At 46.9% G+C, this 251,467-nt stretch overlaps 1 protein-coding gene, 2 long non-coding RNA genes and 1 pseudogene across 4 annotated transcripts; 3 read left to right on the top strand and 1 right to left on the bottom strand.

The window, feature by feature from the left end:
• Nucleotides 1-19,576: 19,576 nt before the first annotated feature.
• TSPAN5 (tetraspanin 5) lies at nucleotides 19,577-176,247 on the bottom strand. 2 transcript variants are annotated; one of them, XM_020284571.2, is made up of 8 exons: nucleotides 175,802-176,245; nucleotides 49,963-50,013; nucleotides 33,221-33,367; nucleotides 28,814-28,984; nucleotides 26,516-26,641; nucleotides 23,800-23,847; nucleotides 23,576-23,692; nucleotides 19,577-21,657 (listed from the first exon to the last, which is right to left on the bottom strand). In XM_020284571.2, exons 1-8 carry the CDS (start codon nucleotides 175,880-175,882, stop codon nucleotides 21,592-21,594), a joined length of 807 nt encoding a protein of 268 aa, XP_020140160.1. In that variant the 5' UTR covers nucleotides 175,883-176,245; the 3' UTR covers nucleotides 19,577-21,591. The 2 variants fall into 2 exon arrangements, with proteins under 2 accessions (XP_020140160.1, XP_020140161.1); XM_020284572.2 differs by lacking the exon at nucleotides 33,221-33,367 and having other exon boundaries at nucleotides 175,802-176,247.
• A 219-nt stretch (nucleotides 176,248-176,466) lies between these two features.
• LOC142865531 (uncharacterized) lies at nucleotides 176,467-183,453 on the top strand. Its single transcript, XR_012915736.1, has 3 exons — nucleotides 176,467-176,770; nucleotides 181,879-181,994; nucleotides 182,150-183,453. It is a non-coding gene; the product is annotated as an uncharacterized LOC142865531 (long non-coding RNA).
• A 6,185-nt stretch (nucleotides 183,454-189,638) lies between these two features.
• LOC142865586 (uncharacterized) lies at nucleotides 189,639-189,758 on the top strand (annotated as a pseudogene).
• A 12,453-nt stretch (nucleotides 189,759-202,211) lies between these two features.
• On the top strand, nucleotides 202,212-203,934 carry LOC142865542 (uncharacterized). The gene is made up of 4 exons (XR_012915746.1): nucleotides 202,212-202,403; nucleotides 202,510-202,616; nucleotides 202,707-202,796; nucleotides 203,755-203,934. It is a non-coding gene; the product is annotated as an uncharacterized LOC142865542 (long non-coding RNA).
• Nucleotides 203,935-251,467: the final 47,533 nt, after the last annotated feature.

The following is a 251,467-nucleotide window of genomic DNA, read 5'->3' as shown; positions in this document are numbered from 1 at the left end:
TTAAGTGCCACAAACTTGGCAAGGCTTTGAGATTTCTGAGTCCATATTTAATTGACTGCCATCAACAGCCTAATGTTGAAAACATTTGTAGATTTCAGTGTGCCACTAAGGGGTTGAAGAATCCCCGTGACACTAGAGCATTTTGAGTTTTGCCTGTATTTCAGATTCTGATATCTGTGCAGTCTCACCTCAGCACTTCTTCCATCAGCTAATCAGCATTGTCCAGCACTTGTCTTTAAAAGTCACTTGGCACTTGTTTTCAGCTGAGGAAATTGAGTATATAGCTCATTGGAGAATGGATTTTTTTTTTTTTTGCTGTTTTTCATCATTCAGCTAGAAAGCTAGAAGTTTCATCTTTCATAGACCTTTTAAACCTTACATTAGAACTAGCAGGACATAGGAGGAAAGATGAAGAAATAAGCTTGTCTAGACCGAAGAGGAAGGCAGGTTATAAAAGCCATAGCAGCCAGTCCAGTTTATTCTGCAGAGGGCCTCACACCAATCACTGTTAGAGTCCCCTCCTCCGCTTCCCCCTGGGAACTGCAGGAATCTTAAAGGCTGCCAGTAAGCCAAGACTCAAGAGAAGACCCCCTTGGCGAAACAGAGTGAGTGTGCTCTTCACTGCCACTACCACCACCAAATGGGTTTTTAGAGCTCTGAAATACAATCTTTGTAAATTAAACAAGGCATCCCTGTGACCCACCTGCCTTCTCCCCCTGCCCGAGTTTGACCACTACTGGTCTAACAGGCAAGACGGGCTCCTACACAGAAGGACTGCGGGACAGTAAGGAGGGCTGCCACGGCGCGGGCAGGGGCTCCTTGCTCTGCAGCGAGGGTGCCACACGTCTCTGTGAGTGACCTCAGTGGACTTGTGACTCTAAAACAGCTAATTCAAGAAAGTTAAAACCCTAGTGGAGGTGAAGAATCTTTTGCCTGATGTCCCCTTTGATGTCCGAATAAGGGACTATTATGAATGCTTATGCCACACTCACTGTAAGAATGATCTTGTATATTGTCTTTCTCCTGGGCTGGATAGTGGACTATATTTTATTATAGGTTTTGAAAGACATCTGTAATGTTGCTTAACAGACTGTCCATATTAATAACTTAATAAATAGTATATCAAACTATAATGGCATTATTTGGTTTGTTTGTATATTTTACCTATATTTCCAAGACAGGGCTTGCTCATTGTTGGTGTTCAATAAGTATTTGTTAAATGAATGAACAAATTCCTACATCCATGAAGTTTCCAGACTGCCTGCCTGAACTAATTTCCAGATAGAGAATTTGAGATTTGGATAGTTTGACTTCAGAAGAAAAAAAAATTAATATTAATAATAGGATCTGTCCCTGTTGGAAAGCACTGCACATAAAACTTCAGAATGAAAACACCCTAAAATTATAGATTTGGGAGATATCACCGTCTGGGTCAGCTACTAGCCATCAGTTTGCTGATGTGCTAGGAATGCCCATTAAAGTGCAATTCAAACTACCGGTTGTTCTACAGAAAGACCAAAAGGCTGTGCCTTAGTGACAGGGGCCCACTAAATTAAGTCGTGCACTGCTGTGCTGTGGTAGTGGGTGGGACTGTACTGTCCCTCTCCTCCCACTGCTTAATCTTGGTTCAAGAAGCCACCATTAAATTAGTTTGCCACCCACTAAGAGTACACTCCAAGGGTGAGAATGGGAGGGACAGCACAACAAAGCTTTAACTGTCATCTGGAGCCAGGACTAGAGCATAGATGAAAAGCAAAAAAGCCAGGAATTCAAGCACAGAAGATGCCTCAGTGAAATACACTAGAATGTTCCTCCTCCCCCACAGCCCCATTAGCAGCTTGGAATCTCACCACCTACCCAGCCAGACTGCAACCTCATGCTCAAAGCAAAAGATCAAACACTGGCCCATGATCTAGTGTTTTCCTTAATAAAACACGCTTTGAGCATCCTATCTGATCAGAATGGGGATGCGGAACAAAATTTTTCCGTCTAAAATGATTTATTGGATGGAACAGAATGCGGCTTTCACACACAAGCATTGCTGTGAAATGTTCTCAGGAACCCTGCATGCGGAGACTTCAGAGGGAAATGCTCTTTGGTATCATTAGGAGGCTTATTATCTAATTCTGCTGAACATAACAGGATGAAGATGTCTAGATGTTAAGACATTTACTTAGGTGAGCATTACCCTCTGTATTCAGCTGTTGCTAGAATCAGTGAGCTGAAAAGCCACTTAACTCCAGAGAGCCATAACATTTGAATTACACAAGTGTCTATTAAGAAGCACTTAATGATATTTGGGATGAGTCTTCAGAGCTATAACCAAGAAAATTGAGGCCTTTTTGCACAGGTGTGATCTCTAACTTTATATACATACATAAACATAAGCCATGTGCCTTCGTAAGTCCGTGTTTTATAGGCATGTCTGAAATGCTGTGATAACTGTACTTTAACACATTGACTGCCACACTAGGAAAAAAGGTTTTCCCTGGGACCACGGTATTTTATTAAAATGATCCTTTCTAATTAATTTTTTGTGTGTGCGTTATATGCAACGCAATCCACGTTTTTAGAATTAAATTGTCAGTGGTAATTGTAGCAATATGACCATCTGCGAGTGAGATTTTCATGAACCAACTGCAAGGTTTTGCTTCAGGAGGCCCCAGGCTCAAAACTAGCCTGAGTTGAATACAACTCACGTGGCAGTCAATGTGTTTAAAGTGTGATACAGTAGAAATATATACTATAGTATATATATATAAATAAAATACCGGCTGATTTGTAGATGTATCCTGATTCCGTTACATACTGGCTATGTGACCATAGCCAAGCTACTTAAACTCGTTGGGGCTATTTTCTCATCAATGTGACAAGTTTAAGAATGCCTACTTCCCGGGATTTTGTGACAATTGAAACTTTTAGAGGTTATGGAATTGTGGTATCTTATAGCCCAAACTATACTCCCCTCTTCCCCTTGCAGGATTCCCAACTGAAAGAATTCAAAAACAACCCCCAAATGGAACACACAGCGTGCTTGTTCATAGTTTGAAGCCCACTCAGTTACACCCAATACAGAGCACACAATCTCTTGCTTTATTCCCCCAAACTAAGACGGCACCTCTGCAGAGCAAGCTTTGTGTGTAGTTCCCCACCATAGTACTTCCTCTCCCTGTCCCAGACCTCTTCATCTCTAAAGTGGGAATGCCAGCAGTGGCTCATAATACTAGCTTTTGTTGATAATATTACTAAGTCAATAATAAAGCTGTAGTGCTATGAGTTTTTCCTTAATAACAAAACTTATGAAATCGATCTTTTTAGCTGTGGCTGCAGAGATTCTTATCTAACAACACCTTGAAAATGGACAATATACATCTGTCTGCTATTTGTAACTCTAGATAGGAACTTAATATGGGGACAATTCATTTTATATACTTAAGTTTTAAGATAAAACCTAAGCCAAGCAGGTACTGGTGGTGCCTGCAGTCCTGGCCTTTGCTCCCTCGAGTCCCTGGCTTTCCGACTGGCTGGTGTTGCCACACTCATCCAGAGAAAAGCAGAGCCTCCCACTGCTGAGCAAACCAGAGGCTCACGGCGACACTGTGAGCTACGACTGCTTCTCACAAGTGGCTCAAACAGAGCAAGTGGGGTGTCTACAGAATCAAAGTCAGGGCCCAGGCGGAAAGTGACTTGGATTATAAACCCACTACCACTGAAAAACAATTTGGCCTTCACCTTCACCCGCAACCTCAGAGTATATTTATTCATGGGACCTGTCCACCACCCAGAGATCAGCAGTTTTGCTGGCAGGCATGTGTGCAATGGTATTTTTATCTGCTTAGTCATTTAGGGTTAAAACCACATTCACGGGTGTGTAGAACTTCATAAAGTTTAGGTAGTGTTGGTCACTTAAAAGGGCATATACACAGACAATTTTCTGTTTCAGGATTAGGTGTTAGCTATTTTTTTTAATCTTTAATTTTTTTTAATCTTTAATCAAGAAAATGTAGGCCGGGCGCTGTGGCTCACGCCTGTAATCCTAGCTCTTGGGAGGCCGAGGCGGGCGGATTGCTCAAGGTCAGGAGTTCAAAACCAGCCTGAGCAAGAGCGAGACCCCGTCTCTACTATAAATAGAAAGAAATTAATTGGCCAACTGATATATATATAAAAAAATTAGCCGGGCATGTTGGCGCATGCCTGTAGTCCCAGCTACCCGGGAGGCTGAGGCAGAAGGATCACTCGAGCCCAGGAGTTTGAGGTTGCTGTGAGCTAGGCTGACGCCACGGCACTCACTCTAGCCTGGGCAACAAAGTGAGACTCTGTCTCAAAAAAAAAAAAAAAAAAAAAAAAAAGAAAATGTAAATCCTAATCCTGTCATACTTCGAAGCCTCTTAGTTTCAGATTTTAGATATTTTAAGTTATATAAAGATCTTTATTAGGTTTTATCTTAAAAAATTCTTAAGCCTCAACCCAGGCTTTGAGTACATATACTTTAAGTGTAATAATAGCTCTTTCAAAAAAAAAATGTAATCTATTAAGAAATATAATTGAGAGATTTCACTTAACTATTACAGTATTTATTTGTCATTTATTGATTCCCAAGAATCCCAAAGGGAAGAAACTCTGGCTGTACCTTCAGATTACTGACAAAAATTAATCCCTGTACTCATACTTACTTTAAATTTTATAACCATATCTAATTTATAATAGGCCTCTGGGGCCAGGTGCAGTGGCTCACACCTGTAATCCCAGTGCTTTGGGAGGCCGAGGCTGGAGGAACACTTGAAGCCAGGAGTTCAAGGCCAGCCTGGGCAACATAGCAAGACCCCATCTCTACAAAAAATTAAAACACTAGCTTGGCATCGTGGCACACACTTGTAGTCCCAGCTACTCAGGAGGCTGAGGCAGGAGGATCGCTTGAGCTCAGGAGTTTGAGGCTGCAGTGAGATCTGATGACAACACCACTGTCCTCCAGCCAGGGCAACAGAGTGAGACTCTGTCATTCATTCCTTCATTAAAATTAATAAATAAAAATAGGCCTCACTTGTAGCCAAATTTTTTCTTTTTAAAGGGCTACCATCTAAAGAACAGAGTTAAGCCTGACGGGGCTGGAAGGAGGCCAAGCCTGCCTTCTGGGAAGCTGGGCACGGCCCGGCGCTCCAGGTGTGTGTAAACTCACGGGAAACCCCTTCTGCTTGGGGACCTTCCACAGTGTCCCCCCCAGTGCCGGCACCCTTCCCCCCGTGCCTCTGACCTCAGCTTCCTTTAACAAGATTCTGCTCAGCTGCCCGGTGCCCAGTGCCTCTCTGCCGCCCACAGGCCTGAAGTGCCGTAGGACTTAGGGAGGAGGGCAGGGCCGCATCGCACTCTAAGGTGGCATGAAGCAAACAGTCTGCCACCAAACACAAGAGGAGGAGAAGTTGCAACATCAGGGGAACAGCGGGGAGGAAACAGTAGCCTGTTCTGAAAGCTTTGACTCCAGACCCGTCTCTACAGGAACCCAGAAGAGCTCCTAACTTCCGCTGGAGCAATCCTCAGTCGGCAGTTCCTTTGCCTCGTCCTCCCCACTTCTGTTTGTTTTTTAGAGTTTCCAGAGTGCAACCCACTGTCCACCCTTCCTCTCCTCCCATGACTTCCTTTTCTGTGTAGGTAAGAATAGGGGAGGAGCCATTAATGCAGGGGGCCTCAAACTTTTTAAACGGGGCCAGGTCACTGTCCCTCAGGCCGTTGGAGGGCCGTGGAGAGTGCGGCACAGTCCACACATGCGCACTGCGGGCCCGGGACGAGCCAGCTGCTAAGCAGGACAGGCAGCAGCGGCAAAAACACCTGGCGGGCTGGATAAATGTCCTCGGTGGGCCACATGTGGCCCGCGGGCCGTAGTTTGAGGACTGCATTAATGCATCTTTTCCACCTACGCGACCACATCCCCTGCTGCCCAGCGGGAGTTAGAGGAGTGAGGTCGCAGAGTGACCATCTGGCTTCAGCAACCCCCAAGTGATAACTGTGAAACCCTCTGCAGCTTCCTCTCCCAGCCCCACTCTCCTGCTCTCCTCGCAGATAATCCCAAATCGCAGGGACGTCCCCCAGCCACGAGTCGCGGGAGCAAGACGTGGTGCACTGGCCTAAGAGAAGCATCTGATGAGAACTCGTTTCCTGTTGATGCTTAACGGGAGATTGACCACACATTTGCATGTTTTATAATCTGATCTGACAGTCTACAGTGTAGGGGGCTGACATGTATTTTCCTAGTTTAAGAATTAAAGTTAGTGAGTAATGTACATGCTCTGCCCAGAGCATTTGAAAGCAATGTGCTCCGGACAGGCTCCCTGTGATAAACAAAGCTGTTGCCTAGAGGCATAACAAAGGACCTGAGCTGCAAGTAAGCAAGAGCTGCTCTGCCCCCACGGCATTGGGGGTCTGGAGGCCACACAATAAACACCCCATAAGATGACTGACTAACCAGTCAATGACGAGTAAGACCCCTCAAGGGAGGGGCGACCTAAGCCAGGCACAGCCGCCGGGGTTCAGCTGAAGATCTTAGGGGGTCACCCTAAGAGAACCTGGGGATGAGAAATGCCCCCTGTAGCTTGTCTTGCCCATCCTTGCTAATCTCGGTCCATGATCTATGCCTGGCGCCTAGAGCAACCACCTGGAAACCTTGAGCCAGGGAATATCTGCTTCCCTAAGGCTACGTATTCCGGAATTTATGGCCATTGCTGAAATGCCTGGGTATGAGGAACTAACTTTAAATTTTTAAAGTATAAAAATAAAACGGACCTGGTGTATTATTACTCGAGTCAACCATCTTTGTATGTGTGTCCGTGTTTCTTTGTGTTCTGCGTCTGTGTTCTGTGTTCATTGACCGCCCTGTAAGCAGGCCACGACACTACAGAAAGCATGCTGTGCCACACCCGTGTCTGCTGTCTCGCGGGAGGGTCCAGGTGCTTTCCTGTAGCAGCTGCCCTGCCTGCGTGTATTTTACAGAGTTGAGGCCCAGGAGTTGGAGGCTGCAGCGAGCTCTGATGACAGAGCCACTGTGCTCCAGCCCCGCAACAGAGGCGCCTGTCATTCCTTCATTCATAAATTAATTGATATGTGGCTACATCCCTTGTCTTTCACTTGTTTGACCCCAGGGCATTCTTATGACCTGTGCAAACCTGTACTGTTTTTAGCCCTTTGGAGAAAAGACGGGACATCGTGAGGGCTGCGACAGCTGCAGGCTAACAAGTGGCAGGACGGCGGAAGCAGGGACAGCTGCAAGCCCCGCCCGGGCCTGTGCCCGCCCGCCCTGCCGAGAGGACGGAGCCAGGGGCTGAGCCTCCCGTCCACTCGTGGGGTTGGCAGCCTGCGGTGACCGCGGGATTTCAGAAAATCCCTTCTCAGCTGGGCAGGAACGCAGCCCTTCCCGAGGCCAAAGGCATCCCCACCAGCCCGGCCGGCGCCAGGAGCTCTCGTGCAGTGCGGGCCTGCCGACCCGGGCTGCCGTCCCGTCCTGAGGCCCCAACACGAGCCGCGGGTGGCGAAACCTCAGACTCTCGGTGGTTCCTGACGCTTAACTGGGTCTAACGGGGAGGACGGTCGGGGCAGTCGCGGGCGGAACCCGGAGCGCGGGCCTGACGGGGGCGACTGGCAGCAGGCGGGGCGGTGTCAGCTGGGAGCCGGCACGGAGCGAGGCAGGTCCTGGAAAGGCCACCAAGCGGTGTGGCGCTGGCGCAGGCGCCCGCGGGCGCGAGATGCCGCCCGGTGGCCGGTCCCTGTCTGGCGGAGCCGCACACGCGCCCGCAGCCCAGCGCGCGGCCCCGGCTCCGCCTGGCCCCGCACAGCCCCGCACAGCCCGGCGCTCGGCCCTGGCCCCGCACAGCCCTGCACAGCCCGCACAGCCCGGCCCTGGCCCCGCCTGGCCCGCCCGGGGTGGCCCGCGTCGGGTCCCTGGGACGCACCTCCACGGCGTTTAGAAAGGCGGCTTCCCCCGCACTGAGGGTCCCGGACCCTGGTGGCCGCAGCCCGGGCATCTGCGTGTGTTAAGCTCCAAGCGGTTCCGACCCGCAGTGGAGTGGAGGCCCGGTCTGTCGGAACCAAGGGCCCGTGCTCTCCCTCGGGTCCGCGAGAGCCTGACCCGCCGCCCAGGGCCCCTCGTTTGGACAAGCGCGGGGCCGCGTCCCGCATCCGCACCGCAGGGTTAGTGTCCACCTCTGTCCTCCTGGAAGCCACCGAGTTCTGACTCGGGAGCCATCATCACTTGCCAAGGTGGACATCGTCTTCCAGAATGTTCTGAGATCTTTGTGCTCTCCCCTGCCCACCCCACCCGGAATCCCGCCCGGCGCGCCCTCTGGATAGATCACCCGGTTGCCTCACGCGCCTTGCGGGGCACAGCTCGGACCGCCGCCGCCCCGTCCCACCCGGCCCAGGACAGGCCTCGTCCTCCCGGACGGACGGCGGGCGCTTCGCCCTCGGCCTGGGCCCAGCTCTCAGAGGAGGCGGAGGGGCTGTCCCGTCCGCTCTCTTGTAGGTTGGCCCCACCTCCCGTGCAGGAAAGGCTGGCCTCCTGTCCCCGGGGACACCTGAAGGGGCCCCAGCCCAGCACGTGCCCCGCTCTGCCACGAGCCTCCCCTAGGAGATCCGTGAGGTCCCAGCCATCGGCAATGCCACGGCAGCTTTCCTCGCTTCACCTTGACCCCCACGTACCTGTGTCCCCCAAAATAAGACAGGGTCTTCTATTTATTTTTCCTCCAGACGACACCCTAGGGCTGATTTTCAGGGGATGTGTTATTTTTTTAAGTACGGTACAACCACCTACATTGATTCAAATACAGTTAAGTCGTCTTCTGGAACATCATCCTCACTCTCCAGACCCCGAATCCCATCCTGAATGTCTTGCGACTCTGTTTCCTTTAGAGCCACCGGCCCCGATCTCTCCTGTCGAGCACTAGAGCTCTCACGGGGCGGATGAGAAGGGCTGCTCGTGTTCTTTCCCGCTCCACGACGACACGCATGGGTTGTGCAGATGCTGCCAGCCACGCCCGTCACTAGGGCTGATTTTCATAGCCACGCCCATCACTGGGGCTGATTTTCATAGCCACGCCCATCACCAGGGCTTATTTCCATAGCCACGCCCACCACTAGGACTACTTTTCATAGCCACGCCCATTGGGACTGATTTCCATAGCCATGCCCACCACTGGGGCTGATTTTCATTGCCACGCCCATCACTAGGACTGATTTTCATAGCCACGCCCATCACCAGGGCTTATTTCCATAGCCACGCCCACCACTAGGACTACTTTTCATAGCCACGCCCATTGGGACTGATTTCCATAGCCATGCCCACCACTGGGGCTGATTTTCATAGCCACGCCCATCACAAGGGCTGATTTTCATAGCCACACCCATCACCAGGGCTTATTTCCATAGCCACGCCCACCACTAGGACTACTTTTCATAGCCACGCCCATTGGGACTGATTTCCATAGCCATGCCCACCACTGGGGCTGATTTTCATTGCCACGCCCATCACTAGGACTGATTTTCATAGCCACACCCATCACTAGGGCTGATTTTCATAGCCACGCCCACCACTAGGGCTGATTTTCATAGCCACGCCCATCACTAGGGCTGATTTTCATAGCCACGCCCACACTAGGGCTGATTTTCATAGCCACGCCCACCACTAGGGCTGATTTTCGGGGTAGGGCTTCTATTGCGCAGGTGCTTAGACATCCTGCTAGGGCTTATTTTATGGGGAGGTCTTATTTTCGGAGAAGCATGGTAGCTATTCCAAAAAAGGGAAGAGCTTTTTTGGGGGGGGTCGCGGGGGGGGGGCAGACAGTGGGATGTACCTGCGGGGTCGAGGGGGACAGGGAGGGAGCTGGGGAAGGAGAGGAGGGATAGAGACAGAGAGAACAATCTCCTGTCTCTTCCTCTGTTTCCACAGGCACTAATCCCAACACAAGGCTCCACTCTCATGACTTCTCCTAAACCTAATCACCTCCCAAAGGCCCCATCATCAAACACCATCACATCAGGGCCTAGGGCTTCAACATATGAATTTTAGGGGGACACAAACATTCAGTCCATGGCACTAGCAAGCATCTGGAGGCAAGAGACGGGTTAACACTACGGGCCAGATCCTACAGATCCTCTACAAAAGCAAGCATTCGAGTTAGTTCAAACGTGCCGAGTTTTTTAAAAGAGAAGGTTGCAGGAGCGCATCTTCCCGGGCTAGGGAGGGCTGAGCTCAAGAAGACCTCCCCGAGAAAGCTGCTTCCGGTGAGGTCTGAGGAAGGATTAGGATTTAGGGAAGAACATTTCAACTCTTTTCATCTCTGCAATGACTCTGTGAGGCAGGTAATACTCTTTCCACCTTGTAAGGTAATACATCTGTCCAGGTACGGTGGCTCACGCCTGTAATCCTAGCACTTTGGGAGACCAAGGTGGGAGGATCACTGGAAGCCAGGAGTTTGAGATCAGCCTGAGCAATAGCAAGACCCCGTCTCTACAAAATAAGTTACAAAAATCAGCCGGGCATGGTGGCATGTGCCCGTAGTTCCAGCTACTCAGGAGGCCAAGGTGGGAGGATTGTTTGAGCCCAGGAGTTTGAGTTTGCAGTGGGGTGTGATCATATCACTGCCCTCCAGCCTGGGGGACAGAGCGAGACCCTGTCTCAAAAAATAGGAAAACAGGTGCTACACCTTACACTGTACAAGCAAGGGCACTGACAATGGGAAAGACAGAGTCACTTGTCTGAGGTCACGAGGTAAGCAGTGGCCAAGCTCCAAATGGCACAAAAATAGTCTGAGAGTCTCTTACCACTGGTTAAATCACCTTATTCAAAATGCTTAGGATCAGAAGTGTTTCAGATTTTTTCAAATTTTGGAATACAGTTGACCTGTGAACAAGACAGGTTCGAACTGCACGGGTCCACTGATAGGTGGGTTTCCTTCCACCTCTGCCACCCTGAGACAGCAAGACCCACCCTCCTCCGCCGCCACCTGCTCACCAGGTAGGGAGTGGGGACAAAGACCTTTGTGATGATCTAGTGCCACTTAAGGAAGAGTCAATATATTTTCTCTCCCTTATGATTTTAATACCATTTTCTTTTCACTAGCTTACTTTATTCTAAGAATATAATATATAATACATCTAATATACAAAATATGCATTAATTGACTATTTGTTATATGTAAACCTTCCGGTCAACAATGGGCTACTAAGTTTGGGGGGTCAGAAGGCATACATAGATTTTTCTCTGTGCAGGGGGCCAGCACCCCTAACCCCGACGTCGGTGGAGGGTCAACTGTATTTGCATCATGCTGTTGGGTTGAACAGCCATAATCTGGAAAATCCAAAATAATCGATGTCAGTGCTCAGAAAGTTTTGGATTTGGGAGCATTTCGAGTTTCGGGTTTTCAGATGAGAGATACTCAGCCTGTACACCACAAATGGATTTCCCGTTTTTGAAAGCTGCCCGAAGGGCGCTCTCGTGGTGTGTAGGCCGCTCGCCCGATCCTTCGGGCCGAGCGTGAACCAGGCCCTGGAGTCTCCAGGAGACGGAGCTACGCGGGCGCTTGCTCAAACGTGCAGCTTGTTGGCGAATTCTTTTCATGGCAGAGTCCATAATGGAAATCACCATCATAATAAAGGCTTCTCCCCTGCACCGTGGTGGAAGGAGTCAGCCCTGTCTCTTCTTAATAACCCCCATCCCCTCTTGCCCTGGCCCCGAGTGGCGTGTTAAGCGGAGTAAAGCAAACACCAGTAGAAAGTTAGTTAGGCCTTGAAGCCAGATCCAGAGACGATCTTTCCTAAGAAGGTGTGACACACCCTCGGGAGTCACGTTCTTATTTCATCCCCTCCCTCTCCACCCGAGTAACTGGGGGGCGGCTGCTCTGAGCACGTGGGCAGAGATCAAACGCCTGTCACAGCAGACTGGGTTTCAGCCGCGTGTGGCTGACATTCTATCAGGTTAACAGAAACGATGATCTGGAGCAGATTTTGTCCCTCTTTTGAATTAGGCGCAAAACTTGAGTTCAAAATAACAATTGTCAATTTAAAACTTAAGTATCAACGATAGAGTATTAAATATTGCACAGCTTTAAATATGCCTTAATTCACGGTGCCACAAATCGAATGTCTTTAATCCATCGATTCAGTCATTCCGCTATTAAGAGTCTATCTTCAGGGACTGGGGTTGGGGTGGGTGAACTCACAACTAAGGGACGCGGTGAGTCTTGTGTGGGGGGAAGAGCACACCTCAAATCATGGTTGGGATGTGGCAAAGTCATACCATGTAACCAAAATGTTTGTACTCCCATAATACCCTGAAATAAAAATTTTAAAAGTCTATCTTAAGGAAGTAACTAGAGCTGTCTGCAAAGTATAAATGTTATATAAGAAAGTCACTGCAACTGTACTTAATTGGAAAGGAGAATTTCTAATAATGATGAATTGGTTAAATTATGGTTTATCTACAGCAGTTCTCAAACCTTTTGGTCTCAGGACCCCACTATACTTTTAAAAATGGTTGAGGCCCCTAAAGAGCTTTTGTTTCTGTGGGTTATTACTATGAATATTTACCGTATTGGAAATTAGAAGGGAGAAATGTTTAAAACACAGAAATACACAAGCATGCATTCTATTAGCTGTCACAGCGATGACATCACCACGACACGCAGCCTCTGAAAAACTCCACAGTAAGCCCAGAATAAATAATAACAAGAAGAGGAAATAATGGCGTAATATTAAGAAATAATTTTGACCTCGTGGACCCCTGGTGTCTTAGGTACCACAAAAAAAGTCCATGGAGTGAATTTTGAGAACCCTTTGTCTGAATAATAGAATGCTACATAACCAAAACATTTATTATTATGTAAGATATTCACTGAGATTGAAAATATCCTGATTTAAAGGAAGCCAGCCACAAAACAAAACAACAACAACAAAAAATGAAAACAAAAAAGTAACGGGAAGACACACGCCCGTATGTTACAATTGTATACCTCTAGATGGCGAACACACAGTTAGTTATTTCTTCTTTTGGTTTTCTGCATTGTTTACTCGGAATTAAATACTTCAAACAAACATGCACACTGCCCCTAGACACAGATACCTGCATTTTCCTTCTCGGGACCTGAAAATTGCAGCTTAGTAGATTTAGGAAAGATATCACCGGAAAATATTAACGGCGAGGCGTTAGTTTAGCTCGGCTCTCAGTGACACCTATTTGCAGGTGGTCCGTCTCCGTTCTCAAGTGTGGGCGGGGACCGGCATCAGCTCCACCTGGGCACTTGCTAGAACCGTCCACTCCGGCCCACTCAGACCTGCCGCTCCGCACCTGCGGCAGGGCCTGGGCGCCTGGCGAGCGTGCACAGCGGGGTCTGACAAGCCCTGGTGGCGCCTGAGAATGACCTGGGACCCCAACAAGGAGCGTGGGGGAGGCTGCCTTTCCCGTCCGCTTTTGTCTAACGCTGCCAGGTGTCGCGAATGCACCTCCAGGGCCGGGAAGGCGCTGCTCTGACGCGGGAGCCTGGCTTCGCCCTGGGAGAGCGAGACTGTCACCTGTCACCTCCGCCCTCCACTACTTCAGTGCGACGTCCCCAGCCCACCCCGCAACACGCGACCTCGCTGCCAGCTCCCAGGTCCAGGGACAACAGAACCAGAACCGGGGGGCGGAAACACGGGTGTTTAGGACCTTCAGGCTTCTGCAGCAAAATACCTTAAACTGGGTAAATTACAAACGAGAACGCACGGCTCACAGTTCGGAGGCTGGAAGTGGGGATCGGGGCTACCTGGTGGCTTCGGTTGGGGACCCTCTTCGGGGCTGCAGGCCGCTGACTGCTCGCTGCGCCCCGGCCTGCGCCTCGGCCCTTTTCTATAAGGGCGCCAATCACTTCTTAACGGGCCCACCTGCAATCCCATCACGGCGGGGACTGGGTCTCTGCCCTGCACAGCGCGGGTTCGCACCCACACTGGCCAACTGGACCCGAATCCTGCTTCTCAGGCCGTCCTCATTCCAGATCAGGCGGTTACCAAGCACCTCGACCCCCAGCCCCGCCATTCGGCAAGTCGTGAGCGCGTGGCACTGCGGGCACTGGCCACACACAGCGGCGGGGCCCTCCGCACTGGACCCGCCCTGCCCGTCCCTCTCCACCCTCCCGGGCCAGACCCAGCCTCTCTTCCTCCTCCAGACTGTCCTCCATCAGCCCTGTGTCCCTCCCCTCTCCCGGCCGGCGCCACCTGCCAGGATGCCAGGCCAGACTCGCCGGACTCTAAACGGTCCACGGGAGGCCTTCGCCCCCACCAGCGTCAGCCTCCCGGGAACGCGCGGACTGCGCTGGCCCCGCCGGGACGCTGCCGACTCCCAGCAACCGTGACTTGTCACCACCCGGGACGAGGGGGCGCTGGCCCTCGCCCCGCCAGGATCGGCCCGCTCCCGGGCTGATGAGGCCACCAAGTAACAAAGAGAGCACAAGCCACGGAAATATGGCAATTTGTTTGTAAAACTTTAATCACGCCAACAAGTCGCCGCCTTCAAGATGGTTTGCTTCAAATAAACACAGAATGCACCGCCACAACTTTTAATAATGATGTAGTAGACCTTTGTTCATTTAAAACGTGCCCCCCGTAGGAGGGGGTGGTGTACACAACCACAACGAGTGAGATGTGCAACGTTTGGGGGATGGGCACGCTTGAAGCTCTGACTCGAGGGGGGAGGGGGACACGGGCAATATACGTAACATAACACTTGTACCCCATAATACGCTAACGTAATAATAATAATAATACAAAATAAAACAAAAAACCATATTTATGCATAAAATTTCTAAGCCACACACACACACAAAATAAAATGTGCCCCCAAATCGTGCAGAGACTATTTTCAGGAGCTTACAGCAGACACGGAGCGCGTCACCACCGCGCTCAGGCGCGACCCGAGTGACAGGGGCGCGCCCACCGCGCACGGGACCTCGGGCCTCCACACCAGGCACGGGCCGTCGCGCGCCGTTCTGGTCCCGGGCGCATAACCGGGGTCACAAACTCGGCTCCAACCACAGAAATGTACCGTCTCGCAGCTCCGGAGGACAGAGGTCCAGGCCGAGGTGCCGGCAGGGTTGGTCCCTTCTGGAAGCTCCGGGCACTGAATCTGCTCCGTGCCCGCCCGCCCCCGGGGCCGCTGGCAGCTCGGCACCTCTCGGCGCATGCCCTTTGCGTTCGCGGGGCCTCCTGCCCGCGGGCCGGCCGTGGGGACACCCGTCGTCGCGGGGCCTCCTGCCCGCGGGCCGGGCCGTGGGGACACCCGTCGTCGGGGGGCCTCCTGCCCGCGGGCCCGGCCGTGGGGACACCCGTCGTCGGGGGGCCTCCTGCCCGCGGCCCGGCCGTGGGGACACCCCTCCTCGCGGGGCCTCCTGCCCGCGGGCTGGCCGTGGGGACACCCCTCGTCGGGGGGCCTCCTGCCCGCGGGCTGGCCGTGGGGACACCCCTCGTCGCGGGGCCTCCTGCCCGCGGCCCGGCCGTGGGGACACCCCTCGTCGCGGGGCCTCCTGCCCGCGGCTGGGCCGTGGGGACACCCGTCGTCGGGGGGCCTCCTGCCCGCGGGCCGGCCGTGGGGACACCCGTCGTCGGGGGGCCTCCTGCCCGCGGGCCGGCCGTGGGGACACCCCTCGTCGGGGGGCCTCCTGCCCGCGGCCCGGCCGTGGGGACACCCCTCGTCGCGGGGCCTCCTGCCCGCGGGCTGGCCGTGGGGACACCCCTCGTCGCGGGGCCTCCTGCCCGCGGCCGGGCCGTGGGGACACCCGTCGTCGGGGGGCCTCCTGCCCGCGGGCCGGCCGTGGGGACACCCGTCGTCGGGGGGCCTCCTGCCCGCGGCCCGGCCGTGGGGACACCCCTCGTCGGGGGGCCTCCTGCCCGCGGGCCGGCCGTGGGGACACCCCTCGTCGCGGGGCCTCCTGCCCGCGGCCGGGCCGTGGGGACACCCGTCGTCGGGGGGCCTCCTGCCCGCGGGCCGGCCGTGGGGACACCCGTCGTCGGGGGGCCTCCTGCCCGCGGGCCGGCCGTGGGGACACCCCTTGTCGCGGGGCCGCCGGCCACCGCAGCGGGTGCACGCGCGCCGGCACCGGAACTCACGACCCCGCAGTGACCTTACTCCAAACAAGGTCGCTTTCTGCGGTACTGGGGGTCAGGGTTTCAACATGTGGATTTGGGGAGGACACGATGCAAACCATGAAACTGCTAAACTGCTCGGCACAGTCTCCGCCGACTTGGAACTAAGGCTGCAAGTTCTCGGGTCAAAGGGCGCCGCGGGGGATGGGAACTGCGGTGTTCCGCGGCGACACAGAGACGCGCCAGCCCCTGGGTGGGCGAGGTGCTGGTCTTGAGAGCAGCTGGGGTGCGGGCCGCGACCCGGCGCGGTCACACACAGCTCCGTCCAGGGGACGCGGCGCCTGCGCCTGGCAGACCAGCAGTTCTGGACACCCGCGCCTTCCAGAAGCATCTAAGGACGGGCGGGGGGCGCCGCCCGCTCCCGCCTGCACGCACGCACACAGTCCGCAGAGAAGCCCTGACAGCCCCAGCGGCAGCGTCGGGACCGGAGCGCCGTGTCCCCTAACTCTCCGAACGTGCCCGCCACCCGGAGGCGCGGCCGCCCGGAACGCGGTGCCCGGCGGCCGCCAGGGGGCGGGCGGCCCCAGCGCTCCCGCCCGAGAACGACCCGCGGGGCTCGCTCGCGCCCACACGGCGGCGCCCGGCGCAGACGCCCCGCAGCGGAGCGCCCGGGTGCAAACGCCCCTGCAGCTGGGGCGCCGGGTGTAAATGCCCCGCAGCGGAGCGCCCGGGTGCAAACGCCCCTGAAGTTGGGGCGCCGGGTGTAAATGCCCCGCAGCTGGAGCGCCCGGGTGCAAACGCCCCTGCAGCAGGGGCGCCGGGTGTAAACGCCCCGCAGCGGAGCGCCCGGGTGTAAACGCCCCTGCAGTTGGGGCGCCGGGTGTAAACGCCCCGCAGCGGAGCGCCCGGTGCAAACGCCCCTGCGGCGGGGGCGCCGGGTGTAAACGCCCCGCAGCGGAGCGCCCGGGTGCAAACGCCCCTGCAGCTGGGGCGCCGGGTGTAAATGCCCCGCAGCGGAGTGCCCGGTGCAAACGCCCCGCAGCGGGGGCGCCCGCGCGGGTGGCTTCCCCTGTGCACCTGGTGTGCGCGCTCCTGTTTGCTTTTATTTCCGCAGCAAAAACCAGGGCCCAGCTCGCTCGTCCTTGGGTTTATTTCACGTGGAAGGTCCTGGAAGTGGAGGAGTGAACTGCACGGCCAGCGCGGGCCCAGGGCTTGGGTTTGGGCTAACGGATGCCAGGAGGGGACTAAGTCAGCATCCTCCGGTTGGTGGCAAGGTGACAAGAGAACCGCTCAGCATGACACCCCACGGGAAACTACTTAACCCCGCCAATTGAAGGAGCCCTAAAACCTGTAATTTTATAAGCTCTACCTGCGTAGCAAACCTCTCCAAACGAAGAGGAAGGTGGGGTGGGGGGTGGCTTTGGTCCCTGTTGAGGGCTTGGCTTCTCTTCCCTGCTCCCTGCCCCGCCCCAGCTGTGTCTTCCTTGTCTGTCGTCAGGGGTGGATTTTCTACAGATTGTGTCATCGTGACGGGGCCGCACTCATGTTCGTCCAGACGTGCTGGCCCGGAGCCGCACCTGGACACAGCGCTGCGGAGCACCGGCCACCAACCCGCCACCAACCCGCCACCAACCCCGGCCACCAATCCCGCCACCAACTCCGCCACCAACCCCGGCCACCAACCCCGCCACCAACTCCGGCCACCAACTCCAACCACCAACCCGCCACCAATCCCGCCACCACCCCCGCCACCAACCCTGGCCACCAACCCACCACCAACCCCGCCACCAACCCCGGCCACCAATCCCGCCACCAACTCCGCCACCAACTCCGGCCACCAACCCCGGCCACCAACCCGGGCCACCAACTCCAACCACCAACCCCAACCACCAACCCGCCACCAACTCCGCCACCAACCCCGGCCACCAACTCCAGCCACCAACCCGCCAGCCGCTGTTCGCCCAGAGGCTCCCGCTCCTCCTCGGAGGTCCGACCGGGATTGCCCAGAGACACGGGCCTTTGTGGATAAGTGACAAGGCGCTGGCGCCCCGCCGGGTCACTGTGCTCCGTCCCATTGTGCAGCCCGCGGTTCCCTGCGCTCCCGTCCACGCGGGCCGGAAACGCGGGAGAAGCTGCGCGAGCCGCCCCGCCCCGCCCGCACAGCCCCGGCCAGGACGCGCCAGCACTCTGCGTGAGAAATGGCCAGCGCACTTTCCAGAACGCCCTGAGGGAAGGGCCACTGCGACCTGCGACCTGCCCTGCGCAGGAAGAAAGCTGGAAGGAAAGCAGAGGCTGATCACTCGCCGGCAGAAGGAGGGAGAGGAAGGAGGTAAAGGCACTTCTCTTTCAAGTACCAAGTGATGCAGAATTCTAACCTTTCAGTTCCTGAGTTCATTTTTAAAAACTGTGGCTTTTAAAATTATGGAAACAATAATGTTTGTGGTACCCAGTTCAACAATAGAAATAAAGAGAAATTTAGTAATCCTCCCCTAAAGTCTACCTTCTACACACTGAAGAAACTTCCTGAAAGTCTTGAGTTTTGCAGACAAAGCATCTTTTTCCTTCTGAGCCACAATTTTCCCCTTTGTTGACCTAGGAGTTGCAGCGAGCGAGGAGGGCCAAGTACCTGAGGGCGATAATAAGAAAACTCAGGCCCAGGGACTGGTCCTCTCCAATTACTACTGATGAGTTTCCTTGCAATCAAAATAACACTTCTGTTTCCAATATCCAGGGAAGTGAGGCACAAATTTTTCTCAGAAATCTGACATTATGTTGTCCGGGTCTAAGTGTCACTGTATGAACCTAAAAACCCCGTATTCATTTAATCAGCTTTAAAAACAGAAGCCGTCTTCTGCAGTGGGAATTCACAATGAAAAGACATTCAATCTGGTATTTCTCCAATGGGTTTTTAAGATTCCTGCTCCAAAGGACTGTGAGACATTATTTCCTTATAAAAAGGCTGTAAATATTATCAACATTTATCTAGGTCCATCAGTCCAAAATACCACTGTGTATTCAGTTTTAAAAGGGAACTTTCAAGAAAACGCAGACCCTGGGTCCCTCACCCCGGACCACTGAGGTGAGGCCTGGGGGGGGGGGGTGACTGTAACCGGACACAGTGACCTCAGGGACAGAGGTTTCCCATTAGCCTCTGGCCCTGTGTCTCACTGATCTGCACTCACAGCACAAAGGGACCTGTCCGTCCCTAGCCACAAAACTGTCCCTCTCTGCGTCCCTCCTGGAGAACCAGTCCGCAGTGCTTCGCAAGGTGAGCTTCCCAGACAAGCAGCCGCAGCGCCACCTAGGGCCTGTCCCAACACAAACTCTCCCGAGCCACCCAGACCGGCTGCATCGCAAGCTCTGGGCACCAGCAGAGACACACTCGAGTCCACCTGGTGGCTCCGAAGCAGTTGGCTGCAGTTTGGGCACCTCCGGATGAGAGAATGTCACAGCTTCAGGAGAGAACGAAGAAAGACGTAACTCGGTGGAAGGTAGAACCGAATTTATTAATGACAGCCTTTATTACAACCACTCTCGAGTGTAAAAAATAAAGGGTGATTAATTGAGATCTCAAACTCACTGGGACTTGCTGTTCGGCCTTTCGCTAGACGCGCCCAAGGGGGGGGTCCCGCCTGATCCCGCATCAGCGGGTCGGATGCAGCTCGCTGGACAACGAGGGGACGGACAAGACGGACAAACGTGCCTCGTGGAGGGCAGGACGAGACAGGACGACAACCGTGGGGGGAGGGATGAGGCGAGACAAGCCACGGCCGCAGTGGGCACGGCCCCTCTGCCTGCACGCGGCCCGGACATGCCCTGCCGCGGGACAAGGCCTGAGACCTCTGTCCCCTCGGGGCAGACGGACACACTCATCAGCCGCCAGGATGCCACACGCAGCTGAGACGGAAAAGCTGGCGATGTTTCCATGAGCTACGCTAGCTGCTGCCCAGGTGTGTGCTGGCCAGTGTGTCACCTGTGAGACATGCCTGTGCTTTCCCCAGCGTCCCACAGGCTGCTGTCTGCTCCCCGGGAGAGTGACATCGGTGGACACAGTTGGATTAAAATCTGGGGGGCAAAACTCGTCCTCCCCACCTCAAGGGGGGGCAGAGACGGCAGCACCTGGAAGTGGCTTCCCACCGTGGGTCACGGGACACGTGCCCGGGCCAACGCACCCCCTCCCAAAGTATTTGTGCTTTGACGCCATCCTGATGCTAATCAGTCCGCAGTGAAGGACAGAGCGAGCACGGGCCATGCACTGCTTTCTCTTTTAATAAAAGCGAACTAAGACTGGAAGAAGAGGAAGAAGAAAACTCCATGAGAAGCTGTGTGACCGTGTCAACGTTGTTTGCAATCGGGTCCGGTCCCATTCAAGACAAAGAAGGGGGCGGGCGCGGGACAGGCCGCCGTGTCCAGCCCGCGGTGGCACTGTCTGCCACGCACAGCCGGGCCAGGCGGGAGGACACGCCACAGCCCCCCCACTGGCCGTGAACCTAGGAGATAAATGTGACCGCGTAACACGTCTGAACGTGTGCTGGGAAGATGGCAGGAAAGGGAGACGATGGATTCAGAGTCACACGTCATGCAGGTTACGATGACACTGAAAATTAATATTCGAGCTAAGAAAACACTTTAAAATTTAAGAGGAACTGTATCATAGCTTTTGCCTTTGGAAGAAAGGAAAAAAACAAAAACAAAAGAAAACAAGCAAAACAAAACGAGCCAGAGTTTCCAAAAATCCAACAGCTAGTTTGGCGGGGTGGGGATAAGGGAGTGTTGAACTAATGCCTCTCTTCATTAACCTCATTTTCTCCTTGGATTTCAGTGATAAATAAAGCTCAGGCCTACTTAGAAGAAAAGATCAGTCCTGCTAAATGCAGCAGCTCCAAGTCTTCCGACGCCCCGCTCAGCGTGCGGGGAACACACTCCTCTCTCGAGGGGAAGCTCCGACAGACCAAGGGTGCCCACCGAGTCACCTGGTAAATACGACGACAAACTCCAGACCCCAAAGACGAGCTGTTTTCCTCTTCAAACGACAGCTGAAGAGTGTCCTGAAAGGTCCACGGGGGACGCCAACACGCCACCGCCCGCCCGGGCGGTGGGGACAGTCCCCCCAGGTGTGGCGAGGAGCGAGACTGCCTCTTCCGGCCGTTGGCTTACTGCAGCGGAGGACAGGACTGCATTTCCCACAAATTCAAGTACGTCTGAGGCCCCCACCCTCCCTTCCGGTCGTTTTTGGCGAGCGTCCAGCCACCCGTGAGTTCACGGCCACAGTAGAGATTCAACGGCGCAAAGACTTTCAGACGGGTTATTTTTTTAAAAAAAAATTCTGTCAGTGAGCAGCATTTCCCAGTTTTACCCCCCTCAAAAAACCAAGTTCTCGGCAGCTCCGTTAGGTGAGATGGCAGGACGCCGGGTGACGGGTCCCTGCCGCGCAGCTGGGCACGTGGGAGGGTCAGGGAGGCTGGGTGTGTCCAGTGTCTTGCGTCGGCTGCGACAGGGCGCCTACCAGCTGGCCCTGACAGCCTCGATGTCACTAACCAGGTTCTGGGCCAGGCATATCCCAAAAATCTGAGAAAGGAAGTAGAAGTGAGTTAAACAGTGACACTCTTTACCTTCATTAGGGTTTCCCTGGGCACTGTGACCCGTTCATTTTCGTTACCTTTAATTTTTAAACTCTGAGCGACAAGGTGTATATGGCAAAATGCATCCTTTTAATGTATATAATTCAGTGGTTTTTAGGATATTCACAAACTAGGCAACTGTCACCACTATCTAATTACAGAACATTTCATTACCCCAGAAAGAAACCCTAGACCCACTCACGGGTGGTCATTCCCATTCCCCATCCCTACGGTCTTGGAAACTACTATTTTACCTTCTGTTTCTATGGATTTGCCTATTCCAGACATTTCTTTTGATGCCTGAGTAATATTCCATCAGATGGATATTATCAGTTTGTTTATCCACTCCCCTCAGTTGATGAGCATTTGCATTTTTTGCACTTTTTGGCAATTATGAATGGTGCTGTGATGAACATTTGTGTGCACGGTTTGGAGTGAACATGTTTTTAATTCTTTTGGGTACATTCCTACCCATATGACCCAGCAGAATTCTGGCTCATATGGTGAATCTGTGTTTAACTCTCCGAGAAACTGCCAGATTGTTTTCTAAAGAGGCTGCACCAATTTCACTCCCATCAGCAACGGCTGAGGTCCCACCTTCTCCACATCCTGCTGACACTTGTTGTCGTCTTTTTTACTGTCACCATCCTACGGGGTGTGAAGTGATACCTCACTGTGGTCTTGATTTGCATTGTTTAAATGACTAATGATGTTGGCATCTTTTCATGTGCTTATTAGCCATTTTTATCGTTTTTTGGAGAAATGTCTATTCAGATCCTCTGCCCATTTTAAAACTGGGTTTGTCTTTTTAATGTTGAGCTGTAAAAGTTCCTTATATATTCTAGATATCAGATCCTTATCAGATAATGATTTGCAAATATCTCTACCCATTTTGGGGAATGGGTGGAAGTATTTCTTTCCACTTTCTTTATGGTATTAGTTTCAGCACAGAAGTTTTAAATTTTGATGAAGTCCAATTTATCTATGTTTTGCTTGGTTGCTTGTGCTTTGCTTGTGCTTTGGGAATCATGTCTAAGCAAACACTGCCTAATCCAAAGTCATGAAGATTGACATGCATGTTTTCTTCTAGAGTTTTACAGCATTATCTCTTATATTCAGGTCTCTATTTTTAAATTTTTATATATGGTGTGAGGGAGGGGTCTAAATTTATTCTTTTGCGTATACAAATCCAATCTTCCCAGTACCATTTGTTGAAGAGACTGTTCTTTCCTCACTGAATGGTTTTTGTTCCCTTGTCAAAAATCAACTGTATGGGTCTATTTCTGGACTTTCTGTTTTTCCACTAATCTTTATGGCTAACCCTACTTGAGTACATGCTATCTTGATTACTGCAGTTTTATAGTCAAGTTTTTAACTGAAAAGTATGAATTCTCCAAATTTTTTTCTTTTTCAAATTGTTTTGGCTGTTATGGGTCCCTTCCATTTCCATATAAATCAGAGGGTCGGCTTGTCTGTTTTGCTAAAAAGGTGGATGGAATTTTAACAGGGACTGCACTGAACGTGTAGATCAATTTGAGGAGCACTGCCACCTTAATGACATTAAATCTTGCAATCTGTGAACAGGATGTCTTCATATTTATTTGGGTCTTTTCTGCTTTCTCTCAACCGTGTGCAGTTAGGAAACTATCACACCAACGACATAAAGAGTCCGGCTCTTGTGACTGCTGAGAAAGAACGAGTGTCCCCTCCCTTCACTAGCACTTCGGCGAGGTGGTCCAGAGAGAGAAAGGGGCGTAGTATCTCTGTGAAACTGCCCCACACTTTAACCTTACCACTGCCACCTGCTTCTAGCGCTCTCCCCGGTACCCTTTCCCTGCGACATCCAAGAAGGACTCTGGTCTCACCTGCAGCAGCGCGATGCCTATGAAGATGCCAGCCACGATGGTTAAATTGTCCTGCAGCCACTTCTCAAACTGGGGCACACAGCCTTTCGTGTAGATGACAATCTGCTGGTCCACCTCCTTCACGAGGGAAGAGGAAAGCACAGTGTCACAGAGACAGCACCACGCACACGCCACGGCTCCTCCACACACCCCTGCGCTCAGGGACAAGGCGAGATCCCACTTACTGGTTTTTGCCTGGCATCATAGCCACACTGCGTGTTGATGACATCTTCCTGGTGAAGAAAGAAAGGAGAGAAGTGAAGTCACTCTTGTTAGACAGAAAGCTACCGCGGCACGGGCACAAGACCCCTGTTAGGTGCAATAAAATGGAGCTGGGCACACAAACTGTGGCACCACGGCGAACACTTTATATACACCGCTCCGTGCCATCACTACGACGTTCAGTAGCAGGTGTCCAAGTGTGCCCGGTCTCACACATGCAGAGAACTGAGGCTCGGGGCCTGCCAGAGTAAGTTCATTGTGCAGAAGGCTCGAGATCCAAGGTGCTGCCCACCTCGAGCAGCGTATGGGGTTTAGGGGACTGGGGACACAGATAAAAACCACGGTGAACGGACACAGTGACTGTCTTCACTTATGCTCTTTTGAGGGCACTTTTACTTTTTAATATACACACTTCTGTATTATTAGTCTTATTCAAATGGTTTTTCAATGAGAATGCATGATTTTAACAATTAGATGAAACAACGCTGTCCGAGTCTGGTCTTGCACGGACAGCCTGACGCCTCCCGGGGCCTCACGGGAAGCCGGGTCCGCTGTCCTGGCTTAGTTTATCTTTCCTGTCTGCAGGGTGTGGGGCAGACTTTACTGGGTCAGAGTTCAAGGAGTGAGCCGTCTTCTACCCAGAGGATCTGTGGTTGCGAGGGGAGGCCTAGTGCCTTCTGACAATCCTTAGAATTCTCTGGAAGGGGGGAACTGGCAGCAAGGAGACAGCGCAAGGTGGCCTGGACGACAGGCACCTCGGGCTCTGCACTGCCACTGGCCCCCTCAGAAGAGAGAGAGGAGGGAGCCACGGGAAGGCAGGCTCTCCTGTCCCGGGGACAGGGGAATGAGGGGGACAGGGAATGGAGGAGGTTACAGGGGGATGGGGGGAATGGAGGGGGGAGGGGGAACGGGGCAAGGAGGGGGGATAGGGGATGGAGGGGGGACGGGAGATGGGGGGTGGGGGAATGGAGGAAGGAAGGGGAGATGGAGGATGGAGGGGGGGCAGGGGGATGGGGGAATGGAGGGATGAGGGGATGGGGATGGAGGGGGGATGGGGGATGGAGGGGGGATGGGGGATGGAGGGGGGATGGGGGATGGAGGGGGGATAGGGGATGGAGGGGAGATGGAGGGATGGATGGAGGGGGGACAGGGGTGGGATGGAGGGGGACAGGGGTGGGATGGAGGGGGGACGGGTGGGATGGAGGGGGGACGGGTAGGATGGAGGGGGACAGGAGTGGGATGGAGGGGGGACAGGGGTGGGATGGAGGGGGGACAGGGGTAAGGATGGAGGGGGACAGGAGTGGGATGGAGGGGGGACAGGGGTGGGATAGAGGGGGACAGGGGTGGGATGGAGGGGGGACAGGGGTAAGGATGGAGGGGGACAGGAGTGGGATGGAGGGGGGACAGGGGTGGGATAGAGGGGGACAGGGGTGGGATGGAGGGGGGACAGGGGTGGGATGGAGGGGGGACAGGGGTGGGATGGAGGGGGGACAGGGGTGGGATGGAGGGGGGACAGGGGTGGGATGGAGGGGGGACGGGTGGGATGGAGGGGGGACAGGGGTGGGATGGAGGGGGGACAGGGGTGGGATGGAGGGGGACAGGGGTGGGATGGAGGGGGGACAGGGGTGGGATGGAGGGGGGACAGGGGTAGGATGGAGGGGGACGGGGTGGGATGGAGGGGGGACAGGGGTAAGGATGGAGGGGGGACAGGGGTGGGGGGTTGATTCTCAGCTTCCTCCTTTGGACCATGCGAAACAGCCCAGGTGGCCCCGGGGCAGCCGCTCCCACCCCAAGGCCACAGCCCCTGTCAAGAGCCCCACAGGCGGCTGGCTGAACTCAGAGTGCCACGCGGCTCTGTTTACGGGGCGAGGGGTCTGCAGGGGACATTGGGGACCATAGGGCCACAGAACAGAGTCCCTGCAGAGGGACATCGGGGACCGTAGGGCACAGAACAGAGTCCCTGCAGAGGGACATCGGGGACCGTAGGGCACAGAACAGAGTCCCGGAGCGGCCAGGCTAGGTGCACACGGGGACAGATGTGGGAGTAACCGCTCTTGCTTGTCCTTCCAGCGCTGGAGAGCTGCGCTTTACGCCATTTTACACGCCAGACACAGGACCTGACCCAAAAGGTAATGAAACCTTTGGTAAAAAGGAGCGGCTTATAAATAGGTTTCATATTTTCCTTTACGTGAAATAAAACACAAACCTCAGTCACTACCGTCACTGTGACACCCGAGCATCTGGGCCGCTGTCTCGCCCGCTCCTACTCCTCCTATTTCCCCTAGCCTACACCGGGAAGAGGAGGGCCACCACCCCGTCCGCTGCGGAGCTCCCGGGAGCCTGCCGCATTAAGAACTAGCAGGTGACGGGGACTGGCTGCCGGGGTCTGGGGCTCGGCTCGGTCACCTGCTGGCAGTTTGAGCTTGGGAAGGTGCCGACACGCGGGTGCCGGGTACCTGCAAGGCAGGATACCTGCTGGCAGGAACGTCCTGCCCTTAACCGAGCCAACGAGCTAAAGGCGCAGACTAGGAACCAGCAGCGCCTGCCGCGACATCAGCTCGGGCGGTCGGCACTCCTGCCGGGAGACCTGAGCTCTCGGCCCCTGCCCAGCCACAGTCGGGAGCGACCGCTCCGAGAGGTTTCAAGGAGAACAGTGTCCCTGCCGCCCCACGCACTCACCGCGGGGTCTTTAGTGCAGCAGGAGAATGGCACGCCGCATCGCTCTCGGCTTGCGTTGGAATCTGTGCAATTGAAGTAAATATTTAGGTTCCAATCATCAGCTCCAAAAGCCCCACAGCACTGCCACTAGAGCAAACAGGAGAGAATTAGAACGTCCCCGCGCGGAGGCGACACCCGCTCTGCTGTCCGGGAATTGCCGTCCAGCCAGACCGACCCCGACGCCCCGTGCACGCTCCGAGGGGCCGGCCGAAGGCGTGTGCGGGCGCGGCCTGGGGCTCGGCCGGCTGAGCTCGCCCGGCGCCAGGGAGAAGAGGGCTGAGCGGTCCCACGGCCAGGCTCAGCCGGAACAGGATCTGTTTGGCTTGGGAACATTCTAGAAGGATAAACAAGACACTGGCAACAGTGGCAGTGTCTGGAGGAGGCAGCTGGGGATGTGGGCAGGCTCGCCAAAGGCTTACTTTTTTAAAGTTCTGACCTCTACATTTTAGTGGTTTTTTTCAAAAAATCTGATTTATGGAGGTGTAACTGACACACGCAAGTGTCCAATCTGATAAGATCCAGCATTGGTCTACACTGGGAAGCCATCCCCAGGACGTGACCGCCGAAAGTTCTAGGGGCTTCCTTTCCATGGTTTTTGTTTCTACTCTGGAATATTTTAAAACAAAACCATGTGCTCACACTTTGAACTTTAAAAAGTCAGTCACCTAAGCTAAAATATAACAAAACGACTGTTAAGTCCGGCGGGCGTACGTGGCCCGGGTCGAGGCCCCCCCCCAGCCCCTGCCGTCCTGCGGGGCCGCGACCTCTGCTTCTCCCACTCAGATACGTTCCAGGCCTGGCCGTGTTACGGCTTTCGGGACCAACAGCCACTCCGAAGCACTGAACCCTAGGACAGAGAAATGAATCACATGGAGCAGCAGCAGCGTGGCCAGGCTCAGCAGGCAGCACTCCGACAGGCGGTGTAGACGCATGCTCCTCCAACGCGGCGGGCCGGCCGGGCTCGGCTGAGCACCGCAGGGTTTGCTACCGAGCTCGGCCACTCTGTCATGCAAACTGGCCGGGGACAACGCGTGGGGAGGGGTGGGCCTGCACCACTGTGACCTCACAGCACAGTGACGTCAGCTGCGGAGATGACACAGGACTGAATGTCACACCCGAGGGACAACTGACGCCCGGACCCTTGTTGCTGCTGCCACTCAACAAACCCACACACGCCAGTGCAGTGCTGAGTGCCCAGTGGCGGGGCGGCCACCTTCCGGACAAGTGTCACCGGCCACTGCCTGCCTTTATCGCAGGGGCCCCAGCTCGTTCTGGAAAACTCCAACCCAAGGAAGGCCTGCCCGCCGGTCCTGCCCTACGTATTCGTGCCAGGGAGCACGGGCCAGTCTGCCCGGCCACCCGGCCAGCGCAGGCGCACGAAGACCTGCCTGTTTGCAGAACACGAACACCTTAAACCTAACGTAAAGCCACGCGCACCTCGCTGAGCGTCACAAGCTAGCGTTGCTTCCATTTCACTGTCAGGGAACTAGATCGCGGTCCTGTGAGCCCAAGGTGCCTTAGCTAACCAGAGTTTGGCACTAGACCTGTGGCTTCTGGCCCCTTGCTGAACCATTTTGCATTCTGAGCGAAGCAGGACATCTGCCGCTGTCTCCACTGCAGAAGCCACTAGACATCAGGCTCGGGGACCGGGGCCGTGGCCGGGACTCCAGCGCACAGATTCTTCCCCGGTTAGAAGCCACTAGGCCGTAGGAGTTTCTACACTTTTGGCTTTAGCTGCATGTGCTGTAACAACGTTCGGACGGGAATATTGTAGGAACTTCGTAGACAAATATTCTATTGATAAGTATATTATAAGCTGTGAAGTAGCACAGATTAACAAAAAAGGGGGCAAAGAATAAGAATCCGTATTTAATAACCAAATAAAACTTCACATGAATGTATACAAATAAAAAGTAAATTAAAATAAAAATTTTCACCTGAAGCAAAACAATGTTCTTTCTTCACATGCTAAAAGATTATAACTGCAATTATAAACTTTTTTTTTTTTTTTTGCTCACGAGATTTTTCTTTTTTTTCTTTGTTCCTCTAACTTAATAGAAATTGAATCGAGTAAAAATAGGACATTTCCATTTAGGGTACAAATCCTGCAAGTCATGGAGCAAGTCAGAAAATGATAAACAACCAAGCAGAAACCCATGTAGAAAAGGCAGGTCGTTTCCAGAAGCCAGGAGGAGCGTTCACTGGGGTCAAGGTTACGAGAAGGTTTTCCACTTGCAAATAAACCACATTTAAACTTACATATTCCTGGGTGAAGTCTATGAGGTTTTGCAAATCAATGTCATCCCTGTACGCTCTGATGTTGTTGTTTATAAAGAAATACAGCTGGTCTTTGATCCAGTCTTTGAAGACAAACGCCAGAACTCCAGCAGTGAGCTCCAGGAAGAAAATAATCCCCAGGAACACGGAAAACTAAGACAAAAGGCACAGACACAGAGAACAGTTAAAAAAGGGCTATTTTGATCACACACAGTCAAATGGCTCTCTAAAAAGGTTCGCAATTATACTGGGTTGTTAACACATCTCCAAAGCACATAATCTTCAGTTTCTTAAGATTCATTAATAGGACATTACACTCCAAGAAAGGACTTGTAAAACTTAAAAATCATTTCATAATCACATTTTAGGGTCTCTGGTGTTCTATTTGATAATTAACCAACAAAGCCCATATGCAAACATGGATAATAGGAATTTCTCATTAGACCCACATTAAGGCCTAATGAATTTCTTGTGATTAATGTACTGCCAGACGCTTGAACGCTGACCCGCCCTACCTCTGGCGAGCTTTCCTATTACATCTCAAAAGACAGCTTATTCCAGTGTTTCAAGATCGCCTGTCACTTGTAACCGTGGCCTTGATGCTGTGCGCAGCATATTCCTTTTGTGGATTCAGACACCCTTTGACTCCCCTTTGCACCTGCCGCACGGGGTACAAATTGCAGATGTGTTCATCTTAGAAGAGGGAACCGAGAGGAAGTGGGGGTGGCTATGACAATGACAATAATTTCCCATCACGCAAACAAAATGAAACCTCCAGGTTGAGGGCTCTCTTGGGAATGCTAGCTGCACCCATTTAAAGTGACATCAAAATTTGGAAGGGAGACTTCTGATTCATTAGAGAAGGAGGGCTCCAGAGCAGGGGGCGGTGTGGGGGCTGCCCATGACGCCGGAGAACTTCCCTTCCACCCAGAGGCCACCAGGAGCCTCATCTTAGTCATACCAACCTCCTGTTCACACCACGGTTCTTTCCACCGCCCGCCACCCCACGCTCTCACCCTTTGCAAACTTTTCTGCTAAAACAGATTATGAGAAATGGGTTGGGAAGGATGTGGACATTGTGGCAAACTCTTCTGGTGACAATGGCAGACTGGGTGACGCCGGGGCCACGCCTGTGGGGCAGAGGTCCCGAGGCTGCAGAGGGCTGGGGCGGCAGAGGCAGCTTGAGCAGGTTGTGGTTTCTACATGCAGCAGCCGGGAGGGAAACGTGTTGGGTGAGGGGTGCAAAGGAAAGGACATGGTTACCCATTAAAAGAAAAAAGACAAAAAACGTTTATTCACTCAGCAAACATCTATGACTGATGCACGAAGGGCGAGGCCCGGAGGCAGGTGGGCTGTGCAGAAGCAAGGCTGGTGGGACCACGTGCAGCCTCTGAAGCCCTCACAGTCCCATGTGGCTGGGGAGGGCAGCGTGGGCAGTGGGCGGAGCCATGTGGCTGGGGAGGGCAGGGCAGTGGGCGGGGCCATGTGGCTGGGGAATGCAGGGCGGGCAGTGGGCGGGGCCATGTGGCTGGGGAGGGCAGGGCAGTGGGCGGGGCCATGTGGCTGGGGAGTGCAGGGCAGTGGGCGGGGCCATGTGGCTGGGGAATGCAGGGCGGGCAGTGGGCGGGCCTGGGCAAGGATGGGCTGGGAAGAGGGAGGAGGGAGAAAATAAGTCCCTGGCAAAGTCCTGGACCCCCAGCTTTAGGCCCCAACTCTAGACCCTACAGCTCAGCCCCTCGGGTTTCCACAGGGGCCCTGGTTATCTGCCCTTGATATGTTCACTAAAAATAGAATTTAAACAGTTCTTAATTATCACCAGTGGTGTCTATAATTTCAACTTAAAGCTTTCCTTAATCTAGAAAAAGGGACAGAAAAAAAAAAAATCACACTATTTTTTTTTTTTTAATTAGCCTTGAGTTTCTGGGCTCAAGTGATCCTCCTACCTCAGCCTCTCAAGTAGTGGGGACTACAGGCATGCGCCACCATGCCCAACTCACTTTTTAATTTTCTGTAGAGATGGGGGTCTCGCTATGTTTCTCAGGTTGGTCTTAAACTGCTGAGCTCAAGTGACCCTCCTGCCTCAGCCTCCCAAAGTGCTGGGATGACAGGCGTGACACTTTTGCTCAATGCCCACCCTGCAGTTTAACACCATGCCCTTTATTAGGTACCACACTAAACGCGTCCGTAAGAGGCACCAGACTATAGAAATGACAAAGCTGTAGCTAGCACACATAAGCGTACACAGCAAACACCAAGACAGAAGTCATGCAAGGATTCTAATTAGGTTTTTGTTCTCACCTCCATAAAGTTCATTTTCCACCTCCCTTGGTAAATGTTCTCATCATGTTACATAATATACATTTCAAACACTGAGTCCAAATTCAATTCACAGAAAATATCTGGCAGAAACCTCAGTGGCCCAGGCCCGGTTGAGCCAATTTCCTCTATTTGCAAAGGTGCAGAGGCGGCTCTCAGGCTCCATCCTCGGCCTCGGGCGGCAGGAAGCTCCGTGTGTACTCCCCGGCCCGCTGGCTCTTGCAGTCCCTCAGCCATGCTCCCAGCCTGTGGCTTCCGAGCTTTCAGGCTATTTGGAACCATGTTGACATTTACTTAATACTTAATTCATACCTCCTGTTCGGAGATTATTCCAGGCCAATTTTTATTTTTTTTTGTACTAAATCGAGAAGCCATTTTAAAAATCCTCTAAGACTTAAAAAATCCCAGGAAGAACAGAATTCTTTTCATTTCCAATGTGGGACTTCATAAATTTAAGGTGCCAATTTAGTCAACTGTGTAAATTTCTGCCTTTCTCTCTTTCTCAGCATCTGCTACAAAAATAAACTATATTAAAGGGACTACCATTATAAATGACATTATATTCAGGTAAATCATATTAAAGGCGGTCCCACATTTTGAGGCACGAAGGCCGGAACGGATAAAACAGGGTGCCAGGTGAGTGTGACTCGGCCTGGCTGGGCTGCAGGCGGCCAGGAGAGGGGCGCTCGGCGCTGGGATGCCGCGCCAGGAAGGCTGGCAGAGTGACAGGTCGCCATGGGGACAGAGCTCTCCCGGGGTCTCCACAGGTCTCTCCCCAGGTGAAGGAGGAAGTGTTTGGCTGTGGGTGTGCGTGGAAGGGGAGGGACCGGGCAGGTGGGGCAGACGCAGTCTCGGGACACTAGCTACGGCCACCGCAGGCCCACGTGTGCGAAGCGGAGAGCCACCTGCTCACTAAAGCGCACACAGGACCAAGTGCCCTGGAGTTTCCTTGCTAGCATGAGCCACGTGAACTCCCAGGCTAATCAGGCTCCAGACCCTTCTCTGAACTGGAGCTGCCCAAATTCAAAAAGGGCTGCCCCAAGGGAGAAGCGGGGAGTCCCCCCTGGAGGAAAGATGCCGCAGGACGACGTGGCAGACATGCTGAGGGAGGGAGACCCACGCCGCGTGGCTGCTGGACTAGTCCTAGGTGCACCTCTATCTTAAATAAATACAGCCCTGGATGGTGTGTCGGCAAAGGCTGGCAACGATTCCAGGAACGGGGAATGTCACAGGTACTAAAACTGTCCTCTAGATCCTCACCGCCTTCCCCAGGAAGGTGGGTCCTTTTGGTCCTTTCCCTGCTCTTGGAAGGGGGGTGGACCTTCACATGCGGGCTGTGACGCAGACCCCAGCCCCCCAAGCTCCACACGGACAGGTGCGCTTGGCTGGCCCACGGCTGCATTTAAGATGCACGAAAGCATAACCCACTCGGTTCTCCTTTGAAGCAATCTCCAAAGGAAAAGCTTTCGCTTTTCTTTCTCTACTTTTACTTTTCATACTGATACATGGCCTGGTGAAATCCCTCTTCTACAAACATTCAACAGTGACCACACCAAATGCCCTGGAAAAGATCTTTAGATGCTCGTCATGCAAAGGGTAGCTTCGTGCTGGCGGAGTACAAAGGAGATTTACCTTTTACTGCTTCTCCGTATTTGCCAAAACCTGCTGTTGAACAGATTTAATCTGGGAGGGCCACGGTCACTGGGCTTACGCCTGGTTTCTCTAAACCAATTTATGCGCACAGTTCTCTACTTATTATGTGTGTAACAGAGGGTGGGTGGAAATCACTTAAAAGAAGAAATATGCATATACCTACCTTAAAGGTATCTTAGGGATTGCAATGCAAATCTGTGACACACACGCACAAAACCTCCATGAATGGCAGGGGCGGGCCTACTATATTAAGGGGGCTGGGGGTGGGCTCTAGAAGGTTCTCCTAGAAGAAAACCATGACCTGGCCCTGTTTAGCCAGTGCCTTTGGCAGAGCTCGCCGTCCTGCCTGCAGACACTGCGTCCCCCTAGAGAAGACTAGAGTGTGGCTCTCGGTGTGAGAGTGGAGGGTGGGATACTTACAAACTTGAGGAGGAAAGTGTTTTCCCGGAGCGCTCCGATGCACCCTGCAAATCCCAAAATGAACATCACTCCTCCCACCACAAGGAAGAGCCAAACTGGGTCAAAGCCGCCGAGATCGGTGATGGAAGAAATGTTGGACAGAACTCCCTGGGAGCAGAAAAGAACACAAGGCACCAGGCCATGGCGTCAGTTTCCAACAGTAAGGGTTGTTATTGCACTTGTATTTTCCTCCCTCCCAGAGAGAAACTTCTGAGGCCATCTGATTGTCAGGCATGGTTAATACTTGAGACACCACACACACAGAGGAAAAAGGAAAGAAAGGAAGACAGAAAAGAAACTGCTTTCTTTCCAAGGTCTAACTGTGTTCATATTTGGGGGAAAATTACATAGAGCAAAAAATGACCCCAAGGAAATGTCATCAGACCTTGTATGGAGGAGACGCAGATGTTACCTTTGTTTTCTATGTCCCCACATGTAAGCAGTCTTGAGTAGAACACAGGCGTGTAAGAAAAACACACCCTGACACCCAGAGAGGGGTGGGGTGATCTTCACGCCCCAGGACCCGAGGATGTCAGACCACTGCCCACGTCAAAGCTCTGGCCTTTCCCAGGTCACAGGGGCTGAGCTAGAAGCTGAAAACTAACGCAGCAGCCGGCCCCGCCACAAGCACCGACAAGTTTGCCAAAGACACATTTCCCCTCTGGATTCGCTCTTGAGTTTCGCGGGAGACTGTCGGGCTCAGGTCCTGAAAGCCCACGTCCCGTGGTTCGTGCTGTTCTAACCTGGTTGCCAGGGGTACTTCCTGCCACCTCCTACGGAGCGCTGGGATTTAAAGGCTTTATAAATCAAAGGTTACTCCCTCACTTTCAATTCATTCTCCTCCCCTAAGACGACCACAGGAACTCAGAGGAATTTCAGTTCTCCACAAACAATGGCACTTATTTACTGAAACCCTCTCTCCCTTAAATATGATGCCACATCTACTGCCCAGAACCTAGCTTAGAAATTATGAGATTACTCTGAAGCTATGTGTGTGTGTGTATATATATGTGTGTGTGTGTATGTGAGCCTTAAACGCAGTATCACCATATTTTATTTTCTTGTCTTAGTAAGTTTGTTTTGTACTCTCACAATCAAAAATACCCCCAGAGTATCATGGTATAGTTTGCTATAAAGTCTTTTTTTTTTTGAGACAGATTCTCACTCTGTCACCTGGGCTAGAGTGCCGTGGCATCAGCCTCACTCACAGCAACCTCAAACTCCTGGGCTCAAGCAATCCTCCTGCCTCAGCCTCCCGAGTAGCTGAGACTACAGGTGCATGCCACCATGCCCGGCTAATTTTTTCTATATATTTTTAGTTGTCCAATTAATTTCTTTCTATTTATGGTAGAGACAGAGTTTCTCACTCTTGCTCAGGCTGGTTTTGAACTCCTGACCTTGAGTGATCCTCCCGCCTCGGCCTCCCAGAGAGCTAGGATTACAGGCGTGAGCCACTGCGTCTGGCCTGCTATAAAGTCTTAATAATTAGTTTATTTTCAAAGTACTCTCAACCACCTGGAAGAACAGAGAATACTCATCTGATTTTATACTTGAGGAAAAACAGAGCAGTTTGGTGACTGGCTAGAGGTGACCCAACTATGGATTTTTTGCAACCAGAACAGAATGTCTATTTCAGTACCCGCCCCCCAAGTAGGGCCATGTGCCTGCTTCCTAGTACTTCCCAGTGGGCACTGATCAACAGCTGAGTTTAGGACTTTTGGGTTTTAATCTATTTAAGGCCGTGGGGGCATGTGGAGAAGAGTATTTTGTTAGGTTTTTCTGTTTGCTTCCTTTGGGGGGGGGCTGCAACTGAAGAACAATAATAGGATACTAATGACAGAATACATATGAGAAATTGTTACAGGACTCTTAAAATGTAAAGCTTAAACCTAATAAAATAAAAGGTCAAAGGTTTAAATAAAGTCACAGGCAAAAGGTTGAAAGGTCATGAGAGCAGTCAGGAGGGTGCAGTCACTTCTGAGGTGACGTCACAGAAGGCAACCACACCCTTTCCAAGACCGCATAGACCAGTGCTTTGATCCAGTTTTTTGTTTCTTAGGCGTCCAAACTCTGAACCACGAGTACCCGGTTCTGGGGGCAAAGGTTGAAGGCAACTACGGAAGCACTGAGAACAATTCTCTGCACCTGCACGCACCATGCTGAGGACAAGCTTGCCAGGGAAGCCGCCGAGATCTGGGCGACAATGGGAAAGCCGGGCGCTGGAAGGAGCCGCCCACGCCCTGGAGAACCCTCCAGCGGCAGGCTTAGCAGCGGCCGTCCTCATGTTCCCTACCTGCTCGGCCAGGGGCAGAGGGGACGTGGCCACACACGGTCCCACTCCTAAACGTTTTAAAGCTAACCATGGGAGAAGAAGCAGACCCAGTTTCCTGGCCACCAGAAAGCAGCAGCAGCAGAGGAGGACCTGGCAGCGAAAGACGCCAGCTCCGTCACAAAGGGGCATTGCTGCCACCACCAGGTCCCCAGGATGGAGCAGAGCCGCTGCCCTGAGGAACGGGGGCTTCCGCCCACGGGGAAGGGACGCTGTGGGCCTTGTCAACAGTGCCCTGGGAAGGCTCCCGACTGGATGGGAAATTGGGGCCTAAGGACCTTCAGTTTCTTTCCAAGGTTAACATGACTCTATGACTTCACCACTTTTAATGGGCTTTTTATTTGCGGCTGGCACACAAGTCCGAGCGAAGATCAGATTGTTCTCGAACACTCTTCCATCATCCGCAGTTGTATGCACGGAGCTTACCGGCTAACAGGGACGATTACCTGGACAGTGCAGCAAACAGACACACCTGTGCCTGAAACATCAAGACAATCCCTCTCCCAGGGACAAAAAGGTAAGATCCCCACTGTCAGGAGCCTGTGAGATCATTTGTACTCTCCGGGTTTAATTTGGAGGATTCTTAGACAAACTCATGCTAATACTTACTCTCCCTCGCCTGCAGAGGTAGTTTTAATTGAGAGGACTTCAACCGTTTCCATGGAAACAACACTCATGTGGGGGCTTAGCTGGACTCCAGATTCCACTCATCTAATCCTAAATTCCAGAAAAGACGAGCTGGACACAGACACCACTGAGATCTATGGGGAATGAATATTCTGCATAGGACGGACTACCAAGAACTTTATTTTTAAATGGATTTGGAATTTCCCCAGGTAGTTTTCAGTTGAAAACTAACTCAAAATTTCTCTCCTCCCAGCCCACATCATTTTATTTACTTATTTTATTTAAAAATCTTTATATTTTAAAGATTTTATTTTTTTAAATGGAAAGCTTGTACAATTTTTTAAAATTCTAAAATTTTCATAAGCTGAATTGTATGTATTTGGCACGTATAGCATGATGTTTTGAAGTACATACGCACTGTGGAATGACTAAATCTAGCTAACTGACACACGTTCATTATCGCACACATTTTTGTGCTGAGACCACTTTACATCCACTCTCAGCATTTTTCAAGAACACGACATATTATTAACTATAATCACTAACTCAAATTTTGAAACACAAAGTGTGAAGTCGATGCCCCGTGACCAGTTTTCCCGACTTGGGATTACTTACCTTGACGGACAGGGAAAAAAGAGTTTCTGTTTCATCTGTGCAAACTTTGCACACGTTCACAGAAGTGCACCGCTGCACTGCTCCTGACTACGCACAGCGCCTGGCAACAGCGATTCTGGATTATGAAAATGACAGGAAACCGACAGCTCAGCCTCCTGCTGCCGTAAAGGCGGGGTCTGTCTCTCACTGGACTTTTCCATTTTGTTAAGCTCGACCTGACACATGAGTGAGAAGCACTAGCATGTGCCTGCCGAAGAGTGATTATAATTAAAGGTTGTAGATGACAAGAAGCTGGAAGAAAACAAAATCTAAGATGACAGTTAAGTTTGCCAAGTGATTGAAGACAGGCACTCGGATTCAAGGTAGATCCTCAGGAATGTGCGCGACCACCACCAGCAGGCTCCTGGCCTTCCGGGACAGCCTCCTCCCGGGTGGGGACTCCGCTCCCCTGCTGCGCAGCGCGCTGGGAGCTGTCGCGTTCTCACAGGGTCCCTGGGTGCCAAGCGAGGGCTGAGAAGTCCGGATTCCCTTCCTGGGCCGCCGAGACCACAGCAGGCATCTCTCTCTGGTGGCCTGGAGCTCGAGAGGCAGGGCACGTGGCAGAAGTCGGTCTGCGGTGAGACGCACGAGGCCAGGTGCCCAGGAAGAAACAAAGCGCAAGAGCAGGGAGGAGGGTCCCGACAGCGGGATGAATTCCCTCGGCTCCTGAGCCTGTCCTGCAGTTCTGCTTCCGCCAGGGTCCCCTGGCTGCTCTCGCTGCTTCTATCTGGGTCTTCATTTGCGTGTCAGGAGCCCCACACCGCACAGCACCGCACAGCAGCTTTGAATGCACTGATCTGCAGTACTGCGTGGGTGTGTATGTGTAGACAAACACATACACATACACACGTGGCCAAAATTAAGGCTCACCCTTTATGCAGGGAGGAAAAAAATGTCTTGTGGGCATGGGGAGCAGACGGGGGAGAGGGACGTGCTGGACTCTAACTGGTCACTTTATCCAGGTGGCTGATACTTCACGTCAACGTAACAATTAAGCCGGTACAAACAGTCTGCATTCCTGTGAACGCACCACCCATTCAGCATCATCAATGAAACCAGCAGTTCCGGATGCAGCTTGTAGGACCTTTGTCTGTGTCACTGACAAGTAACATGCGAAGCGGTTTAAGCACCAATTCTCCATGCAGACATGGATATTCAGCCCTTGAGTTCAAATACCAACTTTTTAAAACTCAAACTTACTGAAAAAAAAATGAGTGCAAAATGCCACTTGGCTACTCTCTTCTGCACCCAGAACTGCTGCTTATGCTGGAAGTGCCCACACAGAGCCTGGCGTTTGTCACCTACAGTAAGTGCTTATCCTTCCCCTACCGGATCCAGGCAAAGCCCAGGGGTGACAGGTGTCAGGGGTCCTAGACTTTGCAGAGGATGTCAGAAACTGTTGCCCCATGAAGCTGAATCTAATTGGAATGAGGATAAATGGGTGAGAAGCAGAGCAACTGGCCACATGGCCACATGCTCTTATTTCCTTTAACCACTTGTTCTGGTGGATGTAAGCGTGAGACTCTGAACGGCAGCAGCAGAGACAGAAAGAGAAGGAGAGAGAGCCAGAGGCCAAGATTGCAGGTGACGAGAAAAATAAATACAAAGGAGTACAGATCCAGAACACTGTATAGGAGGAATTCCCATATGTATTGTTTATTAATACATTAATAAGACCTGACATAAATGAATAGATATGCAAGAGTTCTTCAATTTGAAACTATAAGCTCATTGTATTTTCCTTGGACTCTCAGTCTTTTCCTCTCCTGCCTCTATAGACCACAGCTGCCGCTGCGGCGGGCAGCAGAGGCGAGAACAAAGTGCCCATAACATAACATGCTGCTGTCAAGACCAAATGAACACCAGTCAACTAAAGAAGTTGAAAGAAACAAATATATTCAACACATTGGCCACTCCCCAAATTGGCTTTTGGACAACTAGCTCTGGGCATATCCACTTGGAGCCTTTAAGAGATGTTCCTGCAGTGAAAGTAGGAGATTTCCACTATCCACGAGGCACCAGACAGTATCCCTCAGACCTCAGCAAAGAGACCACTATGTGTCTAGAAAGAAGTAAGACACACGAATGGCACAGGTCAGAGGCATGATTATTATAACAGAAGTTCAGAGAGCCAAGAGCAAAAACTGTGTCCATGCGCACCCACCATGATACAAGAGAGATTCTGATATTCCAGCCACTTAGACAAATCTGCTGGAGTCTGACAGAGAGAACATTCCAGATAACCTCCTCTCGCACAAACCACCCTGTACACTACTCAAGCTCACATGGCTCACCTCCGATTTCCCCTGGGATCCTAAACACGAGAGTCAGGCAGCCTGGACAAGGGCTCGTCTGCAGAGAGACAGACAGGACCCTACCATACAGACTGCCTCATCGTGAACCTCAATTCCACTACTTATTACTTGCGTGATCTTAGGCAAGTTACCTCATCTGCGTAAGCCTCAGTTTCCCCATCTGTGAAATGGCACCCTATACCATAAGATTATTATGAGGCCGACAGATGTCTTAGTCCATTTGTGTTGCTGTAAAGGAACTCCTAGGCTGGGTGACCTGTGAAGAAGAGAGTCACTTGGCTCTGCAGGCTGCACGAGAAGGGGGCACCAGGCTCTGCGTCTCGGGAGGGCCGCAGGTGGCTGTGGCGGAAGGCAGAGGGGACTGGTGTGTGCAGACCATGTGGCGAGAAAGGGAGCAAGAGAGACCGGGAAGATGCCAACTCTTGCAGGAACTAACAGAGCAAGAACTCTCTCATTACCACGAGGATGACACCAAGCCACCGGGAGGGGTCCGCCCCACCTCCCACACTGGGGATCAAATTTCCACGAGGCTTGGAGGGTTAAATACTCAAACTACAGCAATGGAAAGAATCCAAGTAAATCCAAACGAGATGTTAAGCGCTTGACACATGGTGAGAATTCAATAGAAGTGAATCACTGTCACGATCACCATCACGTGGGAGAACGATAGGAAGACATGCAACGCTGCAGACACACCCGGAAGGGGCGTCAAACCCAACTGCACCGGGGAAGGATCTGTTTTGCTCTGAGCATCTGCACCAACTGAGCCCCTCTGCAGAAAGCCGGGGCCACACCTGATGACCATGCCTAACGGAGGTGACAGTCCACTGACCTGCTAATCAGTCAGATCTCTTTCTTGGGGAACTGGAAATAATCTAAGACACACAGAGAAACGGCAGAGGGGGAAGCCATGAGGAGCGAGCGCCAGGGGTGGGCAGCAGCTCAGAGCATACAAAAGGGGTGCCGTAGAGAGGGGAGCAAAGAGAAGTCAGTAGCCATGCAGGTGCCTTGCCATGGTGGTGGCACCTGGAACGAGGAGCAAGGACACCCTTGCCGCTGGGGTGCTGAGAGGCAACTGGTGGTCAGAGCCACTACTCCCGGGTATCCTGCCAGTTGCTGAGCCCTGTCTCCTCTGCCCAGAGAAGTGGCTGCTCAGCGGCTGGGTGAACACACACTTAGACTGTGAAGCCGGCGGCCCCCCACCCCCAGCCCTCCTCAGCGCCGTGCCCATTCGGCCGTCCCTGGAATTCAAGCAGCTTCTCCCCACCGTTCTGCTATAAAGGAATATGTTCCCCGTAACCATTTCTTCTTGAAAGAGGTTTCCATGCACGCGCAGAAACAAAAAGGCAAACAAAGCTCCAGAAGGCAAACAAGGCTCCAAAGCTCCAGAAACAAAAAGGCAAACAAAGCTCCACACCAATGCATTTCAGGACCGTCTGTGGGTTTCCATTCTCCACCGGCAGAGCGGCCGCTGTGTGCCACCTGGCAAGTGCTAGCTGCTTCCCTCAATCCACGCAGAAAAGAAACACAAAAATAGAACCCATAACCCCCAAGGTCTGGGACTCTTCTCATTTGCACATTCTAGCACATTCCTTCCAACTGCCGGATGAGAAGCAGAGAGACAGGCACATGAAATGTGTCCCCAGACCCAGGCCAGATGGACCTGAGATTTAAGCGACTGGGTCCTGACATGCCCGCCCTCCATAAACTGGACCTCCAGGGTGGAAGTGACAGCAGTCTTCCTACAGTTAAGAGGGAGAGAAGAATTTCCCTATTGACAAAGGGTGACAAGATATGACATTTCAGGGTAGGTGGCTCCTGCCTGTAATCTTAGCACTCTGGGTTGGCCAAGGTAGGAGGATCCCTTGGGCTCAGGAGTTCGAGACCAGCCTGAGCAAGAGCGAGACCCCGTCTCTACGAAAAATTAGCTGGGCATGGTGGCACATGCCTGTAGTCCCAGCTACTCGGGAGGTTGAGGCAGGAGGATCGCTTGAGTCCAGGAGTCTGAGGTTGCTGTGAGTGAGGCTGACGCCACGGCACTCTAGGCTGGATGACAGAACAAGACTTTGTCTCAAAAAAAAAAAAACAAACAAACAAACAAAAAAAAAACCCAAAAGTGACAAGATGTAACATTGCATAGAAATGGCAGCCACTCAGAAAGGGCGGTGTGGAGGGGCGGGAACGCGGTTTTAAACAGTGTCCACAGGAAGGCCAATGGGGACCACAGGGCCACGGAGAAACCCGCCCCTAGAAAGGCACATCCAACTCTCGGCCACTCTGCAAAACCCACAACAGCCTTCGTCTGGGGAACAGCTACAGGGGCCGGAGAGAGGGCTGGGAATGCGGGAGACCTGCCGAGGCTGGATGCCAGGGGCACGCGGGGACGCGGAGAGAGGCCTGGATGGCCAGGGACACGCAGGGACGCAGAGAGAGGCCTGGACGGCCAGGGGCACGCGGGGACACGGAGAGAGGCCTGGACGCCCAGGGACACGCGGGGACGCGGAGAGAGGCCTGGACGCCCAGGGGCACGTGGGGACGCGGAGAGAGGCCTGGACGCCCAGGGACACGCGGGGACACGGAGAGAGGCCTGGACGCCCAGGGGCACGCGGGGATGCGGAGACGCGAGTACACGAGGACGAGCCGCTTCAAAGGCACGCGGCTCCTTCCCGGTTTTTCTTGTCAAAAGGGTTATCAGTGAGACTCAAATAATCCTTTTCCGCAGACAAAACGTGGCCACGACCTGCCTCTGAGGAGGGGGCAGTCGTCTCTCGGTCCCTGTGAAGCCCCCAGCCGCGCAGCCTCGGGGCAGGGCAGCTGTGCTGAGCAGGACAGGACACCGCGGCCCTGCACGGGACGGGAGCGGTCGCCCCAGCAACACGCGACAGCCCGCGCGCAAGTCCCCAGCCATTCCCCAGATGTTTTCACTGCAAACGCGGAGGACCGGGGACAATGCCTAGAACATTCCAGGCCAGGCATGAAGTTTAAGCTGGAACATTTAACAGAAGCTCTGCCATGGACTGAATGTTTGGGTCTCCCCCAAATACGCATATAACTTAAGCTCCAGCCCCCAGTGTAACGGCGTTTGACGGTGTGGCCTTCCGGAGGCAGCCGCATTTGGACGAGGCCACGAGAGTGGGGGCCCCACGATGGGACCAGGGTCTGTATAAGAAAAGGAGGAGACCAAGGCCCGTCGGCTCTCGTCTGCCAGGAGGACGCGGCAAAGAGCCGGCTCTCTGCAAGCCAGGACGGCAGCCTCGCCAGCAACTGGACCCGCCAGCGCCTCGACTTGTGGCCTCCTGGCCTCCGGGACAGCGGGAAACAAATGTCTGCTATTGAAGCTGCCTGTGCTACGGCGTGTTGTTGCACAGACGGAGCCGGCTGGGGCGAGCTCTGATCACAGCGCTGACACTGCAGAGGGCGGAAAGCACAGCAAAGCCGCTGGCAGGTGACGCCGTCGTCTGTCCTGGGACCTCAGAGGTGCACGGCGCACTCGTTACTGAGAAGGCATTCAGCACTTCCACGGGACCGCCTGTGAGGCCAGGTGCTGTGTGGGTCACAGTGACACAGTGACGCCCTCCAGGGGCCGCGTCCAGAGGACACGGGGAGGACAGGGAGGATGGGTGCACGGGGCAGGGCACTCGCCGCCGGTGCTGAGGGCGCACAGAGAGGGACGGAAGGTCACGCTGGCGAGTGCAGACAGGAAGTGAAAACCAGGAGCTGGCCCAGCAAAGCGTCAACGTGTGAGTGTGACAAGTGCTGGGACCGAGGAAGAGGCGGGTGGCCAAGCTGGATTTGTGTCTGAAGGCACAGTGGGCAGAGAGGAGGGCCGCGCGGGCAGCAGGTGCCGGGGAAGCAGCCGGAGGCTCTGCGGGGACCCAGGTGAGACCTGCTGAACAGCAGCCGTGCCGTGAGCGCTAGGCGGCCGGAGCCTGGCCACGCCGGCCCAGGCCACGCGGACCATTTCATCCCCACGGTGGGCCGGCCAGGTGGGCGCTCTGTCCCACGCCAGGAACCAGACACAGAGGGAGTCACCTGCCACAGCCGCCCAGGTGAGGACATGGCAGGGCAGGGACCGAGTGCAGGCCACCTGGTCCTGAGCGCTGCTCTAACCACTCACCCCGTCGTCCCTTCCCAGGCTTATTTCTTGAACGCCTGCTCTGTGCCCCCTGACACTCAAGACCAGGGGTCCTCAGAGTTTTTAAACAGGGGCCAGTTCACCGTCCCTCAGACCGCTGGAGAGTGTGCACTGTGGGCCCGGGACGAGTCGGCTGCTAAGCAGGACAGGCAGCGGCGGCAAACACATCCGGAGGGCCGAATGAAAGTGCTAGGCAGGCCGCATGTGGCCCTTGGGCCGTAGCTTGAGGACGCCTGCTCTAGACACTAGCGTGTAGCAGTCAACAGAAAGGCCCTGCCCTCACGGAACCTGCTTTCTAGTCGGAAGAGAAAGGCACGAAGCCTGTTAGTGCGTGAGACGTACTGAGAAGGAAAACACCAGGAAGGGCAAGAAAGGGCTGGGCCAAAGGTGATGTCTGAGCAGAAACCAAAAAGTAAAAGAAGATGCCAATGTGCCAATGTGGTGTTCTGCACACCAGGCAGGGGAAGAGCACGTGCAAAGGCCCTGGGGTGGTGTGGCACATCTGGGATGTGAGAGAGTAGCGAGATGGGACCACAGAGCGCAGTGGGAGGGCACAGGGGCAACGGCAACGATGGCCGGGTCTGCTGAGGAGCTCAAGGGAGGGTCGGGAGAGGAGAAGTCACAGGACCTGCCTGACCTTTGATAAAAGGATCACTCCTGCTGTGTGGAGACAGGCCTAGGAGGAGGGTCAGGGTGCAAGAGCAGGAGCAGGGAGGTTTCTGGAAGCTTCTGCCCAGTGCAGGCAAGAGGGGGCGGCAGCTCAGACCAGGGTGTAACAGTGGAGACGGTGAGAAGGTATCCGATTCTCAACATGGTTTCAGAGCGGAAGCCGGGCTTGGTGGCGCATGTGTGGGGCCCCCAGTCCCAGCTACTCAGGAGGCTGCGGCTGAACCCAGGAATCCGAGGCTGCAGTGAGCTACGATTGGGCCACTGCGCTCCAGCCTGGTGACAGAGCAAGACCTTGTCTCAGAAAAAAAACCCAAAAGAACAATTAAAAAAACACAAAAATGCAGAGCTGACAGTATTTGCTGATGGGCTCAATGGGGTGTGAGGAGAAAAGGAAGACTGCCGCGGCCGGACCGAGGGGCCTGAGCCCACCGCATGCCGCGGTGCTGATCTGGGTGTGTCCAGCTTCAGGGGCCCTCGGGGCATTTCAGGGTAGACGCTGGGGCGGCCACGGCTACGTGGGTCTGCAATGCAGAGGTTGGGATCAGAGGCACTCGTTTGGAAGTCCCCAGCGACAGCGTGTAAAGCTCCAAGCCCAGATGAGCTCTCTCAAGATGAGTGAAGACAGAGAGGAGGTTTCAGGACCGAGCCTTGGGCACTTTAAACGTCAGAGGCCCGGGGGCGAGGTGACCTGCACAGGCATGTGAAAAGGCACAGGGTGTGGTATCTTGGAAGCCAAGCTGGGAAAGTGTTTTTTTTCTTTTTTTGAGACAGAGTCTCATTCTGTTGCCCGGGTTGGCATCAACCCAGTTCACAGCAACCTCAAACTCCTGGGCTCAAGCAATCCTCCTGCCTCAGCCTCCCGTGTAGCTGGGACTACAGGCATGCACCACCATGCCCGGCTAATTTTGTCTATATATTTTTAGATGGCCAATTAGTTTCTTTCTATTTTTAGTAGAGATGGAGTCTTGCTCTTGCTCAGGCTGGTCTTGAAGTCCTGAGCCCAAACGATCCTCCCGCCTCGGCCTCCCAGAGTGCTAGGGTTCAGGCGTGAGCCACCGCGCCCGGCTGGAAAGTGTGTCTTGAAGAGAGGAGTGGCGAACCATGCCTTAGTCCCTGCTTTGCTGAAAAGGGTCCCCGAGCACCTGGAGGAGAGAATGACGAGCTTCAGGACCTGGCGTGGGTTCAGGAGGAAAGTGCGAGGGTCAACTAAGTGCCCAAGCTGGAGGATCAGAGAAACGTGAGGACACGCTGCGTCCACAGAGACACGAGGCAGAAAAACGGCCGGATGCAACGACAGGGAGATGGATGAGAAGCTGCCTGACCGATGACATGCAAGGGTACGCGTGAGTGTCAGTCCCAGAGGACAATCCAAGTGCCGTGTCACTGGGCTCTGCCCTGGCCTGTCCAACGCATCAGCAGCTGTTATCAGAGGTAACGACACTTGACCGCGGTCAGGACAATCCAGGCGGCTTGTTAAACTAGAGCATCCCGGCGCCCACCCAGACCTATCCAGTCACCACTCCCCAGGGTGGCATGGGGCCCGGAGGACAGCCTGACTTAGAGGAAGGGAGAATCGAGGGAGGAGCTGATCAGAACGTGCAGCGGAACGGGGAACACGCTGGACGACAGGTTCAGGCCGCGGGCTGTCCCAGCAGCGGAGAGGTGGGCTCAAGCACGGCCGTGGAAACGCGGAACCCTGCATTCCGCAGTGGAAACGGCACGTGGATGGGGTGAGCCAGCCGGCGCCTGCGGCCAGCTTGGGACGCTTGGCGACCGGCAGAGGGTCTGGGCTATGCGGACGCCGGGGGAGGGAGTGGTGCTCTCTGCCGCCCCACGCTCCCTCTCCACGGGCAGAGGACACGTGAGGGGTGGCGGTGCTCATGTGAGGGCCACGCAGAGAAGCGGCGTGTCTGCAGACTCGGAGGAGCCAGGCCCCCGCCTGAGACTCGGACAGGCCTGGCGCGTGCACGGACGTGTTCAGTGGGGTCCAACGGGGCAGATCTAGAATCGATGAGCAAAAACTAGTGGGGCACGATCAGACTTTGGCAGAAGGAAGATCTCGCCAACAGTGAGGGCCGCCCGGAGGGACGGAAATGGTGAGCACTTTGCCACAGGAACTGTTATAAACTCACACACGCTGAGCATTTACTGCCATGTACGGCGTATATGCATGCATGTATCCTATGTGTACATGCATGTTCTTCCTGCAACTCGGTAAATCCCACAAGCACTAAACTAGGTCCCTTCATCTTCATATCCCTGGAGTCCTGAACAAGCCTGCCCCATGCTATGTGCTCAATAAACGTTATTTGAACGAATGGGCCGTGGCCGGACGTTGCGAGGGTGCTGCGGAGGAGAGTCGTGCCGCCTAACGGTTCACGTTCCTTCCAGACAGCAGGTCCTGGGGGCTCGGAACCTGCACACGACCGGCTTCCCCTGCAGACAGTCACCCTTTGCATCTTTACAGTGGATTTGGAACGCAGATAAAATGAATTATTTAAATTACCATGTCTAATGTTCAACTGCGACATCAGCTCCAGGTCTAAGACTCAGATAGGCATTAAGCGAGCGTGAGGGCAATCATTTTTGCCTGCAATGCTTCTGCGCTGCACAGGAACACGCCGAAAGCCGCATCTATTAAGAAAATCTGATTCTTCCAGTGGAAATCTGATCCTTCCAGCTGTGACCCAGTTCGGGGAGTTACCGTCCAGGTCTCTTTTAAAGTAATCGTGGCCGCCTCTGGGTCTGGGGGACTTCCTGACACACGGGCTGGTGCCCACTGCCCGGCACCCTCCGCCCGGCTGGGGTTCCCGTCGGAAAGGCAGTCGCCCGTCGGAGGCCTGGCCCAGCTCCAAATCACCCCAGTGGCCTTCGCCAGAGCAGCCTCGGCCGTTACCACGGAGATCAACGCACAACGTCACATCGTCCCTGAGAGACCCAAACCAAAACTAACTCCCTGGTCCATGGACTGAAGCTGAAACTCCCCTAACATTTGAGGGTTTGCTCTTGCCCCCAGGCAGGAGTGGACAGGAGACCGTCGTGGGTGGGGTGGGGAGCCACTCTGCAGGGAGCACCTGCCTTACAGCAGGCTCATGCCGAGGACTGTCGCATTTGATCCCCACGACATCCTGGGAGGTGACGTCAGTGTCCCTGCTGCACGCATGAGCAGGGGCGTCTCAGAGAAGCCGGCGCGGCTGCCCAGCGCCCCACAAGGGCGCATTTCGGCGCAGGTCTCCTCAGCCCGTAGCCGGCCTGGCGCCCGTAACCAACACCGCGGGCTGGGGGACTTGGACGGGAACGTTTCCTTCTCTCGGTTCTGCACGCCGGAAGCCCGAGACCAAGGTGCCTGCAGGTCCAGCGCCCGGGGCGGGCGTCCTGCTGACACGGCCTTCCCTGCAGGGCGAGAGACATCATCTCTCTCCTGTCTCTTCCGACGCGGCTCCATCCTTGTGGCCTCATTGCCCCCAGAAAGCTTCACCTCCAAGCATCACTACCCTGGGGATGAGGGCCCCAACATGCGAATTTGGGGAGACACAAACACTCAGTCCAGAGCAGGCCCCGAAGCTGGGCTCTTGTCTCTCGCAGCCCCCCCGCAACCTTAACACGGAGGTCAGACTGCGGCCCTCCCTCATCACAACAGCCCAGGGGCTTCCTCGCAGACTCCAATGGGACCCGACGCCTTCCGGTGGCCTCTGCCTTCCTCCCTTGCCACGCACCCTACCTCTTCTCATACTCGTCCTCTCCCTGCCCGTCCTGCTGCGCTCCCTGCTGTTCCCTGGAATCACTGAGACCCTGCTCCAGGGCCCCCACACTTGCCATTCCCTCTTCTAGAACGTTCTTCCCCCAGCACTCCGCAGGCCCCTCTTACCTCCGCCAGGTCTCCCCCCAACGCCACCTGGTCAGGGAGGCTGTTCCCAACACTCCATCGGAAGGAGTCGCCTCTTCCCAGCACTCCCTACCTAGCCTTGCCCTGTGCCTGATGTCCCTGCCAGCGTTCACGCACCTGCACGCACAGGCCTGGCCACCCAGCTCTTCTCCCAGTGACCCCTGGAGCGCCAGCCCCGCGCGGCAGGGCTCTGCATCACTCACCGCCACGCGCCCCACGCCCGGGCCCAGACACGCCACCTTTACCCGCTGCTGCCTCCTCTCCCAGTCCCTGCTCTCGGGGTCCTGCCACGCAGCGGCCGGCCACCTGGGCCAGGTAACTTTCCTGACGGTGGCCCCGACAGAGAAGGGACTGCCCTTTCATCCACGCCCCCTCTGCGCCGATATTGGATGGCGCTGTCGGTCTTAGGAGTGTGTGATTTTACCAGAGAAGAGACATGAGGGACGACTGATGAAACAACAAGATAACTGTATCTCATAAAGAGAAAACAAAGGAAACTTCAAAATGACCAACTGCTGTTTACTGCTGGAACACACAATTAGCTCATTGAAGGCCTTCCAGCGCTTTTTCAAAGCGGACAGGAATGGACTCTTATTAAAGGAGTTATAAAAAGCTGTGTTATCTGGCATTTAACCAACCGCAGGGCTTCTAAAAGGGGACTCTCTGGGTCCCACAAATCTCCACGCTCACCACGGGACTGAGCAGAAGCCGATCGTAATCCGAGAGGAGACCAGCATTTAGAGCATCGAAGTTTCTGGAGATCGAGCTATCTCTGTCGTGGGAACTTCCTGCGGGTCACTGCCTCGGAACCCCAGTTTGCCTCGGTGACTTCAGGTCGCTGAGAGGTGCTTTATTTCCCACAAAAAACCATTTTACGTTCTGTAGAAGCATTTTGTAAATAAACAGAGGACGGTTTGGTTTCGAAACTCGGGATTTGCTTTGAGCTTTGTTTTACACAGCCTGTCTGCACGTTGTTCTAGAATGTGGAAATCCCTCCTGGCATCTGAAGGGCTTTTGTGTCCTGAACAGTCTCAGTATTTCTCTCCTTTCTCGACACCCCGACCACTTCAAAGCCCCCCACCCCCCACCCCCACCCCCGACTCCAGGCCAGATTCGGGCTCAGAGGGTGGAATACCTGAGAGGTTCAAGAATGGTCTCCTGGGAAAATTTAAGCTAATCTCCCAGTTTATGGCAACTTTTAACCAATCAATGCACCCCTCGCTCTTAGAAGGTGGAAGATACAGCCAGGCACTGGGATGGAGAAAATGCTGCAGGTGATTTCACTTCCAAAGAAGGAAGAAAAAAGGGATTCCAGTTCTTTTGTGCACTCTAGGGGTAGCCTGGGAAGGGAAGCTGGAGAGAACAAGTTCAAAGAGCCACGGGAAGCCCGGCAGAGGCGTGGCACAGGGGACCGTTCTCATGCGAGTGCTGCTCAGAGCGGAACTATCCAGAACAGAGCATCCTCACTGTCTCGAAGAACACACCACCCCACATTTCCAGACTTTTCTTTTTATCATACTGTACTGGATCATAAACTGAATATTTCTTAAGACATACAAACCAGCAGCCCAAATCCCCATTCTTTAGCATGAATGATGAGTTTACTTGATGGTCAAACACGAATTTACATCCCACTTCCTTCAAACCACACGCTGACAGTTTATCATATGATACTCACACTAAAAAATCATCTGTTATGGCTTGAGTCATCCTCCAAAGGGTTTAAGAAAAAAGAAAGCAAAAGAGAAAAAAAGACTATACATAATTTAGTATATTTACAATTATTCTTGTGCCCAAGTGAGGGAAGAGCCCAGGGAAACACAGGTCTCTGGCTGCCTGGTCAAATCCCAAGGCACACTCCCTGCTCTGCCCTTGTACTTGTGTAGTTATCTGGACGCGGGCATCGACTCAGGCACGATTCCTACAGAGTCTTTGAGAATATGACCATTTATCCTCCACGAACACTTTTTCTTGTTAAAGAACCATGACTCTCTGTACTCTGCAGTTGCCAAAGAGCAAAAGGAGATAACATATAACGTGCAGCCTCCACCAACCCACATGTGTGCATTTTCGTGACATTCAACTTACTTTTTCGTTCCACGCCCACAGTCCAATTCCAAGAAATGTTATTCCCAAAAACTGCAACAAGAAAGACAGAGAGCAGTGTAAGTACACAGGTAAATGCCATATGTTTACTCATGTAAATAAGAAAGTTCTCGATCCATTCCCTTGTCCCTGTACCTGGCTGGGAAATAACTGTCTCTAAAATCTGAATGTCCATCTTTACCGGGAAAATAAACACCATAATCCCCTTAATTTTTTTTTCATGGTGGGAGTATTTATACCCTTGCTTAAAATTATTATGACATTAAGAAGAGTTGGAGTCACACAGGTGCTTAAAAGTCATCCATATTATGAAGAATAATAATTAGGGAGGATCCTGACAAAATGAAGGTTTCCAGTAACGCTGAGCGCTGCCTTTCAGGGCAGGAGAGGAAACGGGGCCCCGACAGGGCGAGGCTGGCGTGCGTCAGGGACTACTGCAGAAGCAGAGGCCGGGGTCTGGAAGAGCTGGTGACCCTCTCTTTTTTTTTCTGAGACAGAATCTCACTCTGTTGCCCGGGCTAGAGTGCCATGGCGTCAGCCTAGCTCACAGCAACCTCAAACTCCTGGGCTCAAGCGATCCTCCTGCCTCAGCCTCCTCCCGAGTAGCTGGGACTACAGGCATGCGCCACCATGCCCGGCTAATTTTTTCTACATATATTTAGTTGGCCAATTAATTTCTATTTTTAGTAGAGAGAGGGTCTCGTTCTTGCTCAGGCTGGTTTTGAACTCCTGACCTCGAGAGCGATCCTCCTGCCCCGGCCTCCCAGAGTGCTGGGATGACAGGCGTGAGCCACTGCGCCCAGCCCGGTGACCCTCTCTTTACCATGGAGCCACTGTCAACTGCTCGGGTCAGAGAGGGCACACCAAGCCCAATGTCCCTCAACAAGCTCTTTATCACGCCTCCAAAAGATAACAGGAATCTCATCAAGCCCAACAAAACCCAGAGAAAATTCCTAGATTGTTCTGTTTTTCAGAGACATCAGTTGCTTAACATGCAGTTCAGGGCTTCCACCACGCCTGCTGGTCTCAGCTCAGTTCCCGGCTTTATGTACAACATGGAACACACGTGTAACACACGTGACCGCGGTGAGCACCCAGCGCCCACACGGGTGCACCGCACACGCACCCCACAGCTCCGCTGAGGAGCCGCGGTGAGGGCGGGGGGTCTGGGAGGGGAGCAGCTGCTGACCAGGGAAGACCTTCCGTCCTCATTAGTTCTGACCTGTTCCATCCGCTCTCAGACACGCATTCCCCACACTTTAACACCTCTGAAATCGGGACGCTCTAAAAATCGATGGTATCTCATAGTTTCGTTTTTTCCCCCCTCGATGACACTTAAAATAACGGTGAGCTTCGTAATTAGGGTGCGGCAGACTTGAGGACACGCTGCGCAGGACTGTCCGCCACTGCGAGCTCAGCCTTCAGGCCTGCGCGGAACTGGCCGCGCGGAGCGGGACATCTCATCCCTCGCCTCTGCCATCGACAGCAACTCTGAATCTCCTCTCCAAACCCTGAGGAGAAAAGCCAGCGGGCAGGTGACAAGCAGCTCTGGTCGGGCGGCAGCACGCGCTGCTTATGTCACTAACATCTCGAGTAAGTTAAACGCCAGGAAAGGTGTTGCCGGGAGGAGCGAGCAGAGGAAAAGCAAGTGTGGTTATTTATTTTTTTTTTTTGCAGTTTCAAGGAAATCTGAGAACTGTCCACCTGGCCAGTCCCAGCAGGGAGTTACTGACGCTTTGCGGGCAACAAATCCAAATGTGACGGAGACGACAGCAAGAGCAGAGGGAAAAGAGCAGACCGGAAACAAAGAATTAGCTGCTCTGAAACACGGGCTGTTTTTAAAAGAACTTCCCGAAGCTTCCACCAGGGCAAGAGAGTACTCGACACGTTCTGGGCTCTACACAGAAAAGCCCGCCCTTGGTTTGGCCAAAACTAGACACATTGCTCCCCTCCCCCCCTCCTACAGGGGGGCTGCTTGAGAAGTATCTGGAAAGATTTCTTGTTTCCACATCCCAACAGACAAAGTGTGCTCAGCCCCTCTGCAGCCCTTATCAGAGCGCTATTTCAGATCTGAAACAACAGGCGATTCCCCCCGTGGCTCAAAAGGTACTTGGGACTCTGAGGCACAAAGATAAAACAATTCAGCAAGCTACTCTCGCAGGGGCAGAATAGGACACAGCTGGTGAGCGGATACACAGGTCTGCTCTAGAAAGTGCAGCGTCAGGTCTGACTTCACGCCCTGGCATCCAACCCAGCCCAGCGAGGTGGCCGAGCCTCCAGGGCCGGAGCTTTCCCTGGACGCGTGCTGGGATGGTCATTCCCCGATGCAGCATCCAGTGGCAGTGCCACCGCAGGCAGTGGGTGGGACGCGCCGCTGCAGAGGGCGCTTGCCCGGTCGCTGCCATCCACTGCGTTGTCGCCCGCTTGGGGCTCCGTATGCAACGTCTCTTAAGTCTCCCAACAACTCTGCTCTGCAATAGGCACCGTTATCACTTCCTCTTTAGGAAAGAGGGACATGGGGCCCAGAGAGTTTAACTAGCTGGTTCAGAGGCGCACAGCCCCTAAGTCGGGGAGCGGACACCCAAGCAACAGGAGTTCGAGTCCCACCAGTGCTCGCAAGTTCCCGCTTCCCCCGGGACGCAGGCAGCGGGGACATCCGGGCCAGAACTGCGAGGCACACGAGCGGGACGTCATACGCTCCTCTCCCAGCAAGCAAAGGGGGTGTGACGGGGTAAAAAGGGACAGCGACCTGGTCTCCACGTGAAACCTGGCTGCAGAACACAAGTTCCCCACGCTGGGTCCGCCACGGTGCGATGCGGAAGAACCCAGGAATGCGACGGCATGGCGGGTCCACGTCTTCCTCTCTACATGAAGTTCTCCCCTCTCCTCTTGGCACTTTGAAAACTTCGTTGCTTCCATGAACCACACGAATAGCTTGGGAGCCGGTGGCTTCCATAAAGATGAGAAAGACTCACGGACAATCTGCTTTACCATCTTGCTCCCGTATTTCCTGCTTTGGCTGTGAGTTTCCAAACAAGGGTTTAAGCGCATAGAAGAAAAACGCGGTTGGAAGTGGAGGCAAACACTCAGTACCTGGGCGAGCCGCGGTGCCACCAGAGCCCGGCCCCAGCGCGGCACATACCTTCAGCGCTGCGTCATGGCAATGGCCTCCCGGCTCCTCTCCGGCCATATGTTTTGTTTTAAAATCAAGTTGTTCCAGCTCCAAATAATTAAACGGAGAAGAGCCAAAAACAGACAGGCACGCAGCGCCCGGCACATTCGGTCCCCGCCCCAGAGAAAAGACGACCATAAACCACCCGGCTGCCCTCACGCTGGAACCCAGAGAGGCCCACGCACGGGGGACAGCTGAGGGCTCTTACGGTCACCCGCCATTCTTCTGAAGCAGAAGCAGAAACACATCTGAGAACACAAGTTACACGTGGCAATATGTGCAGATGTGCAGCACAAATGTCTGTCAGCCCGAGTTTTGATGATTTAAAACAAATACTAATTTTGCCAACATTTGCTGAATGCTGAGTAGGGCTAAAGAGTTGTCATGTGTCACTTACCGACGGGGGTGTGGTCTGAGACATGCGTCATTAGAGGGTTTTGTTGTTGTGTGAACACTGTAGACAGGCGGTGTGGCCCATTGTTCCCAGACTGCAAACCACACTGCACTCGACACTGTAGGCAGCCGCAACACGACAGCAAGTGTCTGTGTATCTACACACATCCAAATATAGAACAGGTGCAGTAAAAACAGGGTATTATAATCTTATGGGACTACACTGTCTACGCAGTCCACCCTCAACTGAAACGCTAGGCAGTGCACGACTGCCCTGTGTGTGATGTGAATTAGCTAAAACCGCACAGCCCGATATGGCAGCCCAGCTACTGTGCATTTGAAACGTGGCTAGTTCAAAATGAGGTGTGCCTGTAAGTGTAACGTATACACTGGACTTTGAAGACTTAATGTTAATAAAAAAGAACATAAAATATCTCATTAATATTTGCTTTATTATTAATTACATGTTGAAATAACATTTTGGATACACTAGATTAAACAAAATATATTAAAATTAATTCCACTTCTTTCATTTTACCTTTTAAATGTATAGCTACTGGAAAATGTAAATTCCATATGTGGTTTGCATTGTATTTCTAGGGAATAATGCTGGTCTAAAGTATCCCACAACAAACCTATGCACTAGGTGTTGTTATGACCCCCATTTCATGGTAAGTCTTAGAAATTTTAATTGTTTCTCCCAACATCATATAGGAGCCTGAGCTGGACTGCTTAGGAAACCTGAGTCCTCAGCCCAAGTTCAAAATTATTATGGTACCTTCCTAATATGCACAAAATGTTTGTCCACAGAGCCGGCCAGGGACGGGGAAGTGCAATGCTCTTTAATATCTAGAAATGAGAGGTATGTTTTCCTGCCTGGGGGTCAGCCCGGCTCTCATGGAACCACAGGGGTGGGGGGCCAGTCAATGGAAGCCTGCCAGGCTCGGCAGAGCTGACCCTCGGGAACAGCTGGCGGGGACAATGGCCCCAGGACGTGATGAAGGTGACTGGTCTGCCCCCCTCTTCTCTGAGGCCTACAAGAAGAAGATCTCTTCCTCCGCATCTGGTTGTTTTCGTCCTTGCTGAACTTCCAACATCTTGGAATGGACCACAGCCCCACTCCAACTGGTACAAAAATGGACAGAAGCCACTCATCCATCCATCCATCCATCCATCCATCCATCCATCCATCCACCCACCCACCCACCCACCCACCCAACCATCCACAGTCTTCAACAGATCTTGAGTTCCTACTTTGAGCTAGATACTGCTTTTCTCTTGGGATAAATGGCGATAGAAGAGAACCAGCTCCTGCCCCCAGTGAGCACACGGTTCAGTGAGAGAGAGAAAATAACCACGTAATCAGAGAGCGAGAGGTGAAGTCGCCCCATTGATGCTACAGAGGAGATGCAAAGAAGGTCCAGGAAGGCGGCACCAAGAGGGGCTCTGAGCCTGAGCGCCAGAAAGGCTTCCCGGAGGAAGGAAGAGAAAGAGTCAGGGGCAGAGAAAGGGGCAGAGTGTTTCCGGCAGACGGAGGAGACCGTGCCCAGCCCCGCGGTGAGAGCGGTGGGGCAAGCAAACAAGTCCAAAGGCGACAGGGGGAGCGCACAGGACGGAAGGGGACAGCGCTGCAGGCTCGCAGTCAGAGGCAGGCAGGGCCCAGCCCCTGCAGGCTGGTGAGTCACCCGAGATGTCCAGTCACTCCCCGAGGGCGACAGGAAGGCACTCGAGGCCGGCTGTGTGTGGCAGGCTGGGTGTGGGCTGGGCGGGTTGGCGGGGCTTTATCAGGTTTGGCTTCGGAAAATGACACCTGGGCTGCAGATAAGACCAGAGAGTCCAGAGTGGACCCACGGGGCGGGTCTCAGGGCGGGAATGTGGTGAAGTGGACAGAACTGAAGCTGCTGAGGAGCAAAGTGACATCTGCAGTGATGCCTGGACATGGTGCGGGCGGGGGGAGAGGGAGGTGCCAAGGGTCACACCCACGTGTCTGGCGTCTTCTGCACGGAGACGGTGGCGCCTCGAAACTCTGAGCTCCTCTGTCCTGACAGAAATAACTCGCGGGTGCTAATTTCCTAGCTAGCTTGATCTGCTGGCATTTCTGAAGGACAGTTTTCTTTTCGTTTCTTTTCTTTTTTGGCATATTATGGGGGTCCAGATTTTAAGGTTTCAATAAATGCCCTTTCCCCCCTCCCCCCACAAGTCTGAGTTTCCAGCGTGACAGTTTTCTTTTATGGGTATTTTGGCTGCTATCTGAATTCTCTTTGGAGCAAATTGTGTACTTCAAAAGAAGGAATTATTTAAAAATCCATATACATGTCTACACCCCCTGATCCTTTTATTCATAAAAAGAAGTGGTTATATATATGGTGCACATCAAGTTCATGGGCGACTCTTAAATTAACACTTGGCAATCCCCTCTGCTTGAAAAGTAAGATTTACATCACTGGCATCTGCTTAACATCCCGTGAACAAATCCAAATAGCAATCCGCAAGGCAAACATGACAGAGGAAAACAAAAATCAAGTCAAACATTTCACTTAAATCAGAGTCTTAAAAATGCCTAAATAACAATGGAATAGAAAAAAAAAAAAACTGGCATTCTGATGAAGTTTTAAAGAAAGTTTTAATCTCTGCCTAAATAAACAGGAGAGATGCATTTAAAACGTTTGGCGCAGAAGGAAAGGAAGAGAAGAAGAGCCAGTAGGAAAGATGTATTTTCCTGAAGCTGGAACACACGTATTTTTGATGAGATACTTTCTGACGCCTTAGTCTGTACAACACTCCAGTTCTGGCAGGGGTGGGTGGGGTGGAGCAGTCCACACCGGTGTGCTAAATACTATGTTAACAAAATAAATGTCTTTATGGAGCAGGGATTTATTTATTTCAGGAATTAAAAGCCTCTGGGCATGATTCTCACCATGGCAAAGGAGCAATCCTGAGCTAGCGGAAAACTCGATATGCAGAAAGTCAATCCCGGTTTTGCCACTGGGTCCCTGTGTCCCAGTTTGTATATTCCAACATTCGGAATTCTTGCGACCACATGGCATGGCTGATGAAGCTCACACTTGTAAACAGGACATGCCCCATGGAGCCAGGGTCAAAGTCGGTCACTTCACTTCATCCTACCTAACGGCCTCCTCCGTGTGGCCTCAGTGCACCCTGTTTTTGCTGAACCCCGAGTCCGAGGCGTCACAGTTCCTGGATCTTGCGATCTTCGCTCGTCTGGCAGATGTTTATTAAGCAACTACTACAAGCGAGGTGGTCATCTAGGAGCTTTGGATAAATCAGGAGACAAAACAAAGTGTCTGCTCTTGTGGGGCTGACATTCTAGTTGAGGTGTGCAGAGAAAGACCAAGACAGGTCCTTAGACAGAGGTAAGAGACCAGATTAATTTCCTCCGTGCTTTCCCCCTGCGAACCACGAAACATGAAGAACAGGCATGAAACCAACGGGGCTCGGAGACTAGCAGTGCTCTGGCAAGCGGGTGTCATGTCATCTCTTTCCAAATACCTGAGTAGACGCCAGTCATTCTGCCCTACCGGGCAAGGCACTGGGACTTGATGTGCGAAGCAATACGAGCTGTGCTGAAAGTATCCGGCCAACGTTAATATAACGAGAACATGTTGCACGGCTCGGTAATTTCCGGTCGGCCCTTGTATATCACCCAGCCACGAGTCCACCTGAAGGAAAGAGCTGCTCTCTGCTTGCTTGCTGAGCTACGGAAGCAGAACGATGCAGCTGAAATGCAAGGGATGGTTCTCGAAGCAACAACACACCGTGGAGCTCAGGAAAGGGGTGAGGAGATGCAGGGGAGGAGGCCTGTTTGGAGGTGCCCAAACATTTTGGACCTGTGTCCCCTTCTCTGTTTCCCAGAGGATAAAAGGACCCTTTGCCTTTGAACTTGCGAGACGCCAGGGCACCGCTTGAAGAAATGTCCACAGTCCAGGGACGGTCTTGTTTGGAAAACACCCTTGTTAGGGTTTGAAGTTTGACGTTTTGGCAAGAGCTAGTAATCCGAGATGGGAAGGGAGAGCAAACCGAGGGCTGTCAGCGATCAAACCGATATTCTTCTTGGAAATCACCCAGGCGATGCGAGCACGTGACGAGGAACGTGAGAGCCCGGCCGGCCTCTCTGGGTGGAAACAAGGAGACGCAAGTTTACAGCCCACTAATCTCAGCCAGTCTCGGTGACAGCGAGGCCTGGGCTTTGCCATCTCTAGCTCCCTAATTAGATAAAACCAAGGCCGAAAATGTTCTGACGGCCGAGAAGGACTGAATGATAACTCAAGTGTTTCAGAGCAGAGGCGGAAGTGAGTTATCTACAGACAAACACCAGCCTTAGGGGACGACTGTGGTCCTGCTGTCTGCGTTAAACAGCTGAGCCGTGCGTTTTCGCTAATGGCAGCTTTGAAAGTGGAAAACTCACTGTTTTTGTGCTGCAATATATTGATGTTTTAACAAAAACATCTTAGGCACGATTTAAGGGTTAATGCAAATAAAAATCAAAATAGGATCACTCTTCTTTAAGGCACGAGTAGAATTACATCATGCAATTTATTTAATGAGCATCTTTCAGGACATGTCAGGTACCATGCCAGGTGCCAGCGACAGAAAGGTGAAAAAGGTAACAGATGAGATCTTAAAGAGCTACTGCTCTGGGGGAGTGGGTGGGCCACATAAATAAAACCACAACTCAATTACAGGGAAGGCAGCCTTCCCAGCGGCGCCCACGGGTTGCCATGGAAACACAGAGGCTGTGCCATCCCTGCAGGGGTCAGAGGAAGCTTCCTAGGAAGTGACACTTGAACTGGATTTTCAAGGGAAGGCAAGAGAGGAAGACCAGCTCCTACGTGGCAACAGCTTACACAAGAGGATCAAAGCCTGACACAGCGTGTCCCTTCAGGGGTCCCAGGGCTGGAGCAAAGACAGCCCTGCTTCTCCCAGCGTGGCTCCCACGACAGCAAAGCAACAGCACTGGGAAGGCGATAGAAATGCAAATTCCCAGGCGGTGCCAGACCTGCTGCAGCAGAAACGCTGGGGACAAGTCCCTGCAAGCTCTGTTCTACTGACAAGCCCTCCAGGTGACTGTGACATGTGCTAAAGTCTGAGACCGTCTGGGCCCGAGGGCCAAGCAGGGCTCATCAGCGTGGTCCAAGGGACACCAAGCCACAGGAAGCCAACCGAGCATTTTAAGCAAAACAGTGATCAGATTTGCTTTTTTAGAAAAGTCTGCCCAGCCCAGCACAGAGAATGAGTTGAAGAGGAGTGAGACTGCAGGCAGCGGGACAAACTGGGAGGCTACTAATCCTGGAGAGAATGACACCCACTGAAAAAGGAAGAGTCAGCGCAGCAGGATGAAGTCGGCAGATCAAGAGGCAGAGACTCTCGGGGACTCAGTGACAGGAAGCAGCAGCGTGGCAGGTTAGCGCCAGGGCCCTTGAGTCAGCATGCCTGGGTTTGAATCCCAAATATGTGATCTTAGGCAATCACCTGACCTCCCTGTTCCTCAGTTTCCAAATCTATAAAATGGGGATATTAATTTCCACAAACACATAAGCTCCATGGAAGCTGGAAATTTTGTCTGTTTAGTTCATTTTGTATTCCCCAAATGCAGCGCAGCGTGTGTGTTCACAGTGGGTCTTTTTGTGTGTGCATGTGTGTGAGAGAGAGTTTTGCTCTGTTGCCTGGGCTAGAGTGCCGTGGTGTCAGCCTAGCTCACAGCAACCTCCAACTCCTGGGGTCAGGCGATCCTCCTGCCCCGGCCTCCCAGGGGGCTAGGATTATAGGTGTGAGCCACCACACCTGGCCCACAGCAGGTCTTAAATAAGTATATGTTGGATGAATGAGGGGAATCTTGGGGGAGACAAGGAAGAGAGAGGAATCTAAGAATGCCCAGGCTTTTAGCTTAAGCAACTTGGTAGGCTGTTGGCATCATTTACAAGGTTAGGAATACTGGAAGAGAATATTTTAGGAGAAAGATCAGTTTTAGATTTTAGGTTTAGCTATGCTGCCTTCAAAACGGATGGCAGACACTGGCGTGGAAATACCCTGGCGTACACACGTGGGATGGACAGCATGGTGGCTCCAAAGTCCCAGTTAGCTTAGAGCTCAGGCTTCATCACTTACAGCGTGACCTTGGACGAGTGGTCTGACCTGCCTGTCCTCCATTCCGTCCTCTACAAAACACAGACGACCGTGGGATCTGTGCCATGGGGTCACTGGGAAAACGAGGACCAAGACTGCCCTGGAGAACACTAAGGATTATGGGGACGTTCACTGAGGGGACCGGAAGGGGAGACCAAGAAGCCGCGGGCACAAAGACAGCAGGAACCATGGAGGAGAGGTGCCAGCCAGGCGCACGCAGCACCTGCGCGTTCAGGAGGGAGTGGCCAGCTCTACGCAAAGGGGTTCCAACAGTGGAGGCTGCTCTCGCTCAATTACGTTGAGATGAAAACGCTGCGTGACCAGAGAGCATTAGAAAAGGTAACTTCCCTTAATTCACGAGCCCCTCATCCAGGGCCACCGGACACTGCCCTGGTGGGGCCCAGCAAGACCCAAGATTAGCGGAGAGGGATGGAAACCACCGAGAAGGAAGTTGGGGCTGGCCCGGGGTCACCCCTGCATGGGGACAGTCCTTGTCTTACGCAGGAGACGAGGAGGGCAGAGTTACGCAATATGCTCCAAAGACCCGCAGCCTGGGTGCCAAGAAACCGCAGGTGCAGGGCCACGCTGGACGTTGACTGGCCGAGTGATCGCGGCTGAGTCACTGAACGATGGTCTCGAGTGTAAACGGGTAGCAACAACACCTGCCCTGGCCACACGGGACTGCGGTCACAGACACAAGGGAAGACATATGAAAAGAATATACTATATTCGGGCTGTGTCACCTGGCACACATGTCGCCTTGAGAAGTCGGAGCAGATGAGTCACTCGTGGAACGAGTGCATATCTGGTACCTGTTTCCACGGTCCTCTGTGTCGGGACACAGTGCTCCCGCACCTGCGCTTCTCATCGGCAAGGCGCTGGCTGGGATGAAGAGCAAGTCCTTTGTTCCGGGCTTTTTCAAGAAAATCTGTGTGGCAGACAGCCTCGGACGACACAGGCTGTTCCTGAGCAGAGAAAGGGTCGGGCCAGCTCACCACCCATCACGGGACCCCGGGATTCCCCGAGTTCGGGCTCCCGCTCCTGTAACACAACCCACGACACAGGTGTCACTTGGTCCTCCCCGCAGCACCTCGTAGGGACTGGGGCTCAGGGAAAGTGCACAAAAACATGATACTCTGGTTCCTGGTATTGCTGGATTGGTAAAGCCCAGACTTCTGCTCTGCCCCGGGAGTCTGGAGTCTTCTGCCAGCACCCGTGACTCTGCTGTTAGGTGACACATGGAGTGGCATCTCAGACCCTCACAGCTCTTGACACCTAGTGTTACTGCTTTCTGTTACAGAAGAGGGCTTGACGTTTTCCTCCCACCGAGTGGCCTGTTCTCCAGCCCCCGTGGCTTGCTCCAGCTCGTCCCGACCAAAGTGAGCTCTGTCAACGCCCAGGCGGCTGCGGTGACAGTAAGTGGCAGCTCTTTCTGATATTTCAAAAAAACTAACACAAACCCTCTCTGCATCTATATATCTGTGTATGCTTTTAAATTTTGTCTTCTGTGGGGTTTTTTGTTGTTGTTGTTTCACTGATGAAATCTACTTTCTTTTCTAAAAATCATAAGACATTTACACACCGACACAGGTAAAATAAACTTGTTACTAAACATACCTCGGTGCTACGGTCAACGTTTACTTCTTTCATTTTTAAATGTTCTCATTTAATTGTCAATATTAAAAATTCCTAACGGATAACTGCACGTTTCAGGTGAATTTCAGTAAACGTTTGCCTTACTTGGAAGTAACTATTGAAGAACACCAAGAGAATGTGACTTCGCTCTTCGGAGATTATATGGATGCGCTGAGTGGCGCGTGCTCGTGGACTTGTGTGTGCCCATGAACTCCACACACGCCACATTTAGGCAAAGCCACTACGGGAAACTACATCCAGAGCCCGCTGACTTGGTGGTGGAATTCAGAGTGCTTCTTCAAAATGAAACCTTACTGATAACATTAGTAACGAAGGTAGCCAAAAAATCATCTTTGAGAACCTCAAGTTCATATCACAGTGAGAACTGAATTTCCTCCCAGTGGGCCTTTGGAAATGCTAAGTCCCAAGAGAAACACGCTGCCTCCTACACGCCATGTGTAGGGGGTCACAGAAGTCACAGTTCTGACCAAACCAAACACTCACAGAGTGATGGCAGGTCCCTTCATCTCAAGCTCTTTTTCAGATTTCCAAACTCGTGTTTAAGATCCCCTTCGTAGTTTCCCTGGACTGACGTCATCTTTCTGATGCTTTATATTCAGCCAAAACCTGCAACATCTCGGGGGAAGCAGGACACAGGAGCACAACCAGGAGGCCCGGGTCCATTGATTACCATGTGAAAGGCGGCCTGGAGGCAATTAGTCCTTTGTGGTGGATGACAAATAACCTCCACATAGAATGTTCTATACACTGAGGCATCTTTGATCCCTCTCGCTGGCTCAGTGACTCACAAAGCAGGAGGGAGGGTGGATGTCTGAAAACAAAAGGCCAGCCTGACGGCACCATTTAGTTATTTATTCTGTATGTTCAGCTCGGTTTTTCCTCTTTCCAACTTTTCATGACACCATAAAAAGAAATGGAATGGATTCCTTTCGACCAAGAACATCAGCGCTGCATACTAAGAAGTGAAGCACTGGCTTCACGCAGGGCGCATGTAAGCCCCCAAATATCAACCTGCTCTCTCCAGTTGGGTATTCGCAACAAGGGAAATGGGCTTTGACAAATCGCTCTTTTATAAAAGAGTTTGTTACACAGACTCTTGGAAATTAATTTACATACAAGACAAACCATTCACAGCTTCAGGAGAGAAGGCTGGGTTCTCACCAGGCACTGCCTTGGAAACTACCCATGTGTGCACACTCTGGAATTTTCCTTTCCTATTAGGATTGTTTGGAAGAGTCTCTTGATGAACAACGGCATGGGGGCTATGAACACGAGGCACTACTTCCTTTGCTTTAAAGATGTCCAGAACTTTCTGTTCTCTGAATGAAAGCAGCATGATAGCAAAGTGATCTGAAGACACAAAACAATATGCTACAGGATCACCGTGCTTCTAAAACGATTCATTAATTCAGATGAATGTAAAAGATCAATATGGAAATAAAGAGAAGATTTCCTTGAGTTAAAAGAGAAAGTATAAAGGGGCCATATGAATTATGAATAGTAACACGGCCAAGTCAGCCTGACCTCTGGTGACAAACCTTGGTTCACATCTGGGCCCCAGCATCTACCAGATGGGACCCTGGGCATGTTGACAGATCCTCGATTTTCTCACCTGTAAATGGAGCAGTAATAACATTTGCATAGCACTGATGTGGATAATTCATGAGTTAAGATATGCATTTCGTGTACAGCAGGCACTCAATAAACACACCATTACTGCGAATAAAAATGTGATGGAAAAAGTCTCTTAAGCACAAAATAAGGTCACTTTCCAGATAAAAAGAAACTATTACATCATCTGTGCATTATTCAATTAATCTAGCCGATTTTTATCAGAACTGAAATAGTATATACTGTGGGGAAAAAAGGTTACAAAGAGGATTTAAAAATCTTTTTTTTTTTTTTTTTTTGCCTTTTGCAAGAAACTTCTTTCCGTTCTCAATGTAAGATTTCATTTAAAGCTGTTTAACCAGACAGGGTCGCCATGGGAAAGTAAACCGCTGACAGAATATATTAGGTTCACATTAATTTATAGCGGGAGCATAATGCCTATGAAAAACAAGCTGGCTGGACGCCCATGGTTTGCCCTTGAGCCCGGGCCAGCGGGGAAGTTTTGTGCAATGTGATTAGTGAATGAGGAGACCCTGGGTGATTAATTAGTGCTCCATGTCAATCCTATCAGATGGGCTTTCAGCCAGTAACGTAAATAAGCCACCTGATTTTAACTTCCTCATCTCAAAAACTGACTTCCATGTGAACATGACTTTCTCAAGCACATTAAATATTGAAGGAAGATTTTCTCCAAATCTCCTGTAAGACAAATCCTGCTTCCTTTAACACACGTTTTAGCTCTGGCAAATGGCAGACAAGATGGGAAAGAATCTAAATAAGGAAGCTTGTCTGCAAATTCTGAGGACCGAATTAAACTCAACTTGTTTCATAAATCCATATAACTGACGCTCAAAAGAGAAAAATATGCCTATAGATGAACATCTTTAGTAAATACACCTAGAAGTCCATCGGTCTTTTTAAAAAGAAAGTCATTATAAAAAAACTGCACCAGGAACATTTCCCAGATTTTACTATGCAGTTATCGGTGGTTTTTTTTTTTTTTAATCTTTTTACTGTTTGCTTCATTAAAAGTTTAATAATTTGTTTTCGACCTATAACTTCTTAGACATTTTCGATATGTATTTCAGCAAGGTACTGTCTTAAGACAGATGTTGCTATGGCCAGATTTGTTGGTTAATACAGCCGCTTACGTAGTTCTCTGCTATCTATTAAGTCAAGCTTCTTAAATTAGATTAAAAAGGGAAAACAATAACTTGCCTAAATTAAATCAGTTCCTGTAAAGGAGGTCAACCTTTGGTAGATAATTTGTGTAAACATAAAACGGGCCCTATTCTTCTTGAAATCTCATCATGAGTTAGGCTCTCAAGACTGGGCTCAAAGGGGAGACAGAGCAAATAATGTCGTTTGGGTCGACGTGGCTTTGTTACGATGCTGATGAGGGGAAAAAGCAGACTGATTCCTGGCTGGGGCTACCAGCAGTGTGGAGTTCGCACATTCCCCCGTCTGCATGGACTGTGCCCAGGTACTCTGGTTTCCTCCCGTGTCCCAAAGATGTGCATGACACTGGTGTGTCTAAATGGTCCCAGTTCGAGTGAGCGTGCAGGGGGTGTCCTGTCCAGGGCTGGTCCCCACCTTGCACCCCGAGCTGCTGGTATAGACTCTGCCCACCCACAACCCTGAACTGCTATCGCTGGGTAAATTAATTCTCTTACTTGTTTTTATTAATCCTTCTTAAATGTACACATAGCTCAGATTTATTTCAGTGTTTAATATTAGAGGTGTTCTGGTCTTTATTTAGAAGTCATGCAGTGTTTTGTGACTAGAAATACGCCGTAGGAACTTAACTCTTTATTAGCCTATGGTAAAACTGGTTTTATTATACACACATTGTTTTGCTTAAAGTTGCAGTTTCCTAAATCGAAGATGTTAAGCGAGGACTTACTGTATAATTAAGATAGAAATATTTTACTCTAGTCTGAATAATATTTTTTCACTGCAGATGAAAGGCTCCATACAATTAAAACACTGTCCATACATACCTCCCATATAGGATCTACAGATCAGTGTGTACACACAGACATTTCTAGAAGTGTCTTACACTACAAAATACAGGTCTCACAGGCTAAAATCATTATTTGTTACATGTTCCAAGGGCCTAAGGTCTAAACATATCAGGCTGGGCTTAATGAGGGAGAAGGCTGATATTCACTCAAACACTGTTAGCCCTGAAAGAAGCTTCTGAAATCCAGCAAAGTCATGTCAAGAAACAGGAAATTGGCCGGGCACGGTGGCTCACACCTGTAATCCTAGCACGGAGGCCGAGGCGGGCGGATTGCTCCAGATCAAGAGTTCAAAACCAGCCTGAGCTAGAGCAAGACTCCGTCTCTACTATAAATAGAAAGAAATTAATTGGCAAACTAATATATATAGAAAAAATTAGCTGGGCATGGTGGCACATGCCTGTAGTCCCAGCTACTCGGGAGGCTAAGGCAGGAGGATCACTTGAGCCCAGGAGTTTGAGGTTGCTGTGAGCGAAGCTAACGCCACGGCACTCACTCTAGCCTAGGCAACAAAGCGAGACTCTGTCTCAAAAAAAAAAAAGAAAAAAGAAAAAAAAGAAACAGGAAATTGAGAATCTCCATTTGGAAGCTAGAATCCCAATGCTAACCTAGTATCATTCTTTTTCATATACGTAAGAAATTCAAGGCAGCCCAGATGAAAACATCCGATCCGGACAGTAGTCTCAAGAGGCCACCCTCTTCCAAGGGTACACACACATTCGTTATGGCTTTCAAGTGTCACACAAAGGCCAGGAAGCAGCCAGGACACCATGCCACGTGCATAGGCTGATCAATGATGGCCCGCAGAGTTCACGCCCTGACGGGACTTATCGCCTCGCCATACAGATCAGTTATAAACCAATCATTAACATGAAAGCCCATTTGCAGTAAATCCCTTAAATGAAACTGAGAAAAACCAGTAAGTTCAGAAAAGGCCACCAGACGCCAAGATGAGGGAAGATTTCATGAGGGCGTGTGGGTCTTAAGGGAGGGGAGAATTCCAAGGAATGGGGGTAGGGGCCTTCTGGGGGGGCTTGATATCAATTTAATGAGTCAGGACCAGCATTTTCCCCCTCAATGAAATGGAACAGAATGTCACTCTATGCGGCAAGATATTGTACTATTTCATACGTAAAATGTATTTCATACTGAGGGTGGCGGTCAAAAACTTTGTTCTGTTTTTGCAGAACATGAAGAGTGAAGTTTTCTCGCTGGCTAGAAAATAAGAACTTAGTTATGAGGTCATTCCAGGCCGACATCTCAAACACAGCATCAAAGAATTCAGATTTTGTGCTGTGGGAACAAAGGGCTCATTATGCATTTTTAGTTTTTTATCTTTTCTAAGTTTCATTGACACCAACTGTGCGTCGTAGTCTCTCACACACGTGATCTTGCTTAACTGTAATACCACTCTGTGAGGTGGGTATTATCACCTCCATTCTAGTGGAGGGAAGTTAAAATCAGAGAGATTATATAACCAGTCCATAAAATGAAGCCAGCCTTTTGAATCCAAAGCTCATAATGGTTCAAAAGACACAACACAAAATTATGAAAGGATCAGAGCTGGGCTTTAGAAATCTTAATCTTGTACCTTCAAAGAGCTACACTGAATAGATGTTAGACAACTATATCATTAGCAGGGTTTCTTTTGATCAATTTCAGAATATTAAGATCAATTTAAATACACTCCAAATCCTAGGCAAAAATCACACCAAACCCAAGAGTTATAACTGCTCTTAACAACCTTAAAAAGATTTAAGTGAAGGTTCTTATTTCTCAATAGCTACGTTAATATCCCCTTAGTTCATTCTGCAGCAATGAAGTTAATGACTGTTATCACCTGAAAAAATGCTTTGAAGAGAATACAAAAATAGGTAAAAATGCAGAAGTCTGCCTAGAGCAGAGATGCTAACATAAAAGGAGGAACCCACTGGTGTTCTCAGACCCGCTCTCTCCGCCTCTGTTCTCGTCCCGGGCGCTGTGTGTGGCCCTGCCCACCTCCAGGCAACTGTGAGGACTGACGGTGTGATCTGCGAGGAGCACAAGCTCCCTGGAACAGGCAGGCTGTGAAAAGCCCGGATATTATCACCAGCGGCAGCTGAGAACATGCCAACAGTCGACTCAGAACATAAAAATGCAAAAAAGAAAGAACAGTAGAGAGGATAATGGTGTGTCTAATTTAAAGGGGGAAAAAGGATTTGGAAGTAGCTGTTTCTGATGAATATGGAAGATCCGGGTACTGAGCAATGAAAGAGAAATAGTCTTCCTCCCCTTCCACCCGTCACACCAAGGATCAAAAAAGCCCCTCCACATACCCCGAATGACCTGGCTGCCCAACGGGCAGAGGAACCAGGCAGGTAAAAGTGTCCCTCTGTCCCACACATGGCTTGGGTAGAGAAATATGTCCCAAGTGCCCAGAAGGCAGAGATGCCAGCTGTGCACAGGGTTTTGCTCTCCTCTGCACACGCTCTGGATAATCTACCCAATGCTTCTCGACTCGTGTACGGAGGACCTCCTTTAAAAAAGAGCTGTCGCAAACCCTCCATGTTGACTTGCATCATTTTTTATTAAAACAGTCCTTCAATGTGCAGAAACATAAAATTGGCATAAAACCCAAAACTAATTTATAAAATCAACTACCAAGAACACGATCGAAGCAACAGAACTCAAACTAGCCGCGATAATTAAATGTAACAGATGATGTTGTTTTGTGCTGTCACTAAAACACTGATGTAGCATCCAGCCTGGTTCTATATTTGATCTGTTTTGGTATCTCGACTTTCACAAATGTTTACATAGAGAACACCTGTTTACATAAGAATGTTGAACAAAACAGCAAAAAACCTAGAGGCCAGATCGGGATTACCGCACGGCACACTTGACCCAAAGCGGGCCGGTTAGGGTCAGACGACACACACTAACTCTACCGAGCTCTGGGATCCACGTGAACCGAGTCAGCGCGGGAGCATTGCTGAAATTTACACTGCATGGGTGTCCAGTCCGGTCCCTGCTGCCGTGAGCGGTAGGGATTTTCGTTGCGTGTTTACCAGGTACTCTTACTCCCATGAACTGTGCGAGGGCCCGTATGAGGGCTGGACCGATTCTGCAGGAATGAGGGTGCCACGCTGCCTGCTCCCACTTTAGCGTGACCATGCTGCTAATGGCTTTTCGTTTATCTCGTCCAGTCTCCACGACACCTGGGGAGAGGTGCTATATCATCCACATTTAACAGATGAGCACACAGGTGGGTTAAGCGACTCAGCCGAAGTCACGCAGACTGACAGTGGTAGGGCAAGGACACAAAACCAGACCCCGAGCTCTGACCCACAGACGCCTCCTGACCATGGTAAGTCCCTGGGCGGGGCCGCACCTTGCGACACCAAGGGCCCCAGCCGCCCCCGGAGCACACACCACCGCAGGGCCACCCTCACACCTGAGCATTCATGTGTAATGTGGTTGACCACGTGATCCTGAAGATGCAATATTCCCATCTGCCCACTAGATCCTTCCATCGGGTTGTTACTCATTCAACCAAGGCAGGTGCCCTCAAAGATCAATGAAATTGGAGACTGTCCCTTCCAACTTGCAGGGTGTGATGGAGGCTGATCTGAAAGAATTACAACTACTTCTAAAAGGTAAAAAACTGCCCAAGATGGGCGGTGAGTTTAAAAATGATGTACTCGTTATAAATAAAAACAGGAGCTAGCATTTATTTTGTCCTTACAATGGGCCTGGTGCCATTAAGGACATCACCTATGTCATCTCATTAACGTCTCACAACATCCCATGGAGGTAAACACCTCACCTTCACTTTCCGATCGTGGAAACTGAGCGTAGGAGACATTACGTAACCTGGACAAGAGTCGCCCACCCAGCTACACAGCAGGGAGCCCAGACTCAGACCCAGGCATCTGGCTCCAGAATCTCAACCACTCTGCATTAAGGATGGAAAAGATCTGGCTGGGTGCGGTGTTTCACACCTGTAATCCTAGCACTATGGGAGGCTGAGGCAGGAGGATTGCTTGAGCCCAGGAGTTGGAGGTTGCTGACACCATGGCACATTAGCCCAGGCAACAGAGTGAGACTCTGTCTCCAGGAAAAAAAAGAAAAGATCTATTGGCAATATTGTTGTCTCCTCACTGTGTCTCAGAACTTGGGACTTCAATTTCCTGAGACTTTTGTGATCAGTTCAATCTTTAACCTACTGGTTCTATTTGGGTGGTCAAGAGATGCTATACTGCCACAAAATAACACAGAGTTGTAATCATTTACAATCTTTTAGCTTTGAGACCAAAAACTACTGTGATCCTAAACTGAGAACTGACTGTTGACTATTAAGATTTTAAGTATGTTCAAGCAAAAGATCTACAGCCACGGAAGCACAAAACCCAGCTTTGGTCAGAAGGCTGGACCGAGGCTCCCGCAGCCTCCACCCCAGACTCCGAGCTCCTCCATGCAGGTACCAGATCTGCACATGTACCCGCAGGAAAGGATGGCTGAATGACCACGAGCCTCGGGCAACAGCCACTCCACTGCTGTCCACCCACTCGGTGGGCAGGAGGGATTGGCTGCGGCCGCCAGGCACTAACAAGAGGAGGCAGCCCATGGCATATCTTCTGGAATGTTCAGGGAGGAAAAGTCCCCCGAGACTGAGAGGCAGTGATGACAGTGGCCTTTTGCTCACACCAGCCTGTGCCAGGAGCTGTAAGTACCTTCTCTCTACGACTAATTCTCGTCACCCTGTGAAGCAGGCAATGCTGTCCCCATCATACAAGTGAGGAAACTGAGGCTCACAGGCAACAGAGCTCTGGGGAGCAGCGTGACTGAGGCCAGGGCTCCTTGAAGCCACAGCTGACTCTGCTGTTCCGGGTGCAAACTCCACTCCACCTGAGCTTCTGCCACGACTGGGTGGTGGGAACTGGACTTGGGAAGAAAGGACTGGGAGCTGGTCCACGGCAGGGAGACTGAGAACCGGCGAAGATTTCAGAGGTCATCTAATCTAATCTCTCCATTTGCAGAGCAGGCTAGAGAGGATGTTAGATCCACATGGGATTATATAGCCTTTATATTTTTAACTAGAAGTAGTGAACCTTGACAAAATGTGCTAGAAGTGGTCCCAGTGCTCTTAAATATACTAATTTAATTCTCATGACACCCCTGTGAGGCAGGCACCCCATTTTACAGATGAGGAATCTAAGGTGTGCTGAGCTCAAGTGACTTATTGAAGACCCCAGGTCTGTCCCCTCCAGGAGGCGGCGGCCAGGACCTGGCACAGAGGCCCGTGACGAGCTGAGCGGGCCGTGTCTCCTGCCCTCACCCCTCTGCACCTGCGAGCGCCCATCCCGCGCCGACAGGCCGCAGGGTCGCCGGGTTCCGCTGTTCTCTCTGCGGGGCTCTCGCGTGCTGCCTCCCTGGACACAGGGTGGCTCACCTGCCGCGCGTGAGCTGGGCCGCATGGATTCCGGCTGGCGGCAGGGCAAAAGGGGCTGCGGAGCCGCCTGGGAGGGGCTCGCTGATGCCCTGAGACGGGGCCTGGGGACCCTGGCGCCCGAGAGGCCTGACAGCACCCGAGACGCCGGCACAGCTCTGCCTGCGTCAGCAGCGACAGGGGAACGGCTCTCGGGAAGGCTGGCGGTCTCGGACTCACGCCGGCGCGGCATGGGGACCCTGCGTCGGGGACAGACTGCGCAAGGCCTGACAGGGCGGGTCTGTAAAGGGCTCACGGTCAACTGCGGGGCAGGCAGCTGCTCCGTTCTCAGAACCAGGGCTCTGGACACTGCACCTTCCGGGGGTGGCCAAAGCGCAGGAGCAGTTCCTCTGTGGCTGTCCCCGCTGCTCCGCCTTTGGCCACCAGGGAGCCCAGCCTGGGACAGAGAATCCAGGGGTCTCCTCTGCTGTGGCAGGCAGGGCAGGGGGCCAGGTACCGTCCGCACCGCTGCACCAGCTCCCGGGGTGAGCTCCTTGGTCTGCAGGGGGTCCCCGTGGGGGGTGGGGCGGGGGGACAAGGGCCACTCGGCTGACGGGAGGCAGGGCCGTCCCCTCACGTCTAAGACCCACAATCACACGACTGCCGTGACACGTAGCTCAATGTCAGCAGACATAAATACCAGGTTCCAGCCACCTTGGGAAAACTAATTCGGGTCTTTCCCATTGCTTGGTGTGTACATACTATTCAGTGAGATACTAGCTTTCATTCCAGGCGCGACATAGGAATTCCTTCAAAATTAATATTTTATGTTAACTTTGTATCAGTTTATGTTGAAGTATTTATCAATGCGTACTGTGACTGCCTATGCAGAAATTTATTCAAATTTATTCCATTTTGCTGTTTGTTTTGTACCGATTTTCACTGATAAATTTCTTTTGACTCTATGCACTATAAAAGAATTCATTCAAATTTATTTGTTATTACATTTGCTTTTACATTACCATTATTCACCAAAATGTCGTACAGGTATGTGTGCTTTTTTAAAAAAGCTCCGCGTGTGATTAAAAGTGACCCCGGTCTATTAATGTGTTAACCTACTGTTCACCTGTGAGTTTCCTGCATTGTCTGAATGGCTAACAGTGAGGGGAGGGGGAGATGGAGAACGTCACCGTGTACCCAGATGTGACAACCTCCTGCCGGATCTCAGTGTGCTACTGCCCTTGCAGAAACAAAATGCTTCTCCCCCTCGTTCCCACCCAAAAAAGGACACTTTTAAGTCACTTTCAATACTCTTGTTTGAAGCTCTTAAATCTTTTCCCTCAAATAATTATTTGTAAAAATTAGAATATAGTTTACAAAATCTCTGCTTCTCATACCACATGCAACAGCAGCGAGAGGAGGTCCAGGAGCCACGAGCCTCTCCCACCCTGCAGCACGGGCCGGACCCTAAACTCAGCCCTCCTCGGGGGCAGCCGGGCCTCAGGATCACAGAAACACTAGCGACAGCAGGGCCAGGCACACCCGACACTCCCTCTGCTCCACTGTCATCGCTCTGCTCCTCCCCAACCACGCACAGCTTACTGGCCACTGACCCCTCAATGCTGCGTTCCCTTCAGATGTTTTTTTCCTGGTGATATTTTGTATATTTTAATACTCTAGGGGGTAAAAAAAAAAAAAAAAAGGAGAACTATGGGTAAAAATTTACATAATCTATTCTAACAAAAATTTTTTTTTCTTTTTTTGATACAGGGTGTACTAGTGTCAAACTCCTGGCCTCAGGTGATCCTCCCGCCTTGGCCTCCCAAAGTGCTAGGATTACAGGCGTGAGCCACCGCACCCGGCCTATTCTAACAAAACTTTAATTTACACACTGTGGTGGACAACCTTTTATGTGGCCTTGGAAGGTCCCCACCTCTGGGTAGTGACTCCTTTCTGTTGCCCTCTCCTGCAACGTTACACCCGGCTGGCTGTATGAGCAACAGAATCCAGCAGGAGTGATGGGCCGTCCTTTCTAAGATGAGCTCCCAGAAGATCCTGGCTTCGGTCTCAGTCACACTCTAGCACACGTTCCCTCTCTCATCAACACGGAGGGAAACTATGTTCTGAGCAGCTCTGTGGGGAGGCCCGCAGGACAAGGCCTGAAGCCTCCTGTCTACACCCGGGAGAGTCTGAGAGCAGGACCCCCAGCCCCAGACAAAGCTCCAGACGACAACAGCCTCAACTCAAAGCCTGACCGCACCCCGCTAAGCCTCTCCCAGATTCCTGACTCTCAAACCATGGGAGATTAAAGTTTGTTTGAAGCTGCTAAATTTGGGGGCGATTTGTTACACAGTCCTAGATAACGAATACATCATAGATTTTCATAGTCTTCTTTGAGCTTTCTTGAGTTATCTAAGATTCTATTTAAATAAACATGAATTATTTTTGTAAACAGAAAATAAATCTAAAGCAAAGTTTTAAAAGCTTCACTTGACTGTGTTTTTGTGTTTGACCTCCTGGCCAAAGATGAGCTGGGCTAAGATGGTAACGTCTAGCTGTGTGATTTTGGATAAATCATTCTACCTCTCTGAAGTTCGGCGTCCTTACCTGTAAACTAGTGACAATACCGTCTGCCTTATGGGTGCTCAGTGGTCTCGTTCCCTCATTCCCTAGACAGGGATAAAACCACATCAACCAGACCCTCTCCGGCCCTACGATTCTCTGTCCCAGCTTTACTCTGGCTCGAGGGGATAGATGTGGGTTTGATGACACCGTGAGGGTCCTTACCTACCGACCTCCCTACTCTCGGCCAACTCTGAGAGACTCTCATCTCCTGAATGTTCCTCTCAGAAGATTACACACTGGCGTGCATCCTTTTCTCTAAGAATAAAAGGTAGGGTAAGTCAGAAAACTGAACCTCATGCCACTAACCACGCGAGTGGCCGTAGAGCCAATCATCTGACCCCCGCTGGGTCTTGGTTATCCCATTAGGATACGTAGGGGACGTGCTGAGATCACCTCTAACTCTGAAAGCCTCAACTCTGATTTTAGGGAGATATGGAGATTATTTCAGAAGTCTTTATGGTCATGGTGGGATTTTCGTTAAGGGACATCTCTTTCTCTCTCTGCTCTTACTTCACCTCCAAGCAAAGTGCTCTCCTTCCCTTTGCAAAGCATTCAGCCTGACGCGTGCTGAATGCCAGTGACTAGCAGGCCACTCTCCACCCAATCCTTAACCTCTGTGCACGCCACTTTCCTCATCTGTGAGAAGGAGATAATAAGACCTTACCAGGGTACTGCAAAGACTAAATGAGTCAATAGGGCTTAGATCACACAGGAAAGCCCTTGTAAGTATTAGCTCCTGATGCTCCTATAGCTAACACACCTGCTCACATCTGTCCCACCACTGGGCTGTGTGCTCATTCCAGGTGAGCTGTGACTCCATTCAAACCTTTCTGTGCCAACTGTACTTGCTTTGCATGTACAATACCTAACCATCGTATAAAAGCAATTAAACACGAACGTCAAGAAATAGTCGTTTCTATAAATGTCAAGAAATAGTCGTTTCTAAGCTAAATACCTTGTAAAGACTCTACGAAAGCAAACCATGAAGAAAAGTTTGCTGTTGAGTTAGGTATGGCAGAGGCAACTGTAAAAGACTGGAAAATTTCTGGAAGAATCCCCAACTCAGATGACTTTGCAAGTATTGCTAAGTTCTAAATCTACCTTACAGAAATGGAAATGGGAGATGTGGCCAAAAAATATAGTTTTTATAAGAGAGAGACCTCAGTCGGAGGGTACTTACACAAGGAAGAGGCCTGGGTCCCACATGAAAACATCTCTGGTACTCAAAATTTTACAAGTGACAAACCACTGGGGGGAAATATCAGGGTCTCCACGTACCCAGCACGAGCAGGGGAAAAGCAAAATGCTAATCTACATGGTGCTTGAAACATGTTTTCATTTAAAATAAAATGTTTAAAGGCTGCATCATTTTACATGCATTTTTTCATTTTCACTGACTTTCTAGGTTATGTGACCAATTACTTGTCCCAGTTAAGTTTGATGACAGGGCTTCAGGTCTGTGTGTGCCTGTGTTCTCACACAACAGATACACTTACAGGGTTACAGAGATCCCATTAGATAATATGTAAATCACACCTGCACCTCACCTGGCATTTCTTAATGTACATATGTAATACATGTATATACACACACATATGTACACCAAAAAAATTCTGAGACTTTAGAATTTTTTAAATGTCTTTAGTGAATTTCTCAATTTCCCCCCAAAATAATACGTACTTTGAAAATATCTGAATCACACCTTTGTCTATCTGCCCTATACAGTTATAAAACTTTAGAGCACAAGCCGGGCGTGGTGGCGCAGTCCTGTGGTCCCAGCCACTTGGGAAGCTGAGGCGGGAGGATTGCTTGAGCCCAGGCGTTTGAGGCCAGCCTGGGCAATACAACATTTATTATCTCTAAAAAAATACTGAAAATAAGAAAATAAACATTCGAGCACAATATTGGCCTTAAAAATGAAGAAGTGCCTACCCTGTTTCTAATTTAATTAGCGAGCCGAGCATATCTTGCCTATGGCAGGTGAAAGGCGCCGAGTGTACCCTCAACTTCGCTGGCTCCAGACCTGCGATTCTCCTAAACTTCCTGGCAGCCACGCTTCGCCATCTGGAGTCCCCACCGCAACCACGGTGTCCACTGTCTACTACCCCATCTGTGGCCACGTGTGCATGTGTGCACGTGTGTGCACGCACATGTGTGTGTGCACATGTGTGGGTGCACAGGGAGAGCCATGGGCCGTCCCACGACTCAGAGACCCAACCTCACGCAGTCTGGTGAGCCGACAATCCCCATATTCACGGGCAGAGGACGGGAGGAGAGCCACAGAACGTGGTCCTGACCCCTGGGATGGCTGGAACACAAAATGAAAAGGCGTGACCCCGAGGGTGGGGGGGTGTCACGTCTCCGAATCTTGCTGTTCTGGAAGAGGGCAACAAGTACAGAAGCCTGAGTGGGACAGCAGATTAGAGAGGGAGGCAGAAAACGAGGTAACAGGAAATGACTTTCAAGGGGCAACACAAAAATGCGGTGGCTGAAAAAGAACCTTCTTAGCAGCGATTAAAAAAGAAGGGATGAGACATTTCCTAACATAGATGTAATATGAATTGTTACGCGTGGTGCGCCTGTATCACAACATCACATGTACCCCAATAGTACGTACAACTATTACGTATCCATCATAACCGCAACAAAACAGTGGAAATGAGGTACGGCTCGGAACAAGGAGTGTCCAGGTGTTAACACTACTCTCAGCTGGACTGTTCAAAGACGCCATCGTACACAGAAAGTGGCACGTTCAGAGAAGGAATGGTGGGGTTGTGCAGTGGGCATCTCCCCCATTCTGACTATGTGGTTTGAGAGGGGCTGAGCCCCCAGAGTGGGTACATGACTGAGGCTATCTGATGACTAGTGCCTCCCGTGGCTCAGTGCCGACGATGGCGAAGTGTCAGGGTGACCTGAGTCCCGCCCATCGGAGCCCACGTCCATCAATGCGGGACTAAGCTGAAACTACCCGAGAAGACAGCTCCTCTTCCTGGCAGCGGGACATGAAACTAGAGCAGCTGGTGGCCGTTTCTGCCACTGCTGGGGGCAAGCTTGCCCGAAAACAAAGTCAACACAGAAAGGCAGAGCAAGGAACGAAGAGAAAGATTGCTAATATCGTCAGAGCAACCGGATATGGCCAAAAGTGCCAAAAGCAATATCCCTAGACCTTTCTGTTATGTGAATCAATAAATTCCTGCTTTTGCCTAAGACAGTTTGATTGTGGTTTCTGAGACTTGGAACTGAAACTGTCCTAATTCAAGGTGGTGTCTAGCTGCAATGTATCTTTTTCATTTCACCACACTGCTTAGCATCCAGGCTTATCCCTACACATAAACCACCTACTTTTAATAGGCTCAACGTAAGTTATTCCAAAGGGCAGGAGGAAAATGCAATCCAAATAGGGATCCACATAAATATTAAGATACAGTATTAACAATACTAATGGCAAACACTTGCTAAATTTGCCATAGGCATAAAGTAACATTTATCAAATGTTTGCTACTAGCATTATCAATTCAGTATTAATACTATAGCAGTACGTATTAACATAATAAATGTGTGCTGAAATATGTTAACAATGTATTTGTATTATACATGCATCTCCACCTCAACCCTCATGCTTTGCTATTTGCATTCTTATTATCTCTGTTTTAAATCAAGGGAAACTGACTCGAGAGGTCAGGAAACGTGCCCAACACCAGAGCAGGTGGGGGGTGCCGGGGCCAGGGCCCACAACCACTACGGGACTTTTGCTCTGAGCCACCACGCTCTGCTCCGTCTAGGCCATCGCGGTGTCACGGGCACACGCACAGCCGGTCCTGCCGTGCCACGGGGGGAGGCTCAGCTGCCGTACGTGTCCTGAGAGCCACGGCGACAGGGAAGGCAGCATCATGTGGGGTGCCCCTGCGGCTCCGCCACTGGCTGGTGGCAGGCGGATGTGATGGTGGAGAATGCAGAGTTTCCTCCACGGGATAGAAGATACCAGAGTGCGGGTGAGGGCAAACGCTGCTCTGTGGAACCTCCTGAGGAACATGTATGTGACACATACGCATATCCTTGGTCATGACAGAACACATGCTTTATGACAGATCATCTTCCATGAAGTTTCAAGGCCACGTGAGCAGAGCAGGCGCCGTGTGACGCCCAGCCGGGCGGGCCGGGGCGGCAGGGCGGCGGAGCAGAGAGCAAACGGCTGCAGCGCGGGGAGTCCGAGCTGCCGCGCTGCACGGTCAGGAGGACACCCTCACGCGAGTCCGTTCACTCCCTAAGGGGACTTTTGCTTTAACTCAATATGAGAGGCTGAGAACCCCGGCACAGACCCTCAGCGTCTATGCTGACGCAGCGACGCAAAACTCAAGAGGGCGGTGACGGCGACAGTGGCGCAATGGCGGTGACAGTGGCGCAGTGAGCCGGCGGTGACAGTGGCGCAGCGCGATGGCGGTGACAGTGGCGCAGCGCGATGGCGGTGACAGTGGCGCAGCGCGATGGCGGTGACAGTGGCGCAGCGCGATGGCGGTGACAGTGGCGCAGCGTGATGGCGGTGACAGTGGCGCAGTGAGCCGGCGGTGACAGTGGCGCAGCGCGATGGCGGTGACAGTGGCGCAGCGTGACGGCGGTGACAGTGGCGCAGCGTGACGGCGGTGACAGTGGCGCAGTGAGCCGGCGGTGACAGTGGCGCAGCGCGATGGCGGTGACAGTGGCGCAGCGTGATGGCGGTGACAGTGGCGCAGCGTGATGGCGGTGACAGTGGCGCAGCGAGCCGGCGGTGACAGTGGCGCAGCGCGATGGCGGTGGCAGTGGCGCAGCGCGATGGCGGTGACAGTGGCGCAGTGTGATGGCGGTGACAGTGGCGCAGTGAGCCGGCGGTGACAGTGGCGCAGTGAGCCGGCGGTGACAGTGGCGCAGTGTGATGGCGGTGACAGTGGCGCAGTGAGCCGGCGGTGACAGTGGCGCAGTGAGCCGGCGGTGACAGTGGCGCAGTGTGATGGCGGTGACAGTGGCGCAGTGAGCCGGCGGTGACAGTGGCGCAGCGCGATGGCGGTGACAGTGGCGCAGCGCGATGGCGGTGACAGTGGCGCAGCGCGATGGCGGTGACAGTGGCGCAGCGCGATGGCGGTGACAGTGGCGCAGCGCGATGGCGGTGACAGTGGCGCAGCGCGATGGCGGTGACAGTGGCGCAGCGCGATGGCGGTGACAGTGGCGCAGCGCGATGGCGGTGACAGTGGCGCAGCGTGATGGCGGTGACAGTGGCGCAGTGAGCCGGCGGTGATAGTGGCGCAGTGTGATGGCGGTGACAGTGGCGCAGTGTGATGGCGGTGACAGTGGCGCAGTGTGATGGCGGTGACAGTGGCGCAGTGAGCCGGCGGTGATAGTGGCGCAGTGTGATGGCGGTGACAGTGGCGCAGTGTGATGGCGGTGACAGTGGCGCAGTGTGATGGCGGTGACAGTGGCGCAGCGAGCCGGCGGTGACAGTGGCGCAGCGCGATGGCGGTGACAGTGGCGCAGCGCGACGGCGGTGACAGTGGCGCAGTGAGACGGCGGTGACAGTGGCGCAGCGCGATGGCGGTGACAGTGGCGCAGCGTGACGGTGGTGACAGTGGCGCAGCGAGCCGGCGGTGACAGTGGCGCAGCGAGCCGGCGGTGACAGTGGCGCAGCGCGACGGCAGTGACAGTGGCGCAGTGAGCCGGCGGTGACAGTGATGCAGCGCGACGGCAGTGACACTGGCGCAGCCTGACGGCGGTGACAGTGGCGCAGCTCGATGGCGGTGACAGTGGCGCAGTGAGCCGGCGGTGACAGTGGCGCAGTGTGATGGCGGTGACAGTGGCGCAGTGAGCCCGCGGTGACAGTGGCGCAGCGCGATGGCGGTGACAGTGGCGCAGTGTGATGGCGGTGACAGTGGCGCAGCGCGACGGCAGTGACAGTGGCGCAGTGTGATGGCGGTGACAGTGGCGCAGCGCGACAGCGGTGATAGTGGTGCAGCAAGCCGGTGGTGACAGTGGCGCAGCACGATGGTGGTGACAGTGGCGCAGTGAGCCGGCGATGACAGTGGCGCAGCGAGCCGGCGGTGACAGTGGCGCAGCGAGCCGGCGGTGACAGTGGCGCAGTGCACTGGGCGTGAGCTGGTGACGTGCACACAGCAGATGGCACCAGGCCCAGCTCAGGGCAGCCCCCAGGCTCGCGCTGCTGCAGTTTGGGGAAAAGCCGAAATGGAAAGCCCCACAGGAGCCTTGACTGGCCTAGAGGAACCCCCAGGCTCCACCACCGTCCCTGTGCGGCCACGGGGTAAGGCGGCAACACGGAGATGCCAGGGCGTCACCTGCGACACCAACCCAACACCCACTGAGCCTTCCCGGCTCCCTCTTCGCCCAGGGAACGATGCTTCTTAAACTTTTATTAAACTGTTGCCATAAATCGCCTTTGGGAGCAGAGAACATACTCCATCACTTTCCCCCTCCTTCCAGATGGCAGGAAGTGGCTCCGGGCCTGCTGCAAAGCCCCGAGCCACAGGCCGCTGGCAGCCCATGTCACGACGGGCTCGTCCGTGGCGTGTTCTGTCCGAGCGCTGTGCGGACTGGGTTCACTAACACAGGCTAACAGCTCATCCCCAGGCTCAAACTCCGTTGTGCTTCCCCTATGCAGCATCACCGTTAGCTACTTCCACATAGAGTATTTTCTCTCTTAAAGTCAGAACATTTCCTGTCGGTGTGAGATTATTTCCCACCGGTGGTTCTGAGCCTTTTGTTGGTTAGGGATCCCCTTGGCGCACCTAACGAAAGCTGGGGGTCCTCTCTCAACACACGCACACAGGTGTGTGAATGCATGCACACACACAATTCTGTTAGGATTTTGGGTACTGCAGAGATGCCCAGAAACCCTTCCATGGTATCTTAGAAAGCGCGTGAAGCCCCAGTTAAGATCTGTAGCTGTAATCCCTATCACTTTTCATGGTGTTAGACTATGCATGGCAAAAAAGAGCCGTCCACCTATGAAGCTAAGTGTTCCCTCCCAAACACATAGTAAAACACAAAACCAGCAAGCAACGAAAAAGAATGTTAACATTTCCTACTTATCTCCATTACACTTCACAAATGGCCAATCAGTTAAGCATTTAGGGTCCAGTTATTTAGGACTACGCTTAGCGCTGAGAGGAATATAAAAAAGGGGAAAGACTCAGTCCCTCATCATAATAAAACTAATGTGATAAAGCAACATGGAGAAAAGAGATCCACGCACCTTTTTGCAGAGATCCATGCGAAATTATACGGCACCAGCTAACCACACGGTGGGAATTAAACTTTGCTCTTCATGCATCTTTCTAGTGAACATCCAGGGGCTTTGCTGGGTGCTTGGAGTCTGTCTCCCTTCTTCTGTTCCAACACCTTGGTCTTTCAGCAACACGCTGGGGCTCTAGCAGGACAGGGGAGGGACGTGACCCCATCCTGGTAATCACAGCATCCCACCTACCTCGCCACAACAGCCGGTGTGGGAACTGTAAGTGCTCAAGGCCAGCCCAACGAGACTCCATCCTGGGACTTCTGCTCAAGTATTTTGAAAGAGAAACTCTCATATGCTCGAGTTATTAAACTGGTACAAAAGCTGCCAGGAGCTGCTAGTGGCCACCTTCAAACCATGTGGGGATACCCCAACGGAGAATGAAACCAATGCAAGAGTAAGCAAAGCCAAGAGACAGACACATTCCTTATGACAATGGCTTGACCACTGGATACAGTGTTCTCAGGTATCTGGGCTAATAACCTCAGTCTCACAGATTGCCCTGACCACCATGGTAACTTCAGGTTCTGTACTGCTCCATCCCTTCTTTGTAGGTAGTTCACCTCTCTCAAGGGGTATCTGGAATTTACTAAGACGTCATATAATGTGAAAGATTTTCAAATGATGAATCACCCACTGACTATTACCTTTCTTTCTTTCTTTTTTAGAGACAGAGTCTCGCTCTTTTGCCCAGGCTGGAGTGGGAGTGCAGTGGTATGATCATAGCTCACAGCAACCTGAATCTCCCAAGCTCAAGCAGTCTTCTGATCTCAGCCTCCCAAGTAGCTGGGACTACAGGTGCATGCCACTGCAATCAGCTTATTTTTTTTATTTTTTTATTTTTAGAGATGGGGTCTTGCTACATTGCCCAGGCTGTTCTTGAACTCCTGGGCTCAAGCAATCCTCCTGCCTCAGCCTCCCAAAGTGTTATTAAGATTATAGGTGTGAACCACCTGTTACATTTCTTGATGCCACTTACAATGGTAGTCAACAAACAGTGTTCTTTAAGTCATACATTTTCAACATTTCATTTAATATGTATTTAAAGGTTTTTTGTGAGCTAACATCTCAAAACGAACAGTAAGGAACATTAACTAGGTAACACTAGTATAAAATTGCCTAATTTGCTATCTGAAAATATTAAATTAAGTGAAAGCTAAAATAAGAAGATAGCATTTTAGCATAAACCTAAATGTCCAAGAGGAATTAAAATCAAAGTCCAAGGCTAAAATGCAAAAATGCATCTTAGAGGAAGTGAAACAATACATTAAATTCTAGACAGTATAAAAATTATCCCTAGGTGGTGGTATTACAGAAAACGAGAACAGAAAGAATCATGTGTTTGCCAAATTGTCCATCTAGATCATATTATCTTGATAAAGGGGTAAAATAAGCTTTAAAAAATAAAAATCAAAGTAATGATACTGACTGAATATGGTATGCTTCTCCTTTAAAATGCCATAAGAATGGACGTACTCCATGAAAAATTAGTCATATGCTTTTACTGAAAGAACTTGAAATAGTGTTCTTGAAGAAGTTAAAATAGTGAAATGAGCATTTCAACTTGAAGAAGTTGAAATAATGAAATGAGCATTTATGTGTTGTCAGAATATTTCTTAGGCTCACCAGATAAGAGGGTCTCAGTGACCAATCACCAGCTTGGCCAAAACCAACCAAAAACAAATTTCAGACTTCGGCTAGTTCTTCTCCAAAAGCCTCTCAAAGAAAATGTAACAAGCATTCTTGGTGTTGTCTTCAATCCTAACAAGGTCTTGCAGATAACATGTTTTTCCTCAAAGTATAAATTCAATTCCATTTTATACTTCATCCATTCAAAAGTAAGATTTTCTTTGCATTATAAAAAGAAATGTCTTGTCCCAAAAGGATATAAGATATCTGCTTACATGACTGTCTTTTAACTTTTTAGCAGTGTTATTAAAAATTTAAAACTCATCTTGATTTGAAACCTGAGCCTACTGATTCCCAATGCCCTGCCATGACTTAGTGAAGTTCAGTGTCTCTAACTTTGTATGTTCACAGCATGAACCATTATGGAGAAAGCTTATTAAAACATTCGCATTTCCCATTTACAAATCCATAACCTAACAGACTAATCACACTCATTCGATCGCTGCACATCCATAAATGCCACTGTACACAATAATTGTCATTAAAATTCACTGTGGAATAATAACTTCCAAAATCTCATCTTGAACACAAAGCTATTTGAAATTACTATATTATCTTTAATTTATTTCTAGTTTAAACTTGGTTAAATGCCCCTGCAGGCTTTTTATATAAGAATCAAAATATAATGAGGCAACAAACCCTAAAATATTCTATTACCACAGAAAATGCAAACTGTTAAAAATACGCATAAATTCTGAATGAAAACAAAATTTTTAGCTGAGGCCTAATGGACAGATTCACAAATATTATAATCAAGAACCCTCTGAAAGGACAAGTTTCGTTTTCTGAAGAAGAGACTACATCCACCACACTGTTAGACTGCTGTTAGAAAAAGCAAAGTTATTAATTCATTCTTTTTTTCTTCTTATAAAAAAAAAACCTGGCCCCTTATGCAGGGAAATTTTATGCCAAATTTGTGGGCGGGAAAGTGAATTCCATCCTTCCTACAGAAGGATGTGCGGATGATTATTACACAATTTGAGGATGACCTGCGCCTTCCTGTCTCAGGAAGCTCCCGGAGACTCCCTGATCCCATCTTACTCATCCTCGCTGTGGGTTTGAAGCTTGCTCTGATAATGAAGCACCCAGAAGTAGAGTTGGCCACTGACAGAAAACATGAAACACTGAAATACTGTTTCTTTTTATGAACCAGGAATAATTTCTTTTTTGGCAGAAATGGCAGTATAGGAAAGACATCTAAAGCCCCAGCCTAAACTCACATGTTAACAAAATGATAATGAGGGTTACTGAACTAACTGGCTAGCTGAATTTTTCTGTTAATATTCCTTTGCTATTTATGCATTCGCTTTTACTAATAATGTTCACCAACAGGCATGTGGTAGCCAGTGCCAAAGGCTTAAGAAAAACTGATTAGAGAAAAACCTGAAACTGAAAAAAATCATTTCTATTAACCCATTTTTTTTTCCTGTGGATTGAGATAGGCCATTGTTCATTTTCAGCAGGGCTGCCTTAGGGAAGACTTCTGAAGTCCAATTATTACCATTCTCTGCTAAAGATAAGAGAGAGAGAGAAAAAAAAAAATATATATATATATATGAAGAGAGAGAGACTTCTATATTTTGAAAATTTTCTAATTCTTGCCAAGTTTATATTCATCAAAAATACATGAAGTGGTTATTTTTAAATATATTTGTTAAAAAGAATTATAGCAATATTTTGGGGGCAAAACAAGAAGCAAAATGACTCCTATAACCACATTGTATTATAATGTACACAATGTTAAATATGAAATAATTTAAAAGTTGATTAAACAGAAACTCTTTAATGATATATTATTATTGGGAGTGACAAAGTCAGAGCCAATCAATAGTCACAAAAGGATGCTTTTGATAGTAATGCTTTTAAACTAAAGGTATTAGAATGGTACATCTTATCATGCTAGCATTTTTCTAGACAGACTATATACTCTATAGTGACACACACTACAAGCAGTTCTATGGTCTCCAAAAATAACACTAAACCGACTGAAGCAGAAGAAAACGCACAAACAGTATTAAATCTTGACACAGAAAGAGAGAGGGCAGCATCTGGCACTCCTGGCATGCTGCTAAGAGCAGACCCTGGCATGGAAACAAATTCCACAGTCTCTGATCACCGCTCGGTGGCTGTACTTTGGGAAGCTGTTTTACCCCTTTAGAATAAAATCTCCATCAGACCAAGTTTGTAAGTAGCTATAATGACTAAAACGGTAAGGATTCTACCATCCAAATCGTTTTTAGCTACACACTTAAAAATACAATTCAGAATTCCAAATAATTAATGTAAATATTCTGCTCACAATGGGAGGGGGCAAAATTCCCCATTCTGGGCCGTACGGAGTGACTTCCACAGTATGGAAAGGGAAAAAAAAAGGCACTTTGCAGTGGAGAAACCTGGCAGACACACCTCAGCCAGGTGATCAGATCATGCTGACATGACGATGTCAATGACAGGTAAGTCATGATGACAGGATGTACCCTTGAGATGACAAAAATGGCCAAGAGGACCCTAAGAAATCATGACAATTAAATGTAATGTTTCTTAGATGAGATTCTGGAAAAGAAAAGGACATTAGGTAAAAACTAAGGAACTCTGAATTAAATATGGCCTTCAGATAATAATAATGTTATCACTATTGGCTCATTAGTTTTAAGAAATGTACTATATTAACATATAAGACGTTAATAACAGGAGAAACTGGGTCCACACCCAGTAAATGAGAACCACATATTATCTTTGCGATTTTTCTGTAAATCTAAAACTCTTCTAAAAAATAAAGTTTATTTTTAAAAAATATGATTGAGCTTGATGTCTGAGTTTCCATATACACAGAGACAAGGTAGAAATGTATTAAGGAAAGTTCTGTCCATCTTTAAAATTCGTTTTCATAGCTGTTCAGATGGTGGTTATTCTAGGCAGAATTAAAACAAAAGAGATTCTAACAAAATGACCAAAAAGGAGATACAAGATGAGCTCATTCACATCTACTTCTCTTAGGTCACAGCGGTACCTCTTACACTATTACATTTGACCACCATCTCCCTATTTCCAGTACAATTTAAATCCATGGGCCCTCAGAAAACTCCGCAGTGTTTTCTGTGAGCTGCCAGTCCCTCAACCGTGACAGAGATGACTGAAGAGTGTTGGTGCATGTTCTGTGACCACAATCTCTTGTCAAGCTTTGTAAAATCAAGGTAAGACAGGTTCTTTTACTGGAGAACATCTCAGGATTTTTAATGCAAATGTGTACAGTGAAGAAGATATTTTGCATCATTCCCCAAACTTCTTTGATGACAACACCTTTTTTTTTTTTTTTAGGGAGAGCATCTCCAGGGACTAGGTCTCATGAAACAGTTTTGGGAAACTTAACTCTTAATGCAGTGGCCAAACATCCGGGGGCAGGACAAGACCCAGCTCTTTGCAAAGCTCTCCCAGGCAGCCCACGCTCCCCACGGTGCCCAGGACATGCGGGGCCGTCAGCTTCCATGACGTTGTAATACCACGGCAGTCACCACCACACAGTGATTTCAATTACTGGCACGTGAAGCAGACAGATTTCTATCTTTCCTTTTTACTTTTTTCTAAGCATACGATTGCTTACAGGTAATACATTTCTCATTGCTAAGCCCCTCCTGCAGCTCTGATCATTGACTTCAATTTGGAAGGAAGCACTATATAGTACTTAGGAGATTTCTTTTTTTCTTTTTTTCAGAAATTGTGGATTCTGACAGTCGCTGCAGATAAGAACAGAAACTTCCAGCAAATTCTAAGGACCCTCCGCTCCCGTCTAGGCTGGTCCTCTGATGACTTAATCAGAACAGCTGAAGAGGTCTGAACATGTGGTGCATAATGAAAATTAAAATCTTTCTACTTAAACTTATTCATTCTTCTTTCATTTTTTTACTAAACAGAATTATTTTGCTTACAAACTCAAAAGAGTATACAGTTGTGAGATGTGCATGGCACTCCAACGTAGTGATTAGATTTAATTTGATAAATGTTGAAAGGATCATCCCCTTTCCCAGCAGTTGTAGCCACAGTTATAAAGTAGCGGTCACACGGTAAGTCAATCATGTATTGGCTAAAGAAGTGAGGGTTTTATTTAACCAAAACTTGTCAGCCAGCTAAGTCCCTCCACAGAGACCTACCTCAGAATCCTCTCTAGAGTTGGGACTATTTTATTGGTCACTCAAATACTTGCTTTAAAACGTAGCAGTTTGAAAGAAGGCAAACAACATAGAAGGCATGTTTATCTCAGAAAACTGAGCACAGTAAATCTAAAAGAAAAAATAAAAATGTTCTCTAAAATTTCATGCTAGCAAGAATACTATCATCTTAAAAGGCCACTGGAGAATTAAAAGCATTTCAAATATTACTGAAATGTAAGGCTAGACAACAAGAAAGTTAAAAAAGTAAAAGTATCAATGAAAAGTAAGGCTTGAAAAGGTAATTTTCAAAGAAACCAGAAATTAAAACCTAAGTCTTAGATTGTCCTCTTGGATCTCAAGCTCCTGGCTGACAAAGTCAGTCCAGAATGAATCCAGAACTGAGATTGTTGAGCAGAAAGTTGGGTGGCTTTTTTTCTTTTATTTTTAAGACAGAGTCTCACTCTGTTGCCCAGGCTAGAGTGCCATGGGGTTAGCCTAGCTCACAGCAACCTCAAATTCCAAGGGCTCAAGCGATCCTCCTGCCTCAGCCTCCTGAATAGCTGGGACCACAGGCATGAGCCACCATCCCTGGCTAATTTTCCATTTTTAGTAGAGATGGGGGTCTCACTCTTGCTCAGGCTGGTCTTGAACTCCTGACCTCAAGCAATCCTCCCGCCTCAGCCTCCCAAAGTGCTGGGATGATAGGTATGAGCCACCACACCCAGCCAAGAATAACTTTAAACGTAATACGAATGGCTAAACATGGCCAGATACTCAAAATGAATGTTGCTAGCACAACAGGCTCACGGGGTGACATTATAATGAGGGGAAAATTGGCATCTATCCTTATTCAGCTGCCCTTATGAAGAAAGGAAGGAAAATGTATAAATCTGAGTAAAAAACAGGATAATAAAGAAATAGGTGAGTAGGTATTCACAAGAGGGCTTAAGCCCTTATACGTGCTAAAATATTATATCTGCAGCCTATTTTCTTAATCACTATTTTAAGCTTTTTTCACTATTAAGAAGCTTTTTCACTATCATTAGAAACTGATTTTGCTTGAATTACTTTAATAACTGCTAGCTGGAAACACTTCACAATGCAAGCAAACCCCCAAAGTGTCTCCGCATCTGTAAAAACCGTACTAGCTACATTTTCTAGCCCCTCATCTTCAGACAGAACCTGCACGTTCAGGTGCTCCTCCTATTAAGGCTAGATCTTCACAATTTGTAGAAAGAAGAAATCTGAGTCAACCAACTGTTACAGTCCACAGAAAACCAACAATCAGTTTCAGTTATTTTTCCTCCGAGCAGCATAAATTGACCGTATTGAGCTGTTTGTGTTTCTTCCTCCTGAGATGTCGCTTCCCCGAAGAATTTCCACTGACACACAATGAATCCTTTCAAAAAACAGGCCTTCACTCGAAATTAATTTTTATCCCTTTCTAATCCACAATATCTTAAAGTGGAAAAAGCAATTTCTAAGCAGAAGCATATTTCCATTTGTCTCCAAGTAGATTCTAAATTCTAATAGATTTAGTCCAAATGCCGCTTAATGACTATGTGTTCCGGACGCAGATAACGACAAGTTGCTAACTTACCATTTGGTGACAAATGCCTCTTTCTTCAAGTTTCCCCCCACTGGTGTTATTATTAGCAACGAAGAGAGTGACTTACAAGCAGACTTTTTCAAAGACTAAAGCAGAGCAGGGTAGATTTTCACCATGATCTGCAAAATATTCCACTTGGGTTATCATTTCCTATAACTGAATAACATATTTACTACAGGGAGATTTTTCTAAGCACGCTGTTAATTAGTTTTTCTCACTCCGCAAACATGTGTTCAATTGCTTCTAAATGCTAAGCTCAGGGAAATAAAGTTGAATGAGACTGAGCAGATTGTACACTCGAGGAGGGCAGGGGCCTGTCTACCCTTTTCGGGATGTGTCTCCGAGGCCTGCCTAGCACAAGGCAGGCTCAGCAAACAGGTACTGAAACATGAACGACAAATCTCTACCTTCAAGAAGTTCGTGATCCCCGAAGACAAGGGCCAGGCACTACCCTAGTCTTTGTAGACACAGCAGTGAGCAAGACAAATGCTGTGTCCTTGGGACACTTACATTCTTGTCTCAGGGAGGACAATAAACCAAACTGCACATTTAATGTGCGACAGGGGCTCTAAAGAGGAAAAAAGACAGCACAAGGGCACGGGGAACTTTCTAGATTGTGTGGTCTTACACTTTGAACAAGTTTCAGATGAGCCGAGATTTAAATGAAGTGAGGGTGTAAGACTTGCAAATATTTTAGGTGAGAGTGTTCTAAGCCGAAGAAACGAATTAATATGTAGAAGAAACTAATTAGCACAGCTTGCAACCAGCATAATGAGACATGTGGCTGAGTTTGCCAGCTGTCCACCAAAACGCCCTATCTCCTTGCTGGGCATCTAGCAAGACTACATGTCTCAGCTGCCCTTGAAGTTTGCGGCGGCCTTGGAACTTGTCTTTGCCAACGGACTGTGAAAGAGGTGGTCCTGTCACCTCTGAGGCAAGGCTTTAAGAAGCTACAGTGTCTACTGCACACTCTTGGTTCCCCTTTCACATAAAGTGAAGCACAATGGGGTGAGCAGAGCCACAACAGGGAAGGGGCCTGGGTCCTTGCATCCCTGCATGAAGGACAGCCATCCGCTGACCGAGCAGGCAGCAAGGCACGAACAAAATGCTTTCCCCTGTTAGATTGTGAGTTCCTTCAGGGCAAGAATTGGGTCTTTTCCCATTGTCATACCTGTAGAAGCTGGCACAACCCTGACAAATAGCAGATATACAGTACTTACTAAATAAATGCTACTGAAGTCCTGAAAAAAAGCAATTAAGTCTGTTAAAAAGTAATTGAGAAAAGAGATCAGCAAGGGTTCAGGATAGGGACATTTTTAAGAATGGGTGAGTGGCTTATATGGGATAGGTAGTGGGTATGAGCAGATATTCTTAGCAGAAAAAAGAACAAGACCAAAGAAGGGAAGACTATATATGACACACCTGAAGAACACTAATACAAAAATGCTTCCATTCTTGTGTACTTGTCATTCAATAAGCATTTATTAAGCACCTACCATGTACTAAGCACTATTATAGGTGCTGGGAACACAATGCCTGGTAAAGCCAGGCCCTGATGGAGAGGAATCTTGAAATACATGATACAAAGAAGACATAAAAAGAAAGTGGTAATTCCAGTGGGAGCCACGATACCCTAGCAGAGTCCTAAAATTCCAGAAGACGAGCAAAGTCATGAAACAGCATGGTAAGTTCATGGGTCAACTTCATGTTCATGCAAATAGTACAGCCCATGAGAAGGTAAGCTCCTGCGAGCAAGGACTCCATGGCTGAATCTCCGGCCTAGAACAGGCCCTGCACTTAGCAGGTGTGCACTGCCTGGACAGTTAGGGGGAGGGATAAGGTTATAAAGTCGACTGTAAGGGAGGCTCAGACTATTAGATAACAGAAGATCAGAGAGCCCTGGTGGGGAACAATAAGATCAGATTTGTATCTTGTGAGAGCACTCTGGCTGGCGGGTGCTGGAAGGGGTGTGCAACCTGGGAAGGGAGATCAGTTAGGAGACGACTCCAATGGCCCAGGCCCCAGGAGCAAGGAGATAAAAATGGAAATAGGACAACAGGAGCAAAGTGGGGTAAAATGAACATCACAGGATTTAAGGACGCAAGGGGACACAGAGGGCTTGGGATATGTGTGTGTATGTGTGTATTTTGTGTGTGTGTGTGTGTAAGTATATGAGAGGGGAATCTAAGATGATTCTTAAATTTAAGAAAAAGCAGATTTGGGGAAAACAGTAATTCAATTTTGCATGTTACATTTGGAATGCTTTACCCAAAAGGACATGCGGGCATAGTGCTCCAGGAGAAGGTCTGGTCTGGAGTCAGAAATGGAAGAAGGAGCAGCATTCAAGTGGTAGCTAATGCCATGGGAGCGAATGAGGCTGCCCAACCATGGCCAGCACTCACTGCCGCACAAGCTGCACACTGCACAACTCCCGGGGTTCCAGTTTCCCTGGGTCATTGCAGCTCTGGACAGTTACGACGGTGGTTTTCTGGTGGATGACTGTGATGTATCTTGAGGGAGGGGCACCTTTTGGTCATTCATCAGAGTCATCATTATAGGTGACCAGTGGGTTTGTCCACACAGCTGCCAGAAGAAGCAGAGATGAGAGGAGGGGAAAGAAGAAAGAGGGAGAGGGCAGGTGGGGCGAGGAGGGGCAAAGCAAATCCATTTTCATTTAGGCTTCGTCTCAAAACTGATCTATAACAATGTCTCTTACATTCGAGACCTCAACAATTTTATTAACCTCTACAGCTTCCACAGTCTGAGCAAACCGTGTTAGCACAGGGAGTATCAGATCAACCGAAAAAAACCCTCCCCTGCTCTCCCATGGAGATCTCCACGCTCTTCCTTTGGCTCACGGGTCTGAGGGCTCCACTGTGTTGTAAAACGATGACAATGAGGGAAAAGCCCCCGTGAAAGCACACCCACAGGACACGGTTAGCGATTCTCCTCTACCCTTCCAAAAATGTATTTTAAGCATTATGAGACTAGAATAAAAAACCACTACAGGGCATTTTCAAAGGGCTTTTCCAAAACTATTATAAATATAAATGTGTATAAACATAGACAAACATAAGTAACTGGACACCCGTAACAGCATGGAATGCTTGTGAGCTCCTACAGCAAGACGCAGGATGTCAAACAAGTGGTTCTGCAATGGGGGTGACTGTGCCTCTCCCCAGTGAACATGTGACAGTGTCTGGGGGACATTTTTGGTTGGGGGGGAGAGATGCTACTGGCATCTAGTGCACGGAGGCCAAGGATGTCACTAAATGTCCCCCAGTGCACAAGACAGCCCCCACCACAGAGAATTACCTGGCCCACAATGCCAACCTCGCTAAGGCTGAGAAACTCTGTTTAACTGCAAGCTTCTTGAGGCCTGGAACCAGTACGTACTTCCTGGCACTGAGCAGACACTAAAAAAAATGTTTGATAAGACGAGATTAAATGGAAGACCATTATCACACTATTCTGAAGAAATGGGCAACAATTTTGCTTTTGTTTTCTCCTTCCGCTATCACTGCGTCCTTCCAGACTCCCAATCCAAATTATGTGGCAGCCAATATGAGGCATGAGAAACCTAAATGATATATACAGCTTAAGTGCTTTTCTAAACCAAATGCTGTAATTTCTGTCAAACTCTTACCCCAAATGAAGAAAATCTTTGAAAAGAATAAACATCTCTTCCAGTGTAAAAATCCATTGTTTTCCAAGAATCACATAAATAACAACGGTCTACGATGACACATGAACAAAAATACTTCTTGATCTTTGCTCTCCTACATACTAATAAATGCAATTCAAAAACAGCAAACAGAATGAAGTAAAATTGGAAGCTAAATATAGGTGATCTAAGTTAATCTCACTCCTGAGTCCTTTTATCCTATTTCTAATTACTGCCTCTCATGCCTAACCTCAACAGCCATTCCTGCTGCCCCCACATCTAAATGAGGGTAAATAACTTTCACACATTTTTAAATGAGGCATCTGATTTAACTTCCCATGCTTGGGTCCTGACACTAAAATTGACTGTGTTCCTAATTTTAAGGCTCTACTTTAACTTCTACTGTCAGTAAATGAAAAAGAACAAAAGCTTTTTCTCCTAAAAACCCTAATCATGTTCCTCCTCTTACTGGAAAAGGTGGCAGGATATCCCCAGCCCAAACCAGCACCTTCCAGCGACTGAAGCCTTTTGTCCCCAGCCTGCAGGTGAAGACAATGGCCCCTTACGCGTCAGATGCCATGGGAGTGCCACCACGGCTGAATGGATTTTCATGGGACATAAATCACTTCCCCGCTACCTGCCACTTACAAACCTGCCTCTCATGAACCTTGCGTCCTGCACAATATGGCTCGTTGTGTCTTTTGTGACAGCTGTGAACAAGGGGACTATTCGCATGGGTAGATAAAGGGCATTTTTCCTTTTGACACTTGGATGTTTTCCCCCTTGTGCCTTGAATTTTATTTTTCATTAAAATCACTGGAACATCCAATTTCCACATGTCAGTTAAAATGTAAAATACTTATATACCTGCATGTTTCATATAACTATTGAGCCTTTTAATAGGATTCTTGAAAGTGCATTCATCTGATTATTTCCTAATATACCTCCATGTGGATCAGGTCTCCTGGCCTTAGGGTTTTGCATGAGAACATTCGAGCGATTCTTCATCCCATTCTGGGGTGGGAGGGGGGTGATCTTACAGAACTGAGAAGGAAACTGATACACAGTAGACCACACATTTACTGATTGAGAAACTTCCCCACATATGGATTTCCTAAATTCAATTTCCCCCCTTGAAACTGAATTGTTGAAAAGAACAATGATTAAAGATACTGTCGCTGATGTGACATCATCCTCATACATCTAATTCCATTGCTCTGTATTAAATTCAGGTTGCTTCAGAATAGGAATTAGATATACTTGTTACAGGGACTGAAAAGTTGCCTGGTGTTTTGCAGCCTTTAGCACAGCAGCTGAGGCCCCACCCAGGGGACGCCTGAAAGTCACACAAGCAGCAATCCCTGCTGAGTGGATGCCAGCTGCCAGGGTACCTGTGTTCCCTCCCGCAGCGGCCCAGGGCACAAGCCTCGCCTGCAGGCCTGACTCAGACAATGGTCCAATCACAAAAAACAACCCTTCTCTGCCAGCCGCGTCATGCCAAAGGCTCTCCAGGCACAAATCATGGAGCAATTTAATACGAGCTTAGAAAAAAAAGCCAAGGGAGCAATTTGGAGCCGGAAGAAAACACAAGGGACAGTTCTTGAGCCGTGGCGAGAAGAGCGGGCCACGGCCAGGGCACGTCTCCAACAGAAGTGAGAGGGACGGCGAGGAAGGGCCACAGCCGCCTGCCGGGTCTGGCTCAGGGAACTGGGGAAGACGCGTCCCCCTCGGTCCTGCTCCCGAGATCGCGGTTCCTTACGATCGTGCTTGCCAAGCCAGCCTCCTCCCAGGGTCGGGAGCAGCGACATTTGGCAGAACAAGAGTTCTGAAGCAGAACAAGAGTTATGTGTGCGGTTGTGCTGGACACACAGTGGAGCCCCAGCATTTTTCTGAAAGTGGCTCGTAAGACCCTTCCGGGGGGGGGGGGGGAAGCATGACCGAGTCCCACGGGACAGAACGTCCACGCATGAAAGGACCTTTGCATGAGAAAAGACGGCCGTGGCTGCACGCTGACAACCTTGAGGACAATGCCGGCGGCCAGGGCCAGAGCATGTGACTCCAGTGTCAGGCCAGCGCCCAGCTGGAGCGGCCCTGGGAAAAAGGGACCACACAGCGGAGAAGCCAAGGGCCAGGGCCAGCGAAGCGGTGACAGACCGGCGCTGAGGCACCACAAGCGGTGAGCTTGTTTTCCCCACCACTCTCGCGCTGGAAGCTCGGGACGCGGCCGGCCGCCCTCTCCTCTGAGACGGGATGCTGTCACCGCCGGCACAGCAGGGAAACGTGACACAGAGAGGGACGCCAGCCCCCCAGGCAGACGGGCACAGCCCCGGGCAGAGCAGGACGGGGGATGCGAGCCCCAGCACAGCGCAGTCCCCTGGGCCGGCCTGGAGAGGCGACCGCACGCGGCAGTCGAGTGTTGTGGGAACAGCCGGCGGCAGCCACGGGCCAAGCACAGAAACACCGGCGCAAAGTCTTCAAGAGGGCGGATCCCGAGTGGTGCAGACGCAAAGCTGCCCCCAAGGTCTCGCTGGCCAGTTCCTGCAAAGGGGCACCGAGCTAACGTTCTTGCGGACTCCTCATTTGAATGCGCTCGCCACGCCACACCACGCCACGACAATCCATTAAAACATACTCCCTACTGGGGACACACTAAAAACACGCTTTAAAGGAGCTCGCGTCCGGAGGAAGACAGGCTCATCTAACCGTTTACAAAGAGCTTTCACACACAGTGTTTTGGAGTCCCCTGGAAGCCCCGAGAGCGGCTGTCACCACGCCTGTGTTTTTCGGGAACTGGGAGAGGGTGGCGACCCGTTCAGCTCAAGGCAGCATAGCCGCTGGGGCGCGCCTGCGGGGGGGACCTGCCTCCCGCACGTCCTGGGTGTCACAGGAGTTCAGAGACAGGCGAGCAAAGGGCTGGAGAGGCGAGGAGAGAGGGGGCGTGCGCACAACCTGACGGGGCTGGGCGGCGGGAGGGCGCGGCAGGGACGGCGGCAGACAGGTGGAGACCAGCCGGAGAGTCAGGGTGGCCCGAGTGGCGCCGCGCAGGGGGACTGTGGCCCAGAGCAGGCTGCGGCAGCTGCGCAGGCCCGGCCGTCTCCGTCGGCCCCGTCTTTGGGCACGCACCGAACTCTGATTCCACTTTGTTCATCTGTACAATGGAGAACAACAGCACCCACTTCAAAGAGGACTAAATGAAACGACGTCCGTAGACTGCCGTGGTCCATATATGACAGCTTAAAAAATGAAGTGTCACCTATGCAGATTCCTGCACTGATAAATAAAACGCTCATCTGTCACCTGACCTGGTTTTCACGCAGTCCCATGTGGCGGACAAGACGAGCTTTCAGAGCCCAGGAGGCTCCAGCAGAGCGACGGGACAGGATGACTCGTGCCTTGTGCTCCGGCCTAGGCCCCGCACTCCACAGGCGCCAGAGCAGGCAGCCGGCCGAGCCGAGGAGGCCAGACCCCACCTCGAGGAGTCGGGGCGTCCGAGGCGTTCGAGGAAAGGAGATGGGGGCCGGGGGCGAGGGAGACACGGCGAGGCCCTGAGAGGGGGAAGTCGCACGGCTGTCAGAGCCGAACTTTGCAAGCCAAGCTACCTAACGCCATCATAGAGAAACAGCGCCAAGTCCTGCAAAGCCCAAGAACGTCGATCAGAGGGGGCTTGGTCACATCTGGAAGTAGAGAGAAGGAGATGCTGGAAGAGAACAGCGATGGGAGAAAGGGCCACGGCAACACCCCCTCGCAACGGCCCACTCGCTCTGGTGTCCCTGGTGAGCGTCCCGACCGAGAACCGGGGGCCTCGGACTTAACCTGATGCCGTCTGATGCTGAACTTCTCTGTTTTCATCCCACACGGGCCGACTGGGTGTCTGTGCACGACCTGGCTGCCCACGCAGGCCCAGCCGCGGGAAGGAAACGCCGACCGACTGTCCCCACGCCAGAATCCCAGCCCACGAAATGGAAACGGAGACACCCGTTCTCATTGTAAGCCAGCAAGCGGGCGAATCTGGTTTGGTACATCCAGTCCCTGAACGGGGTTAACGTGACGGAGGGATTCGCTCGCTGTGCTCACAGATCAGTTTCTGCGCTTCCGTGGCTAAGTGTCGCCAAGGGAGCGAGGACGCCGCGGGAACACACTGCCCGGCGAGACTCCTGGGAATCCCACGGTGACCGCCAGCAGGCCCTCACGGGCGATGGTGGGCAGCCCGGGGCGGCAGCGGTGCAGAGGGTGGCTGGGGAGCAGAGTCAGCAGGCCAGCTGAGGCCGGAGAGGTAGGAGGCTGAAAGCGCAAGCCACAGCAGAGGCAGTAGAATACAGAAAAACAGAGGAAAAATTAGGGCAGAAAAGAGATCCAAAGATGACTCTAAGAGTCTCTATCTCGGAGACTCAAAGTGGAGCCCCCACCTCTGCAAGACAGGGAAGAAGGTTTGCTGAACCTGGGTTTGCTTTGAGACATTTTATTCGAGATGGCACCACAGCAGCTATGCCCAATCCGGCGACTGTTGGGACATAAAGGTGTTCATTACGTTGCTGGTCACTGCATTCACAGACGTTTCCCGAGTGTCTACAACGTGCCAGACAGAACCGCGCTGTCACGGGGTCCCTGCCTCCACAGGGCTCACCCTGCAGCGGTGTGGACAGACAGCTCAAGTCACCTTTAGTGGACGCGGCAGGGGCGGTGGGGGGTGCAGGGCGCAATGGGAACCTCTAAAATAACGAGCAGCACGGTGGAGAGAACCAAACTTATTCAGCTAAAAGAGAGAAATCATTTTTAAAGAGAAGACTCCATATTATTTTTTCATCTTCTTGAATTTTTGAATCCATGGTAATGTTGATTTTTAAATCAGACATCAAAAGCATATCTAATTTTACTTTCTTTCATCCTATAGGTGGTAAAAAAAAAAATAGCAAGAGGACTGGAAAATATGATCTTGGCTGGGAGACCGCAGTAACGTGCGCAGAAACGCCCGACACTGAAGTAAAGGCACACGCCGGATCTGTGACAGCCATGAAAAGGCAAACATTTAATATGTGGGCCAAAAACAGAGCCCGTGAGGCACTGCCTACGGAAGGACCACACACCCATTAAGTTTCATCATCTGGCACACAATTCCCAAACTGTGACTCACATTAACAATTTAATTTTCCATTCACTGGAAATTTAAAAGATCAGAATTCTCAGAGGTGATAAGAAAGGCAAAATCAGGAAGCAAGACAATTCCAGGATAGTGCTATCCTATAACCCAACTGACTTCAAAAGAGTAATGCCAGGTGTACAAACCAAAGAAACTCTTCTAGGGCCACCAAAACTTGAGAATTCTAGAAAGACACAGGACCTTCCTCAATTACTATGACAGGATCAACAGAGACATACAGGAAAATACAGAGCCGAAAGCACTGAGTGGCAGACAAAAAAATGCGGAGACAGATATCAGAAAGTAGAAATACAGACAGTCATGATTAGATCTCATACCTTGCCCACATTTTTCTCCCCCACCCTCACCCTGCACCCCAGTCTCAGGATAATGTAGTAGCTGTGTTTGCAGAAGACTTGAAGATTTGGGTAAAAATATTTCCATTACACATTTTATAGTATACGCCTTCAAAATTCCTTTGCCCTGGTAGATTGCTCTTATTGAGATGAATTTTTTGTGGTCCCACTGGCCAACACTGAGGAACATTACAGGAAGCTGCCCTAAAAATTGTTTACTGCATTTGCTGTAGAAATTTTGCTAAAGACATTTCTCACTTATCACACAGTATCCATTTTACAAGGCCCTATTACTTCTCTAAGCAGTATCGTGTATTTTTTAATAGGAGGCTGACCATGCTGCTATTTTTGCACTGGCTAACAGGAAGCTCACAAAACATTTGCAGCTCACTTTCAGCAAATTCAAATGCCCACCAGTATAAAAGCATTCTTTTTACCCCTTATTTGCCCTTTATAAATTTGCCTAATTTGCTCAAAAACAACAAAACCAAAAAAATTCTATTAATAGTAATAGTGAAAAATTATTGATTGCTTATCATTAGGCATCCTAACTCCACAGACTAGCCTATCCCTTATGATTCCTTAAACCATAAATATATCCATATATAATATGTATCTATATACATTACAAAAATATATGCATTTTTATATATATATAAATTTTGTTTTTTAAAAAGTTAGGGTATGAAGATGGGGGCACATTTCTGTGATAGTTTTCAACCAAATCACAGAGAAAGGGCACTAACAATGGTAAATGGCTTTGTTGGTTACATGAGGAAGGAGTGGTGACATCCCGGGCCTTGGACAAAAGTCTCCTACATTAACAGCAGTGTTAGCTGTGATCTGTGATCAAAAACAAAGCAAAACAAAAACTACCACACTTCCTTGTAGCAGAAAGGCTACAACCCACCATAGCCTCTTATTTGCGCCCCAAATTTGCCTAGTCTACAGGGCATATATAAGTGCTGACTATAAATTTCAGCCCTTGCAGGGTGGAGGGAAGAAAGAAAAACGCCACATGAGCAAACAAACCCACGGCAGCACTGAACCGGCCCAGCGCAGGGTGGCTCAGGCAGAGAGAGCACTGCAAACGGAGCTCAGAGACCCCGGGTGGTACCCACAGATCGCCGACTCAGCCTCGAGCACGTGGTGCAACCTGTGCCCTGAGCAGGCCATGCCTCTCACCTTGCCACCTCCCTGCTTTATCCCTTCTACCTACTTTACGTCCACCTCCTGCAGAACTGAGCCCACCTGGCCAGGCGCAAGGGACGGGCCTCACCTGATGCAGCAGGTACCCTGCGAGGGCCTGAGAACCAGCCGCTCAGGCCTGCAGCCGACACGATGTACCACGTCGTAAAAGTTCCCGAAGCTCACGCGGTGGACAGTGGGCCACTGACTGATTTTCTTCATTCTAGCAAGTTCTAGCAGGCTGGATAATCTGGCTGTGAAACCAGAGGCTTATTACAAAGCAGCAAATTAGAATTGGAGACGGGGGCTGGCCAGGAGCTGCACCGACAAAAGCAAAAACAGACAGCCAAGGAGGGGGCACACATCACAGGAGCCCGCCCAGCATGGTCCGCCCAGATGTCCGTCTGGGGCCACTCGGAGGTGGCTGCATGGCGGGGGGGGGGGGGGGGGGACAAAGCTCCTGCAGGGGCTGGCAAACCCCAGGCAGCCCCGAGCACGGTCACAGACAAGGAGGTCTCCCACCTGCTGTGCTGGCCAGTTTCCAAATTGATCATGTTAGTATGATGAATAAAAACAGTAATTAAAAGCACTACCAAACTTCTAATAGCATTGCTATTATGCCATTTCTCAATCAGTTAAGTAAATATTACCTGCAGTGTGCAGTGCAAAGTTTGGGAAATGTGAAAAGGGGTCCCTGCATGTGGAAAGGCCGTGGACTACCCACGCAGCGGAGGGTGAGGGCTGACGCGGCAAACCTGGATCCGGCTCATCCTCTCAGTTGAGCATCTGTAAAATGGGCACAAAACCATGTGCCACATAGGGTTTGCAAAGGAAACAGCCCAGAGCAGCGACCATCTTCCTTGGTGAATTAGTTTGTTCACACATGCAATAAACAGTATCAATAAATATTACCACGCATTGTGGACATACTTTCCAAAATTTCTGCTGTCAAGCATGTGACAGTCTTGGGGGGAGGGGTGAGACAGGTAAGAAAAGGCAATTATTTATTACAACATAGTGAGATAAAACCATAAGCACAAGAACAACACACAAGAGGGTCATCTGACCAGTATACAAACGAGGGGAACAAAGCCTGTGTTGTAGCATAGCTGTGAAGATTAAAGGAGTTTTAATTCATTCCTTTCTTACTTCAGCAAATCTTCACACCGGCCGTGTGCGGGCACTGTGCCAGGGGCCGGAGTATACTGCAGCAGAGAACAGAACAGTATCCCTGCCCTCATGATGCTTATGTTTGGGGAAGGAGACATCATAAGATAATAAATATTTCAGTTAAAAAAAAATAAGTCATCACTTCTCAGCCTCTTGGCAAAGATCAAGTGTTAAAAAAAATAATATGTCAGGCTGGGCGCGGTGGCTCACGCCTGTAACCCTAGCACTCTGGGAGGATTGCTCGAGGTCAGGAGTTCAAGACCAGCCTGAGCAAGAGCAAGACTCCATCTACTAAAAATAGAAAGAAATTAATTGGCCAACTAAAAATATATAGAAAAAAAAATTAGCCAGGCATGGTGGCGCATGCCTGTAGTCCCAGCTACTTGGGAGGCTGAGGCAGAAGATTGCTTAAACCCAGGAGTTTGAGGTTGCTGTGAGCTAGACTGATGCCACGGCACTCTAGCCCGGGCAACAGAATGAGACTCTGTCTCAAAAAAAATAATAATAATAAAATGAAATAATATGTCAGATGGTTGAAAAGCATAGTGAAGAAACGTGAGTCGGGGAGAGGGAATGCAGTTTTATGGAGATGAGAAGGGTGACACAGAACCATGAGTGCTGGGAACAAGTGCCCCAGGCAGCACGAAAACGAGTGCACACCGAGGCAGAGGCCTGCCTGGCTCTTCTATCCAAAAAGCCTGCTGTGTTGTGGACACTCTGTTTTTGGAGAGCTGGGAAGACTTCAGACAGTTCTATCCAAAGTGATTAAAAGAAAAATATTGCTGCCTAATGGGAAAAACCCTGAACTACCCACAAAGCCAGCTGTCCAAAATAACGCAGTCCTAGCACGAGCTCAGGTCTGACTGCACTCGCCTTTTAACTTCTGGACATCTTTTTTCATTGAGCCGTCAAAATGAATAGGGAGATGAAAAGACGGTGTAAATATACTTCCCTTCCGTAGCGCCTCTTCCCCATTCACCCGGAACGTGTTTGCCTAGTGTGACAATAAACAGTCCAGATTGTCCAACTCATGAGAAAGAGCCATGTAACAATCACAGCGATTTGTTTAAAAAATCATGCCCACTGCATAATTAGCCTATAGGTCACCATCTGTCTCGCAGTCCCCATAAAACTAGCCATATGTTGTTTTCATCAGCGGCTGAGCCAGAGGAACACGGACCCTTCTCCAGGGAAAATGCTACACGTCTCTGATGGGGAAGGGGTGTTCGGGGGACGCTTACTTCTCCGTTACCACCGTATTTCCTTTTCATGTAGAAAAATTTTACTTTGTTCTGTTAATGCTTTGTCCATGGCAGTTAACCCAAGCAAGACCAATAATTTTTTTTTCTAGAAATTTCTGAACAGGGCTGTTCCCACAGACACTGGGTGAACAGCTTCAGAACCCCAGGATCTCACTGTCCCCTGCAGTGTGACCTGGCGGTGTGGAGAGGAACACACACAAGCGAATACATCTTACGAACAACTCTTCCTATCTACTGTCTGCTGCATTTTAAAAATGCCAAGTCATGAAATATCAACTTTTAAACCAGAGTGACTCTAAAGTAGATAATAGCAAGTGAATTTAAATCATCATTTGAAACAGTATGAAAGCTGTCACCTAATACTATTTTGATTTATGAGAGCGAGAATTCTCAAACTGCTAAGAACTGATCTCATATCGCCCACCAAGGACTAAACAATCTTAATAGGAAGCAGAAGTACAAAATGTTCTGAATTTTAGTTTGGTTTAGTTTCTTTTTTAAACACAATATGAATAAAAATTATCCCCAAAAATGTGCACACAGTTTAAAATTACATGGCAGGGAACACTAAAGCATTTAGGTAACTCAAGAACGTCAGAATCTCATGAGAAGTGGGTCATTAACACCAGCTGCCAGGACGCAGAGAAACCAGTTCGCCAACCGACTTCCCTTAGGGCATTACAAAATTCATCTAACCCATGGTCTACAGAATCAAGCATAAACTCTATTTACAAAACTGGCCACAATATTATCATTTTAAAAAGGCCAAGTGTTTCCTACAAGGCTAATAATTCCAATGGGCCTGGGAAAGCATTTGTTGAACTGAATGGCCCAGAGAAATTTTAACTTTCCAGATCTCTTGCCTCCTTAATCCTTAAATTAACCCTTGCCACCAAAAATATCCAACCTCTCAAACCTTTAAAGGTTTATTAGCACATCATGCTGCACCTACTTATTGAACCTGAATTGCATTTCTTTATTTTTTCCTAAACTTAACCAACAGTTAACGGTGAGCAGCAATCCTCCTTACAGTTTCCTTAAAGGCTCATTTTGCTGGACCCAAGAGCACTTACCTTTCTCACATGCATGTAATATAAAGCTAATTCCTATGGGATTTTAAGAATGTTATCCCTCAGAGATCTAGAACATTCTCCCAGAGACCTCTTTAACTTGCGGTACTGTGGGACTAGGTCTCATGATACACGTTCCCAGCCTAGCAGGTCCTTGGCAATCTCCAGCACAGGCTGCGGTGGTCCTGGTGGCTTACGCAGGTGCCCTACCAAGCTGCCCCTGCCCCGCAATGCCCTAGCCAGTGGCGATGACAAGAAACAGCAGCGTGACCTCCAGGGGAGAGATCGCCCTGGCTTCCAGTCCTGGCTCGCACCCTACTTTCAGTGCTGGCTTCATCTTTTTAAAAATAAGAATGCCGTCTCCTCACCCTTACTCGGTCGGGGTCACCGACTATTACGTAAAAGCACGAAGAGGACCTGGCAGAGGACCCGCCCCCAAGGGGCACAGGACACGGCAGAGCACTGACCAAGTCAGACTCCTCTGCTCAGTGCAGCAGGCTTGTCGCAATCCTGGTACGATGGTCTCTGCCCACTGCCCGGTGCCTCTGAATCGAAAAGGCCACCATGAAGACTAAGGGCCAGGTGAATATGGAGGAAGCCAGAACGTTCCAGAGTGAGGAAAAGCATAGGGAGTGTAGAAGCTGAGGGGTGCAGACGTGCTTTGGCGGCTACAGAGCTTTACAAATCCCCCCTGCGAAGAACAGCTCAGGACACGAGGAAAGCTCGTGAGATAGTGGCACATAATTAAAAACAAAGTACAAACCAAATATGAAAAGGTATGGATACACATATACAAATATTTGGAAAACACAAAAATTATGGAAAATTATTTTAAAATATATCAACTACCAGGGATAATCACTATTCACAGACACACACTCTCATACACACAGGAGTTCTAAATTTTCACAGAAGATGTGAGCACACAGAGTATCTATGATGGGGTGGGGGAGTTTGCTTCCGAAGTGCCCACGCTGGCAGTCCTGTTCCCGGGAGACAATTTAAACGCTGATCTTTCAGGTCTAAGCTCTTGCATGTGCGTGCCACCTGAGCAGTTTGCAAGGCCCCATCGAACACTGGTCCCCGGGTCATTCTGCTTCCTTTCTTCTATTTCTGCCAAGAGTCTGCGATAACTGCCTGGGTGATATCACCAGCCAAAGCCACTGGTTTGCGAAGGAGGTTCTTTTCCTCAGATTGGAAAGGAAGATCAGGAATGATATCCCATCTCTTTTGCATTTTAATTAACACCACCACCAAAATCTCCTTATGATTTTAAAAAAAGGAGGAAGGGGTTCCCTAAATAATCAACAGCTCACACAATATTCCAGAAACTTTTTCATCAGAAACTATAATATTCTGATTACTGTACCCAATGCCATTCCCACCCATCTGCCCCAAAAGACAAAGATAAAAAGGTTATTTTGTTGCCTTTCTCTGCCTCTGAAGGCCTAGAGTATTCTATTGTTCTATTATCTTCTTACAAGAAGATAAAAAAAAAATCAAACAGCATTCATTTCTTCTTTCTCTCTCAATTTATTTACACAATCCACGTTTCCAATGTTATTAAAACTTCAAATTTTCCAATTAACATCAACCTGCAATGCTACAAAACGTAAAGTTGTATTACCAAGTCTACAACATCCACAAGTTTTGCCATTTTAAAAAAGGGAAAATAAAAATAACACAGCTGTGCATCAACCAAATTAGATTATCTGAACACGCTGATTAGCTTTGATTGTCTACACACTTGGATTCAAAAATGTCATGACTAATAATTTTTTTTAGCATACACCTACTTATTGCATTTTACCAAGTCTCCTCTCCTGGTATTCATGGAAATAGAAAGTACTTGTTTTATATTCTGCTTAAAAATAAAACCCGAAATCTAAAACTCAATTTGGGGGAAAAAAAAATTCTTCATGCTTCCGTCTTTCTCGTTTTCTGCAAACACGGAAGCCTGAACCAGTGCCATGCCCTGCCTTCAACCTCACTCGTTATATCCAAGTTCTGTGAAGCCCCTGGCACTTCCCATGCAGAAGTTACTGACTGACGTATTTCTTTACAATGTTTACTGCCCTTAAAATTTTCCAAGAAACTTGCTAAGCAGAATCCTTACTTGTTCCTCCCCTGAACCTCCAAGTCTTCTCAGTACTCGCCTTCTGCCAGCCCAGAGGTCTTGCATGCTGCAAACACACACCTTTTCCTTCAAGAACACACCTTTCCCAATGCACAGCCTACCCTTACACAAGTAATGTCATTTGCCACAAACTTTCTTAACCTGTGGTACCTATCGGGGTCCCTTCATTTGGGACCTGTGCTATCCGAGCCTATGCTGTTTGTCACATTTGACAAGAGAGTCAGCAGGTAGACAGCAGACACAACAGAGCACTAAGGAAAACAGGACGCCCGCGAGCAAGGGAAGAGAAGCAATGTAGCACATGGCATTCAGGAGCGCTGGCCCAGAGCTGGCTCTTCAGCCCAGATCCAGTCCTGCTATTTCCTGCCTAGATCAACTGGCTGTGTGGGTGACAAGAATGCCCTCAGGGATTCGAGATTATTAGCCACACCTTTTGGAGGAGCTGGCAGCATCACACCAATCACAAGATTCAACACACATCCCGTTTTTTGGCACTTATTCATTCTGGAGAGTTAATTAGAAAAGTGGAATTTATTTTAGGAGGCGAATGCAAACAGCTCTGCAGAGTTAATCAATTATGCAAAGCTGTGTGGTCAGGAGAGTCTCCCAGAACCTCCCCCTGAGACTGGAACTTGCAATACCAGCTGGAAACCCCCTCCCACCTTTATCCCTGCCAAGCCTACACAGCTGCGAAGGAATTCATTCACCGTGCCCCCAAATACTCACAGAAAATAATCCTGGATTGAGATTCAGCCTGTCTATTCAAAGATGAATTCTCCTCTTAGCTCTTCCCTAAATATTTACTCCTGAACTTTTTTCCTTCATTCAACCAGTATTTATTGGTATTTCTTATATACCAGACCCTGTGCAAACTGTCTGCGGCACTATTCTGCTAGGTGGACGGCGCCACCTTGCTCCTTCCAGATCCAAAGCAAACCCCCCTCCTGCCAGCCATCTCCTGAATCCTCTCCTCTAAGCTGCATGTGACACCTCCCTAAAGCACACCTCCCCTGCACACCAGCTGAAAGCTTCTAGAAGGTACCAATGGTCTAGTTTCCACCAGTGTGTGCCCCACAGCACTGACTGCACTGTGCTGTGTTCTTTAATACACGAATAAATACCCCTGATATAGTCACTAACACCAAGAAAATGAGGAACCCGCACAACTGAACAGAAAGGATTCGTGCTTCTGTTTTTAAAAGCAAGAGAGAGGCAGAGAAAGAACGCTGAGCAAAAGAACGTTTAACCAAAGGCCAGGGCTCCATTTTCTGTGAAGTTTGATTATGTTTTAACCACTTCTTTGAAATAACATTGTTATTAGTTTCCCCGCTAAAATTGCGAAATAAGAAGGCAGACAAGAAAATTGCATGACAAGAATACACTTCGGCATTAAAGCTTCACAAGCAGCTATCACTCCCCATTACCACGCCTGCTCTTCCAGGGTTTCCCTAATCCCAGCTGTCTCGCAGCATCAGGAGGCATTCAGCCCTATCTGGAAGGCAAAGGCGCCCCACTTGTTTATTCAAGTCAGATCTTTATAAGCAGCTTGACAGACAGACATAAAAAGAAAACACCAAATAACTTGGTCCCAATGATGATGTGAAATTTTATGTGAAAAGTTAGGTGAAATTTTTCACACATTTGTATTAGATGCCAAATAACGATCTTGAAAACCCCTGTAAGATCCAAAAGAATGTTTAAACCATCCTTTAAAAGAATTAACAAATCATATATATGACTGACTAGAATAATATCTGCTTTGTGACACTTTAATGGTACATAACAGCACCTTTTTTTTTCCATTAGCAATTCTTTCCAGGTTTTCATCTAGGAAAAAAACTTCCATATGTGTTTGTCAAGAGAAAATGGAAATGTTAGTTGAAACCAAAATTTCCATCACCCTCTCGAAGTTAACAAAATAAGCTCTTGCTCATCGCGATTATAAACGCACACGTGTTTACACGTAGGTTTCACACGCAGAAGTCGCCGAGCACCGATTTTAGGTTGTGGCCACCCACTCTTATCAGGCTCCCGCAGATGGGGGCGGGTGACACGACCGTGCGGTCGCGTTCTGGAAACACCGTCTGGCCCGACTGCTCCGTCCCAGCCAGGCGGAGCCGTCGGCTGACCTTTCACTCTCGTGCAAACTGCGGAAAGATTACGAGGCTAAGATTACCCTGGGCTCAGCTGTCCAGGGCAGGCTGCAAGCCCCGTCTACACTGGCTTCAACCTCCCCTCACGGGGAGCTCTCACAGTCCACCTGGGGGAGGCGGCCTGGACAGAAGTTGAGGAGAGGACAGCAGATGCCAGACAGGAAGACGATGGCAGCGAAGTCCAAACGGAAGAACACAGGAGGGCAAACGACTAACATAAAACTAGGAACGATGTCTACTTCAATCCTAAAGAGGGTTATTTATTTGATTTTAAAACCAAGCCACATAATTTTTAATAATTTAATATGAAAAAATATGAAAGTCAAAAATGAGAAGTCTGTCACGTAAGAGTATGCACGGTGTGAGCCAGGGGAGAACGGCATAGGAAGGCGAGAACCTCCCCTCTGCGGCCTGGGCAGGGCTGCCAAGCACAAGGCTGACATCATCTGACTCCTGGAGTTGCCATCTCTCTTTCTGTGGAAAACAAAAGGTGCCACTACATCTGCAGGTCCTGCTCTGCACCGCCTCCTCTTCTCAGGTCCCTCCTGTTTTGGTCAAAGTTAGCGACTCCAATCTGGAAGCACAGGCTGACCAGTTGAAACCCCACAGCCAATAAAAAGGGCACAAAAAAAACCAAAAAAAAAACACCCAGAACGATTTATTGGCACTGAGAGACCCACCATGCTCTGATATAAAAACAAGTCCCCCTTTGAGGGTACTCCTCCTTACTTTTCATCTTCTAAGATTTGTACAGAATAAGTGACCACAAGATCTTGTAACACCAAATAACAAAAACATGTAAACTACAGAAACGAGAATGCCATTCTGAGCACAAGGCGAAGCACCGGCTGAGGGCTGGAGGTTGGCTGGAAACCAGCTGCTCACAGGGAAAGGCTCCCTCTCGGAACTCCATCGTTTCTAATACTTCCTCCCTGCAGAACCCAGGTGATTAGCATGAGTAGATGCAAAACTGTGTGAGTGGAGCCAGGAAAGGTAAAAATCACCCGCAGGAAATTCTATGCGCCTCAGCACTTTCTAGACTCTCCTGTCTTCTAGGCAACCCTGTTCTGTCCTCCTCGTTCTCTTATCTCAATTGTGACTGCTAGTCCCTCCACAGGGTATTAATTTCTCTGCCACATCACTCCACAAACAAGAATAACACGAAACAATAAAGTCCAAATTGGATTTTTATTTATTGTATTAACTTAATATTCTGGAACTGCACCATTAGTGCATATTTTGCTGCACATTAAAAAGAAAAAGGTAATTCTTGCCCTTCATCTTCGGCTCAACTTTCTGATTTTTTTAGAAAAGCACTAGAAATATTCCAAAGCAAGCTGTGCCGCCGGTAATTTGCTTATACGTGTAATTTTGGTCTCAGAGACCTATTGCATGAAACCAAATTATACTATTTTTCACAGGAGTGACTAGAAATTGAGGTCATTTAGGGGTCCAGAAGACAGCAGTTCACACGCTGACCAGGATGCCGAGCCGAAACCACTCATCATCGGGCTCAAACTATGATTCCGTCTGGGACTAAGTTCAAACAAAAGTGCAAGGAAAACAGAGGTCTGCCAGAAACTAAGAAAGAAAATGAGGTGGAAGGGCGTGCAGAGGAGATATGCTTTCGGTTTTTGACAGTCAGTGCAAGAAGCCTTCACCACACATTGACTCGCCACAGAACTGGGCACAAACCTCACTGCCAAGAAGTTCACCATGACCTCAATGCTAGGCTTAAAATGCCAAGTCTCATGGCAACAGTTCTGCAGAACCATTTTGGGGGGAGTTCCTTAATCTGCTTGTAAAATGGAATCCAAGATATCTTTCCGACAGATTCTTTTCCTACTCATTAAAGTTCAGAGTAGGCTCACATAGTAGGCTCGGTATTGATGGCTTCCAACACTAATTCCTATATTGCAATCATGTGCCCCCCCCCTTTGTTAAACTGCAAGCTCCCTGGAATGAAGAAAACCATGCATGGTAACATGGTACCCACAAAAGATGCAAAATAGCCACCATTAGTTGTGAATTCCCTTTGAGAGACAAAAAGCAAAACACACCCCTTGTAAAAAGGTGTGGGGGGGGGGTTGGCCGATTTACTCACACTTGGAAAACAGAATGTTGTATTATTCATCCACAAATCACTCACCTCCTCCCCACCCACCCCCAACCCAACTTTAACTTGTCCACTGAAATAACTCAAGGCAAAGTGGGGTGGAAGTCAAAATTCTCTATGCGATTCCTTTACTTTCAACTTCATTTTGCCAGTTTAGTCTTAGACTTTCAGCTTTATTCTTAACACTCCAGTATAATTTTCCTTCATTTTGTCTCCCCTTTAAGCCCACTTATCCACAACCTTTCTTATATCAATACTCTCTAACGGGCAAAAGAGAGATTTCATTTTGATGATTAAGAGGAGGAAGAAAATTAACCCGTGTTCCGGACCAATTTCAACTATCGATAACGGAGGAGGGAGAGAGGACTGGGCGAAGGCAAGCGCTGGGCTCAGATGGCAGAAAGCCCAGGGCTAAATGCTGCTCGACGCTCGTCTATATGACCAGTGCCGAGTGGCTGATCTTGACAGCATCGGTTTCCATGTCAGCAGTTTGGGAATACACTGCTGGACCAGCCTTCCAGGGAGAGGAAGAGGAGTGACAGAACACAGGCGAGCCACCCAGGAGCAGGCAGCCATGGCTCGAGCGCTGCGTGGCTGATACTCACTGCCTCCCCGCCCTCCTCCCACCTGACCTCCCCTACACAGTCAGTGCAGGTTCTCGTGGTACTTACGCACACACAGAGACTCTGGAACTTTCCCATACTTGCCCCTGGCGCCCCTCCCTCCCTACGTCCACCCTCCCATCTCAAACAACCTCCTGTGCCAAATGCCATGGGACCTCCCTGTACCCTTTGGCACCAGAGCTTGTTTTGAGGAAGATGAGAGGTGAGATCTTCCGAATTATTCTTCCTATGATAAGGCAACTTGAACTAATGCCATCTTATGCGAAAGTTATTCAATCGTTCTCATTATGTGTAAGCCGTCAAAATGCTCACCTCTTTTTATCTTAAAATTACTGAATAAGCATATATGCCTAAGTATTACTGAGGCCAAAAATTGCATATAATACTCGACTCTGCTCCCCAAGCACCTGCGTGGTGCCCAGCACTCAATAGAAGCTCACTGACCGTTGAAGGGATGAACAAACACACTGTCAGCGCTCAAGCCGGCAGGTAAGAAAACATATTCACACTTGCAAAGGTATCACATACAACTCCTTCTTGTATGTGCAGACTTTCCAGTTCAAAGTCATGACCAAAATCCTGTATTTAAAAAATTGTTTCCAAACACACCCAAACTCCTTTTAAAAAGCTTAAATCTTCCCTCTTTTTGAATAAGATATAAATTTGCTGCCCTGTTTTCTCAAAAATTCAGCAAAGGCTTTGGCATTAATTTGTTTCATTTACAGAGACATGATTTAATCTAACTGTCCTTTTTAAACCAGTGAGTTTTATCTGTCTCATGGCTAAAAGAAAGCTACAAGATTTTTATTTGTGTCTGTATTTTTATGTATACATGTGCATACATGTCTGTTTGTATATTATCTACATGGTACCAAATTGACTTATAAATAAATGAGTGATCATAAGCAAAAACAAATTGTTTCCTTACTAAAAGTCTTTTTTTTTAAGATTTTGTGATTGTCTCGGACTTGCTTGTACCTATCCTAAGTTTTTAAGAGGAAAAAGCCTAAAAGACATTTTATGTCCTCAGGCCATAGGTCTACTACCACTGCAAAGCGGCAAAAGAAACTTCAGGAAAGATGCAGTAGCCAAGAGAACTGAATGTGCCTTTTCATTCAAGGCACGTTTTTGACAATTTATCCTCAGAGCACCTGAGTTTCCAGACTCACTCTAACTCCTTCTATTTCCAACAAATACCAATAAGAAAGAATATAAAACGTGAGGATACATGGCCTCCCCCTTGCACAATTTCCCAAGCAAGCTGACGGGTGGTCAGCTTCAAGAGACTAGCATTCTTCTCTCAATTTCTTCACCCAACTTTTACCTCTGATGGAACTTGGAGCACGTAATTTATCTGGGTCGGGTCTGATGTTGAAAGAGCACTAGACTTGGAGTGAAGAATCCCGATTTCTAGTCCAGACTCTACCCCAAACCAGATGCGTGCTTTGGCAATTCATTTCACCTCTCTGGGTGCCAATCTCCTCAACTGTGAGATGGGACGTTGTAGATCACTAAGGCCCCCGCCCACCAGGATCTGTGGACCCCACACGCAGGCTGGAGGATGGGCCCATTCTGCTCTCTAACTGCTGACTAAATCCTATTTTTAAATCTTGGTTCTCAGTCTTCTGAAAAGTTGGCCTGAGAAAGTCAGACCCTGCCAAACAATAAGGAAGAACCAATGCTATTATCGAACAAAGCAAGGGGAGAGTCAAGAGTCTCTAACGGTAGGTTTGAGACTCAATTGGTAGTTGCATCTTCTTAGGCCAGTGCTGCCAAAGGCACCTGGAAAGTTCTCCTTTAAAAGCAGTCTGAAGTTATAAGAGGCCATACTATTATTTTCTTTTTAAATCTAGGTAATACCCCTTTCAATTAATTGAAAAGTAGTATTTTGAAAATGTTAGCAGAATAATACATCTCTCTCCTTTTTTGTCCTTGCACTCTCTTTTCTACTAACTGTTGGAGACACCATGGAAAAATCCAACCTCTCCCCATTAACTGCCTGCTCAGTGTGAAGAAACCAGACTGCAGATTTGCTGCAGGCCTCGTGCAATTTCTGAGCCAGGGTATCGTTTCCAAGGCAACAGGTTTTTTTTTTTTTTTTAAAGGCACGCAGATAGGTCTAGTGCATTTAATATGTAGATGAACCAGGTCACTCAGTAGCATTTCACTAATAAGCAAGATGACAGATTAAACCTTTCTATTCTTTCTTTCTCCATTTACACCAGGAGGAATTTATTTGGAGCTTTTAAGCAGACATAATGACTCTCCTCTGGCAACGTGGTTTCCAAAATGCAAAACTCCAAAGAGAGTTGGTTACAGTTAATCAAGCGAGAAGCAGCTTCTGTTGAGAAAGTCTAAATGGAGAAAGGAAAGGGGGTCCCGAAGCACTGAATCTAATTCTAGACACTTGTTTTTGCAGTTCCCTTACAGATAACAAACAACGGCCGGCACATGCACCCCTGCCAACTCCTCGCACAGCGAGTTGGAGTTCCCATTCTCCTCTTCCCACCGAGCACCATGGCTGCACAAGCGCCCACAGCCCCAAGCTGGAGGAGTGGCTCTGGCTTCCAAGAGAAACCGGGAGCCAAAGAGGTGGTGCCCCGTCCTGCCCCTTGGACAAAGGCAGGGAATTGAGTTGTGCCGGCGCTGGGGAGGCAGAGGGGGCCAGAAGCCAAGGGTGCGGGGCTGAGGGGAGCAGCTGCCCCTGCGGCAGACGTGCCCTGATGGCCGGCGTGCGGCGGCCATCACACATGGCAACGGCTGCTGGCCAGTCTGCAGTCAAGAAACGTGGGGGAAGCCAAGGAAAGGGAATTCATAACACTGCAGTGACAAAAACAAAAAGATGCTCCGGGGGCCAGGGGCAGAGCTGATGGAGGAAACCGTTCAGCGATGCAATTAGAGAGCCCAGCTTGGCACAGGCAGGGCCAGGCTCCCGCAGCTCCAGAGCCCCGGGCATCCTGATTTCTAGTGTTCTCAGCTGCGAACAAAGACCCATTGTGCTTTCCGGGGCAGCCATGCTGCCAATCTGTCTCACACCTTCTAAAGCAGCTTAGGCTCTTCCTGAGCTGTCTGCCTTTGTCTCAGCTCCTCGAAGAGTGAACACAGATTTCAGCACCTTAAAGAAGGTGCAAAGGGAAGGGGATTCGCAGGTCTGGGACAAGAACTCTTCCCAGCCAGACCCCAGTGAAGAGCCCATGGGGCTTGGACCTGGGGCCATGAAGCCCAGCCATTTCCAAGTTTTCCAGTAACAATCAGCCTCTTTGGCATGTCCCTGCAGGTGTTCCCTACACTTCGGGCCCTGTCCTTTCTGCTTTGACTTCTTCGATGAACCCATCTGCAGACGCCCTCCTGCCCTGCACAGACTGATCTGCAAACTGGACATCTGCATTGCGCCTTCGAGAGTCCCTGCATTTTCCCATTTTGTCAAAGTAGTTGTGTCTCAGAAACTTAAAATGGAATTAACTTCATCATGGCCTGCAAGATGAAAGAAATAAAATAAAAATGTATTAGGCATCCAAGACATCTCTGAGCCCTTTTTTTTTTTTTAAACAGAGTCTTTGCTCTGTTGCCCTCGGTAGAGTGCAGTGGTGTTATTATAGCTCCCAGCAACCTCAAACTGCTGGGCTGGAGCGATCCTCCTGCCTCGGCCTCCTGAGTAGCTGGGAATACATGTTCGTGCCACCACGCCTGGCTCTGAGCCTTTTAAATGTCACGTGAATGGGGTGACCAGTCACAGAGACTGCAAAGGATCACAGAAATCTATTTCTGTCACGTCTCACTAAGTAAAGAAAGGGCAATGTTGGTGGCTAACTTCTATTAAAAAAAAAAACTAACAATCCTTCTTTGTTCCAAAGCCTGTTACTTCTGAAGAAGAAATTTTAAAATTACTACTATTTTTTAAAGACTCTCTTCTCCGGTCTCTTGCTTTGAACACATTTAATATAATTTCTTCTCTCTTCCCATAGGTCCTTTAATTTATTTCCTCTCGCTATTGTAAAAATCTTCCAGTTTTCCCATCACTCCCAATGATTCAAAATAAAGGAGAAAGATAATAAGATTAAACAATGGAAAAAAGGAAGCCAAAGAAAATCCAGTTATGATATTCACAGAGATAAGCCTGCCTGGAGGCATATTTATCTGTCCTGAAAGAGCTTCAGCAAACAGAAATTTAGGCTCCACAATTATGTGTGCGCTCCTGGAAAGCACCAAATGCTGTTTCTCTGCTGTGCATGTTGAAATAACGTCATTGAGTTTACATTTAATAACATCTTACGTTTGTAGAGTGCTTTGTTTTTTTAAGGTGTCTTCATTTATAATGTGTCATCTTATCCTTCTGATAAAAGGATTAAAACCCCTAGAAAGTTGGCTAGAACTTGAACTGTTATGATCACATTCTACAGGTGCGAGAACTGAGGCCCAGAGCAGGTGAGAGACCCGGGAAGTGCCGTACAGTGTACAGCTAGGGGTGGCAGCGTGGACTCCACAGCCCTGACCCCTAATCCAGGGCAACACCTTCCTCTTTGATGCTCTCTAGGTGGGAAGAAAGTCACCGTGGATTGGTGCATGCTGCAAATGCCACCTACGTTATCCTTAATGCCAGACAGTTGTACCCCACCAGGTTGTGAATTCTGGCACAGCAAGCCCGGTCAGCAAATTGGGGCGAGCACATATTTGCATTATGATATTGCTTATGGGACAATTAATCCCCTGGAACTGAGACCAATCCTGGTCTAGGAGCATAACTGAGCCCCCAAACATGGGTGCTCCACAGCTGGACCACTGGCCTGACTCACAGGAGAAGCCGGAAACACTCCCAGGGCTTCGATGATGGCTGAAGACCGCTGACGACGGCCCCAGCAGACAAAGGAGAGGACATTACCAGAGAACTTAATTCCCTACAAACCCCAATCTGGAGTAACTGACGAGGAGGTGAGGGGAACCTTTCTTTCCTCTCAGCAGGATTTATTTACATTTGCCGCACAATTGCTCCTGTTCTCCAACTGCCCAGACCCACGACCGGGACATGCCAGCTACACACAGACCACCAGAATGAGGCTCATAACAGAAACACCAATAACGAGATTAAGCTTTTCACAAATACCGTACCATGGCACAAAAATGTTCATTACCTCATGCTAATGAAAACCATTTCAACTGACCAACGTGTAAAATGTTGGAACAAAACAAACTGAATCTTCTATCTGGAGTTGCAGTGTCAACAGACGCACATCATGGGAACGTCGCAGTGGAAGATGGGGTGGGGGTTCTCCCCCCTTCTCTCTTTTTCTTTGAGGAATCTGCTGAGTTACTTCAATAGCACATCAAGCTCCATTCCTGCAGTCGTGGCGCTCTCTCCCGCGCTGCAATGGCAGGTAACCAGTCCACAGCGGTCAGGTGACTCTCAGCATCCCGGCCTGCCGTGTGCAGCTGCGGTCACGGCTGCACACTGTGGAGTCCAGGCACACGACACAGACCAGGAAATGAAGGTGCATCAGCTCCATTTCAAAGGCACCGCCCCCGGTAACAAATATTTGTTGGTGGTCTCAAACTCCCTGGTTCTCCTCAGTCTAGCACCCTGTACAACGAATACGGAGCTGCTAGACATACCGTTACGTGTCGTACAGACCAGAGCCAGGACTGTGCCCAGCAAAGAAGGAAATGAACTCAGTTTCACCAAATGCCTATTATGTGCTAGGCACAACACCTACACTGGCACTTATTTCATCTCATCTACTTTTCCAGAAAACTCTATAAAGTAGATATTCTCATCTTACAGATGAGGAAACTAAGGCTCAAAGATGAGTTAACTTGGCCAAGATCACAGTGCTGATCAGTGTCATGATCTGAACACAAGTCAGTCAACTCCAAGGCTACTGCAACTTCTACTCACCACCTAAATTAGGCCCCTTGCGAGTGAAAGGGCCACTGTAGCCCAGTCGCTGGCTTTGGGAGAGGCCGGAGTTGATCTTGCAGAAGCTGAGACGGAACTGCCTGGGATCTCATCTGCTTCTGTCAGGACAGGACATTTACAGGACAATTCTAGCCATGCAGCAGAACCTGGTCTTGGATTCCAACAACTACCCAGGTGAACAGACCCCTCTTCTCTGGGAAATTCAATAACCCATCCTAAATCCCTTCAACTCATGCGTTACATCACAAACATACAAGATACTGGTATCTCCAGACACTTAACTCTCTTTAATTTGGGATTTATCAAATGTAAGTTTACCTTGACAAGACAGCTATGAAATTTTGAGACTTTTAAATCATGAGTTCTTCAACTAGCTCATTCTCCAAATAAACCAGCCATCCATGCAGGAATGTGGAGAGGCAAGTAGGAACACACATTTTGGGCAACTCAGTGAACCTCAAAGGCTGGTGTGTACAGTAAGTAGGAAATCAACTTCTCTCTCTCTTTGCCTGCAGTCACAGCTCATTAGAAACTAGCAACTTTGCCCAACTTTGCTTCTCCTAAATCGTACAATGTGTTGTCTCTCTTACTTTCAGGTATATCAGAGAGAGTCTGATTTTCTAAGCCAAAAGGCAAGAGCAACAGGAACTTAAGAGTTACTGAACATAAAAGACTCAGGACAAGAGGAAAATGTGCCAGAATTTCATTCTGCTCTGTTGTTATTTATACTCCTTAAACAATAAAAGTGCAAAGTTTGCCAAAGTGCTACAGGAAAACCCTGTCAAAATATATACTTTAAAAAGTTTCCAAAAGCTTTCTGAAAAACACATAATCAAGAAGCCTGTTTGGAAAGCACCACAGTGGACTAATAATATAAAAGTGCAAATAATTTCTAATGCCATACAGATTATAATCTAAAAAGCCATTTTTAAATTGGTCTTTTGAAACTTGGAAAGTAACATCTATTAGAATCAAGGTCATAACTAACAGTAAAATTTACAAGGCATGTCACAAATGTTTTTACTTTTTTAACAAAAACTTTTTTTAAAAAATCAACTGATGTATAATTAAAATGAAAGACATTCCTTTTACATGTATAGTTAGGTGTTTTGACAAATGCATACATCTATGTAACCATCCCTACAACCAAGAAACAGAAAACACCCACCATCCAAAAATAGTTTCTTTGTTGATACCCTCAATGCCAAACTCTAGACAACCACTGATCTACTCTCTGTATCTGTAGACTAGTTTTGCCTGTTCTGGAATTTCATATAAATGAACTCATGTAGTATGTACTCTTTTGTGTCTCATTCCTTTGACTCTGCACAATTTTTCTGAGATTCATACCTGTTGTTATATAGATCTGTAAATGTGTTTCTTTTTGTTGCCGAGCAGTATTTCACTGTATGGATATGCTACCATTTATTTAACCATTCGCTAGGTGATGGATACTTGGGTTGTTTCCAGTTCTTGGCTATTGTAAATCATGCTGCTATGAACATTCATGGACAAGTCTTTTTTGGGAACATGTTTTAACTTATCTTCAGTAATCGCTAAATGGTTTTCCAAAATGACTGTACTACAGGCATCCCTTGGAGATCCTGTGGGTTCAGTTATAGACCACCACAATAAGCAAATATGGCAATACAGTGAATCACACACATTTTTTTGATTTCCCAATGCACATGAAAGTTATTTTTACGTTATACTGTAATCTATTAAGTATGCAAATAGCATTATGTCTAAAAATGTATATACCTTAATTAAAAATATTTTATGGCTAAAAAATGCTAATGATCCTCTGAGGCTTTAGCGAGTCATTATCTTCTTGCTAGTGAGGTGCACTGCCTCGTTGTTAATGGCTGCTGACTGATCAGGGTAGTGGCTGCTGAAGGCTGGGGTGGCCATGGCAATGTCTTAATACAGGACACTAATGAAGTGCTGCACTGATGGTCTCTCCCTTTCATGAAAGATTTCTCTGGATTATGCAATGCTATTTGACAGCATTTGACCCACAAGAGAACTTCTTTCAAAATTGGAGTCATTACTCTCAAACCCTACCGCTGTTTTAGCAACTAAGTTTATGTAATGTTCTAAATCCTCTGTTGTCATCTCAAAAATGTTCACAGCACCTTCAGCAGGAGTAGATCCCATCTCACGAGAACACTTTCTTTGCTCATCCATAAGAAACAACTCCTCACCCATTCAATTTTTATCCTAAGATTGTAGCAATTCAGGCTCCACTTTAGGCTTCACTTCTAATTCTAGTTCTCTAGCTATTTCCACCAACTCTGCAGTTACTTCCTCCACTGAAATCTTGAACCCTCTCAAAGTCATCCCTAAGGAATGAAATCAACTTCTTCCAAATTCTTTTTAAAGTTGGTATTTTGGCCTTCTTCTGTGAATCATGAATGTTCTTAGTGGCATCCAGAATGGTGAATCCTTTCCAGAAAGTTTTCAATTTACTTTGCCCAGATCCATCAAAGGAATCACTACCTATGGCAGCTACAGACTTACAAAATGTACTAAATAATAAGATTTGAAAGTAGAACTGACTCCTTGATCCATGAGGTGCAGAATGAATGTTTCATTAGCAGGAATGAAAACAACATTAATTTCCTTGTACGTCTCCAGAGCTCTTGAGTGACTATGTGTACTGTCAATGAGCAGTAATAACTGAAAAAATCTTTTTTCTTAATAGGTCTCAACAGTGGGCTTAAAATATTCAGCAAACCATGCTATAAAACAGATGTTCTGTCATTCAGGCTTTATAGTTCCATTTATAGAGCACAGGAAGATTAGATTAGCATCATTCTTAAGGGCTCCAGGGTTTTCAGAATGGTAAATGGGCATTGGCTTCAACTTAGTCACCAGCTGCATTAGTCCCTAACAAGAGAGTCATCCTGTCCTTTGAAGCCAAGTACTGACTTACCCTCTCTGGCTATGAAAGTCCTAGATGGCATTTTCTTCCAATCAGTGGCTATTTCATTCACACTGCAAGTCTGTTGTTTAGTGCAGTCACCTTCATCAATGATCTTGGCTAGATCTTCTGGATAACTTGCTGCAGCTCCTACATCGGTTCTTACTGCTTCATCTTGCACTCTATGTTCCAGAGATGGCTTCTTCCCTTAAACCACATGAACCAACCTCTGCTAGGTTCCACCTTTTCTTCTGCAACTTCCTCACCTTTCCTAGCCTTTACGGAATTGAAGGAAGTCAAGACCTTGGTCTGGATCAGGCTTTGGTTTACGGGAATGTTGTGGCTGGTTCTTCTATCCAGACCACTCAAACTTTCTCCACATCAGAAATAAGGCTTTTTCACTTTATCATTCATGTGTTCACTGCAATAGCACCTTTAATGTCCTTCCAGAACTTTCCCCCTGCATTCACAACTTGGCTGACAGGTGCAAGAGGCCCAGCTTTCAGCCTATCCCAGCTTTCGACGTGCCTCCCTCTCTAAGCTTAATCATCTCTAGCTTTGATTTAAAGTCAAGATGTGCAACCCCTCCTTTCACTTAAAATACTTCAAGGCCTCTATAAGGTTATTAGTTGGTCTGATTTCATTATTGTTGTGGCTCAGGGAATATGGAGGCCCAAGAAGAGGGAGAGAGATGGGGGAATGGCCGGTAGGTAGAGCAGTGAAAAAACACACAACCTTTATCAATTAAAGTTGCCATCTCTCACAGGCGCGGTTTGTGGCGCCCCAAAACAATTACCAGAGTCAACATAAAAAAAATCACAGAACACAGACCACCATAACAGATACAGTAATGAAAAAGTCTGAAATACTTTGAGAATTCTGAAATGCGATACAGCAACACAAAGTGAGCACCTGCTGTTGGGAAAATGGCACCGACAGACTTGCTTGATGCAGGGTTGTCACAAAGTTTCAATGTGCGAGGAGCCATCACCTGTGAAGAGCAGCAAAGCGAAGCACAACACAACGAAGTGCGTCTGCACTTCACACCGCGATTGGTGGTAAACATCAGCGGCTGATCCACAGATGACTTTGTAATCTGCAGCACGGCCGCCGCCATCACCAGGGGTCTGACGAGAAGGAAGCCGTGGTACAAGAAGGCTACTGAGAAGAATTTCCTCCTCATTGTTTGGCAAAACCAGAACTATTTTGCTCATTTCAAAATTCCTTTTTGACAAAGCCCATTCATACACCTCTCTTTCACTTCCTCGTCTCCACAGGATGCCGAGGCGCTCACAGCCCTAATACTGACCCTACTCCAATCCCCGAGGAAGCCACAGAACGTGGCCTGCCTCAATCTAAGAGCTCCGTTTCCAGAGGTAGGTTTCTCTCCTTTCCTTCCCCTCCTACAAACCTTTCGCTGCTTAGCTGAATTACTCACATATAGGGATTAGGAAGGCAATCTGATTAAACGGACTTTTGTGCAAAAAGGACTGGAAACTCCTTTAAATGAAGATGTCCAGACAAAAGAGCAAGAGGCAGCTGTCCCCGTGGCTCTGCGACCTGCTCTGGTTCCGCATGCGCTCCTGACACGTGTGACACGGGGCAGCGCAGTAAGTGCAGGGAGATAGCACGTGGGTGTGTGCAGTAAGGTGGGGGGAGGTTTACTTTATCATTTGGGACAGGAAGTTCGCTGTGCTTATCGGCCAGATCTGCCTAGTCACATTCTGTCCTTCTCTGTCCTTTCTTTCTTTTGGTATTTGTTTCAGCACATTTAAAGTAGTTTTTTGCTTGTTTGTTTGGTTGGGTTTTTTGTTTGTTTTTGTGTGGGATGAGGTGTCTCTGTGTCACCCAGGCTGGAGTGCAGTGGCACTATCCACAGCTCGCTGTGCCTCCAACTCCTGGGCTCAAGCGATCCTCCTGCCTCAGCCTCCTGAGTAGCTGGGACAACAGGCATGCGCCACCATGCGAGGCCCTCAACATTATTTCTGCTTTTCACAGTTTCTTTCCTTTTCTATACCTATGAACTCATAAATTCTCAAAAAGTCTCAAGTTCTTTTTACGTTAGAACCACAGTAATCCCTATCTCTCACCACAGACAAAAATTAACTCAAGATGGATTAAAGACTTAAATATAATACCTGAAACCATAAAAATACTAGAATGGAATGTAGGAAAAACTCTTCTAAATATTGGCCTAGGCAAAGAACTTATGAATAAGACCCCAAAGGCAAGTACAGCAACAACAGAAATAAATAAATGGGACTTAATTAAACTAAAAAGTATCTGCACAGCAAGAGAAATAATAAATAGACAACCTACAGAATGGGAAAAAATATTTGCCAATTATACAATCAACAAAGGACATACAAAGAACTACAGAATCTACAAAGAATTCAAACAAATTAGCAAGGAAAAAACAAATAACCACGTTAAAAAGCAGGCAAAAGACATGAACGGAGTTTTTTTCAAAAGAAGATAGACAAATCGCCAAACATATAAAAAAAAAAAAACCCTTAACATCACTAATCATCAGGGAAATGAAAATTAAAACCACAATGAGATACCACCTTATCCTTATGAGAATGGCCAATATTAAAAAATAAAAGAACAATAGATGTTGGCATGGATGCAGTGATAAACGAATGCTTATACACTGTTGGTAAGAATGTAAATTAGTACAACCTCTATTGAAAACAGTATGGAGATTCCTCAAAGAACTAAATGTAGACCTACCATTCAATCCAGCAATCCCACTGCTGGGTATCTACCCAGAGGGAAAGAAATCGTTACATCAAAAAGATACTTGTACTCATATGGTTATTGTAGCACAATTCACAAAGATATGGAATCAACCTAAGTGCCCATCAACTAATGAGTAGATAAAGGAAATGTGGTGTATACACACCATGGAGTACTACTCAGCCATAAGCAGGGGGTGAGCTAGCGAGTGAAGCTTCATCTGTACCTACAGCCGCTCCCCATAACACACATCACCGCCTGAGCTCCGCCTCCCATCACATCAGCAGCGGCATTAGATTCTCACAGGAGCGTGAACCCTACCGTGAACTGCGCATGTGAGGGACCTAGGTTGTGCTCCTTGTGAGAATCTAACGCCTGGTGATCTGAGGTGGAGCTGAGGCGGTGAGGCTAGTGCTGGGGAGCGGCTGCAAGTGCAGATTATCATTAGCAGAGAGGTCTGACTGCACAATAAATGTAATGTGCCTGAATCATCCGGAAACCATCCCCTCACCCAGTCCATGGAAAAACTGTCTTCCATGAAACTGATCCCTGGGGCCAAAAGGCTTGGGACTGCTAGTGTAAAGTACATTTAAAACTAAGAAGGGGGAGGATGGGTGAGGGGTAAAAACTTACCTATCAGGTACAATGCATGATACAATTTATCCTTGTAACAAAAAACACTTGTACCCCCTTAATATTTTGAAACAAAATTATGAAATTAAACAAACAAACAAAAAACACATTAGAATCCACAGTAACAGCAGCATGGTGGTGACAAGGAGATGTCATGTGTAAGCTGCACCCTGCCAGCTATACTAGAATAAGATCTTTAATCACTTTACCTCCTAGTTCCTTTGGACTTCACCCTCCCAGGCACTTTGCAACACAGCACTCTCAATCCTAGGAACAAATACACACGTAATTTGCCGAAAACCCCCCACCCCCAGCCAACTCATTGATATCGTATGTTTTCACGATGTTGCTAAAAGACATGTACCCTGGGCCTAAAAGATCAGATTTCAGAAGCTCAAGTACTAAAGCAGTTTTGCTATCAAAACAAGTCTACTGTCAGTATATACTGAGCCTAATACCACTATTAGTTAGTCAGCTCACACTAAGGGCATGGAAGAGAAACAAAATCGGTGCCCGTGATACGCCAACGCCACTGTGGTTTTTTGTCTTCCGCTATCTCAACTCTCAGGAATAAAGTTACCCAGAGAGTTTAGGTATCGGCCAGGAAATGGACAAAACACTTCTGGCTTATGCAACCATCTCAGAGCGTGAGTGCAGCATACACATTCAAGTGGATCAGAACTGTTTCAATCAAACAATATAAAGAGAACATACCAGAAAGTCCGATTTAATTTGGCAGGTTGATCCTGTTGCAGGTGACAGACACAGCTCTGCTGTGCCCTGGAAAACAGAGACGGTGCCCACACTGGCCCTCGGCGTTTCTTATCTTCCTCCCCTGCCGCTTACTCTGAAGCTTGAAACCAGCTCCCGCCATCAGGGAACAACAGAAAAGTCACAAAACCCCTCTAATCACTTCCGAGTTGTGCAGACTCTATGGCGGCCCAATCCTAATAGGCACTTGAGAAACAATTACTTTCTTGAATTTCTGGAATTACTCTGGTCATTTTGAACTGCCGCTCTATTGGCCTGCCATTTCCTGTTCCCTGTCTGATGCTTACTGAGCCTCTGGAACTACATGAAAATAGGTTGAGCAGGAATGGAAAAAAAAAAAGAGACAGTCAATGGTTTCCATCACCCAGCCTTGCACCGAGGGGTTAGGATTCGGTAGTGCTGGAGCACCAGGCAAACTCATTACCGTCACTCTGAGAAACAAAGCCAAAACCCAGTTCATATATATAGTAACTTCCCCCCACTCCCCACCACCAATCACCCAGGCTTCAAATATGTCCTATTCTTTATACCAAAGCAAAAAAAAAAAAGGGTTATTTTAGTCAATTCCTGGGCTTCGTGAAGATTTCTTTCCACAAAAATGAATGCTTTGTAATGCTAAGCAGATTCTTACACTGAAAACCGTTCTAACATCTCATCATCAAAATGACAGAGCCACTGCATCTCTGACACCGTGCCGTTCTGGAACTGAAGAGCTGAGATGAATCAGCACTGAATCGTTGTAGAAAACAGTTAACGTGACATGAGATGTACTAATGGGAACAAGGCACGCAGGGACTACGAAGGAATCTCTCCACCATAATCTAGGCAGTAGTGGGGTTTAGACTTGAAAACTGTATTTAGCCTGAGGTTTCAATGTTCCAGATATACGAACAAACTGGAATAAGCCCAGAGGGTCTTGCATGTATTTAGAGGAAGATGTGTTCCTAAATGTGTAAAAAAGTTTTACAACTACCTTCAAACCCCAAAAGAAGGGAAATGGGAAAACAGAATCTTTACTGAGCACATACTTTGTGCTCAGCACTCCTTATACAACGCTGTATTTAATATCTAATGCAACCCTAAAAAGCAGATCTTGTGCCCGTTGTCAGATGTGGAAACCGAGATGCAGAGATAATAAGCACCTTGCTCAGGGGCACCCAGCTGAGCTTTATTATGTGAAATTCAGTTCATGTGATAACTCTTCTCTCCCTTCAGACTTTACTCTTACAATACCCAACTGCTACCAAGCACTTAACTCAGTAGATCCAAAATTGAACTCACTTCTCACTAGCTCTAGAATTTAAATTATATACATAAATTAAATATCTTAAATGTGTCCATGAAAGAAGTCAGTTGATGAAGGTTTAACAGTCAAAAACATGTTATTACTTATGCTTCCTCTCTTCTCTTTTTTTTCTTAAAACAAAGAACTACTTCAGAAACTCTGGTCATCTACTGACATCATCATGAACCCTAAAGCTTGACTCTAAAGCGTCAAAAAAATATTTTTAGTGTAACCTTGAAGCAATAACTGGATTATCAGCATGTCAGGAAAAAAATATGCCAATTATTGACCAACAACTTGGCTGAAGTTCAACTGTGGGGGAATTAATTAGTTCACTGAAAGTAGTGTTGCGTCACCCTTGCAAAGCTGGTGCCAGGCTGCTCGGCGGCCAGTGCTACCACACAACTGGAGTGGGCAAGAAGGGCAAACGTGCCTCTCGCCCGGCCTACCTCCTAATCCAGCAGTTGCTGTTCACTGTGACCTCCAGCATGAAACATTCGAGCCTTTGACCCAAAGAATATCCAGAAGAGGACAAGCATACAATTTTTAAGAAAAATACTCTGCAGTGCATTGCTGTTCGTTTATGAAACTAATTTAAATTACTTTGTTTACACAGCATTTTACATAGCTCAGCCCCAAACTGTCAATCCCTCTGAACCCTTCATCCCTGTGAATAACCACAGCAGGAGCCAATTCTTCATGGTTTATAGGCAATCTTAAAAATGGACATGTACATGTGGCTATCTAAAATTAATCCATTTATAGTTAATGTGGTGTTTTTCATACTAAACCTTAGCTGCCCATCCAGCTTTGCTCAGGAAAATCTCGGACCACTGCAAAATGAACACCTCTCTGCAGCAGCTCTCTGTTGTATGGACTTCACAGAGCTGTCCTCATATGAAGCAGCTCAACTGCACCCCTGTCCCTGGAACCCAGAGTTTGACCTGGTCACCTGATGGGGGGCGTATGTTGACACCACCCCATGTCATCTCTGTACACAGCATTTGTACACATGTGGCACGTTTCTCCCAAAGGGCAGCTGAGTATGTGTCTCTGCAGAGCAGTACCAGCTGCTCTGGGCAATCAAGACCATCTACAATTATGCACATCGCAGTAGCCTACATATGAAATCAGACCACCCTCAACCAACTCTCCAAACAGAGTGAAAATATACCTAGCCATTTTCACGTGATGCAATCACAAACAGACCAAAAGAAGCTTGACTTGACTTCTGCAGATAACCTTTACCTTTGAAATAATCTCTGCTACATAAAGCAACTTCATCAAGCTCAAGCCTACCTTTACCCAATTCTAAAAGGTTCATGCTCAGATTTGTACTTTTCTAAAGAAAACAGGACAAACACAAAACACTCAGACCACAAAGCCTTCTAAAGCATTATTAGGTTCTCCTCATGAGCTACCTCCCAAGAAGATAAGGAAACACCTTTCTGCACTACATCCTATTTCTGGATAAAATTACAATGGGTATATACGTAGGTCATTCTAAACTGTGTCTCTAAATACTTTTGATCCTCCACCTAGATCAAATGCTATCATTAAGAAAATATATTTTGAAGTAGTTATGAATTAGGATACCTGTTTGTAATTTCCTAAAACAAACAAAAAAAACCTACTATTAGCAATAGCTTAAGCAAGAGAGCTTATGCATTACTGAACACGTATGGAAAGAAATGAATTACATATGGTCTTTTTTCTTTCTGAATTTTTGCGACTATTTTTTTAAGGAGTAAAAGGAGTAGAAAAGAAAGCCCTGCAGTTTGGGAAAGAAACATAATTTGATTCTACAAAGGCTTTACTGTTATTCTCATTCCAAATTAAAAATACATTTGCATCTTTAGGAGGAAATTTAAGAATAGTCACGAAGTGAATGTGATTTGCAAGAATGTGAAAGAAACAGTAACTTCACCATGGGGCAAGGTGCAGGCTGGTGGTAGCAAAGGGCTTTCCACAGCTCCCTAAGCTGGGAAGGCCCTCTATCCCAGCATACATTCTGGTCGGGATCCTCAATTTCCCCAACAAAAAATCACCACCCTGCTTGTAAATGTCATTTTCTAAAGGAAAGAAAGCACACCACTACCCTCCTTATTGCCCATGCTCTGGGAAGTTCCAAAGAGTGTAATCTTGCACCATGGGCTGTTATAATTCCTGGCAGCTAAGACAACTGAGTTTTCAGAAAAATGGAGAGACAGCTCATCAAAGAACCACATGCTGAGACCCCCATGAATTAGATCCACACAACCACCTTCTTTAAAAACCAGCTCAGACTGGGAAGCAGTCACAAGCAAAGCATTTCTGTATGTTTGGTAAAAGGGTGGAGGATGGCCATACATACAGGTAGACATGCTTTAAAATCTTAGACATTAATCCCAGAAACAGTGCTTAATCTAATGAAATAATTTGCTTTCTTTACTTAAGAAAGAATTATAATATCCACCATATTTCTCTTTTTACCCTGGTTTCCAGGAAGCTCATATACACATATATATGAGCTTGTAATAACTTCAGTAGCCTAAATTATTTGGTATACTCATTTCCTTGTACTTTATCAGTCCTATCGATTGCCTACATATACATTTTGTAACAACCTTCCTCACATACTTTTTGCTAGTAATTAGAGTACACAGTTGAAAAAAAGAAACCAAATGTGACAGCTCAAATGAAATTTACATCACTGTACCTATTCTTAAAATTGTATTTTTTTCCCTTGAAGATTTCTCAAAAAAAAAAATAAGTGTAACTTTGGAACTCTATTCATTATAGCATAACATGCTAGACATAAGCTGCCAGAGTGTGAATGAACAAAATATCTGTTTGAATTCACAGGATTCTAGACTGCATTACGCAGACATCCCTTCCCCTATCACAGAAAAAGATCCTGATGACAGGAGTTCTTCACTTCCTTTTTTAGTCACCTGGATCCCTTTAGGACTCTGAGTTTCAAAAGCCATGGACCTTCTCCCCCAGGAAAACGTGCGCACGCACACACGTCTGGCACAGGATTTCTGGGTGTTCACAGCCCCCTGGCCCCCACCTGGGTTCCTTCTTGCTACGGAAATGGCAGATAGAATAAATCTCCACTCGGGTCAGCCACATGGAGTCCTTCCTGCGCCCAACACGCCCATCTCTGGAGCTGCTCAGGAGCTGCTACAGGTCCCCAACTGCCTTCTCAGTGCCCAGGGAATTGCCACTCAGATGATCGGTCTTCTGTGATGGTCCATGGTACCTCCACTGGCAAGGGACAACGGAAGAATGAGGCAGGTCTGCTGACCCCGACGAGGACTGTAATGATTTTCACCCTCTGCACAGTTAAGTGGCAGCATGCTTCCCTCCAGAAGAAAAATATCTATAACAGGTTGCCACTGCTATAGAGGAAGCAGATTATATAAATGCAGTGCCTGTTTTTAACCACAAAAAATTCACAGTGCCTCCCCGCCCACCAGTCTCTGTCCCCAACATTTCTCTCTGATTTGAACTTGAGGACTTTTCCCACTAAGTCCACAACCTTAGTGCTCACCATGAGAGTCAGAGGTAGGTTTGTTTGTTTGCTTTTTCTTTCTAGAGATGGGGTCTCGCTCTGTCACCCTAGGCTGGAGTGCAGTGGCATGATCATAGCTCCCTGCAGCCTTGAATTCCTGGGCTCAAGCAATCCTCCTGCCTCAGCCTCCCAAAAGTGGCTGGGATTACAGGCATGAACCACCACACCCGGTTAGTTTTTTCTTATTTTTTGTAGTCAGAGATCTCTGTATTGCCCAGGCTGGTCTCAAACTCCTGAACTCAAGTGATCAGCCTCTCAAAGTCCTGGGATTATAGGCGTGAGCCACTGTGCCTGGCCTGTTTATTCTTTTCCCCACCACTCCCTCTAAATTCTTTTCTGTTGCTCCCCAGAAAAAAACTGCAACTGTCCAACAAATGGTACTTACCTTCTGTTTACTGAGCAAGGTATCTCTTATCATAAACCAAAGCTTACTCTTGCATAAGACTTACATTTAGATGTGTGATGTAGCAATTTAGGATTAAACTAAGAAACCACAGTGGCAAAAAAGCAAACAAAAACCCCAACAACAACCAACACTAGACCCAGATTTTCAATTGCAGCTGTAACATTAAATTCAACTAGAAAATCTTAAAAATACATATCCTGCTGTCCGCCCCCCACCCATGACTATTAAGTCAGATCTGCTGGGGGTGAGGTCGGGACACGGGGTTTTCAAAGCTCCCAGTGCTACTCTATCGTGCAGCCAGAGTGGAGAACGCCCGACACAGACCCCTGGCCTTGGGGGAGGGCAGGGCACTGGCTGGGACACTGGGAAATAGGTGTCATCTCTGTGTGCCCCCCCCCCTTTTTTTTGAGACAGGCTCTCACTTTGTTGCCCAGGCTAGAGTGAGTGCCCTGGCGTCAGCCTAGCTCACAGCAACCTCAATCTCCTGGGCTCAAGCGATCCTCCTGGCTCAGCCTCCCGAGTAGCTGGGACTACAGGCATGTGCCACCATGCCCGGCTAATTTGTTCTATGTATATAAATTGGCCAATTAATTTCTTTTTTATTTATAGTAGAGACGAGGTCTCGCTCTTGCTTAGGCTGGTTTCAAACTCCTGACCTTGAGCAATCCGCCCGCCTCAGCCTCCCAGAGTGCTAGGATTACAGGCGTGAGCCACCTCGCCCGGCTGTATGTCCCCTTTTGCTGGTCTTCCTGGGTGGACACGACACGGCCCGAGTCAGGACCACAGGGAACCCACTCTGCACGGCTGCGGTGACGGCCGGCAGCCCGTGCAGCACAGGGGACAAGAGAGCAGGCGGGAGCGCTGGCCCCAGCGCAGGCCCGTCCTCTCGGTGGCCGTGCAGGTCTGCTCTATGCAGCTTCCCTCCGGCTCTGGGCGTGTCAGAGGACAACACTGCCAGCAGCTTGTTCACCGTCGTCACCACAACCTCTCAGTGCAGGGGACTCCTAACGCCCCCAACTCCCCTTCCCTGTCCTTAGAATCTGTCCCTTAGGCAGAAATGCAGGCTTGGGAGAGACCAGGGACAACAGTGCTGGGCTGAGGGGACGTCAGAGCATGACAACAGCTCAAGCTGGAGGGCTCTGAGCAGAACGGGCGCACAGAACTACATAACCGATTTCTCTGGCTCATGAGCACCTTGCCTGGCCTCCTACCAGCAGAAGGGCCCCTCGTTTAACACAGACAGGCTAATGTAATTTGCAGTCATTAACCCAGCTGCTGTACACGAAAGGCCCCAGCCTGAAGAGCCCTGTCTCCATCTGAGCTTGTCTCAGTCCATTTTGTGTTGCTATAACAGAATACCAGACTGGGCAGTTTACAAAGAAAAGAAATTTAGCTTTCACAGTTCTGATGGCCTGGAAGTCCAAAACCAAGGCACTGGCACCTGGCAAGGGCCTCCCTGCTACATCATCCCAGGAGGAAGGCGAAAGGAAAGGATGTCAGAGAGCAAGAAAGAGGCGGATCTCACAGCCTCAGGCCCTTTCCAATCTACAAAACACCTCCATCAGGCCCTGCCTCCCAATACCGTGTGGCCTCGGGATTAAGTTTCCAACATGTGCTTTTGGGGCACATATCCGAACCACAGCAGAGCGCCAATCAGCTGCTCTAAGTGGGGAAAAATCTTTCACTAAAAACCTGATGACAGGTAAACCAATTCCCTTCTTGATTGAGTTTCAAAAGTATCTATTAATGTACAAGTAGGCCCTTTGTTGAAAGCAGGGCAGCCCTGGCCATTTGCGCCGCTGACACCAGACCACACAGCCCTTAGGAGAGCAGCTGGTGCTCAACATGTATCTGTTGAGTGAATGAGCTGGGTGCAAGCAGCGTATTCGAGAAAGATCTGCCTACTAATTCAGGGCTACAGCGGAAACATAAAATGCTCTGTGGTGGCCATTCATGTCACATCTTTACTAGCTAACAACTAACCCCTAACGCTGCATCGGGGAGCCATGAGGACTCATGTGGTGGACACCGGCCCGGCATCCTCCCCCTGCTCTTTTGAGCACTAACCCCCCGAGTTCTCGCCAGGCATGTGGCCCCCAGACAGGGACTACATTTCCAGGCTCCCTGGAAGCTAAGTCTGCACCTATGACTATACAGTGACATACGACCCCATGTGATGTGTTCACCTTCCGGGGCACCTTCTGAAAGATACTTGCACTGCTGGCGAAGACACGGTGACACACAGAGCCACCTAGGAAGCCAGGTGTGGAGGAAGGCAGAGCCAACCCTCCAGCCCTGACCACTCACCTCTGGACTATGATCTGAGGACCCACTGTACTTGGGGATGCCCTTGTCACAGGAGATTAATCCGCACCCTAAACAAATTCCAGAAGGAAGCAGAGAATCTGTTTTTCAGCCCTGACTCCGACCTCTAATTTGCCAAAGCAAGCCAGTGAGCCTCCCCCTTCCGCTGTTTCCTCCTTTATAAAGTGGAGATCAAAGTACCAGCTCCATTTTATCACTATTAACAATGAAATAAATATTAAGGTACCAATGGCCTTGTAAAGTCCCGAGGGGCAGCCTCTGTGGATGAACATGCATGTGACCATGTCCTGCAGCACACGCTGGCAGAAAGCACTGCCCCAGAAGGAAGCCAGGTGTGCCTGCCATGCCGGAAGACTGCCATTTTTGACAAGAAGCTAAAATACAAGTTCAGCATAGCGAGGAAAATATTTTAAAATATGCCAGATGTTTGCACACATGATTTGCATACACAGATTGCACAAATGTGTGTCCCTGAAAACTAATAACACAGCAGGGTAGGGAAGTGAGGCTGCCTCGTGCAATGCAAAGAGAATGGATCACGGTCTAGCTGCGTCTCTCCAGGTGAGAGCAGGGCCGTCCTGGGCGAGCAGGCAGGACACAGAGCGCACTGCAGTTTCTTCCAGGCAGGGCCATCGCCGGCCTTCACGGCACCTCTGAGTTTAGGAATGGGCTGGGCTCGGAGTAAGACACAGAAAAACATTCCCTCTTCCTCCAGGCTGCCCCAGCTCTATGTCTGGCCTGAGGCTGGGAGGCAGAGCGTGGATTCTGCCCTCGCCTCGCCCTTCGACCCCTGTGCAGGGAACCACCTCCCAACTGCACGTAGTGCCTTGGCCCAGAGTTAAAGTACACATGGTGCTATTATCATCAACATGTACCATGTTTCTCTGAAAATAAGACATGGTCTTATATTTATTTTTCCTTAAGAAGACACCCTAGGGCTTATTTTCAGGGGATGTGTTATTTTTTTTAAGTACGGTACAACAATCTACATTTATTCAAATACAGTTAAGTTGTCTTCTTCTGGAACATCATCCTCACTCTCCAAACCCCAAATTCCATCCTGAATTTCTTGTAACTCTATTTCCTTTAGAACCATTGGTCCAAATCTTTCACGTCGAGCAATAGAGCTCTCACGGGGCAGATGAGAAGGGCTGCTTGTCTTCTCTCCTTCTCTGCGACAACATGCATGGATTGTACAGATGCGCTGCGTAGCCACGCCCATCACTAGGGCTGATTTTCCAGGTAGGGCTTCTGCAAAAATCGTACAAATGCTTAGAAATCCTGCCAGGGCTTATTTTATGGGTAGGTCTTATTTTTGGGGAGACATGGTAGTTGGATGTAATGCTTCTTAGAAATCCTAATTCTATGGAGAAACTGCCAGGAAATCCACCAGAATTCCCTCACTGGAAACTGTGGTGTATTTCACTCTGCAGAGGAAGAAGAGGAAGAAACAGCAGCAAGCCCCAAGCACGGTGAAAAGACAGGCTGCAGGTGAAGGCTCCCAGCCCAGTTCTGCAAGCAGCTGACAACAAACAGAGAATGACAAAGCTAGAAGACAACGGCCAAGCATCGGGGGATTTGTAAGCACAGTGATGCATCCTTCAATTAAATTCTCTTGCTCAGACTAATCTTTCAGTTTTTGTTATGTTCGCGGGTGAAATCCATTTACAACTCCCAACACAAAGCCAACAGACACCCTAGAATCTGCTCAGCACACCTAAGCAGTGACACCTCTGTAACCGGCAAGGACCCTTTTCCTTTGCAGGGACATTCAGGCGAGTCATTTCACAACCACAGTCAGAAGGGAGCACAGGACAGGCACAGCCGGCCGCCGGCCATCTCTGCTAGGACCACGGTCCCCTCGAACTCGTGGCCACAGCCCCCATCCCCTCTGCTCTTCAAACCCGCCCGTCCTTCCACCAGGCTGCCCTGTCCTCTCCTCTCCATCCTCAAGTTGTCAGTCTGTTATCACCCCCTCAGAGAGCCCTTCTCTCCCAGCTTCCTGCTATTCTCCCATGGCCTCCCGCGTTTTCTTTTTTCCTCCATAGCACTCACTGCAATCTATAATTACGGGTTTGTTCCCCTGTGGTATTTACGCGTTTATCATCCGGCTCCTTCACAGGCGTAAATGTCACGGAGTCAAGAATCGTTTCTGGTTTTGTCTCCGTTTTAGATTCAGCGCGGTGACGGTCACCAAGGTCAGTATGTTTTTATTGGAGGAACGAGGGTGGGAGAGACACGAGAATCAAAGTACAGTGCCCAAGGCCCAGCCCTGGAAACTGAGTCACAAAAGATCTGGGCTGAGCCCTAAATCAGTATTTTTTTCATAATTTCACAGGTGGTTCAAATGCACAGTGCCCATTTTTTTCCCCCAGTCGCAATCCTAGGACACACGATGTCCTTTTGAGAGGAGTACGAACTTGACATTTTCCTGGCAAAATAATACACTGAAATACCAAGTAAATTGCTCCATGTGAAAGAAGTCTGAAGAAAAATTTACAATAACGCTACAATTTCTAATAAGCACAATCTCTCCATGAAGCAGCAGGCTCACAAACGGTGCCTCTGCTCTCATGGCATCTCCAGATATGTTTACTGTACCATGAACGGCTGTAATAACACCTACCAAGGATATGATGGCTTCAACAAGCACACAGAAAAGGTATTTTGTGAATGAACAAGAATCACACTTACTAGGCTCGTTTTCTAGTTACAACCATTTTACCCACATGGCTGTGCTCTCCAATCATGCAAATGCAAAACATCAAGGTCCAAAGTCCCTTCCCTCATAACATGACAGGGTCTCAGACTGCTTACTTCAACAACTGCTATTATGCTAATCTTTCCCCATAAAATTTTCTGGTCCCTGTTGTAGACATCAAAGCTCTGGCCAAAAATCAGCAAAAATGGTGACTGACGCATTCCAGTCCTGCCTTAGATATCTCTTGGTGGTGGATACAGCCTAAATTATAATATTACAGGTTGATAAAGAGAAACGGAGGAGAGGTTAGAGAGGCTGACTTACAAATTTAAAAATGCATGGCCACTGTTACTACTAAATATCAGTTTCTCATTTCAAAGATTCTCGCCCCAATAACTCAAGCTGCATTTTCACACTATTTTCCAATTTTATCTCTAAACACAACCAAATAGCATTCCTAACCTTCATCTAGCGGACGAAATGGCCTCTTGCATCTCTTTATCCTCTCATTTCTGGGACTGTTTTTCTCATAGAGCTGTTCACTCTGAAATTTTTCCAAAACCACCACTAACTGCCTGAACAATTATTTCATTTTTAAGAAAGTAGTTTAACAGTGGCTTAATATCCCAAAGCACAAATGACTTTTACAGTCCTCGCAGTTTTCAAAAGTCACTTGGTATCGTTCATCTGTAGTATATAAGTATAGATGCAAAAAGACAATGAGCTGAGCTGCCTAAAACTAGGAATCTCTTAACTAAACCATTGTTCTGCTTAAGGCCTGACTCCTTTGTCTCCTAAGTCAGACTCTCAGGATTCCCAGCTTGCAATTCCGTCCCAGGCCTGCACACCTGCTGCACTGCTGAGGGGAAAGGCCCCAGGCTGTTCTAGGGGGGCAAGCTTCCACACCCAGTGACACCCCAGTCCCCGCAGAATGGACCAGGAACAGCCAATGCGAAGCCAGCTCAGCGGGGCCTTCCAGAGGTCAAGGGAAGCTTGGGCCACCCTCATTCTTCAAAGCTCCCGGTGATGTTAAAAATAAAGAAGTGACAAAACATTTTAATGCCTACATTGAACAAATTAAAATTTCTAACACCCAAACACTTATGACTAATTATGCTCTTCCTAAGACAGTTACAAGATTTATAAAACATATTAATTCATAGTGCACTACAGGCAGAATGTCTCTTAATGAGAAACAAATTTAAATGTCGATGATGAATGCCATCCTCTTGCAATCCTGCCAGTTTGTCTCTGTGACTGGAAGAGTTAGCTGATGTGGAGACAACGTGGAAGGAACAGTGTGAGCCCTGTAGTCAACCACCGCCACCACCTCCGACAGCGCACACACACACGCGCGCGCGCGCACACACACACACACACACTGTGCTCCCCTGGCCAACCACACGGCAGCATATTTAATTAAAAGGTCTACTTTTAATTTAATTTTACTTTTAATTAAAAGGTCTACTTAAACAGAGATGATGGTAACTAGCCAGGCCCATCACGGTCATCCTAGCAGGAATTTCAGTTCATATCTTTAGATATTCTAGAGATTCCCATCTCCCTGGCCCCATGTAACTTGCTATGATAACCCGTTACTGAGTCTTTTGTGCACAAAAGACTGAGAGAGCCTAATGCCACAACTTCCTAAACATCCTTGAGAACTTGTCCCTGTGCAAAATGTACACCAACCTGTAAAACCTTGGAGGCAAAGAGAACATGGCACTTTTCCATCTCCCTTAGCAGACTGTGCCCACCTTTATGGCTGTCATCACCCTTTCTTTCCAATCATTTTCTTTCCAATGATTTTGTTCTCAGTCCCCCAGCTTCTCTCTTCAGTCCACGTTTGACTATTGTTATTTCCTGATTCTCAGATGCACAGATTTCCCAACAAAGCTTTTAGGGAAATAAAAAACACTACATTAAATCTACACATTGATTCTTAAACTCGTTGGGACCTCAGACATGTCTTTAAAAGCCAGTACCCTAGAAGGAAGAAGAGAAGGTAACCGTCACTCCTGCAATGAGGGAGAAGAGGTGACATTAAAGGCGAAGTGGCCCGATCTGGCTGGCGGCGAAATCCTGGGACACTCCACACAGGGCATTCGGTGGCCACAGCCAGGTGAGACGGAGAACAAATGAGAATTAAAAGGAAACTAGAACTCACTGCAGACCACGCGCACGCTGCCTCTCGAGAACGTTTCCAATCCCCAGAGCTGTGCAGAAGAGCCTTGTGCAAACACGCAGCTGCTCTGCAAGGCCTTTCTGGTTGCATTTCTCCCCCGCTGAGGTTTCCTGGTCCCATATTGACTCCACCTGCTCAGCCCTTGCTGTCCTTGCATTCAGCAGAATCTAGAACATTCCTTAGAACTGTATGTACCTCTGCTTTCCTCTTCCAGGTGAAAACCTCAGAGAAAAGGAACCACGCGAGAGGAGGTAAGGAGTGACTTCTTAGGAAGGAAACTTCTAGGGTTGAGCCCCGCTCCTGAGAACCAGCCCATGTGTACACAGACCACGCTGAAGAGAAAACCCCAGGCTCCCGGAGTTTGCTCCACCCTGAAACGATGCTTCCAAACACAGGTGATGGGGCATTGTGGCACCTAACAGGTTGGGAAGAGTTAATGGGAGAGATCTTTAGGGTCACTCTGCCAAGTGCCACTAGAACCAACCAACACAGCTGGGTCTGCTGCCAAGAGTGCTGTCAATGTCAAGGTGACCAAGGCACAGCCTCAAGGGGGCCACAGACCTCAAGGGGCCGTACAGACTCAGACTCGTCGGAAAACCTCTGGGGCCTCCATTTCCCGGTCTCGGCAGGAGGGGTGGACCAGATGACCTCTCCTGCCACCTCACTAACATGCTTCTGTAACTCTATGCCACGCTTTTCATTCCTTACCACCCCGACAGCAACTGCAGCCAGTACTGTCCCAACAATGAACAGGACTAGAGCATTTACAAGACACAGAGAGAGAAAATTTGGGCTCTTTTCTCCATACAAGAATGATATATGCTGTCATTGCCAGACTCTTAAACACAAGACATGGGTAAGCTCCATTCAAATCTGTAAGAAAGAATTTAAGACCCAAAGAAAAGGGTGTATGTCTCACTTTATATAGACGTAAAATGTGTGGAACTCACTATTCAAAGAAGCAAATACCAAAATACATGACTACCTAAAAATTAATTGGATCTGGACATCAGAGATCATCTCATACCCATGATATCATCTAGCGTGGCTCTCCGTTTCAGCGAGGCACAGAGAGATTAAGCAATTTGTCCAAGGATATCCAGCCAGTGAGAGGCAGGACAAATACTAGAACCCAGCCAAGAATGATTTCATCATTCCAAAAAGGTATCAGAGGATGTTAGCAAAGTCTGGAGTTGTCATGCTGCTAGTCTTTGGAGGCTGATGTCAAAGAAGACAGCCAAGCCCTCCCACGGAGCATGCCGGAACTCGGGCTGATCGGTGCAGGATGCTTCCAGCTCTGGCTCCCACGTTCGTGCATTTCCACCCAAGCCAAAGGTGGCAGAAGCCCCACACGGCACAGTAGCTGATGCCCTTTCTAAAAAACAGGCCAACAGCTCCAACGTCATCACGCCCTTCTCGGATTCCAGGCCCACTGTCCCACCTCGCTGCCACTGCACCACACACAATCGCCTCCCCAGACCACGGGGAGCCACCGCCGCCAGTGCCAGCCCACCAGCGGAGAAGCGGCAGCTGCCCCAAAGACATCACCCTAGCACGGCACTTCCTGTCCTGGCAGCGAAGCCTGTCTCCACGCCAACTCGGGTCTGGCCCATCGCTTTCAAAGCTCAGAGCTGGACAGGCCCCAGATAACCAAGAAACCATCTGTTATGAAACCCTCCCTCTTCCAACTTCACTTCGCAACAGGCCCGGCATCTGCCGTCGGCCCCGGTCTTCCGAACGGAGGGCGTGGAGCTCTCACGCACAGCCTTGGAGGGGACCCAGCTCACTGTGACCCTGTCCAGAACGGGAGGAGCCTTTAGTTTTAAATCAAACATCCTGAGGCAAACAAGTCCATGCAGCCCACCTGGCAGCATCAATACCGTGGATGGTAGAAAAAAAATGTAGAAAAGCACATTCCTAAAGTCCTAGAATTCTGAACCTTTTTCTCCATTTCAACATTGATTCATTTAGTCTTTATTAGACACCTTTCAAAGAAAAAGCACAAGTATTAAATAAGGACAAAGTAGGAATAATCACACTAATCATACGCTAAAATCCCAGACCTAAATAAAACATCATAAACTTTCTTTCCATTTAAGACAAAAACCAGAATATCATCAAGCGTTCTTTGAAAGCCATTCAAGTATTACTGTATATAAACTCTAAGTGAACCTCAAGCAATAACATTTACATGACAACAGTCATAACAGCTAATACTGACTGAGTGTTCGCTACGTGCCAGACTGCATTCAGATCATTACGTGCATGATTTCCCTGAATTCTTCTACCTAACCCTTCTGTTATTACCAACCCCCTTATTTTGAGGGAAGGGGGTACATAGAGGGAAACTAACTTACCTAGGGTCACATTAATAAAAGGTGGCAGGGTCAAAGTTCAAACCTAGGTCTACGGGGCTCCAAAGCCAGCTGGGGTCTTCGGTGGGTAGAAGCAAAAACTAAAACTGCATTTTAATTTAGTGAAATGCATCGCTCTGCAATTTAAGAGGTCCCGTGCAAATGAGCGCCCTGAAAACTAGCAGGCAGAGAAGGGAAACTGGCACTCATCTGACACGTCCGCGGCACAGCTGTCAGGCAGCTGGCAGAAGCCTGGGGAACAAGTGAACGTGTGCCTGGCAAGGTTACATGCGCCCCTATCTCACACCTGGAATTTAAGGGGGAAAAAAATGATAAGCCAAAGAGATGGCAGCAAGAGTCTTATTCTAAATTCTACAGGGAGCATTAAATAAACACGATCAGCCCCACAAAGCTCTGATAAAGTCAGTCTGTTAAAAATAAAAAATAAAAACTGTATCTCTTACGACCTTCCCCAACTTCTCCACCCAAGCAGCGCAGAAATCCTCGAGCGCACACACAAACTCTACCAGTACTAGCGTAGTCCAGCCTTAAACTTTTAATTCTGCCTATTCTCTTTTGGGGAATTCATTTAGAAAACATGTGGCTTCACTTAGGTTGCTGCTTCATCGCAGGCATCGATGTAACTCCCTCTCGGGTGGCGGCTCCCAGCCGTCTGCTGCAGTACCGCTGTCCACAAGGCAGCCTCAGGTTTGCTGCGGACCTGACTGAGATGAGAAGGATGAAACGGCAACCCCACAGGCCACTGGGCGTATTTACTGTGGATCCTGCCCAGAGCAGCAGCACAAGCTTGTGATGTCTGTGATACAAGCAAATGGATTTCCTTGTTCCAACTTCTCTAATTCTTCACCGTCGACTTTCATCTCGTTGTCTTACTGAGCACGTACTATGTGCTGGCCACTGTGCTTGACGCTGGGAACACCATGGTCCGCAAGATAAGCCTACTGCCTGGTTAGAAAGGCAGAAACCAATCAAATAGTGATGCAAAGGAGCGATTTACAAAAGAACACAGATTGCTGCTATAAAAAACAGCATAAACTGGGTAACTCACAAACAATAGAAATTTACTTCTCACGGGTCGGGAGGCTGGGAGCCGAGGCCAAGGCTCCGGCAGCCCCAGGGTCTGGTGAGGGCTCATCGTCTGCCAGGTGGTGCCTTCCCGCGGTGTCCTCACAGGGAAGAGCAAGCTCTCCGGGCCTCTTTTACAAGAGCACTGATCCCGCCTTACCTTTAGGACCTATCACCTCCTAAAAGCCCCACATGTTGGGCCGGGCGTGGTGGCTCATGCCTGTAATCCTAGCACTTTGGGAGGCCGAGGCGGGCGGATTGCTCAAGGTCAGGAGTTCGAAACCAGCCTGAGTGAGACCCCGTCTCTACTATAAAATAGAAATAAATTAATTGACCAACTAAAAATATATATACAAAAAATTAGCCGGGCATGGTGGCGCATGCCTGTAGTCCCAGCTACTCGGGAGGCTGAGGCAGTAGGATCGCTGAGCCCCGGAGATTGAGGTTGCTGTGAGCCAGGCTAATGCCATGGCACTCACTCTAGCCTGGGCAACAAAGTGAGACTCTGTCTCAAAAAAAAAAAAAGCCCCACATGTTAACATCGCTGCATTGAGGATCAGGTTTCAACACATGAACTTGAGGGGAGACACGAACATTCATAGGACGGCACTGAGGATCTGGGCAGCTTTTAAACATGGCTGCCATTCTGAGACTCCTCACGCTGAGAGGTCAGGTCCACATTCCCCCCTTGTCAATGCGCACAGGCTGACGGCAGCTCCAACCAACAGAACAGGAAGAAAACGATGCTCTGTGACTTCAAGGCTGGGTCATAAGAGGCCAAGCAGCTTCCTGCTTCTTTGTATTCGCTGGAATGCTCACTCTCGGGGCCCTGAACCATCCCCGAGAGAAGTCAGACTATCCTGAGGCTGTCCTGCCATGAGGAATTTGTCTATTTTTTGTAGAGATGGGGTCTCACGATGTTGCCCAGGCTGGTCTCGAACTCCTAGCCTCAAGCAGCCCTCCCACCTCGGCCTCCCAGAGTGCTGAGATTACAGGTGTGAGCCACCGTACTGGCCTCGAAATGTGACTCTGTATGGAAGTAGTCACTGCGGATGTAATCAGTTAAACGGAGGTGATTAAGGGGGAACCCTAATCAAGTTTGACTCTGTTCTTACAAAAAGAGGGAATCTGGACAGAGACACGCGCACAGGGAGAATGCCACATGAGACTTAGCAGTGCAGGCATGGATGAGATTCCTCAAGGAGAGTGCACAGCGGAGAAGAGAAAGGCTTCTGAACTTTGAGGAGCTCCAAACATGAATGGTGGGATAGAAAAAGTCTGCAAAAAGGAGTGTGATAAACAGAATTTAACAAAATTATAAAGTTGGTGGACTAAGAAAGAGGAAGGAAATTGAGCAAACACAAAGACTCACCAATTTCTAATAAGAAACCAAAGATCTGAAAAGAGTCTAAATTCTGACACCTTCAAAGATAAGCACTATTTTACTTCTTCTACGTTTTTCCCTGTATGTTTTTCTACCCTCCTTTTTTGGGAGGAGGGTAGTGGTGGTGGAGAGGAAAGGTTTTCGTTCCCTCGGTCTTCTGTGTAAGAGGTTAAACTCTTGACCTTTTATCAGAACTGGTGAATAAATGCTTTCAGACTGGACAGCAAACCTATCTCAGTTAAAATAGACCTCCCGGCAAGGGAATGGCACGGGAAGAATCTGGTTATGTACTTAACAAGTGTCTATTGTTTCATCAAAGCTTCTGAAAGCTGGAGAAGACAGCTGGACACCACTTCAAAGTGTCACTAAGCAATCAACAGCGATTACAGCAGGAAAATAATCATTCCTCTGCACACCCTCCCTGCTGACAAGCAGGTATTTAATTACAGAGTCAAATCAAAAGACGAGACTCCTAAGAATAAACCTATAATAATATCCTCTGTCCCATTTCAAAACCATAGTTTAGATTATTTTGTTCCTCAAAAGCCACAGTTCCAGAGATTATCAAACGCTCTTTACCTATCAGTCAAGAGTGTAGCTAATCCTTTCAGGCCTACAATGCAAGGAATTAAATTTTAACTTTGTAATTATGAGAACAAAGCACTCTTGGGATTATATGAACATTGCCTTTTAGAAGAGCAAAAGAACCAGTCTTAGCTCAGATTCGTGGCCCTCTTGGGAGCCAGACCCATCTCCCTGGGGGATACAGACCTAGCCTCTAATTGCCTGGTGGCTCAGGACATTCTTATAAAATCGGGAAATGTGAAATAGCATTACACTGAATTATTTTATTTGAATATAACATACATACACACACAATCCCATGTTCACTCTATATTCATAGCCTTTGCCAACTGACAGAAGAGGTGTCCTCCCAGTTTGGAAATTAGTTATTTAAGGTAAGTCTATGTCAGGCAGAAATCCAACTAATGCTAGGACTCTAATAAGATGCCTTCTTTTTTTGGGGGGGGGGAAGGAAAGTGAGAGAATGGATGCCGTTTTTTGCTTTACATGAAAACTATGAAATTGGTTCCAGTTATATTACCAAATTGAATCATAATGAAAAAGGAATAAAAATCATTTCATTAGCCACAATTAGCCGTATTTGCTGGTATTTATGCCTAGTATTTAACACACATTATTCCATATCCTTACAACAACCCAAATTGTATGTATTATTATTATCCCTGTTCTACAGACAAAAGTCTCAGGGACAGAGGATCCAAATCTCCCCTCTAGGGACACAGAACTGAAACACAAACCTTTTTTTTCTTTTTTGGTGAAACCACAACGGTAGGTCTGCCCCTACCACACCATGCCCTCGTAGACCTGTTCTGAGAATTCTGAGAACGTTTCTGCCAGATGCAGATGTAAGTCTGTGTAATGCTGAGAAAGTCAAGTCAGGAACGAAAGATGTCGGTTCCCAGAGGGGAAAAAATGCGTATTGAAATAAGTAACATTTTATTACGAAGAAGAACACTATAAGAGGTTGTTTGATTTAATGTATTTTTTCTTGGTGGAGGAAGTATAAAATTTCAGGTATGGGGTAATATTCATGTTGTTAAAACAATAGCAAGTGTGTTATAAAACACTGTCCCACAGTATATACGAAAAAGTCCTCTCAAAAGAATCCGTTTGATGCTAGTACTTGGAGAGGCTGTAAGAGCAGTAACTAATGCTAATTAGTACTTAATGGGGTAGAGCCACAAACATTAACTTAATGCATTAATTCTCACCACACTTCCCTGAAGCAAAGATGAGCATCCCTCTCTAACAGAGGGAAAGCCAACGTTCCATAAGGGACTGCAACTGACTTCTGGAAGTGCTGACCATAAACGCAAAGGCTAACGCCACCCTGACGGCTTTACACCCCCATACAGAGACACACTGATGAGCATATTTTTAGACACAATAACTACTCTCAACCCCAAAATGCAATCACTGAAAATCTGCAATATTCCAGAGGCAAATGTGGTCTGAAAGCACGGAAATATAATGATAGCAACATGAGTAGTAGGAGGGGGAGAGGAGGAGAAAGAGCTAGTGACTGCTGAGTGCGTGTGACGCGCCAGACACTGCCGTGAGGGCCTCATGGCCGTTGATCTCCATCCTCACAATGAGCTTGCAAAGTACGGTTGTGTCTCTCTATGAGGGAACTGAGGTGATGTGAGTTGCCATAAATCACATGAGAGTTCAGAGCAGGATTCGGAGCCAGTTTGGTTCCAAAACAAAGCCCATGAACTTGACCATGACACTCCCCAGTTAAACAAGGCAAGACTTGTTTCCATGCTCAACCCAACATCACCCATGCAAGACTGAATCTACTTCACCCAAGGAAAAGGAACAAAAGTCCCTTAATGCTTTGCCCTTAATAGCAGTCCCAGGGCCAGAGGGCCAAAGCCTTTCCTTCCCGTGAACCGCTGGTGCAGAGATGCCAAGCCAGATCTGGTGCCCTTCGCTCTAAAACACGACTCACTTGCTATTATCTATCTTTATTGGCTTCAGCCAACCTACTCCCGAATCCAGTTTCCTCTTGAATACACTTAATAGATTCTTTGCGAATGAACCCTATTAGGAGCATTTATTCATTCCTTCTGAAAGCCACGTGTTTAGAGGCAAGAAAATAGGATGTCCGAGTATTATGTTTATTAGCTATAATAAAGCTATTAAAGTATAGCCATAAAATACACATTTTCTCTTGAAAAAAAGTTTTTTCTAGTTAGAGCTTTCTATGCCAGTTAAATTTTAAGAGAAAATTTATACTACCACATATTTTTAAGTTGAGTAATATGTTTATAAAGAAATACAGCAATGAGTGGAAACACTTCATATCTAAGTATCTCTAAAGGATTTTCCATAAGCCAATTATTCACTCATTCCAGAATCACTTGTTACTGCATTTATCAATAGGTGGTTCAAGGACCATCCACATGAGAATCACCTGGGGCTGGCTGTTGACAATACAGGTGAGACTTAATAAGTTCTAGTTTCCCAGTGAAGAAATCGGCATCACTCACACACGGCCCGGGTAAGCCCTACATGTTCTAAAGCTTGAGAACCACTGAGCCCCCTTAATGTGCCAGACAGGACAAGCAGTTGTGCAAAGAGCTGACCCCAGCCTCCCTTAATCAGTCTCTCTGCCTCTACCCTGGACCTCCTCCCCATGTACCTGCTACTCTCTGTACATCAAAGGGACCGTTTTTCTAAGGCAGAAGTCAGATCGTGTGGCTTCTCTGCTCAAAGTTCTCTGACAGTTTCTCAGCTCCCTCAATGTCAACAAGCCTGGAAGAATCACCCCACTTTACCTTTCTGTTTCCTACCCCTCCCCTCTCCTCTCCTATTCGGCTCAGCTGCTCAGCTGTCTCCCCCACACTTGGCCCTCTCCCATCGCAGAGCACTCCCACCCCGGAGGCTCCCTCCGCCCGGCCACTCCCCTGCAGGTACCTTGGTGGCCTGTTCCTGCACTGCCTTGGGGTTCCCGCTCCACAATCACCTTCGTGGGAGGGACTCCCTGCCCACTCTATCAACAGCCTGCCCATCCCTTTCCTGCCTGATTTGATCCTATTTCTCTCTCTCTCTCTCTCTCTCTCTCTCTCTCTCTCTCTCTCTCTCTCTCTCTCTCTCTCTCTCTCTCTCTCTCTCTCTCTCTCTCAAGAAACAGGCTGGAGTGTAACGGCATCATCATAGCTCACTGCAGCCTCAAACTTCTGGGTTCAGGCAATTCTCCTGCCTCACTCTCCCCAGTGCCGAGACTACAGGCACATGCACCACCACACCTGGCTAACTTATATATATATATATATATTTTTTTTTTTTTTTGTAGAGAAGAGATCTCTCTACGTTGCCCAGGCTGGTCTCCAACTCCTGGGCTCAAACGACCTTCAGCCTCAGCTTTCCAAGTAGTCGAGGGACTACAGGTACATGCCACCACACCCAGCTCAGCATTTATCAGTCTACTATACTTATTGTTTTACTTATTTATCTTGTTAGTTGTCTGTTTCCTCCACTAAAATGTAAGCTTCCTGAGAGCAGGGATTTTTTTCTGGTCTGTTTTGTTCTTAAATGTATCCTGCTTGGCACACAGAAGTCAAAAAGTATCTACTGGCTGAACGGATGAATGAATATCATAAATGCTCCAAGGGTATTTGATTAATGAAGCGTTTTAGGAATCTACAGGAGAAAGCTCTACACGGGACTGCGTACCTCTACCCACAGCAGGTTAACACTGGCTGGGTTTTGTAGGAAGAGCGGAAAACACCCTTCTAAGAGAAGGAAGGACATTCTACCTTCTGCTAACCTGCCTATAATCTCCAAAAATACCAGCATCATGAAAGACAAGAAAGGCATGAGGAACTCTACCAGCCTGGAGGAGACCGGAAGAGAGGACAACTAACTGGGTATACGGTGTGATCCTGAACTGGATCCTGAACTGGATCCTTTTCCTATAAGGACATTATTGGGGTAACTGGAGAAAACTGAAGAGACGCTATCAGCGACTATTTACAGAACTCCAATCTATATAGCAGTTCTTTTTTTCTTCTTCCAATTTTCCTATAAGTTTGAAATTGTTTCCCAAAAAAGGGGAGGGGGTGGCTAGGAGAACACAAAACAAACTGGAATCAGGTGAGCAAATGCAATGCATCCAATAATCTATGACTGAAACGCCCAACGAGTTAAACTGGAAAACAAGAACTACTCCTTCCAAATGTTTCTATTCCCTTTCTATTCCCTTGCTCCCCCATTCCTCAAAAAAAAAAAAAAAACTTGGGGCCTATATCACCTTGGCCTAGAGTCAGCCCAAATATGGTCATTTTTATTTAAGTGTAAACACAAATAAACCCCCTGCATGACAGTGAAAACACAGCACGCAGAACGCTTGAACTCTGCAGTAAATGACATCTCTCTTCTCCCCACAGAGCAGAAGCCTGATCTCCATGAATTGCTGTAACTCAAAACATACTTTTTACACAAAAATAATGATGGGGTTGAAAATAGAAAAAGTAAATCTTTGGATTGGACTGCTGTTGTGAGCCAAAGAGAATGCTTAAATATAAAACAAGAAAAAAAAAAAAAAAGCAACAGCACTAGGTTATAAAGGAACAGATTGACATAGATTTTCTGAAACTGGAAGTTACAGGCAACATGCCTAGAATTCCGATACTGGTATTAAGGAATGAACACTCATCCAAGCGTCTACAGCTCCCCTGACAGGTCAAATCTCATTACAACAAACACCGCGGCAGTAAGAATCTCTGCGTAATCCAAAGCATGCCTGTTAACGACCTCCTTAGCTCAAGCAGTATGTAATATTTAAAGTGTTCCCCATTTTACACACAGAAGTACAGACAAACAAACCAAATACAGTGAGTGATCAGTCACTGTAGGAAAGGACTCATCAGAGGGCTCCCTGATCTCCGAAGATAAGGAACGAGGCTATTTTTCAAACACAGAAAGAAACAAAAACAAAATTAACTTGCATGCAACTTTTGAAGGGTCCATCTGCACACAGCATAACCACGACGTCAACAGGCAACTCAAAGCAGGCACGGCTCCACGCGGCAACAGGAAAGTCCCCTACTTTCCTTTGGGCTCCACCACTGTCTGCTACTGGCTGGTTTTCATTTGAAGTTTCTTCCCAAAGTAGTGAAGTCGATAAATTCTCATTCTTAAAACTGGGAGTTCTAGCTTATCCCCGAAAATGGTTAAATCTGGCAACACAAGCACACTCTGCCTGGTCAACCACCAGCTCTCCCTGCGCAGGGCAGAAGCATGGCTGACCCCTTGCCACAGTCCCCACTCTCCCCACTGTGTTCCTAGCAATGACCTTCAATGGCTTGTTTTCTGCCTGATCCTATTAAGCACAGGAATCTGCAACCCTAGCTGTAAAAAACCCCAAGACAACAACAAAACCTACCAAACTTGCTAAGACAGCAAAGCTGTCTAAGATACACAGTCTGTCCTAATAAAACTTCAGAAAGAAAGCACGCATAAGCTAATATTATTATGTCTAAATTGCTTTAACATTTCTCTAAATGACATTCTCACAAGCATCACTGGCAAAAGGCAAAGTTTATAATCTTTAATGGAAACACTTTGCTTTAGAAATAAGATTGCTTTGGCTGTATCTTAGCTTATCAAAACGCGAAGTTATTTGTTTATAAATGGGTTCAAAACTAACAACCATAGTTATGTATATTTCACCACAATTCAAAAAGAAACCTAATGATTATAAACACACACATATATTATCTTGTAATGGAAACAATCAATAAGCATAATTGCCCTGAAGTGGCTAAAGAATGAATAGTATAATTTGTTCCTTATTTCATAAGCTTTGAGTTGTATTTTATATTACACATAACAAGAATATCGTCAGTCCCAGAAAATTTGAGTATTTCTGAGCACACACCAGGTATAACTATGGGCAAGTCACACAACCTCTCTGTGCCTCAGTGTCCCCATCCGTACAATGGGAAAAGCAATAACGCAGAAACCTCATGGGGATTGAATGAGCTAATGTAAAACAAGTAGCACTTAGAACGCACCTGCCACATCATAAGTGCCACATACAAATGAAAAAGAAACAAACACTACTGCCCAGCCACGTATTATTTCGCACACTGGCCTAAACCGCTGATAAATTATGCTCTGACGGGAACATCCTCATCTCTGCCCTGGCTGACAGAGTGCAAACACTGCCTGTCTTATGGTCTTCTACCCAAAGCACACTCCATTTTTATCATTAAAGTTGCTGCTAAGTCTCAGAAGTCATTAATAAAATGTGGTGATTTCTCAAATGGTTTATGGCCAGCCACTTGAAGAGGTACTTAATAGAAAAGAATTAGCTTGGAGCCAGTATCCAAAGTGATAAAAATTTATCAAAACAATTATCAAATTTAAAGAAAATCCCCAGGGCAGTATAAATACCGCATTCAAAAAAAATATCAATGAAGAAAAGACTGGTATTATTCCCAAAGATACAGCCTACTAGGAAATGAATGAATGAAAGAATAAATGAATGAACATCAAATGGGTGATGTGCTGCTGACCACAAACTTGTGCTTTCCTTTAAAAAATCTAAATTAAAATTAAAAACTCTGACACTCTGCTTGTATGCAAGAGTCACTGAAGGCCGGGGATGGTGGCTCATGCCTATAATCCTAGCACTTTGGGAGGCTGAGGCAGGAAGATCGCTTGAGTCCAGGAGTTCCAGGCTGCAGTGAGCAACGAGCACGCCACTGTAGTCCAGACTGGACAACAGAGCAAGACCCTGTCGAAAGAAAGGAAAGGAAGGGAGAAAGAAAAGTCACTGAACTTTCTTGTCATGCTTACATAACCAGGCAATAATGACCCACGACAGCATCCACTAATCAGCCCACAAGCTGTCCCTAAATGCCTGCCACACGCATGGACTGCATTTGACGTGGTGGGAGATGAGCCCGGTCCGGAATTGTCACCATAGTCGGGGAACAAAACCAACAGAGGTAAAGTGCTAACCTCCAAGTACTACTAACGGTAAGAAAGTTCCAGAAGGGGCAAGCCCAGAAAAGGCTGCAAGCGTTCTCGAGCTGAGCGAGAACAGGATAAAGACAAAGCAGGGTGGCCCAGAGGAAAAGCTCTGGAGCGGGTACGGGCCACTAGAACAGACGGAAAACTACGGCACACGCTCCACTCAGCAAGTCCCCGACCCTCCTTCCACGCGCACTGCGCCAGGGCCCACGGCCTCCTCTGAAGCATGTCCAGACCACTTCCCTTCCACGTGCGTATTTCTTTATGTCTTTCCTCACTGGACCGAGAGCTCCCCGGGGACGCGAATTGTCTCAAACCGCCTTGCCCTGTTGCTCCAGGCATGGGGCACGTGTATGTCCCAGGAGTGCACGTTCCCTGAACATCTCTGGACTAAATGAGTAACAAGGAAGATCCCCAACCAGGGGAAGGGGTCTGCCAACCCAGGAAACTGAGGCTGTGCACACAGCTAGAGAAGGAGGGGTCCAAGCAGTCCGATGCCAAGCTCCCCACACATGGCTGCTGCCCAGAAGGGACAACCCCTGTCCTCAAGGAACTTAGAGTCTCTCAGACAGTATGCTGAGGGCTCTACTCGGACAGTCACTTATTACTGGGAATGGAATTCCCTCCTCCCTTGAAATAAGGCCCAGTGGCTTTTAAAGGCCCCCAAGGGCTAAGGACATCAGGCCGACAAGCCGCAGGTGCTCAGCACAGATAGCGAGTGAGAGTTCACAGGGTTGTATCAAGGGAGGGAATCAATTTGCTCCAAAATCTCAAGGCTCTTTCTTCTGCTCACTGGCGGAGAAACCGCCATCTGGAAGGCTCGGCAGATGAAAGGCGTTACCACGGTTCTGCTGGAATATTTCTGGTTGGCAGAGAACTCAAGATGCCAGAACATGGGGGAAAAAGATCATGTGATCCTGATTACCTCATTTGGCCTTCCTTGTCAGCCAATGCAAATGCACCCTGTTGTAGGTATGTAATGACTGGAGAGACTTTGCAAATGCTTTGCTGAATCACTCGACTGGCAAAACGTCCCCGAGGCCTGCGCGTGCCCCACGTTCTAGCGCTCTGGCGTCCCTGCAGTGCACAGGAGCAAAGGCGGCACCCTCGCACGCGACGTTTACGTCAAGGAGCAGCAGCAAGGTGAGGAAGAAGACTGCACGTCGCTGAGCCCATTGCTGGACTCTCACGGGTCCATCGGAGCATCTCGGAAGCATGTGGCCTCCACCTTGCCTGTCCCATCGCTGACTCTGCGCCCGGATCTGTGAAATGAACACACCTGCGCACAGGCTAACGCAGCGCTCCACCAGCGTGTCCGCCACTGGTTTGTTTTCCCGGCATCTGTCCCGACTGCCAGGCCCCCACGAGTCTTCCTTGGATGCCTGGCCCTGCGGGGCCACATGACAGAAGCCGCCACTTCAAGGTCCGGGCCAATAGCTGCGCAGAAGCCAGGCTCACAAGAGGCCTTTTGCTGTTGTTATGTTTTGAGACTCCAGGCTATGGAATCTGATAAAAATTATCTTCAGACTAGTGTCACAAAAAGCCCTTTTCCCCTGCAGGGACCTGGCAATTTAAAAGCGCCTTGCAAAGCATGTTCTCGCTGGAATCTTCAGAGCCTTCCCTGCGGCAGGCAAGCATTGCCTTCGAGTCAGAGAGGAGGAAACTGAGTCTCGTGGGGCTTGGGCCATAATAGACCTTAGAAACCAGGGTCTTACACTGCCTTTTAGAGGTTTTTGCTTTTTTAAATGCAAGAAGATCACCCGGGCACTGTGCACACCACCTTCTCTGAGTCTATAGACAGGCAGAGAAATTGACGTGCACATCGTTTTGGGCCTCTCCCTGGGCCACGCGACTGGCAACCGGCTGGCCCTCGCATGGGAACAGCTGGCCAGACAACTTGCATCAGTGTCTCCGACCCTCCCAATCAGAAGTTTGTCAGCCTGTGACTGGCAAGCAGCAGTGTCTAGCCTCTGCCACTCTGTGTGTGTTTTCCAATGCAGTCACAGCCTTGATGCCTCCCACTGTCATCATAAAATCCCAGGTGCACAGAGAATGCTCTTACCTCTGAAAATGTTAAAAAGCACGCATATCTATAGATGCTGCCAGAGTTTCAAGAAAACAAATTATCTCCAGAAACTGGAATTCAGCAGTAGCTCCCCTCCCTCCGCCCCTGCCCCACACCAAGCTCTGCTTTGGGAGCTGAGAGTGGAACTCTTTATCTCAATGACTTCATGTCCTCCAGCTTTAGAAAGGACCACCATAAATGCTGTCATCTGCAATAAGCGACTTCGGCCAGGCACGGCGGCTCACGCCTGTAATCCTAGCACTCTGGGAGGCCGAGGAGGGAAGATCACTCAAGGTCAGGAGTTTGAAACCAGCCTGAGCAAGGGTGAGACCCCATCTCTACTAAAAATAGAAAGAAATTAATTGGCCAACTAAAAATATATAGAAAAAATTAGCCCGGAATGGTGGTGCATGCCTGTAGTCCCAGCTACTTACAGGCAGGAGGATCGCTTGAGCCTAGGAGTTGGAGGTTGCTGTCAGCTAGGCTGACGCCACGGCACTATAGCCCGGGCAACACAGTGAGACTCTGTCTCAAAAAAATAAAATAAAATAAAATAAGCGACTTCGAAAGTGAAAGGGGACACTATTAATAATTACCTGGAAATCACAGGTGCAAACCAATACTGTGATGGAAAGCTGAGACCTCAGGAACACTTTGGAAACCCCGCCCTGGGAACAGGGGCCACCCTCAGTGCTGCAGGGTCCCCCCTCGGCGCTGCAGGGCCCCCCTCAGTGCTACAGGGTCCCCCCTCAGTGCTATAGGGTCCCCCCTCAGTGCTGCAGGGTCTCCTCTGGAAGCCGACGGCCTGGTGCAGAAGACAACCAAACAACCACCTGAACATGGAGTGACGGCCTGATTAGGACGGGTGCTCTTAAGGAAAAGTCCTGGGTGGAACGACAGAGCATTCCGGGGTTAACCTGATCAGGGTGGGCGAGGATGAAGAGAAGAAGGGGTAAGGCTGCAGGGTGGGTCCTGAAGGACAAAGAACAGACGGGGGGGGGGGGGGGGTTTGAGGCAACACCAAGGGCAGGGTGACGTCCTGGAGGCCACTCACAGCTCGGTGGCATCCTGATCAGGACGGTTCGGGCACAGGGTGAGGCAGGGAGCAGAGCAGGGGCAGACAGCAGGAGGCCTGACAGTCAGCAGGACAGTGGCTCAGACCAGGGCACTCGTCCTGCAGGTGGACTCATGGAAACAGAGAGAACTCTCGAGCTAACATCCACAGACCCTGGTCATGGGTGAGAAAGTTACCAAGATTCTGGCTCAGCCAGAAAACAAAGGCCTGAATATTAAGAGAGCAAAGCCAGTTCCTTATAGAACCCTGAACCGCCTGAGGGTGGCCTTCTAACCCTGTTCATGCAGCCCCCAGTACCCCTCACAGCACCATGCTAAAATGAAATGAAAGCACTAAAACTACCCGACAACAGTTTTCCCTCACCAACAAATCAATGAACCTTTCAACAGTTTCAACAAGGCAGACTCACCCACACAATTCAATAACTCTCGGTGTTTGCAGCAACCTGTTCAGTTATGTCACCCAATAATGCAATTGAAGATGCGGTTATTAGTGTGCTGAGTGACATAGGAAGTTTGCCTTGCATCTTTAGAGACAGTATTCAAATCTCAAATCCATTTTAGGATTGAAAATCTGTAAAATCACATCTGGTCCTGGTTTATTTCATCACTTCGATGAGCAGTTTTGTTTTTTAAACAGAATTTAAAATGGTCTGCAGTCACCCATTGAGGGAATCTGCTAAACACAAAAGAATGGTTTAGGTTACAATGGCTATGCCACCTTGCACCAGCACCCTGAAAGATTTGATATTCATGAAAATATATCACAAATAGGAAAAGGAATACTGTCCAACCTCTTTTGCATGGCAAGCCAAGAATTCCCATCACTTAAAAACAATCAATTACAATAAAAATTACTAACATCTTACAGCAGTAGCACACCCTCCTTTTCAGTGACCTTGACAACTCAAGCAGGCAAACGCACATGGGAGTCTCCAGATTTATCACAAGGGCTCGAGTGACAGGGCTCTTCCATATGCCATCCCTATGCCTTGCCCTACATAATAAGTCACCCAAGGAAAACTGTTACCAAAGGCTTATCACACACAAAGTCTCTGATAAAGTTTGTGAGCCTGCCACCTCCCAGGTTTTCTAGAAAAGTTCCCATTTCAAACATTCAAATACTATTAACTGACATGCACAAAAATGTGGGGTTTTTTTCCTTTTTGGAGTAACTGTATTATTTGGAATAAAACCCATTCATCAAAAGTGGTTTCCTTTTATGCTATTATAAAATGTTTGCTATAAAATAAGTCCACATGGAAAGAAAAACTCCTTTGTTAGATGCTTTGTCCCAAATTGAATTTTTAAAAATAGTCACCACCCCCTTGTCTTACTAGACACACCCAAAAACTCACTGCAAAAAGGGTTCCAGAAAGTATCCAAGAAACACGAAGCAGGGATCTGTGACTCTGGGAGAGAAGGCATCACCCTGGACATGCAGAACGGTGACGGATAAATCTCTACAGATGAAGACCAGGCTAGAGGTGGGGAGAATCAGGTAGAGATAATTACACATTAAAGGAATTGTAAACCTAACTGGACGGGGTGGGAGAAGAGACAAAAGATGACCATTCTTTGCAAAGCCCTTTATGTCTGAACGGAAATGGATCACAGAAGAAGGGACCAGATGCTACTCAGGACTCAGCCCACACCCAGACCTGCCAACCTGTCAAGGCGAGGGGTGAGAGACAAGGACGGACACAGGCAGAGAGAAAGCCAAGTGCAACAGGCATTTGCTGTCACCCCGAATCTTCACCGTCAGCTCCCTGCCCCTGCACCTGCACACCTTCCCATGCCTCGCAGAAGGGAAAAAATATTAGTGCGCATTTGGCTAATGCTTTACAGTTTACTAATAACCGCTCTTGCATATTCTCACCCGGTCACTCGTGCACTCAAAACAACTTATGGACTGCCTTCCAGGAGCCAGGCCCTGTCGAAGCCTGGGAAAAAACCCATTCAGGTCCCATTCCACAAGGACCTCGGAGACCTCAAAAACTCAGCACCAAAGGGGTTGCCGCAAAAAGCACCCTGTGGAGAGAAGGCACAACCCCAACATCATCCCGACATGAGGGATTTATTGATGAACGCCCCTCTCTTTTCACCATCGTTTAGAGCAGTTGCATGGCGGACCTAGCTGGCTAGAACACAGCCCACACGATCTGCGACAGCTTGCAAAACTCACAGCTTAATCGCCAGCTTGCATTTTAACCATGCAAGCTCACCTTTGCTTCATCCTTTAGAAAACAAACAATTTGCTGTGAATCAAAGACCATCAGGTGGAAAATAAGGTGCTGAAAGGGAAAAAAGGGGACTGCAAAACAAAACAGATTGCCCAGGGCCACTCGGACTGGAAAAGGCTCGGCATGCCAGACGGCATGTCAGCCCCTCTAGACGCGCCATCCTACAGGCCCAAGGAAAACAATAAACTCCTTGTTTTTAGTGTAACAGATTTAGGTGAATTTTTAAAATCTTTCTGAAAAAGAGCTATCAAGATATATGCTCAAGGACTGAACAGCTAAATGGAGTCCCCTTAAATGATGGGGAGTGGTGGGATAGAGGAAGTTCAGGAAAGGGTACCCCAAGGCTGAATTCTGGAACCAATTCTTGCAAGGATCACAGGAACAGCAGCAGTGGCAGCGGCTAACCAAGCCCTGAGACAAGTGCTTCGCATTCACGACCTCTTTGCTCTTTACAGTGTTGTATGGCGACACCAGATCTTTGGTAGAAAGACAGAAATGGTGGAGACGTCAGTGAAAGCAGAGATAAGCATAAGGTCACAGAGTCAGGAAACATAAAGAAGTGCGTGGCGTGGCAGTTCCCCAAACCCCAACTCCCCCAGAGAGGTGGAAGGGGATCAGGTGACGGAGGACTGCACATCTCAGCGGGGACCCCAGAACCCAAATATCTTGTCACAAACATCAAGGATACCTACCGCTCTGTCCCACACGTGTAAGGCTGGCAAACAGAGTATGGATGTGAAAATACGAGAGGTGACAAACAGGCAAGGTCCCTACAGTGGTGTTTGGCTTTAATCCTGTCCAAACTAAGAGCCACTTAAGTATTTAAAGCAGGCAGGTATGACACAGTCAGACTTGCCACTAGAGGAACACCCTGTAAGAGAGTGGGGAGAATGGAGAGTGGGGAGAATGGAGAGTGGGGAGGGAAGGGAGGAGCCATAATAACTCAAGTGGTTAATGGCAGTGACCTGAATCAAGGCGGGAGCAGGTGTGGAGAGGAGAGTTAGAGAGCACACCGGTCAGGCTAAAACTGAGCAAGTATCACCACTTGCAGTGCTGTGCAAGGCCTGCGATTTCAACCCGTCACAAGCTCTCAGGTGAACCTGACCGTTTCACGGAAGCTGGCAGAAGACATGAGACGCTCAGGCCTCTGAGCCAGTTCCCCGCGCTCCAGTTCCCGCAGGACAATGCAAAGACAGCTCACCCAGGGAACTGCAAGAGGGGACTCCTGAACTCAGAGAACCCAAATGTTTCTTAATGGGCATCTATCTTCCAAGGCCTGTCCCTACACAAACACCCTTGAAAATATAGTACAGAATAAATAAAGGCAATCAGCACCTCAGTTCGCAAGATGTGTAGAAACATGAGAGACCTGTGGAGAACTGTCTCCCAGCATGCCCACTTTGCCTGCGAGGAAACTAAGACTCAAAAAGCTTAAAATGACCCAAGGCGACATAACTAGAGAATAACAGAAGCATAATTCAAACTCAGACCTTCTGATGCCAAGTTCCACTGGCTTCCACTACGCAAAAGCCCGTTGGAGACGACACAGTAACTCCTGCTGGGAGAAAGAAGGTATGGGAGTGATAAAGTCAGTCCTGCAGGTTTTCCTGGAAGTTGTCTGATCCAGCTCACCTGAGTAGGAACAGGTACATATTAGGGGCTGCTAATGGCCTCGCTCTAAGCACAGAAGTTCTTTTTGTGCTGTGACAGAACTAGGCAGTAGTTGAAGGCAACAGTGGTGTATCTGTAGGGGAGAGGGGAGTCCCAAGTGTACTCCCAAATCTCTTGTTTTCCCTTCCCACGTCAACCCTGCAAAATTTTAAGTTTTTTTCAATATATGAGAATGCATCTAGAATGAAGAAAAGTTTATGTTATTAATAACATTCAGTCTTTATTCCCTAAAATTACTTACAGAGGTATGCAATAAAAATAACTTTACATATAAAAATGATCTCTATTGATTTGTGCATTAAACTAGTTAACACCTCACCTATATAATTAAAAGAAAATAAAACTGCTGGAAAAATCTGGCTGGCAGCCTCTTTATTTTGATAACAAGCACACTAGATTCAAGAGTCAAATGTAATTACGGACAGACTATTAATTCACAAACAGGGGTTAACTATTTTGAACATGAATAATCAAGCTATTCATTAATATAAGTGAATAAATAAATGGTTTATTTGGCTTGAAGGGCATAAGAACAGAGGCTCGGCAACTGCAAGTCTTTGGTCTCCCAGAACCCAACGAAGACCAGCTAGACTGCAGGCGTCCTCAAACTACGGCCCGCCGGCCACAGGCAGGTGTTTCTGCCCGTTTGTTTTTTAACTTCAAAATAAGATATGTGCAGTGTGCATAGGAATTTGTTCATAGTTTTTTAAAAACTGTAGTCCGGCCTGCCAACAGTCCGAGGGACAGTAAACTGGCCCCCTGTTTAAAAAGTCTGAGGACCCCTGAGCTACAGAGTGGACCATGGTATGAGGTTTCTTAGCCAGGTCTGCAAGGTCTCCAGGCACCTGGGCAGTCCTTGCCAGACTGGGGATCCCTCCCCTCCACGAGGAGCCTCCTAGCTCCCCATGGGGAACCCCCACCACCCATGTTCCTCTTCAAGGAATGAGAGGCTCAGGTAGTACTTAACACACTAACAGAAATGTCTGAATCCATTCCACTTAAAAGGATTGTCCACTTTCTGTGCCACTTAAACCTCTGAACAACTGCCCTCCCCCACTCCAAGGCACCGTCGCTGCCACGCTGCACAACTCCAAGGCATCGCACACATCCCAGGGAGTTGTGCTGTTCACAACCTGTGCAGCTGTACACAGCGGCCCTCGGAGATAGGAGGTCACTCTTCCACAGATATTTCCCCACTAAAATCCACTTCCTGATCAAGAATTTTTTACTTAATCCCTAGATTCCAGCAGTCATCATAGATCTCAATTGATGGCTACAGGCAGTTAATAATTTTCACATATCACTAAATGCATGACAAATATTATTTAGGATTTGCTTCTGATGAAATGCCAATAAGATTCACCTTGGAAACAAAAGGAGTAGGGTTTCAACATCTTATGTCCTCTATAGGGCCCTGGGAACGCCCTTTCAATACAGAATCTTAAATTCAGGCCTGATTACTATATGGACACATTATTATCAATATTATTTGGATGGGGAAAGGACAAAAAAAAAACCTGTTCCAGATAACAATACACTTTAACAGACATATTGCAAAAAAAAAAAAAGGGAAAAAATATTGCTATGAACAAATGTTCTAACTTGCCTTTCATCAGTTGCACAAATGTCAGTTATAAATGCTTCTCTACATTGCCTAAACCAGCTTGGAGGTGAGCTCAGTGCCACTCCGCAACAGGTTGGTTAACTGAGTGCTGGCGAATAATTCATCCCATAAGTATCAAAGAGTGAAACTTAGAAATGACCTCCCCCAGGCCGACTCGGCAGAGCCAGGGCGTTCCCGAGACCGGCTCCTGCTGCCCTTTCAGGGCCAGACGTCTGACACCCTCCGCGTGTTGCCCCTGCCTGGGCAATAGCTTGTGTCCACTGGGGCTGCCCAGGCTCCCAATACCGTGTGCTGTCCTCCCGCTGCCACCAGCAACGCTGGATTCTGCTGCTCTGCACACTCTAAAAATCGAGCACTCCCACGCGTCACAGTTGTACATCTTGCCTAACTCTGGATACAACAACGCTTGATAAAGATGCTTTGGTCTCCTTGAGTCCTCGGTGCCCTAGAGACACACCGGCCAGTGGTGCAGACCAGAAGTGCCCGAGAAGCCCTCACTGGTCTAGGAAACCTGAGCAGCTCTGAGGAGCCACCCACGTCCACCTTTCTAGCCACGACCTTCGTGGGGAGGCCGGGTGAGTACACCGGGTGAGAATGCATTTCACTGGATATGCACTCAACTTCTGCCTAATACACATGGATCTGCTTTTTTGTTTTGTTTGACATTTGCTGGCTTATTATAAAAAATATTTCAATAGGTAGAGACGAAGAGATTCTTAGTGCAAGGTGGGGGAGGGGAAGAAGCGTGGCGCTTCCACGGCCCCTCAGGGTGACCACCCTCCCTCCGGCAACCTCCTTGTTTTCGGCTATCCAGAAGCTCCACCTGTATCTGGTCCTAATTTGCTTTTACCCTATTTACAAGGCAGTAAGTTAGCCTGTTACTCTTTCCAGAAGCTGGCAGAAGACGCGAGACTCCTGGGTCAGAGAGAAAGAACTTTACACAGTAGGTGGCATGAGCATCACGTCTGCTTCAGTCCCCTTTGTCCTCGAGGTCCAACGGAGGTGGCATCGGGGGGCCCGAGCGGAAGCTTTGCGAGTGGCGGGTTGGCATCCCAGCTGAGCAACCTCTGCTTGGGGAACCTGCTGCTTTCTAGTGAGCAGTGACACTGGTCGTTTCCCAGAGAGAGACAATGCTTCACCCCTGCTCACTGCAAACACAACCCTAAGCAATGGCCAGGTAAGGAGCATTCCTGACAGACTCAGAAGGACACGCAGGAACACAAGAGACCACAGGAGTGTCTCCCAACAAGCTGTGCACATTCCTGAATGTCCACGTCTGCCCCTACGGGGCTCACAGTCCCAGCCACTCCTTCACACAAAGTCCTGCCATGCTCTGCACATGGTGGGTCACAAAAGCAGCAGCACACGTCCCTCGTCAGAAAGGGACGTCGAAACACCCCGCGAATAGTTTATTCCAACAGCACACTCTGGGATTCCCCCAGCACACCCTTCCCTCGACAGGGTGACCAACCGCCTTTGCTTCTCTTCCTCCTTTCTGTTTGACCCTCTCCACCTCCAGAAGCTTCTCTCTGTTGACAAATGCACCAGAAATCAAGGAACAAGTGGACAGTGACTGGGATAGAAGCTGGTCTCAATCTGGGCAAAACTTGGCTCCAGAAGTCTTTACCTACATAGTTAAGGGAAGAGAAACCACTTCTGATAGCCCAGAAAATGAAAAATGATCGGACGGAATCCCACCCGACAAACGCTCACAGTCCGAGAGGCACTAGCCTGGTAGAGGGGGCAGCTCTCCTTTGCTATATCAATGATTTTTCAGATTTACATTTTTACTTCTCCAATAGCAGAAAACAATTTAAAATGCCAGATTCCTTAAAGTTAAGCAGCCCGTACACTATTTGTAACAAACAAAGCATGGAAATATAAATTCAATTAGAAAATCTGTAATTGCCATCAAAATAAATTATGTATTGAAAAATTAAGTAACTTCATAAACATACCTATTTATGCCCAAGAAATGTTCGTAGACGGGCTCAGATGGATGCTAATTTTGTTCTAAGCTAAGAAAATTACATTTAACACTTATTTCAATTAAGAACTACGGGGCAGCTACTATATTTTAGGTAGTTTTCTAGACATCTTTATATGTTATTTTATTGAAATTGTAATGTTCTACATAGGCTGCCATTAAAAAAAAAAAAAAAAAAAGACAAGTAGGTCTGTGGCCTCAGAATGACCCCCCAGGTAAGACCCAAGAAATGCTGGCACTGATCCAGCAGTGGCCATGGCAGACAGCTGTGCAGCACAGGGGACAAGTAGGGGGTCCGGGAGGAGGAGCAAACCCTCAGATCCAGCTGCCAAAGGAGAGCATGGAGACACACTCTCCTCCAGCGGGTGAGGGACAAAAGGGAACGAACCCTGGCATCAGTGACAAGCTCTAGTTTACAGACTGCCCTTCCCTAACCAGGAAAGCTGAAGTTCCTGGACACTGACAACACCTCTCCCAGGTGAGAATGAGCCAAAGCCTGCAACCATTCTAAGCAGTCACCTACTGGGAACTTAATGACCACCTCAGCACTCAATGCGTGCTCACCCCGCCAAGGTGCCGCGCTCAGGGTTGCGGGCGCATCATCTCATGGAATCTTTACAGCGACCCTAGAGGCTGGCACTGCTATTACCCACTGTTTGCCCAAAAGAAACAGTTCAGAGCGAGGAAGTAACTGCTCACGGTCACACAGCTTGGAAGCATCGAGATCCAGATTTGAACCCAGGGAGTCCCACCCTCAAGCCCTGTCTTAAATGTTGCCATATTCTCTGCCTGGCGCTGTGTGTGGGAAAGGAGGAAAAAAGTTAAATCACAGAAATAAAGAGTCAGTGTCTCCCCCCTTTTTAAATATCATCTCATACTGTCTGGAGCTCATCAGTGCAAACAAACAAAATAAATTCCATGGATATCCGTATTCGGTAATAAAAAACCAAACACGACATATGTGAATCTGTAGATTATGTTCATCACCACAGAATTTCAAACACCTAATAGCTTGTTTAAATGCAATATGAATATGAGAGATGACAAGGAATTTCAAATAATGCCTATGCCATCAAGCTTAATCTATTCAATATGCAATTTTATGTGCAAATTAATGGGCAGCCTTTGTGTTTCTACTAACGTAAAAGCCACATATGGAATCCATATGAAGCAGAGGTTTTTTGAATCTGCTCATTCCAAAACATGAGAGTAATACGTAATAAATAACCAGAATCGTTACTTTACATAAGTAAGGCTGATGTTAATCAAAACAACTGTGCCAAACCTTTTAGTAGAATCGAATGGAGTCAAAGTGCGGGGACTTGGCAACGTGGGCAGTTCAGCATGCGCACGTTCTACAAACACCACAGGCCCAAAGCCAACTTCAGCCCAGTTCAACATACAAATGGCAAACAGATGCCTTGTCCACCAGCAGCAGCTCACACTCAACCCATGGGTAAAATCCATCAAGACTCCCATTGTCCCTTCTGCACGCTGTTCCTACACAGCGATGCTTAGGACATCTGAGGCCCCCAAGATGCTAAGCTCACAGAACAGCAGTTCTGTTCCCTGTTTTATAAACTGGGGACTTTGGTTAACATATTGGTTGGGGAAGAAAAAAAAAAGAATTCCACTATTAAAGGGGAAGGAGATGGGAATAGTGGGTAGTAAAAACTAGGGCCTAAATGATTTTTAAGGTCCCTTTCAACATATAAGCCCTAAGATTACATAATCAGGACGCAAAAGACCAATCAAAGCACAGTTCCAATACTTGCGCACTAAGAAGAACCGCTGAAGAACAATGAGTTAAATATTTGCACAGCCATTCCTGTTCAAAAGAATTCCAACCTTCTGTTCTTTCATCAGCAGGTTAAATATTTTTAAGAGTGAAAAAGAGATTTAGCTTCCTTAAAAGCAAAAAGCTCTGTCTTCTCAATTTTGGAATTAAAATCACAGAAAGAAAGGGGCAGGTAAGTGGGAAATTCAACAGAAAGGACATTTAAAATTAAAAACTGCATTTTGAAAGGTTCTTAACAATAATTAACAATCTGTTGGCATCTCCAACTAAGATATAATAATTTCATAGTACAAAGAGTTTATTTTCTCATATCCATCTAATAACCAAAAATACAAGGATAGTTTTTTTTCCTGCTTATATTTTACATTCTAAAACTGATCTCTGGCTTTGAATTTTAAAAACAAAATTTCACTTAGTTTGCATATTTTTTCTTTCTTTTTTACATTTCACACACACACACATATATATATAGTTTCTTTCAGAATATTGCAGGGGCATAAATGTTTAGGTTACATATATTGCCTTTGCCCCACTCAAGTCAAAGCTACAAGCGTGTCCATACCCCAGACAGTGCCCACCACACCCATCAACTCACGGCGGACAACAGACTTAAACCTAAGTCATGAAACTATAAGAATTCTAGAAGAAAATGTTGGGAAAACTCTAATAGACACTGGCCTAGGGAAAGAATTTATGAAGAAGACTCCAAAAGCAATCACAGCAACAACAAAAATAAATAAATGGGACCTGATCAAATTAAAAAGCTTCTGCACAGCCAAGGAAACTATCATGAGCGCAGACAGACAACCCACAGAATGGGAGAAAATATTTGCAAGCTACACATCTGATGATAAAGGGCTGATAACTAGAATCCACATAGAACTCAGGAAAATCCACAAGGAAAACTCAAACAATCCCATTAAAAAGTAGGCAAAAGATAGGAATAGTTTGCATATTTATAGCATACTATGAAAAGGAAATTTTAGTCTCGTATCATGAATGAAAATATTTAGAGGTCATATGGTCATCAGGTAGTGTCTCTTTTTTTCTCCAAAGAGAGTACACATCTATAGTCATACACCACATGATGACATTTCAGTCAACAAGGGACTGCATTTATTAATATAATGATGGTTCCATAAGATTATAATGGAGTTGAAGAATATCTATCATGTAGTCAAGTCTTGATGATCCTGAACCTGTGTAGGCCTAGGCTAATGTGTGTATTTGTGTCTTACTTTTTAACAAAAAAGTTTAAAAAGAAAAAACATTAAATATAGAAAAACGCTTATAGGATATGGACATAAAGAAAATATTTTTGTACAGCTGTACAATGTGTGCATTAAGCTGTTATTACAAACCAGTTATAAAAAATTAAAAAATTTTTTAAAGTTATATAAGCTAAATTTATTATTGAAGAAAGAAAAATATCTTTTATAAATTTACTGTAGCCTAAGTGTACGGTATGTATAAAGTCTACAGGAGTACACAGTAATGTCTCAGGCCTTCACACTCACTCACCACTCACTCAATGACTCACCCAGAGCACCCTCCAGTCCTGCAAGCTCCCTTCATAGTAAATGTCCTCCTCTAAGGGTGGACCTTTTATCTCTTATATCATATTTTTACTGTATCTCTTCTACGCTTAGATACACACACACTTATCATTGTGTTACAACTGTCTACAGTATCCACTATATTAACATCATGATTTACATGATGGTTTGTGGCCTAGGAGCAACAGGCTACACCATCTAGCCCACGTGTGTAGGAGGCTACACATCTAGGTTTGTGAAGTAACTCTACGATGTCCTTACAACAACGAATCTGCCTGATACATTTCTCAGAACATATCCCTGTCATTAAGCAACACATGACTGTACTTAAAAAAAGATCAGTATTTATTATAATAGGCATCAAGGATCTATACCAATAACACATGTTTTAAAAAACAAGAACATAGATGGACATTTCTATGGGGCACATATTTTCGGATTTCACAAAACACAGAAGATATTTCTATTCTTTCTTAGTGACTCTGTCCCTTCACTTCTAAAATATTGATTCTGTATCTTTACAAAAGACAAGTAAAACATTATTTTCAAACTTTTATTAATTGTTTCAAATCCTCACTGGATAGCAACTTTAAAACTCTCAAAACATACAGTGAGAATATCAGGGACTATTAGGTCTGGCATGGTCAAAAAGAAAATGAAAATGCCACATACAGTTATATCATCTAAATCTCTCTCCATTCAACTCATTCTTTCCAAAGCCAATAGATGAAGCCAGAAAGAACTTGTACCAAAGAAACACCATCTTCCCCCGGATTCCAGTTATGAGATTAAAAGACAACCGACAGCCTTTCTCACGAGCTGCCCCGTGGGCGGCGGCTGTCCACCCCAGGTAGTAGGGCACCAACAACAGAACAGGGGCCTAGGAAGTTCCCAACGACATTTATTTAGTGTGTTGAGTTTTTGTTTTCCAATTACTTAACATTATGACTCCTCCTTCCTTTACAAGTACAGTTTTTCAAATACCTAAAAGGAGATTTATTGATTTTTTTTTTTCTGGTTGTGTGAAATTCATGTTTATTCACAAGGTATTTGCTCTGGGATGTTGAAAACACTCATTCTAAACGTTATCCTTAGGGGGAAATGTCAGCAGAGTCAGAAGAAATGCTTAAAAGCTAGTGATGTAACAGCACATTTTTCCTTTAAAAAGTTAATTAACTGAGGCTTGCTAAATTCAAACCCTCACGGATGACTACAACTGAAACTCTAAAATGTTTTGTTTTTTCATGTTGGGGTGTTTGCTGCTCTCAGAGCATTTGACTAAGTGTTTCCACTTTTAATGTAGTCGAACCAACAGAAAGTGTTATGGGGATTGTGATGAATTCCTTTTCCTTAAAAAAAAAAAGCGGTATTTGTGTTGTCATTTTGTTTTTACAATATTAAAGTACAAAGAAAATGCCCTATTCTAAAAAATGCATCACATAAATTGATTCATTCCGGAGTTGAGCATGAGCAATCCCTGTAGCAACTTGAAAGCAAAGGAGGGCAGGAGGAGCCCACTGAGATAAAACAGAGTCCCTAGGTTTTTCACATGGACTTCCTGTTAGCCTGAGACACAATTTCCCAAAGCATTTTCCTTTTTATGCCTAACGTGTAACCACTCCTTGGGCCTGGGGTTAGCAGCTTTTGAGAAATGGGAGATTTCCATCTTCTCTCCCCAGCACCATAGGAATAAGCCAACAATTAAACACATTCTCCCAACCTGTGCACCTCTAGAAAGCCATCCATCTCACTGATGGGTTGCAGCTTATGAACGCCTGCCTTCCCGCAAATTCTAATATTAAATGCAGTGCTCCCCAAAGTGAGGCTCCCCAGTGACCCAGGTGCCAGAAGAGACAATTTTAGAACATGGCATCAAATAACCTTGAATAAGAAAGTCATTTATTTTCAACTCTCTTTAAATCCCCTGGTCTAGTTAGGGAGAAAGTCTCCATTCGATGCCGGCATGTCGAGCACTGGCACCCTGGTTAACCTGCACCGTAAAAAAAGCAAACAGGCTCTCACTCAGGCCCCCAGCAGGCACCAGAGCTACCTAGAAGCCAATAAACTGTATTATTGTCATCGTAGGGCATTTGAATAGTGATTTTGTTTAAGTTTCCTTTTTAAATATACATATTTAACGTTTAAAAATGGAGCCACTTAAAAGGAAAGATTCAGTTCAAAATGGACTGGATCCTTGTGACTCAAAGTAACATCAGGCGACCGGAAGCCTCAGCATCTCCTGGGAGCTTGTTAAAGGGGCTGCCTCTTCAGCTCCTCTTGCCTCTGCTGAACCAGAATCTGCATTTTTTTTTTTTTTTTTTTTTTTTGAGCCAGAGTCTCACTTTGTTGCCTGGGCTAGAGTGCTGTGGCGTCGGCCTAGCTCACGTAGCAACCTCAAACTCCTGGGCTAAAGCGATCCTCCTGCCTCGGCCTCCTGAGTAGCTGGGACTACAGGCATGCGCCACCATGCCCAGCTAATTTTTTCTACATATTTTTAGTTGTCTAATTAATTTCTTTCTATTTTTAGTAGAGACCGGGTCTCACTCTTGCTCAGGCTGGTTTCCAACTCCTGACCTTGAGTGATCCTCCTTCCTCAGCCTCCCAGAGTGTTAAGATTACAGGCGCAAGCCACCTCGCCTGGCCCAGAAACTGCATCTTAAACAAGATCCCCACATGACTTACATGCACATTAAAATTTGGGAAACTCTGGGGTGGCACAAGAGTCTGTCCAAAACCACGCAGGCAGTTTGCAAATGGCTGCACTTTGGGACTCGCTGCTCCAGATGGTCAGGTGGCGATTATGCTCCAGACACTCCCCAAATCTGCTAGTGGACGTCAGCAGGACAAGGGGTAATGTGGTTTGTGTTCTCAAAACGCGGAGTCACAACCCAGCGACGAACTGTAAAATCAATGAATGAAACCAAACCAACAGTTTTGGGGGTGTCTCTGGCAAGCTAAAGATTACTTTAAATATGCTTCTAAAACATCCTGTCGCACTACACACATCATTCCTTTTTACCAAAGAATGTTACAGTAAAAGTTCTACTTCCCTCCCCTTCATCCCTTCTCTTCTCCCTTCCAGGACACACCTTCTCCCTGGGAACCAGTGACAAGGCTCCTTGCACCTACTGATTTATCACGCCCTGGCCTTTCCTCCCAGAGCTGAGCCCAGTTAGAGGGGAAATACAGCTTAGAAATATGACAGCTTGTGTCTTCTGCATCAGGTGACAGTAGGGGCAAAAGAGCACAAGGGCTCAGAGAATCCCATTTATGCCCCAGAGGAGCGGCCAGCTGGCCCCTCACTCACCAAGGTGGTTGGCCCATTTATTCAGTGACCCAGGTAGTTCAGGCCAACATCCCAGCTCTGCATCACCTAGAAGAACACACAAGGAGAAAACCCAAGCTATCTGTATCACTGACTCACTTTGCACCTTCGTAACCTAAAGGATTTGTCTGAGATACAGAGAGTAAAACAATAACCAAAATAGGCAGGATTTATGCTACCATAAATAGCTAAAAATACATAGTATAGCCATCTAGATAGTTCCAGAATATCCGGATTTAACAGATGTTATCCTTAATAAAGTATTTCTAGCTCCCTCTGCCTCCAGGTGTTAGGCCTAACATCAGAGCTAACATCGGATACTCAACTTCCCAGTAGAAAATACTAACAGGAGGCAGTTTGGTTTTGCAAAGGAAATGAAGAGTGAATCTAACTGGGTTATGAAAAATCAGAAAATTAGCAACAAACAATAGAAGCGAATTCATGGTCTGGTATCCATGATAAGAATTGCATGCCATTCATTACAATGAAAAGAACACTGTGAACATTTGTTAGATCTTTTTTCCTTTTAGTTATTTTGAGAATTTACTTATGCAGGCAGAACATTACAGAGAACAAAAAATATATGTTACAATGTAAGAATATTTTAATGGTTCTACAAGAAGTTGAGGAAAAACAACTACAAGAAATTATGGGTGTTGAGGAAAACAGAAATAATTGCTAATACCTACTGAATATTCCAAGCAATTGACACATATTAACTCCTCGAATCCTCACTACTTGGAGGTATTACTACTAAAGGCACCATTTTGCAGATGGGGGGGAGACTTAATTGCAGGTTGTTTAAATAACCTGTCTAAGGTCACAATTCTGGGAGTGGAGCTGGGGGGAAATTCAGACAAGCTTGAGGTCCAAACTCATTTATCAGCAGACGTTCTGCCTACCTACACCAGAGCACAATAATGCCCAAGTTAGGCCGAATCTTTTATTACTAATATTGTACCATATAAACAATTCTTCTAAAAGGTCAATGACCAGTGGAGACTTAAGTTAAAGGGCTGAGCTGTACTGATATAACTATAGCTCAAAACAGTTCTGAGAACGTTTGGTATTTAAACACATCATCAGTGATTAGAACTACTGACGTGGCAGAATTAAGTTTTAAGGCTGCTTGGGGGGATCTAGAAACAATTGGGGGAAATTTTTGTTGGAAGGAAAACACTATACTTTGAAAAATGCTTAAGTCAAGTATTCCTCTTTTATGAGGACTACTTAATTGAGTACAAAGCATTAAAATAGCTGGCCTGAATATTTATTAGAACACCAGCTGTTCCCTCCAGATTTTTAGAAATTCAAGCCTTAGTGCCAAGTGTAATTTAGAAAAATTTTTCAACACATGAAAAGAGCCCTATGTCTTGTAATACTTATCAAAACAGTAAATAGTAGCTGGAAGAGGTATAGAACATCACTATGGCTTTTCAATGAGGACAGCCAAAATGTTTTGCCATCCCCTTTCAAACACTATTTTGTTATTTAGCTTGGTCATTACATTACTTAAAAATTATACCTTGCAATTCATAATTAGCAATCCCTTATGTACATATGGATAATATCACAGTCCTAACCATAGGGTTTAGACACCATTCTGGTTTTGTTTTTTTGTTTGGCTTTGTTGTTGGTTTTTGTTTTTGTTTTAGGAGAGGTGCTAGCTGCAGTAAAACACCTCAGGGACATAATACAGATTTGTATTCAAAATTTTATTCCTTTCAAAAGATTTCCAATTTTGGAACCCAGCCATAATCAAATACTTAATTTTTTAAAAAAAGGAGGTAGGGGAAAGAAAGTCAAGAAAATAGTAAGAAAACTCTATGCACATTGTGAATATTTGACACTGAAACTTTTCTTTCTTAAGAAAACTGACAAATGTCATGTCTCGGTCTCCTGTGTCTGCTCTGCTGTCACCTGCCTTTGTGACAGTGCTGCAAATTCAGATATGGGGAAGAAATGTCCCTTCCCACCTTCCAGCAGCATCAATCCTACGAACCCGCCAGAGAGACCCAGATGGAGACAGCAACTCCCCTCCCTTGACTGAGCGTGGCCAGGGCTGCCGGCCACGGAGGAAGGCCAGGGAAGCAGAGGCTGGAAGGAACAGTGCACAGGGACGTTGACTTTTCGAAGGGCGAGTGGTTTGCTGTTGTTAAGTCTGGTGTCTACAGTCAGATCCAGTCCACCACACGGACACGTGCAGAGTGGCCCAGGACAGCCAGGGCAAAGGAACAGAAAGTCTCGTTCTTCACGGTGCCTGTCGAATAACTAACTGGCTTCCACCCCGCATCATGCTAATTGCTAGCATACTAATTGCAGCACAAGAGCTTCTCTTCGAAGAGATTTTTCTCATTTTGTTTTTAGGACTTTCAGGTTTAAAAATAAACTGGTGTTTCTAGATTAATACAAAATTCCATGAGGCATAAAATAGGCCACTTTTCTTTTTCTGGTAAGCAAAGCACAGTAGCTTCATGTGCTGGTGAAATCAGTCACCCTTTGGTCGCCGTTATACACCACCCACGCCCAGCTCTCCCAAGGGTCCCCTCCAGAGAGCAGTGGGGAGAAGGGGCCACGCCTTACCAAGAAAAATAAACCAGAGCTTCTCAATTTTGCTTGGGCACCACAATCGCTTGCAGGACTTTTCCCCCTCAACACTAACTCCAGGACCCTGTGCTGGATGGACCTACTGAATCAGACCACCCAGTGGGAAGGCTGAAGTTTCCTAAGTTACCAACCTCACGGCTACGCTACATGTACAAATGGGTGAAATAGCAACTACTCCTACAGAAGTCACCCATAGTTAGAGAGAGGGGCTTCCCATGCATGAAGAAATTTGAGAGATAAAAATCTACACAACTGGCCAGGTGCAGTGGCTCATGCCTGTAATCCTAGCACTCTGGGAGGATCGCTTGAGGTCAGGAGTTCGAAACCAGCCTGAGCAAGAGCAAGACCCTGTCTCTACTAAAAATAGAAAGAAATTAATTGGCCAACTAAAAATAAATAGAAAAAATTAGCCAGGCATGGTGGCACATGCCTATAGTCCCAGCTACTCGGGAGGCTGAGGCAGGAGGATCGCTTGAGCCCAGGAGTTTGAGATTGTTGTGAACTAGGCTGATGCCATGGCACTCGAGTGGGGGCAACAAAAGCGAGACTCTGTCTCCAAAAAAAAAAAAACCTACACAAGAAATAATATTTTTTAAACATACTTTAGCCATCAAGATTCAAAAATATCTAAAAGCTAAAATGGTGGTCTTCTTTTTATTTAAGCAGTAGACCCCTTTTTTCAAGCAAAATCCTTCATGGTACACCAAAATATCAAACCTATTGGCCAAGCTTCTCTAGAGGAAGTAGGGGTAGGAAGTAGGAAGGAAGGGGTAGGAAGAAGTAGGAGTAGGAAGTAGAGACGTACCTGCCCAGCCACCATCCCAACCCACTCACACCTTGAGGAAGTCCAGGATTGCTGGCAGAAGGCTTGAAACCACAGGACCAGAATAAAACATTTAAACAGGAGAAAGCTCTAAATCTAAATTGAAAAAATTAACTAGAGGGTCAGAGCTTCTGATTAGCACTTAGCCTACAGGGATGGGTTTAACAGAAGTTCACTTGAAAGAGAAGTGAAGGTTTTATTTCCCTAGAAAGTTAACCAAAGCCAACAGTGTGCCCCGGCTGCCAGGAAAAGCACGTGCAGTGTAGCCTGGGCTAACAACCAATATTTGTATTTAGAGATTTACCTTTTACCAAGCACTTTCACACGCATGATCTCATTTAATATTGGATAACAACTCTGCAGAAAATCATTTCCCCAGGTTTTCAGATGAGCAACTGAGGAACTAAGCAGTGAGAGTAACTTACTCAAAGTCAATCCAGACGGTGGCAGCAGCTCCTGCCTCCAGACACAGCCAAGCCTAGGGACTCACGTTCTCCGGAGGGGTGGGACAGCCTGTGAAACCTGTGTGCCATTCTGGCTGCTATAATAATAGAGGTGCATCCAAATGGGACCACCGGCAGAGCACCATGACCACGGCAAAGAACAATCTGGAAACAGCATATGAATAGCACGTAGAAGAACTAGAAGCTTTTAAAAGTAAAAGACAGAAGGTCCAGAAATGATATAATGGTTATTTTTAAATATGGGGAAGGAAGATAAGTCTTATTTTGTATCACTCGAGAGTTGCTTAAGCCCTTCCCCTTCTCCTTCCTGAAAAATTCAAGGTGGGTCCAAGCAGGTGGGCCTCTGCTTAGCAACAGGTAGGGGAGGGATGCTGTGGAGGCCCAGGGCAGGGTACCAGAGCAAGAAGGGTGTCCACGTGGTGAGGTGTGGCTGGCGGCTTGGGATGCAGGAGCACCAGCAAGTAAGGAGGACAGCCACGAGACGGAAGGTGGTGGCGGAGGCAGACTATTACATACCAGAGCTTTTTCAAATAAGTAAACAATTCAAATTGTGAAGAATAACGGGAGTTGGGAATTTCACTATCAAAGGCAGCTCGAAATATGAAAAGGAAAAAAAAAACCTAGAACAAACCCTGTGGTATCAGAGAGCAATTTTAGGCATCACCAGAAACTTCACGGTTTTAAAAGCACATCGATATAGAAACAAACACAGACGCAAATGTGTGTGAACAGAAGTGCACTGAGAGGACCAGGAGCAGTAACACCCGAATAGCAATGAGCACACCAAGCACCCAGATCTTGGCTTCTACATGCCATTCTCTACTACAGGAGCCAGAGCTCCTTGGGGAAACGGCTGACAGTACATTCGTTACAAGATGAGTTTAGAGCATCTTATTCTGCCGGAAATCAAGAAGTGCTCAAGGACTGATGTGATTAGTTAAAAGGGCCCAGGCACCAACACGAAAGGACGACGACTGTCCAAACCCGGAACCAGTTTAAACAAAGTAAGGGAGATGAGAAACAGATTATCACACACTGAAAAAAAAAGAAAAAGAAATCCATATGTTCTTACTAATGCAAATAAATTAACAAATTGAAAATTAGATGAGGAATGAGCTATTTACACAGTTTCAAAGTAGTTTGCCAAGAAAATATGTATAAATTACAGAAGGGAAAAAGAGTAACTATTTGGTAGACAAGCTTGACAGACAACACCTTAATTGAGTGACCATCATCAGTAGTAAGACAAACAGAAATGAGAGTCACTTAATGAGATACGATGAGAAAAACACAGCCCCATTTCTGCACTATTCCTGCCAGAGACGCACAGCCTGAATCTAAGCTTGTGGAAAGGACAAACACAAACTGGGGGACATTCTACAAAATAGCTGGCTTAGAATCTTCAAAAGTATCAAGATCCTAACAGCGAAGGACAGAAAGTCTAAAAAGGTATAACTAAATATAATGTGTAGCTCTGACCTGGATTCCTTTGCTTTAAAAGATATTGTTGGAGCAATAGGAAAACTTGAATGAACTCTGAGGATTAAATGGTGGTAATGTATCAATGGTAATGTCTTAGCTTTGATGGCTGTTCTGTGGTTACCTAGAATATCCTAGTTTACAGAAAATACACACTCAACTGTGTGACAGCCGTCACACCGCTAACTTGTTCTCAAAACAGCTCAGGATAAAAACAAGTTCTCTGTATCACTTACAATTTTTCTATAGGTTTGAAACTGTTTCAAAATAAAAATTAAAAATCAACTACAGCCGGGCGCTGTGGCTCACGCCTGTAATCCTAGCTCTTGGGAGGCCGAGGCGGGCGGATTGCTCGAGGTCAGGAGTTCAAAACCAGCCTGAGCAAGAGCGAGACCCCGTCTCTACTATAAATAGAAAGAAATTAATTGGCCAACTGATATATATATAAAAAATTAGCCGGGCATGGTGGCGCATGCCTGTAGTCCCAGCTACTCGGGAGGCTGAGGCAGAAGGATCACTCGAGCCCAGGAGTTTGAGGTTGCTGTGAGCTAGGCTGACGCCACGGCACTCACTCTAGCCTGGGCAACAAAGTGAGACTCTGTCTCAAAAAAAAAAAAAAAAAAAAAAAAAAAAAAAAAATCAACTACAATATATAGGAAAATGGAAGTTACAGGGAGCAGATCACATTTAGTTTGAGGACAGATGAAACTCTCCAATGATTAAAGTGGTCCAAAAACAGATTCATCTTTGGAAGGGCTGGCAAGATGTTACAGAGGAGGTTAGAGGAGATGATTCCTATGTACTTTCCAGTGATTTTGTAATTCCTTCATTCAACAAACATTTATTAAATACCTACTGTATTTCAGGCAATGTGCAAGACACTGGCTTATGAAAACGACTAACAGCTCCACCCTTAAGGTCCTTATGATCCAATGGAGCCTGATGATGTGTAAGTCTGAAGTCAGTAATTTTAAGGCAGTCATCACTGTTACACATAGAAAAACATGTGATTCAAGAATGCTGTCTTAATATCCCAATTTTCATTAGACTATATAATAGTTTATTATTCTATCATATTCTTTAAGAATATTTTCATCCTAACTTTTTTATGCTTGTGGGTGGTGTTAATTGTGGCATATGCAAAAACTTTATCACTTTTCAATTATGAACAGATGTAAATGGCTTACTTGATGTTTTCTTTTAGAATAACAAGCATCTTCTAAAATAAGTTTCAAACCAAAATGCTAGGGCAACAGTTATGGAAGATACTTAACACTCCAAAAGTGAACCCTGACATGCTCTTTAACACCTCAAAAGTTTCTCCATGGAGGAGCAGGCTGGCTTACACCTATAATCCCAGCATTTTGGGAGGCCAAGGCAGGAGGATCATCGCTTGAGGCCAAGAGTCCAAGACCAGCCTGAGTAACACAGTGAGACCCGGTGTCTACGAAAAATAGAAAAATTAGCCAGCCATGGTAGCATGCGCCTGTAGTCCCAGCTACTTGGGAGGCTGAGACAGGAGGATCGCTTGAGCCCAGGAGTTTGAGGTTGCTGTGAGCCAGGCTGACGCCACGGCACTCTAGCCTGGGCAACAGAGCAAGACTCTGCCTCAAAAACAAAAATGGAAAAAAAAAAAGTTTCTCCACATCTCTGTACTCCAATTTCTTCATATGTTGCAACAATATTATAATATGCTTAGAAGATGCTTTGAGATGCTTACAAGAAAGATACCATAATTATAAAGCTCTGTTAAAAATATAGATGGCTTTTACCTTTTGCCAGGGACTGACTACCTATTACAGTGGATGTTAAGACAGAGTGATCCATCTAAATGAGCTCACCTTGGCAATTTTATGGTGGGCGAAATGTTAGCTGATTTTCCAACTTTTACCCTTGGCTTCGTTTCAATCTTCCGAGCACATCATCAAGAGAGAATGTTTCTGCGCCTCCCCACTGCCCAACAGAGGGAGGGGCCAGACCAAGCAAGTCAGTGCTCAACTGCTCCCCACTGAGGTCTGTGCACCTTTTACACTTTTCCCATATGACACTTTCATCACCATATTTAGCTTTCTTCCTACCATCTCCCTGTAATTCAAAAGGCAATTTAGACTCCCATATGGTTGCCATCGAAGCTAACAGATGTCTAGCAAATTAAAACAAAAATTATGACTTATAAACTGCTGATGTATCATCATTCCAGAACATCTTGCAATTTATGGTGAATCATAAGAGAAGGCTTCCTACTTGATGCCCCCCCCCCCAAGGTTCCCTAAATCTCCCTCGTCTCTGAATTTAAGCCCTATGGAAGCAAATTAGATGCAAGATTCTGCATTCAACACTGGATAAACCTCCGCTTAAAGACACAACGTAATATCTGAAAGCATATCAGAAGAGAAATTTGGCCTCAAGTATGCAAGGCTGAACTAATCCTTGTACAGCAGAGAGAACAGAAAAATGACTTGGTTCTCCCAAATCATTCAAGGCTTCCATTGATACATGAGTTTTAAAGGGTTTGTTTGTTTTTTTTAAAATCTATCAAATCCATTTGCCTCTTCTTCTTGGCATAGCTTAAAGGTATTATCATCACCTAGTAGTAATGATGCCCAAGTACCAGACCAAGACATTCTAGGAGTCCTATAGCCCTAGATGGAACTAGTGTGAAATCTGGAGACAATAACAGTAATGATATTCACCATTTGTTAAATATTGAGACACTGTGCTAGGTAATACATTATCCCACTGAATCCTTGAAACTACAACTCCATTAGATAATGCTGTCTTTATAAACAAATTATGACTCAGTCCCTTAATACACCAGATTGTATTTTCCAAAGCTGGTCACAACACAATCAAAAGGTAGAATCTATTTCTTCACCCCCTTGACACTGAGCAGACTTCATGAGCACTTTAACCAATGGAACAGATACAAGTGACACTGCCAGTTCCAGGTATAGCCTCAACTGGCTGGAAGTTTCTTCTTCCAGCCTTAGAAACAGGAAGAAGCCACGTGTAGGTGGCACCTCTGGCTGATCTCTGGGAGCATCAATTGCCTGTCATCCTACCCCAAAGAGCCTGCAGGTAACTCCAGTTCCAGCCAAGTCTCACTGTAACTGCATGAGGCCCCCAGTGAGAACCGCCCAGAAAAGCCTGGCCAAATCACAGAACTGTGAGCTATAATAACACAGTTTTGTTTTAAACAACTACGTTTTAGCGTTGTTACAGAGCAATAAATAACCAGAACATTGAGATCAATTTTCTTGCCGGAAACAGTTCAGTAGGAGATCCAGAATCCAAAAGCATCCAGAGCAAAACATCTATTAATGGTGGGTGATAGGATGTAGGGGTTCAGTACTCAAAAGGAATGACTTTCAGACAAAACCCCTTTTTTCTCCTCCCTATCCCTACCCCAAAACAGTCTCAGAGTTTTCTGAGAAATGTCCTAGAATGCTGACACCCTTGATAAAATCAATTCCCTTCTGTCTTGAGTTGTTCCAATGTATAATAGAGAAAACAAGTTTTTCCCCCCCACCCTGCACTAACTAATGAGAAAGGAATCTGTACAAGATGTTGACTTTGTTACTCAGGATCTCATTACAATTGTTATATAAAAGGATTCAGATTTTATACATGAAGCTGTAATTCTAATAATAAAAATATATTTAATGACTCACAGGACTACATTTGAGATCCACGGGGGGATGGGGAAGTATGCATGCTATACCAATAACTGAATAAGCCAAGGAGAAATTAGTGAAAGATTTTTTGCTTAATGAAAGGATCTTTGAAGAAGAAATGAAAGTAATAAAAGTGTCAGACAAGTCTGAATAAGAGAGTATGTCTATAATGTAACAAGTGTCCTAGTATATGCTATTTCCATTACATATTAGTGCCTATCTCTTCTCTTTTTCCTCCCCAGTGTATTGTAACTTGATAGACTCTGTGCACGAACTTGAAAGAACCTTACAACTTCTCCAACTCCTTCATTTTAACAGCTGAGAAACTGAGGCCCAGAGAGTTAACTGACAGTCAAACTGCTGATTAGTATAAAAGAACCAAACTCTTAGAACTGGTGCTACCATAATGTTCAATTTTATTTTACCAAAGCAATATCTCTAAATGTTTTCAATGTATTTCCAATTTATTCTAGTGTTTCAGTGTGAAAATGAAAGATTAGGAAACCATGCTCTCTGTTAGCAATCTCTTTTTCATAATTGTATAGAAGTAACACCAAATCTGCTATTTTTGGCAATCACAGACAGGTTAGTGACTCTGTAGAGAGCAGAGGTATGCAACTTTTCAGAAGCAGGCTGAGAAATTATTGACTCCAGTTCTTCAGTCACTAACATTTTAGTCCGAATTATTTTAATCAAATAACATGCTGGTTTTCCTGCTGATCATCACTACAGACCATGGTACTAATAAATCCAAATAAACTGGGAAATTTAGATATGGGGAGATTTGGAGCAGAGCAGATAGGAAAGGTATAAAGGGATAACTAAGAGAAAGGTTTGGGGCACAGAAAGCAGCAGGAAGGTATGCAGGAAGCAGGGTCAATGAAAGGCCCTCAGATCCAAGGCCCCCACTTAACAATTCTGCCTGGGAGAGCGGGTTTAGTTCCACAGCCCAGGTCTCCTGGCAGGCTTCCTGTACCCTCTCCTCCCCACCTCTCTGAAGACCTTCAGAATCAGACAAGCTGTGGCTCTATTCTGGAACTGTCTATGCAAGCGTTCTGCAATTCTTTGAAGCTCTCCACAATTCCAGGGGTTCTGCTGCAACCTATTCCACAAATAAGGCTAAATTTGCCTCACGCACTCTACAAAATTACACGGACCGGTCACAGAAGCAGGCCCGAATCACTGTACTTCCCTTCCACCCTCTGCTGTGAAACTGCAGAGAAAGCCCCTGGATTCTTTTTGTTGCCGCTTGTAGCTGCTGAAACGTGCAACTTTTGGAAGTGTTGGCGTAGAATCAAGAGGCCTGGACTCACTACCCCAAGGAGGGCCAGTCCCGATTCCGTAGTCCCTGCCTCTCAAAGTCACAGAGTTTCAAGTTCCAGTAACATCACAGCGTCTCATTCAGAAACGTGACTACCCACCACCACTTTTAAACATTTCCAGATTTAGGGAGTGGGGAGAAAGAAAATAATTTCTTCTTCCTACAGTTGTAGCAGCTTTTGACTGCTGGGGGTGGGGGAGGACTGCCATCAGGGATCATGGACAACACTGGCGAAAAGCTGCCAGTGAGGGACTGGGTACGACACCTATTCGCTGCCCCTCGCGTTATCCTCAGGGCTCTGGGGACTGGTGACGCGCTGACACGGACAGTGGGCTCCAATCCCTTCCATCTCCTTTCACAAAATATGCACGACCAATGCAAGACACTCTCATAGAAAACAGAAAAGAAAATCAGCTGGTAAAGTGTGGTACAGATAAAAGAATGTGAACAGCTGTATTGATAACTGTTCTCACAGATGAATCTACTCAGGGCAAATGGCCAACATTAAAGGGGACTCCAAATAAATACACCCTGTGTCCAGACTACTGTGGGTTATTATCGACCCGCCGCTCGATCACTGTTTACCTCACATGCAACAGCAACCTGGGGACCCCCCCAGGCGGCCACCATCTTTACTTTCCACGAGGATGGGGGGGGGGTGACCAGAGAGGAAGAGGATGGGATGAGAAAGGCAGGGAAAACAACGTGGTCTTCGAACCAACGTTCTCCCTTGTCCTGGAGAACTCTTTGTCTGGCTGCTGTGTACATCGGCGAGATCACAGAAAAGGATCAAAACAAAAGAGTAGGCGTCCCAGCCTAATCACAATAGGTGCCCCGCACCGGGGTGCGAGCAGGGCAGGTCTGCATCTCGTGTCCAAGCATGTGCTCCCGGCTCCCCAAGGAAGCATGCCCTGCACACCTTCTCCTTCGCATTTCTCCAGGTTTCCCCAAACGGCCCGCTCCGTATCACTCCTTAAAAACGGAGGACGTGAGGCACGAACACATATGCTGATGGTGGCTTGCTATTATCCTGCCAGCGATATATATAGAAATAAATCCTTCCACCCGCGCGCCCACTGGCCGGCGCACGGTGCAGAGGAGCGCTGCCCAGCGGGCGGGCGTGCGGGCAGCGTTACTGACGTGCCCATCGCGGCCGCCGCGCATCCGCATCCACACAAAGCCCGGGCTGCCGCAAGGGGAGACGCGCCGAGCCCCGCGCAGACCAGCCGCGCCGCGCGGCGCCGAGCCCGCGCCCCACCGGTCCCTGCCACAAGGCGAACCTCGGTCGGCGCCGCCGGTCAGCCTCCCCGGGGTGACACCGCGCTCTGCCCACGTCCGCGTCCCGCGGGGCAGACCCTTCCCGCGGCTGCCCGCGTCTCCAACGCCGAGCCCTTCCTTTATCCGCACCCCGCTGTCCGTCCCTAAAGAAGCCACCCCAGGCCCGGCTGCCCCTAGCCGGCCCGGGTTTTCCTTTCACCTCGTCCCACTCCTAGAGAGGGAGAATGCCGCTCTCCCCAGGGCGCGGGCAGGCAGCGGAAGGCGGACGCCCCTGCCCCGCTCCGCGAGCGCCGAGGCGCCAAGTGCAGGCGGCGGGCGAGGGGACGCGGGGACGGGGCCGCCCGGCACGGCAGTCGGATCCCGGGAGCGTTCCAACTTACCCAGAATATGACATTGAAGCCGAAGATGAAGTATTTGATGCAACAACTGACTTCAGGACCCTTGTAGTGCTTCCCGGACATCCTCTGGGTTCATGAAGGCACTTGCCCCGGCGGCCCGAGTTCGGAGCCCCGACGCACCGGAGCTCGGAGCAGCCCAGGAGGCGCGGGGCGCGGGGACCGACCGGCGGAGAGCGGTCCCGCGCCTCCAGCCCCTCGCGCCGAGGCCGCCGCAGCCGGGTGGCCGCGAGCGGGGACGCGGCGCACTGCGCGCCCGAGCCTCGCGGGCCGGCCCGAGCACAGAGCGAGCGCCCGCGTGCGAGCGCCCGGCGGTCCGTCGGCCCGTCTGTCCGTCCCCGGCTCCGGGAGCGCGGCCGCGGCAGACGCTGGCGGAGACGCCGCTCGCCCGCTCCCTCCCTCGCCCGCCCGCCGCGCGCCGCCCCTGCGCGCCCCCCGCACGCCCCGCCCCGCCCGCCGCGCCGCCCCCGCGCCCCGCCCGCCCCCGCCCGGCCAGGCTGCGCGCGCACGGCCGGCGCTCCCGGGCGGCCCGGCTGCACGTAGCCGCCGCCTCCCTCCGCCGGCTCCTCGGTCCCGCCCCTCGCCCCCGGCCCCGCGCCCCGCGCCCCGACCCCCGCGCGGCAGGGGAAGGAAGGGCGCCGCACAGCGGCCCGGCTTGTCGAGCCGCGGGCGAGAGGGTCGCTCCTCGGCGGAGGGCTGGGTGAGTGGGACCTCCGAGCCGCGCGCCCCGCGACAAAGCCGCCTTCCGGCCGCCGCGCTCGCGCCCCCGCTCCGCGGCCGGAGGAGACGCTGTGTCGCCGAGCGGGGAGCGCGGGGGCCGTGGACTGACTGCGCCCAGTGCCAAAGCAGGTAGTTGAGGTGTTGGGAAGGGGAGAAAAGAGCCACAGGAAATGGCACGGGAGGACACGCGAATCCCTCTGCGACTCTAACCCAACCTCCCCATCTGCCGGAAAAGTAAGTCTCATCCTAGAAGTGGGGGCGAGGAGGGAGAGATGGCCCAAAGGATGCGGTCCTCGCCCGAGGGTCTGTGGCAACGACACAAACCCGGACAACACACGCTGCCCCGCCCGCGACGGAATAGCGCCTAAGGGACTTCACTGCTTCTTGGGGCGGTCTTCTGGGAAATCCCGATCGGGTCTGTAGACCAGGAGCCACTAAGCTTTCCACCTCTGGGGCGGGACAGAGCGCGGCTGGAAATTGTTCTAGAGCCCTACCTGAGCAGGTGTGCCCGTAGTTGCGTACCGCCCTCCTCCTGGAGCACCGTCACAGGTGCTGGCAAAGGCGGTACCAGTGTGTATGGAAGGAGGAAGGACCGCTCAGAACCGTGTGTAAACGTCTAGGAGAATTTTTACGGCTTCAAAAAGCTAGAGAGATAAGATCCAAAAAATGTTCCAGGTGTGCAACCCGGTACTGGGCACAGAAATCAACACGTTTTCATAAGGCCGATTCAGGGAGGCCGACAGCAGAAGTGACTTGGGTCAAGACCAGGGATTTTTACGTCTGGAAGGCCAGGGTAGGAATTCTAGCTCCTCTCCTGCTAACCGTCTGACCTCCGTTACTTAAATTCTTCAAGCTTCCAGGCCGGGCGCGGTGGCTCACGCCTGTAATCCCAGCACTCTGGGAGGCCGAGGCGGGAGGATCGCTCGAGGTCAGGAGTTGGAAACCAGGCTGAGCAAGTGTGAGACCCCATCTCTACTAAAAATAGAAATAAATTAATTGGCCAACTAAAAATATATAGAAAAAATTAGCCGAGCATGGTGGCGCATGCCTGTAGACCCAGCTACTTGGGAGGCTGAGGCAGGAGGATCGCTTGAGCCCAGGAGTTGGAGGTTGCTGCGAGCTAGGCTTACGGCACAGCACGGCACTCACTCTAGCCTGGGCAACTGAGTGAGACTCTGTCTCAAAAAAACAAAACAAAACAAAACTGGCTAGCAAGTTGACAACCTACAGGCAAGCTTTGGCGGGGCAAGAAGTTACTCTTTCCTGCTATAAGCCACACTTTGAGATAGGCCTGGCCTTTGGGGGAACTGAGGCTATATTGAGGTCACCGATATGAGCCAGGGTACTCACAAAGGTGTGAGGGCCAGGAGATCCTGCTAATTCAGTACCACAGAAGCTATGACACTAGCTAACCGTGACTTCAGCCCTTTGGATGAAATAATCCTCTTTCCCTCAAAGGGCCTGCCGCCCACCCAAAACACAGACCAGTCTGGTAGGCGTCAAAAGGAAGGTCTTTCAACAGCAGATTTCCCTGTAAACAGGAAAGCCCTGACAAGCCTCACCGAAGCCTGTTGGAGCTATGTTGTCATTCTATATATAAATAGAACAGTTGCTGCAGGAATACTGGATAAGTCAGAAAAAGGTCTGTCTTAAGCTGATGTGACACATTTCAGAAAAGGACTAGAAATGAGATTCGACTGATGACAGAGCTAATCTCTAAATGTGATTTTATCTTTGAACTAAAAATTGACAGAGATATCCCATATGCCCCTGCCCCAACACATGAAGAGCCTCCCCGTCATCAGCACTCCCAACCAAAGTGGTACAATTGCTATAATTGGTGAACACTTGGGGACACGTCATTATTTATAACCAAAAGTTCATTGTTTACATTAGGGTTCACTCTTGGTCTTGTACACTGTAGGGGGCTGGATAAATGTATGACATGTATCCACCATTATAGTACCATACAGTGTCATTTCACTACTGCCCCCAAATCCTCTGTGCACCCACCACCTAAGTCATTCCTTCCTCCCACGAACCCCTGGCAACCACTGATGTTTTACTGTCGCTATAGTTTTGCCTTTTCCAGAATGTCATATATAAGGAATCCTACGGTATGTAGTCTTTCTCTCAACTTTGCTGTGAACCTAAAACTGCTCTAAAAAAAAGTCTTAAAAATCAATGGAAAAGGGAAAGTTCAGATTAACTCAGTAATTTAAAGAGGGGGGAAAAACTAGTTGAATTCTCATCTCATTTCATATGTCCACAATAAGTTCTAGGAGGATTAATTAGGTAAATTTATTTTTAAAAGCAAACCAGAAGAAAATAGAATATTTGCTAAACCTCTGGATAGAAGTATTTCTCAACTTGGAAGCAATAGAAATAAAGTAATCAATGGATATAACTGGGTAATATCCTAAAAACTTCTATGTGTCAAACTTTTTAAATATAACTTAAACTAGAAAAGACAATATTGGCAGCAAACATGAAAAATATAAGTCTGAATATCTGTATGATAAGTAGAGCTTATATAGCTAAAGTAAAGTGTAGCATCTCAATGATTGAATATAAACAGAAAACAAACCACATAAGAAGAAATCAAAATAGTAACAAATCTATGGGGAAATTAACCTTTCCATAATCAAATATCCATTAAAACAAATTAACAAGCCAGGTACAATGGCTCATACCTGTAATCCTAGCACTTTGGGAGGTGGAGGTGGGAGGATCACTTGAGGCCAAGAGTTCCAGACCAGCCTGAACAGCATTGTGAGACCCCATCTCTACAAAAAGAAAAATTACCCGGTGGTGACACGCACCTGTAGTCCCAGCTACTCAAGAGGCTGAGGCAGGACAATCACTTGAGCCCAGGAGTTTGAGGTTGCAATGAGCTATGATGACACCACTGCACTCTATCCTGAGCAACAGAGCAAGACCTTGTCTCAAAAAAAATTAAAATGAAAAAATAAATTAATGATAAAGATACAAAGATACTGAGCACTGCTTAGCACCTACATTGCTGGTATCCTTATGAAATGGTATGTCTTTTTGAAAAGCATTTTGGCTGTCTAGAGCAGATCAGAGTGCTCCTACATTTTGACTCAGCAGTTGCACTTCTGGGAATCTACCCAAAAAAATACTCCAAAATATGGAAAATATTATATACTGCAAGTTACATATCATAGCATTATTTGTATTAAAGAGTTGGCCACAAATTAAAGATCAAAGAGTAAGGCAATACCAACTCCTCGCAGGCACCTGGACCACAATGTTCCTTACCATTTCTGAGCCTTTGCCCATGTCATTTCCGGTCTCCACCTGGAATGCTCTCCTTGTCGCTCCCTTGTCTATGAGCTGACCCCTCTTACTTATCCTTCCCCACTTTTGTTCAGCATCTTGGAGGCTCCTTCTCTGTTCCCTCAACTTGCTGTGTTCTTCCATTCTGGCACGTAGAGACTCCCTGTAATTACTTACCTGCCGGTCTCCCCTGCTCTGCTGTGACCCCTCAGGGTGTGGCCTCTCTCTTCTCAATCTTACAATCCTGAGTGCCCTGCAGATGTAGCAGATACTTGATAAATATTTATTAAAGGAATGAATGAATCATTTGCTCAAACTTTGTATAGCTATTAAGGATGACTGTATAAAAGAGTATGTGGCAATGTGTGAATACATTATAATGTTAAATTTTAAAAGCACTATATATGGAATTATCTCCAAGTAATACTGTTAAAAAAAAAAAAGCAAATTGCTAAACAGTACACAGTAGGCTGCCATTTTGTAAAAAGATAAGGTGTGTTGGCATAAGAATACACACACACACACACACATCCTCGTTAATGGATGGGCTATCTATGGAAGAAAATAAAAGAAACTGGTAATAATGGGTTAGGATGGAATAGGGGCAAAATAAAGAACTAAAAGATATTGGTGGGAAAGAGACCAGCTTTATTTTTAAATATACTTTTTGTTTTGTTTTTGGAATTTGTAGTATGTGTATGATACACCTGTTTTAAAAAGTAAAGCAATCTACAAAATTGTATGCAATTATATGAAAAAAATTAAGAGTTAATTTTTGCCAAGTAATAACAGTTGTGAGGTTGTGAGTGATTTTGTTTTTATGTTTCTGGTTTCCAATTTTTTTAATGTGGTTATATTGCTTTTATAATTAAAAGATTAAATTATAAATAAAGACATAAGCAAGTAACTAAGTAATCATTATATTTATTCCACACAACCGTTTCACAACTCAATAAATTCTGCTCTATTTTAAGGAGAAAAGGAGAGTAATTTTCTACCTAGGACTGCTAAGGCCATCTCCTTTATAATTCAGAGGTTGAAAATGGTTAATAAGTTTAATCACTGAAAAGTTAATCAGCCCTTCAAGTGGCAGTGAAAACAGGTAGAATGTGTTCTTCTAGTAGTTGCCTAGCTGAACAGCAAGCTTGACAACAGCATTTTAACCTAAGACACCAAATTTAAGGAGCTTGTCTGTCTCCATCTCTGTTTTACTCTTCCCGCCCATCTTCCTGCCCCCTTCTCTGCCCTGTCCCTCTGCTCCTCTCAGCCTGTTTTTGTCTTCTCTGCAGCCAGCCCTGTGGTTACCTACACACACACACACACCCGTGCCACCTTCCTCTCTGATCCGTGGTAGTGGTGATCCAGTATCACCCTATTTAAACAAACACATCGGCCAGGCACATGGTGGCTCACGCTCATAGTCCTAGCCCTCTGGGAGGCCTAGGTGGGAGGATCATTTGAGCTCAGGAGTTCCAGACCAGGCTCAGCAAGAGAAGATCCCATCTCTACTAAAAATAGAAAACATCAGCAGGCCATGGTGGTTCATGCCTGTAGTCCCAGCTACTCAGGAGGCTGAGGCAGGAGGATCACTTGAGCCCAGGACCAGGAGTCTGAGGTTGCTGTGAGCCAGGCTGACGTCACGACACTCTACTCCGGACAACAGAGCAAGACACTTTCTCAAAAAATAAATATATACATGAAAAAAAAAAAAAAAAACCCACATCCTTTGGTAAGTCTGGCCCCCTGTGCCAGTTTGGCCGTCTCATTTCTCTCACCAATGCTTGATTCAGGAATGGGCATGTGGCCCAAATCTGCTTTTGGATTTAGTCATGTTTGCCTGTGATGCCCAGATCCTCTACAGCCTCATAATAAAGCCCATACGAAGCATGGCAGAGTGGAAAGATGAAAAGAACCCGGGCCTCCCCGCCTTCGTTACACGGCTGACTTACCCAGCCTGGAAGGTCACCCTACCTCACAACTTCCTGTCAGACGAGACAGCTTTGTTGGTTAACACACTCTGACAGAGGTTTTCCGTTGCACAGGCTGCAAGTATCCTGGCTTCAACACTCTGCTTTTGAAGTTCTCCCTCCACTCTGCATTGATTTTCTCTTCTTGAATCTCCACCAGTGTTTCCACAGTTCTCGCTTGTACTTCACAGGTGAGGGCGAGGCTGTGGGGTGCCAGGGTGGATCCAGGCTGGGCCGACCTGAGAGTCTGTCTCTGTGGAGTTGGGATTCAATAGCAAAGGGATCCCTGAGTGTGGCTGAAATGGAGGCGACATTTACACGACAACTGTGGGGCCTGCCTTTCCAGGAGGAAGCCCAGACTCTCCTGCCCCTTGCAGAAAGAGGAAGGAAGCCCAAACAGAGAGACTGACTGCAGCAGGGTCTCTAACAGGGCAGCTGCAAATGGTTCTGCATCTTGTGCTCTGAAAGGCTTTCACCCTGCTCACCGCCTCCTCCTCCTGGGTTTCTTCAAGAGGACCCTGTCCTTGAGGTTTGAGATTTTCAGATAGAATCGTCCTTATCACATCCCACTGGGGCTTCAGCTGCTTTGAAGTGGGTATCTCAAATTTGCAAATCAAAGATTTGGTGATTAAAACACCTTGATTAAAACAAAGGGTCACCCCACCTCAACTCCTTTATGAAATGAGGTCAACTTAAAATATTTGTTTAATTAGCCATGCTATAAAATTAAACTGTATTTTTGTTATAGTTCATTAAATATTGCACCTTCTGTTCTTTAGTTGAAAAGTAAGCAAATTAAATGGTATATTCCTCTAAAAAAAAAATTCAGTGATCCCAGATTATACCACCCCCATGGCCCTCTTGCCCCATGCCCACCCATAAAAAAGACCAGTTTTCAGGCCCCAGGAAGAACATAAAAAGAGGGTGTATCTGTCTGGTAAATATGATTGAACAAGCATATGTAGAATACAGTGGTTTTGCTTTTAAAAATTGTGCAATAAAATGAATTCTAATTGTGCAATAAAATGAATTCTTTCACAAAATATGACAAAGCAGTCATTGATTTAAAAAAAAAAAATACTGTCATCCCACCTTCTTTTGGTACTAGCACCTTAGTTTCCATCTGCTGTAGAACAGCTGGACCTTTATGAATGGGGCTAGCCCCCCGCGCTCACCTTGCGGGGGCGGGATGGGGGTGAGCACGTGACACAAGTCTAGCCAATTACAGGCTCCCTTACTGATACTGAGTAGAGTGAGGAAAAGACCAAAACCCACCTAGAGTTCCTTTCATGGGGCTCCTGGACAAGCCTAAAGCTGCCCTTCAGACCTTCGAGATCCTCCTGATTCTTCTGCCCTCCATCTAGTCCCATAGGCTAGCCCATTTCTTTCCAGTGAATTTCCTTTCTGATTGAATTAGCTGAAACCCTTTTCTGTGGCTTAGACCAAAACATCCTAATCAATACTATGTGAACTTTTAAAACTGCACCTTGCAGAGAAAAATGTTAACTTTTTTTCTGATTTCAAAAGTGAGATTTTCTCATGAGAGCCAGGTGCAGAGGCTCAAACCTGTAGTCCCAGCAACTCAGGAGGCCGAGGCAGGAGGATCTCTTAAGGCCAAGAGTTCAAGACTAGCTTGGGCAAGGTAGAGTCCTTGTTTCTTAAAAAAAAAAAGTAGGATATTCTCATTATATGACATTTAGAAAACATAAAAAATATTTTTATTCCACAGACCCATTCAGTCAAAAAAAAAATATTTTTAAAGAATATCCCATGACAACATTCCCAAAGAAAACTATTGTCACTGTATTTGTATATTTTGTTCATTCATAAATATTTCTATAAGCTTGATCCCATTCTGCAGAGAAAAAAATTTAAATCTATTATATCTTCCATTTGCCAGTGCCCAAAAATAGTACAGAGAAATCCTCCGTCAGAACGGAAGCTGCGTCCATCTCAATTTCCAGGCTGTGGCTACATCAAGATTCTAACCTCATTGCCCTATATGCCCGGAGCATCTTCCTTTTCTACCACACAGCAATCTTTGTTTCCGTTCTTATAATGCAAAAGTGCTTGCATGCTCCCTTACACTCCTACCTCAGTTCCACCTCCAAACAATTTCAAAATGCCATTCCCCTCTCCACAAACTCCACCTTTCCATCCATCACCAAATCAAATTGTTTTGCAGAGTTAAGCATAATTCAACCCCTTATGAAATCTGCCCCCTTTAACACTGGGCATGCTAATCATGTCCAGTAATTTCCCTGTCACTGTTAGGTTTCTTTTACCTTCTAAAAACTTTGCTTCTGTGATATATCCCTTTCCAGTGGAACTACAATTGCTGGAATATTGAACTCAATGTTCAGAAACAGGAATAGATATTAGCAGATTCATTAGATATCTGTTTAGATTTTATTATGCAGAATCGATTGATCCAACAACAAATATTTATTGAGCACATCTCCTGTTAATACACCCGTGTCCATGGTCCCTGCCCTAAGATTGTAGCTGGAAGAAATAGACAGAGAGATGTAAGAACATGGGTCAGAAAGGATTAAGTGCTATAATTGCAACAAAGTGGGATATGCATATGATAAATGTTCAGAATGGAATTGTGAAAAAACACCTCTTCTATTTTTTCTTTTTCCCCCCTTTTTCTTTTCCCCAGTAGTGGCCTTTACTAAGTGCAATTACTAGAAACAAAAATTAGTTAAATTAATCCAGACCAAATGTCTTATGTCGGAATCATTTATTTGAATGAGATGAAGACTCTGAAAGATTAAATTTTAAAATGCAAACTTAATCACAATACTGCACCTGCTATAGAAAACACTTTGGTGGTTCCTCAAAATGTTAAACATAGAATTACCATATGATCCAGCCATTCCACTTCTAGGCATATACCCCAAAGAATTGAAAGCAGGGATCCAACTTGTACACAATGCTCATAGCAGCACAATAGCCAAAAAAAAAAGGTGCAAACAACCAAGAGGCCATCAATAGATGAATGAACAAACAAAATATAGGATATAGATACTATGGAATTTCATTCAGCCTTAAAAAGGAATGAGATTCTGATAGTCGCTACAACATGGATGAACCTTGAAGACATCATCCTGCATGAAACAAGCCAGACACAGAAGGACAAATATACCACAGGACTCCACTTGTATGATGTATTTAATGTACTCAAATTTATAGAGACAGAAAATAGAAGTTACCAGCAGGTGATAGGAAGGCGATGGAGAGTTATTGTTGGGTGGAGAGTTTCTGTTTGGGATGATGAGAACGTTCTGGAAATGGATGGTGGTGATGTTACACAGCATTGTGAATATACTTAATGCCTCTAAACTGTACTTAAAAATGGTTACGATGGTGAAATTGATGTATGTATATTTCATCACAATAAAAAAGTCTATACTTATTAACAATAACTTATATATAAATATATATTAATATACTTAATAACTGAGGAATTGTTCAAAATATAGGGATAAGTTGCTCACAAATCTAAATATGATCAAAATTAAATGTCCAATATATGCATTCTAGGGCTATGAGTTGTGTTTGTCCTTACTTTAGGAAATATAAAATGATAAAAATAAATTAAGAGGTGATTGCATACAAAGGATCTATTTTACTGAGGGATTTATCCAAGCATTCCTTTAAACAAGGGGCTGATTCTCTAGTAAACTTAATTGTTCAATAATTAATCGCTTACGACCCAACAAAAGCTGTTGAGAGTAGCAACACACTTTGGAAAGAGGTATCAGGAAGCTCTAGAGCAGCAGAAGCTGGAAGCTGGGGGTCCTCTTTATTTTTTTTTTTTTTTTTTGAGACAGAGTCTCGCTTTGTTGCCCAGGCTAGAGTGAGTGCCGTGGCGTCAGCCTAGCTCACAGCAACCTCAAACTCCTGGGCTTGAGCGATCCTTCTGCCTCAGCCTCCTGAGTAGCTGGGACTACAGGCATGCGCCACCATGCCCAGCTAATTTTTTATATATATATATCAGTTGGCCAATTAATTTCTTTCTATTTATAGTAGAGACGGGGTCTCGCTCTTGCTCAGGCTGGTTTTGAACTCCTGACCTTGAGCAATCCGCCCGCCTCGGCCTCCCAAGAGCTAGGATTACAGGCGTGAGCCACCGCGCCCGGCTGGGGGTCCTCTTTAGCACAGTCCTAGGCAGAAAGTCACCTCCATCCTCACTTCTGTCCTTCTACAGGGAGCTTTGGCCCCCCTCAAGTCTCATATAAGCATCCAACACATCTCAGGGGAGTAGGCATGTCGTCATGAGGGACAGCATAGCTACCAAGCTGATGACCCGAGTTTTCATTTCAATAGTTTGGCTACCTTTGCTGGTGGACAGTAAACTCTCTGAAGACGGGTCAGATTTTGTTTGTAGTGTGCTCTCTTGCAAATATGCCACTCACGCTGGATATTTTACTTAGTGAATAAGTGAATCATATTATTTAGTGAATAAGTGAATGAATAATATTATTCATTATACAGTGAATCATGTTATTTAGTGAATAAGTGAATGAATCATGTTATTTAGTGAATAAGTGAATGAATCATGTTATTTAGTGAATAAGTGAATGTTATTTAGTGAATAAGTGAATGGGATCAAGCGATTAGTGAGTAAGTGAATAGATGAGTGAATAACTAATCAAAAATGGCCATGGAAGGTCCAACAAAAACAGTTATAAAGCAGCTCTGAAATTCTAACATATAGGAAATCTACTTGAGTCGCAAAAGTTCAAAGGACACACGTAATGTTAGAGAAACACTCTCCAAAGGACAAAGTGAGAAAAATCTGTGTTTAAGTTTCTCCTCTCTTCTCCTGCAAAAGGGACATATTTTCGGTTGCATTTGCCACTCTGCCTTGTACCCGGATGCATCGCATTTGCAATAAGTACTGTTGACAGAATGAATGACAAGGCAAAAAATAGCTTGCAGTACTTTTCATTTTTTACAAGTGTGGAAAGCATATTAAACCATCTGCTGATTAAAAATATGCGTGTTTTGACTTGCATATGAATCAAATTAACATACATAAATCCAACATCTTCACTTCACTAGATTCACAGCCGTAGCCAATGTAATTTTCCATGTTTCTTCAAATTCATCAATTCCAGAGTGACATAATTAAGTTATTAGGCATCAAATACACAGTAATGATTTATAACTGAAAACTAACTTTTGTTTTATTCCAATTCCATGATTGCTTATCCTCTAAAACTAAAAAAGGCATAAGATTATTGCAAATCTAAAATTTTATGTTTGAATCTGCTCTATAAATACTTTATGTCACCAAAGGAAACTAGAATCTGAGGTACGGAACAAGAACTCATCCCTCGGTGTGATGAATTAGTACTAACGAGAAAGTGCTGTGTTGAACCCTAACACCTTGCTGCCTTATGTAACCCCAGAAATGTGCAAGCTTCCAAGTTGGAGCTTCCATAACTTCAGCTTCTACCTGGTCCTCTGCTCCAGCTGGTCTATCGCACCTTCTTCTCTCCAAGACTCTGTCCGAGGCAGGGCAGAGCCTCTGGGAACTAGAGAACACTCTGCATACCATTACACTACTGGCCCAGGCCAGTGTCCTGGGAGGAAGAACACATCCAAGCTGCAAACCCAGATCAGACTCTACCAGGTCTGGGACAAGACAATAAGAGGGTGTCCAATAGTCCCTAAGGATTCACCACCACTGCCTGGAGCATCTCTCCAGGACCAAGAATGTAGCCTGGGAATCTCTAGCACCCAGCCCCACCCTTGCACCCTGCTATGGATATACTTCTGGCACCATAAACCCAGCACCATATAAATGCCCAGAACTTCGGTCACTGGGTCCTCCCAGTACTGCTCGCGTTGAGCCTATCAGAGCAATAGGAATCTTTCTGGAACAATGCATTCTAACTTTGGTGATAAGAATCCTCTAGGGCTGTTGATTTAAACACAGATTCCTGGGCCCTTTCTTTGGATGTTTATATTTAATGGCCCTGAGATCCAGGAATATAAATGTTTAACAAGTGTCCACCTGAGAATTTTAGAAAATACTGAGTTCAAGCACTCTTTGAAGTACTCACCTGAGTTTCCTAGTGGGGGGAGTTGCCCTTCATGGATCCAGGCCTCATGGGAAGTCTATATAAGTCCAAGGCACATTGTCATTATCATGATTATATGCTTTTAGCCATACCACCAAAGCAATGTGCACAGCCTGGGTGAGCCTCTTCTCAGACACAGGGCTAAGTGACCAGCCACAGCACCTGAGGTCTTAGCAGATAGAGTAGGATGAGGAGTGACCAAAGGCAGAGGAGAGAGGGAGGAAGAGGAGGAGCAAAGGCTGGAATCTGGAAATTAATGCATATGTAATTTTTAAGAGACAGGGTCTTGCTATGTTGCCCAGGCTGGCCTCAAACCCTTGTCCTCAAGTGATCCTCCCACTTCAGCACAGCTGGGAATACAGGCAAGCGCCACCATGCCCAGCTTGCATATATTTTTCGATCCACTGTTGCTTTGGCTGTTGATATAAATCAAAAGGAGAAGGAGGGAGATGCAAGGAGAAAATGTAAACAGCTGGGTAAATTCAATCCTCTGTTAAATATGAATTTTCAGATATTAAAAAATGAATATGTTATCTCAATTATTCATTTATTGAACTTCCGATTTTATTTTTAAATATCACTATGTGAGTGAATTCAAGCTGGGCTCTCAGACACAACTAGGTGTTAAGATAAGCACCTGTATGGTTGGGTACCACTGACGTGGGTCACACAGCTGGGGAAAGATTTCTATCCCGGCAGTTTTCTGAGACCTGAACAAGAAGTTGTGAGTTAAGTAGCAGCCTGCAGAATCACCTGGCATTACGAAAAGGAAAACCTTCCTCCATGTCTCCTTAAAAGGAAGATGAATTCAGTCTTCTGTGATTGAATATGTTCCTGAATAGCAATAGGGAAATGGACCGGCTTTTTATGTTCTCATCTAAAGCCATGATTATACAACCAAATGTTAGCAACTCAACCTCAGCAAAGGCATGAAAATAGCAAGAAATACAAGAAAATAGCATGCATGAGAGAAGCAGTTAAATTTCCTAGATGCAATCGTTTGGGAAGAATCCTTCAAGTTTCTGAACAAATTCTAAAAGATACAGTAATTCAGTTAACTCTCCTCATGTCAGAAATGTATCTTAGCCTCTTTAGAAGTTGTGGTTCCTTCTATTGTGACAAACATTCCCAAAGAGTTCAGCAGCAGCTTTGGGACAATTAGGAAGTATACTAGATACCAAAAATATATTAGGGCCCAATATGCCTCAAAGTAGCCTGCTTTGACGGTCTCATAAAATATGCAAAAGATACTTAACGATTCTCATTTTCAATTATAATTCCCTGGGTCTCATTACTTTTTCCTCAAATAGGTTTAAAAAAAAAAAAAAAAAAAAAACGTTTTTCCATGCTCATCCTGCTGATAAAACTTCAATCACTGAAACTTTCCCTTTAAAACTAACAAGGCTTTTTATCTCCCTGCGTTGAGCAGATAACGATTTTACAGGCCGCTTGGAATTACCGGAGAGAGCTGAAACTGGAGCAGCACAGATAAATGAGATTCCTGTAGATAAACCACATAATTCAGGGCAGTCAGGAGTTGCAGCCTCTTCCCTCACTTAACCTTGTACCAAAGCTCCTGCGGGTAATTTGATTCCCCACGTACCTTTCTCTGTTGGAATGGAAAGTGAATTTCCTTGCAAAAGAAGGAAAACAGCACGGGGACTTGGGAGGTGGAACGTAGCTAACTGTGCCACCTGAGATCCAATACTTCCCTGCTCAGAAACCTTAGTTTCAGCTGTCTATGGCCATACCATCCTTAACGTGCCTGATCCCGTCTGATCTTGGGAAGCTAAGCAGGTTCTGGCCTGGTTAGTACTTGGATGGGAGACCACATGGGAATGCTGGGTGCTGTAGGCTTTCTCTAAAAAAATTTAAAAAAAGAAACCTTAGTTTCCTTACCTGAAAGGGAGGAGGTTGGACTGAACCTGTGGGATACAGAGATCCTGAGATCTGGAAGACTCTCCAAAGTCCCTGCTTGGGGCTAGTGGGGAAGTGAGTAGATTCGGGGCTGAGGTTTTCTCAGAACGGTTCTGCTTTGATCTTTTTATACATGGGGGCTTTATAAAAGATTTCATTTTCTGAAAGGTGCCCAATATTAAGGAAAGCTAAAACATGTATCCTTCTATCCCTACCACCGTCAGATTTTTTTTAAGTCGATGATAAGAGGAGATGAGCGGGTGAAAGTATTAACCAGATATAGAGAGAATCTGTGAAACTGACAAGGTGCTTAAAGAATGCGAAAGAGGAAACTTGAAGAAACCCATTTGAAGCATCTCTCTTCCTGGCTAGGTTAAGAGGGCTGTACACTCTTTGCTTTCTCAAACTTCTACCCCTTTCCCAATGGTTCTCAACTCTGGCTGCCCAACAAAATCACCTGAGGAGCTATTAAGTGATAGAGGGGTCTCACCTCCACCTCTGCGGTTTCCTCACATTCAACAGATGTGAGGATAGATGGCATTTTCTTCCTTTTTTTTTAAGATCCAGAGGTGCTTTTGATGTGCAACTAGGATTGAGGACCTCTGTTTGGCTTTAGCTCTCTCAAAAGACAAAGACCAAAGACCTCCCCCTGCCACGATGTCAGTGATCATTTGTAGGCAGATGACTCCAAATCTAACTTTCTAGAAGCAACTACCTTCCATCTGGGGGTCCCCCCAGCTCTTTCTCACCGACCACCCTCATACCCCTAGTCCTCCCATCTGTAGGGGCCCAGCCCTCCTTACAGGGACCCAGGCTCCCAGTGACTTGAAGGCATCTTTGACTCTGCCATTCCCTATAGCCTAGCACCATCCTATCTGCACCAGCTTAGTAACTCGACCCTCATATCGCATCCTGAACCAGGTCCTTGCTTTCCATTCCCCCGCCACTCTTCAATCCAGGCTCCCTTTGTCGCTTCATAAATTGCTCACAGCCATCTGACAGTGGTGTCATTCTCCCATGTTTACTCACCTTGATCCATCCTAATCTGACCTGTTAGCCCTTTGTTTGCAGCTACAATGGGTTCCTGCTGCCCACCTTTCAAAAGCAAGCCCCTTCCTCTATCTCCTAGGTTCCACAATAGGAACCTAATCTAAGTTTCCAGCCTCATCTTTGATTACACAGCAGCATGAAGACAATCCACTGCTCTTTCTTTTGTAAACATGTCCTAGGCTTTCCTGATTTTATGTCTTCACTCTTACTGCTCTCTCGGCCTAAAATACCCTCCTCCCCTTTTTATGCTGCCTCCTTCCTAAAGGCTCTCAGCTCTGTCCCGGTGAATCTGAACCTCAGGTACATTGTGCTTAAGGGTCAACTCTTTCATGGCAGGCTTTACATCCTGTCTTGCTGCATGGTTATCTTTGGCTATATCTCACCCCTTTATTGAGTTGACTCACTTCGATGTGAGCCTCACAGCTGCAGGGAAAGAGAGTGGGCTTTGGAGCCAGAGAGCTCTATGTTTAAGTTCCAGTTCTGCCAACTAACAGCTGTTTGGACTATCAAATCATTTAACCCTTCCCTGCCTTAGTTTCCTCATCTGTAAAATCGGAACATTAATATCCATTTCCTAGGATTAGGATGAAGTCCGAATGAGATAATGCTTGCAAAGTGCCTGACACACGAAAAGGCTCTCAACAAATGGCAGTTCTCATCAATAAATGTCAAATGGAGGCTTGACAGGCTTTTATCTGTAATGGAAGGTGGTGTCCTGTTAATCTAGCTTGATGGAACCATCCTCTATAGATATTCACAACCTGGTCCTTTTGACTCATTAAGAAGATTGCAGGGCTATTTTTACTTTTGAGAGAATACTCTGTAGCAGCTTCCTCCCTGTTATCTGTTTGCCAGTAATAATAAGGGTTGGCAGTGATAGTGAAATGGCAGGTAGACAGGAAAGGGAAGAAATGGCAAGAAAACTCTAGATTAAAATATCCAACAGTACAAATCAATAGACATAAAATGCTCACAACTGTCCAAAATAAATATTACCAAGTTGCAATAAGCAGTATATGAAAGAATAAACCACCATACTCATAAACCACTACTCAGGTAGTTTATTTCAGGGAGGTAGAAATCATTAAATCGTAGAAAAGCTATTGATATAATACATCAAATCATTATGTCAAATACAATAATGTGAAATTGCCTCTATATATGCTTAATATATTTGACAACATTCAATAATAATCCCTAATAACATTATCCTAATAAAAGAAATGGAAAAAATATTTACTCAGTATAAGAAAAGGTATCGGATTAAAACCAATAGCCAGCATTATATTTAATAGCAAAACATTAGTGATATCCCCTTTAAAAATATACCCCCCAAAAGAATACTGTTTAATATTGTTCTAAAAGTTGTAATCAATGCAGTAAGACATGACACAAAATTAAAAAGAAATTTTGAATAAAGAAGAGATGAAATTATATTTATTTTGGGATGAAGTTACTGTATAACCATAAGCCCAAATAAATAATTCGAAAACTGATTAAACAAAAAGGGGTGAATGTAAGATAAACAGACAGAAATCAAGAGTTACAATATGATTGTAATAATCAGTTAGAACCTTTTTTATATATACATATTTATATATAGTTCACCTTTTCTAAAAAAGATTCAAGATAGTTGTAAAAAAAAAATGAATACAGAAAGCCCATCTACAGTAAAAACAAAAATAATTGTAAAACATCTAGAAGTAGCCTTAATGCATAATATCTTCCAATATCTGAAGAAAACAACAAAATTCCAACATTCCATCTCTCTGCTCATGTCAGACTCTTACAGCACCTGCCTACTCCACATCTCCACGCGGAGTCTAACAGACATTTCAAATGTAACACGTCTAATAAAACACAACTCTTGGCTGGGCGTGGTGGCTCATGCCTATAATCCTAGCACTGAGAGAGGCTGAGGAGGGCGGATCGTTTGAGCTCAGGAGTTGGAGACTAGCCTCCCTCAGTGCTAGGATTACAGGCGTGAGCCACCATGCCCAGCCAAGAGTTGTATTTTAGACATGTTACATTGGAAATGTCTGTTAGACTCCAGGGCAGGTGCTGTAAGAGTCTGACACGAGCAGAGAGATGGAACATCGGAACATGAAGGCAGAGAATTCGATGGGGTCATCTGCAGAGAGAATGCACAGACTCCCAGGGCACCCAACACGAGGAGTCTGGGGCCAGACAGAAGATCCAGCAGAAAAGACTAAAAGGAGGCATCTAGTAAGATAGGAGAGAACCCAGGAAAGTTTGGAGTCTCACAGGCCAAGGAAGTAGTTTAATGTAACTCCCATCAAAGTAGCTATGATTTATTTTTATTAACTGACAAAATGATTCTAAGACATACTAGAAAAACATAATGCACACCTAAGATAATGGACCATTCTGCCACATCCTTCCTTTGTAACAACTGATTACAGACATGACGTTTTTATGACCTTGTACAATGAAAATGAAATCTTTCTTAAGAGAAAAAAGCTACTTGCTTACGAAAGCCTTCTGTCTCTCAGTGTATAACCCTCCATTTTTATATTGGCACATTCTTTTGAGTCACTTTGCTGGAGTGTTTGTAGCATGTTAACAAAATGTAGCATGTGCTTGAAAAAAATGTCTAGGACATTTTGTTTTTGAGACTCATGAGTGGACTCTATTTTATATAAGAATCCACTATACCATGAGGAAGCATATTAAACCCTCAGGCAGGAACAACTTATTCAATAAATGGTGATGGGACAAGTATCTAGAAATAGGAAAGTAACATTGAGATCTCATTTCATTCTACACACACCAAAGTAAATTCTAGATGGGTCAAAAATTTAAAAAAATTTTTTAAAGTATTTTATTTTATTTTTTTAAGAGATTGGGTCTTCCTATGTTTTCCAGGGCGGACTCAAACTCCTGAGCACAAGCTATCCTCCTGCCTCAAATGGCTGGGATTACCGGTGCCTGCCATTGTGCCTGGCTTAAACATTTAAACTTTTAACAGTAGAAACATTTAAAGAAAATATGGACATACATTTCTAAAACTTCTACAAAGGGGAAGATTTCCTAAGCTTAGAAATAACATAAGAAATTATATCCTGAATCATGTCGTGGTGAACAAAAAAAAAAAAAAAAAGAAATTATAAAGCAAAAAACTAGCATATTTCAATCAATAAAAATGAAAAATTTTGTATACAAAAGACTATTAGGTTAATATTAAAATGGAAAAATTTTTTCAATAAAATGTCAAAGGTAATATATTCTGTATATGAAGAGTTCATGCAAACAGATAAGAAAACTAGGAGGGTCCTAGTTGATTAATGGTCAATGGAATAGTCCATAGAGAAAATTCGACTAGTCAAGTAATATATGCAAGCTTGTTGATTCTTGATAATAATCAAAGAAATAACACAAAATATAGTGATCATTTTTCACCAATACTATTACTAAAGATTAGTTTTTTTGGTTTTGGGGTTTTTTGGCTTTTTACTTATTTATTTTCTTCTTAGAAACAGGATCTCACTCTGTTGCCCAGGCTGGAGTGCAATAGCATGATCATAGCTCACTGCAATCTCAAACTTCTGGGCTCAGGTGATCCTCCTGTTTCAGCCTTCCTAGAAGCTGGGACTACAGGTGTGTGCCATTATGCCTGGCTACTTTTTTTATTTTTATTTTTTGTAGAGATGGGGATCTCTCTATGTTGCCCAGGCTGTTCTCCAATTCCTGGCCTCAAGTGATCCTCCCACCTTGACCTCCCAAAGTGCTAAGATTACACAGGCATGAGCCACTGCACCCAGCCAAAGATTAGTTTTAAAAATCATACTATAGTATTGGGAAAGGTTCAGTAAAGAGGACCCTCTTTTGTACCAATGGTATAAATTTAAACAAGCTATCTGAAATTTGAAATTCTATCAGGTCCTTTAAATAAACAGTCCACACTCAATGGATGACCCAGCATATCCACTTGGAGACTATCTTAAAGAAATATACTTTTTATAAAAAATAAATCAATAAAAATAAATCAACATACCATTATTTATAATAGCCTCCAAATGGAAAGAAAAGTTTTGCAGATACCGTGGACCTGAAATAATTAAATTAGAAAACAGCCTTCCCTGTTGCAGCCAGAAATACTTAATAATGTTACAAAGGAATTTTCACTGCGTGCATATTTCTGCCCAGTGGAGATCTCTTTGTAGCTCTGATCCCAATCAGTAGGTTACTTTGTCCACCAAAGGGAGAAGAATTTAGCTTCCATGCACACAATGTGGGCATAAACTAGAGGCCGCTGACCAGGGAACATGGAGAACCCAGATTAAAGGGCTGGAAAACTACAAGGTCATGGAAACAGAAAGGGAAGCTTCCTCTGATACTAAATAAGCAGAAGTAGGCATTTTTGCAAAACTTATTGAAGGAAGACAAAGTCTCCTTTGTGATAAAATTGATACAGACTTTTATTTTGAGCAAACTCAAAGACAGAATTCCTGCAGAGAAAATAGGGCAAAACTGAAAGAAAATAATATTCCTGAAAATCCTGCCATAGGACAAGGCAATTGAGGAAGATCATTAGCAGGACTTAGGTCAAGTCCAAAGCAGGGGAACTTGTGAAGCCATTTGGCCACTCATTTCAACCTTCTGATGGGTCCAAGGCCCAACGCCAGAAGCAGAGGCCATGGGGCTACCAGATTATGTACATCTAATAGTTCCTGCCAAAGTGAAGCCAAAGAAACTTACTTTTGGACAATTTTCAGAATCTGAGAAACGAAAAGAAGGTAAAGAATATGTTTGTCCAGTGGAATGGGGACAGGCATCAGGAAGTGGATCTAAGAAAGGATCTGAACCTGGTTTGGATGTGCGCCCGTATGACAAAGATGATTTGGACTGGTGACAGCAGATGGAACATGCAGAAGGGACAGTGAGGTGCGTCCTCTGAAGGCATCTACAATCTGACACACATTAAAAGAAGATGACGTTTAAAGACTTTGCTGCCCATTGCCCCAGTGCCGAAGACTCAAATGTCTGATCCTAGCGCCTGGGTGAACATGAGAAGCTCTTAGTCCTTCCTACACTGTCTTCACCAAACCCTCACAGAGTGTATACAACAAGCCACAGACTATATACTGTTTAGCTTTCCAGCTTCTGTTTACTAAGCAGTAGAGACTGAAAGTGGGAAGACATGCTGATTTCCAAGGTGCCAGGAAAAATGAGACAGTGGTGAATGAGTGTAATTATTTTTCCTCTATTTAATGTCAAAGTCTGTTACACATTCTATTTAATAAAGTGTTGCATTTAAAAAAAGGACATATGGCCGGGCGCGGTGGCTCACGCCTGTAATCCTAGCTCTCGGGGAGGCCGAGGCGGGCGGATTGCTCCAGGTCAGGAGTTCAAAACCAGCCTGAGCAAGAGCGAGACCCCGTCTCTACTATAAATAGAAAGAAATTAATTGGCCAACTGATACGTATATAAAAAAAAAATTAGCCGGGCATGGTGGCGCATGCCTGTAGTCCCAGCTACTCGGGAGGCTGAGGCAGAAGGATCGCTCGAGCCCAGGAGTGTGAGGTTGCTGTGAGCTAGGCTGACGCCATGGCACTCACTCCAGCCTGGGCAACAAAGCGAGACTCTGTCTAAAAAAAAAAAAAAAAAAAAAAAAAAAAAAAAAAGGACATAAAATTAGAAATATAAAATTAGATATAAAAGTAAATATTTAGAATAGAAATAAAAAATTATATATATTAGAAAGATGATAAATACTGCAAATGAATATCCACAAGTCTAGAAATAAATATTTTTTTTAATTCTCTAAAACCACTTTACAATGCATTTTTTACATATTCTGGCTGCATATTCTTTGATCACCTCTTCATATGACACCAATCTTGGCTTCTATAGAAAGAAAAGATATTGTCTTCTTCTAGCAGGGTTGGTCTAAATTTCTGTTTTATTATTGATAGACAGGCTGTATAAAACATGAGACCTCACACATGGATGTACTCACTGCTACAAGATTATACACAAGAAACACAGGAATTCTAATAAAATCTATTTTAGGTGATTTCTGTAAAAATATATTTTGGGTTTATAGTTATATATAATGTATTATTAAGTATATTCCTTACAGGAGAGCACTTCTGTCTTGATGAGGTTTTAATGAGCACCAAATCCTTTGCTTCCAAATTTTACACATCCAATACTTGGAGGAATTTTCCCCAGAATGACTTCTGGCTCTACATCTTGCAAACCTCACTTTTGTCTCCCCCACACACTCCAGTGTGGAGCTACAAGACAGGACACATTCTTATCCCGACACAGCCTCTGACCCTGGTCCTTCAATGTGGTGCCTGATAAGTTAGCTCAGGGGCAGGAAGAATATCCAGGAGCCATTTCTATACTGGGTCAGCCAGTAACAGCTTAACGATGTAAGGAAGTGACTATGACCCTCGTAAACATAACCAACTAAAACCAAAAGTTAATGTATCCCCAATTCAACTTCATCAATGGGATCCCCCAAATGCTCATGTCCCCAGTAATCCTACCTGACTGCAGTGTGAGAGGGGAAGTCAAAGCGGGAAGAGATCATGGTCTCAACCAATTGCAATTAGAGTATTTTACTTTTGCAAATTTTACAAAAATCTATTCTGCTTGTGAGTGTGTCAGGATCCTTGGAAGGAGCCCAAGCATGAGAGGATCCCACCACGAGAGGGGCCGGAAGCTTAAGTTTTGTTCATTTCATAGTAAACCCGCCTTTCACAGTGCTAAATGAATGATCTCAAGCTTTGTTGTGGTATGTTCTTTATGTATTTAATTTTTTTTTTTTCTTTTTTTAACATAGGTTTGAGCTTCTATATGTATTTAATTTTTGATCATTTAGACCTTGGCAGTGAGAAAGAAGTTTAGACAATCCCTCCGGGGCAAGAGTAGACTGCAGTGAGTGGGAAAGAAAGTGGATAAATGAGAGAGGGATAGCTAGAGAGTTGGAAATTAGTAGTATACATGGAAGTGATAGACTGTGAGTGCAAAATATAAGTATTTTTTAATGACCCTTCTACTTCTAATATAAGGATAGAAGGTGATCGGCAAAGATAATGTTAGCCTAACTTATGTAACCAAGAGAGTCAAAGAACTTGATTTTGTTCAATCCAGAAAGGTCTGTGACATGAGGACTTACCCACTGAAAGATAATTTGAATTATTATTATTTTGTACCTTATGATCATGTAGGCCTCAGAACAAATGTTTTTTCTTTAATGAGTTAATAAATGGGAAGTACACAAGGTTTGTCTTTAGCAACAGTGATAGTAAATTTGAAATATGCCCAAGTTTTGTATTTGTCGTAGTGATAATAATGATAGTATTAGTTTATGGGGCCACTGAACACTCTTTGGGTTTTGTATTGTTTGGTCCAACTGAAGCCATTAATGTTAAGGTAAGAATAGCCCTTAGCTATAGGGTAGATTTCTGTGTACTCTTTTGACTAATAATTATTAATATTCCAATATCAAATGGCAAATTTCAACAATGCTGAAACCGCAATTACTCTTGCACCAACCTAGTAAGTTTCACTATAGGTCTTTAGATAGAGGAAAAGGCAAAGAAATAATTCAAAAATATTAACATGCAATTCATTTTTTTAATGAATATAAAAACAAAGAAATAATTTAATAGATCAGAAAAAGTAACAAGAAATGTAACAGGCTTTGACTTTGGTCCAAGAAGCTAGAAGCTTACTTAGGTGCCCTTGCTAAGCAAGAAATGTCCTATTCCTGGCTTGACCACGGAGCAACAAGGTAGGACATGCTGACAAAAGGGGCCAGTTCTCCAACTGCCTTGATTTGTTCTCCCCTGTATCAGTTTTCTCTTGCTGTTGTAAGAAATGACCACAAACATGGTGGCTTTAAATAACAAAAATACGTTATCCTACAGTTCTGTATGTCACAAGTCTGACACGATCTCACTGAGCTAAGATTGTACTGAAGACAGCAGGGCTGACTTCCTTTCTGGAGGCTAGGGGAGAACTCCTTCCCCTGCCTCCCAGCTTCTAGAGGACGCCCAGGCTCCTTGCTCGTGCCCCTTTTCTCCATGTTCAAGGTCAGCAATGTAGTATCTCCCTAAACCATCTATGGTCTCAGTTCTTTCTGACCACAGCTGAAAAAGGTTCTTCACTTTTCAGGACTCATGTGATTAGAGGTGGCCCACCTGCATAATCCACGATAATCCCCCCATCTCAAGGCTTTAACTTTATCTCTTCTGTGAAGTCCATTTTGCCATGTAAGACAGCATAGTCACAGGTTTTGGCATTGCAAAGGTGGACGTCTTTGAGGGGCATTATTCTGCCCACCACATTTCCCCAGCCTGGGACAGAGTGGGGGCAGCAGCCGGCCAGGCTCCTTCCTACTGAAGGGACATTTCATGGACTATCCCAGTTCCCAACCCTCCAGAGGGTCAGGTTTTCCAACATGGTAATATAAGAGTAAGGAGGATGGGAATGGCTTTTCTCTTGAAAAATTAACAATAATAATAATATTACAATAAAAGTCATCCATGAGGTCTTTCCTCTTGGGAACTGTTGAGTGTTTTATTTTGTAGGAGTTGAGTGGCTACCCAGCCTGCACGTATGACCAAGAGATAAAATAGTACTACTTTGGTTATTATTTGTCTTGGCCTGATTTAAACTGCTGATTATACAATAAAACCAAAGGGCATCAAAGTCCATTTCCAGATTCCTGGGCGGTCCATTTCCCTTCATTGCTACTTTGTCATTTTGTGCTTTCCTGATTTTGCCCAAATATTTGCAATTTGGGTGGGGGCCACAATTTACCAGTCAACCCAGAATTCTTTCCACCTGCATGCTACTATTCAACTTCTAGTGTAACAAAGCTCCTTTGAACTTTACATTTCAAAGAAAAATCACTCTTTTTTAGACTAACATCTAAGGCAACTCAGTGTGCATGGAGAGAGATGCCACGGCTGCAAGGGACTTCAAGACCTAACAAACTGTCACCTACTGACTAGAGATCCTTGATTCCAGAGAACTGTTGTATTTTATATATTGATAGATGTTGGCCTTTGCTAATCAATCCTTTCCTTTTATAGTTTGCTATTAAAACAATTTATTAATATAATCAAGACATTAACTTCTGTCTTGTTTTTTCTTTGAAGTGTTTTGCTAATGATTATGCAGATACTATCCCACAATCTAGGCAGTTCTTTTGTATACTACAATAATGATAAAATACACGGGTGAATGAACAAAAGAGACAATGTTATGTAGGGGATAAGCCCAAATGTATCACGTTTTGGCTCCTTCAATAATTTCTCTATGGCCTTAGATATGTCACTTCACTTCACTGGGCCTTGGTTTCCTCATATAAAAAATGTGGGTACTAATGCCTGCCTTCTAAGTTTACTGTAAGACTTTGAGATAATATATGTAAAATCCCTGAAACACAGAAACAGGCAGTAAATCTCTCTCTCTCAGTAGGAATCATTAACCAGTGTTTTGCTCTTTGGGGATTACGCAGCTAACCCTCAATAATCCACATGTGGGTTATTCTCTTTGCAAATTAGCTCCAGCACATTTCTGAAAGTAAGTAGATTTTTTCCCATGAACTCCTTGCTTACTCTTGGCTCACTTCCCACCACCAATCTCATGTGTGTTTAAAGAATGCAAACAATTGAATATCAAGCTATGTATTACCTTAGTAGAAAGGTAAATTTGTGGCCACAAATAGGATACCTTAAAAAACCAAACATTTGTGACATTTGAAATTCTCTAACTTGCAGTTACTTGCCAAGTTGCTGAGTAAGCCAGATGTAAAAATGTTAATTTTGTTGTATTAAATGGGGGAACAGGATTCCCTGGCCAAATGATTGTGTGGTTTTATAAATTTTCACTTTTCCTTTTACTTGCAAATCTTAGGTCCTGTCTATGTATAAACACCAACATTAATTTTCACCCAACAGCTTTTCTGACATCTAGAATGTTTGCTGTCCTGGGCTCAGTCGGGATCATCAGATCAGCAAGTCTAACCTCGGCCCCTTCCCCGGGCCCTGGAGAGGAGAGCTAATGGAATTATGGCTGACAACTCATCAAATGGCCGTGGTTATCAGCCACTCCATGAGGCTGAGTCCCATAGATTAACAGAGAAGTGACAAGCTTAAAGCCATGGGGGAAAGGCAAGTACATGGGGATGGCTAAAAACAAGGGTCGCAATTTGAAAATGAAGGTCCTAGATACAGAATAGAAGGATAAGGCATCACAATTCCAACTCACATTAAAGACATTGTACTTCTAATACATTCCCAGGGACTAGTAAATAAAGATTTAAAAAGAAGAAAAAATATTTTCCTGATATTGACCAAGGAAGAAGAAAATAATGAATAGAAAGAAGTCAAAGACCAAAGAACCTTCCCCAGGAAGAGCAGGGATGTGCTTTGGCATCAACAGCCAAACCCTACATCCCAAATCTGTGGGTCTTAGCTGGTTCTAGCTAGGAACATGTGCCTGTCACATGCTCTGTTTTCTTTTCTTTTCTTTTTAACAACTTCATTGAGATAAAGTTCACATACCATAAAAATCACCCATTTAAAGTATGCAACTCACAGACATGTGCAATCACCATCACAATTTGAGAACATTTTCATCACCTCAAAAAGGAAACTTGTCCCCTTTAGCTATGGCGCTCCCCCCCCCCCAATTCTCCCATTCCTCCCCCAGCCCTAAGCAAACATGAATCTACTTTCTGCATCCATAGATTTGCCTTTTCTGGGCATTTCATGGAAATGGAATCATCCAAGATGTCATCTTTTTTGACTAGCTTATTTCACTTAGCATAATGTTCACTTAGCAAGATTCGTCCATGCTATAGCATATATCAGCATATGGCCGAATAATAGTCCATTGTGTGGATAGACCACATTTGGCTTACCCATTCATTGGCTGTTGGGCATTTGGGTTGTTTCTGCCTTTTGGCTATTGTGAATATAATGAATAAACATACATGTACAAGTTTTATTCTGATCATGTGTTTCCATTTCTTTTTTGTGTTTACACCTAGGAGTGAAATTGCTAGGTCCTCTCGTAAGTCTACGGCTTCACTACTAATAGTTGACTTGTTACCTGCCAAGCTGTTTTCCAAAGTGGCTACACCATTTTACATTCCACCCGCAGGTTATAAAGTTTTTCCACAATCACACCTGTGATGTGTGCTCAACTTTTGGTTTCATGTTGTTTTTCCATGCAACAAAAAAAGTGAGATAAAAACATAGGATTTGTTTTTTGGGCAAAAGAACCCACTATTTATATTCTAAGAAATGCTTATTTTCTACTACAAATGTGAGCTGACTTTTTAATTTCAGGATGCACTGTAATAAATTGGAGGGTGAAGAGAAAATTCAGTGCTGAATGTGAAATACCAAAAATATATTTCCTATATTACCACTTAAACAGTAAACAGCCCAACGCCTGCCCCCCACCCAGCCCATGATCTCCAGCTGGCAAACTCTTACTCATCTTCTGGGTCTCTGGATGCCTTCCCGGAGTCACTGGCTTGAGGTAGGTCACCTTAGGTTGAAGCTCCCATAGGACCTCTACTCCCGCCAACAAAACATGCATCAGAGTATTTTATTGTTACTAGATCAATGTGTGTCTTGTCTTCTAGTCTGTATGGCATTGGGGCAGAGTGACCTTGGCTGTCTTTCTCAAATATCTCCAGCACCTAAGACACGTGTGTACTCCATAAATATCTGAATGAAGCAGCAAAAAAAGGTTTTTCACTAAGAAGTTTTCCTGCATACTAAATTTTTTAGTGCATGTGTATAATAAATTAGGCTTCACCAAGGTATTTGCTTTGTTTAGGAAAAGCCCAAGCTGCGTCTTAGCTTTTTGACACACTCCAAGAGCGGGCTTATTTTGCCAGCAAATTCCTCCGAGTCAGCCACTGCTAAGGTATGTTCAATACTTGTCTGAAAACTCTCCTCATCTTCCCTACCAGAGGCCAGAGTGCAGCTGAAACAGCTCTTCTGACATTTGGGAAGCTCTGATTCTGTCAGTCATTTTCTGTTCTTTATCGGGTTTTTTCAAAGGAAAAAGCTGTTTTCCTGTTGTGAGAACATTCTCTCCTATCTAGCAATGCTCGATTGTCTTCCTGTTCCATTAGTGTGCAGGAAACCACCTGTCCCATTGAGATCACAGCTATAGATGTCAAAGTGTCTCATTTTATATAGATGTGCAGCTGTCAGCTCTGGGATCAAAGACTTATCTTTAATGAAAACAAGTCATCTTTACCAATATGATTGTAGAATTTATATGTAATCAGTTACTGGATCAAATGATTGGCATTTGTTCTCAAGCACCCACCAGTTTAGCAATGACTTGGTTCTCCCCACCTCCACCCCCACCCTCAGATAAAAGGACAAGGGAAACACCCACAGCTCTGCTCCTTCCCTTCCAACCCAGCCCCTTCCACTGCGGTCCCACACTGCAGGGTTCGTGATGGGTCATGCTTGAGAGATATGTTTTATTTGACCAATAGCATATAAAAAATTATTTGGATTAAGGGCCAGTATTTAAAAATTGGAAGATTTCACCTACAAATTTGAATTTCCAACTTTTCTTGAAAAATCAGACAGTAGAAACATTAAAGAATCAGACAGTAGAAACATTGTGTTCCTAAAGGCAAATATTGTCTTGCAGCCACTCAGAGGGTCCCCCTTGACTCTGCCTCCCAGTTGGCATGCCCTTGTCAAATCTCCTCTCCCCGAGTGTAGGCTGAACCTGGTGGCTCATTTCTAATTGACAGAATACGGCAACAATGACAGGATGTCGCTTCTGAGATTAGGGTACAAAAAGACTGACTTTGAGCTTGCTCTCTTTCTCTTTTTCACTTGCTCTGGGTGGAAGCCAGCTGGCCTTGTGCAAACTACCCTAAGGAGAGACCCACATGGTGAGGATCTGATGCCATCAGCCCACAGGGACCCAAGGCCTGCCAACGGCCATGCAAATGAGTTTGGAAGTGGATCCCACTCTGCGTCTAAACCATGTCTGGATTCCTGGCCCACAAAAACCATGAAAAAATATACATTGTTTTAAGTCAGTAAGTTTCAGGGTAATTTGTTAGCCAGCAATAGACAATTACTACAGTAACCATTCACCATCAGCTGGAGCCAAGCACGCAGGAAGGCACACATTCTCTCTCTGTGCAGCCCACCCATGGTCACTGAGACTCTCTCTGAACTGTGGGATCATCCACCAACGGCTCGGCTGCCCCAGCAGAACCTAGAGACACGCCCCAACCCACCGGTTACCAAGCACTCTAGGACGTGCCTCTTCTTCACTCTGCACGACCTTATCATGGTTCAGTCCTTCATGCTGTCTCGCATGGACTTTGGCAACAGTCTCCTACTTCCTGTCTCACTTGCCTCCAAGTCATCTCTCTACCCTGCTGCCAAGGGCTCTTTCTGAACTCTCTCTAGGACACAATGCAAACTTTTGGCTTGACTTCCACGACCAAGCCAACCTCATACTCCAGCCACATCCCTCCCAGACCTCCCCTCGCCACTGCCTGGAGCCACGTGCTCCAGTTGCCCAAACTCGCAAACCCTCAAATGCTCCATGCTGTGCCACACCCCTGGGCCTTTGCCCACCCTGGTCCCTTGGCCTACAATGCAATGCCCTTCTCTGCCTTCCACCTCATTGTGCTAGCATCACTGCCTCTGCAAAGCCATCGTTAAAGCATCCCCCAAAGAATCACCCACTGTTTCCTGGGTGCCCCTGCAGCCCTCAGTTCACGCTGCTCTCCTGGTGTCCAGGTCACTCAGTGGCACTTGCTTCCTTACCTGTCGTTCTCTTACCAGGGAGTAAGCTTCCAGAGGGAAGGACAGTGACAGCACCACCTCTGTACCTCCACTGTCCAGTGCAGTGCCGGGCACAGGCAGGGAACTCAATTCACAGCAGCGTTTCTATAAAACCACAACAATGATTCCATTGTTTCCACTTCATGCTACCACTTGACAGTTCTCCACCTGGAACAGAAGACACCGCTTTCTTTCTATTCATCCTCAGGTCACGGCTTGAATGACACTCTCTCAGAGACCATTCCCGATGCCTTAGGCGACACTGGCATCCCCCTTGGTTAAGCCTCAACACCGCTGAAGTCACTCACGTGGCATTCTAGTGATTTGATTATAGATAAATTTATTTAGTGCCTGCAACAATCCAATCAGCGTTATCCAGAGTTTGCAGATTAGGAAACAGGTTTGAACCCAGCCAGCCTGACTCAGCTGAACTCCTTTAACACCTGTTTATCAGCTCTAGCAGGGTAAGGACTAACTTTTTGGTATGGTCCCTAACCCCAGGCCAGCGCATGGTACAGGGTAGGTGAATACCACGATGGGTTCACTCTGAATTCCTGAGAACTGATGGACAAATGAACTTTTGAAACCTGGCAATTTGTACCTGGGCGGTGGCCACGGGACACAGCTCTGAGTAGCCCACCTCATAGGGCTGGACAGAGCGTGCCACACTTCATGACAAGGCCAGGGGTCTAAAGTGCGACAATGCAGAGATTTCAGAGCTGGTTACCACCTCCTCAGGAAACAGGACACATGTGAACTCCATCTTTGGGCACAAGTGCCTGGTGACCACTCTGACTCTGGCCAGTAATGGGATACAAGAGTGACCCTCAAGAATGTATCCACTTCTTGTCATATAGGAGCTGATGTCTGCTGAGCCTTCCTACAGCGTTCCAGAAACTTTCTGCCGGGAGCTCTGATCCTCACAAATCTTTGGGGAAACTGCTTGGTGAGGATTTGAGCTCCCACGGGGAAGCTCCACGAGGGCAGGGCTCTGTGCTCCCCGCACCTAGGGTAACTCTTGGTGGCACAGAGCAGGTGCTAAGTAGGTGTCTGTTGCATGAACTTTGCAGATGAGGACGTAGGCGCAGCCAGCTCAGGTGACCCGCCCGCCACCACAGAGCTGGGAACTCGTGCGGTCGGGATCTCCACATACGGCTCTCTGCAGCTAAATGCACACTTTTCCCACTATTCCGCATCATTCCCATTCCCAAGAAACGTCTCTGTATCGTCAGGTCTTGAGGTTTCAGAGATGAGAGTCATGTTTCCCAGGGCCCAAAATGTGGCTCCTAAAAGTTGTACTTACATGGCCAGGGCGGGCCATGGAGGTCAGAGAACTGCAGAAACTCTGCAGTCTTAAAGCAGGTTGCAGCTCTGGAAACGTGGAGACCATACCCAAGGGGCTGGTGACTCCCCGGCCCCTGTGGTTCCTCAAGCTTGTCTTTCCCTTCATTGTCCCTGTTTGCCAAAAAATGTCAGAAAGGTTCTCTTTGCATGCTCTCTTTTTCCTGAATGTTCACATCAGCAAGCTCTCTTCTTTTCCTGAACATTCCCGAGCCACTGATGTCTGTCCCTTATTAAATGCACTGCTTTCAGGCCTGACTTTCAGGCCGGATTAAAAGACAGGCAGTCCTGTGTGAGCATGCACTTGTGGCCGTGTGCTTCATTTTTAAAGGCCCAGGGAGCTGCTGAAGTATGAAATGAAAGATCGTTAAAAATGACTGGCATCATTTATTCTGTAAAAATACTGGGCTCATTATCTATGTGGATTACCTATCCCCTCATTATAAATCTTGGAGGGAAATTTCTATCTTCACCCTTTCATGTAACATATTTTTGAGATTCTATTTCTGTTACTTGCAAAAAAAAAAGTGTAGCTCCCCAACTATTATGGTGACTCTGGAAAAAATGAGCTATTCTAACTAATCATGGAACACATGCTCTCAGATGTGAGTTCATCAACCTCCTTGCTTTTTCCTGTTTGCTGCGTGTGTCTGTAAGAACCAGACCATAGTGGTGGGTTTGCCAGGCAGGTAATGAGCAGGGACGCTCTGTTAACATGTGATTTTGGGTAGCTGTGGCTCTCAATTTACACACTGTAAAATTGGTAGCAGTTAAGTATAGGCGATTTGTCTATGTAAAGAATTGATAATAAGTCTTTTATGTTAGCAAGAGAGGCCACTGATCACTAGATGCTGACTTGAGGTTCATACTAAAAACAAACAAAGTTTTTTTTTTTTTTTTTTTTTTTTGAGACAGAGTCTCACTTTGTTGTCCAGGCTAGAGTGAGTGCCGTGGCGTCAGCCTAGCTCACAGCAACCTCAAACTCCTGGGCTTGAGTGATCCTTCTGCCTCAGCCTCCCGAGTAGCTGGGATTACAGGCATGCACCACCATGCCCGGCTAATTTTTTATATATATATCAGTTGGCCAATTAATTTCTTTCTATTTATAGTAGAGACGGGGTCTCGCTCTTGCTCAGGCTGGTTTTGAACTCCTGACCTTGAGCAATCCACCCGCCTCGGCCTCCCAAGAGCTAGGATTACAGGCGTGAGCCACAGCGCCCGGCCAAAAAACAAACAAAGTTTTAATACTGTTAGGGTCAGATTTGCTACCCCAGCTCACAGTGCCATTAATCTGAGGATTAAGAGGTAGAGAAAAATCAAATATAGATTAGACCAGAATGAACAGATAACATCCTAAAACGGAAACTGTGTATGATTTCGAATCTAAGCTCTGCCAATATTTGCTGTGTGACCTTCAGCAAATCACTTGCCCTCTCTGAGCCCCATTTTCCCCTATCTCTAAAATGATGCCCTTACTACGAAAATAAAGGAAGAAGTCTTTCTTCCTCATAGTCCACTTCTCCCCTTGCTTGTACTAGGATATGTGCAAAACAAGTGGCATGCATGCGCTCTGTACATTGTCCCATGAACCTGATTTTATTCAACGTTCCGGCAAGATTTTAAAAAATAAAATAGACTTAATGATATTCACTCCACAGGGCTGTGGGAAAGGTCAAAGGTGGGCGTGTTAGTGAAAGCGCCGAGGCCTCCCACCCAACCCCGTGCACCGCGGCCGTCATCTCGCCCGAGCCCGCCTGGGGCTGGCCGCGTCCACGCTCACCTCTCCTCGGCCTTCCTCTCACCCCGGGGGTTTCACAGCTTGCAGTTCCCGCCCAGTCTCAGCCTTTCCGAGTCACCTTCTGTCTGTCTGCTAGTCCGGCCCTGGGCAGAAAGTGAGTACACAGCGCTGGAAATGGAAGCGCCGGAGGGAGAGCGACGCGCCGGGCTCTGCACGTCGGGATCTCATCGCTGTGCGGCGTGGGGCCGGACACCGTGTCGCTCAGCGCCGCTGTGCCGAGTCCTTCGAGAGAAGACAGACAGACAGAGACACACACACGGCTTTGCGGAGTCCTCAGAAGACACCGCCTCGGGCCTTAGGGGTTTGGGATGGATCGCTTCCGGGTTAGGTGTGGGAGCCGGGCCGCCTCGGCTGTGGAACGGGCGCATGAATGACACTTCCTCGTTCTTAAGCATTAGCGTCACTGTCACCCTCAGTGTTATTGCAGCTCTTCAGTCTTGGGAAACGAACTGGTTCGGATCAGATTCTATCGGTTACATAGAACAGAGGCCTCTCTTCACAGGTAACCGGGCCTGTGAAGAGACGTGAGAGAGTCTCAGGTTCAGGCAGGCGGGAAGACAGCCTGAGTCTCGCGGGAACTGGAAAGTCGCGTGGCTTCCTCCCGCTCTCCCTCCACGCACGCATGCGCACAGGCACACAGAGCGTTTTTATTTCTCACCCTTTGCGTTTCCCCCTTCTCCGTGCGTGGCAGGCCGGTGTCCTCTGTCTCCCGTGGCTTCTGCTCCTCCCCACGGCTTCAACTCGCATGTGGCGTTATCTTTGTCCTCGACCCACTCTGGTCCTTAAACATCCAATTTCCATGGTCATGTGACCGACCACAGGCTCTGCGTTTCCTCAAACTCTAGACGGACGCTGGTGGAATTTTGGCCGGACTGCAGGTTGGTGCTTTTGGGCTCGGATCTGGCGTCCCCTGGTCCGGTCGCTGTGACCGGTGAGCGAGGGTCGCATGAAGGTAGGGCCCGGTAGGCTGCAAGGAGAGCTTGTCCCTTTAAACAAGAATTCAGGATACAAATTTTATTGTAAACTATGAAAACTGTTAAGTTTTAATTTTCATAGAAAAAAATCCTTTCATTAATACATTACTCATTTTTCCATATTTTATAAAAGTTTTTTTCCTGATAAAAGTAATACATATTTTGCATCTTTAAAAAACTATACAAAAAAGAATATTAAAAATCAACCTCCATCTCCCCACTTAGAGATTAACTGGGTTAATATTTTATATATGTTTCTACTTTTTTCTCTAGTATTTTTTTCAGGGTTGAGGTCATATTATAATTATTATTTTGTAACGTAGTTTTTCTTGGTTTGAGTTCTCCAGGAACAGATTCTGAAATAAAGATTCAAGAGCACATAATTTGTCTTTCAGGCCATTCCAGGAAATGCCAGGAGGAAAGTGGGGAAGAGATGCAGGGAAAAGAAATGTTAGTACCGGTGTGTAACAAATTACTCCTTAGTGGTATCAGACAACAACCCCTGTGTTGTTTTGCATTAGAATTTGTGTGTCAGGAATTCAGGAAGGGCCCGGCTACGACCTGTGCCCTGGGCTGCAGGCGTCTGAAGGCTGTGACAGGTGGGGTGTTCAAGACGGCCCCTCACACGGCTGGCCATGAACCCTGAGGCCGACCAGAGTCTCTGCACTTGGCTGTCCAGCCCAGTGAGCTCAGATCCGACTTCTTACTGTGACTAGTTTCCCCAAGAGTGAGTGCCCAGGGGAAGCAGACAGAAGCTGATGGCTTTTTATGGTCTCGCCTTGAAAATCACACAGTGCCACTTCTGCCATTCTCTTTTAGTCAAAGCTGTCAAGAGCCCACAAGAGGAGGGGACACAGATCCTACCACTTCATGGGAGGAGTGCTGGAGAATTTTTTAAAAAATCACCACAGAAAGGAAGCCAATAAATTGTACATAATTAATCCAGTCGCAACAGGAGCTGAGTCCTGCTGGAGAAGTCTCGAAAATTTTGAGCTTAGAAAACCCCTCGAAATTGTCCCCATGGAAGGCTGAGGAGGCTTCTTCCCTTGGAGACAGGGTCTTGCTCTGTTTTTCAGGCCGGAGTGCAGTGACACAATCATAGCTCACTGCAGCCTTGAACTTGAACTCCTGCACTCAAGTGATCCTTCTTAAAATTAAGTATTCTTCGTGACAACTTTTAATGGTTACATAGATTTTTTTATTCTGTTTAATTAACATCTCTGTGCATAACACTGAGGGCTGGGGGGAAGAAAAATCACACCATTGTGTCAATTAATGCATTGCATATTCTCTAACTTTAGACAGACTTTCGATCTTTCTAGTTTTCCTTAGCTAGCTGCCTCTCTTTACAGCAAACTCTCAGCTCTTTCCGCGGACCCCTTTTCCAGCCTGCACCCTGTTTACTCTGAGAATATGACCTCGTCCACTTCCACAGGAAGACAGAGGCCAACGGGTGCTCAACCTCAACCTCGTCTTTTCCTGCCTAAAGTTGGCTCCATGGACGCCCTTTCTCCTGCCTTTCCCTCCAGTCCAAGACCAGCTCTCACCTCCCCATCTCTACCTGAACCACAGCCCCGGCCCCACCTGAGCTGTCTGGCCCCCAGGAACTCCTCTCATTATCTCTCGTCCCTCTCCTCCTCTGTCCTGGTGGCTCCCTGCCTCTCCATAAACACACCAAGACTTTTCTTTACCTAAAATAACACGTCCATCCCCATCTAGCAGCGGCATAATCTGTCTCCTCACTTCTGCTCCTGCCCTCCCAGCTGCTCTTGCTGTGAACTCCCAAATCTTTTATTTCCGGGTCAGCCACCAGCTGCCAACTCTGGAGGGCTAGTTTTGCTTCCTGCCCTTGAGACCCCTGCCACGCTTGAACACTCTCGTTGCCCTCTTCTCTCCTAAAGCTCTCTGCTCTCTCCCGATTAAACACACTTCGAGAACATTCTTTCTTTCTCCTATGCGCTGCCCTTCCTCTGGCTAGTCCTAAATTGCCTGCTTTTTGTCTATACTTTCTCCCGAGATTATCTTAGCCTCCTTCATGCTCCCAATTACAGGTCTATAATCCTGTATTGGAAGCCCTATGGACCAGATGGCTTTAGAATTTAGAATTTTTCAGATTTTGGAGAGGTAATCAGGAGCAGACACTGAAAATTATGGACTGGTCCCAGTAGAGTCTGGGACAGCACCTGTCATCAACAAATGGCTATTTTGGTAGCAACACACAGAAATATTCACACTAAATAAGATTTTTAAAAGGGACTGTAGTCCTCATATACATTCAGGTCATGTTTTTGTGTCAAAAGGGCTCAGATCTGGTCAGGTTTTGCCACCAAATTTTTTTTCTTTTTTTTGTTTCCTCATCAGTGTTTTCTTGGGAATTGCCACCAAATTTTTAAAAACCTTTCTTCTTTTAGATTTTTTTTTTAATTTGGAAACTGCAGGTAAGGGATTATGGACCAGTACTACTGATATGTTGATAACTCCCAAATCTTTTATTTCCGGGTCATAAATAAAGCTTCCTGGAGCTTTAGGTTTAGATATTCAAAGCCAGATAGATGCCTCTATCTGCGAGTCTCACAGACATATCAGGCTCAACTCACCCAACCCTCTGTCTGAGGTCTGGTCCCTGAGCAGCAGACTCTGGAGCAGGCATCTGTGTACACGACAGTCGCCGGGCAGTGCCTTGGGGACACCACCTGCCCGCCAGCGGGAAAGCAGGACTGTCCTGGGAGAAGTTGAACCATGACATGGACATGAGACCTCAGCCCATCCTTTGGGGAACTCTGGGGCTGGGATGGCACTCCAGAATTTTCCAGAATTGAGGAAAGGGGCCTGGCTTTTGTGTCACTGCATCAACCAGCCACTGAGCGTGGGCTGCCCTGAGCAAGGGGCGTAACCTTGAGCGAAGCAGCTTCCTGGGCCCAGAGAGGGCTCCACTGGGAGGGCTGGGGCCGTGGCGGCTTCTGCCCTAAAGACTGTGCCTCACAGCATCCTCCAGAAGCTCCTGGCGTGTCTGCCATCCCCCTAGACACCCCAGTCAATATCTTCAAGTCATCCTTTTTTTTTTTTAAACATGACTTCACGATTTTATTGTCTTTATAATAAAACAAAAGATGCCTAGAACTGGATCACTTGGCCCTTTCTCTTCTTAACTCCTCCTACTTCAGAATGCTTGCACCTCTCAGTGGCTAGCGTGCTCTTAGATCTGCAGCTGGGCTCGACACACTCAAGCCTCAGCACAATCTCCTTTGTAGTTTTAGCCTTTTTGTGGAAAATCGGCTTAGTCTGCCCACCACAGCCACTCTGCTTGCTATCATCACGCTGCTTTCCCTGGGCATACAGAGAATCCTTGCCCTCTTGTACTGTGTTGCTTTGTGGGTAGGTGCTTGCCACATTTTTTTTAGAGAAATTCTAGTGAGTTTTAGGAATGTTCGCCGTGTTTGTGTGAGCGCTATTGGCAATGAAAGTTCAAGCCACCCTTGACTCCTATCTGTTCCTTACCAGTTCTCATCCTGTCCTGCCAATTTAATCTTCTAAATATGTTTTCTGAATCTGTCTTGTCTCTTCCCTCCTTATGTCCAATGTCCTAATTCAGACTCCTGCTGTCTCTCTCTTGCCTGGTTTACTGCAGTTGCCTCCTCCCTGTCTCTTTTCTTCCACTCTTTTCCCAGTTACGATGATTTTCTCTATAAATGCAACAGAATGAACTATGTAAAACTCAAATCTGGACATGGTGTTCTGCTGTTAGAAATTAGCCAGTAGTGAACCATTGCCTGCAGGGCAAACTCCAAGTTCCCTAGTGCATTATATAAAGGCCTTCTCTGCTATGGCCATAGCCCACCCCTCCTCAGCCACCTGTCCCAACACGTAACGTCCCAGCGCAACTTTGATCTGCATCTTGCCCCCTCTGCACTCTGTGCTGCCACTTGTGTCTGTGCCAAGCTTATGCCATCCTCTCTGTCTAGATGCTCTTTACTCCCCACCCAACTCAGCCTGTAAAACTTGGCTCAGTTGTCACTTGCTTTAGGGACCTTCTCCAACTCCCCATCCGCATTCTTGGTTGGGTGCCCTTTCTCTGTGCATTTGTAATATCCTGTCCATACATCTCCTATTGCACTTCGCACACTGTGCTATAATTATATGTGTTAATTGCATTGCACTGCAAAAGACATTAGATGTCTTTCTGTTACTGCTCCTTGAACACCAGGACAATGGTCTCATCTTTTCAGAATCAGAAACATAATAGGCCCTCAATAAAAGCTTGTTGAATGAATGACTTTGAGTTGCTTAACTCTGAACTCCGTACATTTTCCTCTGAACTATGTTGTCTCTGCTGCAGTGCCTTTGACATCCCTCCCTGCTCTAGCAATCTTCATAGCTAGGGACGTTAGAGTTTAGTGTGTGGTAGCCACTGCTAGGCACTATGTAAGGAGTTCACGTACATTTTCTCATTTTACCCTTCAACAATTTGATGAGGACAGTAACATCATTCACTTTTTCCTGTTGAAGAAACTGAAACTCCAAGGGCTTGAGCAACCTGCAAAGTCACAGAGCTAGGAGGTGGTAGGACTGGGATTTGAACCCAGGTATGCCTGACCTCTGAGCATGAGTTCCTTTTTTTTTTTTCAATATGGGGTTCAGGGAGAATGAGTCTCACTCCGTTGCTCTCGGTAGAGTGCAGTGGCGTCATTGTAACTCACTGCAACCTCAAACTCCTGTGCTCGAGCGATCCCCCTACCTCAGCTTCCTGAGTAGCTGGGACTATAGGTGCACAACATGACGCCTGGCTGATTTTTCTATTTTTAGTAGAGACAGGGTCTCACTCTTGCTCAGGCTGGTCTTGAACTCCTGAGCTCAAGCAATCCTCCCACCTTGGTCTCCCTGAGTGCTAGGATTACAGGCGTGAGCCACCGTGCCCAGCGAGAGCATGAGTTCTTAAACACTGTGCAACAAGGCTTCTAGGAACCAGTGATCCTCTTATCCACAGCCCTGGAGCTGCAAAGGCTGTTAAGAAGACACCTGGTAAACTGAGGCTTACAAGGTCAGTGTTTGGTCCAGCGTTCAGAGCATGCCATTCTCCCACAGAATACTCTTCAATGACTTCCTACTGAACATTGAGTAAAACCCCAGATTTGAAACATGGCCTATAAGGCCCTGAATGCAAGGCCCCTGCCTATCTCTCCTTCTTCGTCTCCTCCTGCTGCACTCTGTTCAGCCACACTGTGCTCTCTCCACAGTCCGAACACACCAAGACCTTTCTAGCCCCAAGGCCTTTGCACGTGCTTTCCCTGTCAGGCTTGCTCTGTTGTGTTCTTTTCCTTCTGCTTAGCTGGTGCTTTCATAGCTCTGCTTAATGCTGACGCTTCATAAAAGGTTTTTGAAGTAGGTCCTATTATTATCTGCATCTCCGTATTGCCTTCATAATATTTATCATCATTTGTAAGTACCTTATTTCATTTTTTTAAAATCTGTTCTTCAAACTAGAAACATAAGCTCCATCAGAGCAAGGCTTGTTGGTTACACTCCCAGAGCCTGCCCCAGAGAATGGATGAATAGGTATGAAATAAATACTGGTTGAAAGTTGTGGACCTATAGGATGACAACTATTAACACCAGAAAATAGCAAGTGTTGGCAAGGCTGTAGAGAAACTGGAGCCCTTGTGCCTACTGGTGGGAGTGTGAATTGGTGCAGCCACTATGGAAACCATTATGGCGCTCCACAAAAAATCAAAAATAGAATTACAATATGATCCAGCAATTCTACTTCTGAGTAAATATCCAAAAGCATTGAAAGCAGGACCTCAAAGAGATATTTGTATTCCCATGTTTGTAGCAGCATTATTCAAAACAGAGAAAATGCAGAAGCAACCCAAGTATCCATCAACAGATAATTGGATAAGCAAAATGTGGTATATACATACAATGGAATATTATTCTGCCTTAAAAAGAAGAAAATTCTGACACATGCTCAAGGATGAACCTTGAACTATAATAATATCCAGAATCTATAAGGAACTCAAATAAATCAGCAAGAAAAAAAAACCATTAAAAAGTAGACAAAAGAATGATATTGAACAGATATTTTTCAAAAGAAGATATACAAATGGCCATCTGAAAACAAACATGAAAAAATGCTCAACATCACTAATCATCAGGGATATGCAAATTAAAACCACATTGAGATACCACCTTCCCGCAGTCAGAATGACCATTAATAAAAAGTCAAAATACAATAGGTAATGCAAATGCAGTGAAAAAGTAATACTTATATGCTATCGGTGGAAACATAATTAGTACAACCTCTATGGAAAACAGTATGGGGATTCCACAATGAACTAAAAGGGTAGACTTACCATTTGATCTCACAATCCCACTACTAAGTATCTACCCAAAGGAAAAAAAGTCACTGTATCAAAAGGACACTGCACTCACGTTTGTCACAGCACAATTCACAATTGCAAAGATATAGAATCAACCTAAGTGCCCATCAACTTATGGGTGGATAAAGAAAATGTGATATATATATACATACACACACACACACCATGGAGTACTACTCAGCCATAAAAAAGAATGAAATGATGTCTTTCACAGCAACTTGGATGGAACTGGAAGCCATTATGCTAAGTGAAGTATCTCAGGAATGAAAAAACAAATACCATATGTACTCACTTGAAAGTGGGAGCTAAGAAGTGGGTACACGTGGGCATACAGAATGGTGTAGTAGACTTTGGAGACTCAGAAGGGGGCAGGTTGGGAGGGAGGTGAGGGATCAAAAATTGCCTACCGGGTACAATGTATACTATTCAAGTGACTAGTGCACTAAAAGCCCTGACTTTACCACTATACAATTCATCTATGTATCAAAAAAACGCTTGTACCGCCTAAATCTACGGATATTTTTTAAAACGTTTGAAAACATTATGCTGAGTGAAATAAGCTAGTCACATAAAGACAACTATTGTGCAATTCCACTTCTATGAGGTACCTAGACAGACAGGAAGTAGAATAGTGGTTCTCAAGAGATGAAGCAGGGGGAGAATGGGGAGTTTCTGTTTAATGGCTGCAGAGTTTTACTTTGGCAAGATGAAAATAGTTATGGAGATGGATGGTGGTGATGGTAGCACAATACGAACATACTTAATACCACTAAACTGTATACTTAAAAATAGTTAAAATGGTAAATTTTATGTTACGTGTGTTTTACCACAATTTTAAAAGAAAGAGAGTCACCTGCCTCGTCAGTAGCACAACTGATCTCCTGACCCCAGTCCGGTGCCTTCTCATTTCCACATGCCGGCTCCTCTCCGAGAACATTCTGTTGACGAAGCATCACAATCATGGCCTCTGCCAGGAGAGGACATCTGCCTAGGACACGTCGAAAGGGATAATGCTTATTTTAGAGTAAGTATTAGAGTAAACTTTGGAGTTTACTCAAACTTCAACCCATGTCTTCTGTATCAGGGTGAGGACAGGGTTAGCCCAGGCAGGAAGCCATTACTGCCCTCAGCTGGTGAGGGGAGAGGGAAGGAGTGGTCACCGTAGGAGAGGCAATGACCTGTGGTAGAAAAATGTGATGACTGCCACCCACCGCTAACAAGGAGGCAGCTGGTCATATCAATGCACTTCCTCTGGTCTTCTGCTGCAGGGCCTCCCATTGGTTGAACCCAACTGGAGGTCAGATGGCAAGAGGACTCATTGATGAAATGCTGCTTCACCAGCTATCTGTACATCCCTGAATCTAGTCAATTTCACACCTGAAATTAACCATCCCAGACCCCCAAAATGAAATGACTTGTTTAAGTTCTTCCAGGGATCGACATGGGCCTGTGATCTGACAGGGCTTCTACTCACACAGCGGTAAAGGATGCGAATATTGGTCTAAACTTGGGACGTCTGCCTCAAACAGAACATCTAAAGAAAGTTTTGTTTTTAAAAGAGATGATATGCACATTTTCCACAGAATTAGCATTCATTAGGAGTTTTTATGCTTTGAACTTTGCAAGTCTGATTCATCACGTTACAAAGAAAATAATCTTAAGATCATGAGTTTTCTTCCCGTTTCTGTCCTAATGATGATCACAGTTTATGAGACATTTAAAGGAAGCTGAAGCTGAGTATTAAATTATAGATATTTAGTTAAATAAAACAAGAAGATAGCTAAGTCAAAGACACTTGTTGAAGATATTCACAGAATTGCATCCTCAAACAGGGATTGTTCATAATTAAAGGACTTAGAAACAACTTTTCAGACTCCTACAAGTTCACAAGATGGTACTTAAAAAATTGGCATGACAAGACTTTTAAGCACACAATATTGAAACTTTAGGGGAATAAAATAAGAATTGTGCCCTTTTTTCTTCTTTGAGGAAGTATGGCAGCACAGCATAGTGATTAAGAATCCAAGTTCAAACATCAAAATTTGGGGGTCTAAATCCTGCTTCATCACTTATGAGCTGTACGACTTTGGCTCAGTGACTTCATCTTTCTAAGCCATAGCTTTCCCTATTTGTTAAATGGGAATAATTGACCTACTTCATTGAGGAGTTGTGAGGATTGTATAAAATAACATATATAGAACACTTAGCACATTGCCTCTCTGGCACTACAAGATGCTCAAAAAAAAATTCTAGCTAGTAGTATTATAACATCATTAATTTTTTTTTTCCACCAGAGGTGGCTATGCAACCACATTAAATGGCTACTTTCTCACAGTTGTTTTGACTGACATTGATTTATTGATCTGTTAAGACCACCCCAAAGTCCAAGTGGATTGTGACACAGTCTACAATTATAAAGCAGTATCTTATGTGAAAAATGGTAAACGGTAAAGATGGATTTGATGGAGAAGCAGGAGGAGGAGGGAAAGGAGACAGGAAAACAAAAAGAGGAAAGGGAGGTAGGGAGGGAGAGGAAAGAGCGCCAAATATGGATCTTTTGAGGGATAAGGAAGGGACATGCGTTTGATTGATTGATTATTTATTTATTTTAGACAGAGTCTTGCTCTGTTGTCCTGGGTAGAGTGCAGTGGCATCATCGTAGCTCACTGCAACCTCAAACTCTTGGGCTTAAAGCAGTCCTCTTGCCTCAGCCTCCCAAGTAGCTGGGACTACAGGCATGTGCCACCACACCTGGCTATGTTTTTTCTATTTTTAGTAGAGATGGGGTCTTGCTCTTGCTCAGGCTGGTCTCAAACTCCTGAGCTCAAGTAATCCTCCTGCTTTGGCCTCCCAAAGTGCTAGGATTACAGGCGTGAAACATTGTGCCAGATGTACGATATGCATCCTTGATATGTCAGTTGTCTACCCTGGTGGCCTACAGCCAGTCACATTTTGGACTAAGGCAGAAAAGTTAACAGAAATCAGTCCAAATGCTTGTGTGTATAGGATATCATCATTCCAAGGACACCAACATTCAGAAAAGGATTTCGTTGCAAGAATTTCGTTGCCATTTTCTCTCTGCAATTTGCCTGTGAGGAATACTCAGGAGTAGAGGGGCCTCCTCTAGCCCCACATCTTAATTTGACTCCACCACTTGATAGGAACACACATTCCTGATATTTGGAGGACAGGGTACTTTTTGCCCATCTTAGCTCCTGTCAGCTGTGTGCAAACTGCTCTAGGGATATACACACCTGTCTGCAATTGGGCTAGGGACGGAATGGGGGTAGCAGCCACTGTGCTAAGCGTGGAAATTGACCAAAATTAACTGCAATTTACCTTGTAGGCCTTTTGGCAGAAACCACAAGACTTCAATAGACACTAGAGTTTCACAATAGTTACATCAGATGTATTCTGCCAGTGTAATTATTGTCTACATATGGAGACAGATTCCTGGTGCTTCCTACTCTACCCTCTTTCCAGCCCTGATTCTATTTGAGTGATTACACTATGGATACCATACCGATGTCCACTAGCTAGTAGGGTCTTGAAGGACATTAAAAAATTACAGCCTCAAGATTCATGTTGACTTGCTTACATATTATTATATGTCTCACAGATTCTTCTCTGATCAAATCTGTCAACACATACAGAATAATAATAATAATAAAAACCTATAAAGTCACTCCTGTTATTCCTTCCAAAGAAGAAAATGTCTTATCAACATAATTATGGCAGTAACAGAAAAGCCAAGATTAGGTAAACCAAGCCCTTAATGTGTTGATTCTGGAATTAGAAATTCAGTTGTCATAGCCCAATGTGCCCATCATAAGCTACATTTGGAAAGAGCTCTCATTTGGGGGCAGTAAAACTGGCTGCAAAACATTTTAGTTTCTTATCTGCAGAGCCATGTGATGCCTTCCTTGGCCCCTTCTGTTTCCTTTTGGGGAGGCAGAAGGAACTCTCCCACTGTTCTTGGTTTCCTTTACTTTTATTTGAGAAATAAACAGAGGCAAATCGTGCTTTTGTGTCATCAAGTTTACAGTTTCCTAATTCCTGTGGCTGAGGTTTGAACCAATTCTCTGTATTCTGTTTCCTTCTTTGTCCCTGTTTTCTGTCGCTTGTTCCGAAGCTTTGTTATAATTACAGAAGTTCTGTGATCATTTCTGGTAGGTCTCTTGTGGTTCTTGTATGGAAAGCATTCTGCACGTTGACATTACTTATTCACATAGCATGTTCCTTATGAGAAACAACTTAAATCTTCCTTTGAAGGAGACTACGTTTAGAAACAGAAATTTAAAAACTTAATTCTAATAAGTTTCAAGATAGGTGATATAGACAGGAATCTATAGAGCGCTAAGACTGTATGTGTTTGCTTAATGGGTTTTTAAACAATGTAGAAGTTTTTTCAGATTGAGGGATTTGATTATTAATTCATTTAAAAGAATACTACATAAAATGAGCCTCTGATATTAGATTCTATATTGCTTTAATTATACCGTATGTGCTATGTAGCTACTCATAAAATAAAAGGTAAGTAGCTTAGATTAAGTTCATTATTATTCTGTGAAATAAGTTCAAAGCTATATCCTGAAAAATCAGAAGGTCATGTTTGATCATTTAGTAACTAACTGTAAAGGGGAAGAGAAATGTAGAGATTTTGTACATTGTAGAGAAATGCTATCACAATGAAGACATTACTTGAGCCTCACGTTTTATGGTGGAAGGAGAAGAGAGCACATACTGTACAAACGTTTGCTGGATGACTGGACGTCGCTGAGTGCTTTACATATATTGTTTTATATAATATTGTCAAAGTGCACGAGACTTCCATTATCATGACCTGTTTATAAAAGAGGAAATGGAGAGGTTAACTAGTTTGCCCACAGTCATGTGGCTGGGATGCAATGAAGCTTCGATGTGTAAAAGTCAGATTCCTAAATTTTATCTTTTGCCACTAAACCACCTGATATATATCAGGGGTTTTTTTTCTTATATTAAAACTTGCTTTGTTTTGGATAACAGCTCGATGTCAAAATGCATTGGCTTTATTATCTTGATGGAGTGCAGAACCCGTGTGAGGGTCGTACTGGAGTGGGTGAGGTAGAAGAGGAAACACGCACTGTTTGTTCTTCCTGGAAGAACCCTCCCCTTGTGCGGTGCAGCATGGGCTTCTTGAGTGAATAAAATCTCAGCAGTGTCTTTCTTTAAGATTATGATTCCCCACGCTGAGTAAAAGTAGATGAAAAGTAATACTAAAACACTTGCAGTTGTCATTATTGATGAAATTCCTTGGCCAACTAGGTTATGAAAACCCTCTCACAACGCATATCGACCCCTTTCGGGACCGAGCCCTGTTGCAGGTGTGGCCTTGGGATCTTCCTCACACTCCCAAAGGTGGCCTGCGGGGAGTGTGCGACCCTGGGAAAGTCGCTGAACATCTCTGAACCATGTTTCCTTCCTTAGTCAAACTGGGATAATGTTTTATTAGCCTAAAGGTGGAGTCTCTGGACAGATGAGTTTTTCCATTGTTAAAAACATTTTTAGGATGGCCACAGTGGCTCACACCTGTAATCCTAGCACTCTGGGAGGCCAAGGTAGGAGGATCACTTAAGGTCAAGAGTTCCAGACCAGCCTGAGCAAGAGCGAGACCCTGTCTTTACTAAAAATAGAAAGAAACTACTTGGACAGCTAAAAATATATAGAAAAAAAATTAGCCGGGCATGGTGGCGCATGCCTGTAGTCCCAGCTACTCGGGAGGCTGAGGCAGGAGGATCGCTTGAGCCCAGGAGTTTGAGGTTGCTGTGAGCGAGGCTGACGCCACAGCACTCTAGCTTGGGCAACAGAGTGAAACTCTGTCTTAAAAAAAACAAAAACCATTTTTATGCAGTCTATCATGAATAAGTCAGTGGAGGTCCCCTGCCACAGAGGCCTATATGCAGTGAGAGCCCTGCGCCGCCCGACCGGCGAGCACCGGAGCGATGCCTCTCCTGTTCCTGTCAGAGGGCTTGTGTCTCCACGCTGCTCCTGCCCATCGATGCCTTCCAAACCCGGATGCCCACATCCTCCTTTATCTCCAAAGCAGATGCAAAACAGTTGCTTCAGACATTCCAGGGTCTGCATCTTCCTGAAATCCCAGGTAAGCCAGGCGAGGCATGAGGCCCCAGCAGACATCTGGCAAATGGGCCGTCCTTGGAGGGCTGCTGTCGCCCGGGCCTGGCCTCGCCGTGCGCTTCACCACGGCCACCGCCAGAGTGGCGTGAGGCGATGGGTGCTCTTCGCCACCCTTTGGTGAGATCTATGATATGAGAAATGCTCACGCCTGGACACATGACATGGCCCCTTCCTGCTCGCCAACCTTTTCTCAGACTCCCCTTTCTGCCACTCTTGGACTGCAGCCCAAACCGGCCCCGGCTTCCCGGTACCCGTGCCCAGCACGCCTGCGCCAGGCCTTGCTTCTGGGAGCTTCTCTCCCATCCACACCCACTCTGTGGCCCTCTCTCCGGGACAGCCTCTGCATCGCCCCACATCTGCCAGACGGTCTGTATGTAACATAGCCTCAACAAACTTTTTTTGAAATAAAACAAAAAGGACAAAAAAAAACAAACCTAGTGAAGTGAAGACGATGGTCACTTCACCAACTGGTGCCAAAATGTCAGTGTCACTCCCCTCCCTGCTGGCCCCCACCCCATCCACCCTGGGCCCACCCTCAAATGACATCGTAGTGCTTTCTTCCCCCTTTCCAAGCTACGTGGTCATGATTTCTCCCAAACCACAGGGTGAACAGAGGTCAGGGCACAAGCACACTTACCCCCACCCTCCTCCATCCCAGAGCCTCTTCCAAACAGTTTTGCTTGAGAAAAAAGATAATTAAGTGTAGTATACAAGGGAAATGGCATGCAAGAATAGTTACTGATGTGAAATACAATTTAAGGAAAAACTAGGGTGAAATAATATCTTTTGGGGGATAGCTATTAAACCAGAGAAATGTCTTGAAACCTTGCCTGTGCAGAACTGTGCTCAAGGAAATTCTTAAAAAGAATGAGCTTGTGTAAGTGCTTCAGAAGCAGTTACCAGGGGAAAAAAAAATGAGTTTGTAGAAGTATCTGTGGAAGCAGAACTACCTGAAGAGCCTGGGCGTGAGCCACCAAACCTGGTGACCTAGAAGATGTGTCTGATCCCAGGTGTGCGCTCGCTTGTGTGACCTTGTTAGAAAGCGTGCTAGGCTGGTTACAGCAACGGGCCCAGTAGACCGAGCTCGACACTGTGCCAGGCAAATAATAAATATCTCATTTCATCCTTCCTGCAACCCCAGTAAGGGAGGGACCACCGTCCCCATTCTACACGTAAGTACCTTGAGTCTCAGAAGGTAACTCAGTTGCACAAGATTCCACATGTCTAAGTGGCACAACAGGATTTGAATCCAGGTTTTTCAAATTTCAAATTCATCTCTTATCTCCCCCATTTCACAGAGAAAACTTTGCAACATAACCGAAAAAACTTGTCTCATAAAACAGTCACAGGGCAGGATATATACTGTGTTTCCCTGAAAACAAGACAGGGTCTTATATTTATTTTTCCTCAAGAAGACACCTGGGGCTTATTTTCAGGGGATGTGTCATTTTCCCCTCAAAGCCTCAGCTTGCAGCACGCACAGGATGGCCGGGACCTGAGAGGGGGAGCCGACCTTGTTGGTGGACTGCCTGCACCTTTCCGGTCACCTCTGGGATAGTAGCTGTTACGATGGGGCAGATGAGAAGGGCTGCTCGTCTTCTTTCCCCGCTCCGCGATGAAATGCACGGGTTGTGCAGATGCACTGCGTAGCCACGCCCGTCACTAGGGCTGATTTTCCGGGTAGGGCTTCTATTGCGCAAATGCTTAGAAATCCTGCTAGGGCTTATTTTATGGGTAGGACTTATTTTTGGGGAAACACAGTACAACACAATGCTAACCTTAAGCATTGATAAATGGTGTTGATTTCTAACAGCTCTCTAAAGCAGTAACTATGATCAACTCACCCATATCTGAAAACAAATTCACAATGAGTATTTATTGTGTGGGTACTGTTGGCCAACTCCTTTGTAAGTTGCCTTTAGATACATTAAGCAAATTTTGCTCACAGCGATCTGTGAAATAGGGTATTATTATCATCTGCAATTTACAGAAAACAAAACTGAAACTCAGGTCAATAGTTTGTTTGGGGCCCGTGTTTTGAAAAACATGGTTTGAAATGCGGCTAGATCTTTGGGATGGGATCTCCTTCCTCCAGGTTGATAAGACTGTAGGATGTTAGTTGGGGCCCTGTGTCCATTGTCGTCCCTATTTAGTGACAGTGTGTGAATGTGGCCAGTGTGGAGACAGCCCCGTGGAGCGGTGGGGAGACACAGGCTCCTGGCGATGTCGTCTGAGCCTCTGAGCGCAGCGGGCTTGGCACTAGGCCTGTTCTTGGATTCCTTCTGGTTGGCTCGATTTGGTATGAACTGTGTTTCTTTCACTTCTGAATGAAAAAGTCTTGACTAATGTAGTGATCACGTATGAGGGGCCCAGCCCGTACCGGGCCCTTCAAGTCCATTAGAACACAAGCCTCACGGAGGCAGGGACCTGCATTATTTTTATCTATACCACTTATTACCATCTACCATATATATGTGGTACTTATTTAATTGGCTGGTGTGTGTCACTAACCCCCACCCCACAGAAGCTGAGCTCCAGGTCCAGCTCCTGGTGCGAACCTCAAGGCCATGGTCTTAGCGAGCTGAGGAGCAGTTGAGAGTTCTGAGCAGAGGAGAGACTTGCTGTCTTCGCAGGGGTTCTCTGTGTTGAGAAGAGACTGAAGGGAAGGCGTGAAGAATGAAAGAAAGGATACCAGTTTGGAGGCTCAGCAATATCCAGGCAGGAGGTGAAGATGACTTGGACCAGGTGTCTCTTTCTCCTCCATAAACTGGATTGTTTAAGGTAATAACATCCTATTTCCCAGCTACTGATTTAGGAATAGGCATGTGACCTGATGATAGCCAATGGGGTAGGACAGGACATCTGCTGGAGCTTCTCTGTAAAAGAACCACAGGAGAGAGTCACTCTGTCTTTGCTCTGGATGCACTTGTGCCTGATGTGATAGCTGGAGCATCTGCAGCTATCTTGTTACCAGCCTGAGAATGAACTGACATATGGAGGTCAGCAGAGCTCAGAGACAGAAAGAATCAGCATCCTGGTGACATTGGTGAGCCACTGAATCAGCTAAGCCTGGCTCTGAACTTCATTGTGAGACAGTATATTTCTTTATTACTTAAGACAGCTTGAGGCAAAATTCCTGTTGCTTACACCTTAAAGCATCCTGATCCAAGAGGATGCTCTTTTATCCTTTTGAGAATGAAGTAGCAAAGGATTTAGAAATGTTTCCAATGTGTTCAAAACAACAGATCCTGCACTATAATGCTGGCAGTTGAAGGAAAAAGATTTGGGAGGAGAAAAAGGGCTGGACAAGAAGCCAATTCCATGGCGATAGTAAACAATACGCTATATGCACCTCAATTTATGACGTGGAAGGAAACAAGTCGGTGGAGGAACCGTGCACGCCACACTGTGGCACCCGGGAGCAGTGTTTGTCCAACTGCAACTTGTGACTTATTCGTAGGTCCTAGAAACAATTAGTGGGTCTAGACTAGCATTGAAAAAACTGAATAGAACAAATAAGATAGAATAGAAAACATCAGAGTGCACAGAACAGCACGTATCACCTTGTGGAACTTGTGTTTCCGATACGTAATCAGCTATGTGTCTATGCTGAGCCTTCATGGAAGGCGTCTGCCTTACTGCGGGTCATTCACGGTGGAAGGGTTTGAGAAATGCTGTCTAAGAATAAACTGAGGCTCTGACCATCCTGTTTTACACACAACCACTCTCTAAATCACCAGCACTGACCAGTTGATTTGCTTTAATTGTACAGATAAATCTAATGTCTTTTCTAATAAAAATGATTCCCATGTGACTGTAATAAAATATTCCTTCTCCAATAAAGACGATGCCCAGAGGACGCACGAATCAACAGGGGTCTAGGACATGAGCTGAGCCCCGGGAGCTCCGGGGGTGCGGGCTGGGCTGCTGGGTAGAGCTGCCTGGCGTCCCTCCCCGAGACTCTTCTGTGCGCCACGGGTGGTTTCTGCCTCAGTCTTGCTTCTCATGCTGACGTTGGGGAGGAGACGAAAGAGATTTATTTCCATGGCGCTGTTGGGGAGGGCAATGGTATTGGTGTAGATGCATATTAAAGCTGATTGATTTTAATTCCAAAGAGATTAGAAATCGCCTCCCAAAGTCCAATTTCCAGTGCAGTGTGTTTTCCATTAGGCAGCCCATTGTGAGCCCTGCTTGTCACATATGGCCGTGAAATTAACATATCACAGGTGAGGCGTCTGTGCTGTGTGTCACATTCCCTTGTCTCACTTTTAATCTCAGTGCAGGAGCCGTGGCTGGGTCTCTGCAGTCTCTGACTGGCCTCGGGTACCTGCCTGGCTACCTGTCCATGCTCAGCCTCCAGCCTGTCCCGATGCTGCCACCAAGCCTTTGCCTACGCACAAGGCAGCCCAGAAGTGTCAGAGACTTAATATCTCAGGAAGCAATGTTCAAATAACGAGGGGTGTGTGCTGATGGACGCATGCTCTGGCCTCCTGTCCTTTGGGGGACGATCCCGGGTAGAATTCTGTGTGCTTCTCAGAGCGCCTGGTGGAGTTGAGTCCCCACCGTCTGAGGCTGCACCTCGACAGTGTGTCATACTGTTGTCCCTCCTGCCCTGTCTCTCTCTTCCCTTTCCCTGCTTCCTGCTCTTCCTGGATGCCCTCCCAGAAACAACACCTGCGCCGAGTCCTCGCATGGGATTTCTGCTTATAGGGGAACTAACAAAGAATCTAAACTCAACAGAATCTGACTTAGGAAAAAATAAAACTAAATGATTTCATGAACCAAACAAAGCCTGTGCAATATATGATATGCTCATATACAAATGTTTTTGAAAAAAATAGGAAGATATTTGGTAAAAAAATGAGTTAGGGGAGAAGAGCTGTTCCTTGGAGGAATAAAAGAAATTGAGGCCCAAACTGAGAAATTAGTAGTGCAATTTAGTAATGGAAGGTGGTTGTCTCTGAGCCGATTTCTTATCTACCTGGGAGCTGAAAAAGCCCACAGTGGATGGGCAGCAACCAAGAACATGGGCAGGTACCCATGTTCTACCCATGGCCAATGCCAGCAGCCCCACAGCACCTGCGTATCCAGGCAAAACTTGAGAATGGGGGACGTGCAAGTCTGTGCTGGGAACAGTCTTTCACAAATAAAGATACGAGGGGAAAGAGAAAAAAAATCAATTAGAAAAATAGTGATTTTAGAAATATGCCATTATTGTTTTTAAAATATGGAAAAATCTTTCCTAAATTTGGAAGGCAATTGAGTTAAAGGCTCTAATGAACAAAGTGTATTCAAATGTCAAGATGCAGAATCATTTTCAAATACAGAAATACAATCTGATTTACTAAACCAATGATCTAAAAGGTTCCTTAGGCAAATTGGTCTAGTAAAAAGTTAAAAACAGCTTATAACGTGTGCTGTTGGTTATTTTTCGCTTAATGAATGCCTGAAATAGTATATCACTGCAAGCATTTTAAATATCTCCCTGTGCTTCGCTTTATGTTATTTATGGGGAAGAAGATATTTTTAAAGTGGTAAATCCTTGCTCAACCTTGTTTTAGAATATCACAAATGACGCTTTAGTGACGTCTAGATTAATGGCACTCTCCTGTCCTGACGTGTACTGACAGAGCATGACACACAACGCAGAACCTATCATTTTTTCTATCTTTAGCTTTGGTCAGGCCCTTATTAGCGTTGAGTCAAGTTTGGGTTTTTAAATTTCTAGAGAGCTGTCGAGGAGTTGGAAAAGGTCCAAAGAGAGACAGAAACCATTAAGAGGATGAAGAATCAGTCTTGGGAGGAAAGGTGAAAGAAGCTGAACTGGCTTCACCTTGAAAATTACAGGCCAAGGACTACTGATTTAATAGCTTTCTTCCAGAAAGGATGGTTTATTTGAAGGAGGATGCTAGCTGGCTTTTCTCCATCTCTATGGAGATGAAAACCAGACCAAATTGGATTAGAATGCAACAAGAGAGTTCTCTGTGACCTCAGGCAGAACTCAGCTGCAAAGGTGATTAAACTCTGTCATTACCGTCACTGGAGAGCTTTGAAAATGTGCACAACAGCCATTAGTTATGAGTAGTTTAGGCAACTCACTGGAGGAAGAAATCCCCTTCAACTCTACATCTCCGGGTGTTTGCATTCTCAAAAGCCACGTTCATAGGTTCAGTTGGTGCATAGGAGAGAGTAGATTTCCCAAACTGGGATACAAGGTGGCCAGAATATATCATCTTTCATTCTGAAACTAGAAAGATTCAACATAAAATGAAGATCAACCATATGCCGAAGTCATGCAACTCTAAGAGACGCTTTGCAAATATTGTTAATAAAGTTGGCATTTCCCAAATTTCATAAAGGGAGTAATGGAAACCAGGTTGACACATATTTAAGAGACACTGAGATTTAGTAATATTCATTACACCTCTATTGAACACCTGCTATGCTTCAAGCAGTGTGCGGGGCACTGGGGATTCTAAGCCAAAGATGACATGTCCTGTCATTGCCCCTGGGAGTGTACAATCTGTTGAGGAAAGGGACATGTTGCTGGCTAGTCCTGTGACAGGGAGAAACACAACGTGCTGTACGAGCACTTGAGTGGGACCCCTAGTCCAGAAGGGGTGTCCAGGGGAGGCTTCCAGAAAAGGGGCTCTGGAGATGAGATTTGGAGATAGATTAGATGTAAAATTGGCACGGGAGGGATTTCTAGTAGAGAAGAAGATGGATGTTATAGGAATAATAATACAGGAAATGAACACATGTTCAGTGCTGACTGTGTACCAGGTACTACGTGCTTAATCAGCGTGAATTCAGTTAATCATCAGGATATCTCTCATTTATTCATTCATCAAATATTTGGGCACCTGCTATGTTCTAGGAAAATTCGCATACACAGATTCTGCTCTCCTAGAGCTTAGTGCAGGGGCACGCTGTGCAATAACTGAGCAATCATCTATGAATACTTCATTATGAAATTTTCAATAAATTGCTGAAAATATTTGACATGTTTACATAAAACAAAAAGTATCCCCAAACGGTATGTCTCTAAATGTATATGCGTATGTCAGTATACTTCAAACATATGAACCACTCAGAAGTTAAAATTAATTCACACACAAAACAGGCAACCTAATTAGAGCTTAGAGAGGGGGTGATGATGTCTGCTGAGCCCATGACTTTTGTCCAGTACGGTCTAGTAGTGTAATGCCTTCGTGGTCTAGCGGTGTGATGCCTTCGTGGTCTAGTAGTGTAATGCCTTCGTGGTCTAGCGGTGTGATGCCTTCGTGGTCTAGCAGTGTGATGCCTTCGTGGTCTAGCGGTGTGATGCCTTCGTGGTCTAGCGGTGTGATGCCTTCGTGGTCTAGCGGTGTGATGCCTTCGTGGTCTAGCGGTGTGATGCCTTCGTGGTCTAGCGGTGTGATGCCTTCGTGGTCTAGCAGTGTGATGCCTTCGTGGTCTAGCGGTGTGATGCCTTCGTGGTCTAGTAGTATAATGTCTTCGTCTTAGACTATTTAGCATTTCTGTCTTTTCTCTGCCTTGTCAAAGACTCCTAGAATTGCCACCACTCAGCTTACCTCGACAGAGCTTTGTTTTGTTTTGTTTTTCTCAAAAGAGTCTCTTAACCTTACCCAAACCCCTGTGTTATTAGTCTAGCTTGGTGTGGTCCAGAAAACAAGCAGGTGGATGGGAGAGAAATCTGCCATCCTTGATTGTAATAAACATGTTTTTACATATTGACAGGGTAATGTTTAAACAAACAAATCAAAATGTTCTGCTTCAGTGGTATTACAGGTAATAAATACAAAAATTTAATTTCATTTTTACAACCTAGATCTGAGCACTTCTCCCTTTGTCAGGTCTGGTTAGAAACAGAAAGACATTGTGAAAGATAATCAATTCTACTCTGAATGGTTTCTCACTTGCTTGTGTATTACTACCCCGTCAGGACAAAGCTGCCCATATACACACAGGGAAAGAGAAGAGAGGACTTTGCGAAACAAACAAGACCCCCAACATGCCCATTCGCGTGGCTTTATTAAAACATATACATGCTTACATCTATAGTTTATTAAAATATATGCTTCCTTTATATATATTTATATATTTAAAATAACTTCTTTGCTGATAATTTGATAATATATTAGTCTGAGTTGAAGCTTTGGAATTATATCTGGGAATATCAAGTCTGAAGTGATAACTTCTTAGAGACTGACCCTGTGTCTACATATAGGCAGCCGGATTATACGTATGTGTATATACAAACACACTGAACTTAAATATGTACATTAACATGTTCAAAACTGATCTCTTGCTGCCCCCTTCCTCACCCTTCTTAGTTTATAGAAATTTCATCCTTCCTATTGTTCATGCCAAAAACCCAGCTCATCTTTGATTTCTCACTCGCTCTCTCTCTTCCCCTCTCTCTTTTCAGGACCGACAAATATGGTTGTGCAGGTTGTACACTGCACAAGAGAAGGAGTTGCCATTCACATTGTAGGCACCATAGATTTGTGTACTAAGTATAATAATTTTCCAGAAGCTGGCAATTCTAATAAAATAAAGTACATTGAAACAATTTTCTAAGAGATGGAAGGAAAATGTCTTGATTTCAGGCCACACGGGTCTGTTTCACCACCTGCACTGAATTGTCACCGCAGCCTCCTTGCCTCTGTCCTTGTTTTCATGCGGTCATTCTCAGCACAGGAATCAGCGTGACCTTGTAGGTCAAGTCAAGTCGCACCTGTACTCAAAACCGGTCAGTGAGCTTTCACTCAGAAAACCCAACGTCCTTACAACGGCCTATGAGCTCTGTCTCTGATACTGATGTCACCTCCACCTCTGATGTCATCTCCGCCACTGTCCCCACCCCCCGCCATGTCAGCCTCCTTCCTGTGCCAGGCAAACGTCCCCCTCGGCTCACTCCCTTCCAGCCTTTGGATCCTCATTCAAAAGCCACCTTCTCCGTGTGGCCTTTCCTGGCCACCCTGTTTCAAATCACAGCCCTGACCCATCACTTCCTACCCCCTTTCCTAACTTTAGTTATAGCATTTGTCGCCATCAACAATTTGATACATTTTATTTTTATAAATGTCAACCTCATGAAGGCAGGGATTTTCATCTGTTTTGTTCAGTGTGGATCTCAGGCACTGGAATGATTCCTGGCACACAGGAAGCACTCAATACAGACTTGTCATGTGCGTGTGTCTTCATTTACAGATTAGGAAACTAAGACTCAGAAAATATTAAGTCACTTTTTAGGGCCAACACCCAGTAGTGGTGGAAACAGGGCACAATTCCAGGCAGTTTAACTCCAGACTCTGTGTGCTCTACTGCTGTATGCATAATCAACACGATTCTTTAATCATGGTAATGACAATAGCTAATTTTTTTTTTTTTTTTTTTGAGACAGAGTCTCACTCTGTTGCCCTGGCTAGAGTGCCGTGATGTCAGCCTCACTCACAGCAACTTCAAACTCCTGGGCTTAAGCAATCCTCCTGCCTCAGCCTCCCAAGTTGCTGGGACTACAGCTATGCACTCTCATGCCTGCCTAATTTTTATTTATTTTTATTTTTTGTAGAGGCAGAGTCTCACTACATTGCCCAGGGTGGTCTTGAACTCCTGGCCTGAAGCGATCTTCCCACCTTGGCCTCCCAAAGTGCTAGGATTACAGGCGTGAGTCACCATGCCTGGCTGATAGCTAATAGTTTTAATGCCAACTTTCCATGTATTATCTCATTTAGCATCCAGGAAACATCTCATCTAAACCATACTGGAGTCCTTGAAGTTTTGGCAAATTAGCGATCATGCCATCCAAACGCAACCAAAGAACAGATTTTTCTTCCTAAACCCTGAAGGGTAACACAAACTTCCCTTCTCCCCGAGTGGGAGGCAGGAAGTGACAGCAACTTCAAATTTCACACGAACAAATTGAAAACCGTGTAGCTACAAGAGAAGCCCCGGTGTTCACTACCACCCTATTATAGGGTTGGCATCTTTTACTGGATGTATCGTTGCCCTCCTCACGCGTGCATTCGCTCATTCAACAAGCATCGTTGGACGCTGCCCTGCGACGTGCTACGCCGCGTTCAGGGCTATGAAGACAGACAAGATACATTCTCTGCCCGTGAGGGGCTCACCGCCCAGCGAGAGCCCATGTGAAATAAGTAATTCCACTGAAGGGGAAGTGTGACATGAGAGGAGCAGCACGGAGCTGCGGGAGCCAGAGCAGGAAATGCGGAGGGAGGACTGCCTGAGAAAAAGTCCCAAGACCAGGGCTTCACTAGGCAAGACCAGGGAGAAGGGCATCCAAGCAGAGAGAGGGAGTTGCGCAGGCGCAGAGAGGGAGTTGCGCAGGCGCAGAGAGAGGGAGTTGCGCAGGCGCAGAGGCAGGACCCACGGGCTTCTGGGTAACTGCGTGTAGCTTAGTGTAACTGGCACTGGGCGGGCAGGCAGGTGGGGATGGGGTGGGAGAAAGGAAAACAGGAGCCAGAAGGACTTGAAACAAGGTCATCATTAGATCAGATCTGCATCTTATAAAAAATCCCCCAGGAGGCCACATGGAAACCAAGTCAAGGGGCAAGGCCAGCCAGCCCGAGGCAGCAGACACCTGGCACTCTGAAGCTGTTGCTTTGATGTTTTGACTCAGGGATATTTTGAGGTGGCCTAAAAGTCATTTAATTTCCAGCTCCTAAAAATGACCAAGTCATGTACAAAACAGCCACCTCACCTCATCACAGAGCCTCACCCCTTGCCAACTCCTGCATCTGGCATGAAATTCAGGGAAGGGGAGAGGTTGGGGCTGGAGCCAGGAGTAGGGTGAGAATGAGACAGCATCTCACAGACAAGCCACATACAGCCAGGAGACTGCCGCCGCAGGTTCCGGTGCTAGAAAGAGCCATTAATATGCAACACGCATACCGCTCCTTCTCTGTGAGTTCCCTTGTAATTTGCAAGAGCTGCACCTCAAAATCTCTGGTTACTCTCTTGCTATTATCATTGTAACAATGATTTATTTTTGGCTAAAAAATATTAAATGCTTTAACATTTCTATTTTCCGTTAGAAAGATCTTGAGAATGGAAACTTCTGCTTTTATGGGCTTCCATATAATGTTTATTTGGAGATTCGTATTATGCACAGGGAAGGAAGCTGGCAAGAGAGTATATCAACTGGGATGATTTTAGCTGTTAAGTTAAAAGAAAAGCTATGGGCTTGAAGGAGTTCGTAGAATGCCACCCCAAAATATGATGCTTTGGTACGCTGATGACTTTGAACGGAGGAACTTGGAGACCAGCCGATGCAGGCAGAGGCTTCCTCTGAGCTCCCCTTACCCATCCAAAGGTAGATCCCCCAGAAGGAGCTAAGTTGTCACAAATCCCCTCCCCAGAAATCTCATCAACCAAGGAAGAGTAACTAAGATCCCAGGAGAGGTGGACACCACATCCAGACACACTTCGTCACAGGTTGTCACCTACTCTTCCCAGAGCCCATTCATCTCTCATCATTCATCCCCAGAAATCACTTACTCTCCCCAAAGTTGCCTGCATTGCCCCTCCCTCTCTCCTGAGAAGAGAGTATAAATTATAAATTAAGGATATTGCCCCAAATAAACTGACTTTTTTTTTGCTTTTTAAAAAGGTTTATTTTTTTTTATTTTAGCGTATTATGGGGGTACAAGTGTTAAGGTTACATATATTGCCCATCCCCCTACCCCCCTCGAGTAAGAGCTTCAAGTGTGTCCATCCCCCAAACGTTGCACATCTTACTCATTGTGGTTGTATATACCCATCCCCTCCTCCCCTCCCACCCTCCCGACACCTGATAAATGTTACTCCTATATGTCCACTTAGGTGTTGATCCGTTAATACCAATTTGCTGGTGAGTACATGTGGTGCTTGTTTTTCCATTCTTGAGATACTTCACTTAGTAGAATGGGTTCCAGCTCTATCCAGGAAAATACAAGAGGTGCTATATCACCATTGTTTCTCAAAGCTGAGTAATACTCCATGGTATACATAGACCACATTTTATTAATCCACTCATGAATTGATGGGCACTTGGATTGTTTTCACAGCTCTGCAATTGTGAATTGTGCTGCTATAAACATTCGAGTGCAGGTGTCTTTTTCATAAAGTGACTTTTGATCATTTAGGTAGATGCCCAGTAGTGGAATTGCTGGATCAAATGGCAGATCTACTTGTATCACTTTAAGGTATCTTCATATTGCTTTCCACAGTGGTTGAACTGGTTTGCAGTCCCACCAGCAGTGTAGGAGTGTTCCTATCTCTCCGTATCCATACCAGCATTTGTTGTTTGGGGAGTTTTTGATAAAGGCCATTCTCACTGGAGATAAGTGATATCTCATTGTGATTTTGATTTGCATTTCCCTGATGATTAGAGATGTTGAGCATTTTTTCATATGTTTGTTGGCCATTATTCTGTCTTCTTTTGAGAAGTTTCTGTTCATGTCCTTTGCCCATTTTTTGATAGTTGTTTGATTTTTTCCTGTTGATTTTCCTGAGTTCTAAATAGATTCTAGTTAACAGCCCTTTATCAGATGTATAGCTTGCGAATATTTTCTCCCATTCTATGGGTTGTCTGTTTGCTCTCTTGACAGTTTCTTTGGCTGTGCAGAAGCTTTTTAATTTGATTAGGTCCCACTTGTTTATTTTTGTTGCTGCTGTGATTGCCTTTGGGGTCTTCTTCATAAATTCTTTGCCTAGGCCAATGTCTAGAAGAGTATTTCCAACATTTTCCTCTAGAATTCTAATTGTTTCACACCTAATGTTCAAGTCTGTTATGCAGCATGAGTTGATTTTTGTGAGAGGTGAAAGGTGTGGGTCTTGTTTCAGTCTTCTGCATGTGGCTATCCAGTTTTCCCAGCACCATTTATTGAATAAGGATTCTTTCCCCCAGTGTATGTTTTTGTCTGCTTTGTTGAAGATTAGTTGGCTATATGAGGATGGTTTTATATCTGGGTTCTCTGTTCTGTTCCACTGGTCAATGTCCCAGTTCTTATGCCGGTACCATGCTGTTTTAATGACTATAAACTGACTTTTTTTAAGCAGGGATTTTGTGACTAGGACCTCTGTTTAAATTTGGGTTCTTTAGCAACTCCTCTCATTGACAAGCTTAAATACTATCAAAAGCTAATTGTTCTTCAGCATTTATCATGCACCAGGCACTGATCTGCTTGGCCTCCTGAGATGGACCGTATCTACTGCCTGCTGTGCCCCCCAGTCGTGAACACGTGGCAGGGAGTACATACACACTTGATGAATAATGACAGTAGTGACACTTTAGAATTGTAAAACCAGTTGCCAGGATTTACTAAAGATGTTACATACATTATCTCATTTAGAGCCTCATAATTCTATGGAATATTAATACAATTATTGTCACCATGTGATAGATAAGAAGACTGAGCATACAACGAAACTAATCTGAGATCCCACAGTTACAGCTGAAGTTAAAATCCAGTTCCATCTTATTTTGCAACTCAAGCTTTTAGTTGTGATGCTATCGAGAGAATTATGCCTAGAAGGGGAATTTTAGACTTGAGGCATGGACACTTAACCTTCTGAAGAATTCAGTCTTAATGTGGTCTCACATCACAAAATTTATCCCCCGAAGTTTTTTTTTTTTTTTTTGAGGCTCTTCTTAAATGGAAATAAGAGCATCATCATTATGCACTAGAAAAATCCCAGATCACAAATTTCATGTTTCACAAAGCTTCTGAATTATAATACCAGGCAGAGTTTTCAGGGAAGTTATCCAGCAGAAGGTGAAAAGACCCCACGGGTAATAAAATGAGCTAGTGCTCCAGACTAGTGTCATGAAACTACCCAGGAGTACACAAAGGCAAAGTCGGTTTCACAGAGTTTGTTCTTACTTTGAGATTTCACAGTGGCTCAGATTAAAACGTTAGTCTCATGTTACATTTGGTTTTGTTCACACAAGTTAATTGACATAATTTTCCACCACTGATATGCAAAATCCTCTTCTTGTAGGTAGAATCAGAGTCTCCTATTCAATTAGGGAAACTTAGATTGAGCTCAGTTCAGGTCTGCAAGTAGAGGACCACTGTCAGGATCATGGAAGGACACCTGGCCACCCTCCTGCCCTTTCTCAGCTCAGCCCAGGCTGAAGTCCTGTGAAGGGTCACAAAAAGTGGGGACTGCTGTGCTTCTCTGGGACGTTTATGGGGATGGCTCAAGTGACAGGGCACTGCAGCCCAGGGGTGGGCAAGTGACAGACCACACTGGATCTGCAAGTTTAGTTAAAAATAGGAGCATTGCTTGGGTAACTGACAAACTGTAGCATTTTGCCCATCTTCCTTTTAATGCCATTTTTTCCTATGGCTGGTTGGTTAGCAAATTCTTAACACACTTTTGTGGAAAGAGCACAGGTCTCTGAATCAGAAGATAAGTGTCCTTATTCTGTGTGATTTAAGACAAGGCATTGCCACTTCTTAGCCTCAGTTTCCTGAATTGTAAGTTAGGGATAGTATCTCCCTCCTGGGATAATTGCAAGGAACAAATGAGATACTATATTTGAAAATGCATCATGAAACTCTCTGCACCTTGTGAATATTTTATCATACATAATTTTATTCCAGTTTTACAGCTCAGGAGCCTGAAATTCAGAGATTAAGGTCACATGTCTAATGAGAAACAGAGCAAGGATTTGAACCCAGCCCAGTTCCAGAATCTTCTTTTTGCATGCTGTCTCCTTAAACAAATTCAAGTTGTTATTATGAATATAATTTTTTTGCAATGTATGCTAGTAATTTTTAACCCTGATTTCAAGAGCCCCACGTAATGCTCCAGAGGACTTTGCTGCAGCTCTCCCTGGTACCGAGCCAAGAGGAGAGTCCCCAGGTCTATACCTCTTTTGGTGACACACAGATTTCTCATAGACCTGAAAATGGGGCACAACACAAATGTGCACATGCCTATCACTGTGGTGCCAGCTGCGGTGATTCAGTGTGCTATTTTAACACTAGACAGAGTGAAGAAACATCCTGTGTTTATACTTTGTCCATTGTATTCCTGTGCCCTACAAATCAAGGTCATATAACAACATAACATTGCAAGTGGCTTTAGACTATCCTTTTTACCAAGATCACACAATAGAGAGGTGCAACCTGGTGACACTAACAAACAAACGAAGGCAAATCAACAAACCAAAATGCTTGTTGACCGTTGCATGAAGTCACTAATTAAAAATAACCTCTGTTAGGAGAACCTAAAAAACACTTCAAAGAGGGAGGAAAAAAGGGAGATATTTTCCTGCTTTTTAACCTGAGAAATGTCCTCTAAAAGTTGGTACATATCTTGAATTTGGGTAATCAGTTTCTTTACAAATAATAAACACTTCTTCGTTGATTCAGTTTCTTATGCCGCATTTTTCCTGCATATGGTTGTGTGAATTCTATTGACTCCTTAATAATTCTTCATTTGCTACAATACGGAAGGTTCTGATTAGAACATTTATAAATAAAGGGCAGGCAGACATACATTTTAAACATGCAGCTTCCAAAATGTGAAAGCCTAAAGTAGGGCAATCTTTCATGTCTGTGCAAGTGTCCACATGTACCTCCATTCCTTGATTGGTTACGTGTGAAGACTTTAGCTTTCCATTGGGTCCGAGCGCCTGGTGCATGGAACAGAGGAGAGTCACCCACATCTCCTGGAAAGGGATACAGAGATAACAGACCTCAAAGGAAAAGAACAGAGCAGTATGATGAGCTCAAGGATTTACCTTTGATTTCAAAGCTGTTTAAAATTTAGAGTCTAAAATAATTATGGGATCACTAGTGCACTTCTGACTACTTGGCTAGTATACCTAGATTAGGGTTACTTGGCTCCTTTTTATTATTAAAAATTATCTTTTTTAGGCCAGGCTCAATGGCTCACACCTGTGATCCTAGCACTCTGGGAGGCCGAGGCGGGAGGATTGCTCAAGGTCAGGAGTTCGCAACCAGCCTCAGCAAGAGGGAGACCCCGTCTCTACTAAAAATAGAAAGAAATTAATGGGCCAACTAAAACTATAAAGAGAAAATTAGCCAGGCATGGTGGCAGGTACCTGTAGTCCCAGCTACTCGGGAGGCTGAGGCAGAAGGATTGCTTGAGCCCAGGAGCTTGAGGTTGCTGTGATCTAGGCTGACACCACGGCACTCTAGCCTGGGCAACAGAGTGAGACTCTGTCTCAAAAAACAAACAAAAAAACAATATCTTTTTTATTTCTGCTATGTTATATATGCTCAGTGCAGATAGAATTCTAGAAAACAACAAAAGGTAATCAAAAGAAACCAATTTCATTCTCAGAGAAAACCTTTTGCTGTGTATGCTTCAATATGCACACAAGAATGTATTTAATGTCATCATACTTCACATATAACGTGTAGCCTTAGGAATTGGTTGAACATTTTTTCATGCTAATAAGTATTCAACTGCCATATGATTTTTAACAACTAGTGTTTCACTCTATATATGTCAAATTATTGGTATAACTCATCCCCTTTTTAGGCATTTAGATTATTTCCAACTTTTCACTATTTAAAATTGTAACAATTATCCTTGTATAAACATTATTTCATAGTTTTCCAATTATTTCCTTCCCATAAATCCATAGAAGTGAAATTGCTGGAACAAATTAGTGTATTTTAAGGTTGTTGATTAATACCCCCTAATTTCCATCCAGAAAGGTACACATTTCATTCCTGCCAGTTCGACAGATGAGAGCTGTGTGGCGCAGAACATGATACCCCAAAATATGGCACCTTGGCGTACTGAGTATTTTAAGCTGAAGGAAACTGAGAAAACCACAGAAGTAGGAATGTCTCTCTGACCTTCTTCTACCTGAAGACCCTCAAGTGTTGGCTGTCCTACCCTATACCCTGAGGGGAGGAATGTTACATAGACAGGCCAAGAAGAATCTGAACAGACAGACTTTGCTATTACCCCCTCCAAATTTATTACTGTTAGATCATATCCCCATTTTGCCCAGTCATATGTTTACATAACTGTCCACTCTTCTCCGAGCCTAAGAATAAACATACAGAGTTTCCACTGGGTCTTTGGGTCATTGTTTCTGAAAGAGCCTGTGTCACATAAAACTTTGCTTAAATATATTTGTTTTGCTTTGCTTTTGTTAATCTATCTCTTGTTATAGGGAGCGTCAGCCATGAACCTTGCAATGGGTAAGGAAAAAAATATTAATTTTTCTCCTCTACAATGCCAATCTTCCCATATTCTTACCGCTGACATATAGTATTCTTTTTACTATTAGCCAGTGTGTTGGGTTGGAAAATGATGGTTCACTGATCACTTTTTAAAATTTCTTCTGGAGTGATGTCAGGAAGATGGTGGAATAGGACCACCTAGAGCTCATCCTCTCCTAGAAACATCAATTTGAACAACCATTCCCACAGAATGCCATTATAAGAGCTAAAGAATTCAGGTGAGAGATTAGAGCACCTGGGTATAGCACAGAACTAAGAAAAGCTGCCTTGAAGAGGCTAGGAAGAACAGTTTCCCATTACCTGCATGATGACTCCCCAAGCCCAGGCAGCACAGCAGTGACAGAGATGCTCTCTGTGTGGGACAAGGAGGTGAGTCCCAGACTCTGCTCCAGATCCCAGCGCCACGCCTGTTCCAGCGAAACCTGGTGCCAGGATGGCCCCTGCAGTCTTAGGCTCCAGGCCCACTACAACAGACTCAGGGGCCAGGGCTACCCCTATAGACCCTGATGCTGGCCAGCCCCTGCAGACCCAGGCTTCAGGCTAGTCCCCACAGCCCCAAACTCCAGTGGACCCAGGGTACCACCACATAATAAAGGCCATATATGACAAGCCCACAGCCAACATGATACTCAACAGTAAAAAAATCGGAAAGCTTTTCCTCCGAGATCAGGAATAAGACAAGAATGCCCACTCTGGCCATTTCTATGCAATAGAGTACTAGAAGTCCTAACCAGAGAAATTAGGCAAGAAATAAAAGGTATCTAAGTTGGAAAGAAAGAAGTAAAATTGTCTCTGGTTGCAGATGACATGATCTTATATATAGAAAACCCTAAAGACTCCACCAAAAAACCCAAAAACTGTTAGAAATAATAAAGTCAGTAAAGTTTCAGGATACAAAAGCAACATATGAAAATCAGTAGTGTTTATATGCAACAATGATCCAAAAAAGAAATCAAGAAAACAATCCCATTTACAATAGCATCAAAAAGAATAAAATGGGCATTTATTGAAACCTTAAAATCTGTTACCCCATAATATGCCAAAATTAAAAAAAAAAAAAAAAAAAAGAATAAAATGCTGAAGAATAAACTTAACCAAGAAGGTGAAAGTGTTATTCCCTGAGAACTACAAAACATTGATTAAAGAAATTGAAGATAATGCAAATAAATGGAATAATATTCCATGTTTATGGATAGGAAGAATTAATATTGTTAAACTGCCTATACTACCAAAGCAGCAATCTGCAGATTCATTGTAATCCTTATCAAAATTCTAATTACATTTTCATAGAAATAAAAAAAAAAATCCTGGCCGGGCGCGGTGGCTCACGCCTGTAATCCTAGCACTCTGGGAGGCCGAGGTGGGCGGATTGCTTGAGGTCAGGAGTTCGAAACCAGCCTGAGCGAGACCCCTTCTCTACTAAAAAAAAATAGAAAGAAATTAATTGACCAACTAAAAATATATATACAAAAAATTAGCCGGGCATGGTGGCGCATGCCTGTAGTCCCAGCTACTTGGGAGGCTGAGGCAGAAGGATCGCTTGAGCTCAGGAGTTTGAGGTTGCTGTGAGCTAGGTTGACGCCACAGCACTCACTCTACCCTGGGCAACAAAGTGAGACTCTGTCTCAAAAAAAAAAAATCCTAAAATTCATATGGAACCACAAAAGACCCCAAATAGCCAAAGCCATCTTGAGCACAAAGAACAAAACTAGAGACGTCTCATTACTTGACTTCAAAATATACTAAACCTAGAGTAATAAAAACACCATGCTACTGGCATAAAACCAGACACAACCAATGGAACAGAATAGAGAGCCCAGAAATAAATCCACACATTTACAGTCAATTGATCTTTGACAATGATACCAAAAACATGCAATGGGGAAAGGACAGTCTTTTCAATAAATGGTGTCAGGAAAATTTGATATCCACATGCAGAAGAATAAAGTTGGATGCTCTCACACCATATATTTAATAAAAATCAACTCAAAATATATTAGAGACTTAAATGTAAGACCTGAAACTGTAAAACTACCAGAAGAAAGCATAGGGGAACATTTTCTGGACATTGGCCTGGGCAAAGATTTTTTGGATATGGACCCAAAAGTATAGTCAATAATAGTAAAAATAGACAAAAGGGATTGCATTAAACTGAAAATGAAGCTTCTGCACAGCTAAGCAAATAGTCAACAAAGTGAAAAGACAACTTGCAGAATTGAAGAAAATATGGACAAACCATATCTGATAGGAGGTTGATATAAAAAATATATAAGGAACCCAAACAACTCAATAGCAAGAAAACAAATAACGAGATTAAAAAATGGGCAAAGGACCTGAATAAATACTATGGGTTGAGTCGCCCAACATCTGCATGTTGGAAACTTAATCCCCAATGCCACAGTGTTGGGAAATGGGGCCTAATAAGCAGGGATTGGGTCATGAGGGTGGAGCCTCATGAATGGATTAATGTAGTTATCATTGGAGTGGGTCAGTTATCTTAAGAGCAGGTTGGTGCTTTCTCTGTCTTGTGTACTTGCTTCTGCCTTCCATGCTTTTACTATGGGATAACACAGCACAAGGGCCTTGCCAAATGCCAGTGTCATGCTACTGGACTTCTCACCCTCCAGAACCATGAGCTGAACAAACTTGTATTGTTTATAATTTACCCAGTCTGTGGAATTCTATTACAACAAGAGAAATCAGACTAATAGACATTTATCCAAAGAAGACATAGAAATGGCTGACAGGTATTTGAAAAATGCTCAGCATTACTAAACACCAGGGAAATGCTATTTGAAACCACAATGAGATACTGCCTCACATCTGTTAGAATAGTTATTATCAACAAGTGTTGGCAAGGATGTGGAGAAAAGGGAACCCTTGTATATTGTTGGTGGGAGTGTAAATTAGTACAGTCATTATAGAAAACCATATGAAACGTCCTGAAAAAATTAAAAATAGAACTACCATATGATCCAGCAATGTCACTTCTGAATGTATATCCAAAGGAAATGAAACCAGTATGTTGAAGAGATAGCTATACTCCTACATTCATTGCAGCACTATTCACAATAACATTATGGTAACATTAATAGTAATGTATTGTATCCTTGAAAATTGCTAAGAGAGGAGACCTTAAATGTTCTTACCCCAAAAGAAAAAATACATACATTAGGTGCCAGATATGTTAATTAGATTGATTTAATGATTTCATAGTGTATATGCATATCAAAATATCACATACACTGTAAATATATACAATTTTTATTTGTCAATCATACCTGGATAAAGCTGGGAGGAAAATTTTATTTTGTTATTTTTTATGAATGGTGAGGCTGAACATTTTTCATATTTTTATTTATCCTCTGACATTCTTTTTCTGTGAATTGTCCAATTATGTTCTTTGTCCACTTTCTGATTAGTGAGTTGTTCCTTTCATTACACATTTGAAAGATCATGTTTATATTTTAATAATAATTAGCATTTTTCACACATTGCAAAGATTTTCTTCTGGTGTACCATTTATCTTTTATTTTGTGTGTGTACATTTAATCAGTAAGTTTTAACTTTAACTTTTTAAACTATGATCTAAAAATGAAGGGATAAAAAAGGTATAACCTAAAAATGTAGATGAGTATTTTCAAGTGTCTAAAAGACGTTTGAGGTATATTTTTGTCCCAATTTTTCTTTGATAAATTGATTCTTAAAATTTGATCTCAATGTAATGATTATACATAAATTACACATTCATTTTAAAATTCTCTGTACTAGTCCATACTAGCTTTCCTCATAAATAATGTATTATTAAAAAGATTTTCTAGTAGAATCAGTTTGCCCTTGGTTACAAACGCATAGAAGATCAAAAGCTAAATTAAAACTACAGGAACCATTATTGGGATTTTTTTTTCCTTCAACTAAAAGTAGGGAAGATGTCTCTCCTTCCTTCAGTTAGGATTAAACTATCTGGCTACTGACAAGCTTTATTTTAATGACCCTTAGAGAAGATTCTGTATTCTCTTGATGTAACCTATTCCACGATTTAATTATTTGCATTAATGTAAAAATCTTTCATGTAGCAATTTAAGCTGTTTCTTCTTCTCCTTTTTTTAACTTTTTAAAAAACTCATTGTGGTTTTAACTTTCATTTTGTTAACTTATTGTTTAATGGTGACTTTCTTCACACTTTTGTCCCTGAGACTTTTCTTCTCCAGACTGAACAATCCCAACCTCACTGGCAGAACAAATCAACTAATTTCCCTTATATTTATGGGGTGTTCAAGAACATTCGAGCAACTAGAGACACTCGTTGAGGACCAAGCAAGCACACACACAAGCACACAGACATGCACGGTGCCTCATTTAAAAAATGTTTAAGGTCGACTAAAAAATTTCCATTTTAATTTTTGGCAAAATATCTTATTTTGCCTAAACAGAGACCAACTATAATAAACCAAATTTGCTTTTCACTTGAGTGACAAATTTGAGTAAAGTCCAAGAGGGTCTTCGCACAGTGGAGGGGCTGGAGTTGTGGCGGGGGCGGGGCAGAAGATTGCCGGTTGCTGTCACAGAAGATTCCAGATCCCCTGCGCCGCCACTGTGCCAGGAGCTCTGCAGGAGCCTGCCCCTGTGGAAGGAGCTCACGTTTTCCGGGGAGAGAGCGCGAGCAAAACCACAGCCCGCGCTCACGGAGAAGATGGATACGCAGACGAGGACGACAGCTGTGGGGCTAGGGGCCTGGGCGGCGGGGGGCCAGGGGCACGGGCAGAGTTTTCTGGCTGTGTTCTAAGTCAAGGGACCTCAGCCACTGTGTCTTCTCCCATTCGGGCTGCGGTAACAAAAACACCTTAGACTGGGTGACCTACAAATAACAGGAGCGCAATGCTTGCGGTTCTGAAGGCTGACGAGGCGGAGGGCAGAGCCTGGGCAGATCTGACGTCCCCTGAGGACGTGTCCCCACGGAGGCGCGTCCCCACGGAGGCGCGTCCCCACGGAGCCGTCCCCACGGAGGCGCGTCCCCACGGAGGGGCGTCCCCACGGAGGGGCGTCCCCACGGAGGCCCGTCCCCACGGAGGCACGTCCCCACGGAGGCGCGGCCCCACGGAGGGGCGGCCCCACGGAGGCGCGTCCCCACGGAGGGGCGTCCCCACGGAGGGGCGTCCCCACGGAGGCGCGTCCCCACGGAGGCGCGTCCCCACGGAGGGGCGTCCCCACGGAGGGGCGTCCCCACGGAGGCGCGTCCCCACGGAGGCGCGTCCCCACGGAGGGGCGTCCCCACGGAGGCCCGTCCCCACGGAGGCGCGTCCCCACGGAGGGGCGTCCCCACGGAGGCCCGTCCCCACGGAGGCCCGTCCCCACGGAGGCGCGTCCCCACGGAGGCACGTCCCCACGGAGGCGGGGTCCCCACGGAGGGGCGTCCCCACGGAGGCACGTCCCCACGGAGGCGGGGCCCCACGGAGGGGCGTCCCCACGGAGGCACGTCCCCACGGAGGCGGGGTCCCCACGGAGGCGCGTCCCCACGGAGGCGGGGTCCCCACGGAGGGGCGTCCCCACGGAGGCGCGTCCCCACGGAGGCGCGTCCCCACGGAGGGGCGTCGCCACAGAGGTGCTACCCATGGAGGCACGTCCCCACGGTGGCGAGTCCAAGCCCAGTCTTCGAGTCTCCAACTGGCGGAAGGGGCAGAGCCAGCTCCCTTAAGCATCTTTCCTAAGAGTGCTAGTCCCTCTCAGGTGGCTCTGCCACAGCCAGCCTCTTTGTCAGAGCGCTAGTCCCTCTCACGTGGCTCTGCCACAGCTGAGCCTCTTTAGTCAGAGCTCTAGTCCCTCTCACGTGGCTCTGCCACAGCTGAGCCTCTTTAGTCAGAGCGCTAGTCCCTCTCACGTGGCTCTGCCACACAGCCAGCCTCTTTTGTCAGAGTGCTAGTCCCTCTCATGTGGCTCTGCCACAGCTGAGCCTCTTTTGTCAGAGCGCTAGTCCCTCTCACGTGGCTCTGCCACACAGCCAGCCTCTTTTGTCAGAGTGCTAGTCCCTCTCACGTGGCTCTGCCACACAGCCAGCCTCTTTTGTCAGAGTGCTAGTCCCTCTCATGTGGCTCTGCCACAGCTGAGCCTCTTTTGTCAGAGCGCTAGTCCCTCTCACGTGGCTCTGCCACAGCTGAGCCTCTTTAGTCAGAGCGCTAGTCCCTCTCAGGTGGCTCTGCCACAGCCAGCCTCTTTTGTCAGAGTGCTAGTCCCTCTCATGTGGCTCTGCCACAGCTGAGCCTCTTTTGTCAGAGCGCTAGTCCCTCTCACGTGGCTCTGCCACAGCTGAGCCTCTTTTGTCAGAGCGCTAGTCCCTCTCAGGTGGCTCTGCCACAGCCAGCCTCTTTAGTCAGAGCGCTAGTCCCTCTCACGTGGCTCTGCCACAGCCAGCCTCTTTTGTCAGAGCGCTAGTCCCTCTCAGGTGGCTCCGCCACAGCCAGCCTCTTTAGTCAGAGCGCTAGTCCCTCTCACGTGGCTCTGCCACAGCCAGCCTCTTTAGTCAGAGCGCTAGTCCCTCTCAGGTGGCTCTGCCACAGCCAGCCTCTTTAGTCAGAGCACTAGTCCCTCTCACGTGGCTCTGCCACACAGCCAGCCTCTTTTGTCAGAGTGCTAGTCCCTCTCACGTGGCTCTGCCACAGCTGAGCCTCTTTTGTCAGAGTGCTAGTCCCTCTCACGTGGCTCTGCCACAGCTGAGCCTCTTTAGTCAGAGCGCTAGTCCCTCTCAGGTGGCTCTGCCACAGCCAGCCTCTTTAGTCAGAGCGCTAGTCCCTCTCAGGTGGCTCTGCCACAGCCAGCCTCTTTAGTCAGAGCGCTAGTCCCTCTCACGTGGCTCCGCCACAGCCAGCCTCTTTAGTCAGAGCGCTAGTCCCTCTCACGTGGCTCCGCCACAGCCAGCCTCTTTAGTCAGAGCGCTAGTCCCTCTCACGTGGCTCTGCCACACCCCAGCCTCTTTTGTCAGAGCACTAGTCCCTCTCAGGTGGCTCTGCCACAGCCAGCCTCTTTTGTCAGAGCGCTAGTCCCTCTCAGGTGGCTCCGCCACTGCCAGCCTCTTTAGTCAGAGCGCTAGTCCCTCTCACGTGGCTCTGCCACAGCCAGCCTCTTTAGTCAGAGCACTAGTCCCTCTCACGTGGCTCTGCCACACCCCAGCCTCTTTTGTCAGAGCACTAGTCCCTCTCACCTGGCTCCGCCACTGCCAGCCTCTTTTGTCAGAGCGCTAGTCCCTCTCAGGTGGCTCAGCCACAGCCGAGCTAACGGCCTCCGAAAGGCCCCTCTCAACATCATGGCGCTGGTTCTTGGGTTTCCACGGTGAGCGTGGCGGGCTGCGGCGTCCAGACTGCAGCAGCTGGTGCAGAGGCGGCCGGCCGCACGTGGCGCCCACAGCCCGCCTTCCCCAGCCCGGATGCCTCGCCAGCGTCTCTGGAACTGACTCTCTGTTCCCCGGGCCCTTCCTCCTCTACCCGCCCCTCTCACCGCTGCCGGCTCCGGAGTCCTCCCGGGAGGAGTTTCGGATGGGGGCCCAGACAGCCCTGCGAGGGCCAGTGCGGCTCAGGGGGGACAAAGTCTGAACGAGAGGGCCACAGACCAGGGAGGGGAGCACCTTGTGCCTGGTGATCCGTGGAAACCGGCGGAATGGCTGCAGGTGTCCCGCGTCCTCTCTCATCCCTAAGTTGCAGGTTTGCTTTGCGATTTCGCAACCCACCACGCGCTGTCCAAGACGGAGCTTTGGAACCAGGAGACACTTGAATCTCCTGGTGTTTAAAACTCTCCAGTCATGGGTCCCCAAACTTTTTAAACAGGGGGCCAGTTCACTGTCCCTCAGACCCACGGAGGGCTGTTGGAGAGTGCGGGCACGTTCCACACATGCGCACTGTGGGCTCCCACAAGTCAGCTGCTAAGCAGGACAGGCAGTGGTGGCAAAAACACCCAGCAGGCCGGATAAATGTCCTCAGCGGGCCACATGTGTCCTGCGGGCCATAGTTTGAGGACGCCTGCTCCAGATGATCAGTGCTGTCTCCACAGCACGAACCAGCCAAACCTCCAAGACAGCAAATGCCTGTCGTCCATGGTCTCAGCCAGATGTGTGAGCTCCTTGGCAAGCTGACATTTTGGTGCTTCTCCAAACTAATATTTTTAAAACATTCTAGACTTTTCCATCGAATGTTTGAGGGAGTTGCCAGATGCTCTGGCCGACGACCTAGCAGGACACAGTGGTGGGCTCACATCTCTGTGGACTGGCGGTTCTGCTCTGGCCCTCCCTCACTAAGGAGAACCAAAGCTTGGTGATAAGTTGCACTCGTCTTCCTTAGACCATAGTCCACCAACTATTTTTATTCAAAGGTGGCTGTTAGCAGTTCTAATTCCCAGTCCGAGTGGCTGTACAAGAACTTTATTCCTTTGAATCACATGTAGTGCTTTCCCTGAGAGGAGTTTGATGAGTATGATTTTCACCTGTCATATTTCCAGTGGTTTCTTACACTCCAGATCAGGACTCCTGGAAGCTGCCTGACTGGTCCATGTCTTGATCTAATATTGCATGGGCAGAACTTTCCACAGGTCTCTTATGGCCCTATTACTTTTTGATTTAGCTTCATGAAGATAGAATGCAAAACTGAAACAACTAACCTCCTAACCAGTTCAGAACAATTACAGAATGCATCATAACAGGATTTGTTCTCAAATTATATCACACAGGCAGGAAGTATTTTTTTACTTAAATTTGTTGTTCTTTTAATTAACTTATTTATTTTACAGACAGAGCCTCACTCTGTAGCCCAGGCTGGAGTGCAGTGGCACAATCATAGCTCACTGTAACCTCGAACTCCTGGGCGTAAGCCTCCCAAGAAGCTGCACAACTACAGGCACATGCCACAACGCCCAGCTAATTTTTTTTTTTATTATTTTTATTTTGTGTAGGGACAGGGTCTCACTATGTTGCTCAGGTTGGTCTCAAACTCCTGGACTCAGCGATCCTCCTGGCTCAGTCTCCCAAGGTGCTGGGATTACAGGCATGAGCCACCGTGCCCGGCCCATGAAGTGTCCTTTAGCAGGTGGCATAGGCTCTGTGGGATTGTTTCCTAAAAGAAAAACATGTTCCCTCATCATCAACAAACTTGAGGCCCCAGAAAACGTCTTTGTTGTCTTAACTCCGGCTCTTGATGTTTGTCCAGCTGCTCAGTCATTTCATGGTGGGAGCGAGTCAGTGGGGATGGGGAAGGCAGCAGCCCTGGAGGGCAAGCTCAGGGATGCTTCTGGAAGGAATCTGCAACTCTGGAAGGAACCGAAAAGACCAATGGGCGCCCTTCCTTTTCACCTCCCTGTCCACGGAATTCCCTGGATAGTAGTAGCAGCAAACGAGCTGTCCAGGCAGGAGGGTCTTGCCTGGTCTGCAGGAAAATAAGGTTCCACCGGCCCCACTTCATTAAGGGGAGGATTTGGTGTTTAACCTGGAAGGTCTGCAAGTTCAACTGAAGGACAGACGTCCCTGTGAATGTCTAAGCAGACACTTACCCTGGGGGCTGTGTGGATGGATTTCTGGACTTTTTGGATTGAGGCCTTTTCAAAAGCATTTTAAATAAACAAGCACTACAAGAGAAGGTCACCATGACTTAAACTGGGTGGAGAATTCCTAATTCAGGCAAGTCAGCAGGGGTCCTGAAGTGGGGATCGGCAGGGTGAATTCGGCCGGTGATTGCTTTGGTTCACAGGATGTTTTCTTTTTATCTTTAGAAATGTACAGCCTCTGCACAAGGCAACAAAGCTGGACGTAAGGATTTAGGGTTTGGGTGGAGGCCCACGCTGGGGGGCGGGAGGCTCTCAGATAGGCGGGTCCTTCAGTCTCTCACCCCAGCTGGGCCCAAGAGCCTTGAGACAAACCCAGACGGAATGGCTGCGGCCCCACCTTCTCAGCGCTGGATGGAGCCTCTCCCCGCCGAGTGCAGAGCCCGGCGCAGCGCAAGATTAGGAGAGTCCTGTGTTGGCAACAGATAAAGGGATCAGTGGAAGCCAAGGCCTCGGGAAATTTACATAAGCTGCTAGGAGCTGGGGCTGCCAGCCCCAGAAGGAACGGGAAGAACCCAGACCGCAGAGAACGCCCGCTTCCAGCTGCGAGGACCCGTGGGAGCGGCCGCCTCCCCGCCCACCGGGCACGGAGCAGCTGCCAAAGCAAACCGTCCTCGGGTTGGGATTTCCTTCATTGTCACTCTTCCCTTCCCGGGGCTGCAGAGCCTTTGAAGCCACCCTCCGTGCGAAAAGCTAGGAGGCTGTGCACGGAAGCGCCCCTTTGACAAAGCCCTGCGGACACTAGCCTAGCTGGAGGGCAGTTGCAAAGTGGCTGCGTCGTCGAGGGAGCCGGGAAGGACAGCGGGGAGACCAGACCCGGCGGCCTCAAGCCTGAGCCCTAGAGCCTTATCAAGGTGACGACCTGGAAACCCCGCCGGGGCCTCCGCCAGCCCAGGCACGGGGTCCCATTTCCGCATGGAGCCCGCTCCGGCGACCGCAAGGGAGGGGACAGCGCGGGACCCTCGTGACTGTTCCCCAACCCACAAAGGGGCCTTTTCAAAGAGACCCCTGGTTGGTCTGTGTTCGCGAGCAAGCAGTGCTCAGTGGACACTTAACGCTGGTTCCACCGAAAGTATTAGAGAAGGAGCAGAGTTTGCAGCCCATCAGCTGCAGCGAGAAGTCCCTGCCCTGCGCTCCTGCGCCCGCAGCGAGCCTGGGGAGCGGGGCCACCTGCGGCCCTGAAGCTGGGCGCAGCCTGGAGCAGTGAGGTGTGCGGGGAGACAGGGCGGTGGCCGGGCGATCTGAGCGCCAGGAGGCCAGAGACTGCCCCCAAGCTTCTGACGACTTCCAAGGGGCAGAGGAGCCAGAGGGGCTTGCAGGCGGGGAAGCCACCCGAGAGAGAGAGGGGGAAAGACGGAGCAGGTGTGCCCTGGAGCAGGTGTGCCCTGGGGCTGCTCCGGGAACCCGCAGGCCCTGGCAGCGGAGACCTGGGACCCAAGGCCGGGGCCGGCGGTGGGAGGAAGCCACAGCTAGGGGCTTGGACGCATCTTCAGCTCCGGGGTGCCGAGTGGGGGCCAGACGGGCACCCACGTGGCGACGGGCTCTTGCCGTCTCTGCAGCAAGCGCCCCGCGGGCTGAGGGTGCCCAGAACAAGTCTGGCCCAGGCGGCCTGGTGGGCTGGGTAGGGGCTGTGATAGAAGGACACCGGAGTGGACCCACTTTCCTCGCCTGGGGACCTCACTGGGACCTTGCATAAGCCTCCAGGAGTTTGGGATAGGCACCAGAAAGACGGGGAAGGGGGAACTCCTCAACAGAACAGAATTTCAAATGAGAAGATACTAAAAAGTCACTGGCTGGGGTTGAGAAGACCCAGAAGGTAGCACTTGGAAGGTGACAAGGAGAGCTGGCATGGCTATCAGAACTAACACTCTGCAGGGGCCGCAGGGAGAGTGGAGAAAGTACTTGAGCAAGAGAAAAGACAAATTAACTTGTCAGAGCCGGTCTGTTAGATAGCTCTAACGCAATGGATTCTTGCGTAATGAAGTGTCATTTGGTGGTTTTGGTGAGTGCCCGTATTCTGGCTTCTCTTCCAAATTCATGAGTGCACAAGCATTCCTGACTGAGGACAGTACTTGCAACAGTGGCACGGGACGGCCAAGGATCGTGTTGTAATATTAAGCAACTTATATTACTCTTAAGCAACTTATATTACTCTTAAATTGTGTAGTATGTTGTTCTGTCAGTGGTTCTAGTGACCTCTGAAAACCCCAAGACTCTATCAGGTTCTCTAAGGTCAAACTTTTTTCTTAAAATGTTATTTGCCTTTTTCATTCCCATGCTTTCACGACTGTACAGTGGAGTTTCCTAGAGGCTGCCAGACATGTAATGCCTTTTATTGCTCTGAGAGCTAATGGTATCTATATGTATTCTCATGTTTTAAAACCTTCCCAGTATTAATTCTAACATGTAAATGTTGATAAAGTAATCCATGTAAACCCAGACTTTTTGGAGTCTTCAATAATTTTTTATAGTTGAAAGTATTGAAACTAAAAATTTTGAGAACCTTTGGTCTAAGTGTGAGTAAAAGTACAATACCAATTCTCTACATTGTCAACCTGATAGACATTTAGCACTAGAACTGCAAATGGTTTTGTTTTTTTAAAAGGTATTTACTATGATTGAGTTAAATTTACAAGATAAGTCAAATTCAGCCATATTTAACACATTAACTGCCATGTGAGTTGTATTTAACTCACACTAGTTTTGAGCTTGGGGCCTCGTGAATCATATGTAACTCATACATCTCTTTACCTTAAGAGCCATGTGGACTATTTTCAAGTTGCATATAACTCTCACACAGAAAAAAATAAAAAATAAATATTTTTTCAAGTTGCATATAACTCATACACAGAAAACAATAAAAAAAACCCATAAATTTTTCATTAAATTAGAAAGGATCATTTTGCTTTCAAAATTTTTATTCTATTTTCATAATAAAACACCTTGGGCCCTAGGAAATTTTTTTTTTCCTAGTGTGGCAATGTGTTAAATAAATTTGATTTTTAAGATCGTTAATCACTTGTTATTATTTGCATTTTACTGTAAATATATACTTTTAAACATCTTAAAAGAAAAATAACTTTTAGTATAAATAAAAATAATTCAAAATTTTAATATTTCCAGTAATATACTTTTACAATTAAAATACACACCAATTATGTATACTTTGAATAAAATTACATTTTAATCCTTCAGGTATTCACTATCAATAGAACATAAATTAAGTAAAAATCTTCATTATAATAAGATGAGGTAGTCACCATCTGTAGAAATAAGCAGGA

This window comes from Microcebus murinus, chromosome 29, assembly GCF_040939455.1.
Source record: "Microcebus murinus isolate Inina chromosome 29, M.murinus_Inina_mat1.0, whole genome shotgun sequence".
Taxonomy (NCBI): domain Eukaryota; kingdom Metazoa; phylum Chordata; class Mammalia; order Primates; family Cheirogaleidae; genus Microcebus; species Microcebus murinus.
This window is presented reverse-complemented; position numbering and strand designations above follow the sequence as displayed.

Excerpts from the sequence above, each read along its gene's own strand:
- TSPAN5 (XM_020284571.2), bottom strand. The coding sequence starts at position 175,882 with ATGTCCGGGAAGCACTACAAGGGTCCTGAAGTCAGTTGTTGCATCAAA. Across the intron at positions 28,985-33,220 it reads ACACTTTCCTCCTCAAGTTT|TTTTCCGTGTTCCTGGGGAT; the intron begins GTAAGTATCCCA and ends CTTTTGTCTTAG. Across the intron at positions 21,658-23,575 it reads TAGGCATCGCGCTGCTGCAG|ATTTTTGGGATATGCCTGGC; the intron begins GTGAGACCAGAG and ends TTCCTTTCTCAG.